Below are 288,358 nucleotides of genomic sequence, written 5' to 3' on the forward strand. Positions count from 1 at the left end.
AAATCTCTCCAAGTGTGTGAAATCTCTCCCAAATCCCTCTCAAAAGTTCCTTTAACTTCTTATAATCATTTCGGGCATCCCGACACTTAACTTGGTGAAAAACGGCGCAAAACGGGAAGAATTCTTTTCACATTTAATAAAGAAAATATTGGATTTTCTGGAAACATACTATGTCGCTTTTACAAGGAAAACGGTTTCTTTCTCAAACAAAACTCTTATGAACTCACCAACTTAATTGTTGACACTTTTTCAAAACTACTTGTATTCTCAGGAATCAGTGAAACAGGAAAACCAACAGCATTTTGAGGATGGGACGATAAATCGTCAAACAGTTCATTTTGTCATCATAATGTAATTGATTTTGAAACATGTAAACTTATTCTATGGTGTAACCTTTTCAATTATATTTATGATGGTTGTATCTACTTTGAGCACTATTATACTCGTTGTGATACTTTACATGAAGTCCTCCACCCCCGGACGTTTCCGCCATCCTTGGTTTGGGGGTGTGACATGAAGCATCCTTGAAGGTAAGGATTTCATGCCACTTAGTTGCATCTGCGAAATAATCTGTGTGGAAGAGGAAATGGATCTTTAGGACATGCTTTATTAAGATCCTTAAAATCTATGCATACTCTCCACATTACATCCTTCTTTTCGAGTACCACCACATTGGCAATCTATCTTGGGAATTTTACTTCTTTGATCATCTTGGCCTTGATCAATCTTTCAACCTCTTCTGGGATGATCAAGTTCCTCTCAGGTGCAAATTTTCTTCTTTCTTGATGAATTAGCCTTAAACATGGATCAATATTAAGCTTATGCATTATTACATCCTTAGATATACTTGTCATAACATCATGTTTCCAAGAGAAGGTTGATTTTCTGTCTGATAGGAACCGTGTAAGATATTGCTCAAGATCTTGAACAAGATATGTTGTCACACCCCCAGTTGGCGGCAAAAACGTCGGGCAGTGACACATCATGGATCATAATATCAAGCATACATTGAACACTACATCAATACTATATGAAATAGATACTTTTATTTATTAAAACATAGTAAGTTACAATATCCCCTAGTCTAGGGTATAGAAACTTAAGAGTACATAATAAGCCCAAATATTAGGAAACTTACAAAGTACTAAAATACAAAAGATAGACTACAATCCCATGATTTTTTGAGAGTATGTCTTCCATCTACTTAGTTCCCCCAAAATACATACATTTTGAAAGAGTGTCAACTTTAAATTTGGTGTTGACAGGTTTGTAAAATCTGAATCAAATGTGCTTTTATACTAAAAGTATGTTGGTATTTTCCTAGCCTATATGTAATCGTATTTATTATTTACTATGACTTCTTATAACCAAGCTTCTGAAAGTTTATATTCCCCTACTGACGCTTCATCCAATCTTGTAAAGTGAAGCTAATCATCGTCCTGCTTGACCGTCCGTCCAGGTTATAGCTAACAACCACAGGTTGGGGTGTCAACCCGTATAGATATATACATAATTACTTCTCTCTTCGATGATTAATGGTTAGAAGAGATGGGTCTTACTAATTATTATGTACTTAATTAGTTGATAAATGTGTCTCACATAAAGGTTGTGTCATCTTGTAAGCCCTAACTTTAAATGTCAAAGTTCCAGGCAGAGTTTCTATAGTATATAACTAATGTATTTGAATTGTAATTAATAAATCTATAGTATAAATCTACTATATTTGTATATAGGTTCTACAGTGTAATCCTACCATGTTTATTTGGTGAGCAGAGGTTTAACGATATAACCTTGCTATAATTGTTTTATGAACAGAGGTTTAACACTGTTTTAATATCAATTTATATAAAATATAAGTAAATAATAGTATTATAATAGTTTATACACGTATCCCCCCCCCCTCTCGAAATAGAAAAAAGGTAAAACAGTTGAAAAGTGGGTCGTAAACTCACTTTGTATGAAGCGTAACGCTAAACCAAAGAGTTGAAAAAAAATACGGAAAATAGCAGTTTCAGTGCTTCACCGCCTGGTGAATAGTAACTTTGACGGATGAATAGTGACTTGCCAGAATTTGAGGAGGAATTTTAGTCGGAAAAAAGCTCCGGCGACGATGGCCGGTGGCGGCATACAACAATGATCGCTGGCGTACAGTGGTGATCGGCGGCTGTGGGGGTTGTCGGAGGCTTCTAGACAATGGAGGGTGGTTGATCGAAGTTGTATTAGTGTTTGGTCAAAGGAAAGGAGGGCAGAAGCCAGCTGTCAGAGCCTTCCTCTGTTTTCTAGCTCGGTGGTTGTCGGCGGTTACCGGCGTCACTATGGCGGAAGAGGTGTCGACGATGTGTCATCGGTTGAAAAAAGGGAGAAAGATGGTAGGTGAGAGATGAGAGAGATAAGGTGGAATTTAGAGAGAGGGTGAGGTCCATATTTATAGTATTCCAAATCCCGATGCAACAGTCAATCTCGAATCCGATCCAAGGGTCCACATCAAGTGATGAGACATTGATCTTATCTGGTACATGCGACTTGTATTTCATGAAATTTCGGTTGCATCAGTTTCATCAACTAAATCAAATACTATACTCTCTCGAGATTCAGAATACGGTTTCATTAGTTCAAGATTCGTTGTAGACCTATCCTTATGAATCACTTGAAGGTTGGTTTTCGATAGAAATCCATTCCTAGGTTGGTTTTCGATTTAAGGTTGGTTTTCACTTGAAGGTTGGTTTTCGATTGAAGGTTGGTTTTCACTTGAATCACTTCGCAAAAGGGTTTGTATAATGTAAAATGGATAAGTTAGCTTCTTAATCAAATACTACATTAAAACATGGTTTGTAATATATAACTATCTTTTCATGACGAATCACACAACTAACACTACGAATCGTTCGAAGGTTTATTATTGGTGAAGCTGCGGTTTTACTATTTGATCTTATCCACTATAGCTCATGGCTTTTTCGAGAGAAAAAAATTAGGGACGTGATAAATTCCATAATTGAAAAATATATATGGGAAATTTGATCTGGAATAAAATTTTATCCGCTTAGATGTTGTATTACTCGTTTGAAGTTTGTGTTTTGACACTTAATAGGTGTTGAGTTGTCGCCTGACTATTCGTTTTCTTAGAAAGGATGTATCTTTTGCATATATAATCCATTTTTGACATTATTTATGTCCATGGTTTCGTAGTTCCATTAAATATATATTAAACGTACTGTTTCTACATGATAATGTTTAATACATATATCTCTTTCAATCATACAAACCCATTACTTATGTATACTAAAACTGTTTGTTTATCTATGTTTCGTATCAATCAAATACTTAACTGATATTTTTGATGTAATTCAAAGTATAAGACTTTATAAACACGAAAATTATGTGATTAGAACTCATTAGGTTTATTACAATAGTGATTAGAGTGATATTGTTTGACTGAAGTTGACCTAATTTTCATTGTTGTCACATTCTGCCCTTATTAAGAGAATTTCATCCTGAAACTTTATCTTGTATTGCTCTCTACCAGAGCAGGAATGAATAGTTGAGGGTATTTTCTTTTCATTTGATCTTCCCATTCCCAAGTAAACCCCGGTCCTCCTATAGAGTTCCATCAGACTTTACCTATAGGAATGCGACTTTGTTTTAACCTGTTAATCTATCAATCCATGATTTCAACGGGTTCTTCCACAAAGTGGAGTTTAGAGTTGATTTGGATTTCATCGAGAGGGATAGAGAGTGTGTTTTCAGACAAACACTTCTTAAGATTTGATACATGAAAGGTATCATGTACATTGTTGAGTTCCCTAGGCAATTTGAGTCTCTATGCTACAACACCAAATCTAGTTAGAATTCGAAAGGTCCTATGTATCATGGGTTTAGTTTGCCTCATTTTCTGAATTGTATTACTCCTTTCCATGGAGAGACATTCAACATAACATGATCTTCGACTTGGAGTTCTAATGTCTTACATCTCTGGTCAACGTAACATTTGACGATCATGTATCGCCTTGTCTCTATCCCGAATCTGGGCGATCGTTTCAATCATCTCATGTATGATTTCAGGATTGTTAAGTATTGTATCATCACATGATTTTTAGGTAGTTGGCTATCTCCTACTTCTGCCCAACATATTGGTGATCAACATTTGCGTCCGTAAAGACCCACAAAATGTGTTGCTTTGATGTTGGTGTGTTAACTATTATTGTAGGAAAACTCAACTAATGGTAGGTGAGTAATGTTGGATTAGTGTCTAAGTCCATAACTATATTTGGTATGTACTTGACCCGAGAGTAGCATAGTCCATTTGGGTTGCATGGCACCAGAACAATCTGAAGGATGGCTAATTGAGAAGAGGTTATTTATGGTTTATTAATATATTATAAGTTCTAATATATTAATATGAAATCATATTATTTAATTAATATTGATCAAGAATTAATTTGGAATTAACTTTTTGATCAAAATAGACTAATTAAATATATGGGGATTGATTATGTAAATCATTCATTCTTATAATGTGGGCTTATGATCCATAGTTCCTTATGTTGGGCTAAAGCCATGTGGTGACCCATGGATGATCCATGGAGGCTTAAATCCATGGAGAATGAGGAATATGGAAGGTCATTCACATTCGGGTTTGCATGGTGTAACCCTAATTAAGCCACACTATGTAAGAACCTCTCTAGCTCATGAAATTGGCACTAGTATGATACACAAAGAGGGCTAGCCGATTTCATGGAGTGAAAGTAACCTCCTCTCAAGTTCCTCCATTGTTGGTGGTGTTGTGTGATCCCATTTGAGGTGCAACACTTGGGGCACTAAGTTCTTAAAGGCCAAATACATCAAGGATAGCAAGCTACTACAAAGAGGTATGCCATCTAACTCATTTCTATGTTGATTATGTCAAATGCATGCTAGTTGTAGGCTTAATGTCTTGGAAACAATATTGCATGTATAATTAGTGAAAACATAGATCCAAGGCATTTAGAGTTGTATGTACACCATAGGATGTTGTAGTATACCAAAACCCATCAGTGGTATCAGAGCCATGGGTTGTTTTCAATTATACTTGATGCTACTTGTTGTTTAAGCTTGAAAAAATCGATTTTGCTGCCATTCTGAACAATGAACCCGCCGAGTCCGCTGGTGGACTCGCCGAGTCCAAGCACAAAACTGACCAACTCGCCGAGTCTACTGGGGACTTGCCGAGTCCAAGCACAAAACTGACCAACTCGCCGAGTTGGTTTAGGTACTCGATGAGTTGGTGCTCCAGAGTGCAGATTTTCGAGTTTTAAGGCAAGAATTGGACTAGGATCATTACCCTAAACTATTTTTGAACTTATAAACCTGTTTTTGATGTGGTAATGATCATGCTTATCCAATTCAAAAAATAATTGTCAAAGTTTCATGTTTTGTATTAGTTTATATGATTATACTAATTATATGAAATTTGTTTGATATGAATTATCTTGTTCATGTGAGTTTAATCTAGATCATGGACATTATTTGACTTGCTTGTTAGTTTATTTGATGATCTTAATGGCCTGTAATGTACTCCATAACTTGCCCTCAAGTTATGAAAAATGAAAAGTTTTTCTTTTAAAAGAATCATTAAAGTTATAGCTTATGTATTTGAAGAGTCTTTTTCCCATAAATAGTTTTATGAACTCCATAACTTGTCCTCAAGTTATGGATTCTTAAGAGTATTTTTATTAAAGCTTATATTAAACTCATATGCTATGGATTCCAAAAGTTTTTTAAAAGTTGAAAACTTGCCCTCAAGTTTTGGAATTTGTAAATGCAAAGTCTTACTTTGAAACATTTAGTTCAAAACCCTAGAATTTTAATAGTTTAAAATTCAACCCTTATACTATTATAATATTATAGGATTAATATTTATATATATGTATAAGAGTAAACTCACTATTACCGTTAGTAAGCCTCATTCACGAAGCCGGTTTATAAGGAGGGTATAAGGTTACTGCCTATAAAATAGCAGTTTAATGGGTGTCCACTCTCACCCACCGCTTCCTTGACTGGTGGAGGGTCGTTAGCCGAACGGGTTTGACAGGACATTAATTCTCCCTCATTAAAAGTATAATGAAAATACAAAAGTAACTAAACTTTTATTAAATTCCCAATCTTAGTTACTTTAGGAAAATGTGAATATGGTGCTAATCCATGAAATTGCACTTTGCACCTTGTTAAGTCGTTAGTGGAGCGTGTGTGGTTAACCGACACACTAATCTGGGACTGACAGTGTGTGGCAAATGGTAACTTGATGTTAATCTTAGGTCAATGGAGCGTGTATGGTTAACCGGCACATTGATTAGTTGGTTGTAACATTGGGTGTACCAAGCTAATTTGCATGGTTATTCACACCTTGTTTGTGATCCTCGGCATCCCAGTCACAAACTTTAAGGGAACAATCGATATTTAAACATGTCATTGAAAAGTTCAATGAATCTCAAAGGATCTAGGAATTTCAATCCATTTTAGACCTAATTTTCAATTTCATTTTTCATGGTGGAAATTGGTAAATCGTCATTTACCTATCTTCAAATATTTTGCAATTTGGATTACAACATCCATCTTCCAAATTGTAAAATACTGTGTTGGGTCCTAGCCTTAATATTTCATTTGGGTGTTATATTAAGTACTTAAATCAACTAAACTTGAATTTCTCCCATGTAGATGTCTAGTTCAGACATCTATGGTCTTCCCAAATCTTTTGGAACTAGCTTTCCTCTAGAAGATGATATTCCACAATATCATACTTCATTTCCTCCACCTCCTCCAATAACTCTCCCTAAACCATAAGTTCAAGGTCACTCAAACCCTATTGGCTAGTAAACACCAAGATGGAAGGTCTGTGTGTACACATGTCTTGGAGATAAAGTCACACATTGACAGGCTGGGAGAGTTGGATGTCAAAGTCTTGAGGAAGTTGGCTGTTGACTGGGTTCTTCAGTCACTTCCTAAGTCATATAGTGGGTTCTTTAAGGACTACTATATGGAAGATCACGACATGACCCTTATTGATCTAACATATTTGCTTGTTGCTGCTGTATCGGCAATGATTTGGGGCAATGGTTAAGAAAATTTGATTGGAAGGTCTACTCCCCAAACTTCCATGGACATTGACAATGGTAACATTGGAACTCCAAAAAAGATTTCTCCTTTTCAAAGGAAATGGAAAGGCTAAGTATGTGATTGTTCCGTGTACCATTTCCAAAGGGTCCATATGTTTTTACTGCCAAAAAGAAGGGGCATTAGTTGCGAAGCTGCCGTATGTACCTAAAGGACCACAAGGATGGTACAGTGAGAGTGTATAACTCTGCTTCAGGTGAGTCCACTATCTAACTCTGTTAAGTTCCTATTTGGAAATTCTTAAAACATGATGTGACAAGGTATCATCTTGATGTTTTGTCGAATCGAAGAAAAGAAAGGAAGCTGAAAGGAAGAGCAAGCTGAATCTGGTCGCAGATCGGATTTTTGAGCTGCTGCTTAAGAGTTATGATAGATTGCTTAGAAATATTTTGTAACATAGTTTTCACATATAATTGCATTGTCAGGAAAAAGTTTTCCGCATTTTATAAATAAATAAAATTTTGATTTTTGTTTTATATTATATCTCCTTACAATGGCATTTGTGAAAATTGATGCTTGTATGTTTCTTAGCAAATAGAATTAATTTTTTCGTTTGTGGTAGTGTCAAAATTTACTAAATAAGGAAAGATTCTCATCACCCAAGTTTCAATTGGACAGAAACTTGGAATCATTAAACTTGTTTTGTATGATGAATGAGAATTTTCGTCTTTGGAAAATTAAGACTGATTCCTTGTTCACATGTATATGTGAGTCAAGTGAAGGACTGGGGTAATGGGTACACTTGGTTGTGCTCTGGTCAGGTTCACCACAAAGATCGATAAGACTATTCGTCATGATTTACTAAAGTTTAGCAAATATGGTTATGCTTACAAGTTTAAGTATAATTCTGAATCATTGAAAAGCTTCAATGTATGGCAGAACGAATGAGAAGAATAAAGTTTGGAAGAAAGATAAAAGTTTCTCCAATCTGAAAAGATGGGAGAGTACTTTAGTATCGTGTTTTATGATCATCTTAATGATTATGGAAAACCATGTCACAATTGATTCTCTAAGGACATCTTAGTGCATTTGTATGGTTAAGATGAGGAGCCATGAATTGTTGAAATGGTTAAATCAAGAAAGATGAGTCATACTTCGTTCCAAAAACAAGTCTTGGAGTCATACTCCAAGATTGTAACCTTGAGTGACTTAATCTAAAGAAAGGTTTATAACACTTGTCAAATGTAGAGTAAAATGTTTTCTACTCTCGTACGTTTGAGATTGGTAAGTTGTGATGTCTTGGATAGGACAAAGACCAACTAAGACCAATTGTATGGAGTGTTTATCTTGATAAGAATCTGCACTAACTTTTGAATAGTTGTTTTGTTAAGGAATGGTTCTTGACAAGAGAATCTTATTATGTTAAGAGGTTAGTGGGAGTCTTAAAGATCTTGACAAGTTTCAAGAACTAATCATGAGTAAACCTATTTTTTATCGCTAGCACACGACTTGGGGTTTGTAACCTATCGTGTTGACATATTCTTGTTTCTGTGCCCATTCCTCTTAAAGTTAACTATGCATGTGAGTTCTATGAGTTCTCAATTGCTTGCATAACAACTTGGAAGCAATGGTAGGCCCTTGGGCTGCCAGGTTGCAAGAGATTAAGATTAAACAAGTTCAGTCCATATGAGTTTGGATTTGTCACTAACCTTGTCTTGTGATTATGGTTATGATAAATTCACATGGATAGGAACACATACACCATAAACATATAAGTGTCATAAGGTTTCTCTCCAATTCATGAAAATGATTTTGAGGAAATGCTTTCACTAAGTAGATTTTAAGGAGATAGCAGTTGTGATATTTGCATTCTCAAATTCGATTATGATTACGGAATCCCTTTTCATAATTAGATTGTGAGAAATGGCAAAAAGGTCTAAACATTTGAGACTTATTTCTGTAAGTTCTACAATTGTTAAGACACACATGTAAGCTATCTAAGGAAAGGTGTATGATTCTGAGAAGCCTGGATAAAGTCTTATCAAAGCATCTCGTATCAAAAATCTGAACTTTGGTAATGAAAGTCAATAAGTATTGATTTCTAGAAGTCCAACTGTTTTTTGAATACATGTCAAAGCTGGTGGGAGCATAAGTGCTATGCTAGTAAGATAATAATTATTATGCTATTCGGAGAATAATTATTATGGTGAATGTTGCAAGTTAGCAATGTTAATTATAGAAAACAAAAGTTTCAAATCGCAAAGTTGCAGGTTTTGAAAACTTGTTTTGCTATAATTAAGGGAGAGGAATTTATACTTCTTTTTCAATCTAAAAGCTTAGATTGAGGTTTTAATCAAATTTAGTCAAGGACATATATGAATGTTATGTTGAAAAGATTCGACATAAGGAAATTCTATATGGAAATGTTAATTGCATTCTCAAAATTTGATTATGATTACGGCATCCCTTTTCATAACTCGAATTGTGAGAACATGGCAAATAGACATATTATAGCAAAAGACTGGTCAAGTATCATGTCTTTATGTTAGACATTATGAATCGTATCCCATATGCTTCGGGTATAGGATTGATTGCATATGCTATAATATTCTCGTGTTCTATTTTTTCCAAATGCTAGGCATTAAGAGGGAAAAAGGAATAGAACTGGATTTGACTAAAATGGTTAAACAACTGTTATGGACAATCTAAGGTTCGCCAAGGATTGGTCGCTTGTAGTTGGAAATATACAAATGGATGGACCATATTGACATATTCTGAAAAGAGGCAGCTCTTGTTCAAAAGTTATAGTTAAAATGGGAATATGGAAATGTTATCCATATTAGAAGTTGGATATTAAGAATCTATGAGAAAGTTAGAAACTTTTATGCAAAAAGGATGTTCGAAGGAATTTACTTTGAATTTGAGACTTCGCTTCCTTGGAATTGGTTTGTTGTCAATCTCCAGTGGAAAGTTTTGTAATATCGTTGGTCAAGTCTTTGTGAATTTTGGTACCATGACATTACAAAGGCTACATTGCATGATAGTTTAGAATCTAACACATTTTAGCAGTGACAAGAATTTGGAATTCTTACACTTGCAATAACGATTTGGATTTGTGAAATGAGCATCATTGGGAATATTTTCAATTGATCTATTTCACAAAGGAAGGAGCATAGACAAACATAGTGTGCATGTTTGGAGCATGTCATAACTATTGTTTAGACAAACATAGTGTGCATACTTGGAGCATGACATAGATATTGTTTTAATTCAAATATTAAGTTGATTAATCGAAACATTATACAATGAATAAGGAGTAATCAATATGGGACTCAAAAGTTTTTGGGGCATATAGGACTAGTATTATTCTTGTGTTTCACTTTGCATGTTTTGACTTCCCGAATAACTAGATTATTCTTCCCGAATGACTAAAGTTATTCAAACCATCCACAGTTGATCATACTTTGGAAGTAGGTATTGAGGCAAGACTGTCATGAATGGGTCTGTAGTTTGTCTGGGACATAGCTGCAGTGTTCATGAGTGCTCCTAGAATAAGATTCGGGTATTAGATTCAACCCACGGTCATTTGATTCACTTCATGGATTTTATCACGAGTGATCATGAGATGATAATATCTTATATTCTTGAAACTGGGAGGTATGAGTTACAGTCTACAAGTCGGTTGCACATTGATAATATGAAAACGCACCGGTAACTCGGTGTTATAAAACATATTGTTGTGTGTGATTTGATGAGTAGATAGAGTAAGCATATGAATTGAAGTTTATCCATTCCTTTTACCCTTAGAAGGATAAAAGCGATATATGTGGGCCCCTCGATGATTTAGTGATGAAACCCCTAAGTGCTTGGCCAAGCCCGGACTGATATGATTTGTTCAATTAGTCAGTCGTCATAAATCGGAAATCGGGAAACAACATATGGACAGAGAGAATGATTATAATCCATGTCTCAGTCCATATGATATCTAGAATGGAGGAATATATGACCCTTTATAATGGACGTGTCATTGACTAGGTCAGAGTTCGACAGCGACTTTTAAGAGCTACGATTGCTAATCGGGTTCTGGAGTCATACTTGCAATAATAGTTATTAGACTTATCCAAGTGGGAGACTGTTGGATTAGTGTCTAAGTCCATAAATATATTTGGTATGTACTTGAACCGAGAGTAGCATGGTCCATTTGGGTTGCATGGCACCGAAACAATCTGAAGGATGGATAATTGAGAAGAGGTTATTTATGGTTTATTAATATATTATAAGTTCTAATATATTAATATGAAATCATATTATTTAATTAGTATTGATCAAGAATTAATTTGGAATTAATTTTGTGATCAAAATAGACTAATTAAACATATGGGGATTGATTATGTAAATCATTCATTCTTATAATGTAGACTTATGACCCATAGTTCCTTATGTTGGGCTAAACCCATGTGGTGACCCATGGATGATTCTTGGAGGTTTAAACCTATGGAGCATGAGGAATATGGAAGGTTATGCACATTAGGGTTTGCATGGTGTAACCCTAATTAAGCCACACTATATAAGAACCCCTCTAGCTCATGAAATTGGCACTAGTATGATACACAAAGAGGGCTAGCCGATTGCATGGAGTGAAAGTAACCTCCTCTCAAGTTCCTCCATTGTTGGTGGTGTTGTGTGATCCCATTTGAGGTGCAACACTTTGGGCACTAAGTTCTTAAAGGCCAAATACATCAAGGATAGCAAGCTACTACAAAGAGGTATGCCATCTAACTCATTTCTATATTGATTATGTCAAATGCATGCTAGTTGTTGGCTTAATGTCTTGGAAACAATATTGCATGTATAATTAGTGAAAACGTAGATCCAATGCATTTAGGGCTGTATGTACACCATAGGATGTTGTAGTATACCAAAACCCATCAAGTAACCCATTCATTTCTAAAGTCTATCACGTAAGCTTAAATCATGTCTTTTAGAGTCTATATGGTCCGCTCACTCTAACCATTTGTTTGTGGATGGTAAGCCATGATCATATCCAATCGTATTACTAAGGATTTTTGCAATGATTATCAGAATCGCGAGGTGAACCTACTATATTGATCAGAGATGATCGATATAGGTACCACATTCAATTTGACAATCTCCTTAAAATATATTTTTTTCAACTTCTCCATCTTGTCAGTTTCTTTGATTGGAAGGAAGTGGGCGGACTTAGTTAATCTGTCGACAGCCACCCAGATAGTGTCATAACCACTTGAAGTCTTGGGTAGTTTCATTATGAAGTCCTTTGAAATTTGTTCCCACCTCCACTCTGGTATCTCTGGTTATAATAGTCCTTAGGGTTTTTGATACTCTTCCTTGCCTTTAGAGCAACTCAAGCATTTACTCACATAAGTGACAATTTCTGCTTTCTTTTTGGGCCACCAATACAATAAATTTAGGTTTAGATACACCCTGCTAGAACCAGGATGGACGGAATACCTTGACATGTGTGATTCATCCATGTCTAAACTTCTTAGATCACTGAACTTCGGTGTCCAAATTTGATTCATAAGTATCTTGTTCCACCATGCTTAAGCTCAAACTATTTATACATAACTCAATTTCCATTGTTAATTATCATACCCATGTTTCCTTCTTTTATTGATTCGAGTTGGGTGTCTTGAATATGTGTGGTGAGGTTTGACTCAATTTCCATTGTTAATTATCATACCCATTTGGGTTTTGTTCCTTCTTTCTATCTCAAGGAATAAGTTACCATATTTTCCATGCCAAGATTATAAAGAATTTCACATTCATAGTCATTGAACAGCTCGATCCATCTTCGTTGTATCATGTCGAGTTCTTTCTGATCAAAGATGTGGTGAAGGCTCTTGTGATATGTGAATATGGTACTCTTCGTACCGTAATGATAGTGTCATCATATCTTTAAGGCGAAGACTAGAACTCCCAGTTCGAGATCATGGGTAGTGTAGTTGTTCTCATGCACTTTGAGTTATCTAGAAGCGTAAGCAATTCCATTGTTCCTTTGTATTAGCACACATCCTAATCTTTGATGTGACGAGTCGAAGTATATGAAAAAAATCATATGTTCCTTCTGGGAGGGATATGATCGGTGCACTAAACAACAACTGTTTCAGCTTTTGAAATGCATAATCTTGTTTGTCTCCCCTATCAAAATTCTTGACTTTTTGGGTTAGTGTTGTGAGAGGTTTGGATGTCTTGGAGAAATTTTCTATGAATCGCTAATAATAGCCTACAATACCTAGGAATTGGCATAGCTCTTTCGGTGTCTTTAGTGCTCTCCAATCCTTAATCGCTTCTATCTTGGAGGGATCAACATGACTTCCCTTGTTACTGAACACATGCCCTAGAAAATGTACTTCTCTAACCCAAAACTCACACTCAGAGAAATTGGCACACAACGTTTCCCTTCTTAGTAGCTCCAGGATCAGTTGTAAGTGTTGACCGTGCTCTTCTTTGGTTTGTAAGTATATCAAGATATCATCAACGAATAAAATCACAAATTTATCCAAGTAAGGCTTGCAACCACGATTCATTAGATCCATGAAAACTATTGGTGCATTGCTTAATCCAAAAAGCGTGATCAACGAAGTCTTTAGAATATATTCTTCTTAGACTTAGAGTTGGTGGTATCCTATTGTTAGATTGATCTTTGAGTAGTATTTGGATCCTTGTATTTGATCGAAAAGGTTATCGATCCTTGGGAGTGGGTAACTATTTTTGATTGTTAGTTTGTCCAAATCCTAGAAATCAATGCACATTAAGAAGGATCCATATTTCTTCTTGACAAATAACACTAGTGTACCCCCTCCCCCTAGGGGTTAGAAGCTTGGTATGATAAATCATTTGTCAAAAGTTCCTGGAATTGACGACATAGCTCTTGCATCTCATATGATGCAAATATGTAAGGAGAGATTTGGCTACTAGAGTTGCTCCAAGAATCAAGTTGATGTGAAACTCAACTTATCTAATTGGAGGTAATCAATGTAAGTCTTCTAGAAGTATGTTTGGCTAGTTACACACTTGTGGTATGTCCTTGATATCTTTATCTTTACATTTTTTATCTACAATGTGAGCTAGGAAAGCGTAGCCTTTCTTGTACAAATAATTTCATTCCTTTATGCATGACATGATTATGAGGTTTTGCCCTGATTTTTCTCCGTATATGATCAGGATTTCATCGTTGGGTAAGGGTAGTGGAACGAATTTCTCATAACATAATATCTCATCTTGATGAGGGGAGAAGCAATCAATGTCAATTATTATATCAAAGCTCCCAATTGTCATTAGCATTATGTTAACATGAAAGGCATTGTTATTTACAGTCAGTATGCAATTTTCTAATATATCTAGAGTACTTTCAGATTAACCATTATCCATTTCTACTACATATGCTTCATTAAGTCTATTGGATCTATGACTTAATTGTTTCCTAAACATAGGGGTTATAAAGCTCTTATCAATACCCATGTTAAAAAATATTGTTGCATATACGTTGTTAACAAGAAACGTACCAGTCACCATTGGCAGATCCTGGATTGCATCTAAAGTGCCTATCACAAATGCCCTTCCCTTCCTATTTCATCCTTGTTCTATCAGTTTTTGTAAATACCTCTTAAAATGCCCTGGTTCTCCACACTCAAAACGGTTTCGGCTTCCACCAGCATTGGTTCCAAGATTTGTTAATGGAGCCATGCTCCTGCTGAACCTGGTAGTATGACACTTCCAGTTGCAATTACATATCATCTCCCAACAAGAACCCGTATGGTGGTAGTTTCATTATTTTAACTTTAGGAGATTTCTAGTATATTGCCTCAATGGAGCATGTGAGGTTGTAGTTGTTGCGTTCACTTTTCTTATGTTTTTTCTCTTCAACAAGGATTGTTTTGAATTCCCTAGCGAATCACCATCAAACCTTCACTTATTATCTCAAAGTCTAGAAGTGTCTGCCTTATTCACCAAGGTTTCTTGACATATACACTAGTTAGTTAAGTTGAAAGTCAAACGCTTGACACTATAAAAGGTGGTAGATCTTGAAGCAGTAACCATCCCTTGAATCTTAGAAACTAGCCCCTAAATGTATCTCTTGATCTTTTTGTATTCTAGAGTTGCGAATAATGGGCATAGAGTGGACATGTCATTAAATCGAGTGGTGTAGGATAAAATCATTACACCTTTCATAGTGAGGTTCCAGAGTTCTTGTTCTAGTTTTTGCATCTCGTCTCTAGGGTAATATTCCTCAAGATGCATTTTTTTCAGCTCATAGCAAGAGATGACATAGGCTGCATCTATGCCAAGAGTTTTGAAATGATCATTTCACCAAATCAGGGTTGTATCCATGAGCATGCAAGTAGCAAATTTCACCTTTCGTTCCTCAATACAGAAGCAGATATGGAATACAGATTCCATTCATTCAATCCGGAGGGTCATTCCCACTACTCATTCATTGTCGTAGTAGAATCGAGGTTTGTATTTCATAAATTCTTCGTACGTACAAGACCATGTATATCCCTATTATCACCAGATGAATTATTTAGAACTCTTCCTCCACCTTTACCTGCACCTCTACCTTCACCTCTACCACCACCATCACCTGCTCCACCTTGATTTGATATGCTAATATATTCATCCAATCTCATAGTGAATAGTTGTTCTTACCTCCTTCGAACCCCATTTTGTTAGATGACTCATCAAAGTAGGTTGTGATAGTATCAAAATGGCAGTAAATCATGGTGGAAGAGTGTATCTCGGGAGGCGTTATGGAATGTTCTTCCTGGGAGTCTGCCTCATCTATAGACGGCCGAATGCAACTAAAAAAAGATATGGATGTCAAGAATGGGTGGGGTGGGTTCCTCCTCTTACATGGGTTCCTCTTCTTCATCTTCCATTAGTTCCTCCTCTTCTTTAGAGTGATCTTCTTCTTTAGATGGGTCAAATAATAGTAGAGCAGGTGGTATAGAAATCACAAGGAAATAGGGGTATTTAGGCTCTAGAGTGTGTGGGACCGTCTGGTACTCCCCATGTCACCAATATCCATCCAATATCTAAGTATGGCCATGCTAGAGTTAGGATCATGCATAAACAAGGTAGATTTTTATGAGTATCAGTGTTTTACAAGGATTTATTAAAAAAGATGTACAAATCTTTAAAATATGTTATTAAAAACACTATGATTCTAATGTAATGATTGTCGGTTAGGTATAATGAACTTATCTCCTCCTCTGATGAACTCTCAAGAGTTTATAATGTCCACTACCATATTGAACTTTATTCGTTCATAGGTCGGACCCTAATAAAACTTATGCACACAATAGTGTCTAATTGCGGTTCGGCCTATGTACTATACTAACTTCGGAGACTAAGATTTTATATATAACTCTATATATTGTATTTGATATGTATTTTATTAATTTTTGTTTTGTACTGCAAGGCTAGATGGTAAGGCATCGTCCAGTCAAGATAGTCGGTGGAAAACATACATGGATATCTTAAGTAACACCCCTTCGATGTTTTAGTTGGTACCAAGAATATGAAAATACACTTGATAATTAAAACCGGAAATGAAAACATACATGGATATCTTAACCCAAAATCTTGTGTCTATGCAAAACAAGCTTTAAGATGTATAGTATTCCAAGATCTGGGTAATACTTGAGAAACTAGGGTATATAGCCAGTATGGCCCCTTTCCAGCTTTTGAGTATATATGGTAAGGATCTTCCCATTTATGAGTAAGTTTCCCTGCGCTATGTTCAGTTGTATTTTGGAAAACTTTTCTAAGTACAGGATTCACTACCCGGAACCTTCTTATCCTGATATTTTTTTCTTGTAAGATTTGGGAATTGTTTGTTGGTACGATGTTATCCTTATTTTGGAAAGATCCCTGAGTTTGTCAACCGTTTCATGATCTTCGACCAAGATCTTATCATTTTATTCTTAGTTTCATAATCTTGTCCTAGTTGTAAGAATCATAACTTATGGGGGAATCGTAGCCTTGGCTCCAAATACCAAAGGATATGGTGTGTACCCTATGGAATTTTTGCCTATAGTTCTTTCTGCCCAAAGGACCAAGGGCAACTCTGCAGCCCATCTTCCTCTCTTCTCTATGAGCTTTTTCTTCAAGTTATTGATTGTGATCTTGTTACGTGACTCAAATTTTCCATTTTCTTGAGGATGAACGGGTGTAAAAGTGATCATTTTAATCCCCAACTTGTACAAAATTTTTGTGTTCTTTTGCTTATAAATTGAGAACGATTATCACATCTAATTTCAGATAGGATGCCAAACCTAGTTAGGATGTTGCATTTGATAAAGGATATCACATCTTTTTTCTGACTTGGACAAAGGCTTTAGCTTTTATCAATTTGGAGAAGTAGTCAGTCATTCCAAACATGTTGATTTTTCCACCAAGTGCCATAGGAAGTTTCCCAACGACATCCATTCCCTATTTCAGGAATGTCCATGACGATATGATTGGATGTAGAGGTTTAACTGGTTGGTTTAAGATATTAATATGTCTTTGGCATGCATCACATATTTGAGCATACTCCATTGTGACTTTATTCATTGTTGTCCAATAGTATCTTGTTCTCAATATCTTAGAGAAGAGTGCCCTTCCTTTATAGATGGTTTTTGCTTCATTTTCATTAAGACACCTACGATAGGGGTCTGCTTCTAGTTTTCAAACTAGGATGTCTTTAATAATGGTTAATATGGGTGCTTTGATTCTATAGGTTCTTGGGCATATTTCAATTTCAGGAATGGATCCATCTTGGAGAAACTAAAAGATGGGTTAGATCCAAGATTCTTTGGGACCATGATCCTGGATTTCAAGATCTTGTACATGTGCCACTTCTTCTTCTATGTTTTCTATTATGGGTGTAATTACATAATATATTGGACTCTTAATTTCAAGATGAATTTTAAAAGCATAACCAATATTGGCTAATGGTTATTGGGTATCTTTCGATTTTAGGAATATATCGATACTGGAGAAACTGAAAGATGGGTTGGATCCAATATTCTTTGGGACCATGATCCTGGGATTCAAGATCTTGTATACGTGCCACTTCTTCATCTATGTTTTCTATTGTAGGTGTAATTACATAATATATTGGAATCTTAATTTCAAGATGAATCTTAAAATCATAACCAACATTGGCTAATGAATCTGCTTCCATGTTATCCTCTCTAGGTACCTCTTTTATGTCGTAATCATGGAACTTGGATGCCAAGTTTTTTACTATCTTAGAATATGAAGCTAGCAATTGGTTTTTCACTACATATTATCTATTAAATTGGTTAGTAAATAATAATGAATCCACATGTACCTGAAGTTTTTTGATCCCAAGATATTTAACGATTTATAAACCCAAGATCAATGCCACGCATTCTGCCTTATTGTTGGTTTCTTGAAAATCACAACTCACTGCATGGGTATAATGTACCCTCGTGGAGATTCTAGTACGACTCCAAGACATGAGCTCTTAGAATTAGAATCCCTATATGGAAAGAGGGTCCATTTTTTGGTTCTTTAGTAACTTGAAGCCACTGAACTTCCTTCTCAACTTCCGGCTAAAGATCCTGACTGAAATCAACCACACATTATGATAATGATTGTCTTTCTATTGCATATCTTGGATCATGTATTAAGTTGTATGTACTTTGTTATATATACCACTTAGCCATTCTCCCTGATATCTCAGGTTTTCTCATCACATTCCTCATTGGATAGTTAGTTTTCACACAAATTGGATGAGTTTCAAAATAATGACATAGTTTAGTTGAAGCACAAACAAGAGATAAGATTAGTTTTTCAAGGTGTAAGTACCTGGTTTTAGCGAAAATGAAACTCTTACTTACATAATACACAAGATGATGAGTACTATATTGCTCCTTGATGAAGACTGTGCTTGATGCATTCTTGGATACGACTAAGAACACAACAAAGTTTCTTAATCTTCAGGTTTAACCAACAAAGGATCTGAAGATAGATAATTCGTCAGCTCTTGGAACTCCTTTTCATTGTCTTATTTCCATTATTACTTTTTGTTCTAGCCCAAGGCATCATAAAAGGGTTTGTATATTTCATATGCCTTGGATATAAACATGTTTAAGGCTGCAACTCTACCTGTCAATCTTTGGACACCTTTAGTAGAAGATTGGTATTCTAAATTCAAAATAGCTTTAATCTGTTTTGGGCTAGCTTCAATTCCCCTCTTTGTTACCATTTAGCGAAGAATTTCCCTGCTTTGACACCAAAATGACATTTGGAAAGGTTGAGCTTCATGTTGAATTCATGCATGATGTTGAATACTTCATCAAGATCTTGGAGATGATTTTTAGATTTATTGGATTTTAATTGTAACATATGTTTTGAGGTACTTTCATTGCTGACTCCTATAATTTATTTATATTGCATTTTGGTCCCTAAGTAAAAGAAAGATTGCAAAAGGGCCCATAGTGGCACTTTGGTAAAGTATGTTGAGCGCACGTGTGTACGCTAAGCATACTAGGGCACGCCTTAGTACGCTAGGCGTACACCTCGTACGCTTGGCGTACGTGAAGATCATGTAAACCATAATTTTTAAGGTTTGGCTGATATTTAAACCTCATTATAGCCTCACATCTCATTCATATTTAGCCTCCTTCTGTGAAATCGACCCCCAAGTAGACCCTAAGAGAAAGAGAGCATTTTGGAGCCTTTAGAGTGTTTAGAAGTGTCCATGAAGAAATAAGAACGTGGTGAGAAGAACTTGGAGCTTGAGAGCACTTTGGATCTGGGATTTTCTTCTTGTTGGCAACCTCCAGGAGGTATAAAACTTGCAACTTTACTACTACATCATGTAGATCTATACCTTTTTCCTTTTAAGACACTTTTTGATCCCAAAATGGTGAAGCTTGAGCATACATGTTTTTGACCCATTAAGCTGTCGTTTCAGACCTTACGAAGGGTATTGAGTCATAAATATGGGGTCTTAATGGTTGTTTTGCTCCATGACTTCTTTAGAAGGTATTAATGTATTAAGATATTGAGTTAAGCACTTAATGGACATGAAAATTCATAAAATTCAAAACTTTATGACTCCTAAGGATGATTTAGCCTTGGATCTGAAAGTTGGACGTAAGAGCTTAAGGCATTAAGCTCTTAATGAAGTTTTGAGAAGTCTGGGCGTACGCCCTAGGTAACCTGAGTATGCAACACGTACATGCTAAACTCTCCCATCTGTGGTCAAGATTTGAGTATGCCCTGTGTACCTTTGGAGTACGCCCCATGTATGTATTATGTTTCGACTCGGCTGAGTTAACTCAGCTGGGTTGACTTAGTTGATTTATTGATTTTGACCAGTTTGACTTTGACTTTGACCAAGTTTGACTTAAGGGTATATTGGGTACTTTGGATTGTGGTTGAGAATTTGGTCATTTGGTTGGATAGGTGATGGTTAGAGCTGAGATTCAGAGTCGATAACTCCTTAGCTATTGTTCAGACTATGAGGCGAGTTTTCCATACTATACTTACGGGTCGAAGGCACCAGGTCGGCCCATTGGATTGATATCCTGCTATACATTGATATGTTGAGTATGGGATAGATCTTCATGATTTTATGCTAGTTACTGATATGAATAGACTGGTAGATCTGTAGGACTACATGTGATTTCTATCTGCATGATTATCTATTTGTTGCTTATGTTTGTTATCTCTTATATGTCAACATATTGTGTTGGGTTGAGGTTGCACTATTTTGTGTTGTAGCCAACCAACCCAAGAGCATTTCAGATATGAGTTGAGGGCCGGTTGGCATGCCGGACTCATACTGAGGGATCGGGAGCATTCCAGATACGAGCTGAGGGCCGGTTGGCATGCCAGACTCGTACTGAGGGCCTGAGGGTATTCCAGTCCGATGACTGAGTGAACTTGATGTGTATTGGCATTCCAACCTAGGATATTCAATCCCGAGGATGACTGGACCCGGAGGTTGACTGGGTCTGGGTATTCCTGTTGGGTTTTGAGCATTCTAACACTTCCTAAGTGTACATGCAACCCTAATAAACCTTGGATCTATGTTTGTCTAAAATACATGCAAAATTTGTTTTCCAAGGTTTATAACTTATCTAGCATGGCATGGGGAACTTTTAAACATAAAAGAACTAGATGAATTACATACCTTTGTTTGTGAATTGATTCCTTAGGAGTTTGAGTGCCAAGCAGCAATAATGTGAATGCCTCAAATGGAAATCACAAATCACCACAAACTTGGAAAACTTATGAGAGAGTATATCTATGCTCTAGAAATCGGCCACCTTTCTTCACACACACTCGGGTGTTATTTCATGCATCACAAGCTTTTTTATATAGTGCACATGATTAGGGTAAACCCTAATAACCCATGTCTTTTCCTTTCCAAGGATCCATGGGTTAAAAGCTCCATGGATCATCCATGGACTCCCATATAAGCTTAGCCCATTACCATAATGAGTGTTAGCCCACACTATATAAATATAATAGCCCATGTTTAATTAGTCACCATTTGATCACTAAATTAATTCATAATTAATTTAAGACCAATACTAATTAAATAATACAATTTCATATTAATATATTATAACTTATAATATATTAATAAATCATAAATATACTATTCTCATAAAATTATCCATATAAATAGTGCGGGTGAAGTGCAACCCAAATGGACCATGCCGGGTCGGGTCAAGTATATACCAAATAAGTTATGGACTTAGACACCTTATCCAACAGTCTCCCACTTGGATAAGTCTAATAACTATATTTGCCTATATGACTTCAGGAACCAACCGGCAATCGTAGCTCTCGAAAACTCTGTTGAACTATGAAGCACCATTTTAGATAAGTGATCACATAATCCTCTGCTCTCATGATATCAGCCGGACAAATACATGGAACAATGTCTTACTTGTTGTCCGGCAGTTTGTTTCCCGATTTCTGATTTGTTTGACAAAGAACTTAATCGAACACATCAATTTAGTTCTGACCGGGCCCGGTACATAGGTCAAAACAAAATCATCGAGGGGCCTAGATATCGCTTCTAATCCTCCAAGGACTAGAAGGAACAGATAAACTTCGACTCATATACTTGTTTCTATTACTTGTTGAATTATACACAAAGGCACGTTTTATACATCAAGTTACTGATGCGTTTTCGTGCAATCATTGTACAACCAACTCATAGGTAACAACTCATATCTCTAGGTTTGAAGACTTATATGATATTACCATCTCACGATCACTCGAGATTAATTCCATGAAGTGATGCAAGTGAGCGTGGGTTGAATCCAATACTCATAACTTATGAGCACTCATGAGTGTTGTAGCCATGTCCAACATCTTAGACCTCTACAACCAACTCATGACAGTCTTGATTCATATCTACTTCCAACATATGACCGACTGTGGATGGTTTGAATAACTTAATCATTCGAAAAAATAACCCAGTTATTATGGAAGTCAAAACATGCAAAGTGAAACACAAGAATAATTGAATCCAATTTGGTCTCAGCCCTTATGAATATAAATAAAACACCTTTTATTCATCACCATATTGATTTACATTATTCTGTTTCGATTTATCAACATAAGACTTGAATTAAAACAATAGTTGTCCCATGCTCCAAGCATGTACAATATGTTTTTCTAAACAATAGTCATGCCATACACCAAGTATGTACACTATGTTTGTCTATGATCTTTACTTTGTGAAGTAGATCAATTGAACATGATTCCAATGATGCTCATTTCACAGTCCCGAATCCTTACCGTAAATGTAAGAATACCAAATTCTTGTCATTTACTATAATATGTTAGATTCCAAACTTATATGCATTGATCCTCTTGCAATGTCTATGCACAAAAGTCACAAAAACTTTTCAACAGTCATTACAGAGTATTCCAAAGGAGATCAATTCCATGGAAACGAAGTCTCATATTCAAAGTACATTGCTTTGAACATCCTTCTTGCATAAAAGTTTCTAACTTTCTCATAGATTCTTAATATCCAACTCCCAATATGAAAATTTCGATATTCCCATTTTGATTATCGTATCTGAACAAGAGCTACCTCTTTTCAGAATATATCCATATGGTCCTTCCAAAATTTAACACTATACTTCCAACTGTCCCAGAGCAACCAATCTTTGGTGAACCTTAGATTGTCCTCAACAATTGCTTAAGCATTTTAGTCTTATCCAATTCTAGACTTTTCCCCTCTTAATGCTCTGAGCATTTGGAAAATTTAGAAAGGATGAATATTATAGCACATGTGACCGATCCTATACCTGAAGCATATGGGACACGATTCATGATGTCTCACATAAAGACCTGATACTAGATCAGTCTTTTGCTACAATATTTTTTTAATATTATAGCACATGTGACCGATCCTATACCTGAAGCATATGGGACACGATTCATGATGTCTCACATAAAGACCTGATACTAGATCAGTCTTTTGCTACAATATTTTTTTTATTTATTTGCCATGTTTTCAAAAATCGACTATGAAAAGGGATGCCGTGATCAGAATTAAATTTGAGAACGCAATATATATAGAATTTCCTTATGTTGAACAATTCCAACATAAAATTCATATATATATATATATATATATATATATATATATATATATATATATATATATATATATATATATATATATATATATATATATATATATATATATATCCTTGACTAAAGATGATTGAAATCTCAATCTAAACTTTTTAGGATTGAAATGAAGTATAATCTCCTCTCCCTTAATTATAGCAAAATAACCATTTTCCAAGTGAAAATCTTGTTTTCTATGATTAACAATACTCATCATAATTGATTATGCTCCCACTAGCATAATAATTATTTAGCACAACAATTATGCTCCCACTAGCTTTGACATGTACTCAGAAATCGACTTCTAGAAATCAATACTTTATTGACTTTCATCACCAAAGTTCTGACTTCTGATACGAGATGCTTCGACAAAACTTTATCTAAGCTTCCCAGACTCTTACATCTTTCTTTAGATAGCTCACATGTGTGTCTAAACAATTATGAAGAGGGATGCCGTAATCATAATGTTTAGACCTATTTGCCATTTCTCACAAGTCCATGTTAGTGTGCCGGTTAACCACACACGCTCCACTAACGGCTTTGAGAATGCAAACAACACAATTGCTATCTACTTAAAATCTACTTAGTGAAAGCGTTTCCTCATCATCATTTCCATGAATCGGAAAGAAACCTTATGACACTTAGATTTTATGGTGTATGTGTTCCTATCCATGTGAATTTGTCAAAACCTTAATCACAAGACAAGGTTAGTGACAAACTCAAAATCATATGGATTGAACTTTTTCAATCTTGATTTCTTACCTCTTGGTCGCCCAAGGGCCCACCATTGCTTCCAAGTTGTTATGCATACAATTGAGAACTCACAGAACACACAAACATAGTCAACTTTACCGGAATAGGCACAGAAACAAGAATTATGTCAACACGATAGGTTACAAACCTCAAGCCGTGTGCTAGTGATAAACTATAGGTTTTATCCTTGATTAGCTCTTGAAACTTTCAAGACTTTTAAGACTCCCACTGTCCTCTTGACATATAAGTTTCTCTTTGTCAAGAACCATTCCTTGACAACCAAACAAATATTCAAGAGTCAGTGCGGATCCTTATCAAGATAAACACTTCACACAATTGGTGTCAATTGGTCTTTGTTTTATCCAAAACATCACAACTTACCAATTTCAAATGTGCAAGATTAGAAAACATTTTACTCTTACATTTGACAAGTGTTATAAACCTTCTTTAAGATGTGTCACTCAAGCTACAATCTTGGAGTATGACTCTAAGACTTGTTTTTGGAACGAAGTATGATTCAACTTCTTAATTTTAACCATTCCAACAATTCATGAGTCCTCTTCTTAGCCATAAAATTCACTAAGATGTCCTTAGAGGATGAATTGTGACATGGTTTCTTAATCATTAAGATGATCATAAAACAAGATACTAAAGTACTCTCCCATCTTTTCAGATTTGAGAAACTTTTATCTTTCTGCCCAATTTGATTCTTCCCATTCGTCCTGCCATACATTGAAACTTTTCCAATGTTTCAGAATTGTACTTCAACTTGTAGGTACAACCATATTTACTAAACTTTAGTAAATCATGACGAATAGTCTTATCGATCTTTGTGGTGGACTTTGGCCTGCACACACCCAGTGTACCCGATCCTTTAGTCTTTCACATGTCTCACATATACATGTGGTCAGGGAATTAGTCTTAACTTTCTAAAAATGAAAATTCTCATTCATCATGCAATACAACCTGCATGATTCCAAGTTTCAGTCCAATTGAAACCTTGGGTGATGAGAATCTTTCCTTAATTGATAAATTTAGACACTACTACTAATGAAAGAATCAAATGCACATTTCCATTATTGCGAGAACCATACAAACATCAATTTTTCATAAAATGCCATTGCCAGGAGATATTACAAAATAAAACAAAATTTTATTTATTTATAAATGCGGAAAAACTTTTTCCTTACAATGCAACTTTAAATCAAAACTATGCTATTACATATCTTCTAGCAATCTATCATAACTCTTATGTAGCAGCTCAAGAATCCGATCTTCGAACCATGCGATTGAAATCCATCTTCGCGATCAGATTCAACATACTCTTTCTTTAAGTGTCCTTCCCTTTGCTTGATCCTGCCAAACACCAAAATGTAACTGAGTCACATTTTGTATTAAGAATCATCAATAAGGAACTTAACAGAGTTAGATAGTGGACTTACCTGAAGCAGAGTCAAACCTTTTGTTTCTACTTGCTTTCAGATCTTTTAGGTATTCAGGGCAGCTTCGTTTCCAATGTCCCTTCTCATGACAATAAAAACATATAGACGCTTTGGGAATGGTACATGAGATTATCACAGACTTAGCCTTTCCCTTTGCCTTTTGGTCAACCGGGTTGACCAAGGCCGATCCCTTTCCATTGGGAAGAAAAGGCTTTTCTGGACTTCCAATGTTTCCATTTTCAATGTCCATGGAAGTTTGAGAAGTAGACCTTCCACCCATATTTGCTTGACCATTGCGCCACATCATTTCTGACTCAGCAGCAACAAGCAAATAAGATAGATCTATTAGGGTCATGTCGTGATCTGTCACATAGTAGTTCCTAATGAACTCACTGTATGACTCAGGAAGTGACTGAAGAACCCAGTCAGTAGCCAACTTCCTTGGGACAACGACACCCAACATTCTCAACCTGTCAAAGTGTGACTTCATTCCTAAGACATGAGTGCACACAGGTCTTCCATCTTTATGTTTCATTGCTAGTAGGGTTGAGTGACCTTGAATTTTTCAAGTCTTCGAGCTTGTGGGTCAGGGAGAATAATTAGAGGAGGTGGAGGTAGAGAAGTGTGATTTCCATGAGATTTGGGAAGATCACAGTTGTTTAAACCTGACATCTACAATGGGAGATATTCAAGTTAGTTGATTTTAAGTCCTTAATAAAACACCCAATATGAAATATTAAGGCTAGCACCCAACCCAATATTTTATAACTTGGAAGAGGGATGCCGTAATCCAAGCTATAAAATATTTGAAGGTAGGTGAATGACGATTCACCAATTTCCACCATGAAAAGCGAAATAAATTATTAAGTTTTAATTGGATTTGAAACTCCTAGATCTTTTGAGAGTCATTGAACTTTCAATGGCATGTTTCAATCTCGATTGCGCCCTTCAAGTTTTGTGTGTGGGATGCCGAGGATCACAAAACAAGGTGTGAATAACCATGCAAACTCACTTGGTACCCTTAATATTATCACCTAATCGATGTGCCGGTTAACCACACACGCTCCACCGATCTATGATAAACATTAAGTCACCCTTCGTGATCCTTACTAGTCCAAGTTAGTGTGCCGGTTAACCACACATGCTCCACCAACTACTTGGTAAGGTACAAAGTATGAATTTCATGGGTTAGCACCAAATTCACATTTTCCTAAAGTAACTAAGATTGGGAATTATAAAAATATTTAGTTACTTTATAATCATTATACTTTTAATGAGAATTAAAGTCATTGTCCTACCCGTTCGGCTAACGACCCTCCACCGATCAAGGAAGCGGTGGGTGAGAATGGACACCCATTAAGTTGCCATTTTACAGGCAACAACCTTATACCCCCCTTATAGACCGGCTTCGTGAATGAGGCCTACTAACGGTAAAACGACTTGATCTTATACATATATATAATAATTAACCATTAATGTTATAAATAGTATAAGGGTTGAATTTTAACTTTTAAAACTCTAAGGGTTGGAATTAAAGTATATTAAAGTGTGTGTAACTTTACAAATTCCAAAACTTAAGGGCAAGTTTTGAAGCTTTTCAAAACTTTTTCATTTCATAACTTATGAGTTAATGGTTCATAAAAATGAAGACTCTTCATTTTTATGTAACTTATGTGTTTAAATGTGTGTTTAAAAGAAAGTGACCTTTGGATATCCATAACTTGAGGACAAATTATGGACTCCATTAAAACACATAAATGATCAAGAATTAATGATAAACAATTCAGCAAATAATTCCTATCATTTTTCTAAACTCATAAGAACATGAACATGATCATCAAGATTTCAAGAATTATATGAGCACATAAAATCATGGAATTTTGATATACGCCATTGTAAATGGATTAGCATAAACATTACACCGTCTAAAATAGGTTTTAAAACACCAAAACAGTTTAGGGTAATGTTTCTAGTCCATTTCCAGCAACAAAAGTCGAAAATCTGTTGTCAGTTCATTCTACTCGTCGAGTGCACGAACCTACTTGACGAGTAGGATGAATTTTCACTTGGACTCGTCGAGTCCCCCCATGGACTCGGCGAGTCCACTGTTCAGACAGCAAACAATTTCGATTTTTAACACAATTTTGCATCAAGTATCAACAAACAAGCCTAAGCTCTGATACCATGTTGGGTTTTGAGCATTCTAGCACTTCCTAAGTGTACATGCAACCCTAATAAACCTTCGATCTATGTTTGTCTAAAATACATGTAAAATTTGTTTTCCAAAGTTTATAACTTATCTAGCATGGCATGGGGAACTTTTAAACATAAAAGAACTAGATGCCTTACATACCTTTGTTTGTGAATTGATTCCTTAGGAGTTTGAGAGCCAAACACCAATAATGTGAATGCCTCAAATGGAAATCACAAATCACCACAAACTTGGAAAACTTATAAGAGAGTATATCTATGCTCTAGAAATCGGCCACCTTTCTTCACACACACTCGGGTGTCATTTCATGCATCACAAGCTTGTTTATATAGTGCACATGATTAGGGTAAACCCTAATAACCCATGTCTTTTCCTTTCCAAGGATCCATGGGTTAAAAGCTCCATGGATCATCCATGGACTCCCATATAAGCTTAGCCCATTACCATAATGAGTGTTAGCCCACACTATATAAATACAATAGCCCATGTTTAATTAGTCACCATTTGATCACTAAATTAATTCATAACTAATTTAAGACCAATACTAATTAAATAATACAATTTCATATTAATATATTATAACTTATAATATATTAATAAATCATAAATATACTATTCTCATAAAATTATCCATATAAATAGTTCGGGTGAAGTGCAACCCAAATGGACCATGCCGGGTCGGGTCAAGTATATACCAAATAAGTTATGGACTTAGACACCTTATCCAACAATTCCAACCTGATGGTTGATTGGATCCGACATATTGTTGTATATGTTATCTTCTTGTGTGTTGGTACTTTGGGGGAACTCACTAAGCTTTGCCTGACGGTTTTTAGTTGTTGTTTTAGGTACTTCTGATGATCGTAGGAAGGCGAAGGTCTGACCGTACACATCGTCTGTTTATAGCTTTATGATTTTAGGATACTCTAATATGGATAAAGAATTTGGAAACAATGATTTTGTAAAAATTTTATGACTATGGGTTGTTTTTAAAAGTTTAAATTTGTTGTGATTTTTTAGTCGTTACAAGTTGGTATTAGAGCCTTGGTTTGAGTGAATTAGAGGAACACTCGTGTGAATCCAATCTCAAAATAAGGAAATGAAAAGGTTTTAAAAATGATTTTCAAAATTGTTTTCAAAGTCATCAAGAGAGGATGTGATGTGTCCGATCAGCGGGAGCCAATAAGTAGACCCTAAATTACCACACTGTTATCTGATATTGTGATATGTTAGCACAACATGCTAGTGATAGGCTAGGGATCTCACACGATAGAATTGCCTGATTATATGATGCTTGATAGCCTAGGGTTTTCCTTATTTGAAATTGACATCATTATTGTAGTTCTTAGTGTATGCATCAAAAATATACATAACCAAGATTTTATAGCTTGAGAATGTTTGATTTAGCCTTATTTCTTGTTCTTTTTTTGGTTGTGGGCTTAGGGTAGAATCAAGTATTCGACTGTGTATAGGATCCAGTGTTGTGTATGATTAGCATACACGAGTGATGTAGGGTTGGTGGAAGTTTCATGGATGAGTTATGTGGTATCAGCCGACTTGTCGAGGGATGTCTAGCCATTCTCTAGGAAGTGAGAATAAGGTGTATGTGTATTCTTTTGAGTGTTTTTAGGGTTGTTGTGATGATCTTCTGATACAAATATAAGTAGGCATCGAAGGTAGTATGGGACCGTACTACCGGAAGCATAGGACCCGTACATTTAGCAGGGAAGTCACAACCCCTAGGGTTTTGCTAGGAATTGGTCCCTATGGTATTATGTGCGTTTCTCTGATACCCCCTTGTTTATTTTTAGTATGGTGGTTACGAGGCGAGTTGAGGCAGGATCTGGATCAGGATCAGTAGCGGATGACCAGGATAGGCCAACATTGAGGATCGGGTTAGGGAGATCATTTAGGAGGAGGTTGTTTCCATCTTCCCGGGTCAGATACCGTAGTTGTTTGGGTCTATTAAGACAGCTATGATAGAGTACTTTGTTGACCGATACGTTGTACTTGTTGACACTGTTGCTGCATGGATTGGTGTTGGGAGGGCTTTCCAGTAACGAGACTTCGATAATACGAAGCCCCCGATATTTGACGGAGTTCAGGATCCGGTCATAACCAAGAGGTGGCTGTCTAACATCGTGGGATGTTTCTTTATGTGCGCTATGAACCTTCTTCGGTTTGGAGCGAAGGATTAGTGTAGGTTGGTTACTAGTTCTTAAACCCCAGAGCAGCGAGCTATAGTTTTATGGGAGCAGTTCTCTGATATGTTCCACTCGAGATATGTTCCATCGGTAGAGCGGGAGAAGTTGGCTCAGGAGTACTTAGATTTGAGGTAGAGGACCGAGTCGGTGACGAAGATCACCAAGATGTTTACGGAGATAGCCGTGGTTTTCCCTGAGTTTGCTGCTTCTAAGAAAGCTCAGATAAACCGGTACTTGAGCATGAACAAGACGGACATCTGAAAGTTTATGTCCATGTAGTGCTATGGTTCATTGGTAGATTTGCAGGAGGCCGCTAGGCGGCGGGAGATTAAGATGAAGCTCCAGACGAGGGCGAAGAGGCAGGCCCCAACGCAGTCACAACCTACACCGAAGCGGTTCAAGGCCGCTGATGTTAGATCTGGGAGTCGGAGGGGTCGCACTTATGGAAAGTACAACAAGGTTTATGATGGTGATTGCCAATCTTCTTCTGGATGCCACAATTGTGGCAGGCATATCCATGTTGCGAGGGATTGCCATCAGCAGGCTCCAGTCCCAGCACCAGGATTTGCTATCACTACGACCAGGTTGGCAATGTGAACGCCAACTGTCCCTTGCTTGCTACTAGGCTGGTGCACGCTCCAGTGCCTGCTACTCTGAGGATCACGGATGGTAGCCCGGGTAGAGAAGAGGCCCTGAGGGCTTGAGGTCGCACTTCAACTCACGGCAGAGGAAGCCAGGGTGGCACCAGACGTCGTGACCGATATGTTTCTAGTTATTATTTTGTTGATTATATTTTATGGTATGCTAATGTTTATGCTCCTAATAGCTACGTTCTTGGTGAACGCTTTGCATACTCTTATGTTATTTGACTCGGGCATGAGTCGGTCCTTTGTGTCTCGATCATTTATTAGGGAGCTTGATATGCCTATTGGGGAGTTAGAGTGTCCATTGCAGGTTTCTATCACCAATGAACACAGGGTGTCTGCATCCAGTGTATTTCAGGATTGTGTTTTGGAGATCTTCGGGGTGCCTTATCTGATTGATTTGGTCTCTATCCCCATGGGGGTTGTGTGCGTGATAATAGGGATGGATTGACTGAGCAGGTTTGGTGCATTGATCGATGGTGAGGTCTAGCGAGTAGTATTTCGAACTCCAAGCCGGGCAGAACTGGTTATCTATGGAGAGGGTACAAGGATTAGTTCAGTGTTTTGTTCAGCATGGGTGTGCGGGTTATTTGGCTTATGTTCTTGATACTCGGGTCAGGGAGCAAAATTCAGTTTCAGAGGTACCAGTTGCTAATGAGTTTGTCTATGTTTTCCTAGAGGAGTTACTCGGTGTGCCTCCCAAGAGGCAGGTTGAGTTCATGATTGATCTAGTGCCAGGTGCGGCTCCGATTTCCAAGGCGTCATACCGCTTGGCACCGACCGAAATGCAGGAGTTGTCCTCTCAGCTCCAGGAGCTGTTAGGAAAGCAGTTCATCAGACCAAATAGTTAACCGTGGGGAGCGCCAATATTGTTCGTCAAGAAGAAGGATGGTTTATACCAGATGTGCATTGATTGCCGGGAGTTGAACAAGTTAACGGTGAAGAACCGTATCCCCTTCCAAAGATTGATGACCTCTTTGATCAGTTGCAGGGTGCATCTTGGTTCTCCGAGATCGAGCTGAGGTCCGGGAATCATCAGGTCAGAGTGAGAGAGGAGGACATGGAGAAGACCGAGTTCCGGACTCGTTATGGGCAATACGAGTTTGTGGTTATGTCATTTGGGCTCACCAATGCACCTGCTATGTTTATGGATTTGATGAATCGGATGTGCAGGCCAATGCTCGACCGATTTGTCATTGTATTTATTGATGATATCTTGGTGTATTCCAAGACCTGAGAGAAGCATGAGGAGCACATTCGAGAGCTTCTAGGAGTATTGCGGTGGGAACGGTTGTTTGCCAAGTTATCAAAGTGTGGGTTTTGGTTACGAGAGGTCCAGTTCCTGGGGCACCTCATTAACCAGGATGGGATTTTGGTCGATGTGGCCAAGATTAAGGCTGTGATGCAGTGGTAGGTTCCAAAATATTCGTCAGAGATCAGGAGTTTCTTGGGTTTGGTGGGATACTATTAGAGATTTATTTAGGATTTTTACAAGATTGTGGTACCCCTAACTCGTATGACGAGGAAGGGAGTGGATTTCCGATGGGGTCCTGAGCAGCAGTCAGCATTTGAGACTCTTCGGCAGAGATTATGTGAGGCCCCGATATTGACCCTTCAGGAGGGAGTCAAGTATTTTATGGTATTTTCTAATCCATCCATCACGGGTTCGGGAGTGGTCCTTATGCAGAGAGGATGAGTGATTGCTTATGCTTCGCGGCAGCTGAAGCCACATGAGATGCGATATGCTACTCATGGCCTGGAGTTGGGGGCAGTGGTGTTTGCCTTCAATATTTGGAGACATTATCTTTATAGGGTCTGTTGTACTATTTACACGGATCACAAGAGTTTGAGATCTAATGGATCAGCCAAACCTAAACATAAGGCAGCGCAGGTGGGTGGATATGGTCAAGGATTATGACTGTGAGATTCTTTACCATCCGGGTAAAGCGCATATAGTAGCAGATGCATTGAGCCACAAGTCGGTTGGGTCTTCGGTTGTAGAGATGTGTATGAGGATATCTGTTGATTCTTTGCTTTTGGGTTTGATCAGGGAGACTCAGGCAGAGGGTGTTTGGAAGGATAACTGGAAACAGGAGAGGATCGGAGGCGAGATCGACAGGTTTGTCACCGATAGTCGGGGGTTGTTGACCCGATGCGGTCGGATTTGGGTTCCAGTTTCCGGTGGGATCAGGCAGATAGCATTGGAGGAGGCTCATAAGTCTCATTTTTCTATACACCCGGGAGCCACCAAGATGTAGCGAGATCTGAGATTGAGTTACTGGTGGCCGTGTATGAAGAGGGAGATAACCTAGTATTTCGAGAGCTGCTTGACCTAAAGGATGGTCAAGGTCGAGCATCAGAGGCCACACGGGAAGTTACAGCCTTTGGAGGTTCCCATGTGGAAGTGGGAATAAATCACCATGGATTTTATCACCAAGTTGCCGAAGACGACCAACGATTTTGATGCTATATGCGTCATCGTGGATCGGTTGACCAAGAGTGCCCACTTTTTGTCCATATGGGAGTGCTCTTTGGCCAAAAAGTTGGCCGATGTGTATGTATGGGAGATCGTTGCTCGTCATAAGGTTCCAGTCTCCGTTGTTTCAAATCGAGATGTTCAGTTCACTTCCCGATTCTGGCAGAAGTTCCATGAGGAACTGGGCACGAGGTTACATTTTGGCACTGCTTATCATCCGTAGACTGACGGTCAGATCGTGCGGACCATCCAGACCATTGAGGATATGTTTTGGGCCTGTGTCATTGATTTCGGTGGGATTTGGGATTCTACCTCCCTCTCGCGGAGTTCTCCTACAACAACATTTTTCACTACAGCATTGGTGCCCCACATTTTGAGCTCTTGTATGTTCAGAGATGTCGCACCACGGTATGTTGGGAAGGACCGAAGTAGTCCTTCAGAGCATGGAGCTTATTCAGCAGATGTAACGCCCGTGTTTCTGGGCTAAGCATTAATATAGTAATGTAATAGTCAGGGTCAAGCATTGTAACTTATTTCGAAGTAATAAAGATGAATTATTTGCGTATTATGTAAATTTCTGTGTTTTATACTTGTTTATAACGACGTAATAAATAAAGGGTAAAAATAAGCGTCAAAAATAAAATGTTAGATAAACCCAATATCGATGAAGGAGTTGTACTGGTCCTGACAATGATTCTGTATATATAAAGAACGTCGATATCCGAGTTATAACGAAGAAGTTATCACATGTCGAAGTTTCACGACAAAACCGACACGACGCTGTGTGACGTAAAAAGGGAGTTTGCGAAAAAGTGCTTTTTAGCCTTAGCAATCTAAACAAAAGTCGTAGTATATGTTAAAGCGAGAGTGTGCATAAAAAGAACGTCAAAATCTGACTTCGTATGAGGAAGTTATGAATTTTCTAAGATTTGGCATAGTAGTGTACATCCCGGAGTTCGATTTTTAGATCGAGTGATTTTTAGCTAACACAACCTAAATGAGAATTGAAGAGCTCGTTAACAGGAGTTCAACGGTAAAAAGACAGACGAAAACGGACGTCGGATTAAGAAGTTATGAATTTTATGCAGTCATTTAACAATATAATCTTCTCATACTGATAAATTTAAAATCCGTCGGGAATTAGCCGACGGAGTCAAAAAGGAAAGTTGTAGATCTTGTATTTACCTACGCGTGGATATAAAGAACGTAGAAAACGGAGCTCGTATGCAAAAGTTACGGGGTTTAGAAGTCGGCAGGGTGCTTATGCAAAAAGGGTGATGTGGCACAATATAGGCCACCCACGTTTTGCCACCAGTATGGTGACATGTGGCACCTACTCGACGAGTTGGAGCCCCAACTCGACGATTTGGCCTGTTTCCCAGCCTATAAATAGAGGTGTCGGGTGAAGCTTCAAACTCACACCTTCAACCTTCACTTTCTCTCTCTAAACTCTCTCTAACCCCCCCCCCCCCCAAAGCCTAGGGTAACTCCCTAGCACGAGAAGAAAGCCCCGGAGAGCCTGAAGTCTCCAAGAAAAAGAGTTTTTCGGTTTGAAACTCTGCCCGCGCAAAGCCCGGTTTTCAAGCAAACCTCCCGGTTTCGTCAAAGACGATTGTTTTAAGATGCAAAGTGATGTCCGAATCACTTCTTATCAGGTGAGTGTATAGTCACTTTCATATTACACATAGATATTAAGTATTTTATATAAATTATGTGCTATGTGTATATATATGTTATTTGGTTATCTGAGATGTTGCTGGGTGAAAGATCTATACTTCTTTCATTCAGATCTGAAACTTTTTCCTTCATATCTACACTTTCTCATCTCAGATCTAAATTTTTTTCTTCAGATCTAAACTGTATACTCTGAGATCTATGTTGGATGAAAGATCTGAACTTCTTTCCTTCAGATCTTAACTTCTTCTTTAGATCTAGACTGTATATGTATTTAATGCTTTAAAAGTTATGCTGGATGGAAGATGTAAACATTATTTTTCAGATCTAGACTGTATAGCTATTTTATGCTTTGAGAGTTATGCTGGATGAAAGATGTAAAGTTTTTTTTTTCAAGATCTGGACTATGTATGTATTTTATATGTACAAATATGTTGGGTAGAACATGGGTAGATGAAATAGATGATGTGTGATAAAATGATGAGAGGCCTCGATGTTTACGATGTTTAAGATGATCCAGTCATCTAGCGGGGTATAGATGACGACCACGGACCTTTCTAGGCAGTCTAGTGGAACGCTAGCAGGCTCGCAACCTGTAGGTGTTTTTGAAGATGTACTCCATCCCCCGCTATGGTTTCCTTTTAGTGACATGTACTGTTGAGGAATCCCCTAAGCAGTGTTGTCACCCCGAAGAAAAAAAATCCTTAGGCTAGGTCCCATTTTATAGATGCTTTTGGGACGTAAAGTGAGGATAACGGGAATGGGTAATCGGGTTAATGATTTGATGAAAATAAATAATAAACTTATCTATTATGGGTTGAAAACCCTATATACTCACAAGGCTCCCTAACCTGACCCTCTCAGTTTCTTGTATTACAGGTAGTGGCAAACGCATAGTTGGATGATCTGACGAGAGATTATGGATTTGTAGAAATTGAATAGAATGTTGTAAGGCCTATGATGTTTTGAGGACAACTTTTGTTTTGTGGACATGATGTTATGTTTAAGCTTTTGTTCTGTATCGATGATGACATCTCGAGATTTGTAATATAATGATAATACATTTCTTTAAGAAATGCTTTGACAAATTTTATCATATTTTGTTTTGGGAACAAATTCCGCAACACTTTTCTTTGAAGATTACTCTGATTTTATTATAAAAGCATAAACGAAATCGGTCTTTTCTGGCAATGAAAAATGGGTATGTCACAGTTGGTATCACAGCATTAGCTTAAGCGAACTAGGAATTTGTAGGATTTCTAGACATAAACTTAGAATGCTAAGCGATGATCGTGAGATGAGTGTCTACCATATTTTAGACACGAGCACTAGTTTATTTTAGGAAAGATGCCTAATATAATTTTATGTGGTAAATGCTATATGTTTTTCGTATATGCTATTATTTGTTCGGATCTATGGTATGTTGCCGACCGGATCTGGAAACCTTATGTGTTTAGGATTCTAAGCGTTCGATTACGATATTAGAACTAGCATGTAATGTTTCGGAGTAATAAGGAGAATTTAAGCATCTATCGTAAATAAGGATCTAAATTCACCTACTTTGGTGTATAGATCAAAATGGAAAGACCCGAAGTGAAGCTGGAAACGCAAATGAAAACAGAAATCAGCGGCCTCGTCCCCAAGTGATTAAGCAGGTTCAAATAGTAGAAGTCGCACCAGATCTAGTCACTATGGCCGGAGTACAAGCCATGATTCAGGCAATGATGGCTGAACAAAGGGAAGACATGAGACAATTGTTGCTGAGTAACAGGGATGAACCTTCGATGCCCGTTGAACAACCTGAATTGAATGATGGACAGTCAGAGGAAGGGAATAACAGCCGCACTGTCGGTCAAGCGGAACCCCCAGTGGCAGAAAGGAATGACCCGGAGAAAGGAATTGACAGAGATGTGAATATGTATAAGAACTTCTTGGGTGTCAAGACACCAAGTCTTTCTGGGAACCCGAAACCGGTGGAAATTATGGACTGGATCTCCGAAATGGAGATGGTATTTGAAAGCTGCAACTGTAGTGACAAGCAGAAAATCGTCTTTGCGGTCAGACAACTGAATTTCGGAGTCTTGAGCTGGTCGAAATTGTTGGCAGATACGATGCCACGAGGAGAAGCTTTGAAAATGTATTGGGAAGCATTCATAGAGCAGTTGAAAATGCAATACTGCTCCGAGATAGATCTGATCGATCTAAACAATGAGTTCCAGAACTTGAAAAAGGAGAAAATGACCGTTGATGACTATGCTACTGCGTTTACTGAGAAGATGAAGCTATTTCCATACTTGGTGTCGACTGACCTCGCCAATATAGAAAAATTTGCTAATGGATTGCCATCAGACTTTGGCCCAACAGTCAAAATGGCAAGCACGTTGAAGGCAACCGTCAAAGCAGCCAAAAATGTTGAGACTCAGTTGAGGGAAAGGGGTCTGGAGAGAGCCGAGGTTGGTGAGAAGAGGAAGTTCGATGGATCATCAGAATCCAGCAAGAAGAGAAAGTCTGGTTCAAAGAAATCTGGAGGAAGAGGAAACAAGGCAAAGTGGTGTGAGAAGTGTAAAAAGAAACACTCGGGGAAATGTAGCGAGGAGTTGACTTGCTACAAATATGGAAGGACATGGCACTACGCCAACGAGTGCACATCCAACAAGAGGGTGTGCTATGGGTGCAATTAAGAGGGGTACATTGCTAAGGATTGTTCGAAGAAGAAGGAGGCGGCCAGGCCTAACGTCCCACCAAAGCCAAAAGTCAGAGCTTTCCAGATGACATTGGATGTCGCAAAGGATGCAACGGACGTTGCCTCAGGTACTTTTCTTGTAAATGGATTGCCTGCCAATATATTGCTTGATTCTGGAGTAAATTACTCCTTTATATCACATAAATTTGGTGGAAGACTAGCTTTGCCTTTAGAAAAACTTGATAATTCCCTAGTTGTAGAAGTTGCCAGTGGAAAATTCATACCTGTTAGCGATTACATTAGGAATATCGTCGTCGACTTGAACGAAAAATAATTCCACGAGGAGTTGTTACCCATTAAGTTGAATAGTTTCGACATCGTACTGGGAATGGATTGTCTTACCGCCAATGATGCCGAGATATTGTGTAAGAAGAAGCTAGTAAGGGTAAACCCGACTGGAAATGAGTCATTTATGGTGTATGGGGGACAAACGCAGAGTGAATACCGGAATCATTTCCATGGTGAAGGCCAGAAAATGTTTGTCTAAAGGATGCACATCGTACTTGGCATTCGTGATCGATGCTAAGAAAGAGAAGAAGGAAATGGAAAGTATACCAGTGGTGTGCGACTATCCAGAAGTCTTTCCCGAAGATCTTCTTGGATTGCTCCCTGATAGGCAAGTGGAATTCCGAATAGACTTGCTACCATGAACAACACCAATACCAAAAGCACCATACCGATTAGCACCAACGGAGATGAAGGAGCTTATGACGCAACTTCAGGAGTTGTTAGACAACAGTTTTATCAAACCTAGTTCATCACCCTGGGGAGCTCCGGTGTTATTCGTGAAGAAGAAACATGGAAGCATGAGGATGTGCATAGATTACAGAGAGCTGAACAAGGAAACGGCGAAGAACAAGTACCCATTGCCGAGGATTGATGACCTGTTCGATCAGCTGTAAGGTTCAAGCTATTTCTCAAAGATCGATCTTAGATCAGGATATCATCAGCTGAAGGTGCGAGAACAAGATATTGAGAAAACCGAGTTCAGAACAAGATATGGACACTATGAGCTCTTGGTTATGTCGTTTGGACTAACCAATGCTCTAGCGGCATTCATGGATTGGATGAACAGGGTTTGTAAACCATTCCTCGATAAATCCGTAATAGTGTTCATAGATGACATTCTGGTTTACTGAAAGAGCCAGCAGGAGCATGGAAAGCACCTGCGAGAAGTGTTAGAAGTTTTAAAGAAGGAGAAGCTGTATGCCAAGTTCTCCAAATGTCATTTTTGGATTCGGGAAGTCCAATTCTTGAGTCATGTGGTCAACCAAGAAGGAATAATGGTCGATCCAACAAATATTGAAGCCGTGATGAAGTGGGAACGACCGAAGAGTCCCACCGAGATTCGAAGCTTTTTGGGATTAGCCAGATATTACCGAAGATTTATCCAAGGCTTTTCTTCAATAGATGCTCCATTGATAGCTTTGACCCATAAAGGAGATACTTATACCTGGAGTGAGAAGCACGAGGAAGCATTCGAGAAGGTAAAGAAGAAGTTATGTGAAGCACCGATTCTTTCTCTACCCGACGGAGTTGAAGACTTTGCAGTTTATAGTGATGCATCTGGAGTTGGGTAAGGTTGCGTTCTGACCCCAAGGGTTAAGGTGATAGCATATGCATTAAAGATATGGAGGCATTATCTTTACGGCACGAGAAGCAAACTCTTCACTGATCATAAAAGTCTTCAGCATCTCTTTGATCAGAAGGAGTTGAACATGAGACAACGACAAGTGTGAGATACTCTACCATCCTGGTAAAGCACATGTCGTAGGTGATCCTTTAAGCGAAAAAGTGAGTCTTGAAGGGAAAAGGCCAAGAGTGTTAAGAATTGAAGTTATCTCAACGATTGTGGAAAGCATCAAGAAAGCCCAAAAAGAAGCTTCAGAGAAAAATGAGTGAAAGGAAGAGCATTTGGGCAAAATGCTGGTGTTCAGTATGAATAATCAAGGATTGAAGGTATTCCAAGATAGGATTTGGGTGCCTAAGACAGGAGGAATAAGAGATCTTCTGATGGAAAAAGCTCACAAGACCATGTACTCGATTCATCCCGACAACACAAAAATGTAGAGGGATCTAAAACCCTACTACTGGTGGCCGATGATGAAGCTCGACGTTGCGAAGTATATGGTCGAGTGTGTGACATGTGCGATAGTTAAGGCGCAACATCAGAAACCATATGGGAGTTTAGAACCTTTACCTGTACCCATGGGTAAATGGGAAGACATCACCATGGATTTTGTCACTAAACTGCCCAGGACGAAGGACGGTCACGATATGATTTGGGTGGTCGTTGATCGATTCACTAAGAGTGCACACTTCATAGCAGCCAATGAAAGGTGGTCGATGGATAAGCTCGCAAATGCTTACGTGAAGGAAGTAGTAAGACTTCACGGTGTTCCTTTAACGATTGTATCAGATCATGATAGTAGTTTCACGTAAAGGTTTTGGAGGAGTCTACAAGAGGAATTGGGTACGAAGTTGTGTTTAAGTACAAACTACCATCCGTAGACCGATGTTCAGAGCGAAAGGACGATTCAAACGTTGGAGGATATGCTAAGAGCGTGTACCCTGGAATTCCAAGGTAACTGGGATGAACATTTGCCTCTGGTAGAATTTTCCTACAACAATAGTTACCATTTGAGCATCAAGATGGCACCTTATCAAGCCTTATATGGACAAAACTGTTGTACGCCATCTTGTTGGCTTGAAGCCGGAGAAAAGCAGTTTATGGGCCCCAAGATAGTCCATCAGACTGCTAAGAAGTTTGAGGTGATCAGGGAAAGGATTTTAGCAACTCAGGATCGTAAGAAGAGCTATGCTGATAAAAAGAGACGACTGATGACATTCGAAGTTGGGGATTCAGTTTTGCTTAAAGTCTCACCTTGGAAGGGATTAATAAGACTTAGGAAAAGAGGAAAGTTGAGTCCAAGGTTCATTGGACCATTCAAAGTTCTTTAGATGATTGGGAACCAAGCTTAGAAGCAAGAACTACCAGAAGAACTAGATGGTATTCATAACACATTCCATGTGTGCTATTTAAGGAGATTCACGGGAGAACTTCCCGACATAATTCAAATTTCAGAGTTAAGGATGGATGAAAATAAGAGGCTAATTGAAGAACCGGAAGCGATTGTTGACCGTAAGACTAAGAAGTTGCGACGCAATATGGTCGACTTAGTGCTTGTGCGATGGAAAAATTTGAATGGGCCAAATCTAACCTGGGAAACAGAGAGTGACATGATGAGTCGCTATCCGCACTTGTTTGCTGATCTATGATTCCGAGGACGGAATCATCCTAAGGGGAGAGATTTGTAACGCCCGTGTTTCTGGGCTAAGCATTAATATAGTGATGTAATAGTCAGAAACAAGAGTCAAATAAAGGGTAAAAATAAGAGTCAAAAATAAAATGTTAGATAAACCCGCTATCAATGAAGGAAGTTGTAGTGGTCGTGACAAGGATTCCGTACATATAAAGAATGCCGAAATCCGAGTTATAACGAAGAAGTTATGACATGTCGAAGTTTCGCGACAAAACCGACACGACGTTGTGTGACGTAAAAAGTGAGTTTGCGATAAAGTGCTTTTTAGCCTTAGCAATCTAAACAAAAGTCTTAGTATATGATAAACCGAGAGCGTGCATAAAAAGAACGTCCAAATATGACTTCGTATGAGGAAGTTATGAATTTTCTAAGATTTTGCATAACAGTGTACAGCCCGGAGTTCGAATTTTAGATCAAGTAATTTGTAGCCGACACAACCTAAATGATAATTGAAGATCTCATTATAGGAGTTCAACGGTAAAAGGACAGACGAAAACGGACGTCGGATGAAGAAGTTATGAATTTTACGCAGTCATTTAATAGTATAATCTTCTCATACTGTTAAATTTAAAATTAGTCGAGAATTATCCGACGGAGTCAAAAGCAAAGTTGTATATATTGTCTTTACCTACGCGTGGATATAAAGAACGTCGAAAACGGAGCTCGTATGCGAAAGCTACGGGGTTTCGAAGTCAGCATGGCGCTGCTGCAAAAGGGGTGACGTGGCACAATATAGGCCACCCACGTTTTGCCACAAGAATGTTGACATGTGGCACCTACTCGACGAGTTGGTCTGTTTCCCAGCCTATAAATAGAGGTGTCGGGTGAAGCTTCAAACTCACACCTTCAACCTTCACTTTCTCTCTCTAAACTCTCTCTCTAACCCCCACCCCCCCCCCTCCAAAGCCTAGGGTAACTCCCTAGCACGAGAAGGAAACCCCGGAGAGCCTGATGTCTCCAACAAAAAGAGGTTTTCGGTTTGAAATTCTGCCCGCACAGAGCCTGGTTTTCAAGCAAACCTCCCGGTTTCGTCAAAGAAGATTGTTTTAAGAAGTGAAGTGTTGTCCGAATCACTTCTTATCAGGTGAGTGTATTGTCACTTTCATCTTACACACAGATATGAAATATTTTATATAAATTATGTGCTATGTGTATATATATGTTATCTGTTTATCTGAGATGTTGTTGGGTGAAAGATCTATACTTCTTTCTTTCAGATCTGAAACTTTTTCCTTCAAATCTACACTTTCTCATCTCAGATCTAAACTGTATACTTTGAGATCTATGTTGGATTAAATATCTGAACTTCTTTCCTTCAGATTTTAACTTTTTCTTCAGATCTAGACCGTATATGTATTTTATGCTTTAAAAGTTATGTTGGATGGAAGATGTAAACATTATTTTTCAGATCTAGATTTTATAGGTATTTTATGCTTTGAGAGTTATGCTGGATGAAAGATGTAAACTTTGTTTTCCAAGATCTGCACTATGTATGTATTTTATATCTACAAATATGTTGGGTAGAACATGGGTAGATGAAAAAGATGATGTGTGATAAAATGATGAGAGGCCTCGATGTTTACGATGTTTAAGATGATCAGTCATCTAGCGGGGTATAGATGACGACCATGGACTTTTCTAGGCAGTCCAGTGGAACGCTAGCAGGCTCGCAACCTGTAGGTGTTTTTGAAGATGTACTCCATCCCCCCTCCCCCTATGGTTGCCTTTTAGTGACATGTACTGTTGTGGAATCCCCTAAGCAGTGTTGTCACCCCGAAGAAAAAAATACGTAGGCTAGGTTCCTTTTTATAGATGTTTTAGGGACGTAAAGTGAGGATAATTGGAATGGGTAATCGGGTTAATGATTTGATGAAAATAAATAATAAACTTATTTATTGTGGGTTGAAAACCCTATATGCTCACCAGGCTCCCCATCCTGACCCACTCAGTTTCTTGTATTACAGGTAGTGGCAAAAGCATAGTTGGATGATCTGACGAGAGATTATGGATTTGTAGAAACTGCATAGAATGTTGTAAGGCCTATGATGTTTTTAGGCCAAATTTTTTTTTGTGGCCATGATGTTATGTTTATGCTTTTGTTCTGTATCGATGATGACATCCCGAGTTTTGTAATATAATGATAATACATTTCTTTAAGAAATGCTTTGATAACTTTTATCATATTTTGTTTTGGGAACAAATTCCGCAACACTTTTCTTTAAAGATTACTATGATTTTATTATAAAATCATAAACGAAATCGGTCTTTTCTGGCCATGAAAAATGGAGATGTCACAGCAGATCAGGCAGATACTGCAGACCGCTCAGAGTCGGCATAAGAGTTATGCCGACCGGCACCGATCAGAGTTGGAGTTTCAAGTCGGCGATGTGGTGCTCCGGAAGGTCTCACCGTGGAAGAGTGAGATAGGCTTTAGGAAGAGGGGGAAATTAGGTCCCCGGTATATTACAGCTTTCCGTGTGATCGCCAGGGTAGGTAGGGTGGTTTACCGGTTGGATTTGCCTTGTGAGCTCAGGTAGATCCACAACTTTTTCCATGTCTCTCAGTTGCAGAAGTGTGTGTTGGACAGCGAGGCAGTGGTTCCTTATTCAGGTTGATGAGCGCCTGAATTACATTGAGAGACCGGTGGCTATTTTGGAAATAAAGATGAAGGTTCTGCACAACAAGGAGATACCTTTGGTAAAGGTTCAGTGGCAGCATCGAAGAGGCTCCGAGTGGACATCGGAGTTGGAGGCTGAGATGAGGGAGCATTACCCGAGTTATTCGCTGTAGCAGACTTCGATGAAAAAGTATATGTCAAGTGGGGGAGAACTGTAACATCTTGTTTTAAAGTACTTGCATTGTTGACCCCTATAATTGAATTATATTGCATTTTGTTCCCTCAGTAAAAGAAAGAGTGTAAAAGGGCCCATAGTGGCACTTTGGTAAATTCGGACTTTGGGAGTACGATGAGCGTATGTGTGTACACTAAGCGTACTAGGGTGCGCCTTAGTACACTAGGCGGACACCTTGTACACATGGCGTACGTGAAGATCATGCAAACCCTAATATTTAAACCTCATTATAGCCTCACATCTCATGCTTATTCAGCCTCTTTCTAGGAAATCGACCCCAAGAAAACCTTAAGAGAAAGAGAGCATTTTAGAGCCTTTAGAGTGTTTAGAAGTCTTCTTGAAGAATTGACCCTATGTTTCTTAGATCTTGAGCAAGGCTTAACTCTATAGGATTTTTGGTAGTGGGATTCATTCTTCCTGTTAGGCTGATCATATGAGTTTTTTCGTCTTTTTCTTGATCTTCTTATCCTCATCTATCATGATGAATCTCAAGGCTCTATTTCTGACTTTATCCAATTTCTTGCATGAGTTCAAGATAAGATCCTCGTAGAATGGATAATCTTTCTTTAATCCCAACTTAAAAGCTTCCACCACTATTTCTACGTCTAGATGTGGGATATCTAGGACTTCTTTGCGAACCATGTTAACATAATCCCAAAGGGTTCCTCAGAGCCTTGAGTTACTCTTTAAAGATCACTTGCTAGTTTTTCAAAAGTTCTACTGCAAGAAAACTGATTATTAAACAAGTTAACCAAATGTGCGAAAAAAGTAATTGAGAAAGGAGGAACTGTAAGTCCCCAAATCGGAACCAACTAATGATCAAACACAAGAACAAGCTAGAATCAATGAGCACAAGAAGGAGTAGAAGCAAGAACGTTCCAAATTATACACGTTTATATATAACCGCAAACGTCAGGTACAATGGAACACACACATACAACCGTCGAACATACTGACAAGACTGACACATATATATATATATATATATATATATATATATATATATATATATATATATATATATATATATAGGGAACAGTGAACCGCAAACGGGTTCACAGCCACAAACATGCTTGCAGCCGCAAACACCTCATGAACCGAAAACATGTTGTTTTGGGTTCACCCAACCGCAAACCCACTAAATTACAAGACACAAACTTAAAAGACTCATACAGATGGATGCCTAGCCCAAACCAACAAAATATGCCCTAACAGTCTCCCCCTTGGTTTGAGGCTAGCATGGATTCAGTCTTTCTCGATGACCAACACGTCCGATCTTTCATCGCCCCCAGCCACATCTTCTTCTCGATAATCTCTGTGATCATGCTTGTGAACTCCTTGGCAGCAACCTCCATGATCTCATGCTTGTATATAATTTGATGTTCAGCCAAAGTGTGGATGTCCCTTTCACCAAACTGAAGCAGGTCCTTCTTATCAACAATGCGAAAGACACCGTCTGGGAATTTGATAACAGCAGAAGTTGTGGCTTCATCAAAGACCCAGTATTCCATATTGCGTAGCGATCCATCACAAAAGTTCTTGAAAATAGGAATCTGTGTCATCTGCTTCGTTGGAGGCCACATTACATTCTTGAAGCTCTTGTTGGTTTTAGGGTCAATCACATATTTGGGTTTTTTTCAAGAACGATTCAGCAGTCTTCATTCCATCAAACCCCCTCCTCACTTGGTTTTCCAAGAAAAGTTTGAAATCCGTTCCGCAAGGATCATTGGTTGGGTTGGAGAATGGAACAGCAGCAAGCTCAGTGAGGTCCACCTATGTCAAAGAAGAAAAATCATTCTTGTCTTTGTAGTATTCCACGTTTCTACTTTTTCACTTTATCAGCCAACAATTAAGGTTTTCATGAAAGCCCCACATAAGAATTCCTGACCTATCACCATATTTGTTTCTGAACCGCTTGTTGTCGAGCTTAGTCACAGTCAGTTGGGGATGGTCTCCACGAAGATTTTGGTCAGAGTTCTTCATGAAGAACCACTTTCCCTTCTTTTGTGTAGTGACCTGATTCCGAGCTCGTTTGAGAGTAACTCTTGGATTGGCTTGAGCTGGTTCTTTCTCAAATTGGTCAACAATCCTTGTGGTTCTGACTGGTGGAGGATCATCAAACGTGTTCCCGGCCAAAAACAGTTTACAGCTAAAAAGAGGTTCATGACCGTAAACGGCTTTACGGCCGTAAACGTGTTCCCGGCCGTAAACGGGTTTGCAGCCGTAAACGCTGTTCATCACCAAAAGTAGTTTTCGCTTCAATAATCCTGCAAAATGCAGCCAAATCATATGAATAATAACTGTTTGGGGGTCGTCTTTGATGTACCTACAAGATTCATGGGTCAATTTCAGATAATAAACGCAAAACGATGATGAATCGAAGATTAAATCAACGAACAACTGAGAGAGTGTGGATAGGGATTGCGGACGAACACGCGAAAGTGATTCTGATGGGGGTTTACAGTCGAGAACCGAACCTTTTATACCCTGGACCATATCCGACCCATAGTCCATGGGCTGCAAACTCAAAAGGCTTCAAATCCAAACCCAATACATCCAAATTTTAAAAAATAAAGCATTTTGAAGACTTAAAAAAATAAAATAAAATAAAATAAAATCTAGAATTTTAAACTAACTTAATTTTGCTTAATAATAAAATTTTTTGATTTTTTTAATTTTTAGAAAATAAAAATAAAGATAAAAATAAAAATAAAAATAAAAATAAAACAACACTAATTTCTCTTCACCATTGCTAATATTCTTTTTATGATTTTGGGATCAATGTTTTAGGACAGCCTTAATCTATTTTTCAGTACCTCCACCTTCATGAATAGATCTGGTCAATCGCCAGTATTATGGTCCACTTAAACACAAAAGATTGTGACAAATTTTGACATGTTAAAAATGACAAGATATTTGAACCTATATTCCTAAATAATACTTCCTAGAAGGACCATTTAGCTGACGACGACCAAGGATATTGTTGTCCACCTAAATTTAGCAGTGACATCTACATACAACCTATTAAATGTTCAATTTTAGATGTACTATAATGTGTTTCCCGCTTCCTGATATACTCCGGTAATCAAGGACTTCCAAGAAACTTCTTACATTATATGAGCGGACAATTATTAGGAGGGAAGTCAGATTTAGAATGCATATTTTGTATCCCAGGTCGGATATCTTCTAATCACGCAGAGGGAACAACATACGACTGACATAGATAGAGGGATTGAGAAATAGAATGTTGCATATGTTGTGTTCCAGGTCGGATAAGAACTTATCATGCAAAGGAGACAACATATGACTAACAGACAGAAAGAATTGCATATAGAGGGAGATTTATAGAAATAGAGTTGCATATGTTGCATATGACTAACAGCAAGAAAGCAAGAAAATAACCTTTTACAGACCTACTTTATCGAAATTCCCCAGTTGCCCTATCAGTACCGGAATTAAGGACATGCGTCCATACATCGAGGAAAAGTTACGCCACAGTTCTAGATACATATTACTTTTGTGTAGCCCGTAGATTCCCATGTATATCTCACTGCTCAATCTACCCAAGCGTCGTATTGCCAGACCAAACGGAACTATCTAAGTCAATATTTGTCAAGTCCTTTTATAGTCCATCTATGTCTAGTCTGGTCCATTTAAATCCTTCGTGCCTACCAGTGCATTGAACACATAACCTAGGCAGTTCAGCGTTGGTACCTTACACAAATTAAAATTGCCTGTTATCACTTGGTTAATATCATTTCCCAACACATCACCTACAGATAATATTTTTGGATTTTTTGTTTTCTAATTTTTGTTTTGTTTTTGTTTATTTCTCCCCCTAAATTTGTGCATAGGAGAGAAACAAAAGTAAATGCGCAAATTTAAACTACATAAAAACAAAAATTAGTCTTCAAAGCGTATCATTTTGAGAAAATCCACAAGCACATCGAATCGAGCTTTGTTAAATGGTTTGGTAAACAAATCTGCCACATTGTTATCAGTGTGGATTTGTTCCAAACGGATGAGCGAACGCTCATAACAATCTCTGATAAAATGAACTTTGATGTCGATGTGCTTGGTTTTGGAGTGTTGGACAAAATTCTTAGCTATTTGGATTACAACATCATTGTCACAAAATATAGGGGTTTCAAGAAAATTCAAACCGTTGCCCAAAAGTTGATGTTGAATCCAGATGACTTGAGAGCAACAGGCAGAGGCCGCAACATATTCCACTTCAGTTGTTGAGGTTGAGACGGTTTGTTGTTTCTTGCATTGCCAAGACACCAGACGGTCGCCTACAATTTGACATCCCCCGGAAGTTGATTTCCTGTCAAGTTCACAACCTCCATAATTGCTGTCAGCAAATGAATATAAATCAAAATCAGAATTTTTAGGATACCAAAGACCCAGTTTTGGGCTACGTTTGAGATTCCTAGAAATTCTTTTGACAGCAATTAAGTGAGAGAGTTTAGGATTAGCCTGGTAACGTGCGCATTGACAAACTGCGAACATGATGTCTGGTCTTCTCGCAGTCAGATACATTAGAGATCCGATCATCGATCTGTATTCAGTCTGCTCTACGGATTCTCCATCAGGATCTGGAGTCTTCAGGGGTCATTCATCCATCCGCATCAAGGCAGCTTTGGAGTCCTTAAACATAAAACTTCTCAAGCATGTCTTCAACATATTTTCCTTGATGCAAAAGGATTCTAGTTGAATCTTGTCGAACTTGCAATCCTAAGAACATGGTCATTTCTCCCAAGGAAATCTTCTCATATCTCTTCTTCATGATAGTTTCGAACTCTTAGCACAGTTTGGAGCTTGTCGACCCGAAAATGATGTCGTACGCATAGATTTGTACAAGAATTAGGTCGGCATCCACATGCTTGATAAATAAGGTTTGATCGATCGTCCCTCGTGGGTATCCATACGCAAGCAAGTGCTCTGTAAGAGTTGCATACCAAGCTCTGGGAGCCTGATGTAACCCATATAAAGGCTTGTCCAACTTGTAGACATGATTCGGAAACTTGGAGTTGCCAAACCCAGGAGGTTGATCAACATAAATTTCTTCTTTCATAGCACCATACAAGAAGGCGGTCTTGACATCCATCTGATAAACAGTGAAGTTCATGTAAGAAGCGTATGCAAGGAATATACGGATGGCTTCCGAACTTACAACTGGAGCATATACTTCAGTGTAGTCTAGACCCTCGATCTGCCTGAATCCACGAACGACCCATCTAGCCTTATTTCGCATAATCACCCCGGAATCGTCTTGCTTGTTCCTAAAAACCCAGCGTGTGTCTAAAGACTTTTTGCCCTTCGATAGCTCAACCAGCTTCCAAACACCCAATTTCTAAAATTGATTTAACTCTTCGTGCATCGCATCAACCCAACTAGGTTCATTCAGTGCCATTTCCACGTTCTTTGGCTCGATCTGAGAAATGAAGCAAGAGTAGAGACATGTATTGACATCTCCACTCTGACTCCTCTTTTTAACTTCGTCGCCTAGTTGCCTAATGACGTTCTCGATCGGATGATCGTGTTGAAGTCTAGTGGGAATTTCATGGTTGATATCATTGAGTGTGACATGAATCATCTGTTGAATCATCCGCCTCAGACGATCTGGGACCATGAGAGGTGCTTGTCATGTACTCATTTGCAATTGGCTCGGGAAAGAGAAGCTCCATGAAAGATTGAGTAGCAGCGGAAGTATCTCTGGTCATGAATTCTCTTTCAGCAGGAGTGAGAGGAGTGGAATTAGCATCAGGATTGATTCTTTGACTTGGGGAATTAGAAGAAGTACTTGGAACAGCTTCATCCACCGAATGAGACGTAGGAGGCACCAAAGGTGGTCTGTACACAAAATCTTCCTCTTCATCTTCAGGCACAACAGCCTTCGAACCTGAGCAAGAACCTGACACATCATCTGAAAACACATTAAATGATTTAAATAAAGATGCATAATCAAATAACCAGTCAGGGCCAAGTCGCGCATCTGTCTCATTCTCCTCCATCCAGCGCACATCGTAAGATTCCACAATCTTCTTGGTGGTCTTGTTGTATACTCTGTAAGAAGTTCGTGCGGCGTATCCCACAAAGTAGCAGTCATCAGCGTTCGAGCTAAACTTGGGGTTGGATTCTAAGTCAAGGAGGGTGCAAGGACGTCCAAATATTCGGAAGTGAGCAACTGATGGCTTTTGATTGTGTAAGATCTCGTACGGGGTCTTCATTTGGGCTTTGTTGATCATGACACGGTTCTGAACGTAGCAGGCAGTGTTGATCGCCGCAGCCCAGAAGAAGTCCGGTAGTTTAAAAACACAGAGCATCGTCCTTGCAGCGTCTATTAAAGTACAATTGCGTCGTTCAGCAACACCATTTTGTTGAGGTGTGCGAACAGCACTGTACTGACACAATATTCCCTTTTTGGCACAGAAATGATCCAGAACAGTGTTCTTGAATTTCGTGCCATTATCAGTTCTAAGCGCCTTCACTTTTTCATTTGTTTTGTTCTCGATCATGACAACGAACTTCTTGATCAGATCATCGATCCCACTTTTGTTGGCTAAAAAGAAAACCTAGATGAACCGTGAGTAGTCATTTATCATAACCAGGCAATAGGAACTCTTGTTGATGCTGAGAACGTTGACCGGACCAAATAAATCCATGTGTAACAATTGAAGAACCTTGCTGATTGAGTTTATTGTCTTTAGTAGATGGGGCTTGCAGTGATGTTTTCCTTGAGCACACGCCACACATTTTTCAAAGGTGATAAAGTCACGCACAATTTAGTTCTTAGCAAGACAATTCAGGTTCTTGGCATTAGCATGGCCGAGACGACGATGCCAAAGCATGGCATTGTGTTCGGAGACTTTAGAGAAGAGACAAGTGACTTGTTCTGGAATATTATGATTCACGTCGATGATGTATGCATTTTCATCCCTCTTTGATTTCACCAAGATCCAATCTTCAGGGATAATGATTACAGGCTTCAATGTGAGGCACTTTTTATCTGTGAAGTGAGTTGAATAGCCTTTGTCACAAATCTATGACACACTTAACAGACTGTGCTTCAGCTCTGGAGCATAGTTGACTTTCTCAAAGCTAAGCACTCCGTTTGTGACAGTTGCTTTCTGGGTGATCTTCCCGCCTTCTCCTCCCGCGAAGGAAACATAGCCCCCATTAAAATTCTGAATGTCATGCAATTGGGAGATGTCTCCTGTCATGTGCCTGGAACAACCACTGTCAACATACCAGGGTCTGACGACATTCCTCCATAGATGTTCCTGCACGATGTGCGTGATCAATTAGATTTAGGAACCCATGTCATTACAAAACTGGGTTTTCCCTTGTTGACAATAGAATTTACTTTTGCACAATTTGAATTTGATTTACTATCAGATGCACATTCAGAAGACTGAGGTGATCGGATCTTTGAATCTTTGGGTACCCATTGGTATTTAGGTTTAGAAACATTTAAAGGTGATTTTGAAACATTTTTATTTGATTTCGATCTTTTGGGTTTCCGTCTAAGATTAGCCGAAGACCCACACGAGGACTTTGACGAACCCGATCTTGTCTTAGCCATGTTCGGCTTCGTTAAAGTACCTGTTATATTTTCATGAAAAACCTGTTTATTCCCTTTAAGCTCAACCCGTTTTCTTTCTTTATGGACATTCCAATCACCATCACGAGAACGAGGTCTCGAGAATTTTCTAACGAGAGATCTTCCTTGTGACTCGTTCTCTCTTTTGTGTGCATAAAAAGGAACAAATGCCCGATTTGGACAATTGCGTGCAATATGACCAGCAGTTCCACAGTTAAAGCATGTTTGTTTCTTAGCATAAAAATTGGTACCGCTCTTTTCTGTTCTAGTATTCTTATTGACTCCCTTACTCTCCCCACAAGTGCATGTGCAAGATTCAGGTTGTGTGACACGTGTAGGTGGAGTGTGTGTGCTAGTAATAGAAACATCAGATTTATCAAACACATCACCACACTTATCAACAACATCTGAATTATCAGACATTGACACAGAATCATCAGAAATCAAAACATCAGTTGTAGAGTTAGAAACAAAAACATCATTTTTCGAAACAGAAACATCAGATTTTGAAACAAAATTATAATTTGAGACACTCTCTTCAGTTGCTTGTTTGCCAATACTTAATGGTGAATCTGCATAGTAAGTATAAACGTTAGTATCCTTTTCCCTAGCACTACTCTCCGTTACAGGTACAGCAGGTTGGCCGTACATAAGAAATTCCACTCTGTCGATTTCTTCCTGAGTCAAAGGGATAGCAGTATAATTGTGATTGAAAGGAGGAGGCACACTCTCATACCTATACCTACTTGCTTTTTGTCTTTCCACTTCATTTGTTTCTCTATTATGGTTGCAACTCTCTCACTTCACACATCAAAATTTTTAAAATTAAAATCAGCATTTACAAAACGAACTTTTAATGTGTCAAGTTCGGCAATCACAGTGGGAAGTTGTTCCTGAACATATTTATAATTTTCACATTTGTTGCTATACTCCTCCTAAAGTTTCCTAAAATCCTTAGTCTTGGCCTCTAGTTGTGTTTTAAGTGGTCTTGGGCCTTCCTAAGTGTGTATCCTTCGTACTTTAGGTCCTCATTTTCTCTACACAATAATTCGATGTGTTCACGTAAATTTTTAACATTATCAATGCATGCTTGAGAACAAGAAATTTCACTGACCTCCTTTTTCTCAGGCTCAGAAGTGGTAGATACCATGAATGCAAACTGCAACTCCATCATCTCAGCTTTAGGATCCTCTTCAACATTCTCCTCAAGGATTTCACTGATCTGGGCCAAATGAGCATTTTCAGGTCCTGAAATGTTCAAGGCCTGAATTTGGTCTTCCCAATCAAATGAGTGAGCTACCACCGCCAGATTAGCAATTTCGTCGTTGGCAGCAGCTCCCCTGTTATTTCCAACCGACACCATTGTTCTTTCATGATTCACTCTTCTATCAGGCTTCGGACAGTCACGATCAAAGTGACCAGGCCCGTGACAATTAAAGCACCTCAAATTCCCTTTTTTGAATACAAACTTCTTCTCTGCATTCATTCCCTAGTTATTCTTTCCAGATTTCTTGGCAAATTGCTTAGCCCTAAAAATAGCCACTGCAATCTGCCAAGTGATGTACATTTCTTCTACATCCTCCGGGTGAATCTGATCAAGATCAGTGAAGGAAATCTGAGGAGGCAATTCTCCAACCACAAAGGCATTGTAGCAATTCACCAAACCAAAATCAAGGGCCATATTCTCTTCAGCTTCTTTTGGAGCAGAGGTGGTAACAAAAGTTTTTGAGGAGGAGGCTTCATGTGGATAAGACATGGGTGGTGGAACAACATGGGATGGTGGTTGTGAAATAGTAAAAGCTTGATTTTGTTGAGTGGTAAAGGATGAAAAAGCATTGTTCGACGAAATCCCAAGATTCGCAGAAGAATAAGAGTTTACATGGTTAATTTCCCTTTGCTTGTCATCAAGATCACATGCTTTAATGATTGCCATTGTTTCTGCAAGACTGAGTCGGTTGAGATCCTTTGTCTTCTTGATAACAGAGACATTCATGTCCCATGAATTGGGAAGGGAGTTCAGCAATTTTTTTGTTAATCTCTGATTTTGGTACTGAAATTCCAGCATAACTCATCTCAGTGGTAAGAGTGATAAACCTCTGCAGTTGAGCTTCCAATGATTCTCCAAGAATTTGATTAAACATGTTGAACTTCTGTCTGAGCATGTCTTTACGGCTTTGCTTCGTGTCTTCATTTCCCTCATAGACCTCTATTAGTGCTTCCCAAAGTGCTTTGGCAGAAGTATATTCCCTAAATCCCTGAGCGATGTCAGGGGATAAAGCCATTGTTAGAGTTGCCAACGCCTTTTCCTGTTCTTCAACTTTATCAAAATCCTCATCAGTGTAATCTTCCACATCTTTGTGAATTATAGCTCCATTTGCAAGAGTGGTGGTAATCCTAACAGGGCCTCTAAGAATGTTGCGCCAGACTTTGAAATCTTTCATTTTGATATACTTTTCGATACTATATTTCCATTCAGGAAATCCTTTGGCGGACAGAAGACGTGAGATTCTGGTGGTAGTTCCCATGATTGAGTCCAACTCCTGATGAACTGTCATGTTTTGTGATTCCATTTTTTAATTTGATGAAATTTTTTATTTAATTTTCTTAATTGACTGAAAATAAAACTTGTAAAGAAATACACAACCAAAAACAGAAAAGGTTCACAACCGAAAACAAGGTTTGCAGTCAAGGAAGGGTTTACGGCCAAAAAATGTTTATGGTCGTACACAGGTTTTTTAATTTTACAATTGATAAGTGTTTGCGGTTCAAGGCAGTTTAAAGTCGAAAACAGATTGTTTGCAGTCAAAAATGGTTTAGAGCCGAAAACACTATGGGTTTACGGCCGAAAACACGATTACGACCGAAAACTGATGAACAGTTGTAGCCGAACACACCCAGAATTTGATGAAAACAACTTATTTCGAGCAGATCTTCAATCCCTTTAGCCTTGAAATCACGATCAACAGCAGAAACCCAGCAACAAAGCTCGAACAATCACGAAAATGAAGAGAAACTCCAACCGAAAACGTAGCTTGAACAAGTTTGACACGAGATTAGCTCTGATACCAATTGTAAGTTCCCAAATCCGGAACCAACCAGTGATCAAACACAAGAACAAGCTAGAATCAATGAGCACAAGAAGGAGTAGAAGCAAGAACGTTCCAAGTTGCACACGTTTATATATAACCGCAAACGTCAGGTACAATGGAACACACACATACAACCGTCGTACATACTGACAAGACTGACAGACACACACACACACACACACATATATATATATATATATATATATATATATATATATATATATATATATATATATATATATATATATATATATATATATATATATATATATATATATATATATATATATATATATATATATATATATATATATATAGGGAACAGTGAACCGCAAACGGGTTCACGGCCGCAAACATGCTTGCAGCCGCAAACACCTCATGAACCGAAAACATGTTGTTTTCAGTTTATCCAACCGCAAACCCACTAAATTACAAGACACAAACTTACAAGACTCATACAGATGGATGCCTAGCCCAGACCAACAAAATATGACCTCACATGAACATTTAGGAGCCACTTTAGTGCGGATCCTGTAAGAGTTGAACCAAAAACCCTTGTAGAGGCAAACTTCCTTAAGGTGGTGGAGAATCGGGACTATCTTCATGCTTTCTTTGTATTGGGTGACATGTTCCTCTGGATCTGTGGTCCTATCGTACATCTACATGTTTGGTGTCTAAAACCTCTTTCGAAATTCAATATCGCATATCAGGGGTGCAAATCTTGAAACCCTATGACTGATATGTGAATCCTATGGTATTGGTTGAATGACACCTGCAACACTTGATATCATATCTCTTTATTTCCTAAGTTCTTTTTCCATCACCATACTTATCCCAAGATCTTGGGTATAAGGCGAACTATTGAATACCCTTGCAAAATCTTGGGAGATAGGGCCTCCCGTACTAGGAGTTGCTCCATCTGTGAAGATGGGAGCCTACCTCAATATAAAGTCTCCGACTTGGCATTCAGAGGATACACCAATCTTAAAGTTCAGGTCCTTGGGCTCTAAGATCGAAGATGGAGTCGGCGTAGTCTGCATAGTTCTTCTCCAGCTTGAGCCTGGTGTCTCCATCCTTTTGAACAGAATCTCACTATTTTCGCTTTGCTCATCGCTCTTTTGGTCTATCATGGTTAGCATGGTTATAGTCTCGTTGTTTGAGATCATAACAGGTACGTCTTGAGTTGCAATTCCTGAGTATTGGACTAGGAAAGATGTTGGAGCAGTTGTTTTAGGGATTTCAATGCTCCTTCTTTGCGAGTACGGGAGGAGGGGGTAGCCTCTGACCAACTGAGATGGGTGGAATAGTGCTAGAAATGGATTTTGGTAAGAGTACATTTTCGGTGCAACAAAGTGTAAGTGATTGAAAATATGAAAAAAGCTTTTGAGTAACTTTAAGGATAAGAATATAATAATACCACTTGTCCCACAGATGAAAAAAAAATTGTTTTGGTAAAAAATGAACAAACTAATTTCGTAACCAAATTAGTAAGTGTGGTAAGATTTTACAAATAAGAAGTTAAAAGCTTGAGTTCTTAAGATTTTTAAATATGCTAATGATCTTGGTTGTACCCATGTTCTGGGGTAGAAAATAATAGTTATGAGACGTCTATTAAGTTACAGTGTAGTATTTTTTTAGATGCAAATGAGTATGTTTGGCAATGTTGCAAAACTCTTTAGGCATTCCAAGGGCGGCTGACTAGCGCCTAATGAATATTAGGTCTAGGCGAGGAATACTCAGATTGGGTAAATTATATGAAATTATTTTTAGAAAAACTATATATATAACAAATATAGCAACTTTATTAAAAGTTATAGCAAAATAGATGAATATCAATAACAATTATAGATTTTCTTCTAAAAAAAATCAAAAATTCCGAGTTTTTCCGATTTTTTCCGATTTTGATTGATTCTGAATTTTTCAGATTTTAACCGATTTCGTTCGAATTGGAGCCGATTTTAACAAATTTTGACCGATTTTGACTGAGTTTGACCAATTCCGAGTTTTTTGTCTGATTTCTAATTAGGCGCCTTGGCCCCTATCTAATTCCGATTAATCGGTCGATTACTCGTCCTCCTAGGCCGAGTTTTGCAACATTGGTGTTTAGTACAAAAATGGTGTTAAATTACTTAATAACTAAATATGCGTAATAGGGCATTAAGATACTCACAAAGGTACCAATATACCACAATGTATCTTGATATTTTCGGTATGAAAACAGGTTAACAATCAAGAAAACAATGAAATAAATTTATGTCGATCAAACAACGGTAAGTAAATAAAATAAGTGCAAGAACATATAGAATTATGAGGAAAGCCCTTAATCCTTTTTGATCTCCGGTAAAAAACCTTGGGAGGTGATGAAATGCATGCCTTAAAACTTGTATAAAATTAAAATAAATTTACAGCTACTAGCTGATCTTAGTAATGAAGTGAATATGCTTAAGTGTCGAAAGAATCACAGAAGAAGTGGTAAGGGAAGAGTCTATGTGTGCATCAGTCAGTTAGTCTTTATACACATAACAAGAAAAACTAAAATTTTGACATTCTTGGTATTCTCCTTGATCTTTTCTTGAACTGGCTTTCTTAAGAGTCTTTAACGCTCATTAGGAATTAACCATGTGTAGTTTACTTGGTCTATTATTTTTTTCATCGATCCTTAAGTCCTTGCGTAAGATATCACAAGAAATACCATGGCAGGCCAAGATTCTGATTAAAACCAGGATCTTGGGCTTGCCTGGGATGTTAGTTCATGTTCAAGATATAAAATTAGTATGTCAAAATTTCTACCCAAAACAATTGACCTCAGAAATCTTCAATCCAAGATCGTGGACGATTGGACATTTCTAGATTTTTAGCCGTTACATACTAAAGGTTGGGGTTGATTGTTCGATATCCATGGAAATTTGAATTTCAATTAGTCCGCCAATTTTTGGAGCTATAGATTCTAGATTTCCTAATAAATATTTGCTTCAATAAATCAAGTCTATAGGTAAGCTCCTCGTATTTTTATTTTCCTCGTATAATGGACAAAGCTCTTATTCTTCCAAGTCATAAGAATAAGGGTTTCCTCTTTGAAGATTTTATTGATCAGTGTATCCTGCCCCAAACTATATATGATGTCCATACTTTCTCTGATGCTAACATTGAACTCCTTCGAACGAAAGGAAAACTTTTCTCAGCAAATAGTTTAGAGGTCATTTGATTCCAAGTTAAGGCCTGGCTTTGTGTACCCTATACGGTTTTGCTTCCATCATCTTCCTTTTGCATAACTTTGTCTTTTCCATTTCCTGACCTGATTTTTATGTATTTTAGGATGAAGTGATTTCCATAAGCCAAAATCATGCCCATGGTTTGGTGCATATTATATTGGATCGATTAACTTAATAAAACTGAAAATTAGAGAGTTAGTCCTTCTGAAATCACAAGTGTGTATGATCTTCAGATTTTTGGCTCTTCCCGAGTGATTTTCTAAATAAAACCTTGAAAAACGCATATGGTTCTCAACACTAATTGCCATAGTGTTAGGTGGCAGAGAAAATACTTCTTTGTTGATAGGCACTCCCTTGTTGATGGGAATTCTTTACCTTTAAGCTGGGTTGTTAAGTGTAGGATTCCCACTTGTTCTAAAGCTATGCGTTTTGTCATTAATATTTTCTAAGTTTCTTTTCCTTTTCGGCTTCACGTAGTTCCGACGTTTGAGGAACTATTTTCGACATTTGGGGATACCAAGGAGAACGTCCAAGAATTCTTGAGGATATATTTTGAAAAGAGAACTTTCAAGGATTTTGGGAAGCATTCTTTTAAGGAGCGTTCACTTTCTCCTTCCATCATTCCAGATTCTTCAATAGCTAGAATGTATAATAGTAATCTCCTTAGTAAAATTTCTTTTCAACATTTTAGATTCTAATAGATTTTAATCGTTCGCTAGGTTCCAAATTTACCCGTTCAGTTTCCCCTTTCTCATCTTTTAATGTCAACGAGTTTCTTCTTGATGAGCGTCCTGTGAAGGTTGAGAAGCTTCCTCCTACAAGCTAGACAACAAGCTTCTAAACCCCCATCCAAAGAAAATAAAGATCCCTCTTGAGGTTGGCCAAGAGAGTTTTGAAGGTCTAGTCCCTTTTGAGACGAATCTGTAGATAATAACTATTACACAAACTGTAAGTTAATTATTACGTATATTTTTAGCTATATATTTTCATTTATCATCTTGTATGAGGTGAAAGGAAGAAAGAAAGTGTTTCGAGTATGAGGTGAAAGAGCTATATACGTAAGTTAATTATTATGTATATTTTAGCTATACACTTCAAGGAAACAATTCGACAATACACTAAGCAAGAGAGAAAATGAATGGGAAAAGAAAGAAAAGTGTTTCGAGTATGAGGTGAAATAGCTTTCTAAAACAAATGAACAACTCTCCAAGAGGTGTGAGGAATTAGAGATTTAAGTCGAGGTGATTCCGAGTGAGGTCAAGACATTTTGTCGTCAAGTCTATATTTGAACCTAGGTTGAAGATTCAAGAAGGATAATGTAGCTTCTTGGTATTATGAAATGTGGGTTGAGTCATAGAAGAAATTTACTGGTGAGAAAGAAGTGAATTTAAAAGTTGAATCTTTCGTTAGGTTCCAAATTTACCCGTTCAGTTGCCCCTTTCTTATCTTTGAATATCGACGAGTTTCTTCTTGATGAGCATCCTATGAAGGTAGATTAGCTTCCTCCTACAAATATTTTGAAGATAGACAACAAGCCTCTAAGTCCCGCTTCCAAGAAAAGAAAGATCCCTCTTGAGGTTGGCTAAGTGATTTTAGAAGGTCTAAGCCCTTTTGAGACGAAGTTGAAGATAATTACCCTTACACAAACTGTAAGCTAATTATTGCATACATTTTCAGCTATATATTTCCATTTATCATGTTGTAACATTTAAATTTCTATCCCCATGCTACTACCATGATGTTAAGAGGCTCTAAAGAGCTCAAATAAGAGCTTGAAACATCAAAGAAATAGTTCGACAATACGCTAAGCTAGGGAAAAAAGGAATGGACAAAAAGTGTTTCAAGTCTGAGGTGAAAGAGCTGTCTGCAAAAAATGAACAACTTTCCAAGTGGTGTGAGGAATTAGAGAGTCGGGTCGAGGCGATATGAGTGAGGCCAAGACGTTTATCGTCAAGTCTGTATTGGAAGCCAGGGTGAAGTTGGTTGAATATTACAAGAAGGATAATGTAACTTCTTGGGATTATGAAAGGTGGGTTGATTCAATGAATAAATTCACTAGCGAGGAAGAAGCTAATTCAAAAGTTAAGAGGATTGGAGAGAATAAGGGTGCTAGTGAGAATGAGGGACTTGGTGAGGAAGATCAATAGAATAAGTGTTGTGCTAAGGGCTTTTATTTTTATTATTTTAATGTTTTGATTTTTAATGAATCAAATTTTATGTTTTCTATTTGAGTCTTAATATGAAGTCTTCAAAAAGTAAATCATGAATTAGTATTTCAAAATATTGTTTTGGGTTTTGAAATGCCAAATGAAATAATTTTTTGGCAAACCAATTTTCTAACCTTCAAAATCTACTCAAAATAATGAATTCAGATAAGTCTAAATTTGCGTTCTCAATCCCTCCTTTGACAAATAGGTTTTAAAAAATGTTTTTAGGAGTAAAAGATGAAAATATTTAGTATTGAAAAAAATGTTTAATGATAAGACATTGGTGAGAAAAATAAATTTTCAAATGAAGATTTTGGGTTAAAAACAAAATATACTTTGAAATGGTGACTCATAAATATGAGCTTAAGAAGGATATTAAATAGACAGTAGTAAAATACGTGAATTCACAAATATTTGAAGGACTGTGTATTATATATCCATGAGAATTAAGCTATCTTCTGCAAAGTCTTTCTTAGATATTATATTAGAATAATATATTGGTTCAAAGTAACTTCGTCTGACATCTTGAGATGATATCTTTGCACGGTATCTTAGGATAACATCTTGGACATAGAATACTTCATTTGATATCTTGGGGTGCTCCCATTGTTTTAAAGCTTTGGTTTATAACTTAGATACAAGTGTATTTACCCTAGTAAACACAACCATATTCAAACCAATTGACAACATACAAATGTTAGAAATCTTGGGATAACCACATCGTAGGATTGTTCCCTTAGGATTTTTCACATCCCTGGGATGTTCCTTTGGCTTAAGTTTAACATGTCAATGAAAAATGTGTAGAAAAGCAGCAAGTTCAAAGACTTATTTTTTAACAAGAAACAAAACGAGTAAATGTATACAACTAAAAACTATGTTAACCTATTAAGTCATTTCTTTATAAAAATAATATCAATATTAAATATTAAAAGACATTGTGATATCATAATATTTTTAACATTTTTATCTATATGAACTATATATGATTATTTATTTATTCCTTAATTTTTATAATAACATGCTTAAAAAACACTAGATAAGGATGTTTTATAAAACTTTATAAAGATGAGGATAAATTAGTAAGTTGTTTTGAAAACAAAAACTATTTTTGAAAGGGTTTATGTTAAATTAAAGGTAGTGAAATGAAGATGTGTCAAATATAAAAAACTTTAGAAGGATAACTACTAGATATGTTTTTATAATTGACAAAAGGTTTGGTTAACAAATTTCAACTAGTTTAAGTTAAAAAAAATAGTTGACACTACATGACACAAACTTTAAACATGCAAAATTAGATTCAAACTCTTTCAACCCATTTAATACTTTATCCATGCGTGACATAAAATATATACAAAGTCCTAACTATAAAATTCATTAATATAAATATTCACATTAAACCCTAGAAGACGGAGAAGGCATTGGGGGTTTTCTGTGAACTGTATTCTTGAAGAATGAGGAGTACAAGATCGACTTCATTCAAGTCCAAGTTCAAGAACACAACAAAGACGGTGTTGAATCTTGATGATGGCGATGATGATTTCGGTTCGTAACCTCAAGGTATCGATTTTTTATTGAAGTGGATGTTTATTGAGTTTAAATATGTATTCTACTGTAATAAATGTAGTTAGACTGACTTATAATAGTATGATTTGTGTTTTGCAACCAGAAGGTGTGATTTTTGTTTAATTCCTTAAGAAATTTAACTAGTTATGAAATTAACTTTGGTTGCATCACTTGTTATAAAATTAACTTTGGTTTTTAATGTATACAAGGTATTCTTCCCAATAGTCGACGATTCAAAGTATTACTTACTAGTCTTTGATCTGAGATCAGATTTCTACTACATAGTAGATCATGTGAAGCGAACGGAAACTTTGGATAGGAAATATGGAATGATACCAAATTTGGTGGTAAGATAATCAATATAATTCTAAAAACTCGGTTTTCATTCTAAAATTTTTTAATAAGACTATGTTTGATGTATTTGTTGTATTCAATGACAGAAAAAACTGTTTTGCAACTACTTAGCATCACAACATCATCCAATGGCAAAAGCATTAACTTTTAAGGCGGGTGGTGTAATGAACATATCTTGGCAAGTAGAAAGGCCTGTAACAGATTGTGGAGTCTACCTTATGAGACATATGGAAAGTTACATGGGGAAAAATAAAGGGCGTTGGGAGTGTGGTCTTTCAGGTAAAATGTCTGGTAATGTGGGTGCTATAAGTAAATTAAGAATGAAATACATGGCAACAATGTTGACAGCTGACTTCAACAAGTATAAGAGTATGATAGTTAGAGATTTTGAAGCGTTTCTCAAGCTTGATATTTTGGAACAAACTATGCTTCTTTAAGAGTCAGGTGAAAAAAAGGAAGAAAAAGAGAAAGCAAGGGGTCGTTAGTAAGCATTTGAAGTGGTAGTTTGGTTTTTTTGAAGATACATAATTACATGAAGGTATTTGAACTTTTTGTTTTCGTTTGTGTAAACATAAATTTGGTTTATGTTTCGTTTTGAAAAAAATACTTTGTCTTTTAAACGTTTTGAATCATTGTTAGAAAGCATTCAACTTATATCTTCTAATGGAATATTTGTTTTGATCTAATGGTTGTGTTGATGCATTGTTTATTTTATGGAATGATGATGTGGTGTATTGTTAACAAGCAATTCTGTTAGAACGAGTTATAGTTTAATACTAAGTCTTGATGGGATGTTTATGAAAAAAATTACTATTTAATTATTAAGTTGTTTTAGATATAATTCCCGGTTATACTGAATAATGGTTGTATTGATGTATTTTTTTAATCGCCATTATATAGTGTATCATTATCAGGAAAATCGAAATCTTCAAGTTCATCTTCATCATCACTAGCCAAATAATGTTCCTCGTAAATATGATTACTAACATATGATACTTGATCGTCCATACTTAAGAAATTTCGACAGTGTTTCTATATGTTTTGGAAATTGAATATAATAAAATATTATAAACTAACATAGAAAAGAAATACGGATTATATTCAACTTAATAGACATGAAATTAGGGATCCTTGATAAAAAAATGATTTCTATTTGATTTTTTTTAAAACATGCTAAAGATAAAAATATTCATATTCCAAATATAAAACATTTCAACATTGCATTAAATTAATTACTTTACAATATCATTATGTACTTTAAAAAAAATTTGCACAGTGTTTTATTCTTGAAATCATTCTATCAGAATGATATAGTAATATGACTTATAAAAATCTACATAGTGTTTTATCTAGAAATCGATCTATCAGAATAACATAACAATATGGCTTATAAAACTGTTCAATGTGTGTTGTCTCGAAATCATTCTATCAAAATGTAATAACAATATGGCTTATAATTGTTCACTCTTATACTATTTACAATATAAGTCAATGTATTGCTCATTGTTTACACATTTTTTTTTGACATTATGTGTTTTCATTTTATGAAACCATAATGAAATACACTAAATGCTTTAATGATATTTCTATTCTGATGGAATAGTAACTGGATGATTCTATGAATATGAACTAACATTAACACTTTATTGACTGTAAACATAAATATATAAGAAAAAAACGTAGAATTCATCAAACCATACTTTTATTATACTAAAATCAAACTTGATAATACCATATAGTTCATCAAACAAGAATTTTATTTTACTGAAATCAGAATTAATAATATTTAAAAACGTCTAATTTGATGAATTTCTTGTACTTCTATGCTTTCTTGAAGCCAAAAGGACAGTTCATGCTATCATGACCAACTCAAAAGCATATTTTACGTTTTCTTTTTTTCTTCACAACTTCTTTCACTAGATTCTTGGGATCATTGACATTACCCAGATGCTTCCCAGGATTCTGATCTTCATTATCCGACAAGATTAACAAATTGTATACTCTTGTATTGGATATATATATATATATATATATATATATATATATATATATATATATATATATATATATGTGTGTGTGTGTGTGTGTGTTTGTGTGTGTGTGTGTAAAAATGGTAAAAACATATAAACATCAAAGATCAAAAATTAATACCTGATTCCGATTACCACTATGAACATCCATCGATTCTGTAAAAAAAGTAATAAGCAAAGATAAGAATCGATATTGTGATCTGTATGTGGACGTTTCAACTGGATATATAGAGATAATTAAATTAATGATAAGTAAATCAGTCATAAACTATTGCCCTAATATAAAGGGATAGTAATCAGATTAAATAAATTAAAAACAAGGATTAAAATGAAAGATTACATAATTAACCTTACATATTTAATAAAATAATTAATTATTTGCTAATTTGTGATTGGTACATCTATGCACACAATATTTATTATAAACATTTGAACCTAACTCTCTCTTTCTCTCTCTCTCTCTATCTCTCTCTCTCTCTCTTTCTCTCTCTGTATATATATATATATATATATATATATATATATATATATATATATATATATATATATATATATATATATATATATATAGGTAAAGGTTCAAATGAGAACCTCCAATGGTTAAGAACCCTAAGAACCTCTAAAAAACATCACTTCATCTTTCTAACATAAACATCATCAGACCATTCTTTCACCTGACTTCCAACGTATCTTTATCTTTGCTTCTTCCTTCATCAGATACGTCCACCATTTCTGCTGTCCTTACCACCGACAACTTTGCTCCGACGACTTACCACCACTGTCTCCTATATCGACAACACCACCGCCACCACCATCTCCTCCGCCGACGTCTGCTACCGCCATAAATCACCACCTCCTTCTCTGATCCTCGATGAATATCCATATCTACATCAGATCTTACTAGATCCGTATCAGAAATCACCAGATCTACATCAGATTTGACTAGATCTACATCAGATCTGACTAGATCTACATCAGATCTCCGGTGAAACATCCATACCTAACTATATGGCCTTCTATTCGAGATTCCGACATCACCGTCGAACCTCCGACATGTACCACCTCCAGATGCGTCATCACGATCATATCCTCACTACCCCTCCATATCTGCCTCGCCTCCATAATTTTGTGTCATTTCGTTGTTCATGCTTGTGATTCCATATCTGATTTCCTTCAGATCTAGTTTAAAACCTTCATATCTGATTTCCTTCATGCTCTCCACGTATAAAACCTCTGAAGCTTTTTTGTTTATTTGGATTTTGTTCTCCGTCTTGAAGCATGTTTGCAACTAAAACTCTAGCTTCGACAAGATCTTAAGAAATCTAACAGAGCTCCGGTAAGATTGAGACCAGATCTAAGACCGCCGTCAACCGCCACCACTTATGTTGCTTCGCCGCTCTATTAAACACTGTCAAATATCCTCCATCTATTTATCTATAATCTCTAGTGAAACACATCAGGTATGTTGATATTTGTTTACTTTTTTTTTTCTTTCTGTTAAGTTGTGAATTTAATGTTCTAATCTCTCATTTGTTGTTTACTTTTGATAAACATAGTTTTTTCTACTATTAAGTAGTTAATCCATGTTTATTATGTTTTTTTATAATGTTTGTATCAAGTTTTTATTCACACTTTATGTTTTATTTTTGTTAAGCTGTGAATTGAATTTAAAATGTGTGTTATTATGTTAGTGTTTTTTCAAATAATATGAATTTTTATTTTTAAGCTTTGAACTGTGATGTTTTAATGTTTCTAATATTATTTAGTTGTATTTAAGTTAGTTCATGTGAATGCGTGAATTAATATGTTTTTATGTTATAAATATTATGAATGAGAGTCCTAAACACATGATTAAACTGTGAATGAGTTCTGAAAAGCTCTATTAAACTTTGAGTTTGTGTGGTGCACATAATATATCTGATGAATTTTATATACTAAACTGTGAATTGTGTTTTATTATATTAACGTATAAATATAAGTTTTAATTTGAAAATATGGTTGTAAATATAATTTGTTTTGTCATAAATTGTGAATTTATTATATTAAACTATGAATTTGGTATACTAAACAGTGAATTGTTTATTACGTTGTGAATTTTACTCACGGCTTAATTATTTAAATTCAAAATTTAATACATATAAATGTCTTCATATATTAACGTATAATTATAAGTTTTAATTTGAAAATATAACTGTGAATATAAATTTTTTATGTCTTAAATTGTGAATTTATTATATTAAACTGTGAATTTTTATATTAAACTGTGAATTGTCTTTATTAAGAGTTTCAAATTGATATTATTGTTGTGAATTTATATTTTTTGCATTAAACTGTAAATTTATTGTAATAAACTGTGAATTTTACGTACTAAGCTATGATTTTTGTATTTTAAACTTTGAATTAATTGCATTAAGCTGTGAATATTTATTTCAACTGTGAAATTGACTATATTAAACTGTGAATTTTTTATATTAAACTGTGATTTTTGTGTCTAAAAATGTGAATTGAATGCATTAAAATATGGATTTTTCTATTTAAGTTGTGAATTGAGTGCATTTTGCTGTGAATTTTTTATAATTTGTGTTAAAACATGAATGATTTATGTATAATTTTTTGTGTTTATTTTCTTATGATTATATATATATATATATATATATATATATATATATATATATATATATATATATATATATATATATATATCTTTTTGTTGTATAAATTTGTAAGAATCCACTAGTTTTTATAATGGTTTTGCATTAAATTCAAAACGAGTGAATTAATAGGCTTTACTAGACTGTGAATGTAGTATATAAGTTGTTAATGCATGACTTTATTTAGAGATCTGATATGGAAGAAATAACGGCTACTATGTTGATACAGGTGGTTGGTGGCAGCATGTAGTGGTAGTGTTTGAGTTTTTGACTTCTTTGAATTAGTGAATTATTGTAAACAATTTATATTAAGTTGTGAATTTTTTGCATTAAACTGTAAGTGGACTGTTGTAACATCCGTTTATTTATTTAATAAATAAATAAACTAATGGGCGAATAGTAGCCCTAAAATAAATAATTATATGTAAAAGGATGGTCTCCTAGGACTAATTGTTATAAATTTAGAAGTTGAGGGCTAAAGGGTAAATTTTGGACCTTAATTGAGAAGAATTTGTTAAGCAAGGGGCGGTTTTGTAAATTCTGGATTAGTTTTGTAAAGATTTTAGAAGATGGGGGTTGTTTAGTAAATTCGGACTTATTATGAAAGAAATTTATGGATTCAGGGTTTAAATGGTAAATATTGGCCTTGCTTTGAAAGAAAATGTGAAGAGAGGGGCTATTCTTGGCATTATGGAAATTTGTGTTTGGGGACCGGGTATAAATACTATGTGTCGCCGTTATTAAACCCTAAATCTAAAGAATCACCTTCAGTCGCTATCTTCACCACTCTCACTCCCTCCGCCGCTGCTCTATCGCCACCATCTTTTCCAACCGACAACGAAGCCGGGAGCCACCAAGTTGAAGACGTCCGTTATTGCTCCGGCGTTGTGCGGGTCAAGGACCCACCTTAGGACGTAGATCAGCCGTGTATTTCTTCGTTTGTTGCCACTACTACAGCTCACACCGCCGTTGTGTGGATCGTTTCAGTGGCTCCGGTCGTCAGTTGCCACCACGTGGGGTTATCGTGTTCGATTGATGCTGCTTCAGCCGCCGTAAGCACTGCGGTTCCACCGCTGCTGCCGCCTTCCTGGGTTGTTGCTGCCGTCGCCGCTCACCACAGGTGGGTGTTGGGTTCGTTTTCCGAGCAAGGGTTGTTGGTTGGTGTGTGTGCTTGACTGAAAACCACAAGAAATCACCGCCACCACCATGAGGTGGTGGCTGCCATCCCAAGTTGATTGTTGTTCCCGTCGTGAGCCACCAGGTGGGTGGCTGGAGTGTATAGTGAAGTCTGAAGTGCGTGTGTGCGTGTGTTATTTCTGTTGTGTGTGTATCGTGAGTGGTTGTGTTTGGCCGGAAAATTAAGAACAGTCACCACCACCACCATGAGGTGGTGGCTGCCACCATGCACCACCGTGTGTATGTGTGTGTGTGTGTATTTATTTGAGATTCAGCATTGTAAAGTGTAATTACAAATTGGATTAATGAAAGGAAAACTGGAAACCACCACAGTGAGGTGGGGGCTGCCACCTCCTGCCGCCACCGGCCGCCGTGTCGGGTGGCGGTGTGCTTGCCTCGTTGAGTTTGATTCGTTTGGGGTGCTTGAAACTCTATTGGACCTTGTAAGCCCTAATGGGCCCAATGAAGCCTAATGGGCTTAGTGAAAACCCTGATGGGTCTAATGGACCCTAATTGACCTAAGGAAAACCCTAATGGGTCCAATGAAGCTTAACGGACCTAAAAGCCCAAAGATGTGACTAATAGGGCTAATGAGCCCTAATCGATCTAAGGACTTGATATTGGGCCTATTGGGTTAAGATGGGGATGAAAACCCTAATTGTGGGTTTAGAAAACCCTAATTTTGGAATTATGGGCATGGACTTATCGGGACCCACATTTCGGCCATTAGAATGGAATTGTGAATCACACCATATGACTTAACAAGTAGAGTGATGGACTTAATAGATTAATTCCTTAATGGGTTAAGTCCTTAGTTGGTTAAGTGAGAAATTTTTAACCCTAATTGTCATTTTATGTGAAACTCTAATTTCACTTGGGTTTATTGTTGGGCCTTTCTATTCGGCCTTGATGATTGGGTTGTTGGTGGGCCATCAAAGAATAATCATATGGACTGAAATATGTTGATGGGCTTAGGATAAGGCCCATATGAGGGCTTGGGCCCAATTTGGAAAATTGGGCCATAGATGGGCCGTAGCTTGGGCCTTAATGATTATATGATATTGGGACATTAGAAGGTCAAATTTTGGACTGGACTTTTGGTTGGGCTTTAGAATAAGACCATGTAAAGGTTTGGGCCCAATTTGGAAAATTGGGCCATGTGTTGGGCCTTCAGACATAGTTGGATTGTTGGGCCTTTGGATTGGGCCTTAGGCTTGAATAGAGCCAACCTTGAAGTAATGTAGTAATTATCCAAGTATGTGTTTATGATTATGTTTTGGGACCCAATTATTAATTGGGTGTTATTTTGGTGTTGACAGTTCGGGAATCTGTCATCCAGCAGTTGGGGTTGAGTCTGCGGGACTTCAGCAGTGTGGGGTTGAGTCTGCGGGACTTCAACAGTGTGGCGTTGAGTATGCCGGACTTCAGCAGTGTGAGGTGAGTTACCTTCCAGTAGGGGTGGGTCTAAGGCACCAATGCCGGTCCACCAGTAGGTGATTATGTTTGAGATGATTGTCTGGTTGCCACTATTTGATATGCTCTTTGTGCTGGGATACTATGAGATATGTGTTAGTAGTAGTGGGGGTGCAATAGTCCCCAGTTACCGGTTGAAAGATACCGAAGGGGGAGGACAGAACCCATGCATGCCTAGCAGTATGTTTATGATATGTTATTATGTGACCAGTATGGTTATGACATGCCATTATGTGAGCAGTATGTTTATGATATGTTATTATGTGACCAGTATGGCTATGATATGCCATTATGTGATCCAATATGTTTGTGTTATCATGGAACCAATATGTTTATGACATGTTATTATGTGATAGTGATAGGGGGTGAAATAGTCCCCGGATACCGGTTGAAAGATACCGAAGGGGAGGTTAGCTCCTCGTTACCGATTGAAAGATACCGAAGGGGAGGTTGGATCCCAGGTACCGGTTAAAAGATACCGAAGGGGGGCCCTGCTCCTAGTTATGCCAGACAGATACCGGTTGAAAGATATTGAGGGATAGACATTATGTGGTATGTGGTATGACGGGGGAACTCACTAAGCTTCGTGCTTACGTTTTTCAGTTTTGGTTTTAGGTATTTCATTTTCAAAGGAAAGGAGCCGGCTTGATCGCAACGCATCATACTATGGTTTTCCGCACATGAGATCTTTGGGATTACGTTCTGATATTGTTTATGATAACATGTTTTGATTATTTCTACTTTGGTTTTGACATGACATGATATTATGGATGTTTTCTTATATTGTTGGTTTTATAATAACTTAATTAAAAATGAAAATTTTGGTCTTGAATTTTGGGATGTTACAACTGTGTAAATCTGTATTTTAAATAAGTTTTGTGTTAAAATATGAGAGCATATACGAATGAAAATATTAGACTGTACAAACTATAAGTTTGCTCTTTTCGTACCAAAAACACAAAAAATTAGGATTTTAACATGTTTAATAAGAGTATCGTGTAAATATTTATTAATTAATTGGGGTACTTAGGGTTCTTAATCTTTTATGGTTCTCATTTGAACCTCTCTCTCTCTCTCTCTCTATATATATATATATATATATATATATATATAGGGGTGAGATCCGTTGAGAACTTATAGTTTCCTGAAAACTCGAGAACTAAAGGTGGAGTGTTAGATCAAAATCAATTCATTAAGGGTATGATCATCATCTTACCAATCTCATTTAATATTAAAATTTTTTTATTAACGGAAATATTAATAAAAATGTCTAAAAATTAACATAATAAATTAAATTTTTGGACTTTTTTTAAAAAATAGTAATATTTAATTTTTTAAAAATGCAGATTTTTTAACTTTTTTTAGAAAACATGATTTTTTTTAAAAAGTTGAAATTTTTTTTAAAAACTGTAATTTTTTAAAAACCACAAATTAAAAGAAATAGAATATTTATGAAAAAAAACTATAATTTTTTAACCAAAAAATTCAACATTTTAGGTGCATATATACATATTTCTTATACTATAATATTCGTAAGTAAATCATAAAAAATAATAAAAACTGTTTTTATTTATTAATTTATAAAGACAATAGTACAAGTATTTTATTCGATACAAAATACAATATAAAAACAAAAAATGCTACAAAATTTCAAAACGTTTTCATATCTCCGTGTCAAGAATTTCATAATTTCTTCAATTTATCATTTTCCTCCTCTTAATTATTTTCCACAAATTCTTCTAAATCTACAAAAAAAATATGATTAATGAAAGAACACTTACAAAAATACATATGTATATATCATGTAAGATTCACATGGGATTATATAATGTGATTTACTTGTGATGTTAATTATATATGCTTTACATGTGCATTGCATGTGATTTACATGCGAATCACATGTGATTTACATGTGAATCACATGTAATTCATATGTGATTCACTTGTGATTTACATGTGAATCACATGTAATTCATATATGATTTACATGTGATTCATATGTGATTTACATGTGAATCATATGTAATTCATATGTGATTCACTTGTGATTCATATGTGAATTACATGTGAATCACATGTAATCCATATGCGAATCACTTGTGATTTACATGTGAATTACATGTGATTAATATGTGAATGACATGTGATTTACATGTGAATCACATTAATTCATATGTGATTCACTTGTGATTTACATACGAATTACATGTGATTCATACATGAATTACATGTGATTTACATGTGAATCTCATGTAATTCATATGTGATTCATATGTGAATTACTCTTTATTTACATGTAAATCACATGTAATTCATATGTGAATAACATTTGATTCATATGTGAATTACATGTGATTTTTCTCGATCAGACATCTTAGTGTGACTAACCCTCTAGGTTACTGTAGAGGAATTACATGTGATTCAAGAACAATAATTAATCAATCATAAAGGAACAATTTTTTAGTAACTTTTTATAATTCTTTTTAAAGAAATGAAAAGTTTTAGCTAACTTGAAAATTACCTGCATTTTGGCTTTGAATCAAGTTTGACCAGCTTGTTCTGTATTTGCTAATCCAACCATGTCAACAAGCATAAGTCGTCTACCATATTCATTAAATATATCCTCCACAACAATCTGTTGGTTTGGATCATCTGGTCTGCACCATGAGGTGGACTCATTCGAGGCTTTTGTTTTAATCCTACTTATGCTACAAAATGAAATTATGTATCAAAACCAACACTAGTAATCCTTTACAGAGATTATAAAAGATAAGACCAATCACGCCAAATCACCTCAGATAATAGAGTAAAATAAAAATCAAGGAAGTTAATGTGGAAAGTAGGCTCATTGTTTAGGAGCATAAAATCAAGCAACACAAGTACAAAGCAGATGATATGCAACATAACATGCATTGTTTGAATACGACAACATATATATATATATATATATATATATATATATATATATATATATATATATATATATATAGCAACAAAGATTCCAGAGATATGAAGAAGAAAAAAACTAAATCATAATTCCTAAATAGAAAGATGTATAGTTAAATGCAATGCAATCTAAGTAATGATAACAAGGGGTTACCTGGATACAAGCTCCATATGGAACACCAAAAATGCTGCATAAAAGCTCCATCTTGTTGCATATCAGTTTCATCCTATGTTGTTAATCATTTCCTATATATGAAGCAAAAAAAAAACAACCTCCTCACATTAAATTCAACATAACGACTGTTTTATCATAAGATATGTGTATATATTCTGTTTACAAAACTAATAACATTTTTTTAATAAAAAATGTGATGACATGTAGTCATAACCTTAGCATGAAAATGAAAAATCTAATATGGAAATCAAAAGGCTGCTAACAGTATAATGTAGGTGAGCATACTAACCAGTCTCACAAAATATATATGATTAGCTAATTAGCCACCAAAAATATAATTGTAAGTGGGAGATTATTATACAGTATACTACACTTGATGCGATACCATACAAATTCTAGTTTCACATAATAAGACTATTTAACATAATAATGTGGGGGGTCTTACTAGCCATTCACATATCATGGTTTGTTTAAAAAAAATGATCGAGTAGCAATACCTGCCACTCTTAGCAGTAGGCACAATTATTCCTCTTTTCTGAAGGCTCTTGTATCTGTCTCTCGCAAGGGTGCAACATGCCTACAAAATAATATAATATTTATAACATTCATAAATCTATATTATTATCATTAAAAAAATAAACTCTAATTGTCAAAAATGCAAACCTTGAGTTTCCTTAAAGAACAAGTGATTTCTTCAGAAAACAGCACTTGAACAAGTACACCTTCAAATCTGAAAAACATTCAACCCCAACACATTCAACCATAAACTTACATTGCTATAAACAACAAAATTGTTATTTTACAAATTCAACCCTAAACTTACTTGTGTCTCCCTAGACGTGGTGGACATGATTTTAGTCTTTTTTTGGCAATAGGACGCATTTCATGTCTCTTGCTTTTTTCTTCATCCTCTTTGGCAATTTCATCAATTATATCTGGTAAGCTACAGTATATATTTAAAACCAAAACAAGTAAATATAATGAAAATAAAAACAAATCCAACTTAAAAAATAATCACATGTCAAGCTCTTTAGTGAACTTCTTTGTCTTTTTAGCTTCTGCTTGAATCTTCATCTTGTTATTTTATGTAGAAATATGAGCATTTAAAACTCACATCCTATAAATGAAACATGAAGGTGGATCCTGCTAATCCACCAAGAAACATTAAATAACTATTTTACCCAACCACATGTAGGTGGATCCTGCTAATCCATCAAGAAACATTAAATAACTATTTTACTCCAATAAAACCTACAAGTTTATGAGTTATGATGGATAACAATGCACAAAAGGAAAATGCAAACAAATCAAACTCAACAGAATCTAAATAGAGAAAAGAAGGCATAAAGGAGAAACATATCAAACAAAATAAGTGATTACAAAGTGTATACACACAAGGTATAGAGGTAAGAGAAGCACATGAAATCAAGGAGAAGAAGTCAGAAAGAGACATTGAATGGAAGAAGCTGGTGTGAAATGGAGCAGAACATCCGACGACACAAGTATCTATATGCGAGAGTCGAGATTCGACGACACAAGTATCTATATGTGAGAGTCGAGATTCGACGAATCGGAAACTCTGGAACAAATTCCACCATTACAGCCATTTGAGTTTCTTTTTCTTCATCTCCGCTTACATGTTTGATTGGCAAATCGAAAACACGGTTGAATCAAAAAAATCGGAAATCGAAATCGATTTCAACCCTTCGAAAACCCTAGGTAGCTACTCTTTAATAAAATCACCATTGGTGAGGAATGTCATCGATCTGTCGATCCATAACACACCGTCAGTCTATTGTTTCTACAATTCATCGTCGAAGAGCTGAAGTGTTAATTTTTGAAGGTGGAATGAAGGGTAGAGAGAGGTGGGATGAAGAGGGCGAGAGAGCATAGAGGTTGATGTGATTCAGTTCGATAAATGGGTATGAATTTTGTTATCCTAAAATAACCCTGATTCATTTCAAAAACATGCTCCCGTGTCTATTTTTTCCCAGGTATTTACAAAAACGCCACAAAAGATCCTAACCATCGTTTATTTTGATCTAACGATCCTCGTTTGGTTCTCGGGAAACTATAGGTTCTCAAATGATCCTTCCTCTCACTCTCTCTCTCCCTCTCTCTCTCTCTCTCTCTATATATATATATATATATATATATATATATATATATATATATATATATATATATATATATATATATATATATATATATTAACATCTCATATTTTATTGTTGGAAATTAGCATAAAATATAGACATTAGTTGCATTAATAAAGTGTCCAACGGAAGCAAAGTCCACAAAGTTATGAAACATCATACTTGTACAAATGAGAGTTACAAATATCAAAAGCCATAGTGAAGGGTAATAATGCAAAAAGATAATCCAAACCCAAATACATAAACTAGTGCTTCACTTTTTGCTAATCTGCAAGGCATCTAACTTCTTCAAGTATCTTATCTAAGGATCATATTCGTCAATATAAACTTAGCACTTGAACACATCATAAAAAAAAAGAATACATAATACAAAATGTCTCATGAGGACATCAGTTTTAGACACAAAACAATTTTCAAAATCATATGTATTTTGAAATCCTTTTCTTAAAATATTTCCTTTTAAAACACTTTCTTTTTCAAATCCATACTTTTTAAACTTTTTTTGCAGTTCATGCATTGTTCTTCAAATCCCAACCTATTATGTCAACTCAAACCATTCAACAAAGTTTATAGCTTTATATAAGTAATGTAAAACATAAAACTTTTGAAATTAAATCCAAATTGGACTTGCAAATTTTAAAAAACAATTAGCCATCAAAATACATTACATTCAGACAATATACATCTTTCCAACCACATGATCCAAGCTGTCAAATTAGGCTCGCGGTAACGGTGATGATCTAGCTATGGCTCAAGGTTTCAACCATGATCTACCCCATGATAGACTGAGATGGAAGAACATATCACTCTATCTTTATTAAATGATAAAGAACCAATACAAATCAGTTTGATCTCACTAAGTAGACACACATTATACCTTAAGGCTATAGCAAATCATCCCCCAATTTGGTACTTCAGTCCCAAGGTGGGAACCAGATTTGGAGCTTGTTCCCTAGGTAACCCTTTGTTCAAGAACATTTCGATCTCACGTTAGGATTAGTCCATTACTTAGTGAGGGGGTACAATTCCAATAAAATCTCAACATGATGCACAATACAAGCACACTCTTATCCAAAAATATTTACTCATATACACAAAAGGCATATGCAATGTGTTAGACAAACCAAAAGCCATGTGGTATATATATATTGTTGGGATGTAAAGTTTTTCATGCAGGATGACAAAGAGAAGGCTTGGAAGACCCATTTAGACATGTGAGTTTCTAGCTTATGAGAGAGAGAGAGAGAGAGAGAGAGAGTTGTATATACACCTCTATAAATAGTGATTGACATATTCAATGTAGTATTTATTTGATAGATGTAATCAAGGAGAGTTGTGAGTTGAGTTATTTATTTAGACCTAGATCTAGAATGCTTTTTATAACTGCTCAATATGATCAATAATCTCTTTTAACATCCAAATCAGCGTGTCCATTTTGTTCAACTCTTATTATTCTGCATGCCAAATCAAGCTTTAATGTGCTAACAAGTGGTATCAAAACCAAACCTCGAAGATTTAAACTATTATTTCAAGGATTAGTTCACTATTTGACAATTTTCTTCACGATTCGAACGAATTTGGTATATATCTCAATTTTATAGAATCATGTTGGTCATACGTTTTACTATTCATCGCATCTTTCTATTGTATCACTTTAAAAGGCCAAAAATTAGACCAAAAATCTATACAGAACTATTTGAGCTGATTTATTTTGTTAAAAGCCCAATCCAATACAAATTTGTCATCCTTACCCTTCTTAATCTAACTCAAATTTGTGATTTTCCAAAAGCCCAGTTCAAATGAAAATTCGTCACATTTTTTTTTCTTTTTTTTTTCTCGATTTCTACATTCATTCACTTCTTCACGTCGTTCAGAGTTCAAATCTTTTGATCTGATTTCTATTGTTTGTTCGTTTTTTTGATTGATTCCTATTCTCAGGATAAACATCACTGATCGAGAATCCAAAATGATTCCCGTTTTCTCAAATTCATTTTTTTTTGGGAATCAAACTTGTCTTCTATCTGATATGTTTTTGGTTCTGTTCATTTACATTTGGATTTACTTCGTGGATCAATCTGTTCTTAAGAGTTTCGTGTGTTTGAAGCAAGATGTCAAATTGATTGTTTGTGGTGATGAATTGAAGATTAAATTGGTTGCTATGGACTTTTATTTGATGAAGATACGTGAATATGACGATTACACCGAAAATTAATTCGCTAAACTTGATTATTATGGAAATCGATTTGATCTGGAAAATCGATTTGAAGAAGTTGTTTTTCTTTTAATCAGGGGCGGATCCACTCTAGATCCGGGGTATCCTTGGATGCCCCTCAAAAAGATTTAGTATAGTAATATTTTTAGAAAATTTTGTTTTATGTAGTGTATATATACATAATATTAATATGTTTAGCGAGATAATAACACAAATTGTAGTTGGTTCATATGATTATGGTATAGGTTGCAAGTTTAAATCTTCTTTCAAACATTTTTTTTCGCAGCTCATTTTATATAGCTTTATATCCATCATATCTATTATATTAGTATGATATTGTGAAAATTAAACACAAGTATTGAGTTGTCCAAGTGATAATTATATCTATTATATTATGATGTTATAAAAATTAAACACAAGTATTGAGTTGTCCAAATGGTAAAACGTTGAACTTTTAAATTTGGGGTCCCTATTTTGAGTTGTCCAAATGGTAAAACGTTGAACTTTTAACTTTGGGGTCCCTATTTTGAATCTTGGCCCTTACATGATTGTACTTTATTTTGTTTATCGGTTTTTCAACTTGTTTTTTAAAATTCTAAAATTGTCACACATCGGTCATAACATGAGACATAACTCATCTACATCTATTATATAAGCAACACAAGCTTCTCAATTCTCAACAAGTTAAACTTTCGAATGGGTTTGAGTTTAAACAAAAAATTGAGTTTGGAAAACCGAGAAACCAAACCCATCGGTTTGGGATACTCCTTTACTTTGGCCCTGGCTCCGCCACTGCTTTTAATGGAGAATACTTTTGGAAAAGTTTTGCCGAAGAACAATCAAAGAACCAATAATTTTGTTGATGATGAATTTAGAAAATTTTGGTGATCGTGATTTTGGATTTTTATGAAAAGAAGTGATGTTGTCCAAGTGCTTGTTCAATAAGGAAGACTAATACTTTGAATTGATTATCTATCGAAAGGTTATGATTCATATGAAGATGAATTAAATTTATGCGACGAAGCTTACATATTGTTAAAGATGGATGATATAATTGATTTTGTCAATATGATTTTAAATTTTCAAATTTGATAAAAGAAAGTGAAGTCGATAATAGTAAATCCAAGTGGTGAATTGATTCGAAGAGGTTGGAATTTATATCGCAAAGGAGTTGTGATTATGGAAATCAAAATTGTTATGGTTCGTCATGAATGAAAACAAAAGGTTATGATTTCTCGAAGTTCCGATGCGACACAATACAACAATGTACGATACAAATCGAAATTAAAATCAATTGATTATTAGCCAAAACATTCTAAAAGAGAGTTGGAGATCTCATAAATACGAATCCATCGATATAGAGACAGTCCATGTTTTTCGAAGATTACGAGATATAAAGAACGTCGAAAACGGAGCTCGTATGCAAGAGTTATGATTTTTCGAAGATTGCAAAAAATAGTCGCGAAGTGATGATGTGGCACCACCCAGAGGGAGCCGTGTGGCACCACATATTCGTCCACACATGGCAAGTCTGGAGTGGCTACCAACGAGGAGGCATGACCCAGCAGAATTATGACACGTGACACCATCCAACGAAGTGCGTGTAGGGCACGACACAACTCTCAGAAGCGCGGCACACCTCCCAACAGTCTATAAATACTCGAAGAATTCAACCCATTTTCACACAATTTACTCTCTAAAATCTCTCAAATTCTTCCCGCAACCCGATGCCCAACTGTAGGAGTTTTTAAATGTCAATAGCAAAGCTTTGCGCTGCTAAAGAGCCTGAAGAAAAGAAGTATTTGGAGTCGAAGTTCTGCCCGCGCAGGTTCCATTTTTTTTGCTAGAAAACCTGTAAGTTAAGTTATACTTGTTATAATTTAAGTATAACTTATTTTTAAGTTCGTTATCATTATTATAAACATATAAACAAGATTTATCAGTAATTTTAAGTCATTATACTGATTGATCTACTTACAGGAATGATGTCTAGGCTAGATCTAGTGAAGTGTTTAAAGTGGATTTTTCAAACAATATATAGTAGATACATACCAAACGAATCCTACCTCTGATATGATCTTACATGGTTATTCCTTATTTAATAGATCTCGATGTATTCATTTCGATTGTTAACGAATCTGGGAATAGTTATAAAACTCGTATAAATAGGAACACATACTGAGGCATTGTAATATTTGTATTTAGGTTGTTTAGAAGAGATAAGCTAAAGTATTAGTCGAGGAGCTTGCTTTCCTGTGAGTCTTCCATCTGAATCAGGTGAGTGCATAGTTACTATTATGAACATGATTTTAATAAAATTATTTATTAAAAGTGTTAAATATCTGTTGAAAGTTTATATGTAAATTATATGCTTATTGACTGGAATATGTGTTATATGTACATTTGATGACATACGATATGTGAACAGAATGGTTCTATATATGTTAAGATGTATATAAGATATTATTACATGATAATAATAATAGAAGTATTATTACTGAGAAATATATGTACGTAATACTTTGTCTTAAATGTATACACTAAATTAGGATAGTGGTACCTAAACAAAGTTAGTTTTGGAAGTTGACCATAAGCATTGTAGTCTTGCCTAGTGATGAGATAAGACTTATAAAGGATGTTTAGATCCAATTAAGTTGGATAATAATACTCTATCATGGGATGATATCATAAAGACTGTATTGATGATGAATAGTGAATTGGTCTAGATACAAACTAAAGTTGTCAAGGGCATTTAGTTCGGGTTAAGTTGAAAGAATTGTAGTTATACCCTATATTGTAAAGATATTACATAAACAAGAAAATTTGTATTGGAAGTTGATTACGGGTATTGAAATCTTCTCTAAGTTATAGACTAAGACCCAAAAAGAGATTCTTAGTTAAATTAAATTTGCATATTGGGTAAAATCATATTAAGGGTGTGTGTGAGATAGGAAAAGAGAGTAGAACTATGTTTGATGATGCAAATGTTTGATGGAGTACGAGTGCGTACAGGAGTAGTATATTAGTATTCCCCATTCGTTTCCTTTTAGACAACCGGAAAGGGGGAGTCTGTAATAAACCATCATCAGGTAGGTAATCTAGATAGCTGAAAACGGTGAGTATGTATCAGACCATTAGAAGGTATCTCTAAGTTATCTGCTACAATAAGATGATAAGTAATCACCATTTTATTTAGTCTTGTGGAATATTAGCAGGTAAGCATTCCCGTAGATGTTTATGAATTGTGCGTTCAATTGTTGTACTCCATCCTCTAATTGTTGCCTTTATTGATCCTCTTCCGCTGCCAAGGAATCCCCAAAGTAGTATAGTCAACTCGTTTCTTACAGTGATCCATCATGATAGATCTCAATGATCTATCATGATTATGACATGCTTATAGTTTTTTTAGACAATCATTGTACTCAAAATATTTTAATGTACTGGGATTCTCTAGAAATAAAGATGTTTTGAATTTAAAAGCATAAAGAATTTTTTTTTCGGTTCTGAAAAATAGGGGATGTCACAAGTGAACTTCATAAGATTATACATTCGTGACAACCTATCTTGGTTTGACTATATTTTTTGTTCCTATCCATGCTTGTTCTTGCTTGAAGATTTATTTATCATTCATTGTTTTAAGGGTAAGTGTTTGATCAACCAAGTTTCAAACTTATATGTACTGAATCTTACTATCCAAGTCTTTTTCCTATCTTATAACTTTTATGGCGTGTTATAGCTTCTAATAACCGATATAGTCTAATTGCCATCTACAAGTGACTCATATTACTCAATAATGCAAATTATATATAATTATGTCTATGAATTCTTCTATTAGATCTATATGGAAGAGGTGATCATATGTTAGTTTCTTAAATAGCTCTTTCATCTTCAACTTGAATGTATGGACCTGTTTTTGTACGAAACTGGTCTGCCCTAAACTCCCACATAATATATTTATCAACAAATGTATAGTAGACAAATAGTTTAACATGACCTGCAACTAACTAAGCTAGTATAGTGGCCTAATTGCATACTATAGGGCAACTATATCTTACATGCTTTCGGTTTTACCATTACTACTGATGGGTTATGAGCAAAACAACATTCCTATGCAAACCCTAATGCTTGGATCTAGTTTTTCTATTTGTACATGCAACAATTGTCCAAGACTTACAAACCCTAATCTAGCATACAACAGAACGAAATTAACATCTAATAAACAACTTAGAAAGTTACATTTGATTGTTGCTTGAAGATCTTGAGCTTTTGAGAACCTTAGCACCTCAAATGTTGTGCCTCTAATAGATCACAAACACCAAAGCAAGTTGGATGAATCTTAGAGAGAGAGAGGGGAAGGTAATTTCGTCTCCTTGAACTCTTCTTAGGGTTGGTGTAGCCGAAATCATGAAGCCTACGAACCCTTTATATAGGTGAGCTGCTAGGGTTTCACTCAAAACCCTAATTAGATTGCTTAGCCACCAAGCAGTCCAAAGATCCTTCTAGAATCAAGGCCTTGGACGAATTCAAGGTGGGCTTCCCTCTTGATTTCGTCCATCCCTTTCTAAGGGATCCACAACCCAAAATCTAATTATCTTATAATTGCAATTCCAGTCCCCTTAGTTCAATTAATATGTTTTGACCACAAAATTAATTCTTAATTAATTCTTGACCAATATTAATTAACTAAATATGATTTCTCCTTTAATATATTATTCATATAATATATTAATAAACCATAATAACCACTTTCTCTATTATTCATCCAGTCAAGTTGCTCCGGTGAAGGCAACCCAAAAGGACCATGCTACAACCGGGTCAAGTACATACCAAATATAGTTATGGGCTTAGACACCTAATCCAACAGTCTCCCACTTGGATAAGTCTAATAACTATAGATGTAAGTACGACTTCAGGATCCGATTAACAATCGTAGCTCTCAAAAGCCGATGTCGAACTCTGACACGTCCTTTAGATAAGGGATCGTATAATCCTCTGTTCTCAAGATATTGTGCGGACAATCACAGGGAACATAGTCATACTTATGGTCCGACAGTTTGTTTCTCGATCTCTGATTCGTCTGACATAGAACTTAATTGAACACATCAATTCAGTCCTAACCGGGCCCGACACATAAGTCAAACCAAATCATCGAGGAGCCCAAGATATCGCTTTTACCCTCGTAGGATAAAAGGAACAGATAAACTTCGACTTATATGCTTGTACTATTTACTCATTGAATGATACACAACAATGCGTTTTATAACATCAAGTTACTGATGCGTTTACGCATTATTAATGCACAACCAACTCACAAACAACAACTCATATATCTAGGTTTGAAGATTATATGATATTATCGTCTCACAATCACTCGAGATTAATTCCATGAAGTGATTCATGTGAGCGTGGGTTTAATCTAATACTCAAATCTTATTCATAAGCACTCATGAACGTTGTAGCAAAGCTTTGCTATGCCTAAAACACTTTAGACATCTACAAGCCAATTCATGACAGTCTTCTTTCATACCTACTTCCAAAGTATGATTGACTGTGGATAATTTAAATAATCTTATTCTTATGGAAGTCAAAACATGCAAAGTGAAACAATAGTAAATAATTAACACAAGACAATAACTTATAAATAAAACACCTTTATTTAATCATCAAATGTTAATTACAATTTAGCTATTACACGTTTCTAAAAGCTATCTAATCACTAAAACTAATATCGTCCTTCAGCCCAATGCTCCTAGTGTGCTGCAAGTGCTTAACCCTACTCAGTCCCTTCGTAAGGGGATCTGCTGGGTTCTCCTCTGACTCTACGAGGAGTCCCTCTTCCACCCGATGTCTAATAAAGTGATATTTCATGTCGATATGTCGGGATCTGCCATGATCCCTCGGTTCCTTGGTCAAGGCAACCACACCTTCTTTATCATAGAAAATCTCCATAGGCTCCTTTATGGCAGGTACAATTCCAAGGTCTCCGATGAAGTTCTTCAGCCATATTGCCTCCTTCGACGCTTCACTTGCTGCAGTGTACTCTGATTCACACGTTGAATCAACTACGGTCTCCTGCTTGGAAGTCTTCCAAGTCACTGTTCCTCCACTAAGGGTAAAGACCAAGCCCGACTGAGACCGAAAGCCGTCTCGGTCGGTCTGAAAACTGGCATCACTATACCCTTGCACCCTTAAGTCATCACTCCCACCGAGGACGAGGAACCATTCCTTAGTCCTTCGTAGGTACTTAAGAGTATTCTTCACCGCAATCCAGTGAACTCTACTAGGGTTCCCTTGATATCTGCTGACCATGCTCAATGCGAAGGCCACATCAGGGCGAGTACAAGTCATAGAATACATGATCGAGCCAACTGTGGAAGTGTAAGGTACTCGACTCAGTTCTGCTATGTCGGCTTCGGTACTTGGGCTTTGAGTCTTACTCAACTTGGTATTGCTTTGGATTGGTAACTCCCCTTTCTTGGAATTCTCCATACTAAAATGATTTAGTACCTTATCCAAGTAAGTAATTTGACTAAGTCCTATTAGCCTTTTACTCCTGTTTCTCACTATCCTTATCCCTAGAATATAGGCAGCTTCTCCGAGGTCCTTCATAGCGAAGCATTTCCCACGCCAGTGTTGGGTTTTGTATACTACAACATCCTATGGTGCACATACAACCCTAAATGCCTTGGATCTATGTTTTCTCTAATTATACATGTAAAAGTGTTTCCAAAGCATTAGGCCTACAACTAGCATGCAATTGACATAAACAATATGAAATACTAGTTAGGATGACATACCTTATATGTAGCTTGAAGCCTTGTTGTATTTGGCCTTAAGAGATTAGCACCAGTAGTATGAATGCCTCAAATGGCTCACAAAACACCTAGGACAAAGGTGGCTCTTGAGAGAGAATCTCCATGCACCAAAACACCTCCATGAACTCCAAGAACATGTTGTAGGCGTTTTTAGGTTATGAAGCTCATATTTATATGTAGGATTTCAAGGGTCATGGGTATAACCCAAATCCATACCCATTGGTTGATGATCCATGGTTCATGTGGCCCAACTCTTTATGTATCCATACATAAACTTGGTCCATTATGGATCATAAGCCCAACACATATAAATATAACTAATTATCATAATTAGTCCCCATAGATTTAATTAGTCTCTTTTGATCACTAAATTAATTCCAAATTAATTATTGATCAATACTAATTAAATCATATGATTTCATATTAATATATTAGAGCTTATAATATATTAATAAATCATATATAACCTTTTCTCAAGAGTCCATCCTAACAAATTGTCCTGATGATATGCAACCCAAATGGACCATGCTACTCTCGGGTCGAGTACATACCAATAATAGTTATGGGCTTAGACATCTAATCCAACAGTCTCCCATTAGATAAGGGATCATATATTCCTCCATTCTAGATATAATATGGATTAAGACATGGATTATAATCATTCTTTCTATCCATCTGTTGTTTCCCGATTTCCGATTTATGACGACCGACTAATTGAGCAAATCAAATCAGTCCAGGCCCGACTGAGCACTTATGGTTGTCATCACTAAATCATCGAGGGGCCCACAAATATCGCTTTTATCCCTCCAAGGGTAAAAGGAATGGATAAACTTCGACTCATATGCTTGCTGTATCACACACCAAGTTACTAGTGCGTTTTCACATTATCAATGTGCAACCGACTTGTAAAGTGCAACTCATATCTCTTAGTTTCAAGAATATAAGATATTATCGTCTCATGATCACTCGTGATAAAATCCATGAAGTGATTCAAATGAGCGTGGGTTTAATCCAATACTCGAATCTTATTCCAGGAGCACTCATGAACACTGCAGCTATGTCTAAAACACCTAGACAAACTACAGATCCATTCATGAAAGTCTTGCCTCAATACCTACTTCCAAAGTATGATCGACTATGGACGGTTTGAATAACCTAGTTATTCGGGAAGTCAAAACATGCAAAGTGAAACAAAATAATAATACTCATCCTATATGGCCCCAAAACGTTTGAGTCATATTGATCACTCATTATTCATTGTATAATGTTTTGAATAATCAACTTAATACTTGAATTAAAACAATAGTTGTGCCATGCTCCAAGCATGCACACTATGTTTACCTATGATCCTTTCTTTGTGGAATAGATCAATTGAAAACATTTCAATGATGCTCATTTCACAATTCCAAATGCGTATGATAAATGTAAGAATACAAGATTCTTTCCCATTTACCGAAATCTGTTAGATTTTAAACATATATGACTATGCACAAAAGTCACAAAGACTCGGCAATAGACATTAGAAAGTATTCCAATGGAGAGCAATTCCATGAAACGAAGTCTCACATTCAAAGTACATTCCTTTGAACATCCTTCTTGCATTAAGTTTTCTAATCTTACATAGATTTGAAGAATAACTTCCACTTTTGGAAACATTTACACATTCCCATTTTGACTATCACTTCTGAACAAGAGTTGCCTCTTTTCAGAATATGTCAATATGGCCCTTCCAAAATTAACACTATACTTCCAACTGTCCATGAGCAACCAATTTTTGGTAAACCTCAGATTGTCCTCGACAATTGCTTAATTATTTTAGTCATATCCAGTTCTAGTCCTTTTCCCCCTTAATGCCCTAGACATTTGGAAAATTTAGAACGGATGAATATTACAGCACATGTAATCGATCCTATATCCGAAGCATATGGGACACGATTCATGATGTCTCACATAAAGACATGATATTGGACCAGTCTTTTGCTATAGTATTTCTATTTCTATTTGCCATGTTCTCATAATTCGAATTATGAAAAGGGATATCTTAATCATAATCGAATTTTATAACACAAACAATGTAGTCATGACTAAATTTGATTAAAATCTCACAATCTAAGCTTTTAGAATTGGAATGAAGTATAATTTCCTCTCCCTTAATTATAGTAAAACAACTTTTTCAACCCCTGCAACTTCACGAATTAAAACTTTTGTTTTCTATAATTAACATTCCTAACTTGCAACACTTACCATAATTGATTATGCTCCCACTAGCATAATAATTATTATTTTACTAGCATAACACTTATGCTCCCACTAGCTTTGACATGTACCCAGAAATCAGCTGGACTTCTAGAAATCAATACTTTATTGACTTTCATTACCAAAGTTTATATTTCTGGTACGAGATGCTTCGATAAGACTTTATCTAGGCTTCTCAAACTCATACACATTTCCTTAGATATCTCACATGTGTGTCTAAATAATTTTAGAACTATGAAAAGGAATACCGTAATCATATTCTCAAATGTTTAGACCTTTGCCATTGCTCACAATTCCAATCATGAAAAGGTATGTCGTAATCATAATCGAATTTGAGAAATGCAAATATCACAATTGCTATCTCCTTAAAATCTACTTAGTGAAAGCGTTTCCTCACAATCATTTATATGAAGTGGAGAGAAACCTTAAGACACTTAGATTTTATGGTGTATGTGTTCCTATCCATATGAATTTTCGAAAACCATAATCACAAGACAAGGTTAGTGAAAAATCCAAACTCATATGGACTGAACTTGTTCAAACTTAATTTCTTGCCATATGGTAGCGCAAGGGCCTACCATGTCTTCCAAGTTGTCATGCAAACAATTTAGAACTCATAGAACTCACATGCGTAGCCAACTTTTAACTGGAATGAGCACAAAAATAAGAATGTGTCAACACAATAGGTTAAAGACCTCAAGTCGTGTGCCAGTGATAAACAATAGGTTTTATTCTTGATTAGTTCTTGAAACTTTCAAGACCTTTAAGACTCCCACTGTCCTCTTGACATATAAGACTCTTTTGCCAAGAACCATTCCTTGACAAACAAATATTCAAGAGATAGTGCAGATTCTTATCAAGACAAACACTTCACACAATTGGTCATAGTTGGTCTTTGTCTTATCCAAGACTTCACAACTTGCCAATTTCAAATGTACAAGAGTTGAAAACATTTTACTCTACATTTGATGAGTGTTTTAAACCTTTCTTAAGATATGTCACTCAAGCTATAATCTTAGAGTATGACTCTAAGACCTGTTTTTTTGGAACGAAATATGATTCACTTTTTGATTTAACCATTTTAACAATTCATGATTCCTCTTCTTAGTCATCTAAATGCACTAAGATGTCCTTAGAGAATCAATTGTGATATGGTTTCACAATCACTAAGATAACCACAAAACAAGATACTCAAGTACTCTCCCATCTTTTCAGATTGGAGAAACTTTTATCTTTCTGCCTAATTTGATTCTTTTCATTCGTTCTGCCATACATTGAAACTGTTTCCAATGTTTCAGAATTACACTTAAACTTGTAAGCATAACCATATTTACTAAACTTTAGTAAATCATGACGAATAGTCTTATCGATCTTTGTGGTGGACCTGATAAGCGCACAACCAAGTGTACCCAATCCCCTAGTCCTTCACTTGACTCACATAGACATGTGAACAAGGAGTTAGTCTTAATTTCCCAAAGATGAAAATTCTCGTTCATCATACAATACAAGTTGCATGTTTTCAAGTTTCTATCCAACTGAAACCTTGGTGATGAGAATCTTTCCTTATTTGGTAAATTATGACAATACCCCTAACGAAAGAATCAAATCCATTTTCCAACATTGCTATCAATGGAATCATATAAATAATAATTTTCAAGAATGCGATTGTAAGGATACTTGAAAAGAAATAAAAACTTTTCTTTATTTATAAATATTTGCAGAAAACGTTTTCCTTACAATGCACTTACAAGTGAAAACTATGTTGTTATCCATTTCTAAGCAATCTATCACAACTCTTAAGTAGCAGCTCAAAATTTTGATCACCGAACCATGCGATCGAAATCCATCTTCGCGATCAGAATTAGCTTACTCTTCCATTAAGCTTCCTTTGTTTTCTTTGATTCTTCAAAACATCAAAATGTAATTACATTACATCATGTATTAAGAATCTCCAAATAGGAACTTAATAGAGTTAGATAGTGGGCTTTACCTGAAGTAGAGTCAAACTTTTTATCTTTACCATCCTTATGGACTTTCAGGTAAATAGGGTAGCTTCGCAACAAATGCCCTTCTCTTGGGAAAAGAAACATATGGACTCTTTGGGAATGGTACATGAGACTATCTCAGACTTAGCCTTTCTCTTTACCATTGGGTCAAATGACTTGACCATGGCTGATCCCTTTGCATTAGGAAGATAAAGCTTTTTTGGACTTCCAATGTTACCATTATCAATGTACAAGTAACTTTGGGAAGTAGATCTTCCAATCAAATTTGCTTTAACAGTGCTCCAAATCATTGCTGATTCAGCAGCAACAAGCAAATAAGTAAGATCCATAAGGGTCATGTCGTGGTATGCCATATAGTAGTCTTTAAGGAACTCACTATGTGACTTAGGAAGTGATTGAAGAACCCAGTCAACAACCAACTTCCTTGAGACTTTGACACCCAACTCCCCCGGCCTGTCAATATGTGACTTCATCTCCAAGATGTGAGCACACACACACTTTGCTTGCCAATAGGGCTTGAGTGACCTTGAACTTTTCAAGTCTTTGAACTTGTGGTTAGGGAGAATTATTGGAGGAGGTAGAGGAAGTGAAGTTGATTTCTAGTCCCATTAATGCACAACAAAGGGATTAATCTTTCACCTTGATTGCCATGTGTGATATCATCTTCATTAGGAAGGCTTTTTCCAAAAGGATAAGGAAAACCATAGTTGTCTTAACTAGACATCTATGAGGGAGAAATTCAAGCAAGTTGATTTAAGTCCTTAATATAACACCCAATATGAAATAATAAGGCTAGGACCCAACACAATATTTAACAAATTGGAAGAGGGATGCCGTAATCCAACTTGCAAAATATTTGAAGGTAGGTAAATGACGATTTACCAATTTCCACCACGAAAAACGAAAAAGAATTTTAGGTTTCAAGTAAATCGAATCTCCTAGATCCTTTGGGATTCATTGAACTATTCAATGGCATGTTTAAATCTCGATTGTGACCTTCAAGTTTGTGACTAGGATGCCGAGGATCACAAAAAAGGAGTGAATAACCATGCAAATTAGCGTGGTACACCCAATATTACAACCACCTAATCAATGTGCCGGTTAACCACACACGCTCCATTGATCTATGATTAACATTAAGCTACCCTTTGCCACGCACTATCAGTCCAAGATTAGTGTGCCGGTTAACCACACACGCTCGACTAACGACTTAACAAGGTGCAAAGTACAATTTCATGGGTTAGCACCAAATTTACATTTTCCTAATGTAACTAAGATTGGGAATTTAATAGAGTTTAGTTAATTTATGTTTATCATTATACTTTTAATGAAGGGAGAATTATAGTCCTATCCTACCTGTTCGGCTAACGACCCTCCACCAGTCAAGGAAGCGGTGGGTGAGAGTGGACACCCATTAAACTGCCATTTTATAGGCAATAACCTTATACTCCCCTTATAGACTGGCTTCATGAATGAGGCCTACTAACGGTAAGACTAGCCATGTTCTTATACATATAGAATAATTAATCTTTTAATATTACTATAGTATAAAGATTGAATTTTAACTGTTAAAACTCTTGGGTTATATAATTTAAATGTTTCAAATTAAAACCTTTTAATCAAAATTTAAATTCCAAAACTTGAGGGCATGTTTTGAAACTTTTCAAAACATTAGATCAAATTTGAAAAATAATTAACTAATCATATTATTAGTATTTATCACATAATTTGACCTAATCTATCTGCTTGACAAGATAATTCAAATAAAAAATACAAATAATTAATATTATCATATAAACTTGTAATTATCTTATTTATGACAATTATCTTCTATTTGGATTAGGATAATCATACCAATATAATAAAAATCAGATTTTATTAGTCAGAAACTTTTTTGGTAATTATCCCACTCCAAAGAGAGTCAAAATCCCAAAAAATCAGCCACCAGACGAGCCGACTCGCCGAGTCACAGAATAGGACTCGCCAAGTAGCCCTGACTCGCCGAGTCCATCTGCTGAGCGACGAGTCCATCAGTCAGAGGCTGAAATTTTTTACTTTTGAACTTAAACAAATTATCTATGCATCAAATACAAAAGAGAAACGATCTAGGCTCTGATACCACTGATGGGTTATGAGAAAAACAACATTCCTGTGGTGTTCATGCAAACCCTAATGCTTGGATCTAGTTTTTCTATCTGTACATGCAACAATTTTCCAAGACTTGCAAACCCTAATCTAGCATACAACAAAACGAAATTAACATCCAATAAACAAGTTAGAAAGTTACCTTTGATTTTTGCTTGAAGATCTCTAGCTTTTGAGAACCTTAGCACCTAAAATGTTGTGCCTCTAATAGATCACAAACACCAAATCAAGTTGGATGAATCTTAGAGAGAGTGGGGAAGGTAATTTCGGCTCCTTAAACTCTTCTTAGGGTTGGTGTAGCTGAAATCATGAAGCCTAGGGACCCTTTATATAGGTGAGCTGGTAGGGTTTCAGTCAAAACCCTAATTAGATTGCTTAGCCACCAAGCAGTCCAAAGATCCTTCTAGAATCAAGGCCTTGGACGAATTCAAGGTGGGCTTCCCTCTTGATTTCGTCCATCCCCTTCTAAGGGATCCACAGCCCAAAATCCAATTATCTTATAATTGCAGTTCCAGTCCCCTTAGTTCAATTAATATCTTTTGACCACAAAATTAATTCTTAATTAATTCTTGACCAATATTAGTTAACTAAATATGATTTCTCCTTTAATATATTATTCATATAATATATTAATAAACCATAATAACCTCTTTCTCTATTATTCATCCAGTCAAGTTGCTCTGGTGAAGGCAACCCAAAAGGACCATGCTACAAGCGGGTCAAGTACATACCAAATATAGTTATGGGCTTAGACACCTAATCCAATAACTACAACCATTGTTTTCATTTCATTCTCTCTCTTCTTCTAGATCCCAAGTCCATTATGATCCTTTTTGGTGTTTCCATTGAACTGCCACCAAGCTGATTACTTTGTTGAATAATGTCTTGGTCTTCTATCTATAATTGTCATTGTTTTCTCCACGTACCTCATACAGCTACACATTTATCTATGTAAATATCCTCGAAAGGTACAGTTGCAGATTCATTTGTAATGCACTTACTTAATTGGGAGACATGAAAGGTGTTGTGGAGATAACTAAGTTCTTCGGGAAGATCAAAACGATAAGCAACCTTGCCTACCCAAGTAATAACTCGAAAGTGCCCGATATACCTAGGGCATAACATTCCCCGCTTCCAGAACCAGATGACATCTTTCCATGGCTAAACCTTAAGTAGTACGACGTCCCTGGCTAGGAACTCAAGATCAAACATTTGCCGATCTGCATAACTCTTTTTCCAACTCTGAGCAGTTTGAAATCTTTCTCAAACTTGTTGGATAAGTTTGGTAGTCTTGATTACAATGTCAGTCCTTCCCATGACTCGATAACTGACTTTTCCCTAACATATTGGTGTACGATACCTCCTCCCACGAAGCATCTTGACTGGAGGTCTACCAATACTGGAATGAAAGTTGTTGTTGTATGAGAATTCCACCAACAGTAGATATGTATCCCAACTCCCTCCGAAATCAAGTACACATGCTTGCAGCATGTCCTCAAGAGTTCGTATTGTTCTTTCAATCTGCCTATCGTTCTGAGGGTGATAAGTTGTGCATATATGGAATCATGTTCCTAGCTACACATGGAACTTCCACCAAAACCGAGAAATAAAATGGTCATATCTATCAGAGACTATTGAGACTGATACACATATCAAGAGACTACTTCCATAACGAATACTTATGTCAGCTTCTTAGCGGAGGAGCTTTCCTATACAAGCATGAAGTGGGAGCTCTTGGTCAACCTATCTACTATCACCCATATAGTGTCAACCCCATGAGGAGTCTTTGTTAATTTGGTGATAAAATCCATCGTTATTTGTTCCCACTTCCACATAGGATTATCAAGAGGCTGTAATTTTCTATGGGGCATCTGGTGTGCGGCCTTAACCTTCCAACAAGTCAAACATCGCTCGACGCACCATGCTACATCTCTCTTCATATAGGGCCACCATTAATTGTGTCAAAGATCTTTGTACATCTTTTTAGCCACTAGATGAATTGAGAATTTGGACTTGTGCAACTCGTCCATCAGTATTTGTCGAGTTCCACCTGAGTATGGAACCGAAACTCTGTCATACAGGGTCAACAATCGGCGACTGTCTATATTGAAAGCTGAAATCCGTCAAAAAATCTTTTTGCTTTTCCAATTCTCTTCCTTTACTGCCTTTTTCCGAGCTTGCTTGATCGTTTCTATTATTGAAGTGATTACAGTCATCCTTAAGCAGATACCCTTCACTGGCGTACTAGTTGTCTTCCGAAGTAATGCATCAGCTACTACGTTGGTCATACCTTGATGGTAAAGGATTTCCCAATCATAGTCTTTCACCACATCCAACCATCGATGCTGCCTCATGTTCATGTTTGGCTGGTCCATTAGGTATCTCAAGATTTTATGGTCTGTGTAGATGGTGCACTGTACTCCATACAATTAATGCCTTAAAATCTTTCTAGCAAAGACTACTCCTGCCAAACCTAGATCATATGTTGGAAAGTTAGCCTCGTGATGCTTTAATTATCTTGAGGCATACACGATTACTCGACCTCGCTGCATGAGAACAACTCCAAAACCCATGCTTGACAAATTGCAATAGACTATGATGTCGTCAATAGCTTTTGGAAGGGTTAATACTGGAGCTTCGCATAACTTTTGTCTCAATATTCCAAATGCTAAATTTTTCTTAGGACCCAAAAAGCAACTCTCTTTTTCGTTAAACGGGTCACTATTACCGCAATCTTGAAAAAGTCTTGAATAAATATTTTATAATATCCTACTAATCCCAGAATAATAAAGGTTGTTATTTCTTCATCTCTTCTGTAGTTGGTGTTTTGTCTTTCCTTTTCTGGCAAGATTATCCTTAGTGGTTGTAATTAGTTTTTTTTAACTAAAACCCAACATATATATGGTTCATCTTCGTTTCTTGAAATTCAAACTCCTTGAATATTCCCATTGAAGCAAAGATTTGAATTTGCGAGATGTTCATTTTAGTCCATAAGTATAACACCTGTGACTTCGGGCTAGACGTTTTATGAATTAAAAAATTTTAAATATTCGTTTTAATGACTAATTAAATCCTCGAATATGATAATCGTAAATAAATAAGAATCCTTTGTACGCGATACGAGTTATGTAAATGATATTTATATATTGCGTACATGTTTCATGGGAAAATATTATGGGCTTATAATATTTATATAAATCATTATTATAAATTTAACAAATTAAGATAAATAAATGTTTAAAAATAAAAGACTATATAGGATAAATAACTTTGATGAAAATTGTAGTATTCGTGATGACGATTCTGTGGGTATAAAGAACGACCAAATCTGACTTCGCATGAAGAATTTCTGATTTTTTCGAAGTTTCGCGTTCAACCCTGTACGACAGAGTTTCATAAAAGATGAATCAGAGATAGGTTGCTTAGTAGCCTAAGTAATTGTAACACTACAAAATTAGGGTCCCAAAAATTTTGTTTGTAACTATTACATAATCAATATTTTTCAAAATATCCAATCATAAACACGAGTCACAGTATTCATAACAATGAAAATCAGAGTAAACATCCCAAGCAAAATCATCCCCTTGCTACCAGAAGTGTAGTGGTGTTGATTATGATGGCATGTGCGGAATAAGAAATGATCTAGTGAATCATCATGTAAACTCAAGAACACATCAAGTAAATAAATCTTGTTAAGCTCATATTAGATCTAGAAAGAATATACAAAGTGGGTCTTGTACAAATTCTCTCTCTAGTCTAACACTCCAAATGGTTCATTACATAAATAAGTGTTAGTCACTTCCTATTTATAAGAAAGACAACGCATCACACAATACAAAAGGTAAACCTCATCCAAGCGTGACTTTGCACCCTAGCATTCTCCCCCTCAAAGTTAGGATTGGACGCCCAGTTTCAATATCCAACGAGGTCGCACGATCAAGACAAAACTCCCCCTCGAATTAACACCGGTCTTCATATCCAAAAATGAATACCCCGAAAAAACCTGCTTCGAATACCCATCATTCTTCCCTTTTTATAATCAAAAAATGATTATAAAACCCATTAAGGGTGAGAAGCGCCCGAGGAATGAACTTCACAATCCTCCCCCTTGATGTGTGCCAAAAATGAATCACCGAAAAACTTGCACGGAAAAACAATAACGAAAAAACCTCGAAAAAATTTCCAATTTATGAAAACTTTCGACTTTTGGGTGAGAGTTGCAAGATTTTCTAAAATCCAGGTAAAAACCATCAATAACAGAATTATGCAGGGACTCGTTGCGCCAAAAACAACTACAGATGCGAAACACTTCCCCATTTGCGAAATTGGGTATAAAGTGTAAGTTCGCACCAACTGCAGGGACCAGAAATGAAAATTCTTCAATTTCTCAGCAGTGTTAGCCCATTTTCGAAACTGGATTTTTGCTGCCAAAATTTCGAAACTTCAGATACTAACTTCGATACTATGCCTATTTTCTTACAAAATGTCGAAAACCAGTCATTATTTCGAAATGGATGTAAACTGTGAAGTCTTCAAAACATGAAAGACCAATTTCGAAACATTTGTATCTTCTTACCCAAAAAAACAGCAAATCTTCACTTTTAGATGCAAAAATTCAAATAACAAAACATCTTTTTAATCATTCAAAGAAGTTTCGAAAACGAAGGCATGCGAATCACTTAATATCATCTGAACCATTCAATCGCTTAATCGACATTTCACTATTATAGGTGTCCACATCATCGACATTCGGTATCAACATACGGTTTCTCATTCTATACTTTTAATGTTCAAAATCGACCATCGAATATCGATTCCAACAAAATTAGTCGACATCAAGCGATAAACCCACATCAACAATAATAGTTCTTCGCTTTCAACTGTAGAATCATACCAACATCGACGATTTTCCAAGGTCAACAACAACATCAATAAACCCATTTCTAATCCAGTCGATCAACCCTTCGAAATCAATATCCAAATTCTATAAGCAAATAAATTTTGACTCAGGTACAATCCGATGCAAACCTGTTCGTCCCAATCATCCTTTGACTATCAAAAGTCAATCCAACAATCAAACCCAAAATCGAATTCAATAACAGATCCTTCAACCAAAATCGATATCAGCCTTTCGAATCTAAAATTGAGCATCCCAATATATAGATTTCAACATATCCTTTATCAATCCAACGAACGAACATTTCTGAGTTCGTGATTCTCAGCTCGTTCCCAAGTTATCGATTCCAAATACAATCGACATACAAACCAAACTCAACAATCCAAATACTTTCGAAATCAAAATCAATGGAACTTCAATTATAATCACTCATCAGCAAAATCAACACAATCTTTCGTTTTCCAGTTCATCGATTCGATAATCCGAATAAAAAACGACATTAACATACTAATCATCGACCAAATTCAACATCGTGACTCCAAATCTATATACTCCCAATTCATTTTTTGTTCGACATTTGACTTTCTTTTTCAATGCAATATGAGATGCGATGAACCATCTGACTCAACGAAATCAAACACCAGTCGGAACTTCGAACATCTTCATATGATCTCAAAATCACAGGCTTCATTCTACATATCTTCCCAAAACATCAAACCTTTGACACCAAACCAAAATCGATCCGTCGATCAACATACAATAGACCAATTTTGATTTTCAGATTTCTCAAGCTATCGATTTTGTCTTTTAGGTTTGACCTTAATGAATACAGTTAAGAATATTTGAGAGTACAAGCACTGTAAGCGTATGAGAATGAACGAACGAAAGTATTCAATTTCGATTTCAATTTAATGATCTATAGGCTCAAAAACAATAATATCAGATGAATTATGGGTTCACACTAATACAAAATTGTATCCTATGAACTATGGGCTCAATTGATGAACATGAATAGTAACAAATCAAAATTGGGCAACAAAATCAAAAGCTGATGAGCAGCAAAAAAATTGGAATTAGATGTTCATTTTCATTTGTTGAGAATTTTGAGAGTTTGATTTTGATATTTGGAATTTTGATCTAAAAAAAAAAATACTTGGATCAGTCAATGAGGTTGAAACAAATTTGATCCAATGAGGCAAATCGATCAAAAATGAAAAACGCAAAATATGAATTGAAATCATGGATGTTTTGGAATCCATTTGATAATTTGAGATACCTTTTTGACGAATCGAGTTCCGTTTTCAACGAACGAATCAAATTTAGAAGATCTTGGTTCTTTTGTTGGAACGAGAAAATCTCTGATTTGAACATTGTACTACCCACTATGCGTGAAGTACAACTTGTTCTTCGTGTTCTTCATTGATCCAAGAACATCTTCAAAAGAAACACCAACACTTTTGGGTTTTGACTTCAAATTTAATGCAAGCTTTGGAGATTGTTGCTTTGGAACCCAAATTTGCTTCACAACAGCACTTGATGATTTTTGTGAGTAAACCCGCTTGTTTTTGCATTTAATTTTTTTTTCTTCTTTTTTTTTCTCATCCTTTTGCATCTTGAAGATTTGATTTCATGAACAAACCTACTTTCCACAACTTCCACTTTGTGAGTTTGAATCAAATCGATACTTCTGAATCTCATGGATCACCGGCTTCCGATAAGGAATCATTCCTTCAAATGAATCACAAGAACACAAAATATCATCGGTTTGAACTCCAATTGAGCAAAAACATTTTTCATCTTCATGAGAATCAAATTGAACTCCTTTTTCTTGTACATCAAGAACATCCGGGTAAGAAGGAAGAACATTATCACCATATTTGCATTCATCAAGACGAATTCCTTCAATTACTTCATCATCTTTCTTCTTTTTACTTCTTTCATGATAAGTTGTTACCAAATGATCAAGAAACACCTTATGATGATTATGATCATTAGGATAGCCATTGAACTTTCCACATTCACATTTCTCCTTAGAAATGAGTGCCTTTTGTTTGAAATACCCGGTTACAAATCAATTGAGTATTCCTTCAAAACTGAATGACCATGGATAATCCTCCATAAACCAATCAGCACGAATTGTTTCTTCCATCTTTTATCAATCGATAAGATCTTGGGTTTTTGTAGAGAGAAAAAGTGATTTTGAATGGGTTTTCTAGAGAGAGAAAGTAAAAATCACTTGAATTCTAGTGATGAAAATCAAATTATAGATAAAATCAAAGAAAATTTCGATTTCTAGAATCCAAAAACTCTCTAAATCACGAGGATCAAAGATAAAAAATGAAGAATCACCAAATCTAGAAAGCCACCATGGATCAATTCTTGATTGAATCAAGAACACCCACTCTGATACCAATTGTAGTGGTGTTGATTATGATGGTATGTGCGGAATATGAAAAGATCAAGTGAATCATCATGTAAACTCTAGAACATATCAAGTAAATAAATCTTGTTAAGCTCATATTATATCTAGAAAGAATATACAAAGTGGGTCTTGTACAAATTCTCTCTCTAGTCTAACACTCTAAATGGTTCCTTACATAAATGAGTGTCACTCACTTCCTATTTATAGGAAAGACAACTCATCACACAGTAGAAAAGGGTAAGCCTCATCCAAGCATGAATTTGCACACTAACAGGAAGTACCTGAAACCAAAACTAAAAACCGTAAGCATGAAACTTAGTGAATTTCCCCCAATCTACAACATACCATATAATAACATATATCGGGCCCCGTCCGGCATCGGGCCCCGCCCGGTCATCGGACTAAGCTCGGCATGCATATAACATATATCAAGTAAACACATACACATGTGCAATAATCACATAATATAAAACTAGTCTTCGGGCCTTTCCCGACATCAGACCTTAGCCCAGAAACATATAAACACATACACATGCGAGAGTCACGAAGATAGCTAGCATACTACCATAGCATAAACATGGGCCGACCTTGGTGCCTTCGACCCGCTAAACCCAATAAGGAAACTCACCATGCAAAACAGAATGATACAGATGATCCCCGAATGTTGGTCCTACGAGTCCCCGAGCAACAATTATCAAATAAAAGCTAATTAAGTTCACGATCATATCACTTAACCATAAGTCCTCACTGGGGTAAAAGAGAATTTTACCCCTAACATACTCTTGTCCCAAACGAAGGCTCTAAATCATAACCAATGGCCCAAAGGAGAAAAATAACCCCACAAGTCCCAACATATGGCCTAATTTCCAATTGGGCCCGATCCCTTAACATGGCCCTAACCCAAAACAAATTGCAGTTTCCTAACCTAAAGAGTCGACTCTATATGGCCTACTAAGGCCCAAAGCATAAGTCCAAGGAAACAACCCAAACCGACGCCCAAATAACGCCAGCCCAAATCCACTGAGTACACAGGGCGTACTCATCTGTACGCTTAACGTACTGGCTGCATGGATTGTACGCTGCGCGTACGGGCTTGTACACCTAGCGTACTCTCCTGTTAAGCCAAAATCCCAAAAAGAAATTAATCCCTTAAGATCTGAGGCTCCAAACACAGATCTGGGTCCAATGAAGGGTCTTAACCCATAAAGTCGATTACTTGGCGGCTTGCATGCCCCTAAATGGGCCTAAACTTGAAATATGACAACCTACATCCTTAAAAGTGAACAAAACTCATGCATGGATGCTACAAGACTTCCAAGATGGCAACTTTCTGACTTAGGGACTCAAATAACACCAAGGGTGGCAACCCTAAGCTTAGAAAATGACTTTGAGAAATAAAGCTTCATCCTTGGTACCAAAAAGGTCCAAAAACTCAACACAAGAGATCTAAGCATTCATAAGGCAACTTCAAGACTTAATACCATGAAAATGTCTGAAACGAAGCAACAATCCCAGATCTACACCTTCTCCTTTGAACCACCACCTTGCTTCAATCTTCACTTCCTTGGAGAATGGATCAAAACACCAAGAATGCTCTCAAAAAGGCCTTCCAAGCACAAGAACACACAATATATGAATTAGGGTTTCATGGGAGTTGCTTAAGGGTGAGAGGGAGGCTGGTCCTTAAGACATAATGTTCTTTAGTACGCAGCGCGTACGTGCATGGAATCGTTGAACATTTCTTACTATAATTAACCCGAAATATAAGTAATACCTTGGAAAAATATCCAGTGTTACGATTCTCCCCCACTTGAATCAGACTTCGTCCCCGAAGTCCGCCATCCCGAACAACTCCGGATAGTGCTCCCTCATCTCTTCCTCAGGCTCCCAAGTCCACTCCGATCCCTTGCGGTGCTGCCATTGCACCTTTACTAACTCCACAACCTTGTTCCTCAAGGTTTTCGATTTCCGATCCAAAATTGCCACTGGTCTCTCTATATAATTCATGCGGTCATCCACCTAAATATCCTCCAAGGGTAAAACTGCGGAATCATCCACTAAAAACTTCTGCAGCTGAGAGACATGAAAGGTGCTGTGAATCTGACTGAGCTCTGCTGGAAGATCCAAACGATAAACAACCCGAGCCACCCGAGCCAAAACCCTGAACGAAACGATGTACCTGCAGACCAGCTTGCCCCGCTTCCTAAACCGGATGACACCTTTCCAAGGTGACACCTTTAGGAGAAGCATCTCCCCCACCTGAAACTCCAAATCTGACCGGCACTTGTCGGCGTAGCTCATCTACCGACTCTGAGCTGTCTGGAGCCTGCTCCAGACCTGCTGGATCAACTCAGCAGTCTTGAGTACCACTTCGGTACTCCCAATGACTCGCTGACCGACCTCGCCCTAACAAATCGGGGTCCTGCATTTCCTCCCATAGAGCATCCCGAAAGGAGGTCGATTAATGCTAGCGTGATAGCTGTTGTTATATGAAGATTATGCTAACGGAAGATACGTATACCAACTCCCACCAAAATCCAATACACATGCACGTAGCATATACTGCAGAGTCTGGATCGTCTGCTCACTCTGTCCATCAGTATGAGGGTGAAAAATTTTGCTGAAGTAGAGACAAGTGCCCAACTCGTCATTAAACCGCTTCCAAAATCTGGAAGTGAAACGAACATCTCGGTCTGACACTACCAAAACAGATACCCCAGATGTGCCACCACCTCGCAAGTGTATATCTCGGCTAGCTTGTCAACAAATGTACTCTCCTGGATCAGGATGAAATGCACACTCTTGGTCAACCGATCCACGATGACCCAAATAGAATCCACTCCACGTGCGGTCTTGTGAAGCTTTGTGACGAAATATATAGTGATGTGTTCCCATTTCCACACGGGAATCTCCAACGGCCGCATCTTGCTGTGAGGTCACTGTTAGTCGGCCTTGACTTTCCTGTAAGTCAAGCACCGCTCCACATACCAGTCCACATCCCGCTTCATGCAGGGCCACCAGAAATCAGGACGAAGCTCCCTATACATCTTCGTCGCCCCGAGATGGATGGAGAACCTCGACTTGTGGGCCTCCTCAAACCGAACCTGACGTACGTCACCGAGATATAGCATCCAAACCCACCGATGAAGGGTCAACAATCCACGGTAATCATAATCGAATGAAGCCACCTGCCCCACAATGCAGTTGCTCTTCTGGTGCTCTTTCTTCATAGCCTCTAACTGTGCCTTACAGATCTGCTCCAACAATGGAGTAATCACGGTCATCCTCAAACATAGATCTCTAATCGGAGCCGCGATCGCCATGCGGCTGAGAGCATCTGCCACTACATTGGCCTTCCCCGGGTGATAAAGGATCTCACAATCATAATCCTTCACCACATCCAGAGAACGATGCTGCCTCATGTTCAGATTCAGTGTAACATCTGAAAAATTCATGAAAAATTTGAACTTTCTAAAGATCACAAAAACTATTCATCTTTTAATAATTGTTTTCAAATAGTTTAACATCAGAGAAATCCCTAAAATCATAGCATAAAATATGTGGAGGTGCACGATCAAGCCTTCGCCTTCCCGCGATCATCCGAAGTACCTGAAACAAAATCCAAAACTGTAAGCCCGAAGCATAGTGAGTTTCGCCTAAGATACCAACTCCATACAAACATATCAATATCATAAACAAAAAGTATGCCTATAGAGTCTTTAGCATGACTAGACCGCCTCACCGGGCCTTCAGTCTATTTTGCCTACTCTCAGAACCATCAACATGTCTGGACCGCCTCATCGGTCCTTCAGCCTGTCTGGACCATTCTCCGGGCCTTTAGCCTGACTTGTCCGCCTTATAGGCCTTCAGTCTATCCGGGCCGCCCTGGGTCTGTTGGCCTACAACACAAAGAAGGACCGCCTCAACCCACACGTAATCACACAATCATCACATGGATATCAAAAGCTAGCTATCACATACCATAATCATACAGGTCTAACAGAGCATGAATCATAGCATCATCCTATACCCTAGGATACAGATCAAATAGATCACTACACATAGCATCGCACGATAATCAGGATAACAATCTAAAAAGGGCAGGTCGTGGTGCCTTAGACCCTGTTAGTATAGCGAGGAAAACTCACATCACAAGCATCACTGATTGACAAGATCTAACTCTCGAATCATAGCTCCAAACTCAACCGCCTACAACCATCATGTGACAAACTCCATAAAAATCCCGAATACCAAAAATACCCTTAAAGTCAAACTTGGTCAAAGACAAGGTCGACAGTCAAGGTCAACAGTCCATGTTGACCCAACTCATCGAGTGCATCTATGAATTCATTGAGTTCTTCTAATATTCATAAACCAGGAAAATCCCTAGTCAACTCGCCGAGTTAGCAGAATAACTCGTCGAGTTGCTATAGTATCCAGGAGATCGGGGAAACCCCAGGCCAACTCACCGCGTTGGCAGAGCAAATCATCGAGTTTTCCTTGGCCTAACTCATTTAGCCATCTCCCAAGCGAGTCTAATGCTCAAAACTATAGATCTGGTCCCCTAGGACTCAGATGCCACGTAAAGTTGCTAACTTTACGTGCATGCATGGCATCACAGGGGCTAAAACACTCAAACATAGCTTGATAAGGGGTTTAGGGCATAGAGGGGGGCCAAGACATGATAAAGATGGCAACTTTATGTCAAAAGGGCCATGAACTGTCTAGATCTGAAGTTATAGCTACATGACATGCTCAAATACAAGAATGACTCCCATATAAGCTAATGATGGCCATAAACTCTCAAATGAAGAGATCTAGAAAATAGATGATCAAGGTAACAACTTTATACCTCAAAATGCTTGCCACCCCAGAGTAGACACCAGATCTACAACCTCTCCCTTCAGCCAACTTCTTCATGCTTCTTATTCCTTCCAAAAGAGCACCAAAAATCACTCTCCAAGCTCACACACACACACACACACAATGAGAACAAAGCACGAACTAGGGTTTTTCTCTAGACAAGGAGGCGATGAGGGAGGCCAGCAATAAGAGTTAACGCCTTTAAATAGGGTGTAAACCCTAAAAATTAGGGTTTTCATGTCCAGTCTTCAACTCGTTGAGTTGGGGCCTTCCAACTCGTCGAGTAGACCTTGAAAAATATGCGGACATAATTGCTCTAAACGACGAGTTGGAGCCTTCCAAGTCGTCGAGTTGCCCTGAAAATATTAATATAAAAGATTTAAACTCATACATGAAGATTGGGATGTTACAATGCTCCCCCAATTAAACTAGGCTTCGTCCTCGAAGCCTGCTGTAGCGAATAATTCGGGGTAATGCTCCCGCATCTCATCCTCCAGCTCGCAAGTCCACTCGGATCCCCTCCGATGCTGCCACTGTACCTTTACCAAAGGTATCTCCTTGTTACGCAAGACCTTCATCTTCCACTCTAACATCACAACCGACTTCTCTATGTAATTCAAGTGCTTGTCGACCTGAATGTCATCCAATGACACTACTGCTTCCTCGTCTAATATGCACTTCCGAAGTTGTGAAATGTGGAAACTGCTGTGAATCTGACGAAGCTCCTCCGGAATGTCCAGCCTATATGCCAGCTTGCCAACCCTGGCAATAACATGAAACGATCCAATATATCTGGGGACCCAACTTTCCCCTTTTTCTGAAGCGGATTACACCCTTCCAGGGTGAGACCTTCAACAACACCATATAGCCGACCTGAAACTCCAACTCGGATCGGTGTCGGTCGGTATAACTTTTTCCCGACTCTGACATGTCTGAAATCGCTGCCTGATCCGCTGAATCTTCTCGGTAGTTTGCAGAACCACCTCGGTCCGACCCATGACCCGGTGACTAACCTCGCCCCAACAGACTGGGGTACGACATCTCTGCCCATACAACAGCTCGAAAGGTGGAGCACCAATGCTGGAATGAATGTTGTTGTTGTAGGAGAACTATGCAAAGGGTAGGTGCGAGTCCCAGCTCCCACCAAAATCATTGACGCAAGTCCTCCACATATCCTCGAGGGTCTGAATGGTCATCTCACTCTGGCCATCTGTCTACGGATGGTAAGCGGTGCTGAAATGCAGTCTCGTGCCAAGTTCCTCATGGAACTTCTGCCAGAAACGGGAGGTGAACCAAAATCACGGTCTGAAATAATAGAGACCAGCACCCTGTGGCGAGCAATGATCTCATGGATATACACATCAGCCAACTTCTCGGCCGATGAACTCTCCCGAATTTCCAGAAAATGGGCACTCTTGGTCAATCGATCCACGATGACCCATATAGCATCATATCCCTTTGTCGTCCTAGGCAACTTGGTGATAAAGTCCATCGTGATGTGCTCTCATTTCCACATGGAAACCTCCAGAGGCTGCAGCTTGCCATGCGACCTCTGATGCTCGGCCTTGACCATCCTGCAGGTCAAGCGCCTCTCGACGTACCAAGCGATCTCTCGACGTACCAAACTCAGATCCCTGTACATCTTGGTGGCCCCTGGGTGAATAGAGAAACGAGACTTATGAGCCTCCCCCAACACGATCTGTCTAACCCCACCAGACATCGGGACCCACACTCAATCGCAATGGGTTAATAACCAACGACTGTCCTGAACAAATCTGCTGATCTCGCCCCTGATCCTGTCAATCTTCCAATTTTCCTCTCGCACTCCCTCAGCCTGGGCCTCTCTAATCAATCCCACGAGTGGAGAGTCTACAGAAATCCTCATACATGATGTCAGAATAGAAGATCCAGCCAACTTACGGCTCAAGGCATCCGCCACCACGTTCGCTTTACACGGATGGTAAAGGATCTCAAAGTCATAATCCTTGAGTACGTCCAGCCACCTATGCTGCCTCATGTTCAGCTTTGGCTGATCCATAATGTGTCTCAAGCTCTTGTGGTCCGTGTAGATGGCACAGCGGACCCCATAGAGGTAATGCCTCTAGAGTGAACACCACCACTCCCAACTCCAGATCATGTGTGGGTTATCTCGTCTCATGCGGCTTCAATTGTCGTGACGCGTAGGCTATTACTCGTCCTCTATGCATGAGGACCGCTCACAATTCGGTGATAGATGCATCGTAGAAAACCACAAAATCCTCAACTCCCTCCAGGAGAGTCAAGACTGGAGCATCACAAATTCGCTGCCGTAGGGTTTTGAATGTTGTCTGCTGCTCAGGGCCTCACCGGAAATCTACCCCCTTCCTTCTTAGACGAGTGAGGGGCATTGCAATTTTGGAGAAATCTTGAATAAATATCCGGTAGTACCCTGCCAAACCCAGAAAACTCCTGATATTCGAGGGAGATTTCGGAACCTCTCACCGCATCATCGCCTCGATTTTGGCTGGGTCTACTAAAATCCCCTCCTGGTTAACAAGATGTCCAAGGAACTGAACCTCTCGCAACCATAACTCACATTTTGAGAACATGGCGTAAAACCATTCTCGCCTCAGATATCCCAGAAGCTCACGGAGATGCTCCTCATGCTGCTCCCTGGTCTTGGAATACACCAAGTTATCATCGATGAACACAATAACTGAGCGATCGAGCATCGGCCTGCATACCCGATTCATCAGGCCCATGAATACTACCGACGCATTGATGAGCAGAAACGGCATCACCACGAACTGGTTATGCCCGTAACGAGTCCGGAATGCGGTCTTCTCCACGTCCTCCTTCCTCATGGGTAACCAAGATGCTCCCTGTAACTGATCGAAGAGGTCATCTATCCGTGGAAGGGGATAACGGTTCTTCGCCGTCAACTTGTTCAGTTTCTGGTAGTTAATGCACATCCGGTTTAAACCATCCTTCTTTTGACGAAAAGGATCGGTGCTCCCCATGGAGAATTGCTCGGACGGATGAACTGCTTGCGTAGAAGCTCCTGCAACTGAGATGATAGCTCCTACATCTCAACCGGTGCCAATCGGTACGACGCCTTAGCGATAAGGGCCGTACCTGGCACAAGGTCGATCCTGAACTCGACCTGCCTCTCAGGAGGCACTCCGGGTAACTCTTCCGGAAATACATCGGCGAACTCTCTGACGATTGGAACATTTGAAACCGAGATCTGATCTCTAACACGTGGATCACCACATACGCCAAATACCTCACACACCCGTGGTGAATATACTATCGAGCCTTGGCTGTTGAGCAAAACTCTGAACCCATCCTGGTGCCCTCTCCATAGATAACCATTTCTCCCCCACTCGGGGTTCGAACCACCACACGCTGACCTTCACAGTCGATCATGGCATCGAAACGACTCAGCTAGTCCATACCCACTATCACGCAAACATCTCCCATGGGAATCAAAATCAAATTAATCGGAAAAGACACCCCAATTATCTCTAGCATGCAACCCCGATAGAGTGATGAAGCTGAAACCCCGTGTTTTTTGGCGATGGAAACTTGCAACGGACACTCTAGCTCTCCTAAGGGAAAACCGAACTCTCTACTAAAAGATTGAGAGACAAAAGACCGACTCGCTCCTGAGTCAAACTGTACCAGAGCAGGCAAAGAGTTCACTAAGAACATAGCTAACATAGGTACGAACACGTGAGCATAAAATAAACTTAATCAATAAGGTAAGGGATAGAAACATACCAGCCACAACGTCTGGTGTTGACCCGGCCTCCTCGACACTGAGCTGGACGACACTAAAACGAGCCCTCGGGGGCTCCGCCCTCCCCTGACCCCCATCAGTGATCCTCAACGTAGCTGGCGTGGGGGACTGCGCTGGCTTAGCGGCGAGCAGCAGACAGTTGGTCTTCTCATGACCAATCTGATCGCAATGGTAACAAATCCTCATATCCTGAACCGGGGCTAATTGGCGGCAATCCCTCGCAAAGTGCCCCTCCCTGCCACACTTGTGGCACACACTATTTCATGGAAAAGCTCCAACATGAACCTTCCCACACTTTCCGCAAGTACGACCACGCTGACCTCCAGACCTAGAATCAGTGGCCTTGTGCCGCTTCTACGCCGGCTACGCCTGGGACGAGGCCTGCCTCTGCTCTCTCAACTGAAGCTCGACCTCGACCTCACGCCGCCTAGCGGCCTCCTATAACTCCAATAAACTATCACACCTCTGTGTAGAAACGAACTATCTGATATCTGTCTTGAGCATGCTCAAATAACGGTTCATCTGAGCCTGCTCAGAAGCAAACTCAGGGCAAAACATCGCCCTCTCAGTAAACATCCAGGTGATCTCAGTCACCGACTCCGATCCCTATCTCAACTCCAAAAACTCCTGAGCCAACCACTCGATCTCAACCTGAGGAATGTAGCGAATGCGGAACATCTCCTTGAACTGATCCCATGATACCGCAACTCTCTGCTTATCAAAATACGACCTCATAACAAGCCTCCACCAAACCTTCGCTCTGGACCTCAGCAGGTTCAAAGCGCACCTGACCTTCTGGTCAGCAGGGCATGAGCAGGTGAAAAAGCACACCTCCACATCAGATAGCGACCTCATGGCTATGATGGGGTCCTGGACTCCGTTGAAAGTCGGAGGATTCGTGTTATCGAAGTCCCGATACTGGAAGGCCCGACCAGCCCCACGGCCGGTAGCTGTTACAGCTGTGGAGGCTGCAGCGGCAACCGTCTCAGCAATAGTTGCATAGCGCTCATCAAAGTACTCCACCATAGCAGTCTTAATAGATACAAACATCTTTGCAAACACGGCCCAGAATAGTTAGCAACCTCCTTATGCAGGATCTTTCGAATCCTGGCATCCAACTCATCTAGTATCATCTGACCAATGGTCCCCAACGATGCTAGCTTACCCTAACTACCATATCCCGATCCCCACCCGGATCCGATCACAAATCGCTTAGTAATCACCATACTGAAATACACCAGGGAGATATCAAATAATCCATAAAAATAACGGGGAACCAACTCCCAACTAAGCCCTAGGGGTTGTGACTTCCTTGGTACGCATATGGGTCATGTGCTTTCAGTAGTGTGGGCCCATACTACCTTCCACACCTACCCATATTTGTCTCAGGGATCATCACAACGCATTAACAATACTCATAAGCATAGGCGAGCACTCAATCCTCACTCCTAGAGGAAAGCTAAATAACTCATAACTGGTCGATTGACCCCACATAATCCATCGTACACCAACTGCCACACGACCCTGCATTTGTGCCAGATAGTTATTGCATGAACACCATCACATACCACATGACTTAAACAACCCTAGACTAAAAGATTCAATCCCACAACGGTTGGACTCAGACGAGAGCTGTGCTGCAGAACCAAATCCTGTAACTTGATACCTTTTAACCCATGTAGTATGTGACTTAACACATTCATTCAATAACTAATTCACACAGAAAAGAGTCACACAACAATCAATGAGGTACTCTACACAAGATAAGGCATCAAAGATCAGGCAATTCTATCATAAGATTCCTGAGGATCCCTATCCTATCACTAGCATACTTTTCGAACATATCACAATATCAAATAATAACATGGTATTTTGGGGTCTACTTACTGGCTCCAATTGATTGTACACTTGGCATCCTCCTTTAGTATTTTGAAAACCATTTGAAAATCATTTTAAAAAATATTTTCCTTAGTTTGAGACTGGATTCACACGAGTGTTCCTCCAATTCAGTCAAACCAAGGCTCTGATACCAACTTGTAACATCCAAAAAATTCATGAAAAATTTGAACTTTTTAAAGATCACAAAAAGCATTCATCATTACAGATTGTTTTCAAATAGTTTAACGTCAGAGAAATCCCAGAAGTCATAGCATAAAATACGAGGAGGTGCACCTCCTTCCCGCGATCATCCGAAGGACATGAAACAAAATCCACAACTATAAGCTCGAAGCTTAGTGAGTTGCCCCTAAGATACCAACGCCATACAAACATATCAATATCATAAACAAACAATATGCATATAGATTCTTCAACATGACTGGACCGCCTCATCGGGCCTTCAGTCTATCTAGCCCACTCTCAGAAGCTTCAGTATGTCTGGACCGACTCAGTGGGCCTTCAGCCTTTCTGGACCGTCCTTCGGGCCTTCGACCTAACTGGTCCGCCTTACAGGCCTTCAGTCTATCCGAGCTACCCTACGTCTGTTGGCCTACAACACACAGCAGGACCGCCTCATCCCACCCGCAATCACACATTCATCACATGGATATCAAAAGCTAGCTAGCACATACCATAATCATACAGGTTTAACCGAGCATCAATCATAGCATCATCTCATACCCTAGGTTACAAATCTAACAGATCACTATACATAAGCATCGTGTGATAATCAGGATAACAATCCAAAAAGGGTCGACCTTGGTGCCTTAGACCTTGTTAGTATAGTGAGGAAAACTCACCTCACAAACAGCACTGACTGACAAGATCCAACTCTCAAATCGCAGCTCCGAACTCAACAACCTACAATCACCATGTGGCTAACTCCATCAAAATTCCGCATATCAAAAATACCTTTAAAGTCAAACTTGGTCAAACATGGTCAATGTCAAGGTTGATAGTCAAGGTCAAGTGTCCATGTTGACCCAACTCGTCGAGTGCATATATGAACTCGTCGAGTTCTTCTAATATTCAAAAACCGGGAAAAGCCCTAGTCAACTCGTCGAGTTGCTACAGTGTCCAGGAGATCGGGGAAACCCCGGGCAACTTCCCAAGTTGGCAGAGCAACTCGTCGATTTTTCCTTGTCTTAAATCATTTAGCCATCTCCCAAGTGAGTCTAATGCTCAAAACTATAGATATGGTCCCCTAGGACTGAGATGCCACATAAAGTTTCTAACTTTACGTGCCTGCATGGCATCAAAGGGGCTAAAACACTCAAAGATAGCTTGATAAGGGGTTTAGGGCATGGAGGGGGCCAAGACTTGATAAAGATGGCAACTTTATGTCAAAAAGGGCCATGAACTGTCCAGATCTGATGTCATAACTACATGGCATGCTCAAATCCAAGAATGACTCCCATATAAGCTAATGATGGCCATAAACTCTGAAATGAAGAGATCAAGAAAAAAGATGATCAAGGTAACAACTTTATACCTCAAAATGCTTGCTACAACAGAGTAGACACTGGATCTACAGCCTCTCCCTTCAGCCAACTTCTTCAAGCTTCTTGTTCCTTCCAAAAGAGCACCAAAAATCAATCTCCAAGCTTACACACACACTGAGAGAAAAGCACGAACTAGGGTTTTTCTCTGGACAAGGAGGTGACGAGGGAGTCCAACAATAAGAGTTAAGGCCTTTTAATAGGGTGTAAATCCTAAAAATTAGGGTTTTCATGTCCAGCCTTCAACTCGTCGAGTTGGGGCCTTCCAACTCATCGAGTAGACCTTGAAAAATATGCGGACATTAATACTCTACACGACGAGTTGGAGCCTTCCAACTCATCGAGATGTCCTGAAAATATAAATATAAAAGCTCTAAACTCATACCTGAAGATTAGGATGCTACATTATGCTGGTCCATCAAATACCTCAGGCTCTTGTGGTCCGTGTAAATAGTACAACGAACCCAAAAGAGGTAATGTCGCCAAATCTTGATGGCGAAAAAAATGGCCCCCAACTCCAAATCATTTGTCGGGTAGTTCGCCTCATGAGGCTTCAACAGCCTCGAAGCGTACGCAATCACGCGACCCCGTTGCATCAATACTGCACCCAAGCCCGTGATCGAAGCATCACAATAAACCACGAAATCGTCGACACCCTCCAGCAAGGTCAGAATCGGTGCCTCGCACAACCGCTGTCTGAGAGTCTCGATAGCTGCCTGCTGCTCAGGCCCATAGCGAAATGTCACCGACTTCTTGGCTAGTCGGGTCAAAGGAACGACAATCTTGGAGAAATCCTGGATGAATCTCCGATAACAACTCATCAAACCAAGAAAACTCTGAATCTTAGATGGAGACTTCGGAACCTCCCGCTGCATCATGGCCTCTACCTTGGCCGAATCGACCAGAATACCCTTCTGGTTGACACGGTGTCCCAAAAACTGCACCTCACGCAACCAGAACTCACACTGGGAGAACTTTACGAAAAGTCTCTCCCTCGTCAATGTCTCCAACACCTCCCTCAGGTGCTCGTCGTGCTGACCCTGAGTCTTTGAATAGACCAAGATATTGTCTATAAAGAATATCACAGACCAGTCCAACATCGGTCTACACACATGGGTCATGAGGTCCATGAACATGGCAGGAGCATTGGTGAGCCCAAACGAGATCACCACAAACTCGTAATGACCATAGCGAGTCCGAAAAGCTGTCTTCTGCATATTGTCCTCCTTGACTCGCATCTGATGATAACCCGATCGTAGAGCAATCCTGGAGAACCAAGATGCACCCTGAAGCTAGTCAAAAAGATCATCAATCCTCGGGTGGGGATAACGGTTCTTCACTGTTACCTTATTCAACTCCCGGTAGTCTATTCACATCCGATGAGACCCATCCTTCTTCTTCACAAACAAAATTGGGGCTCCCCAAGGCGATCTACTCGGCCTAATAAAGCCCTTATTTAACATCTCCTGCAGCTGTGTAGACAAATCCGGCATCTCGGGCGTAGCCAACCGATATGGTGCCTTGGTTATCGGAGCCACACCTGGAACTAGGTCAATCCTAAGCTCCATCTGCCTCTCCAGAGGTACCCTAGGAAAATCCTCCGGGAACACATTCGGATACTCGCGTACGATCGGAACATCATCCACGGTCGCCTTACCCTTATCCAGGGCATCCGTGACATAGGCGACAAAACCCGCGCAACCCTGCTGAAGGTAGCGCCTAGTCCTCGCTGCAGAACTGTCACACCCCAAAACGGGAACGGCGGATAACGTTCTAGGGCGGAGGACGTCATGTACAGTATCATAACAATGCACAATAGTAAACAAGCACCAACATCATCCATTGTATTAATAATATAGTTAATACAAGTGTGTTCTGTGTATAGTTATAAGACACCAAAAACACGTAATCAAAATAAAGACGAGTCTTGAGTATGCTCCGTCTTCTCAAAGTCTGGTCATCTGTACCTGTCTACTGTTGACCTGAGAGTACAAGTAATTTTGAAAGAGTAGATCAGCATTTAAGCTGGTGAGTTCATAAGTATTTAGTGTCAACTGTTTGTATTAGTCTGTTGAAAATGTTTGTAATGTCTTGTAATAATGATGGTAATGTTTGAATCCTTTCCAGAAAATCCTATATTTTCTACTTTATATGAAATGTAGTCTACTCTCCAAGACCGACCTATTTGAGTACTTTGTTTCTCTTAAAAAAACGATGTAAAGTGTATGATCGTACTTGAAATAGTATAAAATATGTGTGTTCCATATTAGTAACTATCTTCACTAGAAAATAGTTTTCTTATCTCATGTGATAAATTCATTAAATGAAGGTGATGGAAAATGAAGACCTATAGTAGTACTGATAATTTATACTACTTATGTTTTAACTACCTTTAACACTGAGCTGGTTAATTAAGGTAAAATGTGATGGGATTATAACCATGCTTGATTGACTGAAATGAAACACGACGATCAAAAGACGTCAAAATGGTATGGCATTTGTCACTCGTAGACCTGCAGGTCCCACTGTAGCTAGCAGCGTGGTGTAGGATAGTCAATCCCGTCTCGATCTATACACAAACTCACGCTCGCCCTCCAGGAGACTCTGGTTACAAAACCTGACAGAACAATTGTATTGTTATTCCATGAAGTAGTGGCTCACATTATGTTATCTTGTTCTTGTTATAGTATGTTTGTTATAGTGTTAGTGTTGCTTTACATGTTTGTATAGTGGTATTGTCTCTGACTGTACTTGTATAGTGATAGTGTTCCTTATTGTACTTGTATAGTGATAGTGTTCCTTACTATACTTGTATGGTGATAGTGTTCCTTACTATACTTATATAGTGATAGTGTGTTATGATTCTCTAAACTATACCTATTAAAGTTTACTAGTAACTTCTGTAGTTGAATGAATGATCATGAATGTACACCTTTGCTACCCAAAGGTGTTGAACTGATTGATAGCACCTTTATATCTATATACATATACATAATATATAACTAAGATTTAAACGACATTCGGACAAACAACCAATACCCTAAGTCCACATCCAAATAAGGAAAAGGAAATAAAGTGAGTTATTAGCCCTAAGTCCTTCAAACCTTATTTATATAACTATATCTATATAAACAAGCTTTTTACTATATATAAGTTTAAAAAGAATTTTGCAAAACATTTGAAAAGTATATCATTTGAATAAATATTGGTGACTAGATGTCAGTTTATAAAGTGATTTGAAACTGATTGTTTGATAACACAATTTGAAGTATAAGAAATCCTTTGCTTTGTAGTTATAAATCACATGTGATTGATTAAATAACTATCATGTTTTCTACTTGTATCCTCCCCCATAAAAGCATTTAAAACAAATAAAAGGTAAGTTAAGGGGTATGAACTCACCTACAGTGAGTGATTCGAAGGAAAGATCGATATAAGAAGCTAAGTATGCCGAGTGATATCCCGAGCACAAACAGATCCTAATAGGCATATAATAACACATATATGTGTATAATTAGTGTATATAACAACTAATCATGTATGGAAATAACCTTAGGGACTAGGAAACATTTGAAATGAAGTGTTACAATAACATATGATTGTATAAAGGGAGTTCACGGCCAGACTTACAAGTGTTTACGGCCAGAAATAGTTGATATAAGGAAGTGTTTGCGGTTCTAATTTGTATCTAGGAAGTTTTCATGGCCACATCATGATCCATAACAAGGGTTTACGGCCAAGGGAAGAGTTTACGGCCGTAAACTCTTGATGTTCATGCTCTAATTGTTGTTTCAAGGCTATGAATGTAAGTGTTCTTAATGGATACAAGATCATGGAAGAGATACTCACACTTTGGAGGTTCTTATGATGTTCACGGCCAAAGAACAAGTAGGTGTTCTTGGTGTTTTTGGTGTAAATGATGAAGATTTGAAGATCTAAACCAAAAGAGATGAATTCATGGATGAAATCATAGGGTTTCACTAGATCATGAAGGCTATCAAGAAAGAAATGGAATAATCACTTACACTTTTGAAGATCAAGATGAATATCCGTGATGATACTTGAGAGAGAATCAAGTTTCTTGACTTGAAGTTGTGAGAAATAAAGATAAATGAAGGAAATGGATACTTAAGGGGGGAGTTCACGTCTAGCTTGGAGTTTACGGCCGTAAACTCCTTATTTGCGGCCGTGAACTCCTTGTGATGGAGTTTACGGCTCGATTGTAACACAACGAACTTATGTTAACACATTCATAGACCCAATACTTGAATGTACTAGGCTTAGAACACTAAAACAGACCCTTAACAATGCTAAAAGATAGCAGAAACAAGTCTGACATTAGATTGAATTGACTGGCTTTACAAGATAGAAATTTCGGGTTGTCACATCATCCCCCTGTTAAAGGGAATTTCGTCCCGAAATTAGAGTTTAAGCAAATACGGATAACAAAGGGAAAAGATGAGGATATTTCAGTTTCATTTGATCCTCCCGCTCCCAAGTGAATTCAGGTCCTCGTTTGGCATTCCAGCGAACCTTCACTATCGGGATACGACTTTGCTTCGTTTGTTTGGCCTCAGGGTCCATGATCTCTACTGGTTCTTCCACGAAGTTGAGGCTCTCATTGATCTCGATTTCATCGACTGAGATAGCAAGAGTCTCATCAGATAGACACTTTTTCAAGTTCGACATGTGGAAAGTAGGGTGTACGTTACTAAGTTCCTGAGGTAGTAGAAGTTTGTAAGCTACAGGGCCGATTCGCGCGAGAATCTCAAAAGGCCCAATATATCTTGGATTTAGCTTCTCATGCTTTCCGAAGCATATCCAGCCCTTCCAAGGAGAGACCTTCAATAGAACACGGTCTCCAACCTTGAATTCCAAAGGTTTCCTTCTCTTGTCAGCGTAGCTTTTCTATTGGTCTCTAGAGGCTTTCAATCGTTCACGAATTTGAACAATCTTCTCTGTCGTTTCCCGAATGATCTCTGGACCGGTGAGAGTGTTGTCAGGGACCTGCCCTTTAGCTAACTGAGTATCGCCCACTTCAGCCCAGTACATAAGTGATCTGCACTTGCGGCCATAGAGTGCTTCGAATGCTGCAGACTTTATGCTGGTGTGATAACTGTTATTGCATAAGAATTCGTAAAGGGGTAAATGAGTATCCCATGCCTTCCCAAAGTCTATCACACAGGCTCGCAACATATCTTCTAGAGTCTGAATGGTCCTCTCACACTGTCTGTCTATCTGTGGATGATAGGCTATACTCATGTCCAACCTATTTCCAAGTGCCATCTGTAATGACTGCCAGAACCTCGAGGTGAATCTACTGTCTCTATCGAAGATAATAGATATGGGTATACCATGAAGTCACACTATTTCTCTTATGTAAATTCTGGTCAGTTTCTCCATCTTGTCAATCTCTTTGATAGGTAGGAAATGCGCGGACTTGGTCAATCTGTCTACGATTACCCAAATGGTATCAAGTCCACCCGTTGTCTTGGGAAACTTGGTTATGAATTCCTTCGTGATCCGCTCCCACTTCCACTCAGGTATCTACGGCTGTTGAAGTAAACCCGAGGGTTTCTGGTATTCGACCTTAACCTTGGCGCAAGTAAGACACGTACTCACGAAGGTAGCAATCTCTGCTTTCATGTTATGCCACCAGTATAACTTTTTGAGATCCAGATACATCTTATCTGAACCCGGTTGAACGGAATATCGAGTATTTTGTGCTTCGGTCATGACCACATCTCTAAAACCACCGAGCTTTGGTGTCCAGATCCGATCCATAAGGTATAAAGCTCCGTCACCCTTGCCTTCTAAGTTCTTGTCCATCCCTCTCAGGGTGTCACCCGCCACATTTTCAGGTGTTAAGGCTTCCTGTTGAGCCTCCTTAATTTGTTTGGACAGATGTGAATGGATCGTTATAGTTAATGATTTGACTCTTCGACCTAAGTACTCTTTCCGACTTAGGGCTTCAGCTACTACGTTGGCTTTACCGGAATGATAACGAATTTCGCATTCATAGTCATTGAGTAGCTCTACCCACCGTCGTTGTCTCATGTTGAGCTCCTTCTGGTCGAATATATGTTAAAGTCTATTGTGGTCTGTAAAGATAATGCTTTTCGTACCATACATGTAGTGTCTCCAGATCTTTAGGGCAAATACCATTGCTCCTAACTCAAGATCATGTGTGGTGTAATTGACTTCGTGTGTCTTAAGCTGGCGTGAGGCATAGGTGATGACCTTTTCTCGCTGCATAAGAACACAACCAAGCCCTTGGTTGGATGCATCACATTACACTACAAAATCTTGTATCCCTTCTGGGAGGGATAATATCGGTGCAGTGCACAAGGCTTGCTTCAGTTTTTGGAACGCCTTGTCTTGTTTCTCTTCCCAGTCAAAGGTCACACCTTTCTGGGTCAATGTTGTAAGTGGCTTCGCGATCCTTGAGAAGTTCTGAATAAACCTATGATAGTATCCAGCGAGGCCTAAGAATTGACGAATCTCGGTAGGCTTCCTTGGTGCTGACCAGTTCTCAATGGCTTTGATTTTGGAAGGGTCCACGTGAATACCCTCTTCGCTAACCACCTGACCCAAAAATTCGACTCTTCGAATCCAAAATTCACATTTAGAGAACTTCGCGTAAAGTTTCTCTGCTCGAAGTGTTTCTAGAATCTGACGTAAGTGTTGACTATGTTCCTCCTTACTACGAGAGTAGATAAGTATGTCATCGATGAATACCATCCGAAACTTATCTAGGTAAGGACGGCACACCCGATTCATTAAGTCTATGAAGAGCGACGGTGCATTAGTTAATCCGAAGGGCATCACTACGAACTCGTAGTGATCATATCGAGTTCGGAAGTCTGTCTTGGGAACATCCTCCTCTAGCACTGGTAATTGATGGTACCTGGATCTTAAGTCAATCTTCGAAAAGTAGTTCGCTCCTTGTAGTTGGTCAAATAAGTCGTCGATGCTAGGTAGTGGGTAACGATTCTTAACTGTAAATTTGTTCTGTTCTCGATAGTCGATGCACATACGAAAAAATCCGTCTTTCTTCTTCATGAACAAGACCGGTGCTCCCCATGGTGAAAAGCTTGGTCTAATGAATCCCTTACTGAGAAGTTCGTTAAGCTGACTGGAAAGTTCCTGCATCTCTGCTGGAGCTAGACGGTAAGGCGATTTAGCTACTGGGGTAGCTCCTAGAATTAAGTCGATTCAGAACTCGACTTGACGTTGCGGTGGTAATCCTAGCAGTTCTTCGGGGAAGATGTCGGGAAAATCGCGGACTTCTGGAATGTTCTGAATGTCTTTCACTTCTTGTCTCGCATCAACCACGTGAGCAAGGAATGCATGATATTCCTTTCGTAAGTACTTCTGAGCTTGAATACTCGAGATGATGCGAAGGTTCATACCTGGTTTGTCGCCATAGATAACTAGAGTTTCGTTGTTAGGGAGGTTAAGACGAACGGCTTTCTCAAAGCACATGATGTCGGCGCGATGTAGACTCAAAAAATCCATGTCGATTATGACGTCGAAACTATTAATTGAGACCGGCATAAGGTCGATTTGAAATGAACAATTATCTAATATAAGAGTACATCCTATGAATATACATCTCGTACTATCCGTTTTCCCGTTAGCCATTTCTACTGTGAACTTTTCTTTCAGTGTTTGTGGTTGTTGTGTTAGAAAATGTTTAAATTTTTGATTTACGAAACTCCTCTCTGCTCCACTATCAAATAGTATGCTTGCATATGAATTATCGAGGAGAAACGTACCAGTAACCACCATAGGGTCAGCTACGGCTTCCGCATGGCCTATCGCCAAAATCCTTCCGACTCCACCAGCATTTCCTGCCTTCGGGCAGTTCTTTTTGTAGTGACCAACCTCGCCACATCCGTAGCAAGCCTAGCCCACTCCGATACCGGGGACCTGGGTGATTGGCCTAGCCGGGGATTTGCAGAAACGAGCAATATGCCCCTTCCTGTTGCAGTTTGCACACTGCATTTCCGTGCAGGGTCCGTTGTGGTGGAAGCTGCACTTGTTGCACTTTGGCAAGCTTCTAGCATACTGTTTTGCCAGCGCAGTGGCAGCAGGTGCTATCACGGCATGAACAATCACGATTTGCTGCTTCTTGGCACAGTTTTGTGCGGCGTTGCTTTTCTTCTTGTCCCAAAACTTCTTGTTGTCGGCGGTTTTGGATGGTTCTGGGATAGTAGTGGTTTTTGTTGGTATGCGGACTCCGTGATCGATGATCCGCTGTGCCAATCGCTTGGCATTGTCGAAAGTAGTGAGGTTTGAAGATAAAACATTCCCCTGAAATGGAGGCACCAACCCCCAAATATAACTCTCAACCTTCTTTCCCTCAGTAGGGACCATACTGGGACATAGAGCCACCAGATCGCAGAACCTGGCAATGTAGGCTACTATGTCGGAGCCTTTCATGGTTAGGCTCCAGAGTTCCTGTTCAAGTTTCTGAACTTTGCCCCTCGGGCAGTACTCTTCAATCATAAGCTCCTTCAGAGCTTCCTAGCCCATTGCATTAGCCACTATCAGTGTAAGTGACTTAACATGGCTATTCCACCACGTTAGGGCTCTATCCGAGAAGGTGCAGACAACAAATTTTACTTTGCTTCCTTCCATACAGGAGCAACTCTCAAAGATCGACTCCGTCTTTTCGAACCATTGCGACAGAGCGATGATTCCACCGCTGTCGTTGAAGACTCTGGGTTTGCAGTTGGTCAAGTCCTTATAGGAAAACTCTATCGAGCGCACGGGAACATCACCTTGAGTAGAATGTACAGCTGTTCCACCTCCGCTAGTACCGCTACCGCTGAATTGAACCAAAGCTGCCGCAACAGCCGCAGCCACTGCAACTTGAAGAGCTGCTGGATCAAATTGTCGAGGAGGTAGTGGTGTTTGAGTTAGAGTTATCGGACGATTGCGCCTTGGTGATCTACGTGGAGGCATCTTTCAGCTATAAGTTTACAAATATGGAGATAATGATAACAATTCAATAGTAAGGATAGTGAAAGTGATCCATGAACTAAATAACCATGGTTCAACAAATAGATGAGAGTGTGAATTTGATAGAGTTCTAACAATATAATGATGAAAGCATTTGGACAAAGATTTTTCCCATAAGGTTAGGTGTCTGTCATTATCATTGGTATTAATGATGTGATAAGTTTGGGAAAATTGACCTTGGAGTAGGTCTTACATCATACCGGAAGTAAGAAAATTTTGAAGGTTCGAGGTCTTAACATAAGCGGAAAAATTAATACTAGCGTCTATACATAGACCTAATTTATATCCAAAAGATAGAGTAGAGCAAAGTATACTTCCTGTTAGATCCTGCTTTGGATTCGGACATCTAGCGTTCTAGCTCGAACATATGCCTTTCATGTACCATCTGACGATCTCGCACCTCTCGAACTTCGGCTTGGGATGCCGCCAGTTCTCTCTGTAAGAAGTTGGTACGATCCCTCGTTGCGCTATGATTGTCTTCCAAATTGCGAAGACGAACAGCGTTGACACCAGTGGTAGCTCCAATCTGCATCATGCGATCGATGGTAGCTCTTCCCTGTTCGGTGTTACGAGAAACACGACGAACCAGCACGGGAAGTGCTCTATCTGCTGACCCGCCGGCTTCTAGATTGTAGAAGCTTTGGTCTCCTTGGTAGGGGTGATTCTGAACTTGTTCATCACTCCACCTGTCTATGTTTATGGCCCACAGAGGCGTCGGGCCTTGAAAGTTCTGGCAAGGGTTAGGGTTTTGAGCAACTTGAGGAGGATTGTAAGCTTCTGATCCAGGATCATCGTCCTCGGGAAAGTCTTCAATAATTTCATCGTCAAAGGGGATTGCAGGTTCTTCTTCTGGTTCGGTATCGAGCCAACAAGCATTCCCTTGATTAGGAAAGTACGGATCTCTAGGTAGATGGAACCCAACCATTTTTATCTAAGCGAGAAATAAGGATATAAGAAATATTTAACAATTCTAAATAAAGCGATAAACAATTACAAGTTTCTATAAGAGAAACTCACAGTTTACTACTAAAGTAATTTTACTTAATATGACTCTTACTGGTTCCTTCAATGAGGACATAGTGCATACCAATTATGTACCACTTGGGTCGAATAAACCTTCAAATAAATGATCCTACTCCAAGTCCACATCCAAACAAGGAAAATGAAATAAAGCTTAGACCATGCATTCTTAGTCTATGAAACTTAATTATATATAACCGTGATGCATGCACTTAGTACTCATAGAACTATCAGCAAAAGTCTTCTGTTCAAATGTAGTTTGTTCTTTGAATGAATAGTGCCTAAAATACTCCTATAGTATTTTACTTTATGTTCTGTTCTAACGTTATTCTGTATGCAGTATATGTATAGTTTGGTAAGTTTTAGACCTATCGCAACACCACTATCACTCCCAAACACATGTTCGTTATATCTCAAATAAATATAGTTGATCAGGCTATATCGATCCCATATATGATTACATAACTGCTCAGGTTTGACTGTAATGTCCAACATCTAATTACTTTTGTTCTGTTCTTGTATGACACTGTTCTGTAGTAAGTATGTAGGTATGTATACTTTAGTAAAATATCTTGTTATTTTAAAAGTATAAACTCTTGGTCAGAGTGTTTTAATCCCGATGTGTTTATAGTTGTATATCTTTTATAGGTTGATATACTCAATTCACTATAAACAAGCCACTTATACCAATCTGTCACACCCCAAAACCAGAACGGAGGAAAACGTTCTGGGGCGGAGGACGTCATGTACAATATCATAACAATGCACAATAGTAAACAAGCAACAACATCATCCATTGTATTAATAATATAGTTAATACAAGTGTGTTCTGTGTATAGTTATAAGACACCAAAAACACGTAATCAAAATAAAGACGAGTCTTGAGTATGCTCCGTCTTCTAAAAAATCTGGTCATGTGTACTTGTCTGCTGTTGACCTGAGAATACAAGTTATTTTGAAAGCATCTATCAGCATTTAAGCTGGTGAGTTCAAAAGTATTTAGTGTCAAATGTTTGTATTAGTCTATTGAAAATGTTTGTAAAGTCTTGTAATAATGTCTGTAATGTTTGAATCCTTTCCAGAAAATCCTATATTTTCTACTTATATAAAATGTAATCTACTCTCCAAGACCGACCTATTTGAGTACTTTGTTTCTCTTAAAAAAATTATGTAAAGTGTATGATTGTACTTGAAATAGTATAAAATATGTGTTTTCCATATTAGTAACTATCTTCACTAGAAAATAGTTTGCTTATCTCATGTGATAAATTCATTAAATGAATGTGATGGAAAACAAACACCTATAGTAATACTGATAATTTATACTACTTATGCTTTAACTACCTTTATAACTGAGCTGGTTAATTAAGGTAAAATGTGATGAAATTATAACCATGCTTGATTGACTGAAATGAAACACGACGATCAAAAGACGTCGAAATGGTATGACATTTGTCACCCGTAGACCTGCAGGTCCCACTGTAGCTAGCAGCAAGGTGTAGGATAGTCAATCACGTATAGATCTATACACAAACTCACGCTCTCCCTCCAGGAGACTCTGGTTACAAAACGTCACACAACAATTGTCTTGCTATTCCATGAAGTAGTGGCTCACATTATGTTATGTTGTTCTTGTTATAGTATGTTTGTTATAGTGTTAGTGTTCCTTTCTGCCTTTGTATAGTGGTAGTGTCTCTTACTTTACTTGTATAGTGATAGTGTTCCTTACTGTACTTGTATGGTGATAGTGTTCCTTACTGTACTTGTATGGTGATAGTGTTCCTTACTGTACCTGTATAGTGATAGTGTATAGTGATTCTCTAAACTATACCTATTATAGTTTACTAGTAACTTCTGTAGTTGAATGAATGATCATGAATGTACACCTTTGCTACCCAAAGGTGTTCAACTGATTGATAGTACCTTTATATCTATATACCTATACATAATATATAACTAAGATTTAAACGACATTCGGACAAACAACCAATACCCTAAGTCCACATCGAAACAAATAAAAGGAAATATAGCGAGTTATTAGTCCTAAGTCCTTCAAACCTTATTTATATAACAATATCTATATAGACATGCTTTTGACAATATATAAGTTTAAAAAGAGTTTTGCAAAACATTTGAAGAGTTTATCATTTGAATAAATATTGGTGACTAGATGTCAGTTTATAAAGTGATTTGAAACAGATTGTTTGATAACACAATTTGAAGTATAAGAAATCCTTTTCTTTGTAGTTATAAATCACATGTGATTGATTAAATAAGTATAATGTTTTCTACTTGTATCTTCCCCCATAAAAGCATTTAAAACCAATAAAAGGTAAGTTAAGGAGTATGAACTCACCTGCAGTGAGTGATTCGAAGGAAAGATCGATATAGGAAGCTAAATATGCCAAGTGATATCCCGAGCACAAACAGATCCTAATAGGCTTATAATAACACATATAATAATATAATTAGTGTATATAACAACTAATTATGTAAGTAAATAACCTTAGGGACTAGGAAACACTTGAAATGAAGTTTTACAATCACATATGATTGTATAAAGGGAGTTCACGGCCACACTTACAAGTGTTTACGGCCATAGGGGTGTTCACGGCCAGAAATACTTGATCTAAGGAAGTGTTTGCGATTCTAAGTTGTATATAGGAAGTGTTCACGACCACATCATGATCCATAACAAGGGTTTACGGCCAAGGGAAAAGTTTACGGCCGTAAACTCTTGATGTTCATGCTCTAATTGTTGTTTCAAGGCTATGAATGTAAGTGTTCTTAATGGATACAAGATCATGGAAGAGATATTCACACTTTGGAGCTTCTTATGATGTTCACGGCCCAAGAAGAAGTAGGTATTCTTGGTGTTCTTGGTGTAAATGATGAAGATTTGAAGATCTAAACCAAAAGAGATAAATTCATGGATGAAATCATAGGGTTTCACTAGATCATGAAGGCTATCAAGAAAGAAATGGAAGAATCACTTACACTTTTGAAGATTAAGATGAATATCCTTGATGATACTTGAGAGAGAATCAAGTTTCTTTACTTCAAGTCGTGAGAAATGAAGATAAATGAAGGAAATGGACACTTAAGGGGGGAGTTCACAGCTAGCTTGGAGTTTACGGCCGTAAACTCCTTGTTTGCGGCCGTGAACTCCTTGTGATGAAGTTTCCGGATCGATTTTAACACAACGAACTTAAGTTAACACATTCCTAGACCCAATCCTTGAATGTACTAGGCTTAGAACACTCAAACATACCCTTAACAATGCTAAAAGATAGCAAAAACAAGTTTGGCATTAGATTGAATTGACTGGCTTTACAAGATAGAAATTTTGGGTTGTCACAACAAAGTCGGCCCATGTTGCGGTCACTCGCCCTGAATCACCAACCCTCCCCCACTTGGGGTCCGAACCCGCACTAGCTGCTGCTCGCAGTCGATCACTGCCCCATTGGGGCTCAACCAGTCCATGGCCACGATAACCTTATTCCTTTGCAGGGTAATAGAGACTAAATGCACGGAATACTGCACATCGAACAACTGAAGAGTACACCCCCGATGAACCCTTGCAACCCGAAAGGTGTTGGATTAGGTGTCTAAGACCATAACTATAATTGGTATGTACTTGACCCGATAGTAGCATGGTCCATTTGGGTTGCATTCACTGGAGCAATTTGATAGGATGGATATTTGAGAAAGAGGTTATTTGTGATTTATTAATATATCATAAAAATAATATATTAATTGAGAAATCATATAATTTAATTTGTATTGATCATTAATGAATTTGGAATTAATTTAGTGATCAAAAGAGACTGATTAAATTAATGGGGACTGATTATGGAAATCAGTGATACATATGGTTTGGGCTAATCATCCATGATTTATTAGTAATGGACTAAGCTTATGTGAAAGTCCATGAAGTGTTAGTCAAAATGAATTATTGGATTAAAAGCCTAAGTGTATGAATTAGGGTTTACAAGTGACCCTTGGAATTCTACACTATATATGTAACCCCTTAGTCCCAAAATCGACACACACAAGTATTCTAAGAAGAGTATAGTCAATTTTGGTGCCTCTAAGCTCTCTCTCATTTTCCTCCATTTGTTGGTGGTGTTTTGTGAGTAATTTGAGGTATCACACTTGAGGTACTAAGCTCTTGAAAGGCCAAGTTCTACAACCTACATCAAGAGGTAATCATCTGACTTGGTTTTATCTTTAAAATATCACAATTGTATGCTAGTTAGCCTTCATGCTTTGGAAAATGAAAATTGCATGTATAACTAGAGAAAACTTAGATCTAAAGCATTAGGGTTGTATGTGCAGCATTAGGGTTGTATGTGCAGCATAGGGATGTTACAGTGCTCAAAACCCATCAGTGGTATTAGAGCCTAGGATGTTTTCTGTTATATTGATGCATTGGTTAATTGTTCAAACTTGAAGCAAAATGAAAAACTGCTCTCTGACTGGTGGACTCGATGAGTCCTATGAAGGAACACGACGAGTACATCCAACTCGACGAGTCCATTGTCTGACTCGACGAGTTGGACCATCAGTTCGCAGACTTTTGGGTCTTTTGGGCAGAATTGGATTAGGATCATTACCACAAACAGTTTTGAGTCATAAAATTCGTTTTTTCTGATATGGTATTGATTATCCTCATCCAATTAAAAGATAATTGTCAAATTACAAGATAATTACTAGTATATATGATATGCTAATTATTTGTGTTATTTGATTTGAAGTGTATTGATGTATGAGTTGGATTAGATCAAGTTGATAATAGATAAATTAAATGATTATTTTAATTGCATTCAATTTGATCTAAAACAACTTGAAGAGTTTCATAACTTGCCCTCAAGTTATGAAATATGAAAAGTTTCATTTATGAAACAATAAATTTAAAACTTAAGAGTTTTTGAAGAGTTTTAAGACTTGCCGTCAAGTTTTGGAATTTAAATGGTCTTATTTACAAGACATTAAATTCTAAACCTTAGAGTTTTAAAAGTTTAAAAATTCAACCCTTATACTATTATAGTATTAAAAGTTTAATAATTATATATATATATATATATATATATATATATATATATATATATGTATGTATGTATGTATAAGACAGTCAGTCTTACCGTAGTAGGCCTCATTCACGAAGTCAGTCTATAAGGGGGGTATAAGGAAACTGCCTATAAAATGGCGGTTGAATGGGTGTCCACTCTCACCCACCGCTTCCTTGATTGGTGGAGGGTCGTTAGCTGAACGGGTAGGATAGGACTTTAATTCTCATTAAAATGTATAATGATAATTATAAAAGTAACTAAATGTTTTTTATAAATTCCTAATCTTAGTTACTTTAGGAAAAATGTGAAAATGGTGCTATTCCATGAAATTGCACTTTGCACCTTGCCAAGTCGTTAGTGGATCATGTGTGGTTTACCGACACACTAGTTTGGGACTAGCAAGAGATGACAAAGGGTAGCTTGATGTTTATCATAGATCAATGGAGCGTGTGTGGTTAACCGGCACATTGATTAGGTGATAAATGACATCAATAGTACCAAGCACATTTTCATGGTTATTCACACTTTGTTTGTGATCCTCGGTATCCCAGTCGCAAACTTGAAGGGCATAATTGACATTTAAACATGCCATTGAAAAGTTCAATGAATATCAAAGAAACTAGGAATTTCAACGATTGGATTCGTAACATTTGTATGATCACTCGCTACGAGGACAAGGAGTATGTCCTCGACGAAGAGCTAAAGGAGATTAATGAAGGAGCTGCTACTCCTGAAGAAATCGCAAAGTAGAAGGCACATGAGAAGGATGCGACAAAGGTGTTGTGTATCATGCTTTCCAGTATGACTGCTGAAATCATAAAGTCCTACGAGGACTACTATCCTTTCAAAATGCACCAAGACTTGATGGAAAGGTACCATCAAAGTGACTGACAAGAAAGGTATGAAATCATTGCCTCCATGATAACAACAAAAATGAAGGATGGAGAGTCCATCACGACCCACTTGCAAAAGATGCAAAGGTTTGTGGACCACTTGCTGAAGTTAAATGTCAACTTCGACGAAGAGTTGGCGATTGACATTATCCTACACTCTTTACATCCTTGCTATGATAAGTTTAGAATGACTTATCATATGAACATGGAGGAAGTCACTCTAAGCAAGCTTCAACGCCTACTGAGAACTCCTAAAAGTAGTTTAAAAGGCAAGTCTGTTGTGTTGGATATAGTGTCCAATCCCATAACTATATTTGGTATGTACTTGACCCAACCCGACATGGTCCATTTGGGATGCATGGCATTGAAATACTTGGATAGACCAAAATGAGAGAAAGTACTCTTAAGGTTTACTAATATATTATAAGTACTAATATATTAATAAAATTATTTAATTAGTATTGATCAAAGAATTAATCTGGAATTAATTAAGTGATTCAAAAGGAGACTAATTAAATATATGGGGTTGATTGTGTAAATAATCTATTCTTGTATAGTGGGCTAATGATCCATAGTTTGTATGGATTGGGTTAAAACCCATAAGGTGCTCCATGGATACTCCATGGAGGTTACAAACCCATGGATCATGGAATATGGAAAGCCATGGCAATTAGGGTTTACATGGTGTAACCCTACTTGTGCCACAACTATATAAAGGACCCCATGCAAGCAAAATCGGCAATACTACAAGTAAGAAAGAGGGCTAGCCTATTTTTGAGTATAGTGAACTTCTCTCAAGGTTATTCCAAGAATTGTGGTGTTGTGTGAAGCATTTGAGGCATCACAATTGGGGTGCTAGGCTCACAAAGTCATCAAGGAATCCAGGCTACTAAAAGGTATGTTATTCTACTTGAGTTTTGCTTTACAAGTTGCCCATAACATGCTAGATAGGAAGTAAACCTTGGAAAATCAAATTTGCATGTATTTAGATAAAACATAGATCCAAGGTTTCTAGGGTTGCATGTACACCATAGGAGTGTTAGAATCCTCAAAACCCAAGAGTGGTATCAGAGCCTAGGCTTGTTTTCTTGATACTTGATGCAAACTTGTTGAAAAAGCTCAAAAATCTGGACTCTGCGGCATGAACTCGCCGAGTCCATGGGGGGACTCGACGAGTCCATGTGAAAATTCATCCTACTCGTCGAGTAGGGTCATGCACTCGACGAGTAGGAGCCTCAGAATGCAGTTTTTCGAGTTTTGATGCTGGAAATGGACTAGAAACATTACCCTAAACTGTTTCGGTGTTTTAAAACTTGTTTTAGATGGTGTAATGCTTATGATAATCCATTTACAATGTCTAATATCAAAATTCCATGCTTAATATGTGTTAATATGATTCTTGAAATTTTGATATGAATGTTCATGTTCTTATGAGTTTTAGAAGATCATAGGAATTATGTGTAACTTGCTTGTAATGATAATTCTTGATCTTAATGGCTAATGATGGAGTCCATAACTTGTCCTCAAGTTATGGATAACCAAAAGTCACTTCTTTAAAAGTGTCATTAAAGAATAAGAGTTTACATAAAGTGAAGAGTCTTCACTTTGATGGACCATTAAACTCATAAGTTATGAAAAATCTTGAATAGTTTCAATACTTTCCCTCAAGTCTTACACCCTAATACTTTAATTTCCAAATTGAACCGACCCTAATACTTTAATTTCCAAATTGAACCTTAGAATTTTAAAAGTTTAAAATTCAACACTTATACTATTATTATATTAAAGTTTAAATATATAGATATGTATAAGAATAAGTCAGTCTTACCGTTAGTAGGCCTCATTCACGAAGCCGGTCTATAAGGGGGGTATAAGGTTGTTGCCTATAAAATGGCAGCTTAATGGGTGTCCACTCTCACCCACTGCTTCCTTGACTGGTGGAGAGTCGTTAGCCGAACGGGTAGGACAAGGACTTTTAATCCTCATTAAAAGTATAATGAAATTATAAAGTAACTACACTTTAATAATTCTCAATCTTAGTTACTTTAGGAAAATGTGAAATAGGTGCTAACCCATGAAATTACACTTTGTACCTTACCAAGTCGTTAGTGGAGTGCGTGTGGTTAACCGACACACTAACAAGGACTAGTAAGAATGGAAAATGGTAACTTAATTTTATCATAGATCGGTGGAGCGCGTGTGGTTAACCAACACATTGATTAGGTGATAAAAGTTAAGGGTACAAAGTCAATTTGCATGGTTATTCACACCTTGTTTGTGATCCTCGGCATCACAGTCACAAACTTGAGAGGATACAATCAAGATTCAAACATGCCATTGAAAGTTCAATGTGTCTTTAAAGATCTAGGAATTTCAAATCCAATAAAACTTAATAATATATTTTGTTTTCGTGGTGGAAATTGGTAAATCGTCATTTACCTACCTTCAAATATTTTATAGCTTGGATTACGACATCCCTCTTTCAACTATAAATAGTTTGTTGGGTCCTAGCCTTAATATTTCATTTGGGTGACTTATTAAGGATTCTTTATCTAATAAAACTTATCTTTCTTTCTTTTCTGATGTCTTCCAACACTGCTACTGGCTCAAACCCTACAGGCTCATTTTCTCTAATGAACTTGTGTGGGAAAGTCACTTTTGATGGTTCCAATTTCAATGAATGGATTAGGAACATCAGAATGATTACTCGCTATGAGGGCAAAGAGTATGTCCTCGATACGGAGCTTAAGGTCATCGATGAGTCAACTGCTAATCTTGAGGAGATTGCTGAGTACACTACCCATGAGAAAGATGCCACTAAGGTGTCTTGCATCATGTTGGCCACAATGTGAGCAGAACTCCATAAATCCTATGAAGATTTCTACCCTTTCGAGATGCACCAGGATCTGATGGATAGGAACTATCAGAGTGCTCGTCAGGAAAGGTATGAAATCATTTCCTACATGATAACAACTAGGATGAAGGAGGGAGAATCCCTCACCGGTCACTTGCAGAAAATGCAAAGGTTCGTGGACCGGTTATTGAGGCTTAATGTGGACTTCCCTAAGGACATGGCGATTGACATCATTCTCCATTCCTTACCTCCAAGTTATGATCAGTTTCGTATTACTTATCATATGAACAAGGAGGAAGTCACACTAAGTAAGCTTCAATGACTTTTAAGGACCGCTGAAAGTGGTCTTAAAGGTAAATCAGCTGTTACTCCTACTCCTACTACAGCTCCTGTCTTGGCAATTGGGCAAGGAAAGGGGAAAAAGAAGAAGACCCCTTCTAAGGGTACCAAGGGAAAGTCTCTTGATGGCTCCTCTTCAAGTGGAACCAAGAAAGGTTCCATTCCTCCTTCTTCAAACCCAAAGGAAGCACAATGCTTCTACTGCCAGGAAAAGGGGCACTAGAAGCGAAGCTACCCTAAATACTTGCAGGATGAAAAGGATGGGAAAGTTAAACCCACCCATGTAGGTATTTACACTATATTGTCTAAAAACTCATTACATACTAACTCGTGGGTGCTTGATACAGGTTGTGGTATTCACATTTGTACTGATTTGCAGGGCCTAAGAAGAAGTGAGAAAGTGGAGCATGGGAAGATAAAGTTAATCATGGGGAATAGGAAAGCATCACCTGTTACCAAGATAGGAGTTTATTCTTTATTGCTTAATAATGGGTTAATGTTAGATTTGAATAAATGTTGTTACTCGTCTGAAATGGCGAGAAATATTATTTCATTTCATGGCTTGTACAAACAAGGTTTTTCCTTTTCATTTGATAATGATAATGGTGATATTAATGTTTATTACAATGATGTATTTTACTTTAAAGCATTACCTTGTGATGGTGTATATGAAGCTATGCATCTTGTAGATAATCTAGGAAATAATGTGTTGTGTATTGATTCTTTAAATAGCTTAGACAAAGCATGCTTGTGGCATTGTCGTCTTGGACATGTTAACAAGAAGCGCATGGGCCAACTCCAAAAGGCTGGACTTTTGGAATAATTCGATCTAAAATCGGATGATAGTTGCGAATCTTGCTTAGTTGGAAAAATGAAAAAGTCACCCTTCAATGGTTCTTGTGAGAGGGGTGAGGGTTTGTTGGACCTCATACACACTAATGTGTGTGGACCCTTCAAAACTGCCACAAGGGATGCTAATCGGTATTATGTGACTTTTACTGATGATTATAGTAGATATGGATATATCTATATAATCAAGCATAAGTTAGAAACCTTTGAGAAATTCAAAGAGTTTAAGCAGGAAGTGGAGAATCAACTGGGCAGGAACATCAAGTTGCTCCGATCTGATTCGGGAGGAGAGTATATTAGTATCGAGTTCCATCACTATCTTAAGGAATGTGGGATTGTCTCACAATTGACACCTCCTAGGACACCACAGCTGAATGGTGTGGTTGAGAGGCGCAATCAAAACTTGTTGGATATGGTTCGTTCCATGATGAGTCGAGCTTCGTTACCAATCTCATTCTTGGGGTATGCCTTAGAGACTGCCGCCTGTATCCTAAATCTAGTCCCTACAAATAAGGTTGCCAAAACACGTCATGAGATGTGGATCGGAAAAGTTCCCAATCTGGACCACATCAAGATTTGGGGTTGTGAGGCATTCGTGAGGCGTGAGTCCCATGATAAACTCGAACCTCGAAGTGAGAGGTGTATTTTCATCAGCTATCCACAAAGATCCTTTGGTTACCTCTTCTACAGACCTAGTGAGAATGTGGTCTTTGTAGCTAGAAGAGGAGTCTTTTGTAAGAGAGAGTTCATAAGCCAAGGAGACAGTGGGAGGCAAATTGACCTTGAAAAATTTCAAGAGTCAAGGTGTGAAGGAACCTCAAACACTAGTGACCAACCTGAGGAGGAAACTCCTGTTGATCCGATAGATGAGCCCATACCTCTGAGGCATTCCACGAGAGTTAGGAATGCACATGAGCATTACTATGGTTTCCATATTACCGCGGAAGGTGATACGCTTATCAGTGATAGTACACTGGTAAGTATGGATGAACCTAACAGCTACACGGAAGCCATGACAGGCCCTGAGGCTGCTAAATAGAAAGAGGCTATGGACAGCGAGATACAATCCATGTATGACAATCAAGTTTGGAACTTGGTTGACAATGTACCAGATCGTAAGACAGTTGGGTGCAAGTGGATCTTCAAGATGAATACCAACATGGATGGTAATGTACACACTTATAAGGCACGACTGGTTGCAAAGGGCTTTTCTCAAACTCCGGGAGTTGATTATGATGAGACCTTTTCACCAGTGGCAAAGATTAAGTCTATTAGGGTTATGCTAGCCATTGCTGCATTTCATGATTATGAAATATGGCAAATGGATGTCAAAACCGCTTTCCTTAATGGAAAGTTGGCTGAGGATGTTTACATGGCTCAGCTAGAGGGTTTTGTGGATGAAAAGTACCCCAATAGAGTGTGTAAGCTTGAGAAATCCATTTATGGATTGAAACAAGCACCTCACAGATGTAATCTTTGCTTCGATGAGAAAGTCAAAGAGTTTGGCTTTTCGAGAAGTGAGGATGAGTCCTGTGTATATGTTAGGGCTAGTGGGAGTATAGTTAGCTTTTTGGTGTTGTATGTGGATGACATACTACTCATAGGAAATGACATCCCAACCCTGCAGGAGGTTAAATCCTGGCTTGGGAAGTGTTTCGCTATGAAGTACCTTGGGGAAGCTGCCTATATCCTAGGGATAAAGATATTGAGAGACAAGAGTAAGAGACTAATTGGACTTAGTCAGAGTACTTACTTCGATAAGGTACTGAAGAGGTTCAGTATGCAAGATTCCAAGAAAGGGGAATTACCAATCCAGAGTAACGCCAAACTGAGTAAGACTCAGAGTCCGAGTACAGAGGCTGAGATAGTTGAGATGAGCCATGTACCATATGCTTCCGTTGTGGGCTCAATCATGTATGATATGACTTGTACTCGCCCTGATGTGGCTTTTTCTTTGAGCATGGTCAGTAGATATCAAGGGAACCCTGGCAAGGCTCACTGGACTGCGGTAAAGAACGTTCTCAAGTATCTGCGAAGGACTAAGCACTGGGTCCTTACCCTTGGTGGCAGTGATGACTTGAGAGTGGTAGGATATAGCGATGCTAGCTTTCAGACCGATAGGGATAATTTCCGCTCTCAGTCAGGCTGGGTCTTTATCCTAAATGGAGGAGCAATTACTTGGAAAAGTTCCAAGCAGGAGCCAGTAGCTGATTCAACTTGTGAATAAGAGTATAAAGCAGCAAGCGAGGAAGCAAAGGAGGCGATATGGCTAAAGAACTTCATTGGAGACCATGGAGTTGTACCAGCTATAAAAGAGCCAATGGAAATTTTCTGTGACAGCGAAAGTGCGGTTGCCTTAGCTAAGGAACCAAGGGATCACGGCAGATCCATACACATTGACAGAAAATACCATTTCATTAGACATCGAATAGAAGAAGGACTCCTCGTGGCAAAGAGGGTATCATCAGATGAGAACCCAACTGATCCCCTCACGAAGGGACTGAGTAGGGCTAAGCATTTACAGCATGCAAGGCGCATCGGCCTGAAGGATGATATTAGTTTTAATAATTAGATAGGTTTTGAAACTTATAAAATGTAGTTTACATTTGATGACTAAATAAAAGTTGTTGTTTATTTATGAGTAAAGTGTTACTATCGTATGTTAATCGTTTACTATTGTTTCAATTTTGCATGTTTTGACTTCCAGGATAATTATATTATTCAAACTCTCCACAGTCAGTCATACTTTGGAAGTAGGTATTGAATTAAGACTGTCATGAATTGGGTGTGTAGATTGTCTAAGGTGTGTTAGACATAGCAATGGTTGCTGCAACATTCATGAGTGCTCATAAGTTCTGAGTATTGGATTCAACCCACGCTCACTTGTATCACTTCATGGAATTTATTTCGAGTGATCGTGAGACGGTAACATCATATAAATCTTCAAACCTAGAGATATGAGTTGTTGACTATGAGTTGGTTATACATTGATTGTATGAAAACGCATTGGTAACTCGATGTTATAAAACGTGCTTTTGTGCATAATTCAATAAGTAGTCAGTACAAGCATATGAGTCGAAGTTTATCTGTTCCTTCAAGGATTAGAAGCGATATATGGGCCCCTCGATGATTTTATTTTGACCTATGTACCGGGCCCGGTCAGAACCTAATTGATGTGTTCAATTTAGTTCTATGTCAAACATATCAGAGATCGAGAAACAACTACTGGACAATAAGTACGACATTGTTCCATGTATTTGTCCGGCTGATAGCTTGAGAGCAAAGGATTATATGATCACTTATCTTAAATGACGTATCATCATCATCATCATAGTTCCGAGAGACTTTGAAAGAGCTACGATTGCTAGTCGGTTTCTGAAGTCATATATGCAACTATAGTTATTAGACTTATCCAAGTGGGAGACTCTTGGATATAGTGTCTAAGCCCATAACTATATTTGGTATGTAATTGAACCGACCCGACATGGTCCATTTGGGTTGCATGGCATTGCAATACTTGGATAGACCAAAATGAGAGAAAGAACACTTAAGGTTTATTAATATATTATAAGTACTAATATATAAATAATATTATTTAATTAGTATTGATCAAAGAATTAATCTTGAATTAATTAAGTGATCAAAAGGAGACTAATTAAATATATGGGGTTGATTGTGTAAATAATATATTCTTGTATAGTGGGCTAATGATCCATAGTTTCTATGGATTGGGTTAAAACCCATAAGGTGCTCCATGGATAGTCCATGGAGGTTACAAATCCATGGATCATGGAATATGGAAAGCCATGGCAATTAGGGTTTACATGGTGTAACCCTACTTATGCCACCACTATATAAAGGACCCCATGCAAGCAAAATCGGCACTACTATAAGTAAGAAAGAGGGCTATCCGATTTTTTAGTATAGTGAACTTCTCTCAAGGTTATTCCAAGAATTGTGGTGTTGTGTGAAGCATTTGAGGCATCACATTTGGGGTGCTAGGCTCACAAAGTCATCAAGGAATCCAAGCTACTAAAATGTATGTTATTCTAATTGAGTTTTGCTTTACAAGTTCCCCATAACATGCTAGATAGGAAGTAAACCTTGGAAAATCAAATTTGCATGTATTTAGAGAAAACATAGATCCAAGATTTATAGGGTTGCATGTACACCATGGGAGTGTTAGAATGCTCAAAGCCCAACATGTTGTTCCCACTCCTACCACTGCTGCCCCTGTCTTGTCAATTAGACAAGGGCAAGGAAAGAAGAGGAAGGCTCCTTCTAAGAGCTACAAGGGAAAGTCCCATATTGGATCCTCCTCTAGTGGGCCCAAAGGTGGTTCTGCTGCTCCTTCCTCGAATCCAACGGATGCAGAGTGCTTCCACTGTCACGATAAAGGGCGCTGGAAACGAAGCTGCCCAAAATACTTGCAGGATATTAAGGATGGAAAGATAAAGCCCACCATCGCAGGTATTTATACTATTATGTCTAATAACTCATCAAATGCTAATTCTTGGGTCCTTAATACAGGATGTGGTTTTCACATTTCTTCTGATTTGCAGGGTCTAGAAAGAAGTAGGGATGTCGAGCATGGGAAGATGAACCTGATCATGGGGAATAAGAAAGTGTCGCATGTCACCAAGATAGGAGTTTATACTTTATTTCTTAGTAATGGGTTAGAGTTAGATTTGAATAATTGTTGCTACTCGTCAGAAATGGCAAGGAATATTATTTCCTTTCATGGTTTGTATAAAAAAGGTTTTAGATTTTCATTTAATAATGAAATTGGTTCTATTAATGCTACTTATAATGGTAAATTTTATTTTGAAGCATTGCCTTGTAATGGTGTATATTAAACTGTGATGGTTTCAGACAACTTAGGAAATAATGTATTGCATATTGATTTGTCCAATGGTTTGGAAAAGGCATGCTTGTGGCATTGTCATCTTGGACATGTCAACAAGAAGCGCATCACCCAACTCGAAAAGGATGGAGTTTTGGAGTCATTTGACTTAAAGTCGGATGACACATGCAAATCTTGTTTGCTTGGAAAGATGACCAAGTCACCTTTCATTGGTACTTGTAAGGTGAGGGTTTGTTGGATCTCATACAGACCGATGTGTGTGGGCCCTTCAGATCCACCACAAGGGATGCAAATCGCTTCTATGTAACATTTACCAAAGATTATAGCCGATATGAGTATATCTACTTAATAGCACAAGTCGGAAACCTTTGAAAAGTTCAAAGAGTTTAAACAAGAAGTGGAGAATCAATTAGGCAGGAAGATAAAGATGCTCCGGTCTGATCGAGGTGGTGAGTATCTTAGTATCGAGTTCCAAGACTATCTTAAGGAGTGTGGAATTGTTTCACAATTGACGTCACCTAGGACACCGCATGTTAATGGTGTGGCTGAGAGGAGCAATCGAACGTTGTTGGACAGGGTTCGTTCCATGATGAGTCGAGCTTCGTTACCTATCTCATTCTAGGGTTATGCCTTATAGACTACCGCCCATATCCTTAATCTAGTCCCAACTAAGAAGGTTTCCAAAACACCTCACGAGATATGGACAGGGAATGTTCCCTCGTTGGCACATATCAAGGTTTGGGGTTCTGAGGCTTCCGTAAGACGATAGAGTCACGAAAAGAGGGGTGTTCTGCGAAAGAGAACTCATATGCCAAGAGGACAGTGGGAGGCAAATTGACCTTGAAAAGCTTCAAGTTTTAAGTGATGAAGGAACCTCAAACACTAGCACTCAACCCAAGGAGGAAATATTATAGCATATTTTGACTAAGTTCTATTAAACCCTACAATCTAAACTTTTAAATTTGAAAACGAAGTATGAGTGCCCTCTCCCTTAAGTCAATTATAGCGAAAAAATTCCCAAACTATCCAATTTGCAAATTGAAAACTTTTTTCCCTACAAGCAGTACTGTCAACATGAAATACTGGCATAACAGTTATGCTCCTACTAGCTTTGACATGTATCAAGAAATCAACTAAACTTCTAGAAATCAATATTCTTGACGTTCTTACTAAAGTACAACTTTTTGTTACCCGATGCTTCGATAAGTCTTTAACTAGACTTCTTCAGCTTATACACCTTCATTGCAGTGCATGTGTGTGTATGTATGTTTAAACCCTTTCAAAACTCATAATTATAAGCTTGAAAGTTCAAACAATTCTTTGTCGTTTCTCACAATTCGAAATATGAAGAGGGGTGCCGTAATCATATGTTGAATTTGAACATGCAATTAACACCACCACTAACTGTAGGGTTTCAAAGTACTCCATGGATGATGGCAATGGGCCCCTTGATGAAGTGTAGGTTAAAAGCCCAAGACTTGTCTTTTCCCTATAAATATTCATGTATTATTCATAATTAGGGTTAAGAGTGAGGCAAAATGTAGCTGCCACGTTGTGAGGTTTCTTATGTAGTGTTAGATTCTTTAGTCTATGCTGAAAGTGTAATTTATTCCTCATGTTTTGAATAAATCGAGTGATCATTCGACATATCATCTTTATTTGTGTTTGTTCTTATTTTCCGCATCTTGTTCATCAAATCTTAATTAGGGTTTTATTCCTAACAAGTGGTATCAGAGCGGGTCTTTGAAGATCTATTGATTTTTGAATAATCGGTTCTTGATTTGATGATTTTCTGCACAAGTTATTGAAGATCATTGGTGTTTTGGCGGATTAGAATCAAGGTGCTTGTCGTTCTACTGTTCATGGAGACTTATGGTGTATTTTTCTATTCATCGGGGTATTTTTTTTAATCCATCTAGTATTGTTTATTCATTCTCATAGTTGGATCTGATCATTGCTTAGTCCAAAATCAATTGTTTGCTTCGTGGATCAAGTTCATTCGTTTTGGCCTATAGATCTGGTTCTTTACAGTTCATTAGTTTCACTCAATAAGCCCAATTTTTTCGTCCCTATTCATCCTTTAGAAATTATATCGGTGTCAATATCGCATGTACTGGATTCTAAAAACAAAATTCATGAATCAAATAATGCGTTTCGATTAAGTGTTCTTGTATTTTAATCGATTCAAAGTTAAGTTCGTCTTTTCCATACTTTTGATCGCATACTCTTTCAATCGATTTAATCTTCTTGATAATTGAGTTCATGACATTGCGTGTTTCATGTTTTCGATTCATTTTGTAATCAATATTCGATCAATCTTGTTATTTCTTGTCCGATCTTGTGATTGAATGACCAATCTATTTCAATCAATTTCTTTGAGAACAATATTTGTGAATCTTTGATTGGGTGTGCTTTGACGAACATCAAGAACAGATAACAATGGTGATTGTATCAAGTTTGACCTAACTAGTTCAATATGTAAATTACTTTATTTAAATCGATTGGGTGTTTTTTAGGCTTCTGAATCGGACCTCAGATACTTGATTGAAAAAGGCTTTATATTCGGATCTTTGTTGCCAAGTGGGTCTCGCAGTCGGAATTACCTTGGAATCAAAATTGTGATTGAAATCGGAACGAGAAGGATTGTGATGAAAAACGAAGACTGTCAAAATCGAAAGACTGATGAGTTACCTGCAAACGAATGAAACCTGATTGATTTAAGGAGGTTCTTGGTGGTCAACAGAAAAGTCAAAATTGATGATTTGCGAATGCCAAACTGCGAACGAACGAAACTAGGCTCGTTCTTTGTCACACCCCAAAACCGATGGCGGAAACGTTCCGGGGCGGAGGACGTCATGCGTAGTATCACACTAGTTGTATCATAGTAAGCGAAGTAAACACAACCATTACATTATAATATGAGTATTTACATTGTTCAAAAACATGGTTTATACATAACAGCATATAACAAAAGTAAAAGACGTGACTTCAGAACGTTCCGTCTTCTCCAAAAGTTGGCAAGAGAACTTGTCTATTGATGCCCTGAGAATACAAGCAGTTTTAAAAATATCAGCATAAAGCTCGTGAGTTCATAAGCGTTTAATTCTGGTGAAAGAAATGTTTCTTTGATTCTTTGAAAAGTTGTTTCCCAAGAAAATCCTATATTTTCTTATGAAATAGGTTTGATTATCCATTAGTTACACGTTAAACAGCCTGTTTATGAAAGGTTAAGTTATCCCAGGAAAATCCTATATTTTCCTTAAAAGTTGATAGTTGATTTTTGATTCTGATACGAGGTGTACAAGTATCTACCATACTTGTATCGATAGATGTAGTTGCCTTGAAAAACCCTGGTTACTCGCTGTGAGATGTATTAGCCTTATTACATAAATAAAACTAATAAAATAGGTAGTGAACTAGATCCTAAGGGCGTTACCGATGCCCTCTAGTAATCAAATCAGGTATTACTTTGAGGTTAGTTCACTCATTTCATTATTACAAAAGTAAATTCTTGTTACCTAGGTTGTGAGTGCCATAACCGTACTTAGACTGGATAAGGCACGAAACGGGGGCCAATATCTTTTATGACTTTGTCACCCACGAACCTAATGGTTCCGTTGTAGCTAGCAGCGAGGGTGCGGGATAGTCAGTCCCATATAGATCTATACACAATAGTCACGTTCTCCCTCCAAGAGATTCTGGTTATAAGTCGTAGTCCTCCACTCACGAATCCGATGGAGTGTTACCAAGGACATGTCTCAAACTTAGCCTAACAAATTTATAACATGATTCACAAGTTTCTTGCTTTAGATTTGAAAACTGTTTCTACGAGTTGATTTCTTAATCGATTGGTAAAATGGTTTTCTGAGTTAAAAGCATACTGAACATAAAATCATTCTATGCAAAATGAGATAATTTGAGCACAAGTTTCCTTGTACTTTTGCTTGTATTCCCCCCCCCCTTGAAAACATGAAAAACTCGGAAAAAGCGTAGGGGTATGAACTCACTGTTTGACGTGGGATTCGAGTGTAAGTTGTTTGGAGTTGCTGAGTGTCAAATAGAGCCTCGGACACAAACGGATCCTATTTAGCATGTAAAAGTACATATATACATTAGGTGAGGGCATAACACTATTCGTTATGGAAGGAAACCACCATAAGAACTAGGAAACACTTAAAACTAAGTGTTAGAATCACATTTGTTTAAAGAGGCGAGTTTGCGGCCGTAATCAGGAGTTTACGGTCCAGGTGTTTACGGTCCCTGGGTTTACGGTCCAGGTGTTTACGGTCCCAGGGTTTACGGTCCACGTGTTTACGGTCCCTGGGTTTACGGTCCAGGTTTTTACGGTCCCTGGGTTTACGGTCCAGGTGTTTACGACCATAAACACTTGACGAAAAGATGCGATTTTCGGTGCTTCAAGTCCCTTTCTAGCCTTCTGGAAGTGTTCTAAGCCTCGTTTCTAATCTTAGGAGGGTGTTGTGGCAACTTTGCACCCTATAAATAGAGTTTACGATCAAGGGAGATTGCCTTTGACCGTAAACACTCTTTTGGTCACGATTTCTAGATGTTCAGCAAGAGATTCTTGTACCAACAAGCTAAGGGTAGAGTACTTACGTAATGGAAGCTTGAAAGGGTGGTTAGAGTCCAAAAACACTAGTGTGTGTTCTTGGTGTTCTTGGTGAGAGAGAAAATCTAGAAAAAGATGAGATTCATGAGATAGGAGCATGGATTTACCACTAGGAGTGAGATAGAAATACAATCAAGGTGAAGAATCACTTACATTCTTGAGGATCCTTGAGCAAAATCAAAGTTGTAGAGAGAGAGAGAGTAGAGAGAGAAAGCTTCTGGAGTGTGTAAAGTGAGAAATGAAGGCCACTCATCCCTTATACAGGGGTGAGTTTATGGCCATGGGGTGGGGTGGAGGGTTTACGGCCGTGAACGGTGTTTACGGCTGTAAATAGAGTTTACGGTCGTAAACCAAGTTTGCAGCCGTAAACTCCTCTCCAAGAGTTATTTGGCCCGAATGCTATGCTTTGACTTAGAAAACCTCGTTTTCGAATACGAAACTCGGTCGAAATGAGGTTAGAATATTCCGTTAGACCAAAAATAGTACTAATGTAAATGGAAATAAATAAAAACCCAAATTTGACTAACGGAATTGAGTAAGGATAACGTAAAAAGTTTCGGGTTGTCACATCATCCCCCCGTTAGAGGAAATTGCGTCCCGAAATTCGGACATAGAATACAAATCATGGATTAGAAAAGAGATGCGGATACTTCTGTTTCATCTGATCTTCGCGCTCCCAAGTGAATTCAGGTCCCCTCTTGGCATTCCAGCGAACCTTCACTATCGGGATGCGAATTTGTTTCATTCGTTTGATCTCTCTATCCATGATTTCGACTGGTTCTTCTATAAAGTTAAGATTCTCGTTGATTTCAATCTCGTCGAGAGGAATCGTAAGGGTTTTGTTGGACACGCATTTCTTAAGATTCAAAACGTGAAAGACAGGATGAATGTTGCTAAGTTCTTGGGGTAAACAAAGTTTGTAGGCTACGGGACCGATCCTAGCGAGAATCTCGAATGGTCCTATATATCTTGGATTTAGCTTTCCACACTTTCCGAAGCGTATCATGCCTTTCCAGGGTGAGACTTTTTGTAGGACACGGTCTCCAACCTGGAATTCCAAGGGTTTTCGTCGTTTATCGGCGTAGCTCTTTTGTCTATCTCGAGAGGCTTTCAGTCGTTCTCGGATTTGTACTATCTTTTCGGTGGTTTCGCGGATGATTTCTAGACCAGTGAGAGTGGTGTCAGGGACTTGCTCCTTGGCTAGTTGCGTTTCGCCCACCTCAGCCCAGCACAAAGGGGATCTGCACTTGCGACCATAGAGGGCTTCGAAAGGCGCAACCTTGATGCTGGTATGGTAACTGTTGTTGTAGGAAAACTCGACCAATGGAAAATGAGTGTCCTACGACTCACCAAAATCAATAACACATGCTCTCAACATGTCTTCCAAGGTTTGGATGGTTCTCTCACTCTGCCCATCTGTCTGAGGATGGTAAGCTATGCTCATATCCAGCTTAGTTCCAAGAGCCTTCTGTAGTGACTGCCAGAACCTCGAAGTGAACCTGTTATCTCGATCGGAGATAATGGACACAGGCACACCATGCAGTCGAACTATCTCTCGGATGTATATTCTCGTGAGTCTCTCCATTTTGAAGTTTTCTTTGATTGGTAGAAAGTGAGCGGATTTAGTCAGTCGGTCGACAATTACCTAGATGGCGTCGTGCCCACTCGGAGACTTGGGTAGTTTGGTGATAAAATCCATAGTAATTCTTTCCCACTTCCACTCAGGTATCTCTGGCTGCTGGAGTAGACCTGAGGGCTTCTGATATTCGACCTTCACCTTGGCGCAAGTCAGGTACTTGCCCACGAAGGTAGCAATCTCTGCTTTCATGTTCGGCCACCAATATAGTTTCTTGAGATCGAGGTACATCTTGTCCGAACCTGGGTGAACGGAGTATTTAGTCTTGTGAGCTTCGTTCATTATAAACTTTCTGTAACCACCGAACTTTGGGGTCCAAATCCGGTCCATGAAATAATAGACTCCGTCTCCCTTGAGCTCTAGGTTCTTTTCCATTCCTCTCAGGGATTCACCCGACATGTTCTCTGGTTTCAAGGCTTCTAACTGAGCCTCCTTGATTTGTGCGGATAAATAGGAATGGATAGTCATGGTCAGTGCCTTCACTCTACGACCTGAGTACTACTTCCGGCTGAGGGCATCACACTCGTAATCGCTGAGTAACTCAACCCATCGCCGTTGCCTCATGTTCAGCTCCTTCTGGTCGAAGATATGCTGCAAACTTTTATGGTCGGTGAAGATAGTGCACCTGGTTCCGTAGAGATAATGTCTCCATATCTTCAATGCGAAGACTACTGCTCCCAATTCCAGATCGTGCGTTGTGTAGTTGACTTCGTGTGCTTTCAAATGTCTTGAGGCATAAGCAATGACTTTTCCCCGTTGCATGAGCACACAGCCTAGGCCCTGGTTGGACGCATCATAGTAGACAACGAAGTCCTCCGTCCCTTCAGGCAGGGACAAGATAGGTGTGCTGCATAGGGCCCGCTTCAACGTTTGGAACACAGTGTCTTGCTTCTCACTCCAACAAAAGGGTACGCCTTTTTGGGTCAGAGTGGTTAAGAGTTTGGCAATTCTGGAGAAATTATGGATTAATCTGCGATAGTAGCCAGCGAGACCCAAGAATTGATGGATTTCTGTGGGTGTCTTCGGTGCTGACCAGTTCTCAATTGCTTTGATTTTGGAGGGGTCCACGTGTATACCTTCCTCGCTTACCATGTGACCTAGGAATGCTACCTTGCGAATCCAGAATTCGCACTTGGAGAATTTTGCGTACTGCTTCACCGTTCTTAGGGTTTCCAGCACCGATCTCAAGTGATGTCGATGATCTGCCTCATTTCTGGAATAGACAAGTATATCGTCTATGAACATAATTACGAACTTTTCCAGGAAAGAACGGCACACCCGATTCATCAGGTCCATGAATACTGCCGGTGCGTTGGTTAGACCGAAGGGCATCACTACAAATTCGTAGTGAGCATACCGAGTCCGAAATGCTGTCTTAGGAACATCACTCTTATGGACTCGCAGCTGATGGTACCCTGATCTTAGGTCTATCTTGGAAAAGTAACTAGCTCCTTGAAGTTGATCGAAGAGGTCGTCAAATTGAGGAAGAGGGTAACGGTTTTTGACTGTGAGCTTGTTCAGCTCTCGGTAGTCAATCCACGTCCGAAAGGATCCATCCTTCTTTTTCACAAATAAGATCGGGGCTCCCCAGGGTGAGGAACTCGCTCTGATGAATCCTTTGCTGAGCAGCTCATTGAGCTGACTGGATAACTCCTGCATTTCTGCCGCCGCTAATCAGTATGGGGATTTAGCTACGGGGGTAGCTCCGGGGACTAAGTCGATAAGAAACTCGACTTGGCGTTCGGGAGGGATTCCCGGGAGATCTTCGGGAAAAACATCGGGAAAGTTGCAGACTTCAGGGATGCTCTCGAGGTCTTTAACTTCCTGCTTCTCGTTAATGACGTGGGCTAGGAATGCATAACACTCCTTTCGCAGGAGTTTCTGGGCTCGGATGCAATAAATGATACGGAGGTTCGAACTGAGTTTATCGTCGTAAATGACAGGAGTTTCATCGGAGGAAAGATTGAGACGTATAGCTTTTTCGTAACAAAGAATATCAGCCTGATTGGGGCTCAACCAATCCATGCCGATGATGACATCAAAGCTTTTTATGGAGACTGGCATAAGGTCTATAGGAAAAGAATGATCGTTCAATGTAAGGGTACAGCCTACGTATATATCATTATTGCTCTCTTTCTCACCGTTAGCCATCTCGACGGTAAATGTTTCAGTTAGGGGTTGAGGTTTATGCCTAAGAAGATGTTTGAATGCATGGCTAACAAAACTTCTCTCCGCACCAGAATCGAAAAGAATGCATGCATAAGAGTTGTCGAAGAGGATTGTACCCGAAACAACGGTGGGGTCAGCCACGGCCTCCTCTTGCCCCATAGATAGTACTCTCCCGGTGTTGCCAGTTGTTGTTGCCTTGGGGCAGTTTCTCTTGAAATGCCCGACTTCCCCACAGCCATAACAGGCTTTACCGACACCTGTGTTGGATAAGGTGTCTAAGTCCATAACAATATTTGAGATGTACTTGACCCAACCCGGCATGGTCCATTTGGGTTGCACTTCACCCGAACAGTTTGTTTGGATAATCTTTTGAGAATAGTATGTTCATGCTTTATTAATATATTATAAGTTATAATATATTAATATTAAATCATATTATTTAATTAGTATTGGTCAGAAATTAATTTAGAATTAATTTGGTGATAAAAAAGGTGACTAATTAAATATGGGCTCTTGTATTTTATGTAGTGTGGGCTAATACTCATTTGGAATGGGCTTGGCATGCATGGGAATCCATGGATAGTCCATGGAGCTTTTAACCCATGGATCCTTGGAAAGGAAGAGTCATGGGTATTAGGGTTTACATGGATGTAACCCTAATCCTCCACACTATATAAGGGAGCTTATGATGCTTGAAATGACACTAGTTGTGTGTGAACAAGAGTGGTGGCCTAATTTCTAGAGCACATATATTATTCTCTCAAGGTTCCAAGGTTTGTGGTGATTTGTGATTCCACTTGAGGCATTCACACTATTGGTGTTAGGCTCTCAAACTCCAAGCAATCAATCACTATCAAAAGGTATGTCATTCTTCTAGTATATTATGATTCTACTTTGCATGTTTTGCTAGTTAGGATGAAAACCTTGGAAATTCTTATTTGCATGTATTTTAGAGAAAACATAGATCCAAGGTTATTAGGGTTGCATGTACACCTTAGGAGTGTTAGAATGCTCAAAACCCAACAGTGGTATTAGAGCCTAGGCTTGTTTTCTTGAATACTTGATGCAACTAGCTGAAAAATGACAAAAAACTGCATTCTGCACAGCTGAATTGCCGAGTCCCTCATGGAACTCGCCGAGTTCATGCACATATTCAACCAACTCGCCGAGTCAGTTCATGCACTCGACGAGTTGGCAGGCCTGAGTGCAGATTTTCGAGATTTTGTGTTGGAATTGGTCTAGAATCATTACCTTAAACTGTTTTGGACTTGTAAAACCTGTTTTTGATGTGGTAATGATTGTGGTGAACCAATTTCAAAGTTATAATCAAAGTTTCAAGTTTATATATGTTTATATGATTCTTGAAAGTTGTTGATTATGAATGTTCGTGAACTTATGAGTTTTGGTAGATCATAGGAATTATGTGCAAATTGTTTGATAGTATAATTCTTGATCTTTATGACATTGAATGGACTCCATAACTTGTCCTCTAGTTATGGAATTCCAAAAAAATTTCTTTTAAGGTTTATTTAAAGAAGTTATAAGTTACACTTTTGAAGAGTTTTTCACATAAATGGTTTTATGGACTCCATAACTTGTCCTCAAGTTATGGATGTCCAAGAGTCTCTTCATTAAAAGTTTTTTAAACCTTTATTAAAACTCATAAGTTATGAATATCTAAAAGTTTTTGAATTGTTCAAAATTTGCCCTCAAGTTTTGGAATTTGTAAAGTCGCACACAAACTTTAATTCCATACCCTAGAGTTTTAAAAGTTAAAATTCAACCCTTATACTATTTATAACATTAATGGTTAATTATTATATATATGTATAAGATTAAGTCGTTTTACCGTTAGTAGGCCTCATTCACGAAGCCGGTCTATAAGGGGGGTATAAGGTTCTTGCCTATAAAATGGCAACTTAATGGGTGTCCACTCTCACCCACCGCTTCCTTGATCGGTGGAGGGTCGTTAGCCGAACGGGTAGGACAATGACTTTAATTCTCATTAAAAGTATAAGGATTATTATAAAGTAACTAAATATTTTTATAATTCCCAATCTTAGTTACTTTAGGAAAATGTGAATATGGTGCTAACCCATGAAATTCACACATTGTATCTTACCAAGTCGTTGGTGGAGCGTATGTGGTTAACCGCCACACTAACTTGGACTAGTAAGGATCACGAAGGGTGACTTAATGTTTATCATAGATCGGTGGAGCGTGTGTGGTTAACCGGCATATTGATTAGGTGATAATATTAAGGGTACCAAGTGAATTTGCATGGTTATTCACACCTTGTTTTGTGATCCTCGGTATCCCAGTCACAAAATCTGAAGGGCACAATCGAGATTGAAACATGCCATTGAAAGTTCAATGAATCTCAAAAGATCTAGGAGTTTCAAATCCAATTAAAACTTAATAATTTATTTCGTTTTTTATGGTGGAAATTGGTGAATCGTCATTCACCTACCTTCAAATATTTTATAGCTTGGATTACGACATCGCTCTTCCAAGTTATAAAATATTGTGTTGGGTCCTAGCCTTAATATTTCATATTGGGTGTTATATTAAGGACTTAAAATCAACTAACTTGAATATCTCCCATTGTAGATGTCTGGTTTAGACAATTGTGATCTTCCCAAATCTCATGGAAATCATACTTCTCTACCTCCACCTCCTCCATTTATTCTCCCTGACCCACAAGCTCGAAGAGTTGAAAAATTCAAGGTCACTCAAGCCCTACTAGCAATGAAACATAAAGATGGAAGACCTGTGTGCACTCATGTCTTAGGAATGAAGTCATATTTTGACAGGTTGAGAATGTTGGGTGTCGTTGTCCCAAGGAAGTTGGCTATTGACTGGGTTCTTCAGTCACTTCCAGATTCATATATTGAGTTCATTAAGAACTACTATGTGATAGATCACGACATGACCCTAATAGATCTATCTTATTTGCTTGTTGCTGCTGAGTCAGAAATGATGTGGCGCAATGGTCAAGCAAATAAGGGTGGAAGGTCTATTTCTCAAACTTCCATGGACATGGACAATGGTAACATTGGAAGTCCAGAAAAGCCTTTTCTTCCCAATGGAAAGGGATCGACCTTGGTCAATCCGGTTGACCAAAAGGCAAAAGGAAAGGCTAAGTCTGTGATAATATCGTGTACCATTCCCAAAGAGTCTATATGTTTTTATTGTCATGAGAAGGGACATTGGAGGCGAAGCTGCCCTGAATACCTGAAAGATCTGAAAGCAAGTAGAAACAAAATGTTTGACTCTGCTTCAGGCAAGTCCACTATCTAACTCTGTTAAGTTCCTTATTGATGATTCTTAATACAAAATGTGACTCGGTTACATTTTGGTGTTTGGCAGGATCAAGCAAAGGGAAGGACACTTAATAAAAGGAGTATGCTGAATCTGATAGCGAAGATGGATTTCAATCGCATGGTTCGAAGATCAGATTCTTGAGCTACTACTTAGAAGTTATGATAGATTGATGGGAAATATGTAATAGCATAGTTTCCATTTAAAGTTGCATTGTAAGGAAAAGTTTTTCCGTATTTTATAAATAAATAAAGTTTTGTTTTACTTGATTTTATATCTCCTTGCAATGGCATTCATGGAAAGTTAATGTTTATATGTTTCTAGCAATAATGAATTTGATTCTTTCATCTGTGGTAGTGTCTAAATTTATCAAATAAGGAAAGATTGTCATCACCCAAGGTTTCAATTGGACTGAAACTTGGAATCATGCAGGTTGTATTGCATGATGAACGATAGTTTTCATTTTTGGAAAGTTAAGACTAATTCCCTGACCACATGTATATGTGAGACAGGTGAAAGACTAAAGGATCGGGTACACTGGGTGTGTGCAGGTCAAAGTCCACCACAAAGATCGATAAGACTATTCGTCATGATTTACTAAAGTTTAGTAAATATGGTTGTACCTACAAGTTGAAGTACAATTCTGAAACATTGGAAAAGTTTCAATGTATGGCAGGACGAATGGGAAGAATCAAATTGGGCAGAAAGATAAAACTTTCTCAAATCTGAAAAGATGGGAGAGTACTTTAGTATCTTGTTTTATGATCATCTTAATGATTATGAAACCATGTCACAATTCATCCTCTAAGGACATCTCCGTGAATTTTATGGCTAAGAAGAGGATTCATGAATTGTTGGAATGGTTAAAATCAAGAAGATGAATCATACTTCGTTCCAAAAACAAGTCTTAGAGTCATACTCCAAGATTGTAACTTGAGTGACACATCTTAAAGAAGGTTTATAACACTTGTCAAATGTAAGAGTAAAATGTTTTCTACTCTTGTACATTTGAAATTGGTAAGTTGTGATGTTTTGGATAAAACAAAGACCAACTGACATCAATTCTGTGAAGTGTTTATCTTGATAAGGATCCGCACTGACTCTTGAATATTTGTTTGGTTGTCAAGGAATGGTTCTTGACAAAGAGAAACTTATATGTCAAGAGGACAGTGGGAGTCTTAAAGGTCTTATAGTTTCAAGAGCTAATCAAGGATAAAACCTACAGTTTATCGCTAGCACACGACTTGAGGTTTGTAACCTATCGTGTTGACATAATTCTTGTTCCTGTGCCTATTCCGGTAAAGTTGACTATGTATGTGAGTTCTGTGAGTTATCAATTGTATGCATAACAACTTGGAAGCAATGGTGGGCCCTTGGGCTACCAAGAGGCAAGAAATCAAGATTGGACAAGTTCAATCCATATGTTTTGAGTTTGTCACTAACCTTGTCTTTTGATTACGGTTTTGACAAATTCATATGGATAGGAACACATACATCAAAAAATCTAAGTGCCATAAGGTTTCTTTCCGATTCATGGAAATGATGGTCAGGAAACGCTTTCACTAAGCAGATTTTCAGTAGATAACAATTGTGTTGTTTGCATTCTCAAAGCCGTGAGTGGAGCGTGTGTGGTTAACCGGCACACTAACATGGACTTGTGAGAAATGGCAAACAGGTCTAAACATTATGATTACGGCATCCCACTTCATAATTGTTTAGACACACATGTGAGCTATCTAAAGAAAGATATATGAGTCTGAGAAGCTTAGATAAAGTTTTGTCGAAGCATCTCGTATCAGAAGTCTGAACTTTGGTGATGAAAGTCAATAAAGTACTGATTGTAGAAGTCGATTTCTGAGTACATGTCAAAGCTAGTGGGAGCATAATTGTTGTGCTAAATAATTATTATGCTAGTGGGAGCATAATCAATTATGATGAGTATTGTTAATCACAGAAAACAAGAGTTTCACTTGGAAAAGGTTGTTTTGCTATAATTAAGGGAGAGGAGATTATACTTCATTTCAATCCTAAAAAGTTTAGATTGAGATTTCAATCATCTTTGGTCAAGGATATATATATATATATATATATATATATATATATATATATATATATATATATATATATATATATATATATATGTATGTATATATATATATATATATATATATATATATATATGGATTTTATGTTGGAATGGTTCAACATAAGGAAATTCTATATATATTGCGTTCTCAAATTCGATTATGATTACGACATCCCTCTTCATAGTCGATTTTTGAAAACATGGCAAATAAAAAATATTGTAGCAAAAGACTGATCTAGTATCAGGTCTTTATGTGAGACATCATGAATCGTGTCCCATATGCTTCGGGTATAGGATCGGTCACATGTGCTATAATATTTATCCGTTCTAAATTTTTCAAAATGCTTAGAGCATTAAGAGGGAAAAAGGAATAGAACCGGATATGACTAAAATGATTAAGCAATTGTCGAGGACAATCTAAGGTTCACCAAAGATTGGTTGCTAAGGGACAGTTGGAAGTATAATGTTAAAATTTGGAAGGACCATATAGATATATTCTGAAAAGAGGTAGCTCTTGTTCAGATATGATAATCAAAATGGGAATATGGAAATTTTCCTTACTGGGAGTTAGATATTAAGAATCTATGAGAAAGTTAGAAACTTTTATGCAAGAAGGATGTTCAAAGCAATGTACTTTGAATATGAGACTTCGTTTCCATGGAATTGATCTCCTTTGGAATACTCTGTAATGACTGTTGACAAGTTTTGTGACTTTTGTGCATAGTCATTGCAAGAGGATCAATGCATATAAGTTTGGAATCTAACAGATTACAGTAAATGACAAGAATTTGGTATTCTTACATTTACGGTAAGGATTTGGGACTGTGAAATGAGCATCATTGGAATCATGTTCAATTGATCTAGTTCACAAAGTAAAAGGATCATAGACAAACATAGTATGCATACTTGGTGTATGTCATGACTATTGTTTACAAAACATAGTGTACATGCTTGGAGCATGGGACAACTGTTGTTTTAATTCAAGTCTTAAGTTGATAAATCGAAACAGAATAATGTGAATCAATATGGTGATGAATAAAAGGTGTTTTATTTATATTCATAAGGGCTGAGACCATATTGGATTCAATTATTCTTGTGTTTCACTTTGCATGTTTTGACTTCCATAATAACTCGGTTATTCTTTCCGAATGATTAAGTTATTCAAACCATCCACAGTCGGTCATATGTTGGAAGTAGATATGAATCAAGACTGTCATGAGTTGGTTGTAGAGGTCTAAGATGTTGGACATGGCTACAACACTCATGAGTGCTCATAAGTTATGAGTATTGGATTCAACCCACGCTCACTTGCATCACTTCATGGAATTTATCTCGAGTGATCGTGAGACGGTAATATCATATAAGTCTTCAAACCTAGAGATATGATTTGTTACCTATGAGTTGGTTGTACATTGATTGCACGAAAACGCATCAGTAACTTGATGTTATAAAATGTGCCTTTGTGTATAATTCAACAAGTAGTAGAAACAAGTATATGAGTCGAAGTTTATCTGTTCCTTCTAGTCCTTGGAGGGTTAGAAGCGATATCTGGGCCCCTCGATGATTTTTTTGACCTATGTGCCGGGCCCGGTCAGAACTAAATTGATGTGTTCGATTAAGTTCTTTGTCAAACAAATCGGAAATCGGGAAACAAACTGCTGGACAATAAGTAAGACATTGTTCCATGTATTTGTCCGGCTGATATCATGAGAGCAGAGGATTATGTGATCAGTTATCTAAAATGGCGCTTCATAGTTCAACAGGGTTTTAAGAGCTACGATTGCCGGTTGGTTCCTGAAGTCATATCTGCAAATATGTTATTAGACTCATCCAAGTGGGAGACTGTTGGATAAGGTGTCTAAGTCCATAACAATATTTGAGATGTACTTGACCCGACCCGGCATGGTCCATTTGGGTTGCACTTCACCCGAACAATTTGTTTGGATAATCTTTTAAGAATAGTATGTTCATGCTTTATTAATATATTATAAGTTATAATATATTAATATTAAATCATATTATTTAATTAGTATTGGTCATAAATTAATTTAGAATTAATTTGGTGATCAAAAAGGTGACTAATTAAATATGGGCTCTTGTATTTTATGTAGTGTGGGCTAATACTCATTTGGAATGGGCTTGGCATGCATGGGAATCCATGGATAGTCCATGGAGCTTTTAACCCATGGATCCTTGGAAAGGAAGAGTCATGGGTATAAGGGTTTACATGGATGTAACCCTAATCCTCCACACTATATAAAGGAGCTTATGATGCTTGAAATGACACTAGTTGTGTGTGAACAAGAATGGTGGCCTAATTTCTAGAGCACATATATTATTCTCTCAAGGTTCCAAGGTTTGTGGTGATTTGTGATTCCACTTGAGGCATTCACACTATTGGTGCTAGGCTCTCAAACTCCAAGCAATCAATCACTATCAAAATGTATGTCATTCTTCTAGTATATTATGATTCTACTTTGCATGTTATGCTAGTTAGGATGAAAACCTTCGAAATTCTTATTTGCATGTATTTTAGAGAAAACATAGATCCAAGGTTATTAGGGTTATATGTACACCTTAGGAGTGTTAGAATGCTCAAAACCCAACAACCTGTTCCAGAGGCCTGATCGGTTGGTTGGACTGGTGTTCTGCAGCTTTGAGCCATGTGACCCTTCTTGCCACAGATGTTGCAGATCATCTCACGACATGGACCAGGGATACGATGATGATAGTTGCATTTGCTGCACCAAGGGAGGGTTCCAATATATCCACTGGTAGGTGCTTGAGTGGCAGGAGTAGCGGCAGGAGTAGTAGCAGCGTGGACTGCCACTGTTTTTTTGTTTCTTCGAGGGCTCTTGAGAAGACTGGCCCTTTCGCTGCTTCCAAAACTTTCTTTTCTCACCACTCCCTTTAACTGGCTCAGGAGCGGTTGCCACTTTATCCAGATCAACTCTGTGATCTATGAGAGTTTGCGCCAGACACTTAGCGCTGTCAAAGGTGTTTGGCCTTGCAGCCAAGACATTTCCCTTGGTGGGTTGTGTCAGTCCCCAAATGTATCTCTCTATGTTCTTGCTTTCCGGGGTGACCATTCCCGGGCAAAGAAGCGCTAGGTCTTTAAACCTAGAAGTGTAGGCAGCAATGTCGGATTCTTTCATCCTCAGGTTCCAGAGTTCGTGCTCTAGTTTCTGCATCTCGCCTCATGGGCAGTACTCGACTATCATGAGTTCCTTTAAACTTTCCCAACCCATATCATTTGCCACTGGTAGGGTTAGGGATTTGACCCGACCATTCCACCAGGTCAGTGCCCTGTTGGCGAAAGTGCAAGCGGCGAATTTTACTTTGTTGACTTCAGAAAAGGAACAGATTTCGAAAATAGACTCAATTTTCTCGATCCATTGAGTCAGGGCAATAACTCCTCCTTTGCCGTCGAAAGATGTGGGTTTCACGCCCATGAAGTCCTTATATGAACACTCCTTCTGGTGTCCCTGACCACCTTCATGATTTTGGGGATGCGTACCACCTCCATGACCACCAGATCCACCAGGATTCATCTGTGACATCGCGGCAGCCACAACAGCAGTAACAGCTGCTTGGAACATAACGGGATCGAACTGAGGGGGTGGTGGTGGCGGCGGAGTGTCGTTGTTTCTTCTGACGGGTCTTTTTCGGGGAGGCATCTCGTTCTAAAATAATCAAGAAGAAGAGGATGGTAAGTCCTCAAGATATATGAAACAGAATATATCTCGTCCTGATAATAAAGTGTTCTACCAAGCGATAAGCAAAGGAAAGTAAGTTATCGCTAAGAAACGAATAGGTAGCAACACTAGGAATGAATTTCTACAATGTATTCGGCTCTGGCTAAAATACTCCTATAGTATTTTAAGTTGTATTGATACTGGGTAAGTTTTAGGCATGTTGCAACACCAAAGTCACTCCCAAGCACATGTTGGTCATGTCTCGAATAAATATAGTTGATCAGGCTATATTGACCCTAGACATGATTACATAACTGCCCAGGTTTAACCGTAGTGTTCAACATCCAAAATACTTTTGTTTTGTTCTACTTATGATACTGATTCTGGTACGTAGGTATACTTGTATACTTTTTGAGAAAATACTTGTATTTTAAAAGTATACTTTTAGTTCAGAGCAGTTCAGCCCCTTAGTGTTTATAGTTGTATACCATGTAAGGTTCGGTATACTTAGTTCACTATAAACAATAGCTCTGATACCAATCTGTCACACCCCGAAACCGATGGCGGAAACGTTCCGGGGCGGAGGACGTCATGCGTATCACAATAGTTGTATCATAGTAAGCGAAGTAAACACAACCATTACATTATAATATGAGTATTTACATTGTTCAAAAACATGGTTTATACATAAACAGTATATAAAAAAAGTAAAAGACGTGACTTCAGAATGTTCCGTCCTCTCCAAAAGTTGGCAAGAGAACCTGTCTATTGATGCCCTGAGAATACGAGCAGTTTTAAAAATATCAGCATAAAGCTGGTGAGTTCATAAGCGTTTAATTCTGGTGAAAGAAATTCCCAGGAAAATCCTATATTTTCTTATGAAAGAGGTTTGATTATCCATTAGTTACACGTTAAACAGCCTGTTTATGAAAGGTTAAGTTATCCCAGGAAAATCCTATAGTTTCCTTAAAAGTTGATAGTTGATTTTCGATTCTGATACGAGGTGTACAAGTATCTACCATACTTGTATCGATAGATGTAGTATCCTTGAAAAACCCTGGTTACTCGTTGTGAGATGTATTAGCCTTATTACATAAATAAAACTAATAAAATAGGTAGTGAACTAGATCCTAAGGGCGTTACCGATGCCCTCTAGTAATCAAATCAGGTATTACTTTGAGGTTAATTCACTCGTTTCATTATTACAAAAGTAAATTCTCGTTACCTAAGTTGTGAGTGCCATAACCGTACTTAGACTGGATAAGGCATGAAACGGGGGCCAGTATCTTTTATGACTTTGTCACCCACGAACCTAAAGGTTCCGCTGTAGCTAGAAGCAAGGGTGCGGGATAGTCAGTCCCATATAGATCTATACACAATAGTCACGTTCTCCCTCCATGAGATTCTAGTTATAAGTCGTAGTCCTCCACTCACGAATCCGATGGAGTGTTACCAAGGACATGTCTCAAACTTAGCCTAACAAATTTACAAGTAATAGTACGAAAATCCTGCTTATGATTTACATGAATCCTTTATAAGGTAATACATATTATAACATGATTCACAAGTTTCTTGCTTTATATTTGAAAAATGTTTCTACGAGTTGATTTCTTAATCGATTGGTAAAACGGTTTTTTGAGTCAAAAGCATACTGAACATAAAATCATTCTATGCAAAATGAGATAATTTGAGCACAAGTTTCCTTGTACTTTTGCTTGTATTCCCCCCCTTGAAAACATGAAAAACTCGGAAAAGCATAGGGGTATGAACTCACTGTTTGACGTGGGATTCGATTGTAAGTTGCTAGGAGTTGCTGAGTGTCAAATAGAGCCTCGGACACAAACGGATCCTATTTAGCATGTAAAAGTACATATATACGTTAGATGAGGGCATAACACTATTCGTTATGGAAGGAAACCACCTTAGGAACTAGGAAACACTTGAAACTAAGTGTTAGAATCACATTTGTTTGAAGAGGGGAGTTTGCAGCCGTAATCAGGAGTTTACGGTCCAGGTGTTTACTGTCTAGGTGTTTACGTTCCAGGTGTTTACGGTCCCTGGGTTTACGGTCCAGGTGTTTACGGTCCCTGGGTTTACGGTCCAGGTGTTTACGGCCGTAAACACTTGACGAAAAGATGCGATTTTTGATGCTTCAAGGCCCTTTCTAGCCTTCTATAAGTGTTCTAAGCCTCGTTTCTAATCTTAGGAGGGTGTTGTGGCAACTTTGCTCCCTATAAATAGAGTTTACGGTCAAGGGAGATTGCCTTTGACCGTAAACACTCTTTTGGTCACGATTTCTAGATGTTCAGCAAGAGATTCTTGTATCCAACAAGCTAAGGGTAGAGTACTTACGTAATGGAAGCTTTAAAGGGTGGTTAGAGTCCAAAAACACTAGTGTGTGTTGTTGGTGTTCTTGGTGAGAGAGAAAATCTAGAAAAAGATGAGATTCATGAGATAGGAGAATGGATTTACCACTAGGAGTGAGATAGAAACACAATCAAGGTGAAGAATCACTTACATTCTTAAGGATCTTTGAGCAAAATCGACGTTTGTAGAGAGAGAGAGAGAGTAGAGAGAGAAAGCTTCTGGAGTGTGTAAAGTGAGAAATGAATGCCACTCATCCCTTATATAGGGGTGATTTTACGGCGATGGGGTGGGGTGGAGGGTTTACGGTCGTAAACAGAGTTTACGGTCGTAAACCAAGTTTGCGGCCGTAAACTCCTCTCCAAGAGTTATTTGGCCCGAATGCTATGCTTTGACTTAGAAAACCTCATTTTCGAATACGAAACTCGATCGAACTGATTTTTGAATAGTCCGTTAGACCAAAAATAGTACTAATGTAAATGGAAATAAATAAAAACCCAAATTTGACTAACCGAATTGAGTAAGGATAACGGAAAAAGTTTCGGGTTGTCACATTCTTCACCCACGAACATTCGTTAACTGTGATTAGAAGCGAACCTGTGATTGGATTCGGCTTGGCTAAGGTTTCGCTTTTGTTCTGTGATCTATTGATTTGAAGCGAAGGTTCATGAAATCGGATTCACATCGTGATGCTCGGAACAAACATGGTTTCGTTTTTGTATCAATGATCTTGGAACGAACTTGGATTTGGTTTCTTTCGCTAAAAACGAACATGAAACGAACTTGGGTTCATTTGTTAGTATTTGGAATGAAAGCACTTGGAACGAAAAGAGGAAGATTCGCTTTGGGTGTTCTTGGAACGAACGTTGGCTAATATTGGACTCGGAGCGAAACTATTGCAGTCGTGTTCGTTCAATCTCATCTAAATGGGGAAGATGACTAATGTCACACTTTTGGTCCCTGTAACTCCATCGAATTGGCACTTTTGGTCCCTGTCGTTTTCACAGTTTGGTATTTTTGGACTATTTCCAGTTTTTGTTACAAATAAAGGGGTATATTGATGCAGAATTTCCATTCCAGCCCCTGTCTTTCAGCAAGTGACAGTTTCTGCCCAATATTCAGAAAAGCTTACAAATTTGAGGGCCGATACATAGTTTTGGATTTTTTTAATGCACATATTTTTTCGTGAACAGAAAATTATGGACTCCATCAAGTCTTGGCGGTTCGAAAAGTCGTTTTTCGAGATAACGACAAATTTTCACGACTTTTTTAGATTTTATACTTCATTGTGTATATCATTTTGTCGCGGGGGAGCATAGTACTTTTTTATCCGTTCAAGATCATTCTCATGGCCATTTGAAGGCTTTATAATCACGTTTTTTATTATAAATCGGGGGAGAATTTGATATGGCCATTCGAAATTGGATTTGTGACTTTTCAAATTTGAAGATTTTTTATAAAGCTTGTGGTAGAGTTATGAAGGTAGCTTTTACAGTAGCAGTTCTTCATCAAGCTCTTCTAAAGCTTTTATAGAGAAGTATCCTTTACAATAGCAGTTCTTCATCGAGCTCTTCTAAGGACTTGATATATCTCGGACTTCTAGTATTTTCTCGATCAAGTGGCGTTACGAATCTTAAAATTTGGGTTGTTACATGATAATTTTTGGTGGCTTATATCAATAACTTATTTGAATATAATTGTCAATTGGAGGGGGAGCTCTTCAAAGACAAGAATTGATTTGGTTTCTTTGTTCTGAAATGGGTTTTTATGGTGGGTTTGGTTTTCATGAAGGTTTTTGGGATTACATTCGAAAATGAAGTTTAAAGACATTACTTCAGTGCTTGGTTTATATATCTTAGCGCCCGTTTTTTAAAGACTATTGAAGAATCAAGATTCGTGAATTGCTTCATATATTCCTCGTTGCAAGATCTTTTTATTTGCTAGATGCTTGTTTTCGAAGTTAAAGCATTGTCATCCATTCCATACTTTGAGGGGGAGATTGTAGGGTTTCAAAGTACTCCATGGATGATGACAATGGGCCCCCTTGATGAAGTGTAGGTTAAAAGCCCAAGACTTGTCTTTTCCGTATAAATAGTCATGTATTATTCATAATTAGGGTTAAGAGTGAGGCAAAATGTAGCCGCCACGTTGTGAGGTTTCTTATGTAGTGTTAGATTCTTTAGTCTATGCTGAAAGTGTAATGTATTCCTCACGTTTTGAATAAATCGAGTGATAATTCGACATATCTTCTTTATTTGTGTTTGTTCTTATTTTCCGCATGTTGTTCATCAAATATTAATTATGGTTTTATTCCTAACACAATTATGATATTTATCAAATTTTGAAAATCTACTAGTGAAATTGTTTCCTCTTAATCATTCTCATGAATTAGAGTAAAACCTGTTACCACCTAGATTTTATGGTGTATACATTTCCATCCATGTGAATCTCTCATTTCCAACCTACAATCATAAGATAAGGTTTAGGACCAAACTAAATTTAAATTTAGCCTTCCTTTCGTGGACTCAACGTCGTAATTCTAAATTTCTTGCCCTTTGGTAGCTTAAGGGCCTACCATTGTTTCCGCGTTGTTAAGCATCTTGCCCATTAATGAATTCACTTTCACTGACCAACGTGCTTTGCTTTTTGCAGTCAAATGAGAACCATAGAGCTCATAAGCATTTCCAACTCAACTGAAAGGTGCATAGAAAAAGGAATGTGTCAACTGAACACGATACACTATCAACCTCAGGTGGTGTGCTAGTGATGAACAAAAGGTTTATTGTCTACTGAATCCTGAAACTCTCAAGATCAATAAGACTCCCACTGACTTCTTGACATATGAGTTTTCTCTTAAGGAACTTTGCTTAATGATTAAACCCAATATTCAAAAGTTCGTGTGGGTTCTCGATAAGAAAATATTTCTCAAAATAGGTCTTAGTTTACCCTTTGTTTCTCGATTAATGAAAACATCACGACTCCAATTCTAGATGTGATAGAGTATGAAAAAATTTTACTCCACATATTTGAGGTGTTTTTCAACCTTCTTAATTTGAAATGAGTTCAGGATACAATTTGTAGTAACTAGAGCATGGCTCTAAAACTTGATTGGAAACGAACTATGATTCATCTCTTGATTTAACTATTTCAACAACTTCCGATTACTTTTCTTAGTCATACAATTGTACTAAGCTATGCTTTGAGGAGTCAATTTTGATATATATCTATAATCATTAAGATGATCACAATACATGATACTAAAGTACTCTCCTTTCCTTTCAGATTAGAGAAACTTGTATCTTTCTTCCTAATAGATTGTTCTTAATCGTTCTGCTACTCTTTGGATCTTTTCAAAATATTAGAAATACGCTTAATCTTCTAAACACAAACATATTTACTGAAACATCACTAAATCATGACGAATAGAGTTATCGTCCTTTGTGGTGGATCTGAATAGTCCATATCAACATGTACTGGATCTATTAGTCCTTCACTTGACACACATAAACATATGATCAATGAATTAGTCATAATTTTCCAATGATCAAGATTCTTAAACGCTATATAATGTGAATTGTACAACACCAAATATATGTCCAGTTGGTGATGATATTTCTTTTCACTTGGTCAATTATGACAATAACACAAGCGATACCATAAGAATCAAATCCATAATTAATATTGATATTATTATAAATGTAATCAACACTTTTATAAAAGTCATTGTAAGGAAATGTATAAAATGATGCAACCAAATAAACCAAAATTTCACTTTTATTGAAAATAAACAAAAAATTGGACCTTGTCCTTACAAAGCATAGAATGAAAAACAACGTGTCTAGACATCTTTCGAAGAGTAATAAAAATCTATTAAATTAACCTCACTACTTATTAGCATCTCCAATATCTAGTCATCAAACTATGTGACCGAAGTCTATTTCCTTGATCAGATTTAGCACACTCTACTTAAGCTTCCTTCTTTCTCTTAGATACTGTAATAACATCAAAATGTGATCATCAGATCATCTATTAAGAGTCTATGAATAGGAAATTGTTAAGAAAATGGAGTTTAGATAATGGATGTACCTGAAGTAGAGTCATACAACCTGATTTCATTATCTCTGAGATCTTTTAGGTACTTTAGGCGGCTTCGCAACCAATGTCCATCCAGTAGGAAAAAGAAACATATTGAACCTTTAGGTTTAAGACATGGAACTATCTTAGAACTAGCCTTTCTCTTTACCATACGATCAAACTGTTTGACATTAGATCCCTTTCCATTACGAAGAGAAATCTGTTCTGGACCACCATTGTCAATGTCCATGGAAACTTTGGAATTAGACCCTTTAAGCACTTCTGCTTCACATGTTCTCTTAAGCATTTTTACTTCAGCAACAATCAACATTTGGGTCAGATTAATAAGGATCACGTCGATGTTTATCATATGAAAGTTCTCAATGAAGTATTCTTATGAGTTTGGAAGCTAAAGAAGAACCAAATTAATTGCTTACTCCCTTGGGAAAACGACACCCATTCTATCCAACTTGTCAATGTATGATTTCATTTCCAAAACAAGCGCACACACAAAATTTCCATCTTGATGTCTACATGTCAATAGGGATTGAGTAGTTTCATATCTTTCAATTCGAGGAAAACACGATGTTGGGAGAGTCACTGGAGGAAGAGGTGAAAGATTTTAAGAAGCATGATGTCTAGTTCCACCATTTCTCGAAAAAGAGAAAACATTTTCACCTTGATTAGAAAGTGGAAGATCATCTTCAGATAATAGAGGAAAACCATTTCAAAAAGAATAAGGAAGACCATTATTATCCTGACTTGACATCTATAATCGGAAAAAAGAGAATTCAAGTTAATTGGTTTTATCCTTATTTATTAATCCATAAATTTTTAATTAAGGTTATGATCCATATTTTCGATTCGAACTTTGAAGAGGGATATCGTAATCAAATTCAAATCTATTTTAGGTAGGTAAGGCTTTTACTAATTTCAATCTTATGAAACTCCTAGATCTTTTGAGATTCAATAAATCTAATCAATGGCATGTTTAATCTTGGATTATGCTTTTACTATTGTGACTGGGATACTGAGGATCACAAACGAGATGTGAATAACCATGCAAATTCGCTTGACAACCTCGATGTCATTTATCATCTCATAATGATGTGCGGGTTAACCACACACGCTCCATCAACAGCGATAATTTTTCAAGATGTCCATCATATCTCTTCATAGTCCCTATTAGTTTTTCGGTTAACCACACACGCTCCACTAACGACATATAAAGTTTGATGTGCGTTTTCATGGATTAGCATACATTTCACATTTTTCCTAAAGTAACTAAGGGTGGGATTTTAAAATTAGTTTTGTTATGTTATGTCGTTATACTTTTTAATGAGATTATATCCTATCAAATCTGTTCGGCTAACGGCCATCCACCATATTAGAGAGCGGTGGGTAAGATTATATACCCAATGGCGGTCATTTATAGGTCGCTTCCTTAAACTCCCCTTATAGTATGGCTTCGTAAATGAGGCGTACTAGCGATTTGACTTGCTATTCTTATACATATAATATATATTAAACTTTTAGTTATATACATAGTATAAAGTGTATTTTAAAACATTTTAAAAATACAAGGTTTAAATTAAATTTTCAAAAATTAAGGAATTAATTTAATTTAAAATAAACCAATTCAAATTAATCATTATCCATTATAATTAAACAATTAATTAAATTAATTAAATCATTATGGATAATTCATAAATTTAAGATAAGGATACCTAATCACCAAGATAATTATTCAGTTTTGCATAATTAAAACATTATCTAAGATAATTATCCTAATCAATTCATGAATTTAAGCCAAATCCGATTTCAGCAATCAGATCGTCCACCACAGCGTGGTAAACAATTACCACGTCCTGGTAAATCAGAAAACGAATACGAATATGCAGACCACCACGTCGTGGTAGAAGATACCACATCGTGGTGTCGAAACAGAATGACGTTATTATTTATCCTCCTTGTTCAAGTTCAATCAATGTACATTCATTTGTTAGACAACCATACGCTCTGATACCACTGATGGGTTTTACATGAATTAACGCGGATAAATCCTTAACACTTAAGGGTACATGCAACCTGAAGACCTAAGTCATAACACTACTGAAGTAACATTCCATTGAACAAAAAAACCCTATGAACCCTAGGTATTTTTGAAATTGACAAACAAAATAGAAATTACATACTTTTTTGATTGTTGTAGTAAACAATAAAAAATCCTTCTTGGAATACTCTTGGAAGCAAGCACCACAAGTTTCGTGCCTCTGATCGTTCACACCCAAACCCTAACAACCAAGGAAACTTGAAGAGAGACAGAGGAGAATAGTAGAAGAAGAACAATATTTGGAATTCTCTTCTTCGAATCAGGTCATTCTTCAAAATCAAACCAAAGAGGGGTTTATATTGGTGATAGGAAGGTATTAGATAAGGTAGGTATCTCCAAGATAACCCTAATCCCTTAACTTCCTCCCTAAGGCAACCAAGGCTCCTTATTGCCCAAGGAAAACCCTAGAATCTCTTCTAGAATTCGTCCCCCTCTGTGGGAGTTCTAGAAATGGTCGATGTTCATCTTTTGAACATTGTCACCTTTAGTCCTTCTACTTTCAATTATCCCAATTAATTTCTGATTAATTACAATTAAATAATAGTATTTCTAATTAATATATTATTCTCATAATATATTAACAAATCATTTATTTTGATTTCTAATTAATTTATTAATCATATAATAAATTAATAAATCGGTCTCTCTCTAAAAGTTATCGTATTCAATTACTAGGTTTGAGGACAACCCAAAAGGGTTGTGCTACCATCAATTCAAGTATATATCAGTTATAGTAATCGGCTTAGACACCCAGTCCAACACTTAGTAACCTTGTGACTTTCCATGATCCATGTTTTAGTTGTACACTTTCTGTAGTATTGGCCTCTACTACCTTTCACACCTATTCATACTCGTCCTAATATTGCCTCTCAGTTCTCCAGGTCACCACACAAGAGAAATCATATAGCAACTAAATGCATCGGATAATGTATCATAACTTAAGCATTGCATTACTTCTTAAAAGGATTATATGGTTAATCAAGTTCATCCTATAATATGGCTCTTACTTTAGGCTACATCACATAATATTATCTATATGAGACGTATGCTTCATATCTTGTATTTTGGATAAGCAGTTTTGTATTCTTGACCTCCTGAAATGTTATATGCCCCATCAAGAACCATATGATATGTCCTTGCCTTTGGTTTTGGTGTCACATTCTGCCTTCTTGCTGCATTCTTCTTTTTCCAGTTCTTCAAAGTATGCCCACCATCTCAACATTCGTAAAAATTCTTGATATCGAATGTACAGTCTCTGGAATAGTGATCAGTCCTCCCAAACTTATAATAAGTCATTTATCCATCGCATATTCCGAAGTGCTTCTTCTTGCACTTCTCACACCACTTGACTTCGCTGCTACCCCTGACTTCTTGTCGTCTGCGTCAGCCTTCGTGAATCTCCCTCTCTTATCGGATCTTAGAGATCCCTCCAGTTTCCTCTTCTCACTTGGTCTTCATTCTCTCTAGACCTTTCTCCTTTATCTATGTCTCCATATTCCTAGCTGCCCTGATGGCTACTTTCAGATTAGTTGCTATCTTCACCGTTGCCTTATAATCCGCTGGTAGTCCCATAGAAAACTTGCTTACCTTGGAAAGTTTAGTAGGAACCAAGTAAGGAACTAGCTTCATCTTTTCGTGAAAGGTGCAGCATACTCGCTGACACTCATTTTCCCTTTCTTCAGGTTCTTTAATTCGTTGTTAATCTCTAGAAGATCTTGCTTTGAGCAGTTTGCATTTTCAGCTGTACAAGAAAGTCTTCCCAAAACATCTTACCGACTTCTCCCTTGGGCATAATATCAGCCAGTAAGTTCCACCAACTTAATACTCCTGTCTTTAACAGTCTGATTGCGAGAATGGCCTTCTATTTGTTGTGGTAGTCGTAATTCTCTAACACTATCTCCATCTCAAAGATCCAATCCATAACTTCCACCAGTGTTGGGCTACCAGAAAGACTCGACGGCTTGGATGCCATGATGTCCTTGTACTTGCATCCATTCCCATCGTTTCCTCTATTTAATTGGTTTCTTCTAACCACTCTTGGCTCAGCTTGACTAACAACCAGGCTGTAGTTTCCCTCCTCAAAATGTTCTTCATTCTACTCAGGTTGCACAACAGGTGTAGTGGGTTCATCCTTATTATCACGTAGCATTTGTCACATCTCCTCCCTTTGTTCGGCCATCATAGCCATAGTCATTTCTTGGACTCTTACCTTCGTGACATGTTCAACTACTCAGGCTGTTGGTTTCCATTACCGTTTCCAAGTCCGTTGCGTGTTCTTACCAACACGTTCTATACACCAAAGCAGACGTTCAGTGTATAGTGAAGAGAATTGAGATAGGGAAATCTTTATTTACAATAGACTTATAAATCTCCTTATCACTCTAAAAAGTTATATGGCAGTTCTAATACTTTAATTAAACATTTAAAAACATGAACACATAAAATTTCCAGATCTGGTCGGCAATAGGCCATAGATCCGATCAAAGAATAGCATCCTAAAGCATATAAGGAATCTTGTAGGTATAAAATAAATCATTTAGCACATAAAAGCAATTTAGGCATCTTTCTTCAAATAAGCTAGTGCTAATGTATATTCGGGTGTACTACCTAAAATATAATAGACACACTCCTCACGATCATCGCTTAGCATTCTAAGTTTAAGTCTAGAAATCCTATAAATTCCTAGTTCGCTTAAACTAATGCTCTAATACCAACTGTGATATCCTTAAATTTACGGTCATTTTATAAAAAGTGATGCTTATTTTAAAACAAAGTATTTCTTTAGTCGCATAATTGGTCCCAAAAATATTATTTCAATCTGAGTTAATATTAACATTAAACATTTCTAAAGAACCATTTGATATTGATATCTTTTTAAAACTTGGGATGTCATAACTGATACAAAACATAAGCATAAACAGATCTTACATTAATTTATGCTAATGATCTACATCTCCTTTAATCTCTTAGTGTAATGTATCTTCGCATCGATACCCATGATATAAATAAACTAAGTGGGTTAGGTCTGGAAAACTGGTGAGATATATAGGGTTTTCAACCCATAATAATATGGTTAGTTTGTTTATTCACATATTTCATGTCAAACAATTAAACCGATTACCCATCCTTATTTTTTTTATTCTCCCCTAAGGATTTATCCTAAGGGTCATCTCCTACATCGCATTTACCTATCATCACATTTCCTTATATGTTTGTTGCTAAGGACTTTTCCTAAGGATCATCGCGTACATCGCATAAACAGTACTGTTTCGGGGATTACTGATGGGTTTTGAGCATTCTAACACTCCTATGGTGTACATGCAACCCTAGAAACCTTGGATCTATGTTTTCACGAATATACATGCAAATTTGATTTTTCCAAGGTTCTCATCCTAACTAGCATGGCATGGGGTACTTGTAATATAAAAAACTAGTAGAATGACATACCTTTCTTGTAGGTTGGATTCCTTAAGACCTTGTGAGCCTAGCACCACAAATGTGATGCCTCAAGTGTTTCACACAACACAACAACTCTTGGAATAACTTGAGAGAATAACACTTACACTAAAAATCAACTAGCCCTCCTTGTTCTAGTCTTAGTGCCAAATTTTGCTAGCCTATGGGGTCTTTATATAGTGTGCCACATGTGGGGTTACACCATGTAAACCCTAATGTGCATGACTTTTCATTTCCTCCATGATCCATGGGTTTTAACCTCCATGGAGCATCCATGGAGCACCCTATGGGTTTTAGCCCAATTCAATGAACCATGGATCATAAGCCCACTATATAAGAATGAATGATTTACACAATCAATCCCCATATATTTAATTAGTCTCTTTTGATCAAAAAATTAATTCCAAATTAATTCTTGATCAATACTAATTAAATAATATGATTTCATATTAATGTATTAGAGCATGTAATATATTAACAAATCATAAGTGTCCTTTTTCTCATTTTGTCTATCCAATTGTTATGATGCCATGCAACAAAAATTGACCATGCCAAATCGGGTCAAGTACATACCAGATATAGTTATGGACTTAGACACCTTATCCAACAGTCTTCTACTTGGATAAGTCTAATAACTATAGCTGCAATTATGACTTCAGGATCCGATCAGCAATCGTAGCTCTTTCAAAGTCTCGCGGAACTAAGATGACCTGCCATTTAAGATAAGTGATCATATAATCTACTATTCAAGATATCAGCCGGACAAATACATGGAACAATGTCATACTTATTGTCCAGCAGTTTGTTTCTTGATTTTGGATTTGTTTGACATAGAACATAATCGAACACATCAATTTGGTTCTGACCGGGACCGGTACATAAGTCAAAACAAAATCATCGAGGGGCCCAGATATCGCGTTTAATCCTCCAAGGACTAAAAGGAACATATAAACTTTGACTCATATGCTTGTACTAACTAATCATCAAATTGTACACAACAACACGTTTTATAACATAAAGTTACTGATGCGTTTTTGTACTATCAATGAAGTGTTGGATTAATGTCTAAGTCCATAACTATATTTGGTATGTACTTGACCCGACCCGGCATGGTCCATTTGGGTTGCACTTCACCAGCACAATTTATATGGATAGTCTTTTGAGAATAGTATATTTATGATTTATATTAATATATTATAAGTTCTAATATATTAATATGGAATCATATTATTAATTAGTATTGATCAAGAATTAATTTAGAATTAATTAAGTGATCAAAAAGAACTAATTAAATATGGACTCTTATATATATGGAATGGGCCAAGTTCATTTAGGTTGGGCTAAGCTTTCATGGATGGTCCATGGATCTTTTACATGGATGTAACCCTAATCCTCCATAAATGAAAGGTCATGGGTGTAAATGAAAGGTCATGGGTATTAGGGTTTACATGGATGTAACCCTAATCCTCCATAATATGTAAAGGGGTTCTTGGCTCACAAAATTGGCACAAGTGTGTGAAAATAAGAGTGGGCCGATTTTAGTGTGCATACATATTCTCTCAAGTTCTTCCAAGGTGTTTTGGTGATTTGTGATTCCATTTGAGGCTTCCACACTATTGGGGATAAGCTCTTAAAGCTTGAAGACATCAAGCTACATCAAAAGGTATGTCATCTAACTAGAACTTTGTAGTATAGGTGCTTCATAATATGCTAGTTAGGATGAAACCTTGGAATATTTAATATTTGTATGTATAATAGAGAAAACATAAATCCAAGGTTTATAGGGTTGCATGTACACCATAGGAGTGTTTGAATGCTCAAAACCCAATAGTGGTGTCAGAGTCATGGGTTGTTTTCTGTTATATTGATGCAAATGTTTTATTTTCAAGTTGAAAAAAAAGGAAAAAAAACATGACGTTTGTCAAATTTTAAGATAATTACTTGTTTTGTGAAAAACGAATTATTTGTAAAATTTGAATCATTTGTTATATGAGTTGAATTAAGTCAAATTTAGTAAAAGATAAAATGATACGATTATTTTATTAGTTTTAAAAGTTTGATCTAAATGTTTTAAGGAGTTACATATTTTGTTATAAAATTTTGGAGCTCAAAAGTTTTTTTTTAAAGTTGTGATCTTAAGGGTTTTTGAAACTTCCATAAGGTATGGATATGAAAGTTTTTAAAAAAAAAAATTTTGATTCAAAGTTTTTATGGAGTTACAAAATTTGGTGTTAATGTTTTAAAGAATTCCATAACTTGTTCTTAAGTTATGGAACATGGAAAGTTTCATCATAAAACACCATTAATTCCATAAGTTATGGAATCCAAAGGTTTTCAAGAATTACAAAACTTGCCCTCAAGTTTTGGAATTTGAGAAAAGTTTTTTATGAAAAAAAGAATTGAATTCTAAAACTCTTGGGTTCATAACTTAAACAATTAATTAAATGGTTTTAATTTTGAGTTTAATAATTGGAATTATGATGTTTTGTTGAATAGTTTAAATTAACTCTTATGTACTTTATTAATAGTTAATTAAAGCGTTTAATTAAAAGAGTATTATTAAATCCATAAATATATGGTTTGAGTTTAATTAAATTAAAAGTCTAGTTTAATTAATAGATTAAACCACCAAGTATTTTAAATGTCTAAAATACACCCTTATACTATTATAATATTAAAAGTTTAATATATTATATGTATAAGAGCAAGTTGTCTTACCATTAGTAGACCTCATTCACGAAGCCGATCTATAAGGGGGGTATAAGGTTACTGCCTATAAAATGGCAGTTTAATGGGTGTCCACTCTCACTCACCGCTTCCTTGACCGGTGGAGGGTCGTTAGCCGAACAGGTAGGACAAGGACTATAATTCTCCCTTCATTATAAGTATTATGATAAATACTAAGTAACTAAACACTTATAAATTCCCAATCTTAGTTACTTAGGAAAATGTGAATAAGGTGCTAATCCATGAAATTACACTTTGCACTTTGTTTAAGCTGTTAGTGGAGCGTGTGTGGTTAACCGGCACACTAACCTGGACTTAACAAGGTAGGCAAGGGTAACTTAATGTTTATCATAGTATCGTTGGAGCGTGTGTGGTTAACCGGCACATCGATTGAGGGGTAAATATTAAGGGTACCAAGTATATTTGCATGGTTACTTCACACCTTGTTTTGTGATCCTCGGCATCCCAGTCACAAAACCTGAAGGGCACACTCGAGATTGAAACATGCCATTGAAAAGTTCAATGAATCTCAAAAGAATCTAGGAGTTTCAAAACCAATTAAAACCTAATACTACATTTCGTTTATCTTGGTGGAAATTGGTGAATCGTCATTCAACTACCTTCAAATATTTTATAGCTTGGATTACGGCATCCCTCTTCGAAGTTATAAAATAGTTTGTTGGGTCCTAGCCTTAATATATCATATTGGGTGTTATATTAAGGACTTAAATCAACTTTACATGAATTTCTCCCATTGTTGGTGTCTTGTTTAGACAACAATGATCTTCCCAAACCAAGCTTTCCTAATGAATATGACTTCCCGAGTTTGGCTCATGAAAGTCATACTTCTCTTCCTCCACCTCCTCCAATTATTCTCCCTAACCCATAAGTTCAAGGTCACTCAAGCCCTAATGGCAAGCAAGGTCTATGTGTGATCACATCTTAGAGATGAAGTCACATATTGACAAGCCGGGAGAGTTGGGTGTCAAAGTCTTGAGAAAGTTGGATGTTCAATCACTTTCTAAGTCACATAGTGAGTTCCTTTGGGACTACTATGAAACAGACTATGACATGAACCTTAATGATCATATCTATTTGCTTGGTGCTGCTGAATCAACAATGATTTGGAACGATAGTAAAGCAAATTTGATTAGAAGATCAACTTCCAAAAAAAATTTGTGGACAGTGACAATGGTGACACTGGAAATCCAGAAAAAACATTCTCTTCCCAATGGAAAGGGATTGGCCATAGTCAACCCGGTTGACCAAATGGTAAAGAGAAAGGATAAGTATGACATAGTCCCATTACCAAAGGGTCCATATGTTTATTTTGCCAAAGGAAGGGGCGTTGATTGCAAAGCTGCCAAATTTACCTAAGGATGTTAAAGTCAATAAGTTTGACTCTACATCAGGTAGAGCCCATTATCTAACTCTGTTAAGTTCTATTCTGAGATCCTCATTACATGATGTGACTGGGTCACATGTTGATGTTTTAAGAATCAAAGAATAAAGAGAAATCTTAAAGGAAGTATATGCTGATTTTGATCGCGAAGGTGGATTTCGATCGCATCAGAATTTTGAGCAGTTGCTTAAGAAGTTATGATATATTGCTAAGGAATAGATAACAACAATTTTTCATGTGGATTGTAAGGATAAGTTTTTCCACAATGTTTTAAAATAAAAGAAAATTGTTTAATTCTATTTATTTGATGTATCCTTACAATGGCATTTGTGGAAAATTGTTGCTTATATGATTCCACTGACAGCAATATTGGAAAATAGATTTGATTCTTTCATTTGTGGTAGTGTCTAAATTTACCAAATCAGGAAAGTTCCTCACCACCCAAGTTTCAATTGGACCGAAACTTGGAATCATGCAAGTTGAATAGTATGATGAATGAGAACTTTCAAGCATTGGAAAATCAAGACTAATTACTTGTTCACATGGATGTGTGTGTCAAGTGAAGGACTAAAGGGATCGAGTACACATTCTTGTGCACTGGTCATGTCCACCACAAAGCTCGTTAAGACTATTTGATTTACTAAAGTTTAGTAAATATGGTTATACTTACAAGTTTAAGTATAATTTTGAAACATTGGAAAAGTCTTAATGTATGGCAGAACGAATGGGAAGAATCAAATTAGGCAGAAAGATAAAAGTTTCTCAAATCTGAAAAGATGGGAGAGTACTTTAGTATCATGTTTGTGATCATCTTAATGATTTATAAATCATATCATAATTAGTCCTCTAAAGGTCATCTTAGTGCATTCTTATGACTAAGAAGAGGAGTCATGAATTGTTGAAATGGTTAGATCAGGAAGATGAGTCATACTTCGTTCCAAAACAATTCTTAGAGTCATACTCCAAGATTGTAACTTGAGTGACATATCTTAAAGAAAGGTTTAAAACACTTGTCAAATGTAAGAGTAAAAGTGTCCTACTCTTGTACATTTGAAATTGGTAAGTTGTGATGTTTTGGATAAAACAAAGATCAACTAAGGCCAATTGTGTGAAGTGTTTGTCTTCGTAAAGAATCCGCACTATCTCTTGAATATTTGGCAAGATAGTCTTATATGTCAAGAGGATAGTGGGAGTCTTAAAGATCCTAAAAAGAATTTCAAGAAGTAATCAAGAATAAAACCTGAGGTTCTTCACTAGCACACGACTTGAGGTTTATAACCTATCGTGTTGACATATTCTGTGCCCATTCCAGTTAAAGTTGGCTTTGCATAGGAGTTCTGAAAGTTCTCAATTGGTTTTATAACAACTTGGAAGCAATGGTAGGCCCTGTACTGCCAGGTGGCAAGAAGTTAAGATTGCATAAGTTCAGTCCATATGAGTTTGGATTTGTCATTATCCTTGTCTTGTGACTATGGTTTTGACGATTCATATGGATAAGAACACATACACCATAAAATCTAAGGGTCATAAGGTTTCTCTCCGATTCATGAAAATGATGGTGAGGAAACACTTCCACCAAATAGATTTGAAGTAGATGGCAAAAGGTCTAAACAATTGAGACTATGATTACGACATCCCTTTTCATAGTTCTGAAATTGTTTAGACACACATGCATGCTATCTAAGGAAAGGTGTATGATTTTGATAAAGTTTTATCAAAACATCTTGTATCAGAAATCTGAACTTTGGTAAGAAAGTCAATAAAGTATTGATTTCTAGAAGTCCAGCTGATTTCTGAGTACATGTCAAAGCTAGTGGGAGCATAAGTGGTATGCTAATAATCATCATGTTAGTGGGAGCATGATAATTATTGTTAGTGTTGCAAGTTAGCAATGTTAATTATAGAAAACAAAAGTTTCAATTCGTGAGGCTGTAGGGATTGAAAAAGTTGTTTTGCTATAATTAAGGGAGAGGATATACTTCATTTCAGTTCTAAAGGCTTAGATTGAGACCTTAATCATCTTTAGTCAAGAATATATATATGAATTTCATGTTGGATTGGTTCAACTTAAGGAAATTCTTGTTGGATAAGGTGTCTAAGTCCATAACTATTTCTAGTATGTACTTGACCCGACCCGGCGTGGTCCATTTGGGTTGCATGGCACCATGCAATTGGATAAACTAAAATGAGAGAAATAACACTTATGGTTTATTAATATATTATAAGTTCTAATATATTAATAATATTATTTAATTAGTTTGATCAAGAATTAATTTAGAATTAATTAAGTGATCAAAAGATAACTAATTAAATAGATAGGTAGATTATGTAAATCTTCCATATCTTATATAGTGGGCCAAGAGGCTCCATGGATTATCAAGTTGGGTTCCACCCATAGGATGGTCCATGGATGCTCCATGGGAGTTACAAACCCATGGGTCATGGAAATTAAGAGTCATGACACATTAGGGTTTACATGGTGTAACCCTAGATGTGTTAACACTATATAAGAAACCCATTCTCCACCAAAATAGGCTACACATAAGAAACAAGAGGGCTAGAGCCGATTTTGCAAGTGTAAGATTATCTCAAAGTTTACTCCTTTGCATTTGGTGTTGTGTGAAGCATTTGAGGCATCACACTTGGGGTGCTAGGCTCACAAGGTTTCAAGGATCATAATCAACAACAAGGTAAGTTATTCTATCTTTCATTCAAGTTAAAAATGTTCCCCATGTATGCTAGATAGGAATATAACCTTGGAATTCAACTTTGCATGATTATTAGACAAACATAGATCCAAGGTTATTAGGGTTGCATGTACACTTAGGAAGTGTTAGAATGCTCAAAACCCATCAGTGGTATCAGAGCCTAGGTTTGTTTGTTGTTTTTTTTTTGTGTGCAAACAGCTTGAAAAAAAAATCGTTAAATTACAAGTTTTTTTTAAGTGTAATTTTTGATTCTTGAAAGTGTTCATATTCATGTTCTTGAACTTATGAAGATTAGATGATCATAGGAATTGTTTGTAACCTTCATGGTAGTTTAATTCATGATCATAATGTGTTTTAATGGAGTCCATAACTTGTCCTTAAGTTATGGAAAACCAAAAGTCTCACTTTTATTAAAGCCATTAAAAGAACACAAGAGTTATAAAAATGAAGAGTCTTCATTTTTATTACTCAATTAATTCACAATACACTATCAACCTCAGGTGGTGTGCTAGTGATGAACAAAAGGTTTATTGTCTACTGAATCCTGAAACTCTCAAGATCAATAAGACTCCCACTGACTTCTTGACATATGAGTTTTCTCTTAAGGAACTTTGCTTAATGATTAAACCCAATATTCAAAAGTTCGTGTGGGTTCTCGATAAGAAAATATTTCTCAAAATAGGTCTTAGTTTACCCTTTGTTTCTCGATTAATGAAAACATCACGACTCCAATTCTAGATGTGATAGAGTATGAAAAAATTTTACTCCACATATTTGAGGTGTTTTTCAACCTTCTTAATTTGAAATGAGTTCAGGATACAATTTGTAGTAACTAGAGCATGGCTCTAAAACTTGATTGGAAACGAACTATGATTCATCTCTTGATTTAACTATTTCAACAACTTCCGATTACTTTTCTTAGTCATACAATTGTACTAAGCTGTGCTTTGAGGAGTCAATTTTGATATATATCTATAATCATTAAGATGATCACAATACATGATACTAAAGTACTCTCCTTTCCTTTCAGATTAGAGAAACTTGTATCTTTCTTCCTAATAGATTGTTCTTAATCGTTCTGCTACTCTTTGGATCTTTTCAAAATATTAGAAATACGCTTAATCTTCTAAACACAAACATATTTACTGAAACATCACTAAATCATGACGAATAGAGTTATCGTCCTTTGTGGTGGATCTGAATAGTCCATATCAACATGTACTGGATCTATTAGTCCTTCACTTGACACACATAAACATATGATCAATGAATTAGTCATAATTTTCCAATGATCAAGATTCTTAAACGCTATATAATGTGAATTGTACAACACCAAATATATGTCCAGTTGGTGATGATATTTCTTTTCACTTGGTCAATTATGACAATAACACAAGCGATACCATAAGAATCAAATCCATAATTAATATTGATATTATTATAAATGTAATCAACACTTTTATAAAAGTCATTGTAAGGAAATGTATAAAATGATGCAACCAAATAAACCAAAATTTCACTTTTATTGAAAATAAACAAAAAATTGGACCTTGTCCTTACAAAGCATAGAATGAAAAACAACGTGTCTAGACATCTTTCGAAGAGTAATAAAAATCTATTAAATTAACCTCACTACTTATTAGCATCTCCAATATCTAGTCATCAAACTATGTGACCGAAGTCTATTTCCTTGATCAGATTTAGCACACTCTACTTAAGCTTCCTTCTTTCTCTTAGATACTGTAATAACATCAAAATGTGATCATCAGATCATCTATTAAGAGTCTATGAATAGGAAATTGTTAAGAAAATGGAGTTTAGATAATGGATGTACCTGAAGTAGAGTCATACAACCTGATTTCATTATCTCTGAGATCTTTTAGGTACTTTAGGCGGCTTCGCAACCAATGTCCATCCAGTAGGAAAAAGAAACATATTGAACCTTTAGGTTTAAGACATGGAACTATCTTAGAACTAGCCTTTCTCTTTACCATACGATCAAACTGTTTGACATTAGATCCCTTTCCATTACGAAGAGAAATCTGTTCTGGACCACCATTGTCAATGTCCATGGAAACTTTGGAATTAGACCCTTTAAGCACTTCTGCTTCACATGTTCTCTTAAGCATTTTTACTTCAGCAACAATCAACATTTGGGTCAGATTAATAAGGATCACGTCGATGTTTATCATATGAAAGTTCTCAATGAAGTATTCTTATGAGTTTGGAAGCTAAAGAAGAACCAAATTAATTGCTTACTCCCTTGGGAAAACGACACCCATTCTATCCAACTTGTCAATGTATGATTTCATTTCCAAAACAAGCGCACACACAAAATTTCCATCTTGATGTCTACATGTCAATAGGGATTGAGTAGTTTCATATCTTTCAATTCGAGGAAAACACGATGTTGGGAGAGTCACTGGAGGAAGAGGTGAAAGATTTTAAGAAGCATGATGTCTAGTTCCACCATTTCTCGAAAAAGAGAAAACATTTTCACCTTGATTAGAAAGTGGAAGATCATCTTCAGATAATAGAGGAAAACCATTTCAAAAAGAATAAGGAAGACCATTATTATCCTGACTTGACATCTATAATCGGAAAAAAGAGAATTCAAGTTAATTGGTTTTATCCTTATTTATTAATCCATAAATTTTTAATTAAGGTTATGATCCATATTTTCGATTCGAACTTTGAAGAGGGATATCGTAATCAAATTCAAATCTATTTTAGGTAGGTAAGGCTTTTACTAATTTCAATCTTATGAAACTCCTAGATCTTTTGAGATTCAATAAATCTAATCAATGGCATGTTTAATCTTGGATTATGCTTTTACTATTGTGACTGGGATACTGAGGATCACAAACGAGATGTGAATAACCATGCAAATTCGGTTGACAACCTCGATGTCATTTATCATCTCATAATGATGTGCGGGTTAACCACACACGCTCCATCAACAGCGATAATTTTTCAAGATGTCCATCATATCTCTTCATAGTCCCTATTAGTTTTTCGGTTAACCACACACGCTCCACTAACGACATATAAAGTTTGATGTGCGTTTTCATGGATTAGCATACATTTCACATTTTTCCTAAAGTAACTAAGGGTGGGATTTTAAAATTAGTTTTGTTATGTTATGTCGTTATACTTTTTAATGAGATTATATCCTATCAAATCTGTTCGGCTAACGGCCATCCACCATATTAGAGAGCGGTGGGTAAGATTATATACCCAATGGCGGTCATTTATAGGTCGCTTCCTTAAACTCCCCTTATAGTATGGCTTCGTAAATGAGGCGTACTAGCGATTTGACTTGCTATTCTTATACATATAATATATATTAAACTTTTAGTTATATACATAGTATAAAGTGTATTTTAAAACATTTTAAAAATACAAGGTTTAAATTAAATTTTCAAAAATTAAGGAATTAATTTAATTTAAAATAAACCAATTCAAATTAATCATTATCCATTATAATTAAACAATTAATTAAATTAATTAAATCATTATGGATAATTCATAAATTTAAGATAAGGATACCTAATCACCAAGATAATTATTCAGTTTTTGCATAATTAAAACATTATCTAAGATAATTATCCTAATCAATTCATGAATTTAAGCCAAATCCGATTTCAGCAATCAGATCGTCCACCACAGCGTGGTAAACAATTACCACGTCCTGGTAAATCAGAAAACGAATACGAATATGCAGACCACCACGTCGTGGTAGAAGATACCACATCGTGGTGTCGAAACAGAATGACGTTATTATTTATCCTCCTTGTTCAAGTTCAATCAATGTACATTCATTTGTTAGACAACCATACGCTCTGATACCACTGATGGGTTTTACATGAATTAACGCGGATAAATCCTTAACACTTAAGGGTACATGCAACCTGAAGACCTAAGTCATAACACTACTGAAGTAACATTCCATTGAACAAAAAAACCCTATGAACCCTAGGTATTTTTGAAATTGACAAACAAAATAGAAATTACATACTTTTTTGATTGTTGTAGTAAACAATAAAAAATCCTTCTTGGAATACTCTTGGAAGCAAGCACCACAAGTTTCGTGCCTCTGATCGTTCACACCCAAACCCTAACAACCAAGGAAACTTGAAGAGAGACAGAGGAGAATAGTAGAAGAAGAACAATATTTGGAATTCTCTTCTTCGAATCAGGTCATTCTTCAAAATCAAACCAAAGAGGGGTTTATATTGGTGATAGGAAGGTATTAGATAAGGTAGGTATCTCCAAGATAACCCTAATCCCTTAACTTCCTCCCTAAGGCAACCAAGGCTCCTTATTGCCCAAGGAAAACCCTAGAATCTCTTCTAGAATTCGTCCCCCTCTGTGGGAGTTCTAGAAATGGTCGATGTTCATCTTTTGAACATTGTCACCTTTAGTCCTTCTACTTTCAATTATCCCAATTAATTTCTGATTAATTACAATTAAATAATAGTATTTCTAATTAATATATTATTCTCATAATATATTAACAAATCATTTATTTTGATTTCTAATTAATTTATTAATCATATAATAAATTAATAAATCGGTCTCTCTCTAAAAGTTATCGTATTCAATTACTAGGTTTGAGGACAACCCAAAAGGGTTGTGCTACCATCAATTCAAGTATATATCAGTTATAGTAATCGGCTTAGACACCCAGTCCAACACTTAGTAACCTTGTGACTTTCCATGATCCATGTTTTAGTTGTACACTTTCTGTAGTATTGGCCTCTACTACCTTTCACACCTATTCATACTCGTCCTAATATTGCCTCTCAGTTCTCCAGGTCACCACACAAGAGAAATCATATAGCAACTAAATGCATCGGATAATGTATCATAACTTAAGCAATGCATTACTTCTTAAAAGGATTATATGGTTAATCAAGTTCATCCTATAATATGGCTCTTACTTTAGGCTACATCACATAATATTATCTATATGAGACGTATGCTTCATATCTTGTATTTTGGATAAGCAGTTTTGTATTCTTGACCTCCTGAAATGTTATATGCCCCATCAAGAACCATATGATATGTCCTTGCCTTTGGTTTTGGTGTCACATTCTGCCTTCTTGCTGCATTCTTCTTTTTCCAGTTCTTCAAAGTATGCCCACCATCTCAACATTCGTAAAAATTCTTGATATCGAATGTACAGTCTCTGGAATAGTGATCAGTCCTCCCAAACTTATAATAAGTCATTTATCCATCGCATATTCCGAAGTGCTTCTTCTTGCACTTCTCACACCACTTGACTTCGCTGCTACCCCTGACTTCTTGTCGTCTGCGTCAGCCTTCGTGAATCTCCCTCTCTTATCGGATCTTAGAGATCCCTCCAGTTTCCTCTTCTCACTTGGTCTTCATTCTCTCTAGACCTTTCTCCTTTATCTATGTCTCCATATTCCTAGCTGCCCTGATGGCTACTTTCAGATTAGTTGCTATCTTCACCGTTGCCTTATAATCCGCTGGTAGTCCCATAGAAAACTTGCTTACCTTGGAAAGTTTAGTAGGAACCAAGTAAGGAACTAGCTTCATCTTTTCGTGAAAGGTGCAGCATACTCGCTGACACTCATTTTCCCTTTCTTCAGGTTCTTTAATTCGTTGTTAATCTCTAGAAGATCTTGCTTTGAGCAGTTTGCATTTTCAGTTGTACAAGAAAGTCTTCCCAAAACATCTTACCGACTTCTCCCTTGGGCATAATATCAGCCAGTAAGTTCCACCAACTTAATACTCCTGTCTTTAACAGTCTGATTGCGAGAATGGCCTTCTATTTGTTGTGGTAGTCGTAATTCTCTAACACTATCTCCATCTCAAAGATCCAATCCATAACTTCCACCAGTGTTGGGCTACCAGAAAGACTCGACGGCTTGGATGCCATGATGTCCTTGTACTTGCATCCATTCCCATCGTTTCCTCTATTTAATTGGTTTCTTCTAACCACTCTTGGCTCAGCTTGACTAACAACCAGGCTGTAGTTTCCCTCCTCAAAATGTTCTTCATTCTACTCAGGTTGCACAACAGGTGTAGTGGGTTCATCCTTATTATCACGTAGCATTTGTCACATCTCCTCCCTTTGTTCGGCCATCATAGCCATAGTCATTTCTTGGACTCTTACCTTCGTGACATGTTCAACTACTCAGGCTGTTGGTTTCCATTACCGTTTCCAAGTCCGTTGCGTGTTCTTACCAACACGTTCTATACACCAAAGCAGACGTTCAGTGTATAGTGAAGAGAATTGAGATAGGGAAATCTTTATTTACAATAGACTTATAAATCTCCTTATCACTCTAAAAAGTTATATGGCAGTTCTAATACTTTAATTAAACATTTAAAAACATGAACACATAAAATTTCCAGATCTGGTCGGCAATAGGCCATAGATCCGATCAAAGAATAGCATCCTAAAGCATATAAGGAATCTTGTAGGTATAAAATAAATCATTTAGCACATAAAAGCAATTTAGGCATCTTTCTTCAAATAAGCTAGTGCTAATGTATATTCGGGTGTACTACCTAAAATATAATAGACACACTCCTCACGATCATCGCTTAGCATTCTAAGTTTAAGTCTAGAAATCCTATAAATTCCTAGTTCGCTTAAACTAATGCTCTAATACCAACTGTGATATCCTTAAATTTACGGTCATTTTATAAAAAGTGATGCTTATTTTAAAACAAAGTATTTCTTTAGTCGCATAATTGGTCCCAAAAATATTATTTCAATCTGAGTTAATATTAACATTAAACATTTCTAAAGAACCATTTGATATTGATATCTTTTTAAAACTTGGGATGTCATAACTGATACAAAACATAAGCATAAACAGATCTTACATTAATTTATGCTAATGATCTACATCTCCTTTAATCTCTTAGTGTAATGTATCTTCGCATCGATACCCATGATATAAATAAACTAAGTGGGTTAGGTCTGGAAAACTGGTGAGATATATAGGGTTTTCAACCCATAATAATATGGTTAGTTTGTTTATTCACATATTTCATGTCAAACAATTAAACCGATTACCCATCCTTATTTTTTTTATTCTCCCCTAAGGATTTATCCTAAGGGTCATCTCCTACATCGCATTTACCTATCATCACATTTCCTTATATGTTTGTTGCTAAGGACTTTTCCTAAGGATCATCACGTACATCGCATAAACAGTACTGTTTCGGGGATTACCGATGGGTTTTGAGCATTCTAACACTCCTATGGTGTACATGCAACCCTAGAAACCTTGGATCTATGTTTTCACGAATATACATGCAAATTTGATTTTTCCAAGGTTCTCATCCTAACTAGCATGGCATGGGGTACTTGTAATATAAAAAACTAGTAGAATGACATACCTTTCTTGTAGGTTGGATTCCTTAAGACCTTGTGAGCCTAGCACCACAAATGTGATGCCTCAAGTGTTTCACACAACACAACAACTCTTGGAATAACTTGAGAGAATAACACTTACACTAAAAATCAACTAGCCCTCCTTGTTCTAGTCTTAGTGCCAAATTTTGCTAGCCTATGGGGTCTTTATATAGTGTGCCACATGTGGGGTTACACCATGTAAACCCTAATGTGCATGACTTTTCATTTCCTCCATGATCCATGGGTTTTAACCTCCATGGAGCATCCATGGAGCACCCTATGGGTTTTAGCCCAATTCAATGAACCATGGATCATAAGCCCACTATATAAGAATGAATGATTTACACAATCAATCCCCATATATTTAATTAGTCTCTTTTGATCAAAAAATTAATTCCAAATTAATTCTTGATCAATACTAATTAAATAATATGATTTCATATTAATGTATTAGAGCATGTAATATATTAACAAATCATAAGTGTCCTTTTTCTCATTTTGTCTATCCAATTGTTATGATGCCATGCAACAAAAATTGACCATGCCAAATCGGGTCAAGTACATACCAGATATAGTTATGGACTTAGACACCTTATCCAACAGTCTTCTACTTGGATAAGTCTAATAACTATAGCTGCAATTATGACTTCAGGATCCGATCAGCAATCGTAGCTCTTTCAAAGTCTCGCGGAACTAAGATGACCTGCCATTTAAGATAAGTGATCATATAATCTACTATTCAAGATATCAGCCGGACAAATACATGGAACAATGTCATACTTATTGTCCAGCAGTTTGTTTCTTGATTTTGGATTTGTTTGACATAGAACATAATCGAACACATCAATTTGGTTCTGACCGGGACCGGTACATAAGTCAAAACAAAATCATCGAGGGGCCCAGATATCGCGTTTAATCCTCCAAGGACTAAAAGGAACATATAAACTTTGACTCATATGCTTGTACTAACTAATCATCAAATTGTACACAACAACACGTTTTATAACATAAAGTTACTGATGCGTTTTTGTACTATCAATGAAGTGTTGGATTAATGTCTAAGTCCATAACTATATTTGGTATGTACTTGACCCGACCCGGCATGGTCCATTTGGGTTGCACTTCACCAGCACAATTTATATGGATAGTCTTTTGAGAATAGTATATTTATGATTTATATTAATATATTATAAGTTCTAATATATTAATATGGAATCATATTATTTAATTAGTATTGATCAAGAATTAATTTAGAATTAATTAAGTGATCAAAAAGAACTAATTAAATATGGACTCTTATATATATGGAATGGGCCAAGTTCATTTAGGTTGGGCTAAGCTTTCATGGATGGTCCATGGATCTTTTACATGGATGTAACCCTAATCCTCCATAAATGAAAGGTCATGGGTGTAAATGAAAGGTCATGGGTATTAGGGTTTACATGGATGTAACCCTAATCCTCCATAATATATAAAGGGGTTCTTGGCTCACAAAATTGGCACAAGTGTGTGAAAATAAGAGTGGGCCGATTTTAGTGTGCATACATATTCTCTCAAGTTCTTCCAAGGTGTTTTGGTGATTTGTGATTCCATTTGAGGCTTCCACACTATTGGGGATAAGCTCTTAAAGCTTGAAGACATCAAGCTACATCAAAAGGTATGTCATCTAACTAGAACTTTGTAGTATAGGTGCTTCATAATATGCTAGTTAGGATGAAACCTTGGAATATTTAATATTTGTATGTATAATAGAGAAAACATAAATCCAAGGTTTATAGGGTTGCATGTACACCATAGGAGTGTTTGAATGCTCAAAACCCAACAGTGGTGTCAGAGTCATGGGTTGTTTTCTGTTATATTGATGCAAATGTTTTATTTTCAAGTTGAAAAAAAAGGAAAAAAACATGACGTTTGTCAAATTTTAAGATAATTACTTGTTTTGTGAAAAACGAATTATTTGTAAAATTTGAATCATTTGTTATATGAGTTGAATTAAGTCAAATTTAGTAAAAGATAAAATGATACGATTATTTTATTAGTTTTAAAAGTTTGATCTAAATGTTTTAAGGAGTTACATATTTTGTTATAAAATTTTGGAGCTCAAAAGTTTTTTTTTAAAGTTGTGATCTTAAGGGTTTTTGAAACTTCCATAAGGTATGGATATGAAAGTTTTTAAAAAAAAAAATTTTGATTCAAAGTTTTTATGGAGTTACAAAATTTGGTGTTAATGTTTTAAAGAATTTCATAACTTGTTCTTAAGTTATGGAACATGGAAAGTTTCATCATAAAACACCATTAATTCCATAAGTTATGGAATCCAAAGGTTTTCAAGAATTACAAAACTTGCCCTCAAGTTTTGGAATTTGAGAAAAGTTTTTTATGAAAAAAAGAATTGAATTCTAAAACTCTTGGGTTCATAACTTAAACAATTAATTAAATGGTTTTAATTTTGAGTTTAATAATTGGAATTATGATGTTTTGTTGAATAGTTTAAATTAACTCTTATGTACTTTATTAATAGTTAATTAAAGCGTTTAATTAAAAGAGTATTATTAAATCCATAAATATATGGTTTGAGTTTAATTAAATTAAAAGTCTAGTTTAATTAATAGATTAAACCACCAAGTATTTTAAATGTCTAAAATACACCCTTATACTATTATAATATTAAAAGTTTAATATATTATATGTATAAGAGCAAGTTGTCTTACCATTAGTAGACCTCATTCACGAAGCCGATCTATAAGGGGGGTATAAGGTTACTGCCTATAAAATGGCAGTTTAATGGGTGTCTACTCTCACTCACCGCTTCCTTGACCGGTGGAGGGTCGTTAGCCGAACAGGTAGGACAAGGACTATAATTCTCCCTTCATTATAAGTATTATGATAAATACTAAGTAACTAAACACTTATAAATTCCCAATCTTAGTTACTTAGGAAAATGTGAATAAGGTGCTAATCCATGAAATTACACTTTGCACTTTGTTTAAGCTGTTAGTGGAGCGTGTGTGGTTAACCGGCACACTAACCTGGACTTAACAAGGTAGGCAAGGGTAACTTAATGTTTATCATAGTATCGTTGGAGCGTGTGTGGTTAACCGGCACATCGATTGAGGGGTAAATATTAAGGGTACCAAGTATATTTGGATGGTTACTTCACACCTTGTTTTGTGATCCTCGGCATCCCAGTCACAAAAACTGAAGGGCACACTCGAGATTGAAACATGCCATTTAAAAGTTCAATGAATCTCAAAAGAATCTAGGAGTTTCAAAACCAATTAAAACCTAATACTACATTTCGTTTATCTTGGTGGAAATTGGTGAATCGTCATTCACCTACCTTCAAATATTTTATAGCTTGGATTACGGCATCCCTCTTCGAAGTTATAAAATAGTTTGTTGGGTCCTAGCCTTAATATATCATATTGGGTGTTATATTAAGGACTTAAATCAACTTTACGTGAATTTCTCCCATTGTTGATGTCTTGTTTAGACAACAATGATCTTCCCAAACCAAGCTTTCCTAATGAATATGACTTCCCGAGTTTGGCTCATGAAAGTCATACTTCTCTTCCTCCACCTCCTCCAATTATTCTCCCTAACCCATAAGTTCAAGGTCACTCAAGCCCTAATGGCAAGCAAGGTCTATGTGTGATCACATCTTAGAGATGAAGTCACATATTGACAAGCCGGGAGAGTTGGGTGTCAAAGTCTTGAGAAAGTTGGATGTTCAATCACTTTCTAAGTCACATAGTGAGTTCCTTTGGGACTACTATGAAACAGACTATGACATGAACCTTAATGATCATATCTATTTGCTTGGTGCTGCTGAATCAACAATGATTTGGAACGATAGTAAAGCAAATTTGATTAGAAGATCAACTTCCAAAAAAAATTTGTGGACAGTGACAATGGTGACACTGGAAATCCAGAAAAAACATTCTCTTCCCAATGGAAAGGGATTGGCCATAGTCAACCCGGTTGACCAAATGGTAAAGAGAAAGGCTAAGTATGACATAGTCCCATTACCAAAGGGTCCATATGTTTATTTTGCCAAAGGAAGGGGCGTTGATTGCAAAGCTGCCAAATTTACCTAAGGATGTTAAAGTCAATAAGTTTGACTCTACATCAGGTAGAGCCCATTACATGATGTGACTGGGTCACATGTTGATGTTTTAAGAATCAAAGAATAAAGAGAAATCTTAAAGGAAGTATATGCTGATTTTGATCGCGAAGGTGGATTTCGATCGCATCAGAATTTTGAGCAGTTGCTTAAGAAGTTATGATATATTGCTAAGGAATAGATAACAACAATTTTTCATGTGGATTGTAAGGATAAGTTTTTCCACAATGTTTTAAAATAAAAGAAAATTGTTTAATTCTATTTATTTGATGTATCCTTACAATGGCATTTGTGGAAAATTGTTGCTTATATGATTCCACTGACAGCAATATTGGAAAATAGATTTGATTCTTTCATTTGTGGTAGTGTCTAAATTTACCAAATCAGGAAAGTTCCTCACCACCCAAGTTTCAATTGGACCGAAACTTGGAATCATGCAAGTTGAATAGTATGATGAATGAGAACTTTCAAGCATTGGAAAATCAAGACTAATTACTTGTTCACATGGATGTGTGTGTCAAGTGAAGGACTAAAGGGATCGAGTACACATTCTTGTGCACTGGTCATGTCCACCACAAAGCTCGTTAAGACTATTTGATTTACTAAAGTTTAGTAAATATGGTTATACTTACAAGTTTAAGTATAATTTTGAAACATTGGAAAAGTCTTAATGTATGGCAGAACGAATGGGAAGAATCAAATTAGGCAGAAAGATAAAAGTTTCTCAAATCTGAAAAGATGGGAGAGTACTTTAGTATCATGTTTGTGATCATCTTAATGATTTATAAATCATATCATAATTAGTCCTCTAAAGGTCATCTTAGTGCATTCTTATGACTAAGAAGAGGAGTCATGAATTGTTGAAATGGTTAGATCAGGAAGATGAGTCATACTTCGTTCCAAAACAATTCTTAGAGTCATACTCCAAGATTGTAACTTGAGTGACATATCTTAAAGAAAGGTTTAAAACACTTGTCAAATGTAAGAGTAAAAGTGTCCTACTCTTGTACATTTGAAATTGGTAAGTTGTGATGTTTTGGATAAAACAAAGATCAACTAAGGCCAATTGTGTGAAGTGTTTGTCTTCATAAAGAATCCGCACTATCTCTTGAATATTTGGCAAGATAGTCTTATATGTCAAGAGGATAGTGGGAGTCTTAAAGATCCTAAAAAGAATTTCAAGAAGTAATCAAGAATAAAACCTGAGGTTCTTCACTAGCACACGACTTGAGGTTTATAACCTATCGTGTTGACATATTCTGTGCCCATTCCAGTTAAAGTTGGCTTTGCATAGGAGTTCTGAAAGTTCTCAATTGGTTTTATAACAACTTGGAAGCAATGGTAGGCCCTGTACTGCCAGGTGGCAAGAAGTTAAGATTGCATAAGTTCAGTCCATATGAGTTTGGATTTGTCATTATCCTTGTCTTGTGACTATGGTTTTGACGATTCATATGGATAAGAACACATACACCATAAAATCTAAGGGTCATAAGGTTTCTCTCCGATTCATGAAAATGATGGTGAGGAAACACTTCCACCAAATAGATTTGAAGTAGATGGCAAAAGGTCTAAACAATTGAGACTATGATTACGACATCCCTTTTCATAGTTCTGAAATTGTTTAGACACACATGCATGCTATCTAAGGAAAGGTGTATGATTTTGATAAAGTTTTATCAAAACATCTTGTATCAGAAATTCGAACTTTGGTAAGAAAGTCAATAAAGTATTGATTTCTAGAAGTCCAGCTGATTTCTGAGTACATGTCAAAGCTAGTGGGAGCATAAGTGGTATGCTAATAATCATCATGTTAGTGGGAGCATGATAATTATTGTTAGTGTTGCAAGTTAGCAATGTTAATTATAGAAAACAAAAGTTTCAATTCGTGAGGCTGTAGGGATTGAAAAAGTTGTTTTGCTATAATTAAGGGAGAGGATATACTTCATTTCAGTTCTAAAGGCTTAGATTGAGACCTTAATCATCTTTAGTCAAGAATATATATATGAATTTCATGTTGGATTGGTTCAACTTAAGGAAATTCTTGTTGGATAAGGTGTCTAAGTCCATAACTATTTCTAGTATGTACTTGACCCGACCCGGCGTGGTCCATTTGGGTTGCATGGCACCATGCAATTGGATAAACTAAAATGAGAGAAATAACACTTATGGTTTATTAATATATTATAAGTTCTAATATATTAATAATATTATTTAATTAGTTTGATCAAGAATTAATTTAGAATTAATTAAGTGATCAAAAGATAACTAATTAAATAGATAGGTAGATTATGTAAATCTTCCATATCTTATATAGTGGGCCAAGAGGCTCCATGGATTATCAAGTTGGGTTCCACCCATAGGATGGTCCATGGATGCTCCATGGGAGTTACAAACCCATGGGTCATGGAAATTAAGAGTCATGACACATTAGGGTTTACATGGTGTAACCCTAGATGTGTCAACACTATATAAGAAACCCATTATCCACTAAAATAGGCTACACATAAGAAACAAGAGGGCTAGAGCCGATTTTGCAAGTGTAATGTTCTCTCAAAGTTTACTCCTTTGCATTTGGTGTTGTGTGAAGCATTTGAGGCATCACACTTGGGGTGCTAGGCTCACAAGGTTTCAAGGATCATAATCAACAACAATAAGTTATTCTATCTTTCATTCAAGTTAAAAATGTTCCCCATGTATGCTAGATAGGAATATAACCTTGGAATTCAACTTTGCATGATTATTAGACAAACATAGATCCAAGGTTATTAGGGTTGCATGTACACTTAGGAAGTGTTAGAATGCTCAAAACCCATCAATTCTATATTGCGTTCTCAAAATTCGATTATGATTACGGCATCCCTCTTCATAGTCAAATTTTGAAAACATGGCAAATAAAAATATTGTAGCAAAAGACTGGTCTAGAATCATGTCTTTATGTGAGACATCATGAATCGTGTACCATTTGCTTCGGGTACAGGATCGATTGCATGTGCTATAATATTTGTCATTTCTAAATTTTTCCAAATGCCCAGAGGCATTAAGAAGGGAAAAGGTCTAGAATTGGATATGACTAAAATGATTAAGCAATTGTCGAGGATAATCTGAGTTTTACCAAAGATTGGTTGCTCAGGGACAGTTGGAAGTATAGTGCTAATTTTGGAAGGGCCATATTGACATATTCTGAAAAGAGGCATCTCTTATTCAGAAGTGATAGTCAAAATGAGAATATGGAGTTGTCTCCATAGGTGGAAGTTATCTGTGTAAGATTAGAAAACTTAATGCAAGAAGCATGTCCAAAGCAATGTACTTTGAATATGAGACTTAGTTTCCATGGAGTTGATCTCCATTGGAATACCTTATAATGACTGTTGACAAGTCTTTGTGACTTTGTACATATTCATTATAGGAGGGTCAGTGCATATAAGTTTAAAATCTAAACAATTTTCGATAATGGATAGGAATTTGAAATTCTCACATTTTTCGATAAGGATTTGGGAGTGTGAAATTAGAATCATTGAAATTATGTTCAATTGGTTTATTTCACAAAGTAAGGATCATAGACAAACATAGAGGGCATACTTGGTGTATGGCAAAGCTATTGTTTAAGAAAAACATAGTGTACATGCTTGGAGCATGGGACAACTAGTGTTTTTAATTCAAGTATAAAGTTGATAAAACCGAAACAATGAATAATGAGTAATCAGTATGGTGATAAATAAAAGTGTTTATTTATATTCATAGGGTTTGATACCATATTTGATTCATTTATTCTTGTGTTTCACTTTGCATGTTTTGACTTCCAGAATAACTAAGTCGCTCTTCTTGAATGATTAAGTTATTCAAACCATCCACAATCGGTCATATGTTGGAAGTAGATATGAATCAAGACTGTCATGGGTTGGTTTGTAGAGGTCCAAGTTGGTGGACAAAGTCGTGCTACGACACTCATGAGTGCTCATAAGTTCTGAGTATTGGATTCAACCCGCGCTCATTTGAATCACTTCATGGATTTTATCACGAGTGATCATGAGACGATAATATCTTATATTCTTCAAATCTTGAGATATGAGTTGTTACTATGAGTTGGTTATACATTGATTGCACGAAAACGCATTTGGTAACTCGATGTTATAAAACGTGCCTTTGTGTATGATTCAACAAGTAGTAGAACAAGCCATATGAGTCGAAGTTTATCCATTCCTTTTACCTTCGGGATAAAAGCGATATATGTGGACCCCTCGATGATTTAGCGATGACACATGTGAGTGCTTGGCCAAGCGAGGACTGATTTGATTTGTTCAATCAGTCAGTCATCATAAATCGAAAATCGGGAAACAAACAAATGGACAAAGAGAATGATTATAATCCATGTCTCAGTCCATATGATATCTAGAATGGAGGAATATATGATCCCTTATCTAATGGACAAGTCATTGACAAGGTCACAGTTCGACAACGGCTTTAAGAGCTACGATTGCCAATTAGGTTTTGAAGTCATACTCAATAATAGTTTTAGAATTATCCAAGTGGGAGACTGTTGGATTAATGTCTAAGTCCATAACTATATTTGGTATGTACTTGACCCGACCCGGCATGGTCCATTTGGGTTGCACTTCACCGACACAATTTATATGGATAGTCTTTTGAGAATAGTATATTTATGATTTATATTAATATATTATAAGTTCTAATATATTAATATGGAATCATATTATTTAATTTGTATTGATCAAGAATTAATTTAGAATTAATTAAGTGATCAAAAAGAACTAATTAAATATGGACTCTTATATATATGGAATGGGCCAAGTTCATTTAGGTTGGGCTAAGCTTTCATGGATGGTCCATGGAGCTTTTAACCCATGGATCCTATGTAAATGAAAGGTCATGGGTATTAGGGTTTACATGGATGTAACCCTAATCCTCCATAATATATAAAGGGGTTCTTGGCTCACAAAATTGGCACAAGTGTGTGAAAATAAGAGTGGGCCGATTTTAGTGTGCATACATATTCTCTCAAGTTCTTCCAAGGTGTTTTGGTGATTTGTGATTCCATTTGAGGCTTCCACACTATTGGGGATAAGCTCTTAAAGGTTGAAGACATCAAGCTACATCAAAAGGTATGTCATCTAACTAGAACTTTGTAGTATAGGTGCTTCATAATATGCTAGTTAGGATGAAACCTTGGAATATTTAATATTTGTATGTATAATAGAGAAAACATAGATCCAAGGTTTATAGGGTTGCATGTACACCATAGGAGTGTTAGAATGCTCAAAAGCCAACATGAAGAACCAAGTCATAGTCAACAACTCATATCTCTTGGTTTGAAGACTTATATGATATTACCGTCTCACGATCACTCGAGATAAATTCCATGAGGTGATACATGTGAGCATGGGTTGAATCCAATACTCGAATCCCATTCCAGGAATACTCATGAACACTACAGCCCCTTTGTCCCAGACAAACTACAGACCCATTCATGACAGTCTTGCCTCATTACCTACTTCTAAATATGATTGACTGTGGATCGTTTGAATAATATGATATACAATAACATAATTATTCTGGACGTCAAAACATGCAAATTTGAAACAATAGCAAACGATTGACACAAGATAGTAACACTTTACTCATAAATAAATAACAACTTTTATTTAATCATCAATTGTCAATTACACTTTACAAATTTCAGAAATAACTATCTAATCAATAAAACTAATATCATCGTTCAGCCCGATGCGCCTCGCATGCTGCAAATGTTTAACCCTACACAGTCCCTTCGTGAGGGATCTGCTATTCGATGTCTAATGAAGTGGTATTTTCTGTCGATTTACCTGGATCTGCCATGATCCCTTGGTTCATTGGCTAAGGCAACTTCACTTTCACTATCACAGAAAATCTCCATAGGCTCCTTTATAGCTGGTACAATTCCAAGGTCTCAAATGAAGTTCTTTAGCCATATCGCCTCCTTCGCCGCCTTACTTGCTGATGTGTACTCTAATTCGCACGTTGAATCAGCTACTGTCTCCTGCTTGGAACTTTTCCAAGTAATTGCTCCTCCATTCAGGGTAAAGACCCAGCCTGACTGAGAGCAGAAATTATCCCTATCAGTCTGAAAGCTAGCATCGCTATACCATACTACTCTCAAGTCATCACTGCCACCAAGGGTAAGGACCCAGTCCTTAGTCCTTCGCAGATACTTGAGAATGTTCTTTACTGCAGTCCAATGAGTCTTGCCAGGGTTCCCCTGATATCTGCTGACCATGCTCAAAGCAAAAGACACACCAGGACAAGTACAAGTCGTAGCATACATGATCGAGCCTACAACGGAAGCATACGGTACTCGACTCATCTTAGCTATCTCAGCCTCTGTACTTGGGCTCTGAGTCTTACTCAGTTTGGCGTTACTCTGCACCGGTAAATCCCCTTTCTTTTAATCTTGCATGCTGAACCTATTTAGCACCTTATCCAAGTAGGTACTTTGACTAAGTCCAATTACTCTTTTACTCCTGTTTCTCAATATCCTTATCCCTAGGATATAGGCAGCTTCTCCAAGGTCCTTCATAGCGAAACACTTCCCAAGCCAGGACTTAACCTCCTGCAGGATTGGGATGTCATTTCCTATGAGTAGTATGTTATCCACATACAATACAAAAAAGTTAACTATACTCCCGCTAGCCTTAACATACACACAAGCCTCATCTTCGCTCCTCAAAAAGCCAAACTCTTTGACTTTCTCTTCGAAAAAAAGAATCCATCTACGAGATGCTTGTTTTAGCTCATAGATGGATTTCTCAAGCTTACACACTCTATTAGGGTACTTTGCATTGACAAAACCCTCTGGTTGACACATGTAAACATCCTCAGCCAACTTTCCATTAAGGAAAGCGGTTTTGACATCCATTTTCCATATTTCATAATCATGAAATGTAGCAATGGCTATCATAACCCTAATAGACTTAATCTTCGCTACTGGTGAGAATGTCTCATCATAGTCAACTCTCGGAGTTTGAGTAAAGACCTTTGCAACCAGTCACGCCTTATAAGTGTGTACCTTCCCATCCATGTCGGTCTTCTTCCTGAAGATCCATTTGCACCCGACTGTCTTACGACCCGGTACATTGTCAACCAAGTTCCAAACATGATTGGCATACATGGACTGCATCTTGTTGTCATGGCTTCCTTGAAGTTGTTAGGTTCATCCAAATTGACCAGTGTACTATCACTGATAAATGCATCACCTTCTATAGTAATATGTAAACCATAATAAAACTTAGGTGTGCTCCTAACTCTTGTGGAACGCCTCAGAGGTACAAACTCATCTATCAGATCAACAGGAGTTTCCTCCTCAGGTTGATTGCTAGTGTTTCAGGTTCCTTCACTGGTTGACTCTTGTATTTCTTCACGGTCAATTTGCCTCCCACTGTTTCCTTGGCTTATGAATTCTCTCTCACGAAAGACTCATCTTCTTGCCATAAAGACCACATTTTCACTTGGTCTATAGAAGAGGTAACCAAAGGATTTCTATGGGTAGCCGATGAAAATACAATGCTCACTCCGAGGTTCGAGCTTATCGTGAGTCTCGGGCCTCACGAAAGCCTCGCAACCCCAAACCTTGATGTGGTTGAAAGTGGGAACATTCCCAGTCCACATCTCATGAGGTGTTTTGGCAACATTATTGGTAGGGAATTGTCATACCCCAAAACCGGAACGGCGGAATCGTTCAGGGGTGGAGGACGTCATGTTTAGTATCACGAGATATGTATACGGTAAACAAGTAATGAACAACAATTTCATTTCGAAAGAAAGTGTTTACAATGTGTGTGCTCACAAAACATAGAATTCATACACAAATAACAAAACAAGACTTGAAGCTATAATGCTCCATCTTCTGAATCCCCAACACGAGCACCTGTCTAATAGTCTCCTAAGAAAACAAGTTATTTGAAAGTGTTGATCAGCAATTAAGCTGGTGAGTTCATAAGATTTTAGTGATGTTAGTAAGTTGTAAAGTGTTGTTGAAAATGTAGATGTAAAATGGTGTTGAAAATGTAGTTGTAACATGTAGTTGTAAAATGTTGTAAGTTGTAAGTTCAGTTTTGAAAAGTTCGCCTGTTCCTCTAGAAAATCCTATATTTCCTACTTTGATGGAAGTTTAAGTAAAATATCACTACAACCCTTTCTATGGGTACTAAGTGGGTACAAGTTATATAGGACTCAGAGTAAACAAACAATCGATTGTGCGCATCTGCCCCAAGCTCACAACCAAACGAGGAACATAAATTAAGGCGGATAGCACACATCCCATTAGTTGTTAGATCATTGTCATATATAACCCTGGTGTAGTCACTTGTTACTCATGGAGTTAATTGTAATGGTTCCTTTATATCTAATGAAAATTTCTTTAAGAAAACCAATATTTCTTATAGTAAAATGGTGACCACAGTGACTACTTTTATAATTGCTTAGTTTATACTGCTATATATAATCTAATATCGGATAGAAAGTTAATTGAGTGAATCTGCCCTAAGCCCACAACCAAATGAGGAACAGGGAGTAAGGCGGAAAGCACCCATCCAACTACCTATTGGGTATTAGTTTTATATATAAACATGGTGTATAAACTAAGGTATTATAGAGTTACTCACCTAAGGTCCTTTAAATTGTATTGGTTTAATAAAATGGATTAAACCCTTTACTGGGAAGTTTCTAGTTTTGAATACCAAAAGTACTGATTTTGGAAAGTATGTTTTGTACTAGAAAAACTGTGCTTTGACTATGTGTCCTATAACCTGACCCATACCTGGTACCCTTATGATGACTTAATGTATACTAAGCATACATATATATAGAATTGGGTAGAAAATAGATTGGGTGAATTCGTTCCAAGCCCACAACCAAACAAGGAACAGGAAATGAAGCGGAGAGCATACATCCTATTACCTGTCGGAACCTATTGGTATATATATATCATGTGATGTATACATTGAGGAATCATAAGACTAGCATTATGGTCCTTTCTTTTAAACGTAGCCTTCTACCAAGGCATCTTCTGTTGTGTGCTAGACTCGACTGTTCCGTTTGTCGATTGTAAAAATGTATATTTTCCCTAGTTTATAACTATCTTGACTCGAAAATAATTTGAGTTTGACTTTCAAGTGGTACTGTCACTTTATGAAAGTAATGGGAAATGTAAGTACACGGTTGTCGTTTATAATGACATGCCGATGTACTAATAACCAAAAAACATATTTGTTTTATTATGGTTATAATGTCTAGGCTAGAACCCCTACTAAATGCTCTACCTGTCAAGAGATTAAGGGAACCAAACGCGACCTCTGCAAATTCTTGCAAGTCGTGTAATTCAGATTAAAGTATATGATCATGTATACTCAATATAACTATCACCTTTTGTTTAAAACAATGAGTTAGTGATTCATTGGTATAATTAGATCATGTATGTGTTCTCATGCTATAGCAACCTAACTTGTTTGTTTTGTACTGTATATTGTACGTTCTGTTTGTTTCTCATAATTGTGTGTTCTCTCTGTATGGTATTGTTTGATTCTCTTCACTATATGTTATGTATGGTATTGTTTGATTCTCTTCACTATATGTTATGTATGGTATTGTTTGTTTCTCTTCACTGTGTGTTTGACTCATGTATGAACTGACTCTTTGTGTGCTTCATTGTACTAAAAGTAATGAATAGCATTCTCCTAAACTATACCTACTATAGTTTACTAATGTTCTACTTGGACTGTTACTGAAAAGACTCATTTATCTACTAAGTTATGCTTGTACTTTAAAAATGGAGTTTTGTATAACTATAAAGTAACATAACTTTAAAAGAGTTTTTGAAATGTTTTGACAACTTTTAAATGACATAAGTAACATTTTGAAAGATGTTTAATAACAAAAATTTACACAATTATCATTGTGTTCAACTTGTATTCCCCCCCCCCCTTAAAATAGTTAAAACAGTTAAAAGATTCATTACGGGGTATGAACTCACCTGATGTGCGTGATTCAAACGGGTATGCGTGTAAGGATGAGAAGTTCCACGAATGAAGTCCCGAGACACAATAAGTCCTAAATGACAAATAAGGACACATATTGACATGAATATAGTGTTTATAAACAACTATATGAAAGGAAACACCTTCTGGGACTAGGAAACACTTTAACCAAGTGTTGGAATCACATGTGATTCAACAAAGGAAAGTGAAATGGCACTAACATGAGTTTACGGTCATGGGTTTATGGCCCAAGGGAGTTTACGGCCGTAAAATCATGGCCAAACATGGCTAACTGTTGGTTTGAAAGCTAGGGAAACTTTAGGGACTTTTGTTCTACACCTGTATGAGGAAGACCACCTCAAATGAGGGTTTTGATGAGTTTACGGCCCAAAGGAGTTTACGGCCGTAAACTCATGGTCATTATGTATTTGAGTGAAGTTTCAGGTCCTTCAAACATCAAGGAAGGGTTCTGGGTCATTAGCTTAGCATCTTATAGAGTTTATGGCCAATACATGCTTCAACATTGAGTTTACGGCCAATGGAGATCTTGGGTCGTAAACTCAAGATGTTCATGGGAAAGTGTATGTTTCAAGTCTCTAAGCATGGATACTAACTAGATAAGAAGTATAGGGAAGTGTACTCACGATCTAGAAGCTTGAAATGGTTGATATTGGCCAAGAACACTAGTGTGTGTTCTTGGTGTTCTTGGTGAAACTTGAAGATCTAAGAAAACATGATATCCATCGATGAATCATGAGGATGAAGCTAGTTAAGAAGGATTATCAACAAACTAGAGAAAGAACGCTTACATAAATGAATATTAGGAAGAAAGTTGGATGATACTTGAGAGGATTTGAAGGAAAATTGGCCAAGGAAGGAAGAAATGAGAAGAAATGACCAAATGCCTTATATATGCACTTGAGTTTACGACCACATGAGTTTACGGCCGTAAAATCATGGTCTTGTGGCCGTGAACTCATTTAGATGAGGTTAAGGTTCGATTTGCTACACTGTGGTTCTAGCAAGTACTTTCTAACACTTATTCCTTAAGTGTATTAGGCTCAAAACTCCTTAGAATGACCTTTAACCGGGCTAGAACTCAGTAGTAATGAGTTTGACACTCAGTTGAATTGATTGGCTGGGTCTTAAAACCAAAAATTTTCTGGGTTGTCACATCATCCCCCCATTAGATGGAATTTCGTCCCGAAATTAGCTTTCTTAGCATTACTATTGGGGTTGCGCTCCTCTGATTGGCAGAATACCCACTCGTAGACCTGGCAACCTTGCCCTGGTGTTCATGATAGGATTCGTACTTGGTCCATCTATCATTACCTCGTGCATACAAGTCGTATATAATTAGGGTTAGTAAGACGGTCGGATGTGCGACTCTGCCCCAGGTCCACAACCAAACAAGGAACAGGAGATAGGGCGGAAACACACATACTAAATCTGCGTAATCATAATCATATACCACCCTCGCGTATACACTGAATAGTGCTAGGTGGGTTGTATTCGTCCATAGCCTCTGTGCTCGAACTTGTTCTGCTGGACAAGTGGTATTTCGTGACGGTCTGCGGACATATGACGATAAGGCTTCGGAGGACAAAGTATTCTTCGCACGAGTACTTCGGGGTTTAGAATACGAAAGATAAAATCGAGGTTTAGGTCGGACTTTCGATACGAATGACGAAAGTTTCGAGAACTTGCTGATCGAGGCGATAGAAACATATGAACTCAGTATGGTGAGGACCACACCAACTCATGACGAATGAAAGCAACAGACTCTTTACTGAACAAAGTTTTGGTCAAATGAAAGAAACGTCTGATATACGACGATGTATCCCTTGTATGATCGATACTGCACTCCTAGTATGTTCGACAATGTATTCTTTGTAAATGTTCCCGTGTTTCCTGTTTTCTCTTGAAGTTAACACTCCTACGTATCGTATCGCTATGTGCGCATACATACAAACGAAAGTGCTCTAATAACTGGTGGGGATACTTTATATCATAATCCTCCTTGGTACCACTACAATCGCCTGCCATATACAAGTTATGAAGATTTAAGATGAACCAGGCAGTCGACTGAGTAACTCTGCCTCAAATCCTCAACCAATTAAGGAATGGGGACCTAAGCGGAGTCACTCACTCTAAGTTTGCAACACCTAGTTGTGCACAACCCTGATGTATATGGTAAGCCATAATAGCTTCTCTAAAGGATCTTTTAGTTCTCTTGAATACTGTGACCTATTTCAACATGTGAGTTGTTATAGTTACTTTTAAGTGTTATCCCCAAATTTTAATCTTATATGAATATAAATTAATTTTAAAAGTAATTACTATTTCGAAAACGTACCACTACTCGTCGACGACTCCGGGGTAGATTCTCCTACGCTGATCATCAGAATGCGTCCATCCGTGCCTGAGTTCCTTTTTATCGGGCAGTCCCTCTGAAAATGTCCAGCCTCACCACAACCATAGCAGACTTGGTTTTCTTCAGCTCCGAGGACTTGGGAGATCGGTTGAGCCGGTGCCCTGCAGAAACGGACTGTGTATCCCTTTCTGTGGTAGTTCAGACACTGCATTTCCCGGCATACTCCGGTGTGGTGAAAGTTGCACTTTCCACACTTCGGAAGGTTTCCAACATATCGACTGGCAGGTGTTGAAGCAGTAGGCGTCGTAGTGGCGTACATAGTACTCGCTCGTTGCTCTTGTGGGGTGTCTTGTGTTGTTCGCTTGTTCTTCCTCTTGTTCCTCGTCTTCTGATTATAGTCCTCTTCCCTTGATGGCTCGGGAATAGGGACTTTTACACCATGGCGGATTCCATGGTCGATAAGTCGCTGAGCCAGGCATTTAGCACTATCGAATGTGGCTAGGTTAGAAGACAACACATTTCCTTGGGTCGGAGCAGTGAGACCCCAAATGTATCTTTCTATCTTCTTGCTCTCCGAGGTAATCATCCCGGGGTATAGAGCTGCTAGCTCGCTGAACCGGTTCGTGTAGGTCACTATGTCTGAGCCGACCATAGTGAGATCCCACAGCTCTTGTTCCAGCTTTTGAATTTCACCTAACGGGCAGTATTCCTCCCGCATTAACTCTTTTAGGTTTTCCCAACCTATTGAGTTAGCCACTGATAGGGTCAGTGACTTAACATGGCTGTTCCACCATGTTAGGGCCTTGCCAGAGAAGGTGCAGGCAGCAAACTTCACTTTGCTTCCTTCTGGGTATAAACAGATTTCGAAGATCGACTCTGTTTTCTCGAACCATTGCATGAGAGCAATGACTCCTTCAGTCCCATTAAAGGACAATGGCTGGCAATTGGTGAAGTCCTTGTAGGAGAACTCTCTCGAGCGCACGAGGACCTCACCTCGAGTAGAATTAGTAGGTGTTCCACCTCCACTGGTACTGATGGAGTGATATTGAGCCATGGCTGTTGCCACAGCCATGGCCACTGCAGCGTTTATAGCTGTCATATCTATTTGCGAAGGAGGCGGCGTTGGAGTTATCGGAGTAGTGCGTCTGTTAGATCTGCGAGGAGGCATCTTTGCTAAAAGAATACAAATATGAGACGGGATAAGTCTAAAGCAATGGACACAAGCCGAAAGCTGAAAAGACAAGGTTATCCTAGTTCTAGATGTATCGGGTCCTGACTTCCACAAGGTTCTAGAAACAATTCATAAAAGAGTCTATACCAAATAAACTCTATGAATTTGAAATAACTATCCTCGAATGAACATCTGTTTCCTGAATAGCTGTTACCAGCTGCATGTAAGAAAATAATCTTAACATATAATGTGAGGAGTGTTTCCACTCGCTCATTAAATTAACCAGATTATTATTTATTAGTGTGACGTGAAAGACGTTTTGGTTACTTCGGCTGATCCCTCTTTGAAAACTTCTCATGAACTTGTTCTTGTTCCTGCTGGACTCTTCTGTTGTTTACTATGAGGAAGTGGTTACATCTATCTGGGCTTGTCGTGCGAGAATGAAAGTGACTAAAGAATCTTATGAGCTTTAAGGTAATTATGGGGTGATCCTTATGGGGTCCTCTTATAATTGTACAATGTATACAAGTCTGTATATAATTGAAGATTAAATAGACTTTCGAATAAGTGATCCTACTCCAAAACTACACCCTTAAGAGGAATGGATAGTGAAGCGTAGACCACAGATTCTAAGTCTATAAGATCTTGATTATATATAAAACTTTTGGAATATACCTTGTAAGACTATAGATCTATCCGTAAGGTTCTTTTAGGTTATCACATAAGTTATTTATATGGACTAAAATACTCCTATAGTATTTCAACGTAATGTACTTGGTATGTTCTAAACTCGTTATCGCGCTATCGTATCCTAGAATACTCCTATAGTATTCTAACTCTAAATGTACTTGTTCTGGTGTTCTCTTGACTGGTGTTCAGGTAAGTTTTAACACTGTTGCAACACCACATCGTTCCCAAACACATGTCGGTCACATCTCGAATGAATATAGTTGATCGGGCTATATTGATCCTAGCTATGATTACATAACTGTTCAGGTTGACGACAGTGCCAAACCTTTAAATACTTAGTTATGTTCTCCTCGTGACACTAGTTCTATTATGTACATGTATAAGCAAGTAGGTATATTTTTATAACCTATAGTTATATTCTAAAAATATATCATTATCCAGAGTAAGCCCCATTGTATTTATAGTTGTATATCTTTTATCGGTTGATATACTTAGTTCACTATAAACAATGCTCTGATACCAATCTGTCACACCCCAAAACCAGAACGATGGAATCGTTCAGGGGTGGAGGACGTCATGTTTAATCACGAGATATGTATATGGTAAGCAAGTAATGAACCACCATTTCATTTCGAAAGAAAGTGTTTACAATGTGTGTGTTCACAAAACATAGAATTCATACACAAATAACAAAACAAGACTTGAAGCTATAATACTCCATCTTCTGAATCCCCAGCACGAGCACCTGTCTAATAGTCTCCTGAGAATACAAGTTATTTGAAAGAGTTGATCAGCAATTAAGCTGGTGAGTTCATAAGATTTTAGTGATGTGAGTAAGTTGTAAAGTGTTGTTGAAAATGTAGATGTAAAATGGTGTTGAAAATGTAGTTCTAACATGTAGTTGTAAAATGTTGTAAGTTGTAAGTTCTGTTTTGAAAAGTTCGCCTGTTCCTCTAGAAAATCCTATATTTCCTACTTTGATGGAAGTTTAAGTAAAATATCACTACAACCCTTTCTATGGGTACTAAGTGGGTACAAGTTATATAGGACTCAGAGTAAACAAACAATCGATTGTGCGCATCTGCCCCACGCTCACAACCAAACGAGGAACAGAAATTAAGGCAGATAGCACACATCCCATTGGTTGTTAGATTATTGTCATATATAACCCTGGTGTAGTCACTTGTTACTCATGGAGTTAATTGTAATGGTTCCTTTATATCTAATGAAAAGTTCTTTAAGAAAACCTATATTTCTTATAGTAAAATGGTGACCACAGTGACTACTTTTATAATAGCTTCGTTTATACTGCTATATATAATCTAATATCGGATAGAAAGTTAATTGAGTGAATCTACCCTAAGCCCACAACCAAACGAAGAACGTGGAGTAAGGCGGAAAGCACCCATCCAACTACCTATTGGGTATTAGTTTTATATATAAACATGGTGTATAAACTAAGGTATTATAGAGTTACTCACCTAAGGTCCTTTAAATTGTACTGGTTTAATAAAATGGATTAAACCCTTTACTGGGAAGTTTCTAGTTTTGAATACCAAAAGTACTGATTTTGGAAAGTATGTTTTGTACTAGAAAAACTGTGCTTTGACTCTGTGTCCTATAACCTGACCCATACCTGGTACCCTTATGATGACTTAATGTATACTAAGCATACATATATATAGAATCGGGTAGAAAATAGATCGGGTGAATTCGTTCCAAGCCCACAACCAAACAAGGAACAGGAAATGAAGCGGAGAGCACACATCCTATTACCTGTCGGACCCTATTGGTATATATATATCTTGTAATGTATACATTAAGGAATCATAAGACTAGCATTATGGTCCTTTCTTTTAAACATAGCCTTCTACCAAGGCATCTTCTGTTATGTGCTAGACTCGACTGTTCCGTTTGTCGATTGTAAAAATGTATATTTCCCCAAGTTTATAACTATCTTGACTCGAAAATAGTTTGAGTTTGACTTTCAAGTGGTACTGTCACTTTATGAAAGTAATGGGAAATGTAAGTACACAGTTGTCGTTTATAATGACATGCAGATGTACTAATAACCTAAAAACATATTTGTTTTATTACGGTTATAATGTGAAGGATAGAACCCCTACAAAACGCTCTCCCTGTCAAGAGATTAAGGGAACCAAACGCGACCTCTGCAAATTCTTGCAAGCCGTGTAATTCACATTAAAGTATATGATCATGTATACTCAATATAACTATCACCTTTTGTTTAAAACAATGAGTTAGTGATTCATTGGTATAATTAGATCCTGTATGTGTTCTCATGCTATAGCAACCTAACTTGTTTGTTTTGTACTGTATATTGTACGTTCTGTTTCGTTCTCGTAATTGTGTGTTCTCTCTGTATGGTATTGTTTGATTCTCTTCACTATATGTTCTGTATGGTATTGTTTGATTCTCTTCACTATATGTTCTGTATGGTATTGCTTGTTTCTCTTCACTGTGTGTTTGACTCATGTATGAAATGACTCTTTGTGTGCTTCATTGTACTAGAAGTAATGAATAGCATTCTCCTAGACTATACCTATTATAGTTTACTAATGTTCTACTTGGATTGTTACTGAAAAGACTCATTTATCTACTAAGTTATGCTTGTACTTTAAAAACGGAGTTTTGTATAAGTACAAAGTAACATAACTTTAAAAGAGTTTTTGAAATGTTTTGACAACTTTTAAATGACATAAGTAACATTTTGAAAGATGTTTAATAACAAACATTTACACAATTATCATTGTGTTCAACTTGTATTCCCCCCCCCCCCTTAAAACAGTTAAAACAGTTAAAAGATTCATTACATGGTATGAACTCACCTGATGTGGGTGATTCAAACGGGTATGCGTGTAAGGATGAGAAGTTCCACGAATGAAGTCCCGAGACACAATAAGTCCTAAATGACATATAAGGACACATATTGACATGAATATAGTGTTTATAAACAACTATATGAAAGGAAACACCTTCCGGGACTAGGAAACACTTTGACCAAGTGTTGGAATCACATGTGATTCAACAAAGGTAAGTGAAATGACACTAACATGAGTTTACGGTCAAGGGTTTACGGCCCAAGGGAGTTTACGGCCATAAACTCATGGTGAAACATGGCTAAGTGTTGGTTTGAAAGCTAGGGAAACTTTAGGGACTTTTGTTCTACACTTGTATGAGGAAGACCACCTCAAATGAGGCTTTTGATGAGTTTACGGCCCAAAGGAGTTTACGGTCGTAAACTCATGGTCATTATGTATTTGAGTGAAGTTTAAGGTCCTTCAAACATCAAGGAAGGGTTTTGGGTCATTAGCTTAGCATCTTATAGGGTTTATCGCCAATACATGCTTCAACATTGAGTTTACGGCCAAGGGAGATCTTGGGCCGTAAACTCAAGATGTTCATGGGAAAGTGTATGTTTCAAGTCTATAGGCATGGATACTAACTAGATAAGAAGTATAGGGAAGTGTACTCACGATCTAGAGGCTTGAAAGAATTGATATTAGCCAAGAACACTAGTGTGTGTTCTTGGTGAAACTTGAAGATCTAAGAAAACATTATTTCCATGGATGAATCATGAGGATGAAGCTAGTTAAGAAGGATTATCAACAAACTAGAGAAAGAACACTTACATAAATGAAGATATAGGATGAAAGTTGGATGATACTTGAGAGGATTTGAAGTAAAATCGGCCAAGGAAGGAAGAAATGAGAAGAAATGACCAAATGCCTTATATATGCACTTGAGTTTACTGCCACATGAGTTTACGGCCGTAAACTCATGGTCTTGTGGCCGTGAACTCATTTAGATGCGGTTAAGGTTCGATTTGCTACACTGTGGTTCTAGCAGGTACTTTCTAACACTTATTCCTTAAGTGTATTAGGCTCAAAACTCCATAGAATGACCTTTAACCGGGCTAGAACTCAGTAGTAATGAGTTTGACACTCAGTTGAATTGATTGGCTGGGTCTTAAAACAAATAATTTTCCGGGTTGTCACAGGAATAGATTAAGGTTATGGACTGCAGTTTCTAAGTGATACCCCATAATGAGATTGGTAATGAAGCTCGACTCATCATGGAGCGAACCATGTCCAACAAGGTTCGATTGCGCCTCTCAGCCACACCATTAAGCTATGGTGTCCTGGGAGGTGTCAATTCCAAGACAATTCCACATTGCTTAAGATAGTCAATGAACCGTGTACTAAGATACTCTCCTCCTCGATTGGATCGAAGGATCTTAATGTTCCTGCCCAGCTGATTCTCCACTTTCTGTTTAAACTCTTTGAATTTCTCAAAGGTTTCTGAATTATGCTTGATTAAGTAGACATAGCCATATCTACTATAATCATCAGTAAAATTCACATAGAAGCGGTTAGCATCCCTTGTGGCGGTTCTGAAGGGTGCACACACATCTGTGTGTACGAGGTCCAACAAACCTTCACCCCTAGCACAAGTACTAGTGAAGGGTGATTTCGTCATTTTTCCAAGTAAACAAGATTCGCAACTATCATCTGACTTTAAGTCAAATGACTCCAAGACTCCAACCTTTTGGATTTTGCCTATGTGCTTCTTGTTGACATGTCCAAGATGACAATGCCACAAGGATGCCTTATCCAAACTAGTGGAAGAATCAATATGCAATACATTATTTCCTATGTTGTCTACAACTAACACAGTTTCATATACATCGTCACAAGGTAATGCGGAACTGATCATAAAAGGGAGGTAAGGAGTGCATTATGATGTCAATAGCCATCTCATCAGGTAAGTTCACATTTAACTTCAGCAAACGGTCCACAAACCATTGCATTTTCTGCATGTGGCACATGATGGGTTCACCATCCTTCATTCGAGTTGTTATCATGGAAGAGATGATTTCATACCGCTCTTGACGAGCAATCTGGTGGTATCTTTCCATCAGGTCCTGGTGCATCGCAAAAGGGTAAAAGTCCTCATAGGAGTTTTGGAGTTCAGCAGTCATTGTGGCCATCATGATGCATGCCACCTTAGTGACATCTCTCTCATGAGTCCTAAAGTCAGCGATCTCCTGTGGAGTAGCAGAAGACTCATCAAGTTCCTCTAGCTCCTTGTCGAGGACATATTCATTGTCCTCGTAACGAGTGACCATCCTGATGTTCCTAATCCAATCATTAAAGTTGGTGCCATCAAAGATGACTCTCCTACAAAGGTTCATGAGAGAGAAGGAGCCGGTAGGGTTTGAGCCAGAAGCATTGTTGGAAGACATCTAAAAAGGAAGAAAGAAAAGTTTGGATAGATAAAGAGTCCTTAATAAGACACCTAAATGTAATATTAAGGCTAAGACCCAACACAATATTTTATAACTTAGAAGAGGGATGTCGTAATCCAAGCCATAAAATATTTGAAGGTAGGTGAATGACGATTCACCAATTTTCACCACGAAAAACGAAATAAGTATTAGGTTTTAATTGGAATGAAACTCTTAGATCTTTTGAGATCCATTGAACAATTCACTGGCATGTTTAAATATCGATTGTGTCTTTCAAGTTTGTGACTAGGATGCCGAGGATCACAAAACAAGGTGTGAATAACCATGCAAATTAACTTGGTACTCTTAATTTTACCACCTAATCAATGTGCCAGTTAACCACACGCGCTTCACCGATCCATGATAAACCTTAAGCCACCCTTTGCCATCCTTATTAAGTCCAAGAAAGTGTCTCGGTTAACCACACACGCTCCACTAACGACTTAAGCAAGGTACAAAGTGTAATTTCATGGGTTAGCACCAAATTCACATTTTCCTAAAGTAACTAAGATTGGGAATTTATAAAACATTTAGTTAATTATATTTATCATTATACTTTTAATGAGAATTAGAGTCTTTTTCCTACCCGTTCGGCTAACGACTCTCCACCAGTCAAGGAAGCGGTGGGTAAGAGTGGACACCCATTAAGCTGCCATTTTATAGGCAACAACCTTATACCCCCATTATAAACCGACTTCGTGAAGGAGGCCTACTAACGGTAAGACTGACTTCATCTTACACACACACACACACACACACATATATATATATATATATATATATATATATATATATATATATATTAACAAATTATAATACTATAAAGTATAAGGGTTGAATTTTAACTTTTAAAATTGTAGGGGTTGGAACTAAAGTTTTTCTAAAGTGACTTTACAAGTTCCAAAACTTGAGGGCAAGTTTTGAAACTCTTCAAAACTTTTCAACTTCATAAATTATGAGTTTAATAGCTTATTAAAAGGAAGACTGTTCATTTTATGTAACCTATGAGTTCTTTAATGACTCTTTTAAAGAAATGACTTTTGGTAATCCATAACTTGAGGAGAAGTTATGGACTCCATTAATAACATTTAGATCAAGAATTACACCATCAAACAATTTGCAAATAATTCCTATGATCTACTAAAACTCATAAGCATGAACATTTATATCATCAATTTTCAAGAATCATATAAACATATATAAAAGTTGAAACTTTGATAATAACCTTTGAAATTGGATTAGCATATTCATTACCACACCAAAAACAGGTTTTATAAGTCCAAAACAGTTTAGGGTAATGATTCTAGTCCAATTCCAGCATTCAAACTCGGAATTCTGCACTCTGGTCCTCCTACTCGCCGAGTACATGAACCTACTTGACGAGTAGGATGAAGTTTCACTTGGACTCGTCGAGTCCCCCCATGGACTCGGCGAGTTCACTGAACAGTGAGCAGAAAATCAAATTTTTTCAGCAATTTGCATCAAGTATAATGAAAACAAGCGTAGGCTCTGATACCACTGATGGGTTTTGAGCATTCTAACACTCCTATCGTGTACATGCAACCCTAGAAACCATGGATCTTTGTTTCAGTAATATACATGCAAATTTGATTTTTCCAAGGTTCTCATCCTAACTAGCATGGCATGTGGTACTTGTAATATAAAAAACTAGTAGAATGACATACCTTTCTTGTAGATTGCGTTCCTTAAGACCTTGTGAGCCTAGCACCCCAAATGTGATGCCTCAAATGTTTCACACAACACCACAACTCTTGGAATAACTTGAGAGAAGAACACTTACACTCAAAATCGGCTAGCCCTCCTTGTTTTAGTCTTAGTGCCCATTTTTGCTAGTCTATGGGGTCTTTATATAGTGTGCCACATGTAGGGTTACACCATGTAAACCCTAATGTGAATGACTTTTCATTTCCTCCATGATCCACGGGTTTTAACCTCCATGGAGCATCCATGGAGCACCCTATGGGTTTTAGACCAGTCCAATGAACTATGGATCATAAGCCCACTATATAAGAATGAATGATTTACACAATCAATCCCCATATATTTAATTTGTCTCTTTTGATCACAAAATTAATTCTAAATTAATTCTTGATCAATACTAATTAAATAATATGATTTCATATTAATATATTAGAGCTTGTAATATATTAACAAATCATAAGTGTCCTTTTTCTCATTTTGTCTATCCAATTGTTATGATGCCATGCAACCCAAATGGACCATGCCAAATCGGGTCAAGTACGTACCAGATATAGTTATGGACATAGACACCTTATCCAACAATTACTACCCCAATACATGTTCAGTAAGGTTTAGAGTATCATCGCATAAATAGGTAGTTACTACATCACCTGAACTCGTAATTCTTCACCTATAGGTTATGAGTGTTGATACAAAAAGTGACCCTATTTAGCTGAAGGAACCGACATCGTATTTCTCTACCGCAATTGGAGATGCCACCGCAATGAAGTTTGTCTACCAGAATTGAAGAAGACGTTTTTGCAAACTGCAACAGCAACCGCAACCGCAACCTTATATACTACTGAAGAGAAGAATGATCAGCATTACTGACTTAGCGTGTTAGCATAGTTTTATCCAGTGAACCTTGCAAGGTCACCGAAGTCAGTACAATATTATTATATTATTATGTATCTTTACGGGACTCTATAAATAGAGACTCCCTTTCCTTGTAACAAAAAAAACTTTTACGATCTTTTTGAACTTCATTGAAATACAAAGATCATTCTCTTTATATCTCTATATCTTAACGGAACTCTCAAGTTCCTCTTCACCTTAAGTTGTTCTTGTTTACTAGCATGTGCTTAATGCAAATCTTGTTATGAAACAACTTGGTGTATACTTTATATAACTTGTTGTCATTTATATTTCCTTTACTTTTCCGCATCTAACAATCTAACTCTTCTAACTTTTATTATTGTTAAGCTGATAAAAATCTTTGATATTAACTTATTCCGCAACTTATACTCTTGTACTAATGTTTGTTCAGGTGTTTCTCCAAGTTTTTCTCTCAACAATTGGAATCAGAGCCATAGTAGTTTAGTTTCTTTTTAAACAGAACTCTGATTTTGAAAACCCTTCTATACAACTGAAGCTCATTTTCACTAAAAAAAAACTAAACAAAACAAAACAAAGGAAATATGGCACAAGGATTATCATTGAATGTTTCCAACAATGTTGGAGGCTCTAATAGATCACCAATACTTGTTGCAAGAGAGTACCACCATTGGTCACAAAGAATGGAAATGTATCTCAAGAGGCTCCGAAGAGATATATGGAGGTCTGTCGAAGAAGGACCCCATGTCCCTGTTCTTACTCCTGTTCAAGAAGATGGTACTCAGGCACGACTAGGTGGACGTCAGCCAACAATGAATCGACCAACAAAATATGATCTTGACAAAATGGAGATTGATGCCATAGCCTTCTATGAAATCTCTGGGATGTACTCAAAAATATTTATCATGGGTCTGAACAAGCCAATGACAAGAAACTCACCACAGCACTCAACGAGTTTAACAACTTTAAAGCTCTTCCTAGTGAAAGTCTTGAAGATTCCTTCAAAAGATTCAATCTCATCGTCACAAAACTGTCGAATGCTGGTACGGTTCGAAGCAATCATGAGACAAACCTACAATTTCTGAATGGTTTGGGTCGTCATTAGACCATTGCAAAAATAATTGTCCAAGGAGAAAGAAAGATTCACACACTCTCTCTGTTCAAACTCTATGGTGAATTACAAGCACAAGAATCTACGGTGTTAAAAGACTATGCAGGCCTAGGAGGACCACTTACCTTAATGGCTCAAACCACACAGTACAAACCTCCCCAGTGCCCATACACTACACAAGCATCATAGCAACAATTATATGACAATCCACCACATTTATATGAAGCCGACGTAGAACAAGATGACGAAGAAGAGTTCCAAAACGCCATTGCTCTAGTTAGTCAACAATTAAATAGACTCCCACCACCATCCTTTTGCAAAAACCAACACTTCACCAAACCACCTTTCAACCGCAACTTCAATCCTCAAAACAACAAACCATGTTATCCCAGAAACCCTCATCCACCTTCCCCATCAAAGAACACTTCTCCAAAAGAGAGACCGCAGAACAACCAACCCTCAAACTCTGGTACCACTACTGAAGAAAAAGATGGAGTCATAGTCTACCATAAGTGACACAAGGAAAACCACTTTGCCAAAGACTGCAAAGAGAACGTGGTTAAGGACAAGGCATTCTACCTTAGAATGACCCAAGAGATGGTGGAGAAAGAAAAAACAAGAGATTATGTAGCTCAAGTGAAGAGGGATCATCAAGTCTGGTCCTCAGGGGATGAAAAAAGGAAATCGATACCAACCGCAACAAGGGTAAAACTTGCATGGTGGTAATAAGTGAAGAAGATGGATCAATGAACCTGAAGAAGAACTTCTGCTACATGGCAAGAGACGACATGCTCAACATTGTTGAACATGTTAGACTCATGATCCAATCTAATAATTATAGCATGCATGATTGTGACCCTTACATAGAAAAACTTAATGACACTTGTGCTGTCGTCCTTTCCGACTATAAAAAAGCTCTAGATGAAAAGAACATAGCATCTCAAGAGCTGTTCCATGTAAGAGGAAGATTAGAAGACCAGAAACTCAAGTCCATTATGTTAGAAAAAGACTTGTTATTAGAAAAGGATGCTAGGATGTTGAATGAAACTCAGTCAGAAATTGATTTGAATTAAAGGGATCTAGCCCAAAAGGAGATTGTACGTTTAAATCTTTTAATTAAAAAAATTGTATCATGAAAGCGAAGCTATTGAAAATCTTGTGAACAATGGGACCGTACACAACACTTGTAATTGGGGTTGGTCCAATGGGTATCCAATCACTGCGGACTCCTCACCCCGATTTAATAAAGACCGTCTTTACGTCCCACCAGACCGTACCTTTCATTTTCCAGTTAATGAAAAAACATATCCCGAAGATATCCAGTGTCACTTCGGTAGACTACGTGATCTTAGAAACAACTATGTCATTGAGGAGATTATCCCTAAAACCTATGATAACTCATTGCCCAATTTTGACACAATGAGTTCTAACTCCCAGTTAAGCTCAGTTGTAGATGAAGAAATCATCGTAGAAGAACCTGGATTAGACCATCCATGTGTATAATCTGAGACTTGCCCAGATCAAGAAAAACCATTAACTTACTATGCGGTACTCCAGTCTTCACTACCGCAGATTCGAGTTAAATCAAATACCACTCTTCAACCTATTTTGCATGAGTTTCCAATTAACAGTTTTTAATTTGCCCAATGTTCTCAAAATCTTGAGTCTTCTAGTTCTGATGAGTCAAGTCCTCGTTTTCATCTCAATCTAAATATCTCAAAAAATCAAAAAACCACAGTTGAATGTCACTATTATTATTTCTCCAAAATATCAAGCAAAAATGGCTTTAAAAAACGAAATCAGATCCCGCAGGGACAAGCGGGAAGTTGATCTGAAAAACAAAAATTTCAAAAAGCAAGCCAAGATTTTAAATGAAAAAGTTTTTGAAAAATCCAAGACTGCCAAAACTTTACAATATCGCACTGCAGTCGAGGGATCATACAAAAAGGAATGTATAGTGACCAAATCTTTTTCAAACTCTTTTGCAAAATCTCTAAGAAATGTCTAGTATTTTCGACAATATTCCTTGAACGATCCAAAGTGGAAGGGTATTTTGCCAACTCATGAACAATCAAAGTCACTTCAGTCAATCATCAAGTCAAAACCTAGGACTAGTTCACGTGACAAAACTTTTTCAAATCCCAAGGGCACTATTGTCAAAAACCGCCCAAGGACCGGTCACAAGTCCTCAACCACAGCCTCCAGACCATTGACAAAACTTGGTGTCTGGATCAATAAGAAAAATATCGCTTTTGGATTTTATCCATTAGAAATGTTACGTCCAATCAAATCTCGTAACACCTCAAAAATTGTGAAACACCCAGGACTAGGTTCAAACATTGAAAAGCAATATGTTCCAAAGTCCCGCATGCATACTTCTATCAAGCAAAGTTCTAATGTGTCCCCGGGCTCAAAACTTGTTTGGGTGCCCAAACTAACCCATTGACTTTTTAGGCAATGTGCAAGGGGGAACAAGAAGATGAATGGTTAAATCAATAGTACATGCTCCTTGCACATGACGGGAAGGTTAGAAAACCTTCGACACGTTAGGCCTATCCGCAGTGGCGGACACGTCACTTTTGGAAACAATGCCAATGGAACCATCAGGGGATACGATGTACTAACTACGGGAAGCTTCTCAATTCAAAGAGTTGCTTATGTTGAGGGTCTCAAGCACAATTTAATAAGTGTTGGGCAGTTATGTAAAGCAGGCCATCGGGTTAAATATGACAATGAGTATTGTTACATAATGACAAGTGACTGAAGCACGTGTCTCATAAAATCCAAGTCTGAAGGAACAATGTATCCTTTGGATATTGCTTTAATCATTGGGAAACCGTAGCTGTGCTTCCTTTCAAAGGTTGTGTTTGAAAGTAATTTGGTTTTGGCACCGCAAGCTAGCCCATCTCAACTACAGGTAGATCAATAATCTGGTTACCAAAGAGCTGGTCCGTGGCTTACCAATTCTCAAGTACAACAACGATACTATGTGTCGTGCCTGTGAATGTGGCAAACAGACTATGGGGAGTCATCCTTTGATCATCGACTGGTCAATTTTTGAACCCCTGGAGCTTCTGCACATAGATCACTGCGGTCCATCAACTGTAGACAGTCTTCATCACAAGAAATACATTCTGGTTATAGTGGATGACTTCACTCGCTTCACTTTTGACTTCTTCTTAAGACTCAAATATGAAACACCACAGATCATGATATACTTCATCAAAGAAATAGAGCTCCAGATCAAGTTGCCTATCAGGAGAATACGAAGTGACAACAGGAATGAATTCACTAATCAGCTACTAAATGGCTTTCTGATTTCAAAGGGTATCAGTCACAAATTCTCAGCACCATACACCCCGCAACAAAATGGAGTAGTAGAGCGAAGGAATCGCACTCTAGTCGAAGCAGCAAGATCAATGTTGAACTTTGCCAATCTTCCTCTCTACTTCTGGGCAGAAGCAGTGGTTACTGCATGTTTTGTTCAAAATAGAAGTATCATTTGCAAGCGACTCCACAAGACTCCCATTGAAGCCCTCAACAACCGCAAACCCAATGTTCGATTCTTCCATATTTTTGGATGCAGATGTTTTGTGATCAATAACAAAGATCATCTTAACACGTTTGCACCAAAGTCTGATGAAGGCATTTTCCTGGGTTACTCTACCAACAAAGTTGCATACAGGGTTCTTGTGATACGTACCAGACTGATAGTTGAAAGCTTTGATGTTAATATTGATGACTATTATGTCCACAACTATGATCCTTCTACTGAAACCAAATATATTATGGAAAGTGATATCCCCACATCCTCCGATTCATTAAACATAGTTGAAGTCAACTATGATGATCTCTTCGGTACTCCAGAGATAGCTCAGCTTTCAGAAATCCTCGTGTCTCCGGTGGCACAACAGCAACATGCAGTTATATATGGACCCGATCAGTCTAAAGGAACATCACTCAATATTTCCACCTCTTTGGTTGAGGGGGAAAGATCAGTTCCTTTGGAAGTATCAACCGCAGAGGTTCCAATACTTGAAGATAATGCACCAGTGCTCCACCGCAGACCAACCACTCAATCAACTGCTCTTGAAGACTCTGACGAACAGATTGAAAAAATAGACACAAGAAATGAACCAATGATTATTTGTCACTCATCAATTCATGGAGAACCTACATCACTTGTCCAGGGGGAACTATCCATGGTTCAGGGGGAACCATCCATGGTTCAGGGGGAACTCCCATCATCAACCCAGGCGGAACTTTCTTTACCTACCGCAGTCCCCATTTCAACAAACCAAGACTCATCTGCAGGATGTTCTCAAGTTGGGGGGAACTTCACTCTCCCACCGCAGAGTCATCAGACTAAGTGGACATTCCGTCAACCGCAGTCGCAGATCATCATCAATCCAGACTACATGTTTGAACAAGAGATCACCCACCGGGTCAAATCATCGACAACCCATCATCAGGTATTCAGACTCGATCTTCCTCTGATTTGAATCAAAACTGCCATTATGCAGCATTTATGTCCTCAATCGATCCAAGAAAATTTAAGGAAGCACTCTTGGAGCACGATTGGATTGTTGCTATGCAAGAGGAAAATTTGAAAGAAATAGTGTTTGGAAACTGGTACCGAAGCCTAAAGCTCATACAACTGTCGGTACCAGATGGGTATTCAAAAAGAAACAAGATGAATCTGGTGTGGTAGTAAGAAATGAAGCTCGATTAGTCGCCAAGGGGTATAATCACCTTGAAGGTGTTCACTACGATGAAATGTATGCCCCTGTAGCTCAAATGGAAGCCATACACATCTTCTTAGCGTATGCTACTCACAAAAACATCAAAGTTCACCACATGGATGCTAAAAGTGCCTTTTTGAATGGAGAACTGAAGGAAGAAGTTTATCTACAACAACCTCCAGGCTTTGAAAGTCTAGAATTTCCATATCATTGCCACAAGATGGAGAAAGCAGTATACGGTCTTAAGCAGGCACCCAGAGAGTGGTATGAGACTCTCTCTGAGTTTGGTGTCACCTCCAGTTACAAAAGAGGAGTGATTGATCCCACGTTATTTAGACAAGCAATTGGTAATCACTCGATTCTTGTTCAGATATATCTGGATGCTTTCATTTTTGGTTCAACAGATCAGGGTATGGTGGATGAATTCGCAAAGCTCATGAAAAGCAAGTTTCAAATGAGCATGAATAGAGAGATTAATTTCTTTCTAGGACTCCAAGTCAAACAAGTCCCTCAAGGGATATTTATCCATCAAGAAAAATATACCACTGAACTGCTAGAGAAGTTCTCAATGGACAATTGTTCCTCGACTAAGGTTCCAATGGCCTTTGGATACAACATCTAGGATGACCCTACCAGAGAGTCGGTTGACCACAAAATCTACAAAGGAATAATTGGGTCGTTGATGTACCTTACAGCTAGTCGACCGGATATTGTATTTGCAACCGGCTTATGTGCTCGATACCAAGCGGACCCTAAAGTATCTCACTTTACCGAAGTCAAGCAAATCTTCAGATATCTCAAGGGAAGCACAACAATGGGTCTATAGTATCCTCGGGGTAATGACTTCAGCCTCCAAACGTTCACTGATACGGATCATGCTGGATGCAAATTGGATCGAAAAAGTACTTCAGGTGGATGCCAGTTCGTAGGTGGAAGACTAGTCAGTTGGTCTTCAAGAAAATAAAGTTGTGTTTCCTTGTCTACCATAGAGGCGGAAAATGTGGCCACAGTCAGCTGTTTTTCCCAAGTCCTTTGGATGAAGACTCAACTCATGGACTATGGTTATAGGATGTTGCGGGTTCCCATTTATTGTGATTCTGAGAGTGCAATAGCGATTTCACATAATCATATTCATCACTCTAAGACAAAGCACATGGAACTACGATACCACTTCATCAAATACCACATTCTCAAAGGTAACATCGAACTCATATTTGTGCCATCTCATGAAGAAATAGCTGATATTTTCACTAAGGCACTCGATGCTATAAAATTAAATGTCTTTTTAGAAATGCTAGGAACGATGAACCCTGGCCCGTAATTCTTTTTGAAATTCTAAGTACCGCAAACTATTTCTAGTCTCCAGTGGTGAATAAATCGCTTCTTTTCTTTTCAACAAATAAAACTCTAGAAGCATTTCATTCACTGCAGTTCTTCTGAATAGAATAATATATCCATCATATTCATTCTTCAATGTACTTTGTATAATGAAACTGATGGGTTTTGAGCATTCTAACACTCCTAAGTGTACATGCAACCCTAAATACCTTGGATCTATGTTTTCTCTATTATACATGCAATTATGAACTTTCCAAGGTATTACCCTATCTAGCATACAATACTTGATACTTGGGTAATCAAATGGATAGAATACAAACCTTTGTTTGATGTAGCTTGTCTCCATGAAGCTTGAGTGCCTAGTGCCCCAAGTGTGACACCTCAAATGGTTCACACAACACCAAATGCACATGGAATGACTTGAGAGAAATAGAACACTCCTTGAAATCGTCTAGCCCTCATATTCACACATTAGTGCACGATTTCTTGAGCCATGGGATTCTTTTATATGGTGGCTATTAGGGTTACACCATGTAACTCATAACTTTACCCATTCCTTATGCTCCATGGATTTTAACCTCCATGGAGTATCCATGGGTCACCCCATGGACTTAGTCCAACATAAGGAATCTTGGATCACAAGCCCACATATATAAGAATGAATGATTTACACAATCAACCCATATATTTAATTAGTCTCCTTTTGATCACTTAATTAATTCCAAATTAATTCTTGATCAATACTAATTAAATAACCTTATTAATATATTAGAACTTATAATATATTAACCAACCTTAAGTGTTATTTCTCTCTTTATAGTCTATCCAAATGCATGATGCCATGCAACCCAAATGGACCATGCCGGGTCGGGTCAAGTCTTACCAATTATAGTTATGGACTTAGACATTAATCCAACAGTCTCCCACTTGGATAAGTCTAAAACTATTATTGCGTATGACTTCAGGAACCGATCTGCAATCGTAGCTCTCAAAATCTTCTGTCGAACTCTGACCTTGTCGATGAACTCTGACCTTTGTCAATGACTTGTCCATTAGATAAGGGATCATATATTCCTCCATTCTAGATATCATATGGACTGAGACATGGATTATCAATCATTCTCTCTGTCCATTTGTTGTTTCCCGATTTCCGATTCATGATGACTGACTGATTGAACAAATCAAATCAGTCCTGGCTTGGCCAAGCACTCACATGTATCATCTTTAAATCATCGAGGGGCCCACATATATCACTTTTATCCCGAAGGTAAAAGGAATGGATAAACTTCGACTCATATGGCTTGTTCTACTACTTGTTGAATCATACACAAAGGCACGTTTTATAACATCGAGTTACCAATGCGTTTTCGTGCAATCAATGTATAACCAACTCATAGTAACAACTCATATCTCTAGGTTTGAAGAATATAAGATATTATCGTCTCATGATCACTCATGATAAAATCCATGAAGTGATTCAAATGAGCGCGGGTTGAATCCAATACTCAGAACTTATGAGCACTCATGAGTGTTGTAGCACCACTTTGCCCACCAACTTGGACCTCTACAAACCAACCCATGACAGTCTTGATTCATATCTACTTCCAATATATGACCGACTGTGGATGGTTTGAATAACTTAATCATTCAAGAAGAGCGACTTAGTTATTCTGGAAGTCAAAACATGCAAAGTGAAACACAAGAATAAATGAATCAAATATGGTATCAAACACTATGAATATAAATAAACACTTTTATTTATCACCATACTGATTACTCATTATTCATTCTTTCGGTTTTATCAACTTTATACTTGAATTAAAAACACTAGTTGTCCCATGCTCCAAGCATGTACACTATGTTTTTCTTAAACAATAGCTTTGCCATACACCAAGTATGCCCTCTATGTTTGTCTATGATCCTTACTTTGTGAAATAAACCAATTGAACATAATTTTAATGATTCTAATTTCACACTCCCAAATCCTTATCGAAAAATGTGAGAATTTCAAATTCCTATCCTTTATCGAAAACTGTTTAGATTTTAAACTTAGCACTATACTTCCAACTGTCCCTGAGCAACCAATCTTTGGTAAACCTCAGATTGTCCTCGACAATTGTCCCTGAGCAACCAATCTTTGGTAAACCTCAGATTGTCCTCGACAATTGCTTAATCATTTTAGTCATATCCAATTCTAGACCTTTTCCCTTCTTAATGCCACTGGGCATTTAGAAAAATTTAGAAATGACAAATATTATAGCACATGCAATCGATCCTGTACCCAAAGAAAATGGTACACGCTTCATGATGTCTCACATAAAGACATGATTCTAGACCAGTCTTTTGCTACAATATTTTTATTTGCCATGTTTTCAAAATTTGACTATGAAGAGGGATGCCGTAATCATAATCGAATTTTGAGAACGCAATATATAGAATTTCCTTAAGTTGAACCAATCCAAAATGAAATTCATATATATATTCTTGACTAAGGATGATTAAGGTCTCAATCTAAGCCTTTAGAACTGAAATGAAGTATATCCTCTCCCTTAATTATAGCAAAACAACTTTTTCAATCCATGTAGCCTCACGAATTGAAACTTTTGTTTTCTATAATTAACATTGCTAACTTGCAACACTAACAATAATTATCATGCTCCCACTAACATGATGATTATTAGCATAACACTTATGCTCCTGCTAGCTTTGACATGTACTCAGAAATCAGCTGGACTTCTAGAAATCAATACTTTATTGACTTTCTTACCAAAGTTCAGATTTCTGATACGAGATGCTTTGATAAAACTTTATCAAAATCATACACCTTTCCTTAGATAGCATGCATGTGTGTCTAAACAATTTTAGAACTATGAAAAGGGATGTCGTAATCATAGTCTCAATTGTTTAGACCTTTTGCCATTTGCTTCAAATCTACTTGGTGGAAGTGTTTCCTCACCATCATTTTCATGAATCAGAGAGAAACCTTATGACCCTTAGATTTTATGGTGTATGTGTTCTTATCCATGTGAATCGTCAAAACCATAGTCACAAGACAAGGATAATGACAAATCCAAACTCATATGGACTGAACTTATGCAATCTTAACTTCTTGCCACCTGGCAGTACAGGGCCTGTCATTGCTTCCAAGTTGTAATGCAACCAATTGAGAACTTTCAAAACTCCTATGCAAAGCCAACTTTAACTGGAATGGGCATAGAATATGTCAACATGACAGGTTATAAACCTCAAGTCGTGTGCTCGTGAAGAACCTCAGGTTTTATTCTTGATTAGTTCTTGAAATTCTTTTTAGGATCTTTAAGACTCCCACTGTCCTCTTGACATATAAGTCTATCTTGTCAAATATTCAAGAGATAGTGTGGATTCTTTATCAATACAAACACTTCACATAATTGGCCTTAGTTGGTCACTTTTACTCTTACATTTGACAAGTGTTATAAACCTTTCTTTAAGATATGTCACCCAACTTATAGTCTTGGAGTATGACTCTAAGACTTGTTTTGAAACGAAGTATGACTCATCTTCTTGATTTAACCATTTCAACAATTCATGACTCCTCTTCTTAGTCATAAGAATGCACTAAGATGTCCTTAGAAGACCAACTGTGATGTGGTTCTTAAATCATTAATATGATCACAAAACATGATACTAAAGTACTCTCCCATCTTTTCAGATTTGAGAAAACTTTTATCTTTCTGCCTAATTTGATTCTTCTTATTCGCTCTGCCATACATTGGAACCTTTTCCAATGTCTCAGAATTACACTTAAGCTTGTAAGTATAACCATATTTACTGAGCTATAGTAAATTATGACAAATAGTCTTATCGATCTTTTGTGGTGGACATGACCAGTGCACAAGAATGTGTACTCGATCCCTTTAGTCCTTCACTTGACTCACACATCCATGTGAACAAGTAATTAGTCTTGATTTTCCAATGCTTGAAAGTTCTCATTCATCATACTATTCAACTTGCATGATTCCAAGTTTCGGTCCAATTGAAACTTGGGCGATGAGGAACTTTCCTGATTTGGTAAATTTAGACACTACCACAAATGAAAGAATCAAATCCATTTTCCAATATTGCTGTCAGTGGAATCATATAAGCAACAATTTTCCACAAATGTCATTGTAAGGATACTTCAAATAAATAAAATTAAACAATTTTCTTTTATTATAAAACTTTGCGGAAAAACTTATCCATACAATCCACATGGAAAATTGTTGTTATCTATTCCTTGCTCAAAATTCTGATGCGATCGAAATCCACCTTCGCGATCAGAATCAACATATACTTCCTTTAAGATTTCTCTCTATTCTTTGATTCTTAAAACATCAACATGTGACCCAGTCACATCATGTAATGAGGATCTCAGAATAGAACTTAACAGAGTTAGATAATGGGCTCTACCTGATGTAGAGTCAAACTTATTGACTTTAACATCCTTAGGTAAATTTGGCAGCTTTGCAATCAACGCCCCTTCCTTTGGCAAAATAAACATATGGACCCTTTGGTAATGGTACTATCTCATACTTATCCTTTCTCTTTACCATTTGGTCAACCGGGTTGACTATGGCCAATCCCTTTCCATTGGGAAGAGAATGCTTTTTCTGGATTTCCAGTGTCACCATTGTCACTATCCATAAAGTTTTTGGGAAGTTGATCTTCTAATCAAATTTGCTTTACTATCGTTCCAAATCATTGCTGATTCAGCAGCACCAAGCAAATAGATATGATCATTAAGGTTCATGTCATAGTCTGTTTCATAGTAGTCCCAAAGGAACTCACTATGTGACTTAGAAAGTGATTGAACATCCAACTTTCTCATGACTTTGACACCCAACTCTCCCAGCTTGTCAATATGTGACTTCATCTCTAAGATGTGATCACACATAGACCTTGCTTGCCATTAGGGCTTGAGTGACCTTGAACTTGTGGGTTAGGGAGAATAATTGGAGGAGGTGTAGGAAGTAAAGTTCCAAGAGATTTGGGAAGATCATAGATGTCTGAACTAGACATCTTTTGGGAGATATTCAAGATAGTTGATCTAAAGTCATTAATATAACACCCAATATGAAATATTAAGGCTAGGATCCAACAACCTATTTATAACTGGAAGAGGGATGCCGTAATCCGAGTTATAAAATAGTTGAAGGTAGGTAAATGACGATTTACCAATTTCCACCATGAAAAACGAAATAATGTAATTAGGTTTTTAATTGGATTTGAAACTCCTAGATCTTTTGAGATTCATTGAACTTTTCAATGGCATGTTTCAATCTCGAGTGTGCCCTTCAGGTTTTGTGACTGGGATGCCGAGGATCACAAAACAAGGTGTGAAGTAACCATGCAAATATACTTGGTACCCTTAATATTTACCCCTCAATCGATGTGCCGGTTAACCACACGAGCTCCACCGATACTATGATAAATATTAAGTTACCCTTTGCCTACTTTGTTAAATCCAGGTTAGTGTGTCGGTTAACCACACACGCTCCACTAACGGTTTAAACAAAGTGCAAAGTGTAATTTCATGGATTAGCACCTTATTCATAGTTTCCTAAGTAACTAAGATTGGGAATTTATAAGTGTTTAGTTACTTAGTATAAATCATTAATACTTTTAATGAAGGGAGAATTATAGTCCTTGTCCTACCCGTTCGGCTAACGACCCTCCACCAGTCAAGGAAGCGGTGGGTGAGAGTGGACACCCATTAAACTGCCATTTTATAGGCAGTAACCTTATACCCCCCTTATAGACCGGCTTCGTGAATGAGGCCTACTAACGGTAACACTGACTTGCTCTTATACATATATTTATTATTAACTTATAATGCTATAAAGTATAAGGGTTGAATTTTAACTTTTAAAATTCTAAGGGCTAACTTGGAATTAAAGTATTCATTGGGAAAACTTTACAAATTCCAAAAATTGAGGGCAAGTTTTGAAAATATTCAAAACTAATTAATTCCATAACTTATGTGTTTAAAGTAGTTTTAATTAAAAAAAAACTCTTCAAGTTCCATAACTTGAGGACAAGTTATGGAAGACTTTAAACTAATAAAAGAATGTAACTTTTCTTTATTTTTGTAACTTATGGAACTAATTAAGGTTGAACCTCCATAACTTGAGGACAAGTTATGGAGTCATAAAACCATTTAATGAGGACAAGACTCTTCATTTTTGTAACCATTGCCAACTTTTTATGAGTTTTATGAAACTTAAATGTGACTTTTCATATAACTTGAGGACAAGTTACAAAAACACATTTTAGAATCAACTCTTAGATTAAAATGGATTGAAAACACATAATCAATTAACTTTTCTATTAATCTAATAAACTCATATGAACAAAGATAATTCACATCAAATTTTTTTTCAAGTAATTAGCATAACTTTTAAACTAATACAATTCGATTTTTGGCTATTCTCTTGGTAGAAGGAGTGGAACTAATGGGAGCCCCAATGGTCCTATTTATAGACGCTTATGGAACCTTAGAAACCCTAATTTCAACATAATAATATTATTTCAAATTAGGCAATTATCCAGTTCCTTAATTATTCAAATGGAGGCTTCCAGAAACCCTAACCATGGCCTCCAAAACTATCCCCTATAGGAAGGTTCAAGAACCTCTCCTTTGTTCAACTATTGAACAATCACAACTCAGTCCCTAAACCTTTAATTAATTCTAATTAATCCCAAAATTAAATCAAATTAAATTATGACTAATTCTTAAATAACTATTAGTATTTCCAATTAATATATTAATCATATAATATTCTAATAAATCATTTATTTCTATTTCCAATTAGTTTATTATTCATATAATAAACCAACAAATTATTCTCTCTCTCTCTCTCTCTCTCTCCAAATGTCACTCTACTCTGTTACTAGCTATGAGGGCAACCCAAAAAGGACTTTGCTTCTAATTCAAGTATATATCAATGTAGTTATGGACTTAGGCACCTTAATCCCACAAATATAAAATTATTTATATGAATACTTCATATCCCTAACTCCGGATAGGTAGTTCCCTTATTCTGGATCTCCTGCAGTGGCATTTGCTTCATCAAGGATCATATGGTATGCTCTTACATGTGGGTTTAATGGCACATTTGGCCTTGCTGGTTCGTTTTACTTTGGGAAATCCTTTGAAATACGACCCTTGTATCCACATTTGTAACATACCCTATCCTTAAATGTACAATTTTTGGAATAGTGATTAGCCCTTCCACACTTATAGCATGTCACTTCTCCATCTCATCTCCCTAATAGCTTCTTCTTGAACTCCTCACACCACTTGGCTTCATTGTTACCCCCATACCTCATATCATTGGGGTTAGACTTCAAGAACCTACTTTTGTTATCGGATCTTGAAGATCAATCAAGCTTCCTTGTCTTTCCTGCCTCTACTCTTTCCAGACCCTTTTCCTTTATCTGGGTCTCAACACTCTTAGCCCCCCACATGGCATCTTTCAAAGTGGATGCTAGCTGCATCGTTGGACCATAATCCACTGGTAGTTCCAATAGTAAACTTTTTTACTTAGTAAATTTTGGTAAAACCATGTAAGGAACTAGTTTTATCGTCTCTGTTCAAGCTGCAACATACTTGCTGACACTCATCTTACCTTTTTTTCTGATTCTGGAATTCGTTGTTGATCTCAATACGGTCTTCTTGATAGCAGTATTGCATCTTCAACTCCTCAAGAAAGTTCCCCCAAGACATCTTAATGGCTTCTCTTTTCGTCATAGTATCAGCCAACAACTTCCACTAGCTTAAATCTCGAGTCTTTGGCTATCTGACCACTAGGGTGGTCTTTTGTCTGTTGCTGCAGTCGCAACTTTCGAACACCATCTCTTTTTTGGAGATACAGTCCATAACTTCCACTTTTGTTGGGCTCCGAGCAAGACTTGGTGGTTTGGAGGCCTTGAAGTCCTTCTATTTGCATCCATTTCTTTCAATTTCCTCATCAGGTTATTCATTCTAACCCTTCATGGTTTAGCTTGGTCAATAGTCCTACTATAGCTTCCCTATTCGAATTGTTCCTCACTTAGTTCCGGTTACACAACTGCTGCATTAGGTTCATACATATTCTCCAAAAGTGGTCATCTTGTATCCTCCATTTATCGGTCTAGCATGGCTTGCATCATTTCCTGAACTCCTACCATTGTGGTAGGCTCAGCTACTGGTATGACTTCATGTGCACGCTCGATCACACACGTTTTAGGTTGTTGACTTCCATTGACATTTCCTAATCCACGACGTGTCCTCATCATGACGTTCTGTACACCTGAACAATCGTTCAGGGTAACATAATCGCAACTATATTAAGATAGAGAAGGCGTTAGTTATGTTTAGACGTATAATCCTCCTTAACATCCTAAAAAGTTATATGCCAATTCTAATATAGTAATTAAAAATTAAGACGCCTGAACAAATAAATTTCCGGTATCCAAGTTAAGGTCGGCAATAGACCTTACATCTAGTCAAGTAATAGGAATTTAGGTAAGTCACTTAGCACATAACAACAGTTTAGGCATCTTATCCTAAGGTAAGCTAGTGCTAGTGTCAATTTAGGTTTACTACCTAAAATATAATATACACACATCTCACGATCACCGCTTAGCATTGTAAGTTTAAGTCTAGAAATCCTCAAATATTCCTAGTTCGATTAAACTAATGCTCTGATACCAACTGTGACATCTCCATTTTCATTGCTCAAAAATACCTTCTTTTTATCCTTATTTTAAAATGAAGTATTATTTATAAATACAAAATTTGTTCCATAAAAGTATTTCCAAAGAAATATTTATCATTGATTATAAAAATTTTAGGATGTCATAACCGATATAAGACACAAAATCATAAACTTGTCTTCAGGCTTTATGACATCTTATTATACTAATGTCCTATATTTCCTCGAATCACTAATCATATCCCAATATCATTGTCTCTGTACCGCTTACTGTGACAACTGGCGATTTTTGGTCAAACAAAGTCAACGAGTCAACAAAATTCAAACAAGTCACCGAAGGTCAAACTATTAGGATATAAATAATGTAAATTATACCTTGCTTTTGGATTTCTCGGTTAGCACCGAGATCATTATGATCTCACTGGATCCTTGACAGAAATCACTAGGATCTTGGTGGATCCTTGACTGAAATCACTAGGATCTCGGTGGGTTGTTAGACCGAAATCACTATGATTTCGGTGGAATTAAAGGTGTGTCAGACCACCCCATCCACTTCCTTCGCTTCCTATTTATAACCCACAATCAGGAAGTATTTTTCTTTCTTCTTCATTTCACCACTTTTCCACCAATTTCACATTTCTCTTCAAGAAAAACTCTCTCTCTCTCTCTCTCTCTCCCTCTCTCTCTAGTAAGGATTTTTCCAAGATTGTTCTTGACTAATTTTGGTAAGTATTTCCTCCAACTTCTAAAATTTCTATACTAATCTTGAACCTCTTACCCACATATTCACGTATTAATGTCCATAGGACCATCAGATCTCCAAGTATTTTTCAAGTGTTCTTGACTTGAAACTCCTCATACACAACCTTCCACCCATCAAGGAAACACATAAGGTGAGTTCATACCCCAACCATATTCGAAATTCCTATATTTTAGGGGGGGAATACAAGTAAAATACTAGTAAACAAAATAATATGCAAGTTGTTATAAATACTTGCTTATATGTTAAGTAACAATGGATTTTCTACCAAAAATGGTCATAACTAGATTATGACACCATTTTTGCAGGTTTTGACCAAAGATATGTTGATTAAAACATCTATATTCAACTGGATCTAACAATCTCAAAATGACAAAAAGTAAGTTTTACGTAACTATACTTTCGATATTTGCCGTTTGTAACGACTAAAAGTCAAAAACTAGAAAAATGGGTGTTTTTCATACTAATGACCCATTTATTTGTTCTAAATAGGAAAAACTTGTTATTCAAGTACACTAGCCCATATTTATATATGAATATACATACAAATGGGTACGAAAAACAAACACTATAATAAGCTATTTAAATATAGTTTATGAACTTTTAACACTTTTGTAACCCGTTGAGCAAAGTGTATAATTATATAAAAATACATATATCATTATTTTACACTATTTTTTATGATCCTGGACAAAGGGATAATTACATACAAAGGTTTTCATTACTGTTAGGTTTTGAGAATTCTAACACTCCTATGGTGTACATGCAACCCTATAAACCTTGGATCTATGTTTTCTCTATTATACATGCAAATAATCAATATTCCAAGGTTTCATCCTAACTAGCATATTATGAAGCAACTATACTACAAAGTTCTAGTTAGATGACATACCTTTGATGTTGCTTGAAGTCTTGAACTTTAAGAGCTTAGCCCCAATAGTGTGGAAGCCTCAAGTGGAATCACAAATCACCAAAACACCTTGAAAGAACTTGAGAGAATATGTATGCTCACTAAAAACGGCCCACATTTTTTTTCACACACTAGTGCAGATTTTGTGAGCCAAGGACCCCTTTATATATTATGGAGGATTAGGGTTACATCCATGTAAACCCTAATACCCATGACCTTTCATTTCTATAGGATCTATGGGTTAAAAACTCCATGGACTAACCATGAAAGCTTAGCCCAACCTAAATGAACTTGGCCCACTCCATATATATATATATATATATATATATATATATATATATATATATATATATATATATATATATATATATATAAGAGTCCATATTTAATTAGTTCCTTTTGATCACTAAATTAATTCTTGATCAATACTAATTAAATAATATGATTCCATATTAATAGATTATAACTTATAATATATTAATATAAATCATAAAACATACTATTCTCAAAAGACTATCCATATAAATTGTTCCGGTGAAGTGCAACCCAAATGGACCATGCCAAGTCGGGTCAAGTACATACCAATTATAGTTATGGACTTAGACATTAATCCAATAATTACAATACTACGTAAACTCGTTGAATCAGTTTTTGTGAGACATTTTCTTCATCGTACCTACCCGGGTACCTGCACATGTCCTGTTTTATAACAAGAGTCTCCTGTAAGAGAGCGTGATACTTGTGTATAGATCTATACGGGACTGACGATACCGCACCCTAAATTTTACCTACAATTAGACCGGCAGGTCTTGGGTGCCAAATGTCATAAAATTCCGATGCCTGAAGAACGTCGCGACATGCCATATATATCATAGCACAGTAATAAAAACTCACATGCGGAAACAACGATATGTTTAGTTTACGGAAAAACATACCTTCAAATGGTTTTATATAAGAATAAAACTTCATATTACTATTTTAAGTATGAAAATACTTGCACAAGTCGATTTTAAGGTCTCTAAGACTACAACAAAATTCATATTAAGGAAAATATCGGATTTTCTGGAAACAAAAACTATTACTTTACAAAGAAAGGTTTACAATTACTCATACAAACCTTTATGAACTCGCCAACTTGATTGTTGACACTTTTTTTCAAACCACTTGTATTCTAAGGAAATCACTAATACAGTTAACTACAAACTTTTGAGGATGGGACGCTAAGGCATCAAACAAATCTTTTATTATCATATTGTAATTGACTTTTGAAACATGTGACACTTACACCGATCTAACATTTTCAATTATATTTATGATGGTGGTATTTGCTTTGGTCACTATTATTCATTCTGTTATGATACAATAAATGAAAGTCATCCGCCCCCGGATGTTTCCGCCATCCTGGTTTGGGGGTGTGACAGATTGGTATCAAAACATTGTTTATAGTGAACTAAGTATATCGAACCACGTAAGATATACAACTATAAATACATTAGGACTAAACTCTCTGACTAAACATTTTTCCTACAAGAATACATTTAAAATATAATGATATTTTTATAAAAGTATAAGTACATACATACATACTAGTACAGTGTCATAACAGTAACAAAACAAAAGTAAAAAGATAAGTTGAACACTACGATTATGCCTGGATAGTTATGTAATCATATATGGGATAAATATAGCTCGATCAACTATATTTATGCGAGATATGACTAACATGTCTTTGGGAATAGTCGTGGTGAACAACAAGTCTAAACTTACCAACAAACCATACAAAGAACTTATAACATAAAATTTAAAATACTACGGGAGTATTTTATGATACTATAGAACCATACACTTAGATTCCTTATGTGTCTCTTACCCCTATTCCCGCACAGACGCTATGGTAGGATTTCACTTACCCGGAGATCCCTACTTTCCGAACCAGGGAGACAGTGGTTGGATTGAGGTAGACCCCGAGGAAGATCCTGAGGAGAATCCAGAGGAGGAAGAAGACGAGGAGGAAGTCAAGGAAGACTCCGACTCAGAACCCCAAGTCTATAATCCACCCCAAATCGCCCAAAACCCCGCCACCAGACGGAACTTCCAGGGCCCGACGCCCCGATGGGTGGTAGATTTGAGGAGATGGAGCCAGGAACAGGGCCAACGCACTTCTTATGGTATGGAACGAGGCTTCTACAACCTCGACAAAGGAGGTTCAGCAGACAGGGTTCTCCCTATCATGATTCGTCGCATCGCTCGCCATGGTGATCAGGCAAAGGCATCCACCAACCAGATCATGGAGGTTGGCGCCACTACAGAGGTCACCACAGTCCGTCTTCGTCGTCTGGACGAAGATCATGATCGGATTGAGGATCACACCGAGGCCCTTCAGAAGAAAGTTACGATGACTCGAGCTGAGATTAGGGAGTTCCGGGAACGTCAAACCACAATGGAGAGGTGCGTTATCGAGGCTGAGCACCGAGTAAAGGAGATGCAGACCTTCATGACTTCATCCCATGGCCCATAGGATATTACGCACCGCGAGTAGTGCCTATACTACTCACAATTTACTATATATTAGTTTTGCGAGTAAGCGTTAGTGCTACTCTTTCCTGTACGTAGGTTTGACCCTGTGAATAAGTGATTACAATATTCTAGAAGGGTCGTTACATTGTCAAAATTTTCCCTTACATTGATATACTGTAGACCTTCTTCAAGGTCAATTTTCCGAAACCATGTACTAAAATATGTTATCAGTGAAATTGACATGTATTTTATTTCATTGGGTATTACTATTAAATTCATAAGTTATTATGAAATCGTTTACTTATGATTTCATTTCGATAATACCCAACTAATAACCACTATTGAAGACTAATCATCATTCCATATTTGAATTATGGCAGAAGTATGCCACCAGGAATAGTTCTCAGACGTGTTAACAGCACACCACCACAACCACCACCACCTCCACCGATGGATTCTGCCAACTTCCAAGCTGTTGTAACAGCCGTTGTGACCACCGCCATGGCATAGATTAGTACCAATGGTACCAACAGGACTGGAAATCGTACAAATAGTTATATCTAGGGCCAAATTTGTGGATGCTCAAGAGGATGCTCCTACAAGGACTTCTCAAACTGTAAACCCAAAACTTTCTATGGCAACGGAGGCGTCATTTCCCTGACGAAATGGTTTGCAAAGACTGAGTTGGTGTTCAAAATATGTGCATGTCCGGAAGAGAGCAAGGTTAAATTTGTGGTCTGCACATTCGCCGACGAGGCCCTCTCCTGGTGGAACAGTCATGTAAAATCACTAACTCTTCCGGTATCCAATGCTATGAGCTAGGAGGACCTTAAAATCATGATGCTAGGAGAATATTGATGGGTTTTGAGCATTCTAACACTCATATGGTGTACATGCAACCCTAGATGCTTTGGATCTATGTTTTCTTTATTATACATTAAAACTTTCAAATTTCCAAAGCATCATCCTAACTAGCATACTATGGAGTATATACAATACAAAAATCTAGTTAGATGACTTGCCTCTGTTGTAGCTTTGAAACCTTGAAGCTTTAAGAGCCTAGCACCAATAATGTGAATGCCTCAAATGGAACCACAACACACCTAGGACAAAGGATGACTTTTGAGAGAATGTGCTAGCTTCCAAAACAGGCTCTATGAACTCCAAGAACAGATGCCTAGCACATTTGGTTGCTAAGGGGTTCATATATAAAGTACAGGATTATGGTAAACCCTAATCCATACCATTGGGCTTATTATCCATGATCCATGAATCAAGTGGGCTAACTCTTGATGGATTCTTCCATAAACTTAGTCCATCATGTATGATAAGCCCATACTATATATATAACAAATTTACACAATTAGTCCCCATTGATTTAATTAGTCTCTTTTGATCACTGAATTAATTCCAAACTAATTCTTGATCAATACTAATTAAATCATATGATTTCATATTAATATATTAGAATTTCTAATATATTAATAAATCATAAATAACCTCTTCTCAAAAGTCACTCCTATCAAATTGTCCTACTGATATGCAACCCAAATGGACCATGCTACTCTCGGGTCAAGTACATACCAATTATAGTTATGGCTTAGACACCTAATCCAACAGTCTCCCACTTGGATAAGTCTAATAACTATTATTGCAAGTACAACTCCGAAATCCCGACTAGCAATCGTAGCTCTTTAAAGCCGCTGTCGAACTCTGACCTAGTCAATGATGCGTCCATTAGATAAGGGGTCATATATTCCTCCATTCTAGATATCGTATGGACTGAGACATGGATTATAATAATTCTCTCTGTCCATCTGTTGTTTCCCGATTTCTAATTTATAAAGACCGACTAATTGAACAAATCAAATCAGTCCAGGCTTGGCTAAGCACTTAGGGGTGTCATCACTAAATCATCGAGGGGCCCACAGATATCGCTTTTATCCCTCTAAGGGTAAAAGGAATGGATAAACTTCGACTCATATGCTTGCTCTATCTACTCATAAAATCACACACAATGTTATGTTTTATAACACCGAGTTACTGGTGCATTTACACATCATCAATGTGCAACTGACTTGTAGACTGCCACTCATGTCTCTCCGTTGAAGAATATAAGATATTATCGTCTCATGATCACTCGTGATAAAATCCATGAAGTGATTCAAATGAGCTTGGGTTGAATCCAATACTCAAATCTTATTCCAGGAGTACTCATGAACACTGCAAGCAAACTTATGCTATGTCTAAACGCCTTTAGAAACACTACAGACCCATTCATGACAGTCTTGTCTCAATACCTACTTCCAAAGTATGATCGACTATGGATGGTTTGACTAACCTAGTTATTCGGGAATTCAAAACATGCTAAGTGAAACACAATAATAATACTACTCCAATATGTCCCCAAAACTTTTGAGTCATATTGATTACTCATTATTCAATGTATAATGTTCCGAATAATCAACTTAACACTTGAATTAAAACAATAGTTATGTCATGCTCCTAGCATGCACACCATGTTTGACTAAACAATAGTTATGTCATGCTCGAATAAGGCACACTGTGTTGGTCTATGGTATTTACTTTATGAAATAGATCAATTGAACACATCTTTAACGAAACTCGTTTCACAATTCCAAATCTTTATCACCAGTGCAAGAATTCCAAATTCTTGTCACTTCCAGAATGTGTTAGATTCCAAACTATCATGCAATGATTCCTTTGTAATGTCTAGGTACCAAAAGTCACAGAGACTTGACCAACGATATTACAATGTATTCCAATGGAGATTGTTACAAGACAATTCCATGGAAGTGAAGTCTCAAATTCAAAGTACATTCCTTTGAACATCCTTCTTGCATGAAGTTTCTACACATAGATTCTTAATATCCAACTCCCATTATGGAAACATTTCCATATTTGCCATATGACAACTCATTATTAATAGAATCCTTTCTATAATGTCGATATAGTCCATCCATTACTATACTTCCAACTATCTTTAAGCGACCAATCCTTGGCGAACCTTAGATTGTCCTTTAACAGTTGTTTAACCAATTTTGTCATATCCGGTTCTATCCCTTTTTCCCTCTTAATGTCCTAGGCATTTGGAAAATTTAGAACGGATAAATATTATAGCACATGTAATCGATCCTATACCCAAACCATATGGGACACGATTCATGATGTCTCACATAAAGACATAATACTTGACCAGTCTTTTGCTATAATGTTTTTATTTGCCATGTTCTCACAATTCGGATTATGAAAAGGGATGCTGTAATCATAATCGAATTTTGAAGAACGCAAATTCCCATATATAGAATTTGCTTATGTTGAATCACTCCAACATAACATACATATATATATATATATATATATATATATATATATATATATATATATATATATATATATATATATATATATATATCCTTGACCAAATTTGATTAAAATCTCAATCTAAGCTTTTAGATTTCAAATGAAGTATAAATTTCTCTCCCTTAAATATAGCAAAAAAACATTTCAAACCGTGCAACTTTGCGAATTGAAACTTTTGTTTTCTATAATTAGCATTTCTAACTTGCAAAACTTACGATAATTTATTATGCTTCCACTAGCATAATAATTATTTCTTTATTAGCATAACACTTATGCTCGCACTAGCTTTGACATGTACTCAGAAATCAGATGGACTTCTAGAAATCAATACTTAATTTACTTTCTTACAAAAGTTCAGATTTCTGATATATGAGATCCTTCGATAAGACTTTATCTAGGCTTCTCAAACTCATACACCTTTCGGTAGATAGCTGACATGTATGTCTAAAGAGTTTAAGAACTTACAACAATAAGTCTCAAATGTTTAGACCTTTTGCCATTGCTCACAATTCGAATTATGAAAAGGGATGTCGTAATCATAATCAAATTTTAGAATGCGAATATCACAACCGCTATCTCCTTAAAATCTACTTAGTGAAAGCGTTTCCTCACCATCATTTTTCATGAATTGGAGACAAACCTTATAACATTTAGATTTTATGGTGTATGTGTTCCTATCCATGTGAATTTGTCATACCCAAAATCACAAGACAAGGTTAGTGACAAATCCAAACTCATATGGACTGAACTTGTTCAATCTTAATTTCTTGCCACTTGGTAGCACAAGGGCCTACCATTGCTTCCAAGTTGGTAAGCAGCTCATCCTGACTGATCAATGAAACTTTCATTGATTCAGGTGCTTTGCCTTATGCAAACAAATGAGAACTCATAGAACTCACATGCATAGTCAACTTTAACTGGAATGGGCACATAAATAAGAATATATCAACATGATAGGTTACAAACCTCAACTCGTGTGCTAGCGATGATCAATAGGTTTTATCCTTGATTAGTTCTTCAAACTTTCGAGACCTTTAAGACTCCCACTGACCTCTTGACATATAAGACTCTCTTGTCAAGAACCATTCCTTAACAAAAAAAATATTCAAGAGTTAGTGAGGATTCTTATCAAGATGAACACTTCACACAATTGGTCATAGTTGGTATTTGTCTTATCCAAGACATCACAACTTACCAATTTCAAATGTACAAGAGTAAGAAACATTTTACTCTACATTTGACAAGTGTCATAAACCTTTCTTCAAATTTTTTCACTCAAGTCACTGTAAGGTCCTTGATGGAAGGATCTTTACCAATGATCAATCAAGCAAATGAAAATAAAGAAGAAATTGAGTAGAAGATGAAATGAAACCGAGCTTGCATACAATAACACACGGAAATTGTCTGATACAACTCAGGGACCGAAAACTAGCAAAGTACAACTGCTGATCAACTGCTTGACTACTGACAGCCTGACAACCTATATATACAAATATGGAACGAAAACAAGTTTCGGTCAGGCACACTGAAAGCCTGTTTTCGGTCACTTCCAACCGAGAACAATAACCTAGACCGAAAACACCAAACACACAAAAGACTCCAAAATACAATGTCAAATGCCCTAACTCATCTATACATTGTTGCCTAGCCCAAACCAAATATATTGGCCCTTCAATCCCCCCCTTGGTTTGGGGCTAGCATGATTCAGTCTTTATCAACCACCAGCACGTCTGACTTTCCCATGGCTCCATTCCACATCTCCTTTTGAATAATATCAGCAACCATGGCAGTGTACTCCTTAGCAGCAGACTCAAAAAGGTCTTCAGCCACCTTGATCTGATGATGAGAAAGCTGATGTATATCCCACCTTCTAAACTATAGCAGATCCCTCTTGTCATACAAACCAATACATCCATGTTCAAGTTTGATGACAGCAGAAGCTGTAGTTTCATCAAACACCTAGTATTGCATGGATTTTAGAGATCCATTTGGATGGTTCTGAAGGATAGGAATCTGCTTTACTTGATTAGTAGCAGGCCACATCACAGACCGAAGTGGCTGATTGGTTTGGGGATCAATAACACTCGGGTATATCTTGATGATAGACTCTGCAGTCTTCATTCAGGGAAAGCCCTTTGCCACTTGAGCTTCCAAAAATAACGTGAACTGTGTCGCCTTGGGATCATTTGATGGATTTGGAAAAGGAGCCTTAGACAATTCCGTAAGATCAACCCTGTTCCAAGAGTCGAAGTCGTGAGCATCTTTATACAATTCGATATTTCCACTCTTCCTTCTCACGATCCACATTTTCAGAGTGTCGTGGAATCCCCATGAGATTATCCCTGACCTATCACCATATACGTCCCTGAAGCGATTTTCTCCAAGATCCGTAAAGGTGATGTTTGGTTGATCCCCGAGAGCATTCTGATCCGAGCTCCTCTTGAATAAAAATTGACCCTTCTCGGCAGACTTGGCTAGTTTAGCACGTTTTAATGCCACGACATTTGGAGCCTGCGCTGGTTCTTTGTCAAAACGATTGACAATCGTGGTTGTTCTTGTAGGAGTTGGAACTATGGGAGCGTCTTGATTTGGAAGATAGACCATTGGCTCATCGACAGATGATTTGAATTTGTCACCAAATTCTTCTTCCAGCTTCTTTTTCAAATCATAATAGCTGGCGGTCAACAAACCAAAATGCGTCTGAAGATCGGTGATCTGCTTTGTCTTCAGAGCTTTATCTTCAAGAAGATCGGCAACTTGAATATTCAGCTTGGCGTTCTCAGTTTGAAGGTCTGCAACCTTGATATCAAGCTCAATATTTTTCTAGTTCAGCACACCAATCTCCTTTCTTAGCTTAGGAACTGAGGCATCATCATCTCCAGATATACCTTCCTCAAAGGATATTCCTTTTCCGCGTGAGGGGTGAGTTGGACTTAATTGATGGGCCAAATGAATGGCTAGTCTCTCAGAGACAGCATCATGATAAGGCCTTGGAGGAGATGATCTCAGGCCAGTAGACGAACCACCAGCTTCATGGATAGAGCTGGGAATCTCTTGATTAGGCACACATGAGGAAGGGGCAACTGTTGTAGATGGAGGAGTCTCTGTGGTTTGAGTTTGATCACGAAAAATTACTCCCACCCTTGGATCAATTATGCATCTCTTTGTCGGGGGTTGGGAGGTCAGGACTGTCTGGGAATCACTTGTAATTGGCTCGGATGTAGGAACCACATTATCAAGGGGAGGAATCCCTGATGATGTGTCCATATGAGTTGAAGAATCAGCCGCTTGAACGGTAACCGGAGGCTCAACTTCTCGATCGTCAGCTTTCTCCCTTATCTCCGGTGTTGGATTGGCACCATCATCGATGTCTTTGAGGAAGTCATCGAGGTCTTCATTTGGCAAAGGGTGCTCAACTCCAGTAAACTGGATCGAAACATCATCTTCGTCGTAACCGGACAGATCAAGATTTTCATACTCATCCTCTCCTTTTCCTTCGGTCTCAGTAAATTCTTCTGTAGTTCCCTCACTAAAGTCACTCTGAACCGCCATGTTTGTGAAATCATGCTCTTTAGCAACAATGGCAGTTGGAGCAACATTTTCAATCTCATGGTCTGACGCATCGATTACATCGTCATTCACATTTGCATGTTCTGAACATGCTTGATCAGTTGACATTTGTTCAGACGACCCATGGGATTCTGAAGAGTCTGACAACTCAGCAAACTTTCCAAATTTCACGAGAGGGTACTTCCCTTGGAACATGATTTTCCCCTTACGGTTCTGCTTGATTAGGCTCACAGTGTTTGGTCCGAAAGCTTTCATGTCAAGTATTTCTCCTGTCTTGACCAGATCGGGAAATAGGCTGTTGATGAAGATTTGAATAAATCTTGGATAGAGCAGGAATTGATCCTTCGACTTCTTTTTAGCATTAGTAAACATCCCCTCCAAGATAAACCTTGAGAAGTTGAAGTCAATCCCGGCAGCCAATGCAACGATCGCCTGAGTATTTATCGAGGATATTTCGTCTGAACCACCCTTTCTCCCAGATATACAGTTGACAAAAACGTGGGCTAGAAACCTCCAGTAAGGAGGTAACAGCTTCTTTAGGGTTGGTGGAAAGACTCCTTCGTATCCCATCTTCTCGAGATACTCATCAACAATTCTCAGATCGATGTCAGTCGGGTAAGCAGCTTTGTCATCAATCTTCAAGATATCTCTGATGAATTGCTCAGAGATAACAACTTTGCGTCCCCTGACAAAAGCTTCAATCTTCACTGATCCATTGTCTCCATTCTTGACACTTGCAAATCTCCAGAATTCATTGATCAGGTTCAGATAAATGATGGGGTTCCAGGTCAGTGCAGTTGAGATGCAGCATTCCCTTAGCCTGTACATCGTTGATTTGAACTCGTTGTGTGCTACTGGAGGATCATCAAGAAGGATGGACACATTGTGACTGTCTGCAACTTTGAGACTTGCCATTTTATCTGCACAAAACAGGCCAGGTGAGAAAACAATTCATTAAAACAAATTAAAATTATTTTCTCAATTATATCAATTAATTTTGGCCATTTCATTTGAATTTTATTAGTCAAACATGGATTCTCAGTCGAGACAGTTAGACCGAAAGCCCTAGGACCGAACAAAGTGTAGACCGAAAGCCATTTGGGATTGAATACAGCTCAACCGAAAGCCATCTAAGCCGGCTTGACCGAAAGCCGGTTAGCCGACAAACCGAAAACGGCTCGGCTTCGACCGAAAGCTGAGAAGGACCGAAAGCTCGCCGGCAGTTCTTGTTTTCACGATTTGGCCACGATTTCACAGTCGATTCTCGGTAAAAAAATACATGGACATGGTCGGAATCTTCATACCTCCAAGAAAAGCAAGTCGATTTAAAGAAATAACTCAAAACAATTTCGAGGGTTGAGAGGATTCTTAGAGGCTTTCAGTTTGCAGAGAATGAAATGAGGGAAGGAACTGATTTCAGTGTTCCCTTTCCCTTATATACCTGGCCCAAACCCGGTTCTTCACCCATGGGCTGATTCCGATTTCAATTAGCATTAAGCCCAAAACTCAAAAAATTTAAAAATAAATCATTTTGAGGATTAACTTCAAAATAAAATAAAATAAAATAAAATAAAATTTTCTAAATTTTACCAATCCTAAAAATTTAAAGAAAAAAATAAAAATAATAACATAAAAACATTTTCTAAAATTTATCAATCCTAAAAAATGAAAATAAAATAAAATAAAATAAAAATACCAAAAAATTTTAATTCAAACTAATTTTAATCCTCTATCTTGAAATTGATAAATTTTTGTGATATGGGATCAAAGTTGTTAGACAATCATTTTCCATTTATCAGTACCTTTCCTTTCATGAATAGATCTGGTCGATCGTCGGTATTGTGGTCCACTTAAGCACGAAAAGTTGTGACAAGTTTTTAGGAATGCTATCAGTGACAGGACAGATTGAACCTAAGTTACTAGATAAAAATACCTAAGGACCATTTATCTGACGACGACCAAGGATATTGATGTCCACCCAAATTGAGCAGCGAGATCTACAGACAATCTAGACTTGTTCAATTTTAAGTGTACTAGAACATGTTTCCCGCTTCCTGACATACCCCAATAATCAAGAACTTCCGAGATACTCCTTACTTTAGGTGAGCAGACGATTATTCATAGAGAGGATAGATTTAGATTGCATATGTTGTACACTCAGGTCGGATCTTTCAATCACGCAGAGAGTGAAACATATGACTGACTAGAATTTCAGAGGGATTGAGAAGTAGAAGGTTGCATATGCTGTGTACCAGGTCGGATTGTTAATCACGCAAAGGAGACATCATATGGCTAACAAATAGGAAGAATTGCATAGATAGAAGATGCAGAGCAATAGAGTTGCATATGCTGCAGTCCATGTCGGATCTTTCAATCACATAGAGGAGGCAACATATGACTAACAGTAGGAGAGAAAGAAAATAATTTCCTACAGACCTACTTTATCGGAATTCCCCAGTTGCCCCGTCAATGTCGGAATTAAGGACAAAATTCGTACATCAAGGAAAAGTTAAACCACGGTTCTAGATACAGATTCTTTAATGTGACTGGTGGATTCTCATGAATATCTCCCTGCTCAACCTATCCGAGCATCGTATTGTCAGGCTAAATGGAACTATCTAGATTAGAAATTGTCAAATCTCTAGATTCCTTAAGTTCATCTGCACCTAGTCAAGTCCATTAAATTTTTCGTGCCTACCAGCGCATCAGACACAGAGCCTAGACAATTTAGCTTTGGTACTTTACACAGACTCAGGTTGTCTGTTATCACAAGCTGATATCACTTCCCATCACATCATTTCTCAGCGATATTTTTTATTTTTCTGTTTTTTTTAATGTTTTTGGATTTTCTGATTTTCTATTGTTTTTGGATTTTTAATTTTCTAATTTTTGTTTGGTTTTTGTTTATTTCTCCCCCTAAATTTGTGCGTGGGTGAGAATGAAATTAAAATGTGCAAATTTAAACTTACCTAAACAAAAATTAATCCTCAAAGCGAATCATTTTCAAAAAATTTACCACCACATCGAATCGAGCTTTGTTAAACGGCTTGGTGAACAGATCCGCCACATTATTAGTAGTGGAAACCTGTTCTAGCCGAATGAGCGAGCGCTCATAACAATCTCTGATAAAATGAACTTTGGTGTCGATGTGTTTGGTTTTTGAGTGTTGGACCGGATTTTTACCAATTTGGATCGCAGCCTCATTATCATAGAATATAGGGGTTTCTTGAAAGTTCAAACCGTAATCCAACAGCTGATGTTGGATCCATATGACTTGAGAACAACAGGAAGACGCAGCTACGTATTCTGCTTCTGATGTTGAGGTCGAGACAGTATTCTGCTTCTTGCACTGACAGGACACCAGCCTATCTCCGAGATATTGACATCCGCCTGAAGTCGATTTCCTGTCAAGCTCGCAGCCTCCGTAATTGCTGTCTGCAAAACCAAAAAGATCAAATTCGGTATTTTTTGGATACCAAAGACCCAATTTTGGGCTGCCTTTGAGGTACCGAAAAATCCTTTTAACAGCAATAAGATGAGACAGTTTAGGATTAGCCTGGTAGCGCGCGCATTGACAGACCGCAAACATAATGTGTGGGCGACTTGCAGTCAGATACATCAACGATCCGATCATCGATCTGTAGTACGTTTTGTTGGATTAGTGTCTAAGTCCATAACTATAATTGGTATGAACTTGACCCGACTCGGCATGGTCCATTTGGGTTGCATGGCATCGGAACATTTGGATAGACCGTTTATGAGGAAAAGACATTTTGTGACATATTAATATATTATAAGTTCTAATATATTAATATGAAATCATGTTATTTAATTAGTATTGATCAAGAATTAATTTGGACTTAACTTAGTGATCAAAAAGAGACTAATTAAATATATGGGGATTGATTGTGTAAATCATTCATTCTTATATATGTGGGCTTATGATCCAAGATTCCTTTATGTTGGGTTTAACCCATGTGGTGATCCATGGATACTCCATGGAGGTTAAAACCCATGGAGCATAAGGAATGGGTAAAGTCATGAGTTACATGGTGTAACCCTAATAGCCACACTATATAAGAACCCCTTTAGTTCAAGAAATTGGCACTAGTGATACATATTTTGAGGGCTAACCGATTTGAACATGTATGTCCTCTTCTCATGGTTATTCCAAGAGTTCATGATGTTGTGTGAACCATTTGGGGTGTCACACTTGGGGCACTAGGCTCTCAAGCTTCATGGAGTCAAGCAACAACAACAAGGTATGTATTCTATCTATTTTAGTATCCTAGTATCAATGTTTTGGTATGCTAGTTAGGATAATACCTTGGATAATCATATTTGCATGTATAATAGAGAAAACATAGATCCAAGGTATTTAGGGTTGCATGTACACTTAGGAGTGTTAGAATGCTCAAAACCCATTAGTGGTATCAGAGCCTAGGCTTGTTTTCAATTATACTTGATGCAAATTGCTAAAAAATGCTGAAAAAGTCGAATTTCGGGCATTATGGGCACTGGACTCGCCGAGTCCACTGATGAACTCGCCGAGTCCATGAAGAAAATCATCCTACTCGGCGAGTAGGTTGATACACTCGACGAGTAGGAGCCCCTGACAGCATATCTTCGAGTTTTTTGGCTAAAATGGACTAGGAACATTACCATAAGCTGTTTTTGAACCTATAATCCTGTTTTTGATGTGGTAATGTTCATACTAATCCAATTTCAAAGATAATTGTCAATAGATTCATGTTTTGTATTAGTTTAGTGATTAGGCAAATTACATGAAAAAGTTTGATTAAATTATCTTGTTCTTATGAGTTGCTTAGATTAATAGAAAAGTTAATTGATTATGTGTTTTCAATCCATTTTAATCTAAGAGTTGATTCTAAAATGTGTTTTTGTAACTTGTCCTCAAGTTATATGAAAAGTCACATTTAAGTTTCATAAAACTCATAAAAGTTGGTAATGGTTACAAAAATGAAGAGTCTTGTCCTCAAGTTATGGAGGTTCAAGAGTCACTTCATTAAGTAATAAAATGTGTAACCTTAATTAATTCCATAAATTACAAAATAAAGAAAAGTTACATTCTTTTATTAGTTTAAAGTCTTCCATAACTTGTCCTCAAGTTATGGAACTTGAAGAGTTTTTTTTTAATTAAAACTACTTTAAACACATAAGTTATGGAATTAATTAGTTTTGAATAGTTTCAAAACTTGCCCTCAAGTTTTGGAATTTGAAAAGTTTTCTCTTATGAATACTTTAATTCCAAGTTAGCCCTTAGAAATTTAAAAGTTAAAATTCAAACCCTTATACTATTATTATAATTTTAATTATATAGATATGTATAAGATAAAGTCAATCTTACCGTTAGTAGGCCTCATTCACGAAGCCGGTCTATAAGGGGGGTATAAGGTTACTGCCTATAAAATGGCAGTTTAATGGGTGTCCACTCTCACCCACCGCTTCCTTGACTGGTGGAGGGTCGTTAGCCGAACGGGTAGGAAAGGACTATAATTCTCCCTTCATTAAAAGTATTAATGATAAATACTAAATAACTAAACACTTGTACATTCCCAATCTTAGTTACTTAGGAAAATGTGAAAAGGTGCTAACCCATGAAATTACACTTTGTACCTTACCAAGTCATTAGTGGAGCGTGTGTGGTTAACCGGCACACTAATAAGGACTAGTAAGAGTGGAAAAGGGTAACTTGGCTCTATTATAGATCGGTGGAGCGTGTGTGGTTAACCGGCACATCGATTAGGTGATAAAGTTAAGGGTACCAAGTCAATTTGCATGGTTATTCACACCTTGTTTGTGATCCTCGGCATCCCAGTCACAAACTTGAGAGGGCACCATCGAGATTCAAACATGCCACTGAAAGTTCAATGTATCTCAAAAGATCTAGGAGTTTCAAATCCAATTAAAACTTAATTATATTTCGTTTTTCATGGTGGAAATTGGTAAATTGTCATTTACCTACCTTCAACTATTTTATAACTTGGATTACGGCATCCCTCTTCCAGTTATAAATAGGTTGTTGGGTCCTAGCCTTAATATCTCATATTGGGTGTTATATTAAGGACTTTAAATCAACTCTCTTGAATATCTCCCAAAAGATGATCTTCCAAAATCTCTTGAAACAAGCTTTCCTAAATGAAGATGATGTCCCATGGAAATCATACTTCTTTCACCTCCTCCAATTATTCTCCCTAACCCACAAGTTCCTGAAAAGTTTAAGGTCACTCAAGCAAAGGTGTATATGTGATCACATCTTGGAGATGTAGTCAGATATTGACAAGCCGGGAGAGTTGGGTGTCAAAGTCTTGAGAAAGTTGGTGACTCAACTATTTTCTAAGTCACATAGTGAGTTCCTTTGGGACTCCTATGAAACAGACTATGACAAGACCCTTAATGATCTTATCTATTTGCTAAGATCAACTTCCTAAAACTTTATGGACATTGACAATCATGACATTGGATATCCAGTAAAGCTCTCTCTTCTCAATGGAAAGGGATCAGCCATAGTCAACTCGGTTGACCAAATGGTAAAGAGAACGGCTAAGTCTGAGATAGTCCCATTATCAAGGGTCTATTGCCAAAGAAAGGGCATTGGTTGCGAAGCTGCCAAATTTACCTAAGGATATTAAAGTCAATAAGTTTGACTCTACTTCGGGTAAAGTCCACTATGTAACTCTGCTAAGTTTCTATTCTGAGATTCTTGATGCATGATGTGACTGCGTCACATGTTGATGTTTTAAGAATCAAAGAAAAAGTGAAGAAACTTAAAGAAAGAATATGATGAATCTGATGGCATAGATGGATTTCTATCGCATATTTTGAAGATCGGATTCTTGAGCAACTTCTTAAGAGTTATGATATATTGCTTAGGAATAAATAACAACAAAGTTTTCATGTGCTTTTGCATTGTAAGGATAGTTTTTCCGCAAAGTTTTAAAATAAAAGAAAATTTTTTTTTTGGTTTTATTTATTTTAAAATATCCTTACAATGGCATTTGTGAAAACTTTTGTTGCTTATAAGATTCCATTAAGAGCAAGAGTGGAAATATGAATTTGATTCTTTCATTTGTGGTAGTGTCTAAATTTACCAAATAAGGAAAGATTCTCATCACCTAAGTTTCAGTTGGATAGAAACTTGGAATCATGCAAGTTGTATAGCATGATGAATAAGAACTTTCAAGCATTGGAAAAATTAAGACTAACTACTTGTTCACATGGATGTGTGAGTCAAGTAAATGATCGAGTACACATTCTTGTGCACTGATCAAGCCCACCACAAATAATCGTTAAGACTATTCGTCATTATTTACTAAAATTCAGTAAATATGGTTATACTTACAAGCTTAAGTGTAATTCTGAGACATTGGAAAAGGTTTCAATGTATGGCAGAGCGAATAAGAAGAATCAACTTAGGCAGAAAGATAAAAGTTTCTCAAATCTGAAAAGATGGGAGAGTACTTTAGTATCATGTTATATAATCAACTTAATGATTAAGAGACCTTATCACAATTCATCCTCTAAGTGCATTCTGGTAGCTAAGAAGAGGAGCTATGAATTGTTGAAGTGGTTAAATCAAGAAGATGATTTATACTTCGTTCCAAAAACAATTCTTAGAGTTATACTCGAAGATTGTAACTTGAGTGACATGTCTTAAAGAAGGTTTAAAACACTTTTCAAATGTAAGAGTAAAAGTTTTCTACTCTTGTACATTTGAAATTGGTAAGTTGTGATGTTTTGGATAAAACAAAGACCAACTAAGGCCAATTGTGTGAAGTGTTTGTCTTGATTAGAATCCACACTATCTCTTGAATATCTGACAGAAAGTCTTATATGTCAAGAGGACAGTGGGAGTCTTAAAGGTCTAGAAAGTCTCAAGAACTAATCAAGAATAAAACCTGAAGTTCTTCACTAGCACACGACTTGAGGTTTATAACCTATCGTGTCGACATGTCTGTGCCTATTCAAGTTGGCTTTGCATAGGAGTTCTGAGAGTTCTCAATTGGTTGCACAGCTACTTGGAAGCAATGGCAGGCCCTTGAGCTGCCAAATGGAAAGAATTTAAGATTGCACAAGTTTAATCCATATAACTGTGGATTTATCAGTAACCTTGTCTTGTGATTATGGTTTTGACAAAATTCATATGGATAGGAACTCATACACCATAAAATCTAAGTGTCATAAGGTTTCTCTCCGATTCATGAAAATGATGGTGAGGAAACACTTTCACTAAGTAGATTTTAGCTAGATAGCAATTATGATATTTGCATTCTCAAAGTCGTTAGTGGAGCGTGTGTGGTTAACCAGCACACTAACATGGACTTGTGAGAAGTGGTAAAGGTTTAAACAATCGAGACTATGATTACAACATCCCTTTTCATAGTTCTTAAAATTATTTAGACACACCTGTGAACTATCTAAGATAAGGTGTATGATATTGATAAAGTTTTATCAAAGCAATCTAGTATCAGAAATCTGAACTTTGGTAAGAAAGTCAATAAAGTATTGATTTCTAGAAGTCCAGCTGATTTCTGATTACATGTCAAAGCTAGTGGGAGCATGAGTGTTATGCTAATAATCATCATGTTAGTGGCAGCATGATAATTATGATAAAGATTGCAAGTTAGCAATGTTAATTATAGAAAACAAAAGTTTCAATTCGTGAGGTTGCAGGTGTTGAAAAAGTTGTTTTGTTATAATTAAGGGAGAGGAAATTATACTTCATTTCAATTCTAAAAGCTTAGATTGAGGTTTTAAGTCGTATTTAGTCAAGGATATATATATGAATTTCATGTTGGAATGACTCAACATAAGGAAATTCTATATATGGGTCTATTATTTGCGTTCTAAAATTCGATTATGATTACGGCATCCCTTTTCATAATCTGAATTATGAGAACTTGGCAAATAGAAATGGAAATCTTATAGCAAAAGACTGGTTTAGTCTTTATGTGAGACATCATGACTCGTGTCCCATATGCTTCGGATATAGGATCGATTACATGTGCTATATTTATCCTTTCTAAAATTTTCCAAATGCCTAGGGCATTAAGAAGGGAAAAGGTCTAGAACTGGATATGACTAAAAGGATTAAGCAATTGTCAAGGACAATCTAAGGTTTACCAAAGATTGGTTGCTCAAGGACAGTTGGAAGTATAGTGTTAATTCTGGAAGGACCATATTGACATACTCTGTAAGGAGGCAACTCTTGTTCAGAAGTGATAGTCAAAATGGAATATGGAAATGTTTCAAAGTTGGAAATTATTCAATCTGTGTAAGATTAGGAAACTTAATGCAAGAAGGATGTTTCCAAGGAGTTGATCTCCTTGGAATGCTCTGTAATGGTTGTTGTCAAGTCTTTCTGACTCTGTGCATAATCATTACAGGAGGATCAATGCATATAAGTTTAGAATCTAACAGATTTCAGTAAATGGCATGAATTTGGAATTCTTGCATTTGCAGTAAGGATTTGGGACTGTGAAAGAGGATCATTGGAGTTATGTTCAATTGATCTAATTCACAAAGTGAAGATCATAGACAAACATAGTATGCATACTTGGTGTATGGCATGACTAGTGTTTAGAAAACATAGTGTACATGCTTGGAGCATGGGACAACTATTGTTTTAAATTCAAGAATAAAGTTGATAGCTGAAACAGTATACAATGAATAATGTGTAATCATATGGTGATAAATAAAAGGTGTTTTATTTATGTTCATAGGTTTTGATACCATATTAGATTCTATTATTATTGTGTTTCATTTTGCATGTTTTGACTTCCAGAATAACTAGGTCGTTCTTCCTGATTGACTAAGTTATTCAAACTATCCACAGTCGGTCATATGTTGGAAGTAGATATGAATCAAGACTGTCATAGGTTGGCTTGTAGAGGTCTAAGATGTTGGACAAGGGGCTACAACACTCATGAGTGCTCATAAGTTCTGAGTATTGGATTCAACCCGCGCTCATTGGAATCACTTCATGGATTTTATCACGAGTGATCATGAGACGATAATATCTTATATTCTTCAAACCTAGAGATATGAGTTGTTACTATGAGTTGGTTGTACATTGATTGCATGAAAACACATTCGGTAACTCGGTGTTATAAAACGTGCCTTTGTGTATGACTCAACAAGTAGTAGAACAAGCCATATGAGTCGAAGTTTATCCATTCCTTTTACCTTCGGGATAAAAGCGATATCTGTGGGCCCCTCGATGATTTGATGATGACAAATAGAAGTGCTCGGCCGAGCCATGACTGATTTGATTTGTTCAACTAGTCAGTCGTCATAAATCGGAAATCAGGAAACAACAAATGGACAGAGAGAATGATTATAATCCATGTCTCAGTCCATATGATATCTAGAATGGAGGAATATATGATCCCTTATCTAATGGACAAGTCATTGACAAAGGTCAGAGTTCATCTACAAGGTCAGAGTTCGACAGCGGCTTTTGAGAGCTACGATTGCCAGTTGGTTCCTGAAGTCATACGCAATAATAGTTTTAGACTTATCCAAGTGGGAGACTGTTGGATTAGTGTCTAAGTCCATAACTATAATTGGTATGTACTTGACCCGACTCGGCATAGTCCATTTGGGTTGCATGGCATCGGAACATTTGGATAGACCGTTTATGAGGAAAAGACATTTTGTGCCATATTAATATATTATAAGTTCTAATATATTAATATGAAATCATGTTATTTAATTAGTATTGATCAAGAATTAATTTGGACTTAATTTAGTGATCAAAAAGAGACTAATTAAATATATGGGGATTGATTGTGTAAATCATTCATTCTTATATATGTGGGCTTATGATCCAAGATTCCTTTATGTTGGGTTTAACCCATGTGGTGATCCATGGATACTCTATGGAGGTTAAAACCCATGGAGCATAAAGAATGGGTAAAGTCATGAGTTACATGGTGTAACCCTAATAGCCACACTATATAAGAACCCCTTTAGTTCAAGAAATTGGCACTAGTGATACATATTCTGAGGGCTAGCCGATTTGAACATGTATGTCCTCTTCTCATGGTTATTCCAAGAGTTCATGATGTTGTGTGAACCATTTGAGGTGTCACACTTGGGGCACTAGGCTCTCAAGCTTCATGGAGTCAAGCAACAACAACAAGGTATGTATTCTATCTATTTTAGTATCCTAGTATCAATGTTTTGGTATGCTAATTAGGATAATACCATCATATTTGCATGTATAATAGAGAAAACATAGATCCAAGGTATTTAGGGTTGCATGTACACTTAGGAGTGTTAGAATGCTCAAACCCCATCACGTTTGATCTATGGATTCGCCTTCAAGATCAGGAGTCAGCAGTGGTCTCTCTGCCATGGGTGTCAAGGCAGGTTTAGCGTCTCTGAACCAGAACTTCTCGAGCATATCATCCACATATTTGGCTTGATGAATCAGGATTCCGGCTGAACATTGTTTGACCTAAAGCCCCAAAAACATGGTCATTTCACCCAAAGAACTCATCTCGAACCGATTTTTCATGACGTCCTCGAACTCCTTGCATAGCTGAGGACTCGTCGACTCGAAAATGATATCGTCCACATATATTTGTACAAGAATTTGATCTGGAATGCTTGATAAATAGGGTCTGATCGATAGTGTCGCGGAAATAGCCATGATCGAGCAAGTGTTGTGTGAGGGTAGCATACCAGGCTCTGGGAGCTTGATGCAGCCCATACAAATCCTTGTCTAACTTGTAGACATGGTTAGGAAGTTTTGAGTTAACAAAAACAGGAGGTTGGTCAACATAAATCTCCTCCTTCACCTTGCCGTACAAGAAAGCCGTCTTGACATCCATTTGATATACGGTGAAGTTCACGTAGGAAGCATGGGCGAGGAAGATACGAATAGCCTCCAAGCGTGCCACCGGAGCATAGACCTCTGTATAATCAAGACCCTTTATTTGTCTGAACACACGGACCACCAATCTCGCCTTATTACGTACAATGACACCCGAATCGTCTTGCTTTTTCCGAAACACCCATCTAGTGTTGAGAGATTTCTTGCCTTTAGGCAGCTCCACCAACTTCCAAACCCCGAGCTTTTCGAATTGATTGAGCTCGTCTTGCATGGCATCCACCCAGCTGGGCTCATTCAAAGACATTTCGACGTTCCTGGGCTCTATTTGAGAAATGAAACAAGAATAGAGACATGTGTTGACGTCTCCACTCTGGCTTCTCGTTTGAACTCCGTCGCCCAGTTGGCCAATGACGTTTTCTATCGGATGATCGCGCTGTATGCGAGAGGGGATTTCGTGACTGATGTCATTGATTGAAACGGGAAGATTATGGATATTAATAGCTATGTCATGTGCTGAAGAATCCACTGTAGATGTACCAGCTTCGTGACAGCGGAAGCATCTTGGTTCATGAACTCTCTTTCGACCGGAGTTAGAGGAGTAGCATCAGCATCTGGAGCATGTTGTTGTGTCGAGGATTCAGGAGAAGCGATTGGAACAGTAGACACCACCGGAGGATCAGTAGAAACCAATGGTGGTCTGTAGACAACCTCTTCATCTTCGTCTTCAATGATAATCTTCGAGCCAGAGGTAGACCCAGCTTGGTTATCAGTCGACACACTAAAAGATTTGAATAGTGATGTCTAGTTAAATAGCCAATCAGGACCCACCCTAGCGTCCGCTTCATTCTCTTCAAGCCAGCGAACATCGAAAGACTCCACGATTTGCTTCGTCTTCTTGTTGTAAACCCTGTAAGCAATACGAGCAGCATATCCGACGAAATAGCAATCATCCGCTTTTGCATTGAAATTTGGGTTGGATTCCAAGTGGAGAAGGGTGCAAGGGCAGCCAAATACTCGGAAGTGGCTGACAGATGGCTTGTGTCCATAGAGAATCTCATATGAGGTTTTCATCTGGGCTTTGTTGATTAGGATACGATTTTGAACGTAGCAAGCCGTGTTAATCGCCTCCGCCCAAAAGAAAACTGGAAGTTTAGAATCACATAGCATCGTCCTTGCTGCGTCTTGTAGCATCCGATTCCTCCGCTCAGCAACACCATTTTGTTGTGGCGTCCGAACAGAACTGAATTGACGCACAATCCCTTTCTCAATGCAAAAATGATCAAGAACAGCGTTCTTGAACTCTGTTCCATTATCTGTGCGTAGCGCTTTCACTTGGTGGTTGGTTTGGTTCTCGATCATTACAATGAACTTCTTGATGAGGTCAGCGATCCCAGCTTTGTTGGACAGAAAGAAGACCCACGTGAAACGGGAGAAATCGTCTATCACAACGAGACAATACGAATTTCGATTGATGCTGAGGATGTTGACCGGACCAAACAAGTCCATGTGCAACAACTGGAGCACCTGACTGATGGAGTTGACCTGCTTTGGCAGATGTGGTTTCCGATGGTGTTTGCCTTGAGCACAGAAAACACATTTTTCAAAAGTAATAAAATCTCTGACAGGCAGACCGCGGACCATTTCGTTCTTAGCAAGCCGGTTCAGATTCTTTGCATTTGCATGGCAAAGTCGACGATGCCAAAACATTGCGTTTTGTTCTGAGACTTTGGAAAAGAGACAAGTGACTTCATTGGGTACATTGATGTTCATGTCGATAATATAGGCATTCCCATCCCGCTTAGATTTGACAAGAATCCACTCCTCCGGGATGACAATGCCCGGCTTTAAGATTAGACATTTTTTATCGGTGAAGTGTGTCGATTAACCCTTGTCACAGATTTGAGAGACACTCAGTAGACTGTGCTTCAGCTCAGGAGCATAGTTGACATTCTCAAAACTGAGCACTCCGTTGGTCACCGTTCCTTTTTTGCGTTATCTTTCCGCCTTCTCCGCCCGCGAAGGAGACATATCCCCCATTAAATGTCTGAATGCCGTGTAGTTCGGAGATATCTCATGTCATGTGTCGGGAGCAGCCGCTGTCGACATACCAGGGTCTGACGACATTCCTCCGGAACTGTCCCTGCACGATGAGCGGAATCATTTAGATTTGGGGACCCAGGTCGTTACAGTCATGGGTTGACCCTTAACTTTCACAGATTTCTCATTTGATTTTTCTTTTTCAACAAATACAGAGGAGGATGATGACTGATCAGATTTTAATTTTGGCATCCATTGATATTTAGGTTTTGAAACAACTTTCTTTTCAGTTTGCTTTGAGTCGGTGGATTTTCTACTCGAAGAGTTTGAAGATCCATACCTACTCTTTGACGAAATCGACTTTGGCTTAGCTTGGGTCGATTTTGGCAAACTGTTTGTGAATTTATTGAAAACCTGTTTGTTCTTTTGAAAACCTGCCATTTTCTTGTTTTGATTTGTTTTCCAGTCATCATCTCGAGAGCGAGTTCTGGAGGATTTTCTAATTAACGATCGTCCCCGAGACTCATTCTCTCCTCTTTGTGAAAAATAATGCACAAACATCCGATTTAAACAATTTCTGGCAATATGACCAGCAGTACCACAATTGAAACAAATTTGTTTATTATCATTGGAAATGGTACTACTCTTGTCAGATTTCTTGCGTTTATTAACATTTCTAGCATTTTCACATTTGCAAGAACAAGCACTAGATTGTGTAGCAAACGTGGAAGATGTAGAAGCATTCAAATTAGATTTAGCAACTTTATCAGAAACAACACCATTATTTTCACAATTATCAGTCTGAAACAACACCACCAGAAACAAAAACATTAGTGTTTGAATTTAACACAGATTCATCACAAAATTCAACACCAAATTTAGACACAAAATTATTTGACTCAGACTTTTCAGCTTCTTGCTCCCCCTGAACTACTGACATATCTACACTTGAGGTAGAAATGTTAGTATCCAAAATTTTATCATTTGAGCATGTTGTTTGTTCAGAAGCAGGCTTTCCATAAACTAAGAAAGGTTTTGTATCCATCTCTTCTTGAGATAGAGGAATGACAGTATAGGTATGATTGAATGGAGGAGGGACACTCTCAAAACCTAATCCTACTTTCTTTTGGTTTCCACATGTAATGTCCTTCCACTGCATCTGTCCCTCTATCATTTTTGCAACTACTTCACTTGACCCATCGAATTTGTTAAAAATAAATTCAGCATTTTCAAGACGATTTTTCAATGAGTCAAGTTCAGCGGTCACAACAGCAAATTTTCTTTTGAGATGATCATAGTTCTCGCATTTGCTGTTGTACTCCTCTTGCAGTTTCTTAAAGTCCTTTGTTTTATTCTCTAATTGTGTTTTTAAAGGCTTTTGATTTCTCCTAAGTGTGTAACCCTCATACTTAAGGTCCTCGTTCTCTCTCTTGATTAATTCAATTTGCTCACGTAAGAATTTAACAGTTTTAATGCAAGATTGAGAGCAACCAAATTCACTGACCTCGGGTTTGGCTGGTTCAGGAGTAGTTTGCACCATGAATGCAAACTGAAGATTCATCATTTCTTCTTCAGGGTCTTTCTCTGCTTCTTCCTCCACACAATCCTTGATTTGAGCAAGATGCGCATTTTCAGGTCCTGAAATATTCAGAGCCTGAATTTGATCTTCCCAATCAAAGGATTGGGCCACCATCGCCAAGTTAGCAGTCTGATTGCTTGAAGAAGATCCCTTGTTGACATAGGTCACCGGCACCATGGTTCGCTCAGAATTCTCTATTCGATCTGGCTTTGGACATTCCCTTGCAAAATGCCCAGGCTCATGGCAGTTGTAGCATCGCAGTTTTCCTTTGTTGAATCCTACTTTCTTGTCGGAATTCACACTCTAATTGTTCTTTCCTGTTTTCTTGGAGAACTGCTTTGCCCTGAAAACAGCCATGGCCATTTGCCAGGTGATGTCCATCTCTTCAACATCCTCAGGATGGATCTGGTCTAGGTCAGCAAATGAGAGTTGTGGGGAGAGTTCTCCGACCACAAAAGCGTTGTAGCAGTTTACCAAACCAGTGGTGAGGGCCAGATTTTCTTCCTTTTCTTTTAAAGATGAAGCTTGAGGACTGATTCCATGAGATTGAACGGGTGCAGCTGTGGATGAACCAACACTAGAACCAACTTGTTGAGCTAAAGTTTGAGATTGAGGAACTTGAATGTGTTGCATTTGAGGAATAACATATGAAGTGGGCTGATGAGTCACATAGGGTTGAACTTGTGGAACATGAGAAACTGGAGGAGCTTGAGGGGTAGAAAAGCTTGAGAAAGCAGTGTTGTTGGTGGTTTGGATCCCAAGATTTGCTGTGGAGTATGAATTAACATGATTAATCTCCCTTTGCTTATCATCGAGATCGCAAGCCTTAATGATCGCCATTGTTTCCGCCAAACTCAACCGATTCAAATCTTTGGTCTTTTTAATCACTGAGACATTCATATCCCAGGATTTTGGCAGAGAGTTCAGCAACTTCTTGTTGATCTCCGATCTGGTAACCATCACACCAGCAAAGCTCATTTCTGTGGTGAGTGTGATAAACCTTTGCAACTGATTTTCAAGTGTTTCTCCCAAGACATGGTTAAACATATTGAATTTATGTCGCAGCATGTCTTGGCGACTCTGTTTCATGTCTTCATTGCCTTCATAGACTTCTATCAGTGCTTCCCATAAGGCCTTTGCTGATGTATACTCACGGAAACTTTGAGCAATTTCCGGAGATAATGCCATGGTAATTGTAGCAAGAGCTTTTTCTTGTTCCTCGACTCTCTCAAAATCATCATCGGTGTAGTTCTCAACTTGCTTATCAATTGTGGTTCCATCTTCCAATGTGGTTGTGATGCGGATTGGACCTCTAAGAATGCTTCGCCATATCTTGAAATCTTTCATTTCGATGTAATTTTCGATCCGATATTTCCATTCTGGAAATCCTTCCGCAGATAACAGTCGGGGAATTCGAGAAGTGGTTCCCATAATCGCATCCAATTCATGGTGATCTGACATGCTTTGAGATTCCATTTTTTTTTAATTTTTAATAATAAAAATTAACTTGAAAAAACAAACAAAAGGATCAAGAAAATAGAGTTTTCGGATAAGAGGTGTTGACCGGAAACGAGGAATTCGGTTGAAAGGAGACAATGAATAAAAGGTATTTTCGGTTTAAGATGATAAGGGGAGTTTTCGGTTTAAGAGAAAAAAAATTAGGTTTTCGGTTTCTGAAGAATAAGGGGTTTTCGGTTTATGAATGGTGTTCGGTTTCTGAAGGTTGAGAGGTTTTCGGTTGAAGAACAGTTTTCGGTCTTTGAAGATCCAAGAGATTTCGGTTGAAGAACAGTTTTCGGTTTCTGAAGATTCAAAGGATTTTGGATTTTCGGTTTCTAAAGAACTTGAAGAACAGTTTTCAGTTTCTGAAGATTGAACCGAAAAACTAACAGTTTTCAATGAAAAACTTAGATTTTCGATCCTAAATTGATTTCCACACACTGAAACTTCAAACACAGCCTTCAAACAAGATAGATCTGGACAGAAAACGATTGAATATATGTTTTCGGTTGATGAAGATCAAACCGAAAACAATAATATTTCAATCGAAAAGCTAAAATCCAAGCAGATCTTGATTCCAAACGATGCAAATTGTGATCTGATCTTCAAAACTCGAGCAAATAGTAAGCTCCTAGATACCGAGAACGAGAAGAACAAAGCTGTGAAAACCGAGAAGTGAATAACAAGCTTGATTGACACCGGTTTGTTCTCTGATACCAATTGTAAGGTCCTTGATGGAAGGATCTTTACCAATGATCAATCAAGCAAATGAAAATAAAGAAGAAATTGAGTAGAAGATGAAATGAAACGAGCTTGCATACAATAACACACGGAAATTGTCTGATACAACTCAGGGACCGAAAACTAGCAAAGTACAACTGCTGATCAACTGCTTGACTACTGACAGCCTGACAACCTATATATACCAATATGGACCGAAAACAGGTTTCGGTCAGGCAGACCGAAAGCCTGTTTTCGGTCACTTCCAACCGAGAACAATAACCTAGACCGAAAACACCAAACACACAAAAGACTCCAAAATACAATGTCAAATGCCCTAACTCATTTATACATTGTTGCCTAGCCCAAACCAAATATATTGGCCCTTCAGTCACAATCTTGGAGTATAACTCTAAGATTTGGTTTTTGGAACGAAGTATGATTCGCCTTAATTGATTTAACCATTTCAACAATTCACGATTCCTCTTCTTAGTCATACAAATGCACTAAGATGTCCTTAGAGTATCAATTGTGATATGGTTTTCATAATAATTAAGATGATCATAAAACACGATACTAAAGTACTCTCCCATCCTTTCACATTGGAGAAACTTTTATCTTTCTGCATAATTTGATTCTTCTCATTCGTTCTGCTACGCATTGAGGCCTTTTCAATGACTCAGAATTACACTTAATCTTGTAAGCATAACCATATTTACCAAACTTTAGTAAAATATGACAAATAGTCTTATCGATATTTCTGGTGAACCTTGACCAATTCACAAAAATGTGTGCTCGATCCTTTAGTCCTTCACTTCACTCACATATACATGTGATGAAGGAATTAGTCTTAATTTGCCAAAGATGAAAATTCTCATTCATCATACAATACAACTTGCATGATTCGAAGTTTCTGTCCAATTGAAACTTGGGTGATGAGAATCTTTCCTTATTTGGTAAATTTAGACACTACCACAAATGAATGAATCAAATCCATTGCTAAACATAGAAACATACAAACATCAATTTTCACAAATGTCATTTCAAGAAGATATAATATAAAATAAAACAAAATTTTATGGCATTACAAAATGGGGAAAAATTTTTTCCTTACAATGCAACTTCAAATGAAAACTATGTTATTAAAAATTTCTAAGAAATCTATCATAACTCCCAAGCAGGAGCTCAAAAATCCGATCTTCGAACCATGCGATCGAAATCCATCTATCCATGATCAGATTCACCATGCTCTTAGTTTTAAGCTTCCATCCCTTTGCATGATCCTACAAAACATCAAAATGCAAAACTTGTCACATTATGTATTAAGAATCAACAAATAGGAACTTAATAGAGTTAGATAGTGAACTCACCTGAAGTAGAACCATACAATCTGATTAAACTTCGCAGGTAGTCAGGGCAGCTTCGCTTCCAATGTCCTTTTCCTTGGCAATAGAAACACACAGGCTCATATGGAACAGTCTCAAAATTGGCCTATCTCTTATGATCAAAACTTTTGACCATGGCCAATTCCTTTCCTTTAGGAAAAGGAATCTTTTATGGGATGACCATGTCAGCTAGGGATGTAGATCTTCCAACCAAATTTGCTTGACCATTGTGCCAAATCATTGCTAATTCAACAGCAATCAGCAAACAGATAAGATCAATTAGGGTCATGTCGTGATCTGTCACATAGTAGTCTTTAACAAACTCACTATATGATTTAGGAAGTGACTGAAGGACCCAATCAATAGCCAACTTCCTCGGGAAGACGACACCTAACATGCTCCGCCCGTCAATATGCAACTTCATGTCCAAGACATGAGCACATACAGGCTTTCCATCTTTGTGTTTACTATCCAATAGGGATTGAGTGATCCTAAACTTTTCAAGTCTTCGAGCTTGTGGGTCAGGTAGAATAATTGGAGGAGGTGGAGGAAGTGAAGTATGATTTTGTTGGATATAGTGTCTAAGTCCATAACTTTATTCGGTATGTACTTGACCCGACCCGGCATGGTCCATTTGGGTTGCATGGCATTGCAATACTTGGATAGACTAAATGAGAGAATAAGGCACTTATGATTATTAATATATTATAAGTTCTAATATATTAATAATAGTATTATTTAATTAGTATTGATCAAGTATTAATCTAGTATTAATTTGGTGATCAAAGTGAGACTAATTAAATATATAGGGTTGATTATGACAATCATCAATTCTTTTATGGTGGATTAATGATCCATGGTTTATGGGTTTGGTTATAACCATATGGAGCTCCATGGATAGTCCATGGGAGTTACAAACCCATGGGTCATGAGAAATCAAGAGTCATGACAATTAAGGGCATTCATGTGTAAACCCTAATTATGACACACTATAAAAGGAACCCTATAGCATGCAAAATGGGCACTAAGGTTTACTAAAGAGGGCATAACCGATTTTGAGTGCTAGAAGTATTCTCTCAAGTTATTCCAAGTCTTGTGGTGTTGTGTGAAGCATTTGAGGCACAACATTTGGGGTGCTAGGCTCACAAAGTCTTGAAGGAATCCAAGCAACAACAAGGTATGTATTTCTACTAGTTTTATGTTCTATGTAATCCCCATACCATGCTAGTTAGGAAATAACCTTGAAAAAGAAATTTGCATGTATATAGAGAAAACATAGATTCAAGGTTATTAGGGTTGCATGTACACTTAGGAAGTGTTAGAATGCTCAAAAACCCATCAGTAGTATCAGAGCCTAGGATTGTTTTCTGTATACTTGATGCAAAACTGCTTAAAAATCGAAAATTCTGCACTCTGACGACTGGACTCGCCGAGTCCATGGGGAGGACTCGCCGAGTCCATGAACAAATTCATCCTACTCGACGAGTAGAATAATGCACTCGACGAGTAGGAGCGTGCTGGGCAGTTTTTTTCGAGTTTTGTTGCTGGAAATGGATTAAGATCATTATCCCAATCTGTTTTGGGCTTGTAAAATCTGTTTTTCAAAATGATAATGATTATGTTAACCCATTTTCGCATGACTTTTATCAATTTTCAAGTATTGTATATAGTTATATGATTTCTTGAAATTGCTTGACATGAATTTGTGTTCTTATGAGTTTTTAGAAGATCATAGGAATTATATGTAACCTCCATGTATGTTTAATTCATGATCTTAATGGCAATGATGGTGTCCATAACATGTCCTCAAGTTATGGATAACCAAAAGTCACTTCTTTAAATTGTGATTAAAGAACTAAAGAAGTTTCATAAAATGAAGAGTCTTCATTTTTATGAACCATTAAAACTCATAAGTTACAAATTGAAGAGACTTGGAATAGTTTCAATTCTTGCCCTCAAGTTTTGGAATTTGAAAAGTCTTACACTCTAATACTTTAATTCCAAATTAAACCTTAGATTTTTAAAAAGTTTAAAAATCAACACTTATACTATTATTATAATTTTATTATATAGATATGTATAAGAATATGTCATTCTTACCGTTAGTAGGCCTCATTCACGAAGCCGGTCTATAAGGGGGGTATAAGGTTGTTGCCTATAAAATGGTGACTTAATGGGTGTCCACTCTCACCCACCGCTTCCTTGATCGGTGGAGGGTCGTTAGCCGAACGGGTAGGATACGAATTTAAATACTCGTTAAAAGTATAATGAATTATAAAGTAACTATACATTATAAATTCCCAATCTTAGTTACTTTAGGAAAATGTGAAATTGGTGCTAGCCCATAAAATTACACTTTGTACCTTACCAAGTCGTTAGTGGAGCGTGTGTGGTTAACCGGCACACTAACATGGACTAGTAAGAGTGGCGAAGGGTAACTTGACCTTATTATAGATCGGTGGAGCGTGTGTGGTTAACCGACACATCGATTAGGTAATATTGTTAAGGGTACCAAGTCAATTTGTATGGTTATTCACACCCTGTTTGTGATCCTCGGCATCCCAGTCACAAACTTGAGAGGGCACAATCGAGATTCAAACATGCCATTGAAAAGTTCAATGTATCTCAAAAGATCTAGGAGTTTCAAAACCAATAAAACCTAATAATAAAATATTTCGTTCTTATGGTGGAAATTGGTAAATCGTCATTTACCTACCTTCAAATATTTTATAGTATGGATTACCGCATCCCTCTTCCAACTATAAATAGTTTGTTGGATCCTAGCCTTAATATTTCATTTGGGTGAATTATTAAGGATTCCTAATCTAATGAAACTTGTCTTTCTTTCCTTTCAGATGTCTTCCAACAATGCTTCTGGCTCAAACCCAACAGGCTCCTTTTCCCTTATGAACTTGTGTGGTAAGGTCATCTTTGATGGATCCAATTTCAATGAGTGGATCAGAAACATCAGAATGATTACCCGCTATGAGGACAAAGAATATGTCCTCGATAGGGAGCTTAAGGTTGTGAATGAAGCCACTGCTACTCCTGAAGAGTTTGCGGAGTTTGTTGCACATGAAAAGGATGCTACTAAAGTAGCATGCATCATGATGGCCACCATGACTCCTGAACTTCAAAAATCCTATGAAGATTTCTACCCCTATGAGATGCACCTGGATCTGATGGAAATGTACCATCAGAGCGCACGTCAGGAGAGGTATGAAATCATCTCCTCCATGATAACCGCAAGGATGAAGGATGGTGAACCCATCACCGGTCACTTGCAGAAGATGCAAAGGTTCGTTGACCGGTTGCTGAAGCTAAATGTTGACTTTCCTGAGGAAATGGCGATTGACATCATTCTCCATTCCTTACCTCCAAGTTATGATCAGTTTCGTATGACTTTTCATATGAACAAGGAGGAAGTCACACTTAGCAAACTTCAAGGACTCTTAAGGACAGCTGAAAATGGCTTTAAGGGTAAAGCGGTTGCTACTTCTACTCCTTCAACAGCCCCTGTTCTGGCTATTGGGCAGGGAAAGGGTAAGAAGAGGAAAAGCCCTTCGAAGGGTACCAAGGGTAATACTCTTGATGGTTCCTCTTCAAGTGGGACAAAGAAAGGTCCCATTACTCCTTCTTCAAACCCAAAGGAAGCACAGTGCTTCTATTGCCAGGATAAGGGACACTTCAAACGAAGCTGCCCCAAATATCTGCAAGATCTAAAGGATGGGAAGGTTAAACCCACCCATGCAGGTATTTACACAATATTGTCTAACAACTCATCTAATGCTAATTCTTGGGTGCTTGATACAGGGTGTGGTATTCACATTTGTACTGATTTGCAGGCACTAAGAAGAAGTGAGCAAGTGGAGCACGGGAAGATAAACTTAGTCATGGGCAACAGGAAAGCATCACATGTTACCAAGATAGGAGTTTATTCTTTATTGCTTAATAATGGGTTAATGTTAGATTTGAATAAGTGTTGTTACTCGCCCGAAATGGCGAGAAATATTATTTCTTTTCATGGCTTGTACAAACAAGGTTTTTCATTTTCATTTGATAATAAAAATGGTGCTATTAATGTTTATTAAAATGATGTATTTTACTTTAAAACATTACCTTGTGATGGTGTATATGAAGTCGTGAATGTTGTAGACAATCTAGGAAATAATGTGTTGTATATTGATTCTTCAGATAGCTTGGATAAAGCATCCTTGTGGCATTGTCATCTTGGACATGTTAACAAGAAGCGCATAGGCCAACTCCAAAAGGCTGGAGTCTTGGAATCATTTGACCTCAAGTCAGATGATAGTTGCGAGTCTTGTTTACTTGGAAAAATGACAAAATCACCCTTCACAGGTACTTGTGATAAGGGGTGAAGGTTTGTTGGACCTTGTACACATGGATGTGTGTGGGCCCTTCAGAGTTGCTACAAGGGATGCTAATCGCTATTATGTGACTTTTACTGATGATTACAGTAGATATGGATATATTTATTTAATCAAGCATAAGTCAGAAACCTTTGAAAAGTTCAAAGAGTTTAAGCAGGAAGTGGAGAATCAATTGGGCAGGAATATCAAGATGCTCCGATCCGATCGAGGAGGAGAGTATCTTAGCATTGAGTTCCTTGACTATCTTAAGGAATGTGGGATTGTCTCACAATTGACACCTCCCAGAACACCACAGTTGAATGGTGTAGCTGAGAGGCGCAATCGAACCTTGCTGGATATGGTTCGTTCCATGATGAGTCGAGCTTCGTTACCAATCTCTTTCTGGGGGTATGCCTTACAGACGGCCGCCCATATCCTTAATCTAGTCCCTACTAAAAAGGTTGCCAAAACACCTCACGAGATGTGGACTGGGAAAGTTCCTAATTTGGACCACATCAAGATTTGGGGTTGTGAAGCTTTCGTGAGGCGTGAGACTCATGATAAGCTTGAACCTCGAAGTGAGAGGTGTATTTTCATCGGCTACCCACAGAGATCCTTTGGTTACCTCTTCTACAGACCCAGTGATAATATGGTTTTTGTAGAAAAAATAGGAGTCTTTCGTGAGAGAGAATTCATAAGCCAAGGGGACAGTGGGAGGCAAATTGACCTTAAAGAGCTTCAAGAGTCAAGTGGTGAAGGAACCTCAAATGCTATCGACCATCTTGAGGAGGAAACTCCTGTTGATCCGATAGATGAGTCTGTACCTCCAAGATGTTCAACTAGGGTGAGGAACACACCTGATTTTTATTATGGTTATCACATCACCACTGAAGGTGATACATTTATTAGTGATAGTACACTAATAGATTTGGATGAACCTAATAATTACAGGGAAGCCATGGCAGGCCCTGAGTCTGCTAAATGGAAGGAGGCTATGGACAGCGAGATTCAGTCCATGTATGACAATCAAGTTTGGAACATGGTTGACAATGTACCAGGTCGTAAGACAGTTGGGTGCAAATGGATCTTCAAGAAGAAGACCGACATGGATGGGAAGGTACATACTTACAAAGCGCGACTGGTTGCGAAGGGCTTTACTCAAACTCCGGGAGTTGACTATGATGAGACCTTCTCACCAGTAGCTAAGATTAAGTCTATTAGAGTATTGTTAGCCATAGCTGCATTTCATGATTATGAAATATGGCAAATGGATGTCAAAACCGCTTTCCTTAATGGAAAGTTGGCTGAGGATGTTTACATGGCTCAACCAGAGGGGTTTGTCGATATAAGATACCCTAATAGAGTGTGTAAGCTTGATAAATCCATTTATGGATTGAAACAAGCATCTCGCAGATGGAATCTTTGCTTTGATGAGAAAGTCAAAGAGTTTGGCTTTTCTAGGAGTGAGGATGAGTCTTGTGTGTATGTCAGGGCTAGTGGGAGCATAGTTAGCTTCTTGGTGTTGTATGTGGATAACATACTTCTCATAGGAAACGACGTCCCAACCTTGCAGGAGGTTAAGTCCTGGCTTGGGAAGTGTTTCGCTATGAAGGACCTTGGAGAAGCTGCCTATATCCTAGGGATAATGATAGTGAGAGATAGGAGTAAGAGACTAATTGGACTTAGTCAAAGTACTTACTTGGATAAGGTGCTGAAGAGGTTCAGTATGCAAGATTCCAAGAAAGGAGAATTACTCGTCCAGAGTAATGCCAAGCTGAGTAAGGCTCAGAGTCCGAGTACAAAGGCTGAGATAGCTGAGATGAGTCATATACCATATGCTTCCGCTGTGGGCTCGATCATGTATGCTATGACTTGTACTCGCCCTGATGTGGCCTTCGCTTTGAGCATGGTCAGTAGATATCAAGGGAACCCTGGCAAGGCACACTGGACAGCGGTAAAGAACATTCTCAAGTATCTGCGGAGGACTAAGGATTGGGTCCTTACCCTCGGAGGCAGTGATGACTTGAGAGTGGAAGGATATAGCGATGCTAGCTTCCAGACTGATAGGGATAATTTCCGCTCTCAGTCAGGCTGGGTCTTTATCCTAAATGGAGGGGCAATTACATGGAAAAGTTCCAAGCAGGAGACAGTAGCTGATTCTACTTGTGAATCAGAGTACATAGCAGCAAGTGAAGCAGCTAAGGAGGCGATATGGCTGAAGAACTTCATCGGAGACCTTGGAGTTGTACCAGCTATAAAGGAGCCAATGGAAATTTTCTGTGACAGCGAAAGTGCGGTTGCTTTGGCTAAGGAACCGAGAGATCACGGGAGATCTAGGCACATTGACAGAAAATACCATTTCATCAAACATCGAATAGAAGAAGGACTCCTCGTGGCTAAGAGGGTATCATCAGATGAGAACCCGGCAGATCCCCTCACGAAGGGACTGAGCAGGGTTAAGCATTTACAGCATGCGAGGCGCATTGGGCTGAAGGATGATATTAGTTTCAATAATTAGATTCCTGAAACTTGTAAAATGTAATTGACATTTGATGATAAATAAAAGTTGTTATTTATTTATGAGTAAGGTGTTACTATCTTGTGTTGATTGTTTACTATGTTTCAATTTTGCATGTTTTTACTTCCAGAATAATTATGTTATTATTCAAACCATCCACAGTCAGTCAAACTTTGGAAGTAAGTATTGATTTAAGACTGTCATGAATTTGGCTTGTATGATTTGTCTAAAAGTGCTTTGGACAATGCAATGGTTGCTACAACATTTATGAGTACTCATAAGGGCTGAGTATTGGATCCAACCCACGCTCACTTGCATCACTTCATGGAATTTATCTCGAGTGATCGTGAGACGGTAATATCATATAAATCTTCAAACCTAGAGATATGAGTTGTTGACTATGAGTTGGTTATTCATTGATTGCACGAAAACGCATTGGTAACTCGATGTCATAAAACGTGCCTTTGTGAATAATTCAACAAGTAGTTAGTACAAGCATATCAGTCGAAGTTTATCTGTTCCTTCTAGAAATAGAAGCGATATCTAGGCCCCTCGATGATTTGGTTTTGACTTATGTACCGGGCCCGGTCAGAACCTAATTGATGTGTTCAATTTAGTTCTATGTCGAAACAAATCAGAGATCGAGAAACAAATGCTGGACAATAAGTAAGACCATGTTCCATGTGTTTGTCCGGCTGATATCATGAGAACAGAGGATTATATGATCACTTATCTTAAATGGCGTATCATCATCATCTCAGTTCCGAGAGACTTTGAAAGAGCTACGATTGCTAGTCGGATTTTGAAGTCATATTTGCAAATATAGTTATTAGACTTATCCAAGTGGGAGACTGTTGGATATAGTGTCTAAGTCCATAACTTTATTCGGTATGTACTTGACCCGACCCGGCATGGTCCATTTGGGTTGCATGGCATTGCAATACTTGGATAGACTAAATGAGAGAATAAGGCACTTATGATTATTAATATATTATAAGTTCTAATATATTAATAATAGTATTATTTAATTAGTATTGATCAAGTATTAATCTAGTATTAATTTGGTGATCAAAGTGAGACTAATTAAATATATAGGGTTGATTATGACAATCATCAATTCTTTTATGGTGGATTAATGATCCATGGTTTATGGGTTTGGTTATAACCATATGGAGCTCCATGGATAGTCCATGGGAGTTACAAACCCATGGGTCATGAGAAATCAAGAGTCATGACAATTAAGGGCATTCACGTGTAAACCCTAATTATGACACACTATAAAAGGAACCCTATAGCATGCAAAATGGGCACTAAGGTTTACTAGAGAGGGCATAACCGATTTTGAGTGCTAGAAGTATTCTCTCAAGTTATTCCAATTGTTGTGGTGTTGTGTGAAGCATTTGAGGCACAACATTTGGGGTGCTAGGCTCACAAAGTCTTGAAGGAATCCAAGCAACAACAAGGTATGTATTTCTACTAGTTTTATGTTCTATGTAATCCCCATACCATGCTAGTTAGGAAATAACCTTGAAAAAGAAATTTGCATGTATATAGAGAAAACATAGATTCAAGGTTATTAGGGTTGCATGTACACTTAGGAAGTGTTAGAATGCTCAAAAACCCATCAGATTTCCACTTCCACGGTCCAATTGTGGAACATCATCTTCAGGAGGAAAGCTTGTTCTAAAAGATTTGGGAAGATCATAGTTGTCTGTACCAGACATCTACATGAGAGAAATTCAAGTTAGTTGATTCAAGTCCTTAATATAACACCCACATGAAATATTAAGGCTAGAACCCAACACAATAATCTATAATTCGGAAGAGGGATGCCGTAATCCAATTGTAACTATTTGAAGGCAGGTAATGACGATTTACCAATTTCCACCACGGAAAACGAAAAACAAATTAGGTTTTAAGTGAATTGAAATTCCTAGATCCTTTGAGATTCATTGAACTTTTCAATGGCTTGTTTAAATCCCGATTGCGCCATTCAAGTTTGTGACTAGGATACCGAGGATCACAAACAAGGTGTGAATAACCAAGAAAATTATCTTGGTACACTCAATGTTACAACCACCTAATCAATGTGCCGGTTAACCACACACGCTCCATTGATCTATGATTAACATCAAGGTACCCTTTGCCACGTACTGTCAGTACCAGATTAGTGTGTCGGTTAAACACACACGCTCCACTAACGACTTAACAAGGTGCAAAGTGAAATTTCATGGGTTAGCACGAAATTCACATTTTTCCTAAGTAACTAAGATTGGGAATTTATAATTGTTTAGTTACTTAGTATTTCATTATACTTTTAATGAAATTATTGTCCTATCAAACCTGTTCGGTTAACGACCCTCCACCAGTCAAGGAAGCGGTGGGTGAGAGTGGACACCCATTAAACTACCATTATAAGCAGTAACCTTATACCCCCCTTACAGACCGGCTTCGTGAATGAGGCCTACTAATGGTAAGACTGAATTTACTCTTATATATATATATATATATATATATATATATATATATATATATATATATATATATATATATATATATATGTATATATATATATAATATTAAACCTATAATATTATAATAGTATAAGGGTTGAATTTTAAACTATTAAAATTCTAGGGTTTGGAACTAAATGTTTCAAAGTAAGACTTTGCATTTATAAATTCCAAAACTTGAGGGCAAGTTTCGAAATATTAAAAAACTTTTGGAATCCACAACTTATGAGTTTAATATAGGTTTTAATGAAAAGAATCTTGAAAATCGATTACTTGAGGACAAGTTAATGAGTTCACAAAAATATTTATGAAAAAAAAAGTCTACAAGTTCATAACCTATGAGTTTAATGGTCTCTTTAAAAGAAAAACTTTTCATTTTCCATAACTTGAGGACAAGTTATGGAATTCATCAAAAACATTTAGATCAACTATTGTAACTTACAAAATCAAACAATTTTGTCTATAATCTAAATTAAACTCATAAGAACAAGATAATTCATATCAAACAAATTTCATGTAATTAGCCTAATCATATAAACTAATACAAATCATGAAACTTTGACAATTATCTTTTAAATTAGATAAGCATGATCATTAACACATCAAAAACAGGTTTATTAGTCCAAAAACAATTTAGGGTAATGATCCTAGTCCAATTCCAGCCTTAAAACTCGAAAATCTGCACTCCGGAGCACCAACTCATCGAGTACAAGAACAAACTCAGCGAGTTAATCAGATTTGTGAGTGGACTCGGCGAGTCCCCTAGTGAACTCGGCGAGTTCACTGTCCAGAAAGCAGAAAATCGATTTTTTCAAGCTTTGAAAACAAGTAGCATCAAGTATAATGGAAAGCAACCCTAGGCTCTGATACCACTGATGGGTTTTGAGCATTCTAACACTCCTATGGTGTACATGCAACCCTAGATTCTTTGGATATATGTTTTCTCTATTATACATGCAAACTTTAAAATTTCCAATGCATCATCCTAACTAGCATGCTATGGAGTATATACAATACAAAAATCTAGTTAAATGACTCACCTTTGTTGTAGCTCTGAAACCTTGAAGCTTTAAGAGCCTAGCACCAATAATGTGAATGCCTCAGATGGAACCACACCACCCCTAGGACAAAAGATGACTTTTGAGAGAATGTGCTAGCTTCCAAAACGGGCTCTATGAACCTTAAGAACACATCTATATCACATTTGGTTGCTAAGGGGTTCATATATACAGTTTAGGATTATGGTAAACCCTAATCCATACCCTTGGGCTTATTATCCCTTATCCATGAATCAAGTGGGCTAACTCTTTATGGATTCCTCTATATACTTAGCCCATTATGTATCATAAGCCCAAATTATATATATAACTCATTTACACAATTAGTCCCCATTGATTTAATTAGTCTCTTTTGATCACTGAATTAATTCAAAACTAATTCTTGATCAATACTAATTAAATCATATGATTTCATATTAATATATGAGAACTTATAATATATTAATAAATCATAAATAACCTCTTCTCAAAAGTCCATCCTGTAAAATTTTCCTGGTGATATGCAACCCAGATGGACCATGATACTCTCGGGTCAAGTAAATACCAATTATAGTTATGGGCTTAGACACCTAATCCAACAAATATTGACCGAGAGGCGAAGTACAGAAACTGGAGCAAGAACTATGGAACCTCACGATGAAGGGATCCGATATAATAGCCTATACAACTACGTTCAGTGACATGGCGGTGTTATTTCCCGGGATGGTCACCCCGGAAAGCAAAAAGGTGGAACGTTACATCTGGGGACTATCCCCCCAGATTCAAGGAAATGTGGTATCTTCAAACCCATCTACCTTTGACAGTGCCAAACGCTTGGCACGAAAGCTTGTGGATCATGGAGTCCACCAGGGCTTTATGACGGCCATCCCCGAACAAGAGGAGGCGCGAACCGACATAAGAGGTTGCCAAGAGACAAAAAATAGTGGCAGTCCATGCTGACACTGCCCCTCCTTCCCCAGCACTAACGAAACAATATGATGGGAGCCTACCCAAATGCAACAAGTGAAACATCCACCACACTGGTGTTTGTCAGGATATTCATTGCAGCAACTGCAACAAGAAAGGACACACTGTTCTGTAAGGAACCAGGCCAACAGGCCGTCCCAGCCACAAATGTTGGGGTGAGCCGAACATGTTACAGATGCGGGGAAACGGGGCATTTCAGGAGGGAATGCCCAAAAGCCAATAACAGGAATGTTGGGGGTAAAGGAAGGGTTCTGGCATTAGGGCATGAGGAAGCCCTGAAGGACCCCATGGTGGTTACCGGTATGTTCGTTCTCGGTAACTATTATGCATGCATACTTTTTGATTGTGGTGCGGAGAGAAATTTCGTGAGCTACAAGTTTAAACACATACTCAACCAAAAACCATAATCACTCAATGAAATATTCACAATAGAAATAGCAAATGGTAAAACTGAAAGCACTAAAGACATATACATAGGATGCACTCTAACTCTAAACAACCATTCCTTTCAAATCAATTTAATGTCGGTTACAATAAGGAGTTTTGACGTTATCATTGGCATGGACTGGATGAGTCCTCACCATGCTGATATCTTATATTACGAAAAAGTCGCCCAACTCAACTTACCAAGTAACGAAACCTTCGTCATCTACCTCCGAATCATCTCTTGCATCAAAGCTCAGACCTATATGCGCAAGAAGTACCACGCATTTCTAGCACACGTAGTTGATAAGAAGAGGGAAGTGAAGGATATCAAGGATATTCCCGAAGTCCGTAACTTTCCCGATGTATTCCCAGAAGAACTTCCGGGAATACTGTCACACCCCCAAACCAGAACGGCAGAAACGACTGGGGGCGGATGGACTGAATTCATGTATACTATCATAACAATTGAATAGTAATGAAACATAGCAACACAAACATTCATACATTGAGATTTTAAGTATTACATAGTTTACAAAACACAATTGTTCAAAAATCGAATACAAATAACTGGAAAGTAGGAAAACATGAAATGACAACGCCGACCCTCAACAAGGGTTGAGTACCTGTCTACTGGTTTCCTGGGAATACAAGTCATTTTGAAAAGCGTCAAATAAAAAGTTGGTGAGTTCATAAGCATTTTTGTATAAAAATGGTTTTTCACTTGTTTAGAATAGTTCTCGTAGTACTTTCAGAAAATCCGATATTTTCTATGAAAAAGGTTTATAAGTCTCGTTCTAAAACCGTGAATATATATGCATGCATGTCCTTTGTTTTCTTTTGCTTATATTTGTAAAGAGTGTGTTCCCAGAAAATCCAATATTTTGATTAGTATGAAATTAAATTGAAAGCAATTCCTATGTATCTTTTCCTTATCAAGTAATAAGGTATATTTCTAGAAAATGCAGTGTTTTCTTAAAGGTGAACTGTGGTCTTAAACCCTACGACCCTGATGAAAGTGCATATTATACAAAAAATAGTTTATAGTTTAATTTCATTCAATAAAACTAATGAAGTGTAAGCTTCCCGTAAACCGAGATAGTAGGTTAATCCCTATGTGAGTTCTCATAACCATGCTAATATGGCTGCTATGCCTGAACACGACGTTCTTCAGGCGTCAGAACGGGGGGAACTTTGTCACCCTAGACTTGCCGGTCTAACTGTAGCGAATAGCTGAGGTGTGGGGCTGTAAATCCCGTATAGATCTATACACCACAGCCTCACTCTCCCTCGAGGAGATTCTGGTTATAACGCAAGACTTACGGTGTACACTAGGTAGGTGCGGCGAAGGAATGTCTCACTAGAGCATTAACTGATTTACATGAACTATGACTCCTTTTTCTTGTAAAACAAATTAAGTATATCTTCTTTGGTTGACACTATTTATATAATCTTTTATATAAATATAAATGCGTATTTTGTCTACTTGTAATATATATTGCGAAAATAGCATAACACTCTGCGTTTTAAACCATTAAAATTGTGGCAACATAGTACGACTATTTTACCAATAAATATATTTTTAGTAAAATAACCAAGTTTTATAGTTTGTTTAACACACCATATTTAGTTTGAAAGCCTTGTGACACAAATATTTTATTTTTTTTAACTCTAATAATTCACAATTTTTAGAAAACACACATAACAACTTTGAGCTCTATTATCTTCAAATATTTGTAACAAGTATGAGCGTAAAAAAATGCTTATGTCCAAGAGTTCAACATATTTGAGTATAATACCATATTTTTGATGGTTTATGAGCAAAACATCAATCCTATGGTACACATGCAAACCCTAAAGCTTTGGATCTAATTTTTCTAATTGTACATCCAATAATCATCCAAAGCCATAAAACCTACTTCTAGCATACAAAAAATCGAAAATTACATCTAATAAAGAAGTTAGAATGTTACCTTTGATTGTAGATTGATAACATTGAGCTTTTGAGAACCTAGCACCTCAAATGTGATGCCTCTAATATATCACAAACACCAAAGAATTAGAGAATGCAAGAGAGAGAGGGGAAGGTAATTTTCGGCTCTTGGAATCATTCCAGGGTTGTTGCAGCCGAAAATATGATGCCAAGGGGTTCCTTATATAGGTGAGTAATTAGGGTTTCAGTCAAAGACCTAATTCGGTTGCTTAGGCTCTAAGCAGCCCACAAGATCCTTCTAGAATCCCACCTTGGACGATTTCTATATGGGCGTCCATATAAAATCGTCCATCCCTTTCATAAGGGATCCACATCCCATATTGCAACTATCTTATAGTTACAATATCAGTCCCCCAAGTTTAATTAATATCTTTTGACCACAAAATTAATTCTTGACCAATATTAATTAAACAATATGATTTCTCTTTTAATATATTATTCACATAATATATTAATAAACCACAATTATCCTCTTTCTCTGTTATTCATCCAGTCAAGTTGCTTTGGTGAAGGCAACTTAAAAGGACTATGCTATAACCGGGTCAAGTACATATCAAATATAGTTATGGGCTTAGACACCTAATCCAACAATTTTTGCCATTTTGGGTGTTCAAACATGACCACAAAATCTTTTATAACACAAATTTAATCTTAGCAACATAAGGCTTGTAAAACTCGAGTTTAGGGTGTGTAATCATGAAGTAGCCAACATTTCACACACACAAATAGTTTCATAACACATAGATTCATGCTTAATCCAAAGATTTAAACAAAACTTGACTTCTATTCCCCCACCCCAAAAAAAAGTATGAAAAACTCGAAAATAGTGGGGTATGAAGCTCAACTTGGTTGATTTTCGAGAGGTAGATGAAGAAGAAGGGAATTTTCGAGCCTAGCCATGTGTCTTGAAGAGATTCTCGAAAATGGTGGTGTTCTAAGGGACTACATACAAAATGGTGTGTAAACATGAGCTTTAGTTTGAAGTAATGCAAAATACTTGAAGTTTATAAGGTTACTTACCAAGTTTTTGCGTTGTTTGAAGAAAATCTTGAGGATGGCACCACACACCCCACAAATTTTGAGCTAAAATGAAAGACGATTCTTGAGACTAAGTGAGGAAGAGTGAGAGTGTTTTGTGTGTGTGAGGGTTGGAGGTTGTGGCCGACAGATAAGAGGGAGAGAAAGAGGAGAGTTGACTTATCTTAAGTTTGATGGGATGTATGCATTGATACATGCAAGTCCATAGCTTTGTTACATGGGAGGTAATTATGAGGTGTCAAGGTATTTTCCTTAGCTTATTCCTTTTTAATTTTTTTTTTGATAAGTCCTAACGGAATCCCTAGGGTTCTCGGCCCAAAGGGTGGCCCAAAAGGAGTGGGTTTTGATTTTTGGCTTGGCCCAATAGGAGTTTTCGGTCCATTAAAGCCCAAAGGTAGGAGTTTTCAGTCCAATAGGGCCCAAAAGAAGTTTGCGGCCCAAAAAGGCCAAGGTAAGGTTTTCGGCCCAATGGAAGGCCCAAAAAGGTGTTTTTGGTCCACTAAAGCCCAAATATAGAAGACTGTTCGTTTTGGAGTATGAATGGGTTTTTTGGGTTTAATTGGGCTCAAAAAGGGGTTATCGGCCCAATAAGGCCCAAAGAAAGGGTTTTGGTCCGATATGGTGTTGGGCCGAGAATTCTTTGGCTAAGGCCTAAAATTGGTTGGACTTAGCTATTGGATCGAGTTTTAAGCTTGTATGAGGTTATTTCAACTTGATTCACCATGAATGCACGTATGAACTTAAATAACATTGTAGTTTGGGTTTTACTAATTGGATGTTGCAAGGTTACATGGAAGAAATTGTTTCATACAAGAATCACAATCTCAACCCTAATTTGCTAGTTGTGACATCATCCCCCATTAGAGGGAATTTCGTCCCGAAATTCATTCTAAAGCAATTCTCACGAAGTAGGGAATAGATGCGGGTAGTTTTGCATCATCTGGTCTTCGCGTTTCCAGGTGAACTCTGGTCCTTGTTTGGCACTCCCTTGGACCGTCACGGTGGAAATGCGGCTTTGCCTTGTTCGCTGGTTCATCGATGAATTGATGGTGTTCATTTACCTCAATCTACTCAAATGGGACCAATGAGAATTTCGTCAGGTAGGCATTTCGCATGAATGACAGGGTGTACATTGCTGAGTTCAGGCGGTAGTTGACGTTTATAAGCCACCAGACCCATCCCAGCAAGGAATTCAAGGGTCTGATGTATCTCGGGTTCAATTTTTCCACGCTTGCTAAAAGAGTATCATCCCTCTCTAAGTGGAGACCTTTTGTAGTACGCCATCACTGGCTTGGAATCCAAGGGCTCCTGTCGTTTACTTGTATAGCCTTTTTGTCAGTTTCTAGATGCCCCTAGTTGTACTCGAATTTGGGTGATTTCTTCGGTTGTCTCTCTGGTGATCTCGGGGTCGGTGACAGTGTCGTAGGGTACTTGTCTTTTGGATAGTCGTGTGTTGTTCGTCTCAGCCCAACATAGAGGTGGCCTGCAATTACGTCCTATGTGGTGAGGTGAATGGATGGTCGTGGCATATGGGGATTGCGTACTTGACACTCCAAAAGTAGTGTCTCTAAATCTTAAGGTGAACACTATTGTTGCCAAAGTTAAGGTGGCGTGTGGTACAGCTAGCCCTTTGAATCCTAGGTTGTCTTGGGGTTTTCCTCCTACGCAACTCTGAGCTAGTGGAATGTCGACCTTTCTTGTTTCTTTGAGGTTGGCTGGATGGGTTGTCGATTCGGAATAGGGGATATCTACTCTTAATGATGGGTCTTGTTGGACTCTTACTAGTCAGTGGTCCTATGGACAATTCACATCTCTTCTTTATGAGTCAGATGGGTGATTCCTGAGGTTAGCGGCTTGGTCTGATAGTTTCCTTACTTATTAGGTCGTTCTATTGATCGGACGGTATTTGTTTTTGTGTCGGTGCTAAGGGGTATAGGAGATTTGGTTACTAGAATGGATCCAAGAGTCGAGTCGATTCCGAACTCAACTTGCCACATAGGTGATATTTCCGAAAGACCTTCTGAGAATTACTTTAGAAAGGTCCTAAATCTTTGGGTTACTCTCGGTGTCTTTCGCTTCTTGCTTCTTATTTCAACGGTGGGTTAGGAAAAAGGTGTGGTACCTCTTGCATAGGTACTTATGAATCCAGACGCCAGAGGTGGTTCGAAGGTTTGCCGTTATAGTTTGAGAGACTTTCGTTAATCGGTCGGGTAAGGCGAAGGGGTCTTTTTGCAGTGCTTGAAATTGGTATGGTAAGGGTCAAGCCAACCCATGTTAAATGTCTACGATGGACTGCTCACTGCACCAGATGTTAAGTCGATTTGGAAGGGATGATTGTTTGGAATGACAGTGGGTTCTATGTACATATTTTCAACGCCACCAGTTTCATTCTTGTTACTACCTCTGCAACTATTTTGTACTGGATTCAGGGTGTTCTAGTGGTATAAGTACTTGGATAAATAATGGTGAAATCTTGTAGTATGTTTCCTACTAGGTCTCTCTATAATAGTTTGGTGTAACCTAGTCGTATATAATTAAGGTTGAAAAGATAGTCGACTAAGTGGCCCTGCCCTAAATCCACAACCAGACAAAGAACAGGAATTAAGGCGGAATCACGCACTCTGAGTCTGTAGAATCTTAATTATATATGACCCTACTTTAACACTAAGCCATCATAGCTCTCTGTAAGGATCTTTTGTTTTTCTATGAATGGTATGATTGGTTCGGATGAGGGAATAATTTATGATTATGTTTTTACCTGGAAAAATTTTTATGAAAATTCGATGCTTAACTTTCGTCGTTTGGAAACGTACCAAAAATTCCAGTAGGGTTCCTTGCTGCTTCATCATGTCCTGTTGCCAAACTCCTTCCACCCTCCGTCATTCCTCTCTGTTGAACAGTCTCTCTTGAAATGTCCCGTTTCACCGCACTTGTGGCATACTGGACTCATTCCAGCCTCGGGGGTTGGAGTGAGGCATTAGGTCGGGGTCCTACAGAAATGGGCAGTGTGCCCCTTCTTGTTGCACCTACCACAGTATAATTCCCGACAGACTCCATGATGGTGGTAGTTGCACTTGCTGCAATGTGGGAGGTTTCCATGATATGGTTTTCTCGGTGTTGAGGTAGTAGGACCAGTGGGGCTATGGACTGTTGTAGCTTGTTGACTTTTGGTAAGCCCTTGAGTCGAGCTGCTCCCTTTCTCGTTCCCGAACTTTCATTTCATGATCTTAGGTTTGCGGTTTGGGGTGCCTTGGTAAGTTGTCCCTCGTTGGTTTCCTTGGTTGTTACTACGGTTTGAATTGTCGACACTGTTTCCATTTTTTTTTGTGTTGTTGGCGTTGAGTTGTGCCATGACAGCTGTTACAGCGGCTTGGAAGGTTGTGGAGTCTATCTGTAGAATTGGTGTTTCGTCGGTGTGCTGGTTATTTTCATGGGAAGACATGATTTTGTTCCATGATGAGAAAAAAGTTTGTAAGTAAATATGGTCATTTCTAGTTGTATTCTATCTATTTATATTTACATATAAATTTTACGTTTATTCGTATGATTCTCAATGTTTCGAATTACATCCCTATGATGTACTTATGGTAATAAGTAGCAGTAGGTATTGGACAATTGTTCAGTTTAATAAAAGAGAATTTAGGTATCAATACAATTAGTTGATTCGGATTACATGGGTTCGTGGAGGGTGTACCCCTCTTGATTTACTACTACTAGCTGTAACGAAATACATAATAAACCTAGGACTTAGAGCGAGTAGTGTGGTGACTCTCATATGCTGAAATGGCGCACAAGGTGCCCAACCATTTCGCTTAGTTCACGAGTGGCATCTTCCGCTCTCTGTTCTGCTAAGGCTGCCCTAGCCTCCGCTGCAATGAGTTGTTGTCTTAGGGTGGCCACTTCCTCCTCTAAGGACCAGAGATGGTTAGTAAGGTCCTCCTGTTCTGTATGTTGTTTCGGTATTGCTTCCGAAGGATAGGGCTCGCTAAGGATCTCTCTGGCGCCTTTATCCTTGTGTGACTCCTCATCAGAATCCTCACCCTCGTAGTCCATCTCCTGGTATTCTTCAGGACCCACTTCTAGGTTTTCCTCATGAGCCTCTTCTGGTTCTTCCCCGATCCATTCGTTGCCCACTATGGAAGGGTAATAGGGGTCTTCGTGGTGAAATTCAGCCATGTTGCCTGCACGAGAATAGAGGGATGAGAAGCATGTAGAAGATCTAAGTACGGGGGTTATATGGTATCCTAAAATACTCCTATAGTATTTTAAACTTTATGTCTGATTCTAAGGTTCCTTAGCATGTATAGTTGGTAAGTTCTAGACTTGTTGCCACACCACTATCACTCCCAAACACAAGTTGGTCATATCTCAAATAAATATAGTTGATCAGGTTATATTTATCCCAGATATGATTACATAACTGTCTAGGTTTGGCTGTAGTGTCCATCATCTAGATACTCTGGTTTTGTTCTTATCATGACACTATCCTATTATGTATGTATACTTTTATAAAATACTTATACTTTTAAGGTATACTTTTAGTCAGAGTGTTTTAGTCTCATTGTATTGATAGTTGTGTATCTTGTATGGTTTGATATACTAGTTCACTATAAACAATGCTCTGATGCCAATCTGTCACACCCCAAACCAGAACGGCGGAAACGTCTGGGGGCGGATGGAGTGACTTCATGTATAGTATCATAACAATTAAATAGTAATGAAAACTAGCAACACAAACATTCATACATTGAGATTTTAAGTATTATATTGTTTACAAAACACAGTTGTTCAAAAATCGAATACAAATAACTGGAAAGTAGGAAAAACATGAAATGACGACGCTGACCCTCAAGAAGGGTTGAGTACCTGTCTGTTGGTTTCCTGAGAATACAAGTCGTTTTGAAAAGCGTCAACTAAAAATTTGGTGAGTTCATAAGCATTTTTGTATAAAAGTGGTTTTGCACTTGTTTAGAATAGTTCTTGTAGCACTTTCATAAAATCCGATATTTTCTCTGAAAAAGGTTTGTAAGTCTCGTTCTAAAACCGTGAATATATGCATGCATGTCCTTTGTTTTCTTTTGCTTATATTTGTAAAGAGTGTGTTCCCAGAAAATCCAATATTTTCATTAATATGAACTGAAATTTAAAGCAATTCCTATGTATCTTTTCCTTTTCAAGTAATAATGTATATTTCCAGAAAATGTAGTGTTTTCTTAAAGGTGAACTGCGGTCTTAAACCCTAGGACCACGACGAAAGTGCATATTATACAGAAAATATTTTATAGTTTCATTTCTTTCAATAAAACTAATGAAGTTTAAGCTTCCCGTAAACCGAGATAGTAGATTAATCCGTATGTGGGTGCTCATAACCACGCTAATATGACTGCTATGCCTGAACACGACGTTCTTCAGGCGACGGAGCAGGGGGGCCTTTGTCACCCTAAACTTGTCGGTCTAATTGTAGTGAACAGCTGAAGTGTGGGGTTGTCAATCTTGTATAGATCTATACACAACGGTCTCGCTCTCCTTCCAGGAGATTCTTGTTATAACGCAATACTTACGGTGTACGCTAGGTAGGTATGGCAAAGGAATGTCTCACTAGAGCATTAACTGATTTACGTGAACTATGACTCCTTTTTCTTGTAAAATGAAATAAGTATATCTTGTTTGGTTTAGACTATTTATATAATCTTTTATATATATATATATATATATATATATATATATATATATATATATATATATATATATATAAATACGTATTTTGTCTACTTGTAATATATATTGCGAAAATAGCATAAAACTCTGGGTTTTAAACCATTAAAATAGTGACAACAAAGTACATCTATTTTACCAATAAAAATTATTTTTAGTAAAATAACAAACTTTTGTAGTTTGTTTAACACACCATATTTAGTTTGAAAGCCCTGTAACACAAATATTTTATTTTGTTTTAACTCTAATAATTCACAATTTTTACAAAAAACACATAACAACTTTGAGCTCTATTATCTTCAAATATTTGTAACAAGTATAAGAGTACTAAAAAAGCTTATGTCCAAGAGTTCAACATATTTGACTATAATACTATATTTTCGCCATTTTGGTTGTTCAAACATGACCACAAAATCTTTTATAACACAAAGGTGTTATTAACATATATTAAGAGCCTCTTTATTTGAGCACTTGTTTTATCTTCAACCCATAATTATGATACATGGAATTATCCAAAGGATAAATTTAATCTTAGAAACATAAGGCTTGTAAAACTCGAGTTTAGGGTGTGTTATCATGAAGTAACCAACATTTCACGCACATAAATAGTTTTATAACACATAGATGCATGCACAATCCAAATATTTAAACAAAACTTGATTGGTATCCCTCCCCCAAAACAAAGGATGAAAAACTCGAAAATAGTGGGGTATGAAGCTCACATTGGTTGATTTTCGAGAAGTAGATGAAGAAGAAGGGAATTTTCGAGCCTAGCGTTGTGTCTTGAAGAGATTATCGAAAATGGTGATGTTCTAAGGGACTACATTAAAAATGGTGTGTAAACATGAGCTTTAGTTTGAAGTGATGCAAATTACTTGAAGTTTATAAGGTTACTTACCAAGTTTTTGAGTTGTTTGAAGAAAATCTTGAGGATGGCACCACACACCCACGAATTTTAGGAGAAAATGAAAGAAGATTCTTGAGACTAAGTGAGGAGGAGTGAGAGTGTTTTGTGTGTATGAGGGTTGGAGGTTGCGGCCGAGAGATAAGAGGGAGAGAAAGAGGAGAGTTTACTTATCTCAAGTTTGATGGGATGTATGCATTGATACATGCAAGTCCATAGCTTTGTTACATGGTAGGTAATTATGAGGTGTCAAGGTATTTTCCTTAGCTTTTTCCTTTTTTCCTTTTTTTTTATAAGTCCTAACCGAATCCCTAGGGTTCTCGACCCAAAGGGTGGCCCAAAAGGAGTGGGTTTCGAATTTTGGCTTGGCCCAATAGGATTTTTCGGTCCATTAAAGCCTAAAGGTAGGAGTTTTCGGCCCACTAGGGCCCAAAAGAAGTTTGCGGCCCAAAAAGGCCTAGGGGAAAGTTTTCGGCCCAATGGAAGGCCCAAGAAGGGGTTTTGGTCCACTAAAGCCCAAAGATATAAGAGTGTTCGTTTTGGAGTATGAATGGCATTTTTGGATTTAATTGGGCTCAAAAAGGGGTTATCGACCCAATAAGGCCAAAAGAAAGGCTTTTGGTCCGATATGGTGTTGGGTCGAGAATTCTTGGGCTAAGGCCCAAAATTGGTTGGGCTTAGCTATTGGATCGAGTTTTGAGCTTTTATGAGGTTATTTCTTCTTGATTCACCATGAATGCATGTATGAACTTAAATAACATTGTAGTTTGTGTTTTACTAATTGGATGTTGCAAGGTTACATGGAGGAAATTTTTTCCTACAAGAATCACAATCACAACCCTAATTTGCTAGTTGTGAAAAATACAACATGTGCGACAAGTCGAGTTCAGAATCGACTTGATACTTTGAGGCACCCCCATAGCCAAGTCACCATACCGATTGGCTCCGGAAAAAATACAAGAATTATGCAGTCAACTAAACGAACTGATGTGAAAAGGATTCATCAGACCAAGCTTCTCACATTGGGGAGCACCAGTTTTGTTCGTTAAGAAGAAAGACGGATCATTTCGTATGTGTATTGACTATCGGGAGTTGAATAAACTCACCATCGAAAACCAATATCCCCTACCCTGAATCGAAGACCTGTTCGACCAACTTCAGGGAGCGTGCTACTTCTCAAAAATCGACCTAAGGTCAGCTTATCACCAACTGTGATTCTAGGGGGAAGATGTTCCCAAAACATCATTTAGGACCCGTTACGGTCACTATGAGTTCTTGGTGATGCCCTTCGGATTGACTAATGCACCTGCGGTGTTCATGGACCTGATGAACCATGTATGTCGACCTTACTTAGATAAATTTGTGATAGTGTTCATAGACGACATATTAGTCTATTCACGAAGTAAGGAAGAGCATAATCAACACCTAGGACAAGTCCTGAAGATATTAAGGACGAAGCAACTAAATGCAAATTTTTCAAAATGCAAATTTTGGATGCGAAAGGTGGACTTCTTGGGACATGTGGTCAGCAAGGAAGGGATGCATGTGGACCCCTCAAAAATCAAGGCAATTGAGAACTGGAAAGCGCCAAGGACACCGACGGAGATCGGCCAGTTCTTAGGCCTGGCTGGCTATTACAGGAGGTTCATACAAAAATTCTCAAAGATTGCCAAGCCACTCACTACTTTGACTCAGAAAGGAATGACCTTCAACTGGGAAGATAAGCAAGAAACTGCCTTCCAAACACTAAATGAGCATTATGTAGTGCTCCGATCTTGTCTCTCCCAGAAGGGACAGAAAACTTTGCGGTCTACTGCGATGCATCCAAGCAAGGTCTAGGTTGTGTGCTCATGCAACGAGGGAAGGTTATCGCATATGCCTCAAGACAACTTGAGCCTCACAAAGTCAACTACACCACATATGACCATGAATTAGGAGCAGTTGTCACACCCGCAAACCGGAACGGCAGAAACGTTCGGGGGCGGAGGACGTCATGCTCAGTATCATAACCATAGTGAAGAAAGTAAACACAACCATCATAAATATAATTTAAAAGGTTACATATTTTTCAAAAGTACATGTTTCCAAATAAATTACATATGATGTCAAAATATAGCAAAAGAATCTTCACCTTAGCGTCTTGACTTCAGAAATCTTGTGATTACCTGCATTACTGATTACCTGAGAATACAAGTTGTTTTGAAAGAGTATCAGCATAAAGCTGGTGAGTTCATAAGCAGTTTATGAATGAAAAATGGATGATGTTCCTTAAAGTTTGTTACAAGTTTGTTTCCAGAAAATCCAATATCTTCTAAAAGGTTTGTTGTAGTCTTAACTGAACCAAGACTTAGTATATGTAAGTAAATCATCATACTTATGTGTGTGGTTTTATATCTAAATAAAACTCTTTAAATCCCCGTGAACTGTGTGTTTTGTTAATTCCCCATGTGAGTTGTCATAACCATGCTAAAACTCGAAGACCTCATACTCGACGTTCTTCAGGCGTCGGAATGTTATGACACTTGTCACCACAGACATGCCGGTCTAGCTGTTGCAAGCAGCTTAGGTGCGGGTTTGTCAGACCCAATATAGATCTATACAGAACTATGACGCTCTCACTCCAAGGGATTCTGATTATAACTACAGGACTTTTCTATGGTACTTAAGAGTACCCTGAAGGAGAATGACTCACAAGTTTATTCATTAACAAGTTCACGTAATTTGTAAGAAAGTACCCGTTTTGTAAATCGATTGTGTTAGTATTTCTTTGTTAAACGGAGTGTTCAAACTATACCTATTATAGTTTATCAAGAGTGTTTTGTGTCTAATGAAAACTGATTATTCATGACTTTGTATTTCAATAGGCATGACAATTGAAAATACTAAATGTAAATCCTACACACCTTGCTCAGAATGTTACAAGGTGTGAATAACTCTTAAACTTGTTTTGACAGTTTTTACCCTTAGCTGTCACTTTTTTTAGAGTATTTGTAGAAAAATCATTGTAAGTCGAAAACCAAATCCGTAAACTCTGAGTGTTTGGAAAAAGAGTCTACTGTGTTCATAAATTTTCCTATAATTTTTGGTGGTCTCAAACCAGTGTGAAAATGTTCATCTTCACAGCGTGGTCCGATTTTGTTGCTGCTGTGATAGGCAGTTTTGTAAAAATCACCATAAATTGTAGAAAAATCGTATGGAGTTTTTCAAGTAGTCATTTTAAATGTATAAACCGGAACTATATGCATATTAAACAGTTTTGAAAAATCTTAAGCTTAAGTTGGGTAAAACAGTTTGTGAACAGGTCACAACTTTTCTGTTGTAAGCTGTCAAGTTAAGTTTTAAATATGTTTTGTTGTTTTAACTTGTATTCCCCACCCCCCCCCCACCCTGAAAACTAAGGAAAACTGGAAAATGTAGGGGTATGGACTCACCTTGAGTGATTTCTTGAAGAATGGAATGTCGAAGACGAGGAGTATCAAGTCAAGAACACTTGATGAACACGTGAAAGCTTGGATGATCCTAAGAACGATCCTTTAGTGTTAAAATGTGTGTAGATGATTCAAGGATGTTATGAAAACATGGAATAACACTTGAGTTTAGATGAAATACTTACCAAAAAGTGAGGTAATAGCTCAAGTACACTTCCAAAAAGTGGCTGGAAGTAGAGAGAAAAAGAGGCTCTTGTGGTGGGTTGAGAAGTGTGTAAGTGAAGGAATTGATCAAGGTAAACAAAGAAATCCTCCGGGGATTTCTTTATAAAAATGTTGCTGGAGCAAGTGGCAAGTTTGAAAGGTTGTTTTCGTTGGTTTGTGTGATGTGGATAGGGTTGGGCTAATGAGAAGATGACACATGGAAGGCAAGTGGGCACACTTGACCCACTTGTGGGGTAGAATACTCCTCTTAATATAAAATAATGATTTTTAATTAATAAATACTGGAGAAATAAATAAAATATGAGTTTTGGGGATTTAAAATGGTAAAAATATGAATTTGGTGAAAAAATCCCGTCAAAAACAGGCTTAGGAAGCGAAAGTAGTCGAAAACCGGGCATTATGGACCGAACCCGCGAGGTTCGGCTCTTAGAAGGTCAGAACCGAGAGAAGGGGAGGAGGAACCGAAGGTGGGAGAAGGGACTGAAGGTGGCAGGGAAGGAACCAAAGGTGGAGGCTTAGTCCGAAGATGCTCAGGGAAGCGAAATAGACCGAGCCCTCGGTCTATTTCGGTTGCATCAAGGTTCGGTCCATTTCGGTCTGCTGAGTTCGGTCCGAGAAGGCAGTTCGCTTCTGACAAGTTCGCTTCTGACAAGTTCGGTTCTGAGACGCTTCGGCTCTAACAGGAGGGTTCGGCCCTAAGAGGTTCGGTTCCTAAGAGGTTCGGTTCCTAAGAGGGGTTTCGGTTCCTAAGAGGGGTTTCGGCCCTAATTGGTTGTTTTTCGATATAACTCCCCGTTTCAAGCGGTTTTTGGCCAAGTTAAGGGTCGGGATGACCCGGATGACTATAAAAAGTTTGAGAGAGATTTGGGAGAGATTTCACATACTTGGAGAGATTTCACATACTTGGAGAGATTTGGGAGAGATTTCACATACTTGGAGAGATTTGGGAGAGATTTCACATACTTGGAGAGATTTCACATACTTGGAGAGATTTCACATAATTGGAGAGATTTGGGAGAGATTTCACATACTTGGAGAGATTTGGGAGAGATTTCACATAATTGGAGGGATTTGGGAGAGATTTCACATACTTTGAGAGATTTGGGAGAGATTTAATCTTAGCCATTATTATCATATAATCTCATAATGCAAGGTTCGTGAACCTTGTTATGCCTCGTTTATGATTGTTTTAAGTCCCCGAAAGGGTCCATAGTCGTGTATTGATGCGTTTAACTCCCCTTTTTAGGGTTTTACATTGCTAAACACATAGATTCTCCGAGACACTTGAATTCTTGACATACAAATGCACATTTTTATACATAGAATAAGTTTTAACATACAAGTACTAGTTAAGTTTGACCGGTTTGACTTGTTGACTTTTGACTTTGACTTTGACTTGAATTTCACGGTTGTCACATTATCCCCCCTTTAGAAGGAATTTCGTCCCGAAATTTACATTTTGAGTGGGACTTCAAGGGTTGGGAATATATGTGGGTACTTTTGTTTCATTTGGTCCTCGCGTTCCCAAGTAAATTCGGGTCCCTGCTTGGCGTTCCACCGGACTTTTACGATGGGAATGCGGCTTTGTTTCGTCGATTTGACCTCTCGATCCATGATTTCAACAGGTTCCACAACGAAGTGGAGGTTTTCATTGATCTCAATTTCTTCCAAAGGAATGAAAAGGGTCTCATCCGACAAACATTTCTTTAAGTTCGACATATGAAAGGTAGGATGAAAGTGATTGAGTTCTTGTGGTAATCGTAGCTTGTATGCCACCGGGCCAATCCTGGCGAGGATTTCGAATGGTCCGATATACCTTGGATTTAATTTCCCCCGTTTTCCAAAACGTATTAATCCCTTCCAATGTGATACTTTCAGTAGTACTCGATCCCTAACTTGGAACTCCAAAGGTTTTCGTCTCTTATCCGCGTAGCTCTTTTGTCGGTCTTGCGAAGCCTTCATTCGTTCTCGGATTCGGACGATCTTTTCGGTTGTTTCCCTTATGATCTCTAGGCCAGTGAGTGTGCTGTTAGGAACTTGCCCTCTAGCTAGTTGTGTATCGCCCACCTCAGCCCAGCACATGGGTGATCTGCATTTACGACCATAGAGGGCTTCGAATGGAGCGACTTTGATGCTAGTGTGATAACTATTATTGTATGAGAATTTGATAAGGGTTAAATGAGCATCCCAAGCCTTAACAAAGTCTATCACACAAGCTCTTAGCATGTCCTCTAACGTCTGAATGGTCCTTTCACTCTGCCCGTCGGTCTGTGGGTGGTAGGCTGTACTCATGTCCAGCCTACTTCCCATAGCCGTTTGCAGCGACTGCCAGAATCATGACATGAACCGACTATCTCTATCAGAGATAATGGATATCGGTACTCCGTGAAGTTGCACGACTTCTTTAATGTAGAGTCTCGTCAGTTTCTCCATTTTGTCCGTCTCTTTGATCGGTAGGAAGTGTGCGGATTTGGTTAATCTGTCGACGATTACCCAAATGGTGTCAAGTCCACCCGTTGTCTTACGTAACTTGGTAATGAAATCCATTGTGATCCGCTCCCACTTCCACTCAGGTATCTCTGGCTGTTGAAGTCGTCCCGAGGGTTTCTGATACTCTAACTTAACCTTGGCGCAAGTCAGGCACTTGCCTACAAAGGTAGCTATTCCGGCTTTCATGTTCGGCCACCAATACAACTTCTTGAGGTCTAAATACATCTTGTCCGAGCCGGGATGCATGGAGTAACGAGTTCTATGAGCTTCGTTCACGACAACGTCCCTGAATCCACCAAATTTTGGTGTCCAGATCTGGTTCATGAGACGACGAACTCCGTCATCCCTGACTTCTAGATTTTTGTCCATTACTCTCAACGCTTCACCTGCCACGTTCTCTAGTCTTAAGGCTTCTTCCTGTGCCTCTTTGATTTGTGCGGACAGGTGTGAATGGATGGTCATTGTTAATGCTTTCACTCGGCGGCCTGAGTATTCTTTTCTGCTCAATGCGTCTGCAACCACGTTGGCTTTTCCGGGGTGATAACGAATCTCACATTCGTAATCGTTTAGTAATTCCACCCATCGTCTCTGCCTCATGTTGAGTTCTTTCTGATTAAGGATATGCTGAAGGCTTTTGTGATCGGTAAAGATAGTGCACTTGGTGCCATAAAGGTAATGTCTCCAGATTTTTAGGGCGAAAACTACTGCTCCCAATTGGAGGTCATGCATCGTGTAGTTTACCTCGTGAGTCTTCAGTTGCCTTGAGGCATAGGCAATGACCTTTCCTCGTTGCATTAGGACACACCCCAGACCTTGATTTCACGCATCGCAATAAACCACAAAATCTTCGGTTCCATCCGGTAGGGACAAGATCGGAGCACTGCACAGAGTACGCTTCAGCGTTTGGAACGCAGCCTCTTGCTTATCCCCCCAGACGAAAGTTACTCCTTTTTGAGTCAGGGTGGTGAGTGGTTTAGCGATTTTGGAGAAGTTTTGAATGAATCTTCGATAGTAACCGGCGAGTCCTAAAAATTGTCGGATTTCTGTGGGTGTTCGCGGTGCTGTCCAGTTTTCAATTGCCTTGATCTTTTAAGGGTCCATATGTATCCATTCCTTGCTGACTACATGTCCGAGGAAATTCACTCTCGAATCCAGAACTCGCACTTTGAGAGTTTTGTGTATAATTTCTCCGCCCTCAGCATCTCTAGGACTTGACGTAAATGCTGGCAGTGCTCTTCCTTACTTCGGGAGTAGACTAGTATGTCATCGATGAAAACAATCACGAACTTGTCCAAGTAAGGTCGACACACCCGATTCATCAGATCCATAAACGCCGCGGGTGCATTTGTTAAGCCGAAAGGCATCACTACAAACTCGTAGTGACCATAGCGCATTCTGAAGGCTGTCCTGGGAATATCCTCCTCTTGGACTCATAGTTGATGGTACCCTGATCTAAGGTCAATCTTTGAGAAGAAACTGGCTCCTTGTAGCTGGTCGAAGAGGTCATCGATTTGGGGCAAAGGGTATCGGTTTTTAATGGTGAGTTTGTTTAATTCACGGTAGTCGATGCACATACGGAATGACCCATCCTTTTTCTTAACGAACAAGACCGGTGCTCCCCAAGGTGAGAAGCTTGGCCTAATGAAACATTTGCTTAGTATTTCATTCAATTGACTGGAAAATTCTTGCATCTCGGCTGGGGCTAGACGGTATGGCGATCTGGCTACGGGGGTAGCCCCAGGAATTAAGTCAATTCGGAATTCGACTTGTCGAGCACGGGGCACTCCTGGAAGGTCTTCCGGGAATACGTCGGGGAAATTACAGACCTCCGGAATGTCCTTGATGTTTTTTGCTTCTTGTTTCTTGTCTACGACGTGGGCTAGGAAGGCGTGGTACTCCTTGCGGACGTACTTTTGAGCCTTGACACAAGAGATGATCTGAAAGTTTGAGCTAAGCTTGTCGCCATAGACGACGAGGGTTTCGCCATTTGGCAGATTAAGACGAACGGCCTTTTCGTGAAATAGGATTTCAGCATGGTGAAGGCATAGCCAATCCATGCCAATGATGACATCAAAACTTTTTATGGTGACCGGCATGAGGTCAATTCGGAAAGAGTGATTGTTTAAGGTGAGGGTACACCGGGTGTAAATGTCGTTAGTGTTCTCTGTTTTTCCGTTAGCCATTTCTACGGTGAATGTGTCTTTTACTGTTTGTGGTTTTTGTTTAAGTAAGCTTTTAAATTGATGGCTCACGAAGCTTTTCTCCGCGCCACTATCGAAAAGAATGCATGCGTATGTATTGTTGAGGAGAAACGTACCGGTGACCACAGTTGGATCTGCTACGGCTTCCTCATGACCTATCGCCAGAACTCTGCCCACTTCGCCGGGGTTGGGGTTTCTTGCCTTCGGGCAGTTACGCTTGAAGTGTCCTGCTTCGCCACATCCATAGCAGGTTCGGGTGGCTCCGGCGTTGGCAGCTTGTACGTTTTGTTGGGCCGGAGTTCTACAAAATCGGCCGGTGTGCCCCTTTTTGTTACAGTTGGTGCAATGCATTTCACGGCATGTGCCGTTGTGGTGAAAGTTGCACTTGTTGCACTTAGGTAGGTTCCCGGCGTATTGCCTTATTGGAGTTGGGTTGGCAGTGGTGGTGACACCATGTACCGCAACCAGTTGTTGTTTTTTGGTAGGGTCTTGAGTAGGTTGACCCTTTTTCTTGTTCCAGAATTTCCTTTTGTTGCTCCCTCCTTTTGCTTGTTCAGTGGTGTTTGGCACAGTGCCATGGCTGGCCTTATGGTCGATGAGCTGATGTGCTAATTCTTTGGCACTGTCGAAGGTAATTGGCTTTGAGGCCAGTACATTCCCTTGAAGTTGGGGAGATAGTCCCCATATGTATCTTTCCACCTTTTTGCTTTCCGACGGAACCATCCCGGGACACAGCATGACTAGATCGCTGAATCTTGAGGTATATGATAGAATGTCAGAGCCTGTCATTTTGAGACCTCAAACTTCCTCTTCCAACTTCTGTATCTCGCCCCTTGGGCAGTACTCCTTCATTAACATGGTCTTCAGATCTTCCCATGGTATCGAATTAGCCACCGGAAGTGTCAATGCCTTGACGTGGCCATTCCACCAGGTTAAGGCCCTTTCAGAAAATGTTCATGCTGGAAATTTGACCTTGCTTGCTTCAGGGCATGCGCATATTTCGAAGATGGATTCGGTTTTCTCAAACCATTGCAGCAAGGCTATGACACCCCCGCTTCCATTGAAGGTTTTAGGTTTGGCATTAGTAAATTCTTTGTAGGTACACTCCCTCGAGCGTCCCTGACTGTCCCCGTTGTTAGAGTTTGTGACACCATCACCCGCACCACCTGCATTATTGGTGCTGATTTGGGACATTGCGGCTGCTACTATGGCTATCACGGCAGCCTGAAACATTACTGAATCGAACTGAGGGGGTGGTGGTGGTGGCGGTGGTGTAGTTCCTGATGCGCCGCCACGTCTAGGATTTCTACGAGGTGGCATTTTCTGCCATATTAAGAATGAAAAGACAATAAGTCTTTGATAGCGCTCACAAGTCGAGAGTTAAAACTAAACATTATTAGTTCTTTATGTGCATCATGATTCCGACTTGTAAAGATATTGTATAAATCCATTCATACTAGAGGTCTATAGATAATGAAATATAGACTTTATGAATGCTGGTAGTTTCGATTCCCAAGAAATGTCTGTGATAGTATCCATACCGGGCCCATCCAACAATCGTTCAATGTATAATATTTATATATAATTAAGTTTTAAGTAAACTTTTGAATCTAATAGGTCTGCACTGGGCCCACAACCAAACAAGGAATAGGATCCAAGGCGGAACCACCATTTCTAGGTCGACATGGTCTTAATTATACATAACTCTGATTTATACATCAAACAATTATAAATCGGACACCAGTAAATTTAATCTGAAAAGCAATTATTGCCATGAACTTGATGTAATAAAGCAAATAGCGTGCTAATTTCATTGATATAACTTAGTATACAATATTGGGGAAAATTTGACCCTACAAGGGGTCTATGCTACATCAACGTATGGGAAAATTTTGACCGCCTAACTGATCCCGGAAGTGTAAACACTTAAGTCGCGCGATCGGACATAAAATACTAGGAAGTAACAGTAGTTTTTATCCGCAAACTAGATTAAACTGAAGCGAGCAGTGCAACACTACTTGCGGCGGTTGAAGCTTTGAGGATCACGAAGTGAAGACACGAAGTTCCTTGTTTCCCTCATTTCAGCTCTGGATTCTGCCGCTTGGCGCTCTGCTTCTGCCAGACGTCCTTCTAAAGTGGCTCGGTGTTCTCGAAGCTCTTGTACCTCGGCTCGGGTCGCAGCCATTTCCCATCGAAGAAGCTCGGTGCGGTCTCAAGTCTGATCGTGGTTATCATCCAACCGGCGAATGCGAACGGAGTTGACTTGGTTGGTGCCACCAATTTCCATGAGAAGGCGGAGGTTTACCCTTGTTTTCTCCTCGTGGCGTGCGACACGGTGAACCATAACAGGAAGGGCTCGGTCGGCTGATCCTCCCCTGCTGAGGTCGTAAAAACCTCGTTGCATGCCATAGGGAGGTCGTTGACCTTTCTCTCAGCTCCATCGAAGTATAGTTTCGGCCCATTGGGGCGTCGGGCCCTGGAAGTGTTGCGGAGGAATAGGGGCAGTGTGTGGATTGTAAACTTCGGGTTCTGAGTCGGTTCCATCTGAGTCTTCTTCTTCTTCTTCACCGTCTACTGATTCCTCTTCTTCCATGGGTTCCTCATCTTCCATGGGTTCCTCTTCAGGATCTTCCTCTGGGTCTTCCACAATCCAGCCGACATTCCCTTGGTTGGGGAAGTAGGGATCACCCGGCAAATGAAATCCTGCCATCGTACCTGTACGAGAATAGGGATAAGAAGGATATCGCGAGAAATTTTGGGGATAAGAAGCTAGTTATCGCAATTTATAATGTGCTTATTACGGTTTTTGAGTTAAAATACTCCTATAGTATTTTTATGTTTGATTCTCGAAGTTTTTGGTAAATTGAAGACTTGTTGCTCATCATGATCCATCTTCGGCATACATTGGTCCTACCTTGGCTAAATATAGTTGATCAGGCTATATTCATCCAAGATCTGACTACATACCCCGAAGTTGAATCATGGTGTTCAACTTGTCTTGATACTTTTATGTTATTGCCATTATGATACTGAATTAGTATGTGCGATTGTATGAATACTTTTATAAAAATACCAATTTCTATTTTTAAAGTATTTCTTGAAAAGCTACGTCAGGGAATTTTTGTCCCGTTGTATTAATAGTTTGTATATCTTACGTGGTTCGATATACTTAGTTCACTACAAACAGGGCTCTGATACCAATCTGTCACACCCCCAAACCGGAATGGCGGAAACGTTCGGGGGCAGAGGACGTCATGCTCAGTATCATAACCATAGTGAAGAAAGTAAACACAAACATCATAAATATAATTTAAAAGGTTACATCGTTTCAAAAGTACATGTTTCCAAATAAATTTCATATGATGTCAAAATATAGCAAAAGAATCTACGCCTTAGCGTCTTGACTTCAGAAATCTTGTGATTACCTGCATTACTGATTACCTGATAATACAAGTTGTTTTGAAAGAGTATCAGCATAAAGCTGGTGAGTTCATAAGCAGTTTATGAATGAAAAATGGATGATGTTCCTTAAAGTTTGTTACAAGTTTGTTTCCAGAAAATCCAATATCTTCTAAAAGGTTTGTTGTAGTCTTAACTGAACCAAGACTTAGTATATGTAAGTAAATCATCATACTTATGTGTGTGGTTTTATATCTAAATAAAACTCTTTAAATCCCCGTGAACTGTGTGTTTTGTTAATTCCCCATGTGAGTTGTCATAACCATGCTAAAACTCGAAGACCTCATACTCGACGTTCTTCAGGCGTCGGAATGTTATGACACTTGTCACCACAGACATGCCGGTCTAGCTGTTGCAAGCAGCTTAGGTGTGGGTTTGTCAGACCCAATATAGATCTATACAGAACTATGACGCTCTCACTCCAAGGGATTCTGATTATAACTACAGGACTTTTCTATGGTACTTAAGAGTACCCTGAAGGAGAATGACTCACAAGTTTATTCATTAACAAGTTCACGTAATTTGTAAGAAAGTACCCGTTTTGTAAATCGATTGTGTTAGTATTTCTTTGTTAAACGGAGTGTTCAAACTATACCTATTATAGTTTATCAAGAGTGTTTTGTGTCTAATGAAAACTGATTATTCATGACTTTGTATTTCAATAGGCATGACAATTGAAAATACTAAATGTAAATCCTACACACCTTGCTCAGCATGTTACAAGGTGTGAATAACTCTTAAACTTGTTTTGACAGTTTTTACCCTTAGCTGTCACTTTTTTTAGAGTATTTGTAGAAAAATCATTGTAAGTCGAAAACCAAATCCGTAAACTCTGAGTGTTTGGAAAAAGAGTCTACTGTGTTTATAAATTTTCCTATAATTTTTGGTGGTCTCAAACCAGTGTGAAAATGTTCATCTTCACAGCGTGGTCCGATTTTGTTGCTGCTGTGATAGGCAGCTTTGTAAAAATCACCATAAATTGTAGAAAAATCGTATGGAGTTTTTCAAGTAGTCATTTTAAATGTATAAACCGGAACTATATGCATATTAAACAGTTTTGAAAAATCTTAAGCTTAAGTTGGGTAAAACAGTTCGTGAACAGGTCACAACTTTTCTGTTGTAAGCTGTCAAGTTAAGTTTTAAATATGTTTTGTTGTTTTAACTTGTATTCCCCACCCCCCCCCCCCCACCCTGAAAACTAAGGAAAACTGGAAAATGTAGGGGCATGGACTCACCTTGAGTGATTTCTTGAAGAATGGAATGTCGAAGACGAGGAGTATCAAGTCAAGAACACTTGATGAACACGTGAAAGCTTGGATGATCCTAAGAACGATCCTTTAGTGTTAAAATGTGTGTAGATGATTCAAGGATGTTATGAAAACATGGAATAACACTTGAGTTTAGATGAAATACTTACCAAAAAGTGAGGTAATAGCTCAAGAACACTTCCAAAAAGTGGCTGGAAGTAGAGAGAAAAAGAGGCTCTTGTGGTGGGTTGAGAAGTTTGTAAGTGAAGGAATTGATCAAGGTAAACAAAGAAATCCTCCAGGGATTTCTTTATAAAAATGTTGTTGGAGCAAGTGGCAAGTTTGAAAGGTTGTTTTCGTTGGTTTGTGTGATGTGGATAGGGTTGGGCTAATGAGAAGATGACACATGGAAGGCAAGTGGGCACACTTGACCCACTTGTGGGGTAGAATACTCCTCTTAATATAAAATAATGATTTTTAATTAATAAATACTGGAGAAATAAATAAAATATGAGTTTTGGGGATTTAAAATGGTAAAAATATGAATTTGGTGAAAAAATCCCGTCAAAAACGGGCTTAGGAAGCGAAAGTAGTCGAAAACCGGGCATTATGGACCGAACCCGCGAGGTTCGGCTCTTAGAAGGTCAGAACCGAGAGAAGGGGAGGAGGAACCGAAGGTGGGAGAAGGGACTGAAGGTGGCAGGGAAGGAACCAAAGGTGGAGGCTTAGTCCGAAGATGCTCAGGGAAGCGAAATAGACCGAGCCCTCGGACTATTTCGGTTGCATCAAGGTTCGGTCCATTTCGGTCTGCTGAGTTCGGTCCGAGAAGGCAGTTCGCTTCTGACAAGTTCGCTTCTGACAAGTTCGGTTCTGAGATGCTTCGGCTCTAACAGGAGGGTTCGGCCCTAAGAGGTTCAGTTCCTAAGAGGTTCGGTTCCTAAGAGGGGTTTCGGTTCCTAAGAGGGGTTTCGGCCCTAATTGGTTGTTTGTCGATATAACTCCCCGTTTCAAGCGGTTTTTGGCCAAGTTAAGGGTCGGGATGACCCGGATGACTATAAAAAGTTTGAGAGAGATTTGGGAGAGATTTCACATACTTGGAGAGATTTCACATACTTGGAGAGATTTGGGAGAGATTTCACATACTTGGAGAGATTTGGGAGAGATTTCACATACTTTGAGAGATTTCACATAATTGGAGAGATTTGGGAGAGATTTCACATACTTGGAGAGATTTGGGAGAGATTTCACATAATTGGAGGGATTTGGGAGAGATTTCACATACTTGGAGAGATTTGGGAGAGATTTAATCTTAGCCATTATTATCATATAATCTCATAATGCAAGGTTCGTGAACCTTGTTATGCCTCGTTTATGATTGTTTTAAGTCCCCGAAAGGGTCCATAGTCGTGTTTTGATGCGTTTAACTCCCCTTTTTAGGGTTTTACATTGCTAAACACATAGATTTTCCGAGACACTTGAATTCTTGACATACAAATGCACATTTTTATACATAGAATAAGTTTTAACATACAAGTACTAGTTAAGTTTGACCGGTTTGACTTGTTGACTTTTGACTTTGACTTTGACTTGAATTTGACGGTTGTCACATTATCCCCCCTTTAGAAGGAATTTCGTCCCGAAATTTACATTTTGAGTGGGACTTCAAGGGTTGGGAATATATGTGGGTACTTTTGTTTCATTTGGTCCTCGCGTTCCCAAGTAAATTCGGGTCCCTGCTTGGCGTTCCACCGGACTTTTACGATGGGAATGCGGCTTTGTTTCGTCGATTTGACCTCTCGATCCATGATTTCAACAGGTTCCACAACGAAGTGGAGGTTTTCATTGATCTCAATTTCTTCCAAAGGAATGAAAAGGGTCTCATCAGACAAACATTTCTTTAAGTTCGACATATGAAAGGTAGGATGAAAGTGATTGAGTTCTTGTGGTAATCGTAGCTTGTATGCCACCGGGCCAATCCTGGCGAGGATTTCGAATGGTCCGATATACCTTGGATTTAATTTCCCCCGTTTTCCAAACCGTATTAATCCCTTCCAATGTGATACTTTCAGTAGTACTCGATCCCCAACTTGGAACTCCAAAGGTTTTCGTCTCTTATCCGCGTAGCTCTTTTGTCGGTCTTGCGAAGCCTTCATTCGTTCTCGGATTCGGACGATCTTTTCGGTTGTTTCCCTTATGATCTCTAGGCCAGTGAGTGTGCTGTTAGGAACTTGCCCTCTAGCTAGTTGTGTATCGCCCACCTCAGCCCAGCACATGGGTGATCTGCATTTACGACCATAGAGGGCTTCGAATGGAGCGACTTTGATGCTAGTGTGATAACTATTATTGTATGAGAATTTGATAAGGGTTAAATGAGCATCCCAAGCCTTAACAAAGTCTATCACACAAGCTCTTAGCATGTCCTCTAACGTCTGAATGGTCCTTTCACTCTGCCCGTCGGTCTGTGGGTGGTAGGCTGTACTCATGTCCAGCCTACTTCCCATAGCCGTTTGCAGCGACTGCCAGAATCATGACATGAACCGACTATCTCTATCAGAGATAATGGATATCGGTACTCCGTGAAGTTGCACGACTTCTTTAATGTAGAGTCTCGTCAGTTTCTCCATTTTGTCCGTCTCTTTGATCGGTAGGAAGTGTGCGGATTTGGTTAATCTGTCGACGATTACCCAAATGGTGTCAAGTCCACCCGTTGTCTTACGTAACTTGGTAATGAAATCCATTGTGATCCGCTCCCACTTCCACTCGGGTATCTATGGCTGTTGAAGTCGTCCCGAGGGTTTCTGATACTCTAACTTAACCTTGGCGCAAGTCAGGCACTTGCCTACAAAGGTAGCTATTCCGGCTTTCATGTTCGGCCACCAATACAACTTCTTGAGGTCTAAATACATCTTGTCCGAGCCGGGATGCACGGAGTAACGAGTTCTATGAGCTTCGTTCACGACAACGTCCCTGAATCCACCAAATTTTGGTGTCCAGATCCGGTTCATGAGACGACGAACTCCGTCATCCCTGACTTCTAGATTTTTGTCCATTCCTCTCAACGCTTCACCTGCCACGTTCTCTAGTCTTAAGGCTTCTTCCTGTGCCTCTTTGATTTGTGCGGACAGGTGTGAATGGATGGTCATTGTTAATGCT

This window comes from Lactuca virosa, chromosome 8 (assembly GCF_052849685.1).
Source record: "Lactuca virosa cultivar CGN04683 chromosome 8, Lactuca_virosa_CGN04683_v6, whole genome shotgun sequence".
NCBI classification, from domain to species: Eukaryota; Viridiplantae; Streptophyta; class Magnoliopsida; order Asterales; family Asteraceae; genus Lactuca; species Lactuca virosa.